This window comes from Nyctibius grandis, chromosome 6, assembly GCF_013368605.1.
Source record: "Nyctibius grandis isolate bNycGra1 chromosome 6, bNycGra1.pri, whole genome shotgun sequence".
Classification (NCBI taxonomy): domain Eukaryota; kingdom Metazoa; phylum Chordata; class Aves; order Nyctibiiformes; family Nyctibiidae; genus Nyctibius; species Nyctibius grandis.
In genome coordinates, this window is record NC_090663.1 from 9,409,185 (window position 1) to 9,655,644 (window position 246,460).

The following is a 246,460-nucleotide window of genomic DNA, read 5'->3' on the forward strand; positions in this document are numbered from 1 at the left end:
TCCCTTCACCCAGAGAGAGCAGTGATTATTTCCTTCTCAGAAGTTACACCATGTTTCTGGCACTGCCTGGCATGTCACTAGGAGAGGGTGCCAACCCTCGTGGTTTCCAGTGCGTCTCTTGGCTGCTGGACTCCTGAGCACTGGCCCCAGTCCTTGTGGGTCTGGTCATTGGTATATTGCAGGGTAAGCAGCAACCATCAGTCAACTGCAGAGAGTTTCGCTGTGTCCCCTCCATCTCTCCCAACTAACTTCTCCCTGTTGTTCATTTCCTCTGATCCTTTTTTTTGCTGCACTCTTTTTCCATCCCAAAAATGTTACAAAACACTTTTCCCTTCCCAGCACTTGTTTTTGCTGCTTCTGTACTTCCTATAGCTTCCCTCTATTTATTAGCTCTCACTAGATCATGTCTTGGGGTATAACAAGGTAAGGGGTTAACAAAATCTTTGAGGTGGCCTCCTCCAAGTTGTCCTGTCAAGCCTGCAGCCACCATGCACAGGTCCCCATCCCCATTCCCACTCCAACCCCTCTCCCCTGCAATAGGTTTCCCTTTATTCCTCCATCTCCCTCCTGCCTTGGATCAGAGTATCCAGCACCCAGGGTGGAGAAGTGCAGACCGGCCACCAGCTCAGAAGACACTATCTCTCTGCTTCTCTTCTCCTTCCACAGCACTAGGGACAGTCTGTGTGGCTGGTGACTAGGCTGGGGAGGAGAAGCCTGCATGCAGCCTGGGAAGACAGGGCAGTACAGTTGGAGGGCAACCCACCAAGGTACGGGAGGCTCAGGAAGCAGCCCGAGGAGGTTTATGGGCTGGAGGGCAGATGTTGCCATCTCACCCGATTCCTGCTCAGGCCCTAAAGCAAGGACCAGGGCAAGGTGGGCTCTTTCCCTTTCATCCTCATGATGGCCCCAAATGCATTACTGGACTTTGGTCAGTGGTGACTGGCTCAGAGCCTCTTAAATTATTTCTTTCATCATCACTCTGTAAATGGTGTATTAGAGACAGTTTGAATCAAGAAGGAAAGTCAGGATCACTCTGACTTACCTTTGACACAGGGTATATCCATGGTTGTCATCTGGCCGGGTTGTTTCTCTCTGAAGGTGCTTTGTAGTTTCCCTCTGTTACTGCAAAATGCTTGTGCTGGGCAGCATTTCAGCATCACAGTTTATACCTTGTGTAGGGCCCATGGTTTGTTTGCAAGCCGAGAGGCTTTTCACCACCTGCAGTGGGTGCCCCAGGCACCTCCCTCCCACTCCAAACCACCCCATTGGGGGCTGCCTGGGGAGGCCAGACCACTTTGCAGTGCTACAGATGTCTACAATGCAACAGGGGACGATATAAGGCCAGGGACTGTCACCTCCTACCACCCATGGGTCTGAGGTGCCTTTACTCATATTATGGCTGCATGTAGAGCCCTCCAGTGCATGCGGAACCAGAGTGGCAGCCGCAGGGTCTGCCCCGCGGGCAGTCAGACAGAGCAGCAGGTCAGCGTGCTGGCACACCGCCACGTTTCAGAGAGGCACAGTCATCCCATGTGTGCAAGTGAAAGTCAACACAGGAAGGCAGGCCTATGGGAAAAACAACCTTCCTCTCACTGCTCACCTTTGTCACCTCTTCTGTGAGTGATCAAACTCCCAGCTTTGCTCTGGAAACCTTCCAGAGCTCTACTAATCTCTGCAAGTTTTCTGTCTCCCTTTTCCTATCTTTGTGGTGCTTGGCAATTTTCTCTTCTCATCCAGTTATTCAAAAATGATCCTAATATGCAAGGGGCACTTACAAAAACAACCAAAAAAAAGATGTTCTGGCCAAGAAAGAAAAGAGTACCATCATCTGGCTGGTGGAAAACTGCAAAATTTTAATTAGTATGTGAGTGGCACACCCAGGAGGACATGATTTCAACATGTGTTCAAGGAATCAGCACATTTCTGATGTAATTACTGCGCAGCTGACAGCATTAGGCATAAACAGGAGCAGTAAGCAGTGTCAGGAGGTTTAGAAAAAGGAAATGTGACGTCTAGAAGACTAAGGTTCAGAATAATGCACCCAGACAACAGATTATTTTTAAAAAAATAAGCATATGTACCAAAAAAGGAATAGAGAAAGGAGTAGAGAAAACCACAAAATTGTCAGAAATGGAACCACATAGAAAAACCAATGGAGCGAAATCACTCTGAAAAAGCTTTTGTTTTGGTGCACACAATTTACCTACTGGGAGGACGGGATTCGTGCAGCAGCCACTGCCCAGGCTGGTGCGGGATGCCCAGGAGCCTCTCTAAACACCTAAAACATGGCAGAGCACAAGGCCTCGTCCCTACGGCACAGGTACAGTGCGAGTTTGGGTGCAAGCCGGGGGCTGGTCTGCAGTTTCTGCATCAGCGATGTGGGCAGTGCCTCTTGTTCTGCTTACACCATGGACTGCTGTAATTCCTTCCATCAGTTGTCAGCCCTTGGTATCTCTCATTTTGGGTTTGGGTTTGTTTTTTTTTTTTGTAGCTGGAAAACTGGAAGGAAATTGTATTTTGTGTTTGCTCTGAAAGCTCTGCAAATGTTCGTGCAAATGAAAAATCTTTGTCCTCTACACTCCTTTTGTAACAAACAAAATTTCTCATTTTTAAATCTATGATAGGACAGAGGAATAAAGCTACAGTGAATCTCGTTTCCAACAGTTTTGGTTAAAAAGAGATGCTGTGATGCCAATTGCATTGCTTGTGCCCTGCAAGGTCTGCTGGTTTGCACCAGTGTGAGTGGGGCTGAATGATGTGGAGAGCAGTGGATATAGATTGAATACCTGAGTTTCATTTACACCTCAGTTACAAGTCAGTTACTAGCCTGAGGGACTCTGCTGCTCTCCCGTACAAAGGTACTGACCTCTTTTCTAAATTGGTCGGGGAACAGCACATGAGAAGCTGGGTGGTGTCCAGCTCCAGGAGCTGCTTTTGGCTTGGCAAATGACAATTAATGCACACAGGGGCAGGGGCTGCTGCCGTGAGCCTCATACGTGGGATGCGAAGGAGAGCTGGTACAGACCTCGTCCTGCGGCAGGGTAGTTGAGTGGATGGTAATTAACAAGTTAGAGGCCCCCTTGTCTCTAATTAATCCTTTGCAATCCAAGGAAAGGCACTGTGCTTCCCGCTGACAGCAAAGGCTGTGATGTGGACGGCTCTTCCACCAGGCACAGTTCAGTTCCTGGAAACATTTGGTTCTGTTTTCCTGTGTTTCTACTGTGCCTTTAAGCCAAGAATCAGAGCAGTAAGTAGGACCTTTAACCACAGCTACCCTAACTTACTTGTTACTTGATCCTAGTGTCACCGAAATCGGGAATAAAACCTCTTAACACCAATGTAGCATTAAGAAGCAGGCACACCTTTATTGCAGCGCCGGGCAGCACGGGGGGTAATCCCTCCAAAATCATGCGCACCTTCCTCAGTAGTTCATCTTATATTTATGTAGCAAAATATTACATATTCATTATGATTCCAAGGATGCCTATACATATTCATAACTAGTCCCTAAAAAGGCGGTCTTTACTATAATGAGTTCCGAGAAATCATTTCCATAGTCTCCGCCTTTAACTCCTCCTCTTTGCACACGCGCAGTTTCTCCTGGTGGTCGTGGCCGGGGTCTCTGGGATGAAGGCCGTATGTCTTCCTCGCTGTACACTTTTCACCTTTCCTTCTTGTGCAGGCGTAGTAGTACCTTGGCTCTCAATCAAGCCTCAAGACCAGTTCTGGCTGGTCTTAAAGCAAGAAGTCCAGTAACTCTATTGTATTCAACTAGTGTCCATGACGGTCTCTAATAAGACAAGAAGCTCAGTAACTTACCTAGTGGGGTTTCTATGGCTACCTGTTAAAATTTAACAATCCTATAGCTAACTTCACAGACTCTAAGGCAGAACACAGCACCCCTTCCACCATTATACCTATTCTACTAAACTTGTCTCTTATAATTAAATTGAATTTCATTTCATTTCAAATATTTGTAACACCAGTGTAAAACATGCCCTGGGCTATTCTTACAAATGCCTACAGAACTAGCAAAAACCATCAAGCCCTGACCTAAGCTACACAAAGGGCAAAACCAAGGTCTGTTTTCAGTTTTGATCTTTCTTCCAACCTAAGCATGACTCAAAGGGAGATTTGGTAGTGGGCTCAGGCATTTCTGCTTGCTAGGAAAATGCTGCAGTGAATTTTGCCAGCAGTCAGTGGTGAGCAGTGTGATGCACCTTGATACATTAGAGTCCACGGTGTTCAAGCCTCTCTCTGTAGGATGGATGTCAGATCTGTAGATGAAAGACGAGAATATTAAAAATCACTTCCTTGCTGTTGACTCATTCTTCTGTCCTTTGAGAAACGCTTCACTTACCATGCTGCCTTCATTCATTTATGCAGATAGTATTAGCAGGAAATACTGACTTTTCAAACTCTGAGGGAAAGTGGACAAGAGAGAGACTTTGGGCTCAGAATTTGCAACAATTTGTTGCCTGTCTGCTCAAATACTGTAGGGACCCAGAAAAAGTCCTCATCATCTTGGCTGAGGGCAGGCTCCTTGGACCAGGCTTTGCTGAAATATCTCCCACAAGTAACCTCAGAGGGTGTCATTACGCACATGTATAGCAAAGGTGGTTTAAGTTCCCATCTCTGGATATGTGTTTCCTGCCTCAGGGGTGAAAATAGAATAAGCTCACATTAGTTTGTCTTCAGCAAACGTGAAAGCAGGCCCACAAATGCGGACTGCAAATATCCCTGTTTACATGCGTCCTGGTTTCATGGGGATAAAATTTATAGATCAATTTTCTGTTACATTTTGTTTCAGTTTGTGGCCAGCCATGGTATGGTGATCAAGGCCATCAGCAGTAAGAGCCAGGGCAGCTGACCCAGGCTGGCCCATAGGTGTATTCTGTAACATTAATGTCAGGTTCACTATAAATGGGAAAGCTGCTGGGGATGGAGGGCTCTTTGCTCTGCTCTTTTCTTTTCAGATGTGATCCTTGGGGAACTTGCCACCAATCTGTGGGCTAAGTATAACTTTGTGTCTTTTGTATTAGTATTGATATTGGCTTTCTTATTTTATTAAATCTGTTTAAATTTTAATCAATGAGTCTCCCTACTTTTCCCAATTCTGTTTCTCAGCTGGGGAGGGGTCTTGGGTGATAGAACAACTGGTTATTGTTTAGCCCTGGGTGTGGGCTAAATGGAGACAACATGACTCTTACTACTGGGAAAAAAAAAAAGCAGCACTCATGATGTCTTGTCAGGTTTCATAATATTGCTTGACCTTTCACTACAAGGACTTTTTCCAGGTTTTTAAGAGCATATGAGAAACCTTTTATTCATCAGGGTACTTGCAAATTGTTGAATTAAATCCTGAAATCACTGGAAGTCTTTTTGTTGACTTAAGAGGAATGCTGGCAGATCACCTGTGGCCTTGCATGTGGGAGAGCTCTCCTGTCAAGCATTGTAGGCTGAGCCCAGACCTGTTTAGCTGGTATCAAAAGGATTGTATGGCTTTCAGCAACAATCAGCAGGTGAACAAGCAGCAGCCCTTTCATTTTAATTTACAAACAGCTGGGTAGCTTTCCTCTCTGAGAAGCTTTGGCCAACAGCTTTGTTTCAGTTACATGGTGTGTACCAGACAGGAGGAGGCACAGGTGATGGATTTGGGCACCCTCTGATACAGTCCAGTCTGACAAATGGAGGAGTTCCTGCTTTCTAAAATGCGGGGCAGAAAATGAAGAGCACACAGAGCCTTGTCTGTAGCTCCAGCTTTCTCTGCCACATCTGAAAAGAGACCGAAAGGTGCTTTCTCTGGGATTTACTTCCAACGATCATTAATGGCATCTTGGATTCAGCCTTCCTTGGTTTGCTTTCCTCATACCTTTCCAATGTGCTGCCCAACACAGCTTGCATTTTCCATAGTTTTAGGCAGAGGCATGCCTTGGCGAAAGGTGTTTTAAGAACAGCTTCACTATTTTTTATACCCATTGTAATAAATCCTGTTTGCAGGATAATATGGGGCCCACTAAGTACAGCCCATTCTGGAACAGCAATTTGCTGCAGCCTATGAATAAGATGGATTACTTTAGTCATTTAAAGGTATTTCCAGTCGCAGTCACTCCAGGACAACAGGGATGGATATTTTTGCAAACTGGGCCACAGCTGGTTTATATTATAGCTGCACTCACTGCACCCGAGGAGTTGATGTGTACTCAGATGAGTCATCCCAAGAACCTTTCAGGTGTGGGATGGGAAATCTATTCATGTGTTATCAGGAGCTGATCCAATATCCAACGGTCTGTTACACAGAGCAGATAAGCAATGCATCTGATGTGGAAATTGCTGTCTCTGATACCCTTTCTCTCTCTTTCAGGAGCGAGAAAAAAAATAAAATAGAGCCAAGCTTGACTATTCACAGAGAAGTCCTTTGGTGTGTTTCAGGGAGGAACACGTGTCACTACAAAGTTAAATCAAACTCTCAGCAAAACCAACAAGAGGCTTTAAACTCAGGTTTGCAGGGGTCAGAGGGTTAGTGTGAGCACTGGCAGGGTGCTGTCAGGATGTCAGTGTTGCACCCTACTGAGACCCACCAAGCTGCCTGCACGGGGCTGGGCACCAGGAACCTGCTGGGCAAGAGGAGGTGTGAGGCCACTGGGACCAGCGCTGTTGTGGGACTCAGGCTCTAGGGAAGAGGGAGATGCCTTGGCCACAAATGAGTACTGGAGACCTGGCTGGTGACTTTGGCTCACAGTTGAAGGCTGTTGGGGAATGTCACTATCATGATAACTCCCGCACCAAGCCTGTAACTAAGAAATCCCCTGTGGCTGCCTTTATCCTTCAGCACTCAAACACAGGGAGGTGATTATTGCAGGCATGGACCTGTCACTGACTGTCTGTGAAACCCTGGGGAAAAACTGCTGAGAGCTTGTTAGTGGGCAGTGCCTCCTGCCGGAGCTGGAGGTTTAGAAAACACCTGTCTGGGTATTTGATCTTGCAATGCATAATTGCCCATAGCCCTGCTGCACCTTGTTTCTGCACACACAAAGAATGATGGAGCCCTTTGCCCCGCTGTCAAACTAAAGGTGTGTAATGGAGAAGAGAAGCAGGTTTAGGCACCTTCTGTGCAATGCTGTGACATAGGGAGCAAAAGGGAAGCAAAAGCTGTATTTGAAATAGATAACTTCAATAGCCGTCCACGTTTTGGCAGGCTTAGGCTCTGTGACGGTGCTCAAAAGCATTTTGTGAGAGGCTGAGTGGGATATACACTGTAAAGGCAGCCATGCAAATGAATGTCTCAGTGCTGCTTATGTCTTACAGCTGTTGTCCCCTGCCTGTATTGATGTGCTTGGTAGACAAAGGGCTTGGCAGACTAGCACATAAAATGCCATGCTGTAAAAACACAGTGAATCAAGACCTCAGTTTGTCTGTGTTCAAAGGAGAACAAGTCTCTCTTGTAAAGGATGTAAATGGCAAGCTCCCATCCCTCGGAGGGACCAAGCATGCCTCTCAGTGGGGAAATTTGTTGTTCTCTGTTAGCCCAGGTGAAAAAACAGCAGGAAGAGTTCAGCGGGCACCAAAGCAAAGGAAGCCTCCACGGTTCATGCGTGCAGCAGGGCCAGGGGAGGGAAAATCTCCGAAGCAGGGTTGCAGCATGATGGGAGTGGAGGTAGTCTGGCATTTCCATAACTGTTTCACTGGCAGCAACACGGTTCCCTCTGGAAATCTGGCGTTTTATGAATTTGTACTCCCTACACCTTCCCTTTGAAGGCTGCAAGCAGTTCCTCCTGCCCCACGAGGTGTTTGGTTGGCTCTGCACACAGCGCCTGGTCCTGCTCCTTTCCTTCCAGCTCCCCATGAGGCTGTGGGGGAAGAGGGACTGGAGGAATCATCTTCCTGCCATTGTCTACTTCTGCATCATGGAATCTCTAGCCTCTGGTCCAGTAGGAGGTTTTTGTTCTTGACATATTTTTAAAAGTCCTTGTTTTCCCTGATATTTTTATCATACATTACCAATTTTCTACACTTCAGAACTTTGCATTTTTTATCAACTCTGATCTGCTTCTCCTCTCCCTCTTTGTCATATGGCGCCTTTTTATTTCTAATTGTAGCCTTCATTTTGCCACGGAGTCTGGAACAGGTTTTAGCCAATGTTATCTTCTTTATTCATTGTGCGACTGTGATTATTTTGGCTTGAAAAATCATTGATTTCCATTATCCTTCTGTCTTTGCCTTTCCTCCTGTTTGTTCATAATTTGCTTATCATTTTCTTAGTCTGGAGGAATCAGCCCTTCTGAATCACCATACTTGTGTGCATGCATATGTGTGTCATTTATTAAGTGGGATTGTCCTCTGTTTCCCCTATTAAGCAGAAAGACTGTCACTCAGTGCCTGAGCATTGGTAGGGTGAGATGTACTCAAAAAAAACCAGAACATAAATCCCTCCCCAAATGCCAGCAGCACCTTGCTGTTCCCCTCTTAATTGTAATCAGACCTACCTGTAACTCAAGTCCTATGGTTTTCATGTCTAAGGATATGTCTATGCTAAGGTGAAGGTCTGCACTCTTGCACAAACACTTCTTAGCTTGAAACTACCTAAGAAGGGTCATGACCATGGGGGAAAAGTAGATTTACTAATTTCAGCGCTAAGGAACAGTTCAGCCCATGGTGCCAGCTCACACGTGAGCACGGTCGCCAGATGCTGCTGCTTCTGGGGGTGAGGAAGATGATGCCCTTTGGGCTCTGTGCTAGTGCTGTGTAAGCAGAGGTTGCCTGATCCCCCATTTCACAAGCACTGTGAAAACACAAGTGCTTCAAACCTCCTGTATCCCCAGGGGCAGAGTTCCTTAGCATTCAAAGTCTGTAATATGGTCTGTGGGCAGAGCAATTGGCCCAAGACAGAAATGGGTAGCTTGCCATTGACTGTGTTTATACAGCCTCATTTTTGAAGTAATTAGTTTTTGGATTAAACACAAATCAGCTGTGATCCCTCTCAACAGGAGAAGGAGATCTTTGCATTGGCCACAGAGAAAGCAGGTCTGAGAAGGAACACAGAAGACATGCTGTCAGCAGGACAGACCTGCTGGAAAAATTAATATTTCAGAGACGAGACTGAAATTTTGTATTTGTCTTCCGTTTGGGAAGATATGGAGCATACCAAACTTTGCAACAGCCTTGAACTATTTCTGTGGAAACTTCTATCAAAACAATTACTGCAAAGTCTGATTTACTAGATGCTTAACATGTTGATAGACAAATTTGTGGCTGAATAAACATATTTTTCTGCAAATCAAAAAAAAAATCTCAGTAACACTTCATTTGTGTTACAAATCTTTTCTTTCCCCAATAAAAATAATGAAATTCCCCGAATGCTGTCCAGTTCCACCTGGGCAGGACTCTGGGAGGCTGAGACTGGAAGCCGCAAAAATAAGTCACCTGCTAAATATCACTGCTAGACAGGCATCACTCCAAGGAGAGGGTGGGGGGGGGGGACATGAATAAATACCGTTATGTACTGAGTAGCAAAGCATTCAACAACAGACACTGGAAGGAGAATAGGAGACTGTTTCTTTTGGAAAGGATAAGAGCTTTCTGTAACGGGAGCAAAGGACCTAGAAAATGCAGTTAAATGCCTAATATCTGAATCACAGTCGCGTTTGTAAGTACTTTTGTTCATAGGCTCTGGAGTGGAGCGAAACTGAGCTAGATCCAAGGATGATAAAAAGAGTACGTGAGGTCCTGTGCCAGGAGCCAGCTCTCCATTTTCCACATCAACAGCTCTTTCATTAGCAAAAGGTATGCGCAGCAAGATAAGGAAGACACCTCCATTAAAATAACAAGGCTGATATCCCTGGATCTGTTCAGACTCCTGCAGTGATGTCGTGTTTCTGCCACCCATGTAGGAGAAGCAAAGGGACACTGGCATAGTTGTCCCCCTTCCCACTGAGCTGTGGTCCTTGGGAGCAAGCAGCAAACAGGTCCGTGGCAGCCAGCTGGCACCAGAGGACAGGATGGAGAGTGCATTACCCACAAGGGTTGCTGTCAGCTTGCCTTTGTCCCCAGCTGCCCTAAGGTCTCTCTTCAGTAGCATCACCTCCCTTCTCCTCTTCCCAGAAGACGACCTCTCTCTGGGATATCACTTGCTACTGAATGCAAAGTTGCATTTTCAGGGTGGGCTCCTTCCCAAGGGCCAAGAGCGCCCGGCCACAGCATTTTTAAGTGTTGACACTGTCAAATTGCTTTAGAAAAAAGGGCCTGATGGTGATTGTATCTCAGCTTCTCTCTGCTGGTGACTCTCTTATAGTCAATTTGCTATCCCTGCTGTAAAGCTACTTGCGTTCGTCAAGTGGAAGACACTGTTGTGTCCCCTCAGAACGATTAGCATCGTTGGGGAGTTTGGTAAGTAAAGAAAGAAATTATTTGTAAATGTTTATTTTGTGTTATTATTCTTCAACTCATTATCTGGGTAATGGAGGTTGAACCTTGTGTATCTTTGAAGGTCAGTTCTGAGGATAAAGCTGTTAATTATGTTAAAACACAACTTTACCATTATTGCAGCAACCAAAGGGACTGTACATGTTTACATTCAGTGGAGAGGGGCTTCAGCTTCATCTTTTCCTCCATGAAGCTACATTGCAGATGTAAAAGGTGATATTCCCAGCCTGGGAGTTGATTGGGGGTTAGGTGAGGGTGGCAGCTCTGTGGCTGAGATCTGGGTCTCCTTCCAAAATGTAATTAAATCAGGTTTTGTAAGGTCCACTGTGCTGCACAAAACCATGACAGGCAAAGGGAAAGTTTAATATACAGAGCAGCTAGAGAAATAATGAGATTTTAAAGCTCAATTTGAATAGAACAGTGAAGCAGAAAGATGCTCAAAATGTAAAGAATTAGTTAGCTTGTTTGGTTCTCTTAAAATAAAGTAAAAAATGTGTTTTCTTCCCCAGAAAGATTATTTAAATCCAGTATAATGCCAAATGGCATTAGCAACATGCTGTTTCATTTCATTTTGTTCTGATGCCATGAATTATATACAAGAAGGTGCTGTCATCACAGCATGTACCTCTGCAACACTCCAGTCTGATATGATGGGCTCAAAACCCATCTACACTGTGATTGGGGAGTGCTGGTGGGCCCAGATTATTTCCAAGGATGTTGTAAGGTACAAGGTGACAACAAACCTTACCTACTAGTCGTTACTTTTCTCATCATCTGAAACAAGATACCGAAATGAAAAGAATAATTTTGCCATAGTGCAGCCTTGCCTGGACGAGCCCAAGGAGCCTGACGGAAGATGTGGTTCAGCTGATTTTCTGATCTTCCAGGTTTTCTCACATGTCAATACAAGCTGGGGGGATGAGACCAGTAAAGGCATTTAAGACACATGAAGAGAAAACCTGGAAAAACAGAAAATCAGCTGAACCCCATTTTCAGTCAATCACATTTTGGGACAGGATATAAGCCAGGAAAATGATTAGAAGAGCATGACCAGGGAAGGACTATGGCGTGTACTAAGGATTTAGATGTCATCCCTCAAATAGTCAGGGAAGCTTACAGTCTGCACTGTCTACAAATGACAAGACCTAGTATGGGATCAATACGAGGCTGACATGCTAAATCAATGTAAAAGATTGTATCCAAACCACGTGTCACAAATCACATCTAACTACAGGTACTGAAAAAGAGGCAAGTCATAGTGGTTGAACAATTACATTTCATCTGATCTGTGTTTGCTTATAAAAACATTTGCGCACTTTCCTACCTGCTATCTCCAGTGACAAGTGTGAAGACGAGGGATTTGAAGGCACAGAAAATGAAGTGGAGAAATATAAGCCTGACACGGGGCTGACCCGGTAGGTCTGTCCTCTTCGCGACCAGCATGGCAATCGCAGCCATCTCACATCCCCCGGCTCCTGGAGATTGGATGGGGGCAGAAAGTGACTGAAAAGAGTAAGCCAAGAGCAGTTTTTTCCTGAGAAAAATCCAGCGGCTATGGAGAAATGCACAGCCCTGGGCGCTAAGGGCTGGGCTGTGGGATCTCAGTACTGTAGATAACTAGACTGTGGAAATAACTTTGGTCAGAAAAGGCCAGGATCTGCCAATTTACCTCCCTGAGGAGGGTTTTTGAAGCAAGGATATGGCAACCACTGCCTTGGTATTGGGGCAGCCGAATGCCTGAGCCAACGCTGAGCCAGTGTCCATCAGCCAGCACAGATAGTGTGTGAACATAAACAACTTTTGATGTCAGCCTGAAGTTACTGTCACCTGTGATGTGTTCCTGCCCCGTCCGAGCAAGGATGTGGCTCTTCATCAGCAATTCCTGTCCAGTGGTTAACAACATCCTGATGGAAGGGTTAAGCTTAATGACATGTTGGTCCAACAATTCAAACACAAATAATTTTAATAATTAGGAAAGGAAAGCTGGGTCAGGACAATACCTTTGAGCTGGACTGCACCCAGGGACATTTTCTGCACATCTCTTATGGTCTTCTGTTTCCAGCTCTGTGCAATTTTGGCCTTGTAAATAGTATCATTAAATGTTATCTAATTGAGTGCATGGTTCATGGGTCTGAGCTGCTTCTGAAGTTGTGATAGCTCAGGGAGAGCCACACCATAGAGAGCTGCTCTGAAGACATTCACAGGGCGGATAAATTCCTATCTGATACACAGACCAAGAAGCATAAGACACCTGTTGTCTCACCGACCAGGTGAGGCCAGGCCAGCTGCTCTGCATGACACCTTCAGCATCCTAGGGGGATAAACACTGGCTCTTCTGAACAAACACCCACACTTTGCATCCTCTCCATTTTGCTTAACATCTGCTGAAATCAGTGTTCGCTGGTTCAGGCAGGGAAATGTGCACCCATAAAGAAGGGGGTTGGAACAGACATTATTTGCAAACTGGCAAGGAGGGTTTGTATCCACTTTCATTTAGCAAAGTAAATACCTTGAGCTCCTTTTTTGTTCTGGAGAAATAACAGGTTGTAGGGGCTCCAGCTGTCCTCTAGAGCTTAGCCATACCATCAAGTTTACTCAGTCCGGTGGTGCTCTGTTTTCTTTGGGTGTGTTTCGCTGTCAGCTGTAACTGATATGAGCCTGAGGAAGAATGCATCGATTATTTCGAGATCAGTTCTGAAAGGAATTGTTGGCTCAGTGTTATTGGCTCCAAGGAAATATCTTCTCCAGAGAACGTACTTCCTCAAACCGCGCATCTTGGCAAGTGACCGTCGAGAGACTGACGTTTCGTTTTGTGGTAACTAAACACTCAAAAGAAGCCGTGACTAGGGATCTGAATTATTTCTTTATTTGTTTTAGAGCAGAACCTGGCCATGTCCAGGCTTTTAAGGAGTCACCGTTTTGCATGCGCACTGTGCATTTTAGGAGTATCTATTTCAGCCACACGCTGTGAACGAGGAGAGCAGTGTGCCTCAATGTCAAAGGTCAGAAAATGGAAATGTAGTCCTATAGGGGCTACAGGGACATGTATACAAAGGCACGTACAACGTGGAATGGTGCTTTCAGAGGAGCAGATAGCCAACGATGTCGAGCTTCACCACATCAAAAACAGGAAGCCTCCAAGAGACTCCCTAGAGCGCCAAGGTGACAACAAAGTATTAGGAGCATAAAGAGCTTTACAGAGGAGCTAAAGGATTTATTAATATCAGTCTGCACCACAAAGAATGCTGGGAAATATTGGCCCCAGATGTATTTTTTCAGGCTCAAATCATAGACAGTGAGATGTTAAAACATGAGGTGTTGAACAAGCTAAAGAGCCGCAAGCTGCTAGGAATGAAAGGTATCTAACCCAAGAGAACTGGAGGAATTTAAGAAAAGGGAGCTGAGTTGCTAACAAAAATATGCTGCCTCTCATTATGTCATATCTGTCTGTTAGAAAGAGCTGATCGTAGGATGGGAGACCAGCGAGCCCTTCTCCAGTGCCAGCTGCAGCGGTTGAAACTAATCAAAACCAGAAGTTCAGTTGGACGAACATGACAGAATGGGGACGACTCGGTCTGGATTCACTGAAGGGAAATTGTCTCTAATCTACTAGAGTTTTTGAAATACATTGCCAGAAGAGTGGATGTGACTTTCTTGGACTTTCAAGAGGCATAGGACAAAGTCCTTCACAGGAGGCAATCTGGGAAACAAATGCCCTAATGTATGAGACCGAATATTGTCACGGACTAGAAATTGGCTAAGAGAACACAAAATAAAGGATCAGTTGCAACAGGGCAAAGAATAAACATGAATCTTCCCCTACCACATCCTGAAGAATAAAATTTTCTTACCAGGACTGATGCTTAATATTTTTAATACAGAATTAAAGAATTGACAGAACTGTGAGATGTTTTGGAAGAGCTGAAGGCTGTGAGGAAGCTCCAACAGCTGGAGTGTGCTCTGCCTCCTGCTTAGTGGAGTTTTGAAATGCTCCACACAGAATAGTGCTGCTAAGCAGTTACTTGCAGGTTTATGTCACCCATGTGTTGCAGAGACAAGATGCCAGCACAGCAGTTTTTGAATCATTGTTTTTACTTGCTTTGCAACCGAAGCTGGTTTAAATCAGTTTTGTCACTTTTCTAGGAATAAATACATCTTGCAGCCCTTTCTCAGAACCACTGCCCTGTTAAAATCTCCGTGCCGAATTCACCTTTCTTGCAATCCCATTGGCATATGTGCAATTACTCCATAAAGGACTGCAGCCCAGGGGGATGGATGACAGGATCAAGCTGTGATTCAGCTCTGACCTCTTCTGAGCTACTACGCAGCACAGCTAGCATTACATTTTCTCGAGCTTGCTGTATCCTGCTAGACATTGCATGATTCCCCATCAGCAGCTCAGCACAGTGGTCCTTCATCTAAAGGTTTTTGTACTTCTTCCATCTGAAAGTTCTTGAGAACCAAGTATAAATGGAGCTGCTGTTTAGGAAAAGGAGTCACAAGTTTAAAGGACTGGAAAATCTCCAGGATGTGTATCTTCTTATTCAAGATTTCTTGTTTTCCCATCAGTCATCTTGAGTTGTGTATCAGGTTCAAATTTTTTATAAGGATTTTGCAGACTTCTCACTTCCTGTTTCCAGAGACTTTCCTCTACACGGCATTATGTGTTTAAAGGCCTTTTTCCAGAAAGTATCTCACTTATAGTACAGAAACAGCCACAGTGAATGGTTTTCAGGTACTGCTTCTGTTATCAGCTAAGTTTGCCAGTACTTACAGTCTCCTACTATTCAGACATACTTTATTATTCCCTCTGTGTTATTTGCTCCTGATCCAGAGATATGGGCAAATTCAAAAATGACAGAGAAGTGCCAGTAGTGAAACAGATGACTACTTTTACTATGGTTATAGATGCATTATTTTAGCAGCTAAACTGCTCTGGAAACTTTTCCTGAGAAAGCAATCTCAGCTTCCTGGTCCATTAAGCAACCATAAGAGAGGATTATGTCTTTGTGAAAAAGTAGTCAGCTTCCAAGAAGTTCTTTATTTGTGAGCTTTGACAGGTCAATTTGTATTCTCACTAAAAAAAAAAAGAAAAGCTGGAATCATCCAAGTTCTTTAGGCCAAAAGACCAGTTTCATGTCTAAAATGCAACTTTACTGATGAAAAGTATAGAGAGATCACAGAATCATAGAATGGTATGGGTTGGAAGAGACCTCCAATGATCATCTAGTCCAACCCCTCCTGCAATGAGCAGGGACATCTTCAACTAGATCAGGTTGCCCAGAGCCCTGCCCAGGGCAGGGATGGGGCATCTACCACCTCTCTGGGCAACCTGTTCCAGTGTTTCACCACCCTCATTGTAAAAAATTCCTTCCTTATATCTAGTCTAAATCTACCCTCTTTTAGTTTAAAACCATTATGCCTTGTCCTATTGCAACAGGCCCTGCTAAAAAGTCTGTCCCCATAGAATCACAGAGAATCACAGAATCGTTGGGGTTGGAAGGGACCTCTGGAAATCATCTAGTCCAACCCCCTGCCAGAGCAGGTTCCCCTAGACCACGTTGCACAGGGTGGCATCCAGGCGGGTTTTGAATATCTCCAGAGAAGAAGACTCCCCACCCTTCCTGGGCAGCCTGTTCCAGTGCTCTGTCACTCTCAAAGGAAAGAAGTTTTTCCTCATATTCAGATAGAACTTCCCATGTTTCAGTTTGTGCCCATTGCCCCTTGTCCTGTCACTGGGCACCACTGAGAAGAGTCTGGCCCCATCCTCTTGACACCCACCCCTAAGGTATTTGTAAGTATTGATAAGATCCCCCCTCAGTCTTCTCTTCTCCAGGCTAAACAGACCCAGGTCCCTCAGCCTCTCCTCGTAAGAGGGATGCTCCGGTCCATCCTTCTTTTAAGCGCCCTTTAAGTGTTAGAAGGCTGCTAGAAGGTCTCCCTGGAGCTTTCTCTTCTCCAGGCTGAACAGCCCCAACTCTCTCAGCCTGTCTTCATAGGAGAGCTGCTCCAGCCCTCTGATCATCTTCATGGCCCTCCTCTGGACTCATTCCAACAGCTCCATGTCCTTCTTATGCTGGAGCCCCCAGAGCTGGACGCAGGACTCCAGGTGGTGTCTCACAAGAGCAGAGCAGAGGGGCAGAATCACCTCCCTCGACCTTCTCGCCACGCTGCTTTTGATGCAGCCCAGGATACGGTTGGCCTTCTGGGCTGTGAGCACACATTGCTGGCTCATGTCCAGCTTTTCATCAGCCATCACCCCCGAGTCCTTCTCCTCAGGGCTGCTCTCAATCCCTTCATCCCCCAGCCTGTACTGATACTGGGTTTTGCCCCAACCCGGGTGCAGGACCTTGCACTTGGCCTTGTTGAACCTCATGAGGTTCACGCAGGCCCACTTCTCGAGCTTGTCCAGGTCCCCCTGGATGGCATCTTGTCCCTCAGGCATGTCAGCAACTCTCTTTAATAGCAGCACTGGAACTAAAATAACCTTTGGTAAAGACATAGCAGTGATCACTAGAATTACTAAATTATTTGTAGAGCAGTAACAGCACTTCAAATGTTCAAACAGTTTTTCGGTCAATGGGTGGTCTTGTGCTGGGAACCCATTTTAGCTCGATAGGTTGATACAATATGAGAAGAGTGGAAGAACGAAGATGACGCAAAGAGAGGACTGTTTGTGATAAAATGCTTCTGATTGATTGATAAGTGTTTTTAAATTGACCTGCGGGGAGCGTTCGCAGCACCTCATCAGCACCAGCACTGAGACTAGCCAGAAAAGAACCTTAATATTTGTGAGATACTTTTATTTTCCCTGAAAATCTTCAGCGACCTCTGCTAACCACCACTCACCAGCTGACTTCTTACAAATGTGTAAATTAAGTAGGTTCAAGAAGAGATTTGATTTTATTTTGCCTAGTGCGCAAACACACACAGTAGCATATCTACAAGTTTTACGCATATACAGGTTTAAATTGAGTAAAGCCACATCAGTTCCTGTTGTAGTCCTTCCCCATTCATTCCCCACTCTTTGTCTACAATTTACAAGGTACCTTTCTTCTTCTTTTTTAAGACTGAGTCATTGGCAAAGTCCTAAACTTACTGAAGTCAAGAGAAGTATTGTTATCAGCATCCATAGGCTTAGGGTGTCACTTCTATTTTTCTAAGCCTTCTGCAAAAAGTTAGACGGTTTTGGGCAATGGAAATAATACTAAGCACAGAGGATTAGAAGAGAGCATCTCCTTTAATCTGACTTTGACAAAATTTAACGTGACAGAACCCTACACAATTTGCATTTTAGTCCTCTTTTGCAATAGCAATATTGTACAAGAATGTTGTGCTCTGTTCCTGTAACAGGGGTGGAGCTGAATGGTAGGACTATAATTGTTATATGCGTTTATCTCATTACAACGGGTCACATACAGTGCAGAAGTGCAAAAGTTTGCACATCAAAGATCACTCCTGAGTTAAACGAAAGCTCATGTTCTTGCTTATACTGTCAAACACAAATCATCATGAGGGGGCACTAAAGAGCTGTCAATAGCAAAGTTATTTTTAGGCAAGGTTTGTGGGAAGAGGTAATTATCTTTTTTTAGATCACCAAATATTTTGACTGAGATCTGAGATAGTCTGATTTCAAAATGTCTTCAAACTATGAGGAAGCTGAAGTTTTCCATGAGTCTTTCAAGACCCTCTTCTGAAAGCTGGGCTTGTAATATACTTGGTTTGTAAAGCCGAGAAGGGGTTTGTGAGAGATGGATGACTCCTTTTAATGATGAATTTCAAATACTTGCTGTTTTAAAGAAATATTCTGTGTGGGAGACTAGAGATATCACCAGGCATTACAACACCTGGCAGCACAAATGGAAAAGGAATGAATGAAATGCAAATTGGACATCTTGACTAGTAAAGATGGACTATTTCCTTCTAAAGACTGGGTTATGGATGGAGTGCCAAAGCTGGTGCAGTTGGATTCAGCAGAGTCAACCCTGACAAATCATAAAGAAAATTCCCTCTCTCATAGACAAAGCAGAGGATTTTCAAAATTAAAATGGGCTGGTTCACAAGCGACTTGTGAGCGTTCCTGTGGGACTACGTTACTAACAGATGTCCTCAAAGTTGTTCTCGCAGGCCCCCTTGAAATGGAATGCACATATGGCACAAACTGCAACCAGACACTCTCAGTGCAGCGCAGGCTGATCACTAATTTTGCACTCCCAGTTTACATCTGAGCAACTGACTCAGTGGAACAAGGTCACTTGCCGTATCTCGAACTCCAGGGAAGTCAGTGAGAATGGGACTGGGATTCAGATTAATCACAACGAAAATAATAAATATCTGCTTACTTGCAATTAATTTTCCTTCTTAGACATTTCTTTACATAGAACATTTGAGGGAATAATAGCAAGGTGTTTCCAACCCAGAGGCATACAAAGATGTGTTAGATTACCATCCAGACTCCAAATTTGTAGCTGATCTGGCCAGAACTTTATAATCCTAGTCTTCTAATCCAAAGCCTTCCCAAAGGTGGGATGTGAGCCTTCCCAGAGTCCTTTTCCAACAAGACTGTCTTCTTGAAAAAAATAAAGCATTTGTATTCAGTCATGATAAAAGGTATCTTGTCCATTCAGGGTCATTTAACAATACAATCATGTTCGCACAATATCAGCCCTCTGTCTTCCTTCTGCTAACCTGCCCTTCAGTCTTTGTATCATGTAACTTTGTGAGGACTTGGTTTGTTTTTTTCCATTGACAGAATCATAGAATCGGAATGATTTGGGTTGGAAGGGACCTTTAAAGGTCATCTAGTTCCAATCCCACTGCCATGGGCATGGACATCTTTCAATAGATCAGGTTGGTCAAAGACCCATCCAACCTAACCTTGAACACTTCCACGGAGGGGGCATCCACAGCTTCTCTGGGCAGCCTCTTCCAGTATCTCACCACCCAAAGCATAATACAAATGCATAATAACATGGGAACAATTCCTGTGCAGCCTTGGTAGAAGTTTACTTCATTAATTATGATTCTTGTAATTCTCAGATAGGCTAGTTTAGCCAGTTTTCCTCCCTGTTAGTGTATGCTGAGTTGATATTTTTATCTTTTCCTTAAAACTTCTGAAGTGATCTTTCATTTCTATTGTCAATACAAACTGTGTGTATATTCGAACACAAATGGATTATTTGGTTTTCGTGCTAAGCATGATTTTCAGAAGTTTTTACTCTTCCTTGACTTCAGGATTATGGATTTTTTTGTCTATTTGAAGACAAATCTTTAAAAAATCTAAGCTAACAATCACATTTTCACATGCTTCTTTCAGGTTATCTGGATCATAGTTGTTTCCATTTGTAAAACACCTTTCTAAGAGACTGAGTATATGTATCAGTTCATTATAATAATCATCTGGACTTCATTTTGCCTATACACAAGAAATTCAATTAAGTAGGATCATTTGTTTCAAAGCCATCACTAAAATTAATTCTGTGGTCAATTCTTCTTTGACTTTCAAGATGAGGGTTAATACTAAATTTCCTGTATTAAATGGAACATTTTTGAGTAAGGAAATTAACTTCTATAATTTTTAGAAATTCTAAGGCCATTTAGTTTGGCAGTGTAATGCCTCCAGCATATATTAGAATGAGGATACCCTCTCCCTTCTGTCCACCTACTTTTTTTTTCTTGTTAATTCTGTGTATCTACAAACACATAACCGTAGTTCAAATGGGAAGTGTGTAGAAGATACCAACTGGTATCTTCTTTATTGGTTAGGACACTAACCACTGACTGTCAAAGGACTTGTTTCTGAGCTGTCAAACAGATCCCAGCAGTTCTGATTGTGTGATTGCCTCTCCTTCTTTTGGTCACTTGATACTTTTTCAGTGTAATTCTTCCCTTTGTGTCTTTGATAATTTGATCAATTCCAATCTCCATATTTTGATTTTGTACTAAATGACTGCTGACTGTTTCCTTCCTTCACCCTCTGCTTTTGGATATGAGTTTAACAGTTGGTGTAGTCAGATCAGTTCTTGGAAAATAGCTTGTCTTCTTTCTCCTGTTGGGCCCAGTCTGCTCCTTGGTTGAGGGACTCACTGCTATGGCCGTGGCCCTTGGCTTTGTACCATTGACCTGGTCACTGATCACTGTCAATTCTTTTCCATCTTGCATTGTTTGCAGGAGAGGGATGTTTTGTGAGATCTTCAGATGCTCTTCTCTGTTAAGACTCTTTCAAGTTCCATAAAATCTTGGGAAAATTTTGAGGATCTGGGAATTTGGGGGAGTTTTCAAATACTACTGCTGCCACCTTTCTGCAGTTCTCTTTGACAGGCTGCTCTCTGGCTCTTGTTGTGTAGCATATCTTCTGATCCTTTTGCTCATGCTTACTGGAAACTGCTACATTGCCTTTTGCTCTGATCCCTGCATTGCTCGATCCATTCTTTGTGGAGTCTAAGGCAGTGATGCTTCTCCAATGGGGTTATCCAGGAGCTCCAACCTAGGACGTTCCCAGCCCTGTCCCTCCTGCCCCAGAGCTGTTTCTTCTGTGTGCATCGTGTATACTGGATGCCCTTTTCCTGGAGTCCATCAGAGCAGAAACCGCAACCTGTTTCTTGCAGGTCACAGTGCTTGTCGTTTGTAGAGCTGAGACTAAAACTGTACTTATGAACCACGTACCTACAATTCTTCAACCAGCCCCTGTGTCCTGGTTTTTCAGGGAGAAAATTTATAGAATCAATTTTCTGTTACATTTTGTTTCAGTTTGTGGCCAGCCATGGTGATCAAAGCCATTGTTAAATCCAGGGCAGCTGACCCAGGCTATCCCACAGGTGTATTCTATAACACTAATGTCAGGTTCACTATAAATGGGAAAGCTTGCTGGGGATCTGAGGCTCTTTGCTCTGCTCTCTTCTCCTTCTTCTTTCTCCTTCTTCTTTCTCCTTCTTCTTTCTCCTTCTTCTTTCTCCTTCTTCTTTCTCCTTCTTCTTTCTCCTTCTTCTTTCTCCTTCTTCTTTCTCCTTCTTCTTTCTCCTTCTTCTTTCTCCTTCTTCTTTCTCCTTCTTCTTTCTCCTTCTTCTTTCTCCTTCTTCTTTCTCCTTCTTCTTTCTCCTTCTTCTTTCTCCTTCTTCTTTCTCCTTAATGGTTGTGATCCCTGGAGGAACTTGCCACCACTCTATGGACTAAGTATAACTTTGTGTCTTTTTATTAGTATTGATATTGGTTTTCTTATTTTATTAAATCTGTTTAAATTTCAACCCATGAGTCTCCCTCCTTTTCCAAATTCCCTTCCTCAGCTGGGGAGGGGTCTTGGGTGATAGAACAACTGGTTATTGTTTAGCCCTGAGTGAGGATTAAACGAAGACACCATGAAACTCCACAAATACTGGTTCTGTTTGCCCATTGTGTAAATGAAAATGTAGCTAAATCTGTTTTCTTCAAACTGTCTATAAATAGCCTCCATTGTCCTAAGAGCCCAAACCTACAGACAATGTGAAATTAAAACTTTAAAATACAAGCTAGTTGCAACTGCAGCTATGCAGTAGTTGTTGTCCTCATTTCCACGTTATTGAACTTTCACTTTCTGGTGGGGTGAAGAGCTGAAGGTCTACAGAGGGTGGCAATGGTAGAACCACCATGCTGGTTTCCCCCTGGCTCATCATCCAGTGCCCCAGGGCTTCCTGGAGGGATTCCAAAACACAAGTGGGAAATGAGTGATCTACCACAAGGTTAGAGGCCTGTGTCTATGAACACAGCATGGAGAAACAAAGTTCAGCTTGTCTTTTTCTTGGATTACCATGTGAGGCACCTACATTTTTCTGTCATCAGGTGTGCCCTCATTCAACATTCATGGACATTTCCTCAGAGAATGCACATCCCTTGCTGTTAGCTGAGCACCATACTAACAAGGGCTTTGTTCTTTGGCTTTTTAGTCTTCTCATTCACAGAGTTTAAATTACAGTTTTACTACTATGGAAAAGTTCCAAGAGGCAGATTTCTCATGATTTATGGATATCAAATGAGTGAGTTCAAATGCCTTCACCAAAGTAGCCAAACCAGGTGTAGCTCTGAAGGTACAATTCTGATTTCTCCGAATTGTCTAGCTTGCTTCTACACAGCCATGGTCCATACTTACTTCACCCATCTAAGATTTGTCTGCTGCCGTGTGCTACCTTAATAACTATCATGACCTCACTTTTCCTTATTCAGTCTTCCTATTGTTTCATAGGGACATAACTTACAGCAGTCGCTCCCAAGGACATTCTGATTTTTCTCTAACTCAGTAGAAAATTATATTTGTCCTATTTTTTCTTCTTCTTCATACTTAATATAGAAACTAGCAGAAGAACCTTACAATTAGCAAGGTGAGATGGCTTGGTTGGTTAAGGCTACAATAACCTATTATTTTGTTGATGGTTGAGTGAAGCATTATTGTAGGTGAGAGAGATAATATTTGTTCAAGACAGGTGGAAGAAGTGGTTAAGCTTTTTTTGTAATGAGCAGAGAAATGCAGCCTTTGGGAAGTCACCCCCCAAAACTAAAGTAATCTGTCTTTGAATTATGTTGAGTTATATGATCACAGGACTTTGACTCCAGACTGAAGGTAAATGCAGAGAGTTTGGCATTGTTTTGGTATGTGAGTGAATGAGGAAGAGAACTAGATGTATATGCCACTTTTTTCAAAACAAAAAAAGAACAGTCAGAGAGCCTTTAGGAGGAAATCTAAGAGATGCTAATTGCAGACTCAAAATCACAGCTTGGGATATTGGCAGCTGGTACCCCACATCCAGGGCATTTTGTGTGTTCATGTGCATTAGCAAGATTATGTCAAAGAAGGTCTAGGTTACCCCATAGAAAACAGCACTTAGGAACCCAGTTATAAGGTAACTGCTCACATCAATGGTATCATACTAAAGCAAGAACATACTTTAAAATATTCCCTGTAATTTCATCTGGATAACTATTCTTTCCCTCTTGTCCTACATTGTTCCAGTTGTTGTTGTTAGACAGTTGCCGTGTTTCAACCCAAATTACTCTAGTGTCATGGTGAATAATTCCCATGAGTAATACATAAAGTCTGTTGGAAGCTTTCCAGACAATGCTGCCCAACTCTTCCCAGGCATACACGGCTCCCAGGTTTCAGAGTAAGGTGCAGAAATGACTGAATGCATGCATACTGCTCTCATGGAGAAGTAACCCATATACAAAGTGTGCATTCATCTGGATGTTTATGTGATTCACATTTCAGCTTCTGTTTTCAGTACACACTTCAAACTGCTTCGTGAACCCTGTGTAGGTCATGGACCCTGGGTGGTTCTCACCTGCTCTAGATTAAAAAAAAAACCACTATAAACCAGAAGATTACTATTATTAGCAACAAGACTAATTAGTAACATATGCCACTTCCGTAGTGAGCCTTTCCAAGCAGGTTATAAATGTCCGTAGAAGATGGCATATTATCAACCTACATGGTTTCACATATTTTGTCTATACATATATGATTATCACCATGACTTCAACATGATGATGGTTCTAAAAATATCCAGGCATTAAGGGGTAAAAGGCATGCTAAGATGCAATCAGCGAGAACAGAGCAGGGGTAGTGGGAGAAGAGGCAGGCAAGAAGAGCAAAGAGCATATTTCACATATCAGCATTTGCTTGATCCAATTTAGGAACGAGCATCACCCTGCCGTGGTCATGGTCATGCAATATTTATAGAATGCCATCTCCTGTCTCACAGACGTCTAATGGCAACTAAGCATTTACTCCAAGAGTAAATTGGGACCAGCTGGCCTTTGGGACCAATGCAATATTTTACAGAAAATTAAAATAATTTGTTTACTTACGTGATTCCCCCCCAAAACCAAGTGTTTAATCTTTCAGTGTAATTAATGGAAAACTCATCAAAATCAATACTGTTCCCTGGCCCAGGTCCAAAAAGGTACTTAAAAAAATGCCAAACTTCATGCATGGAAATAATCCCACTCATTAGTGTTCCTGATGAATTGGGACTTTCATTTTAAAATACCACTTTTTCACTCTACGGTGCTTGTCATAGCGTTATTTAAGTCTCAATTTAAACTAGTGTATACATTAAAAATATTACGCTCTCTATTGCATCTCCTCTGTATGATCTCTACTAAAAAGGAAATTGTGATTGCACACATGTATTGCTGGAAAAGGACCTGTTGTGCACGTTAAAAATGAATCTTCATCAGCATTTGGAAACATAAGCCTGTCAGATCTGCTAGGCAGCCTCAGGGTCCAAGGAGTACATTTTATTTTCAAGCATCACATCACATTGTTTCTGAAGTGCCATTTTCTTAGAATTTTCATTTTGTGAGAATCTTCAGACACTTATGGGTTCGGTACACTTCAAACCACAATCAAATTTCAAAGAAGAACAGCAAGGACATTTCCCATATGCCAGAAATTCTGCTTTCTCATCTGGTCTATTATTCCAGGAGCAGCTCAAGGTCTCTGTTAGGGTCAGAGACACCCAACATGGGACTAGGCATTTTTTGCACCTTCAGCTAAGTTCAGTTTTGGGGATCATATTCAGGGGACACCTTAGATGGAATTAACTGGGCAGTCTCCACCAGCATGTCTCTGCTTTGTTAGGAGCTGAATACCCAGCCCTGTGCTGTTCGATGGGGCGACCCAAGGCACCTTGGCAGGACAGGCACTCACTTCTGCGCTCTTTGGAGGAGGACTGAACACCACCCTATGAAGATGCTGAGGATGCAACTCTCGTATTTTTGTATTTCTGCTTTACAGGTACATATCTTGTCTAACCCATCCATTACCCTCCTGTCTTTCACCTCCTTCACTGCTGAGCTGCTGCTGGTCTCCATTCCCGTCCTGTGAGGCATGAAGGCTGGCTGAAACAGTACCCCCAGTCTGGCTCTCCCTTGCGCTGGAGCTTCATCTGGCCCTGAGCACACCTTGGGAGCCACTGTATGAATCAACACCATCATAGATCTGAAAAATGGCTTCGTTCTGCCAAAGCCTTGCATTTTCCAGCACTGGCACTTCACTGGGAAAGCTTTAGGACTTGCAGTGTAGCTTCACACAGGCAACAAAAAGAGCACATTTACACAAATGTCTTTGGAGAGACTGTGGTTTTGGTCTGCAAAGGAAAACAGGAACAGAAGTCTTATGGTCCATGCACTTCACAGAAGTTATCTCTGTCTTCTATTAATATCTGTTCTGTAGTTGTTGGTTAAAAATATATTGCACTGTAAATATGGTGTGATACCTTCCACCAAAGCCACAAATTTACAGAAGAGTCATGATGGCTACAGATATGATAATGGATTTGGACTCCGCAGAGAGAAAACCAACAAAGCTACAAAACATAAAATACTAGAAATGTCTGTGAACTACTGCAGGACACCCAGAGCAAATCAAGATATACCGTAATGCGTTTGAGCGAAAAAAGGGAATCAATATGATGTTTTTTTTAAATCTGGTGGAATTACATTGTCCGGGCAATATCCATGTGTAATATTTAGGAAGCTGGCTGGGAGGAGCATGAAGATAAACGCAGACTAAAGATTTCATATTGTCACATAAAATGTACAATATCTGAATAGGGAGACCCAGGCACTGAAATGTTCATGGTTACAGAATTCAAGATACAGCAATGCCAACTTCAAATATTCAGAAATCATAAATCAGACTCCTCTAAAGCTTGTCTCAGTGTGACACTGAACAATTTCTATGGAGGAAATCACCCACAATTGCCATTTTACAAGATTTACAAGAGTCTACCATTTTAAGAGTGACTTGAATATAATGAGATACAGAAAGAAACACTCTTTCAATTTATCTTCTGTTTTGCAAGCCACTAGGATATTTCGGATCTGTCTTTTAAATTTGCTTTGTAACCCGGAGGACTAGAAACTTACTCTTTTAAGTAAAATGTGACATTCTTATGTAACCGGTTGCCCTGAGAGCAAGATCTTTAAGATAAGTGTCAAATTCTATGAAACTTCTGATAAGCTTCTGAGAATTGGAATCACTAAATCAAAGAACAAAAATGTAATGAGAGGGTCATACTATAGGGCCTGTGAGAAAGAACTGAATGGTGTTAGGAAATCAAAGAAGCAACTTCATCTTGTAAAATTACAATTATCGGTGCTTTCATCCCTATAAATTGTTCAAATGTCATGTTGAGACAAGATTTGCAGAGATCGAATGAGTACCTTGAAATGTCTTTCTCTAAAAATATTCTAGAGGAGCAACTCCCCCTGAGAAAGAGTAGGTCCAAGTGACTAGCTACAGAAAGTCACAGACTTTCCAAGCCATTTGGGTCATTAAATTATGGATAATCATCATCCATACATTCATACTGAGGCTGTCCTTCAGTATATGCATAGGAGTCCTTCTGCTGTGCCATGGTCTACACCTTTATTGAGCATTGCACCAGTATTTGTCAGGAGTCTGGTGACTGTGTCATTCTCTGTTATTCTGCCCAAGAATGAGAAATCGAGATGGCGCAATAATTGGAGAGGTTTTCAGAAACCATTTCTGAAGTCTGAGGGACTGGTGGCATGAACAACGACTGGGTGAGCTACTATGTGTTTCGGTGCCCCTCACAAAGGAGTGTTGACTATTTCAGTTTGCACCGGACAGACTTATTCTTCCTCCTAATGCATTTTCCAGGCTTCTTGAGGTTTGGCATGACTGGAGGGGCTAAATTCAGACAGGCATTATTGAGCGGAAAATATATTCTGGTCAGGTACCACTTTCTTTCCCAGTTAGTTCCGTACATACTTAGCTGGTTTCATCATTGTAGTGTGCTGACAGCTCCTCACAGGAGCAGAATCATTTGTCTGATCTGGTGCCTGGGCTGATTAATTGGTTCACTATGCAAAATGGCCCTACCGAGATCTAACTTTATTGTGTTGATTGAGAAAGAATAGCAGGCTCATTTCATCCCCGTTTCTGCAGCAACAGATTTCTGTAAAGGCTATTTGGTAGAGAGATTCAGAATGGTTTTTGCATTATTCTTGTTGGAACTATTCCCCTGGATGTTTCATGCACCAAAGTGAATCTGTGCAGCATACTGCTAGGGTCATCAACTCTGTACTTGTCTACTTCACTGTCTCTCACATTGTCCTCTCCCCTAGAATGGCAATAATTGATCACTGCCTAATGTAGGCACTGCCTCAATGAGATTTTAGATACTTGGCCTGGGAGGGCAAATCCAATCCATCTAATACTGAATTTCTCTTTGCAATCAGTTCAGTTTGGCATTTTAGAAGACCTTTGAGGGGAGGCCAGTTCTCCCTAAAATAGCCTTTTCCCTTTTTATATTTATTCAATAGGAAATATGGCACCTCCAGAACATAATCCAGTCCATATATATTAGACATACACATCTTTTTAGAGCAGCAGTATCATGCAGATCAGTAGCTCTGAGAGTGCTCTCCCATGGATGTACCAAGGTGGATTGGAGCTGCAGATTCCCAGTAATGTGCTGACGAGACTTTTGGTGCTGGGGCCAGGGTCTTCTGGCTATCATTTGCCTAGGAGGTCCTGGAGAGTTTGAAGAAGGCCAAAGCCCTGCTGGTCTCCACAGGGTGAGCCATCACACAGAGCTGGTGGAGGAGGGATTGTCTCTGTGAGATGAGTTGCACGCACTCAGGATCGAGGATAAATCGGGCTGAAAGGGTCCTTAGGAGGTCTCTAGTACAACCTCCTGCTCAAAGCAGGGCCAGCTTTGAGGTCAACCTGTTCCTGTGCTGTCCTCATGATGAAAAATTTTTCCCTTTTATCTGGTCGGAATCTCTCTTATTTCAACTTGTACCTGCTGCCTCTCATCCTCCTCACATGCATGGCAAAAAACATGGTTGTAGTTGTTGTTTAGCTGAAAGTTGGCTTTGAAATGTGTGTAGAGCATAAGGAGAACAAGTAAATGTAATGCTTAAAGAAGATACTCAGATAGTCAGTATTTCTACCACTGTTTGCACGTTACTAGTAGTTGTTTTGTTGGCGAAGAATTGATAAGGTGCTCTCTGCCAGAGACTCTTGCTAGGCTGAGGTGCAAACACCGAGCAAAAGAGCCATTTTCAATAGTTTTATTTTCTGAAACTATTTGCCAAATACAGATATGTGCAAAAGTCAAAACTAACATTTTAGAAACCATTATGAGTACTGTTTGGAAGCAAAATGTGACTTTTAGAATTGTAAATAAGTAAGCGTTTTTCCTAAGCATATAATTTTTTTCCTAATTGAAAGAAGCGTAATAACTATAACAATAATTATTCCTGGAAGGACCTCAGGCCTAGCTCATTACCTTGCCAAGTCCAATGGTCACTGAGCTGCCAATGGGACCTCTCTCTCTTGCCAGTCTTGTCCTGATGAGTGATGTCCCAGCCTGGGTTGTGGTTATTCTCTGCCTCTCATGTGGCAGCCCTGCTCTTGCTGCCCCCTAAAAGGATCTGAAATGGCAAAGTCTGATTTTTCCATACAAACATTATGTTTTGTAAAAAAATCACATATTTGCATCTAGTGAACTCAACTGGGCTGGTCGCATGCTGAGCAAATGACATGGCAAGCTTGGACAGAGTTCAGGCAGGTAGCCCTGCCACAGGCTGGAGTAGAAGGACCCTGTGTTTGGCAGCATTTCCAGGGATGCTCATGCTGTGCCGCTTCAGCCACTGTGCCACTTCAGACACTGATCAGACCCCACCATCACCACTGGCACCCAGCTCTAAGTGATTCCACATCACATGGAGATCTCCCAGAGTCCTCGCACAGCCCACAGCAAGTAAGCGCTGTTAATCCTTGGGGCAGCCAAAGTTGTTGCCTTCTTCAACGGCCTGCTCTGGCCCAAGCACCAGCCGGAGCAGGGTGCCCTGTCCACAGCTACACGGAAGGTCAGGTAAATCATGCCAGCCCAGGCACTGCAGTCATGGAGGCACGCACCCTCCACAGACCTGGAGTGCTTGTTTTGGGGAGAGGCAGAAGGGAGAGAGCAAGTGCTCCAACAAGATGCAAATGTGCTTACCTACCGTGGCTCTGAAAGCCTGAGCGCATGGTGGTAGCATTGAGTGCGTGGTGATACCACAGACACTGCTTCAGCAGTTCTTTTTGGCTTGAAGAATCTGTCCCCTAACTGGAAGGGACCTTAAAGATCATCTGGTTCCAACCTCCCTGCCACGGGCAGGGACACCTTTCCACTAGACCAGGTTGTTCAAAACCTACCACTTGAATTATTTCTGATAAGAATGAGACAGCTGGTGCCTGGTGATGCCCATTCGTATTCAGCTCATGTTTGAACTTTTCCAGGTGCACCTTTGGATGATCCAGTTCACCAGCCTGTTTTATGCATGTTGATCCTGCTCATCAGGATGCCCACGTGGACCCCAGGCTGTAATTATTCGGCTCTATTATATGAGTATGTTGGAGAGTGGGTGAAGGCGGGGGAGGAAGAGGACATGATCAGCAGCCTTAGTTCTGGCTTAACTTCATTCTCCTTTAATTCAATAGTTTTCCAATTGACATCGGAGAGAGCAGAGAGAGACAGTGTTAAAGAAAAACTTCTCTTGCTGATATTGATGATAAAGTGGAACCTCTGGTTGTTAGTTGTACCCAACCTACATAATTCATCTCTCCACTTCAGGGTAAGTCTCAGCCATTTGCAGAGGACATTTTCACCATTCCCTTGTGATACAGGAATGACAGGAAGGTTCCTGATGTATGTATCAGAAAGCAAGCCCAGCTCCACTGACAATACCTGATTAATCTTCAGAACACCATATTGATGCTACATGAATAAATATCATTGCTATTTATCAAATTTCTGCAGCTTGCATAATACAAAGTGCTGGAAGATTTTAATACACAAGGAAATCCAACCAATTTGTCGGAGATTTCTTACAACAGGGAAGCTCTCAATTTTTGCCTCTTTGCATTCACCTAATTACCTGACTTTGTGCACCTAATTAACTTGCAATGCTGTCATCAAGGGAATCCATGATCTTTCCAAACAATTTTGTAGCAGCCGGAGATGAGCCCTCTGTAGGAAAGACACAATCTGTTTTTTGATTGCTGTGTCCATTTTGCTCTATTCCCTTTCTGCATACCCTTTCAAAAGAATCACAAGTGAGGAGAAACATAACTGAAGGAAGGGCAGAAGAAATACCATGTACTCCTGAGACAGCATTGTGTAACAGTGAATCCTAAAGAGAACATATGTAGATGAAATGTAGGTTGAAATTCCCTTCACCTTTCATTGCAACAAACAACTCCTGACTATTTTAAAATAAATGTGATGGATATAACCAGGGCATGTTCATTTCCACATCCTTTTTCCATCGTACCAAGGGTCATTCTATACTTGAGATAATGTTTTCTTACCTGGCCAAGATATTTCAAGAATTTGTCCAAAGAACAAGCTCCACTTGGCATCTTCAAGGACACTTATGGACTCTTGTACTTGAATATAACAGTGGTAGTCAGGAGTTTTGGGGACTATTTCTGTCTCTGGCACTAATCACTAGAGAGGGGACACAATAAAAAGGCTCTGACCTTTTAAAAGATAAAGTTAGACTCAAGTATTCACCAATACCTCCTCTAATGAGAGATGGGAGAGAGAGACACTTGTGGATGTGTCATCCCACACCAAATAAAGATGTTTAAGTAAGTAAAGTAACCCACCTCCAAGGTTAATACTGACTGGAATAATGCCTCTGTACCACAGTGATGCTTCATGTGAAAGAGACAATAAGGTTTATTACGTGTGATATCAGGGCAGCCATGAAATTTTAGCTGCTAATATATGTCAAGTGTCCTTAAATCCCTGTGTAGGAAGTAAAATTGAATTTGTTATCATTTATATCCAACATCAGAATAAGTAATGGTCTCTATAAAACTTTTCTCCAGTGAGAGGGATTTCCAGAAGAAAACTCTAACTGCATTAGTACCTCTTCTGGATGTGGACAGTGATTATTGTTGTAGCAGGGAACAGGAGGATGGAGAGCTCTTGTAACTTATGTACAACTGTGTAGGCTGTTCGTATTGACTTAAAGGTCTCAGTCTTGCCTCGCTCCTATCCATTGATGTGCATCAGGTTACGTGGGTGGTGGTGTAGTTAATCAAAGTGCAGTGCCATGTGGTGCCCTCAGGACTTTCCTTTTCCTGTTTTCACTTTTTTAGCTTTTTAATTCTGTTGCAGTAATTATGCTGCCCATGACAATAAGCTAATCAGTGTTTGTTCTGTCTTCTCAGCATTAGCCTGTATTTGCCTGCCTCTGTCAAGTCTTTGCCTCTGATGCCAATTTACCTTTTTACTCTCTTCATGCCTCTTAGGACATGCTGAGTGATACTAATTCCTGTCAGAACTGGACTCTTAAATTAGGTTTTCCTTGGGTTTGTATTAAACCTCCCTAGTCTTGGCTATCCTGAACATTTTGAGCTAACAAAGCATTTTACCTCCTGGCTGGCCAGTGGTAAGTAAACACAACACCAGTCTGCAATCCTGTCCTTGCAGCTACCCACAATTAATCTCTTTCCATGCTAAGAATTGGCCATTTGTTCCTACTCTTTGCTCCTTATCTCTTCTCCAGTTTTTAATCCGTGACAGGACTTTACCTTTCACCCCTGGATTGCCAAGTTTCTCAGTAGCCTCTTGTGCAGAACTTTATCAAAAGCCTTTTGAGAGCCGCTGGAGTCCTCCATGCTCTGTGGTTTCATTAACCCTTTCAAGAGATTCAAGCTGAAAAGCAAGAGCCTAAGAGAAGGAGGAAGATTATAGCTCACGGGAAGTATGCTTGTTGGCACATCTGTCATCATTTTTGTGTTTTCTTGGCCAAATGGCTTCCAGTTGCAGGAGTGATGTGTGGTTTATATTAACCTGCTTTTCTTGGGGGTGGTCTGGCTGTTTGTTGCTTCACCGCAGTTTGGGAGGGAGCAGGGGAATGCCACTCAGGTCTGTATTTAAAAGCACGGACTTATTTTAGCCTCTAGGTCTTTATGTCAAACTCCCAAGTGACTGCTCCAGATCCCCAACCTTGGAGCCAGACTTACATGTATCCCATGATGCCAATTATGCATCCCACCTGACAAGCACAATTCTGTTGTTTGAATGTGAGCCTGGTGCCATTTGAGATGGCCACAGGTATGTGGTTATGTGTGTTGTGGTACGGCTATGTAGCTAAGCACCACACAGGCGTTACGGGAGATCTGGACCATGCTGGATAGACAGCTGGAGTTGGGCATGCGGGTTGTCTCCAACATCTAGAGTTGGCAGTAGACAGCTTCCACATGAGATTGGGCAAGAGGCCTTCAGAAGTCCCTTCCAACTCCCATTTCCTTGCATATGCTCTGATATAGTCTTAGCAGCACTTGGCACTTGCTGGCATTGTGCCTTCCCTCCAAATCCCATCACAAAGAGTTAGAGCACCGAGCTCCCAGGCGCTGCAGGGCACTTCTCATTGTGCAGCCTCAGTGGGTGACTGAACAGGGCTGGCAAAAAACAGGCCCTTCCCTCTGATCAGAAACTTCTGTTTGCAGTGACTAGGCTTTGCAATTTTGCATAATCATACCAAGCCCCCTCCTGAGCCCTATTCCACCACTTTAGCGTGTCTCCTTTGTTGTCACCATGTCAATTCTCCACTGAGAATGTGCCATTTACTGTTGTTATAATTTCTTTGCTTCCACAGAAGCAGGTCCCTGATGAAATGTCCCAAACTTCACATGAGCAAAACCTGATCAAGTTAGTGCCCTGTCCTCAGCAAGCCCTGAACAGGCTTCTCTTCCTACATGTTTCTCCTGCCAACAGTGTCCAAGCCTGTGGAAACTTCACCTTGCAAGTTGCCTCTTAAAAAGTGCTGAAGACCCTCAAATCTACAATGCCTTCACTTCAAAGTAAGCTGGATGAATTCAGTATCTCTCAGGGCATGCTTGACTGGTGTCTCTGGCTTTTGCTCTCCTTTTTACCTGCTATTTTGCCCATGTTAACATCATCATGGCTGGACTTCTGTTTTCACTTGATTTTATTATCGCCATAGAACTGGCAGAGGAGAGTACCGGCAGTAAGTGAATCCTGGTACACCTCCCTTTGCTTGTAAGAACCATGACCATGTCCCTTTTCCCCCACAGCCATGACTCTGCTGCACTTGCACCCTGCATCCATGCTCCTGGGGGCTCAGTCATACATGCTCCAGCACTATTTATTATGTAAAGAAAATACAGCAATTGTAAGTGCATCTGGACAGGAGCTCTCTGGGTCCTTGGGGCAGGCAATGGGTATTTCACCATTGGCTTTTTTATTTTTGTATTTATCTACCCCTGGATTAAATATATACATATATTAATTATATACAAAGTACTTTGGGCATAAATAAATATAGAGTTTTGTTTTATGTAGCGCAGTCACGGTACAATAAAAAGAGCAGGAGTTGCAGAGCGTGGACTGAACTCTCTGGCTCTCACAGGGAATCCCAGAATTCCCAGAAGTAGTGAAAAATGTAAGGAGAAAGATAATAGCATATTTCAGTCACTACATGTAATCCTTAGGGGCATCAAAAGACTCTGGAGATATCTGTTATACATAGCAAAGAGTCTGAAGAAATACCACTGCCAAGAAATCAATTCCCAGCTCCTAAACAAGCAGTCAGCAGTTTACAGAGAAACACCTTCAACCAGGATATATGACAGTCGTACAAATACAGCTACCTCTCCCGAGGCAGCTGCATTATGAAAGCTTTAACCCTTCAGGCACTGATCAGAAAACCAGCCAGTTCTTGGAAATGTCTTGTTTAACCATTCTGCCTCCTGTGGAAGCAATCACCACAAACATGTTTCCTGGACGAGAGCCAAGGGCTCGCTGAGGACGATGGTTTTATCCCAAAGCTCTTGTTCAGGAGTCAAAGCAACAGTGATGTTGTGTAAATACCATTAAAAGTTGCCAAAACAACAAACCTGACAACAAGAGGTCATTTGGGTGCGAATTAAGGGGCAGGCTGGCAGGGGTGATACTGTTGTGGGTGTCTATTACAGGCCACCGGATCAGGATGAGGAGGGTGATGAGGCCTTCTACAGGCAGCTGAGAGCAGTCTCGCAATTACAGGGCCTGGTTGTGGTGGGGGATTTCAACTACCCTGATATTTGCTGGGAGGCCTACTCAGCCAGCCAGCCTCAGTCCAGGAGGTTCCTCCAGTGCGTTGATGATAACTTTCTGATGCAAATGGTGGATGAGCCAACTAGGAGAGGAGCGCTGCTGGATCTTATCCTCACTAACAAGGAGGGTCTGGTTGAAGAGGTGAAGGTTGAGGGCAGCCTTGGTTGTAGTGACCATGAGATGGTAGAGTTCAGGATCTCATGGGGCAGGAACAGAATAGCTAGCAGAATCGCAACCCTGAACTTCAGAAGGGCCAACTTTGGCCTTTTCAAGCAATTGCTAGGGGAAATCCCATGGAACAGGGTACTAGAAGGTAAGGGGGCCCAAGATAGTTGGTTAGCATTCAAGGACTGCTTCTTCCGAGCTCAAGATCAGAGCATCCCAACAGGTAGGAAGTCAAGGAAGGGTACCAGGAGACCTGCATGGTTGAACAGGGAACTGCTGGGCAAACTCAAGTGGAAAAAGAGGGTGTACAGATCGTGGAAGGAGGGGCTGGCCACTTGGGAGGAATAGAAGTCTGTTGTCAGAGGATGTAGGGAGGCAACTAGGAAAACTAAGGCCTCCTTGGAATTAAACCTTGCAAGAGAAGTCAAGGACAACAGAAAGGGCTTCTTCAAATACATTGCAGGTAAAGCCAACACTAGAGGCAATGTAGGCCCACTGATGAATGAGGTGGGGGTCCTGGAGACAGAGGATAAAAAGAAGGCGGAGTTACTGAATGCCTTCTTTGCCTCTGTCTATACTGTTGGAGGCTGTCCTGAGGAGCCCCGGACCCCTGAGGCCCCAGAAGAAGTCAGGATAGAGGAGGAATCTGTCTTGGTAGATGAGGGCTGGGTCAGGGACCAATTAAGCAATCTGGACGTCCATAAATCCATGGGCCCTGATGGGATGCACCCGCGGGTGCTGAGGGAGCTGGCGGAAGTCATTGCTAGGCCACTCTCCATCATCTTTGCTAAGTCGTGGGCAACAGGAGAGGTGCCTGAGGACTGGAGGAAAGCAAATGTCACTCCAGTCTTCAAAAAGGGCAAGAAGGAGGACCCGGGTAACTATAGACCGGTCAGCCTCACCTCCATCCCCGGAAAGGTGATGGAACAACTTGTTCTTGGTGCTGTCTCTAGGCACATCAAGGACAGGGGGATCATTAGGGGCACTCAGCATGGCTTCACCAAGGGGAAGTCATGCTCAACCAACTTGATAGCCTTTTATGAGGACGTAACCAGGTGGATAGATGATGGTAAAGCTGTGGATGTGGTCTATCTCGATTTCAGTAAAGCGTTTGACACGGTCTCCCACAGCATCCTCGCAGCTAAACTGGGGAAGTGTGGTCTGGATGATCGGGTAGTGAGGTGGATTGTGAACTGGCTGAAGGAAAGAAGCCAGAGAGTGGTGGTCAATGGGACAGAGTCCAGTCGGAGGTCTGTGTCTAGCGGAGTCCCGCAAGGGTCGGTACTGGGACCAGTTCTATTCAATATATTCATTAATGACTTGGATGAGGGATTAGAGTGCGCTGTCAGCAAGTTCGCTGATGACACAAAACTGGGAGGAGTGGCTGACACACCGGAAGGCTGCGCAGCCATTCAGAGGGACCTGGACAGGCTGGAGAGTTGGGCGGGGAGAAATTTAATGAAATATAACAAGGGCAAGTGTAGAGTCCTGCATCTGGACAAGAACAACCCCATGTATGAGTACAAGTTGGGGGTAGACCTGTTGGAGACCAGCGTAGGGGAAAGGGACCTGGGGGTCCTAGTGGACAACAGGATGACCATGAGCCAGCAGTGTGCCCTTGTGGCCAAGAAGGCCAATGGCATCCTGGGGTGTATTAGAAGGGGTGTGGTTAGCAGGTCGAGAGAGGTTCTCCTCCCCCTCTACTCTGCCCTGGTGAGGCTGCATCTGGAGTATTGTGTCCAGTTCTGGGCCCCTCAGTTCAAGAACGACAGGGAACTGCTAGAGAGAGTCCAGCGCAGAGCCACGAAGATGATTAAGGGGGTGGAACATCTCCCTTATGAGGAGAGGCTGAGGGAGCTGGGTCTCTTTAGCTTGGAGAAGAGGAGACTGAGGGGTGACCTCATTAATGTTTATAAATATGTAAAGGGCAAGTGTCAAGAGGATGGAGCCAGGCTCTTCTCAGTGACATCCCTTGACAGGACAAGGGGCAATGGGTGCAAGCTGGAACACAGGAGGTTCCACTTAAATATGAGGAAAAACTTCTTTACAGTGAGGGTGACCGAACACTGGAACAGGCTGCCCAGAGAGGTTGTGGAGTCTCCTTCTCTGGAGACATTCAAAACCCGCCTGGACGCGTTCCTTTGTGATATGGTCTAGGCAATCCTGCCCCGGCAGGGGGATTGGACTAGATGATCTTTCGAGGTCCCTTCCAATCCCTAACATTCTGTGATTCTGTGATTCTGTGATATAATATAACAGTTTTGAAAAAGAGGAGAGACGTTCAAATCAATGACGTCACTGTGCATGACGGGTAGAGACCCTGGAGAAGAGTGAATTGTTGTCTCCAGAGTGCAGGGTAGAGACCCTGGAGAAGAGTGAATTGTTGTCTCCAGAGTGCAGGGAAGTGCCCTCTGCAGCGTGACCTCCTCCTTTCTTCACCTTTTGCCGAGGTTTGCCAGCTTTTCATTAAATTCTGGTATTTTGTTACATTAGTGTTCCAGCTGCCTCGCTTTTCTGAAATACTGCTGCTGACCCGGGGATACCTTCAATTTACTGATTTTGCAAAATATGTGCATTTTTGGTAGGACTTTTTCCAGGAAGTTTTCTGGTGGTCATAAAAACAAATTGTTCTGCTTATGTTCAGTTTGAACTTTTACAACAGGATCAAAAGTGTTAATCTGAAGGAGAAAATTGCAAAGACCAGAAATTCAATTGCATTCCCCACCTTCTTGCAACCAAAAAGTACTGACCAACAGGGTATGAAACCTGGTGTAATGCAGTACTACCCTGGCCGGTGGAGGATTAGGAAAAAAGTAGGTAACATTTGCTGGAAAGGGAAAGGTTTTATACACAATGGGGAAACTAAACATCATTTCCTTTAATGTCAGCGGAGTGAATAATCACTTAAAATAAAATTTAAAAAATTCTTTTCTGCACCTGAAAAAATAGAATACTGCTGTGGGATTCCTGCAGGAAGTGTATGACTTAGACTTAAATCTGAGTAATCAGATTTTGCTCAGCTCAGCTTGAGAGCAACCATAGAAAAAAAGAGCTGCTCTTCTGTTCCGTAAAAACACAGCTTTTCCTCTATTTAATTTTGGGACTAACAAAAGGGGAAGGTTGTTATGAGTCAGAAGTAAATTGCTTTAGTATGAAACAATTTTTATTAAACTCACTGACCTCGACTGTTTTAATTTAGCTTTCTTAAGTACATTACAGAGAAACTTTATCCAACCTTGATGCTCTGATGTCTCAGGGATTATATATCAAGCTCATTTTAAATCACAGATTTAACACATCATGTGTTAGCTTTCAGCACCTGATAAATGTTATGGGTTTCCTAATGCTCTTGCAGAATTGGAACCACCAGTCATTAGGCTCTCCAACTGTTGTTTGACTATGTGGCATTACAGGCTGAATATTTTATTAACAAAAGGAAAACAACCCGTAAATTAAAATAAAATACTCCTCCCAATAGCATAATGCTCACCCTCAGATCCAATTTGTGCTCTTAGCTGTCTCCAGAATACACAAATTGGATAGTTTTGAGAATAAAAATGTTTTCTAGTAACTTGTTAAAGGTGGGTGAGATGCATTAACCTGCCAGAAGTCCCACTTGCTACAATCTAAGGTTATCTTTTTAAAAGGAAAATAATCAAAACAAAAGAGTTTCGCGAGCTGAAATACTAAAATGCTACAGTTCGCTAAGAGCAAGCAGCATCATTTTGGGCACTTTGCACAGCAAGACTGAACCAGACAAACTTTCAGACATAAATACTGAAATTGAGGGGAAATAGCCCCAGAGTCCTAGACACGGTGATTGGAAGGGGCATCTGGAGGCCTCTTGCCCAACCTCCTGCTCAAAGCCACACTACTGCCAACTCTAGATTAGGTCAGATGGGCTTTGCTAGCCCAAACCTCCAGAAGACAAAGACAGTTTGAAAACCTCCAAAGACTGAGCAGCCTCTGTACAAGCTGTTCCAGTGCCGCACTATGTTCCTTGTGAAATTATGTTTTCCCTGCTGTCCCTCCCAAGATGCAGATGGTGGCCATTGCCCTCTCTTACACTGCCCTGTGCTCCTGAGAAGAGTTTGGCTCCATCATTTTTATCATTGTCCGTCAAGGAGTTGTAGGCAACTGCTCGATTTCTCCTTTAACTCCCTTTTGCCAGACTAAAAAAGCCCAGCTTCCCTTTCTAGAAATGCAGGAGGTCCCTGACCATGTAAGTAGAAACGTATTATGAAGCTGGGGGTCCAAAGAAGCCCAGGCATGATGTTCCCATACTGAATGCAGCAGGCAAATGTTGTTTTTAATGCATGGTCAGAAGTACGTCCCACAGTCTGTTGGAGACCTGCCCAGGAATAGAAACCTCTCAGTGGCTGAAATAAAGAGCACAGCCTTTTCGGCAGAGCACGGATGAGGTTGGTTCATGGAGAAGGGGAAGGGGAGAGTTTGACATGGCCGTCATCTCTGGAGAAATCGCCTCCTGCAGAAACTTTCATTCCTCTGAAAGCATCTCAACCCAATTAGCTTGTAATTTAATCTCCTGTGTTTCTTCTCAGGGTGATTCAGTTTGCTGTGGATTTTATTTGCACATACGTGGTTTGTAGTTAGCGGGCTGCTGGCTCTGTCTATGAGGACTAAGGGAACCGGCTGAACGTTAGACTGGTGTGGGCAAGCACCTGCTGCACAATAAATGCAACTCCTGTTTTTCCAAATCTCCCTCTTTCATTCGCTGCTCTTTCCTCTTCCCTCATTAATTTTTCTCCATTTCTTAATTTTCTTTTTCTGGCTTTCTACTCCTCTTTTAAAAACAAACACCTCTTTTTCCCCATTCTTGGTTTCTTTCCCCATCTTCTCTGCCCCCTGCCCTTCCCAGACGTGTATAAGCCTTGATGCCAATGTTTGAGCCAAACTTGTGAACCCATGCAGCTCACATCCCAACTGCATTTATAAACTAAAGGGAAAACTCCCACTTTCTGCAGTGGGTGTGTTAAACTGAGGTGGATTTGTAAGGGAGATAGATCAGAGCCAATGGCAGAAAGTGCTTGCTACATGTTCACAAAACGTCACCAACAAGGAAGGGCAGCCAGCTCTCCGGGTTTCTGGGGACATGCTCTGTCTCCACCTTGGTGGTATTTGTAGATTGTAGCATATTTGTCCGTAATTTACGGACGTCAGGCAGCCCAACTGGGGCAGCCCTTCTTACTGGGTGAGCAGATGTCCAGAAATCCTGACATATCCTCTGCGCACGGGAACATCTGTGCTGTAGCATCGGTGCAGCCGGATGGAGGCTCCCGGGAAGCCACGGGGGATCCTCGGTTGTGGCAGTAACATCAGCTGCTGCTTGACCCCGGCACGAAGGGTCTGGAGGGCACGTCCCTGCGCTTCTGCGGGCTTTTGCAGCCATAACGAGCAGACAGGGTCAGGGCAAAATAGGGGACTGAAGAGATTTTTATCCATGCCAGAAGCTTGCTGTTTTGCTGTGCATGTCACTGTATTTTTGGTGCCTGGATTTGCTAGCTTCAGCACAGAGATTGTGTTCCCTTTCTGGTTTTCCACTCAGATCATCAGCAGTGATGTTGAGGATTTCTTGGTGTCCCTTAAGCCCAGCGGAGACCCAATCTTCAATTGCACATCCCCTGAGCCATGAGGAAAACCTGCTGCACAGTCTGGAAGTATGTGGCATTCCTCATTTTGGGGCATGAAAATGAGCAGGTTTATTCATATAGATCTGAAGCCTTTTTAACCACTGTGGAGGAAGAGAGGTGCCCCAAGCCCAGACTTTACAAAGTCTGAAGTAGGTGACACTGGAACAGGGAGGACATGATGCCAAACCCTCGGGGTTGCTGTCAGAGCCCGTGTCACTCACTCCTCCTTCACAGCTGTCCTGACAGAGGCAGCCCCTGTGTGTCAGGATCCTCACTGCCCTCTCAGTCCCTGCATGAAGCACTCTTCATCTCTGAAGCCAACAGGGCTAGGTCTGGAGAGGCTTTGGTCAGCCAGGAGTCCTCGTTCTCATCCTGTAGGGCTGTTCTGCATTTTATCTGGAAAGACGGTGCTTTCAGACAAGGGGGGATTAGGGTGCTAAAATCCCAGAGGCGATGCCATTTGCAGGATCTACATCAGGGCCAGTCTCTAAAGCGTGGTGACACATTTACCTAACAGGGAGAGAAAAAGCAGGGGAATGAAGGCATCTCCCCATAACTTCCCCAGAAGAGGCATGGCATTGACGGTGATACCTCACCACCAGATATCGCTTTCCCCGGGGAACAAGGCAGCCAGGAATAACACTTCACTGTACAGCTGGCGATGGAGAGGGAGCCATCACCGCCCCAAGCTTCCTAAATAGCACTCAGCAGCATTGATCATCGCAATGACCGTCACTGGAGAAGGTGGGTGATAGACCATGGCAAGGGCTAGAGGACACTGTTTCAGCCTTGCCAAGGGTTGTCACCAGGCCACATATATCTTGTCTTGTCAACAGGGTGCAGACCCTGTGTGTTACAAGGTACAGGCTCTGGGTTAGACACACGTCCAGGACAGAGGGACTGTCATCTGGTCATCTGATGCCGCTCCTTCTTCCATGATCTCATTGCTGCATCTGTCAGCACCATCCTCCAGGGAAACCCCTCACTGATAATAGGTCTCCACTCCCATCAGGGATAAAGTGCTGCTCTCACCACCCTGGCCAGACATGGGGAAATCCAGCCTCCTTGGTTAGGTGGGTTTCCATGTTTGGTCTTCTACAGCAGTAGAAGAGATGATGTCTCCATAGGCGAGCACTGAAGTGGGCCTGGGTGGCTCTCCTCATGTTGAGAAGCTCCCCAGCAGCTCCTGGATCGGGGAGCACTAAGCCAGATGACATCTCCATTTGGAGATAAGCACACTCCTGTTTCGTTATCTGGGCCTCACAGCCTGGCAGGATGCTCTGCTCGAGACACGTTGGGTCCAAAGTCCAACCCAGCTAAAACTCCCTTTTAACTAGCTTAAAGAAAAGGTTGTATCTATTATAGATATAGATACAGATATTTTTATTGTAGATAAAAGTTATATCCAACTTTGCCAATGTGGAGATATCTTTTGTCCTGCTTAGTGCATGGAAAGTAAGCATGACTTTGCCCAAGATTTTCTCTCTTATTTTAATATTCTGCATTTTTTATACTCTCAAACTCCTGGAAAGGGAGCAGTCATCTTGCATTGTGTCCCCTGGGTTTTGCAGCAGCATCCTCTGCAGCACCGTCCAGGCTCCTTATAGGAAAAGTGTCATATGAGGGAAATCACCTCATCCGGGGCTTTCAGAAAGATAGATGTGCTGTAATTAATGGCTGCTCTTGATGATGTTATATTAATAAACAGTCACTTCCCTTGCTAGTCCCAGGGAAGAGCTCTCTTCTATATGGGAATGCAGCTCTCCATGTCACAAGCAGAACATCCGAAATTAGCCGAGGGGTTTGAAGTCTTTGCCAGCAGTGCTCAACAGCTTACCTCCTGGCAAGGTGCCCGGTCCGCTCTGTCCCTGCTCGGGAGCCACAGCTGGCAGTGGCTGTTAACCCTTGAGGCCATCACCCAATCCCCCGGCCAGCATGGAAAATGATGGGGAGCTTTGCAAACATCCTCAGTTAAAGCTGCCACTGCCCGCCAAGCTTCAGGGAGAAGCACACACAACTGGAGGCCATGCAGAAATGCCGACAGCTGCTGATGTGTTGGAGAAGTCTCCACAGAAATGCCGGGTCCCACAAGGCCGTGCCACAGCTACATGTTCCTGCTGCCGTTGGAGAAACCCCAGAGGAGAAGCAGGCCTCTGCTGTGGTACGCGTTTTACAGATGAAGCATGTGCAAATAGTCCAGGGAATTTGTCATCCCCCAAAGAGTTTAGCATCCAGGAGGAACTTAAAAGTATTGCTGGGATCCCAGCTCCCCTTGGCTTTTTTCTTGCTCCCCACAAGCAACATAACTTGAGCCACTGAATATGCCCCCAATGGTGACTAGAGGCTGAAGGAGCAGCTGGAATACCTTTGTTTCTCCCCTTGCAGGGATCTGGTTGGGATGGCTGCTCTCCGGCTGCCTCAGCTCTATCGCCATGCCTGTCCACCCCAAGGGACTCCCCATCTGGGACTCTCTCCGTGACTCAGGGGCTCAGAAGGATGCAAAGCCTGACTGCCACCTGCAGCCTCCCTCCCTCCTTCTTCCCCTGTTCCCTGTTCGATAATGCTAAAGATTATCTTGTCCCAGGAACTGATTTCATCTCATGCTTGACTTCACATCTTGGGCCCAGGAGAAGCTCTACATGTCTCAGAGCTCATCAGAAACCCATGATCCTTTTGGATGCCTGATAACAAAACGAGCGCTTTCATCTTATTCCCTGACCAGATATGTCCTCATGCACGGAGATGAAATTCTCCGTCCAAATATATTTTTCAGCAATAAACTTGCAAGTGCCACTAGCTCCCAACACCTCTGTGCCACCGCTTCCCCCAGCCTCGGTGTCCTCCTCTGATTTCACAGAAGAATCACAGAATCACAGAATCACAGAATCAACTAGGTTGGAAGAGACCTCTGGGATCATCGAGTCCAACCCTTGACCCAACACCACTGTGTCAACTAGACCATGGCACTCACTGCCACATCCAGTCTTTTCTTAAACACCTCCAAGGATGGTGATTCCACTACCTCCCTGGGTAGCCCATTCCAATGCCTAATAACCCTTTCTGTGAAGAAATTTTTCCTAATATCTAACCTGAACCTCCCCTGGCACAGCTTGAGGCTATGTCCTCTAGTCCTGTTGCTAGTTGCCTGGGAGAAGAGACCGACCCCCACCTCTCTACAACCTCCTTTCAGGTAGTTGTAGAGAGCGATAAGGTCTCTCCTCTGCCTCCTTTTCTCCAGGCTAAACAATCCCAATTCCCCCAGCCGCTCCTCATAGGACATATCCTCCAGACCTTTACCGCCTTTGTTGCCCTCCTCTGGACTCGCTCCAGCACCTCAAAATCTTTCTTGTAGTGAGGGGCCCAGAACTGGACACAGTACTCGAGGTGTGGCCTCACCAGTGCAGAGTACAGGGGGGCAATTACTTCTCTAGTCCTGCTGGCCACACTATTTCTGATACAAGCCAGGATGCTGTTGGCCTTCTTGGCCACCTGGGCACACTGCTGGCTCATAGTCAGATGGCTGTCCACCAATACCCCCAGGTCCTTTTCCACCACACCGCTTTCCAACCACTCTTCCCCCAGCCTGTAGCACTGTATGGGGTTGTTATGGCCAAAGTGTAGGACCTGGCACTTGGCCTTGTTGAGCTTCATGCCGTTGGTCTCGGCCCATCTATTTAACCTGTCCAGATCCCTCTGCAGAGCCATCCTACCCTCAGGCAGATCAACACTCCCACCCAACTTAGTGTCGTCCATGAATTTACTGAGGGTGCACTCGATACCCTCATCCAGATCATCAATAAAGATATTATATTTCTCCTCCTTCTGCTGCCGTAGTCAAAGCAGGTTGGTGAGGGTGTTGGCCCAACACTGCTGGGCAGCCAGGTGGGCTGACATAGACACTTCTTAGCTCCTGGCTCTCCCATTTTCCACACTCATGGCAGTGACAGGTTGATACTCCATGGGTGGGCTGAGAGACAGCAGCAGAGATGGGAGAGCCAGAGAGCCCATTCGGGAGCACAGCAGTAGGGCGAGAAGCAAGGAGATTCCTGGAGAGCATTGGAGCTGCAGGGGATCTGCAACCACAACTGGGAAACACAAGTGAACTTGCATAAATCACTCCCCACATGCCACATTTATCCCTCCAGTGCTCACAGAAATGGCAGAGCCAAGCTACAGCTTGGAGTTTATTGGATTGCTGCTGGGCTAACGAGATTCATGGGAAAATTAAAAATTGATCAGATGAGCTAAAAACAATGTGTTCTGCTGGAAAAAAGTTGGCTTCAAGTAATTTTGCAACTCGGAAAAGTATTTTTTTGAACCACACTTGACATCGCTGAACACATATTGTTTTGCAACAGGAGCAGGGTGACGGGCAATCGCGCCGTGTGCTTGAAATGGAAGTGAAACATTTCAGCTGCACTCACTGGAATCTTCCTTTCGGGTTTACAGCTTGAAAAACGCTTCTGTGATTGTGGCTTTTCATTGCAACTCCTGACAGATTTATTATTCTTTTCTTTGATACTCTTAACAAATTTCACAGGGAAAGAAAACCGCTCTCTGTCCAGCTCTGGCTGCATGCACTTTGGGGCCAGGCATTGTTTTGCAGGGAAGGCTGTAGTGTGTACACTTAAAACAAGGGCTACCCCAAGCCCAGTTGTGCAATCGGCTGTTTAACCCACACATTATTATTAACAGTCAACAAGTCAAAGCAACCGTAGCTGCTCGAGTCCCCAGCAATGACATCTTGCAGGCAGGATGCAGGCGTCCCCACCGATCATTGCCTACCTGCACTGGGGTCTGGGTCTGCTTCTGGGTTTGCAAACCAGAGCCAGGGCGGGCCCCGTTCAGCTGCCCATGAAGAGGCATGTAGCACCATTTGGGGTCCTCTGTGGGCACTGAACCATTCATACAGGGCTAGAGGCTGTGACAGAGGGCCTGGGGTAGATTCCTGCCCGTGCAGAGCAGCTGGATGCCAGGCAGGCTGTGAAATGGCATCACCCGCCTCTGTTTAGGTAACAACACTACTCTGTCCTCATCTGCTTAAAGAGAAGACTCTTCTCTACCTGAATATTACTGGGGGAGTGAGATTATGGCTGTGTTCTTACCCGTTCCTACAAAGCTTCTCCTTACTGCTGATGCAGTTGGGTCTGGTGGGTGGATCTCATCATTCTCCTGACCTTAAGCACCACAATTAAACCAGACACTTAATGTAAGACCTCTAAATTCAGCCCAAAGTTCTTGCAGGGCCCCAGCACTTATCACCCCAGCCCTGAAGTTCTGGCAGGAGGTTTCAGTGGCTGATGGCTTGCTCTCTGCCACACAAGGAGCCAAGGCTGGCTCAGGAGGAGGGGCAGATGTTTGCAAAGTGCCTTGGAGTGAGAAGCACCAGCAGCCCCGGAGCATCCCCTGCAATGGCCATCCAGCCCCCAGGGTGAGGAGGCAGAGGTCCCTGCAGGAAGCTGTAGGACCTGTACCCAGCACGATTGTTACAAGGATTTACAGCCAGGATTTACAACAGGGATTGCCGCTGGTAGAAAAACTGAGCATTATGAGCAGTACAGTCAGAATTCCTGGGAGCTGCTGAGCATCAGGGCTGGGCACAAAAGAGCCAGGGTACTGGGTCCTTTGAACAGGTCCTTTCCTGTGTGGTCAGGTGTCTTTTTAAAATGAAGGCACAGGTTCTCATTTGCCTCTCACCTGGGTGACTTGCTTGGGGTCATTTTTGGTTTGATCTGCTGGAAGGAAGAGGCGAGTCAGGACTGCTCTGTTTGGTCTTACTCATCTGGCATCTCGCTATCGCACTTCTCTCCTGGCCAGATCAGCTGTTCCCCACAATCAGTCCCACTGAGATAGCAAAACCAGCTAAATGTGCTGTTCCCAGTGTGTCCCTCCAGCCTACAAACAACCTTACGCGTTCCACAAGTCACTGAGAGAGGCCCCTGTGCAGGACGTGGACCCCTCTTTGGGGCCTCTGAGGCGAGCAGGGGATTATAAAAAGCAGAGGAGAGGTTTGCAAAACTTGTCCTCAGCATTGGGGACCCAAGGGGATTTCAGTGCAGACCCAACCATAAGGAAACCAAACCTCACCACGGCATGGATGTGTTGTCTGGGTACTGTCTTGCCTCTCCTCCTTCTCTAGTGTTCCCTTGCCAAGAAGGTGCACATACCTAACTTTTTTCATGCAGGAGAAGGGTATCCAGGCAGAACTCTAACAGCCCACAGCATCTCTCAGCGACCTGCTGTAGCTCAGAGGGGTCCAGGTGAGGGTGCCCAAAGCATGGGCTGGGTGTCCCTGCAGCGAGACCGACAGCCAGCCCAGGCTGCCTTGCTCCAGCAGCATTGCATGGGCTTTTGCACCGAGCAAAGACAAAGCAAGAGCCTTGCAGGACAGATTCTGCTCCACTTCCTACTCTGTCCACAGCACCAGAAGCAGCCAAAAGCACAAGGAAGCTCAGAGCCAAAGGCACAGGTTGTGTCCCCCGACCTCGGGAAGCCTCCTGGAGAAGCTGGGCAGTGGCAATGTCACTGGGAACCGAGGCAGAAACACGCTGCAAATCACCGTGGTTGCAACAGAGACGAACCTCTGAGTTTCAGCTGACTTTCAGCTAGAAAACTCCTGCGGAAGGGCTGGCTGATCTTCCCTGTGGTGTTGCAACCACAAGCAGCATCAACAAAGGCCATATAATGTATGTAGCTGCATCTGCTTTGATGATTTTGCTGGCACAACTGAAGCGATGAGGAGAGGGAGGTTTTTTGCTCACAGTCTTAACCTAGGCATACCAGCCAAGCTTTATGCTCTAAATTAAGTCCAAATGGCAGGAAAAAAAAAGTTTGTGGCTCAAGTTGAAGGAATTACCCGTGTTTAGTCTACAAAAGGAGGCTAAAAAGCCATAAGATAATAGTCTTCCAACAAGTAAAAGCAGGAGGTGGTCGGCTGTTGTCCCTCAGCTCCTGGCAAGAGGACAAGAGGTAAATGGAGTAATATCCAGCAAAAGTGACTCGGGTTAGACATGAGAAGTAACTCAAAGCAGATTTAAACACTAGGCAATAAAATTGGAGATTAAGTTACTGAAGAAAGCTGCAGATTCCCCATCTCCAAAGGTTTTTAATGAGAGAAGAGACTAACTTTGACGGGGTATAGTTTGGGAATACCTGTTTCTTACTTGGTGAAGAAAATCTGTATAACTTCTGGCCCCATCTCAACCAGAGATTCTGTTTTAGCGGTTGAACATGGGTAAATAAATGGGCAAAACTAAAAGATAAAGCTACTTTGAGAAATCATTGCCCACAAGAACAAGCCACTGTACGAAATATGGCAACGCAACATTTTGCGTTCTGCTTACTTCCCATCTCCTGTCATGCAGTTACATGTATTGGTCAGTCCCTCACCGTGCCTGTCTGTCCTTTCCCCTTTCCCAAGACCTGGCCATGCTTTCCCCAAGAGCAGGGCTGCTACGTGATATTTAGTAGGTATTTTTAGCATGTGCATCACTATGGCATCTCCTCCTGCCTAGCAAAGCTGAAGTCAGGACCTGGTGCTGCTGTGATATGAACCTGTGGTTCCCAAGAGCCGGGGCACAAGCCACTGAGCTGCATTTTCCAGATTACACGGTCTACTGAAACTTCAGGGCCAGACTGATTTATTGACACTGCCTGAAGCCTACAGACACGGCAGTGACCTCGTGTTGGTGAGCAAGGGCCAGCTGATCTTCCAAGGTGCTTCTGCTTGAAACAGGTGGATGAAATCCCTCCTCACCCCAGCAAAATAGATGTAAGTGTTGAGCCTGTGTCAAAGTTGCATCCAATGACCTCCTGGCAGCCAAGTGCTGAACCAGCTGAACAGGTCAATAGCATATCAGCCAGAACAGCTGGATCTAATAGAAAATGAGTCAAGATGATACATAGTTGGCATTGCAGGAATAACAGATGTAGCCTGGGTTGGTTGTAGCAGTGTGTTGATGTAATGAAGCAACTGAAGAGAGACATACATGACCATAGCATATCACTGTCTTCCCATCCACTGAAACTGAGATGACCCACAGATGTTATACACAGATTTTCTGGTGACCAGGTTTCCGCACATGGCAGATACAAGGCAGATCGTGCAGAAAAAATGGGACCTTGGGAAGGGCCATTTGCAATGACATATGTGGAGATGGAGCAGATTGCGAGGTAATGGATATAACCCGTGGTTTTGATTTGCGTTAGGACTCTGCAGTGTTCAGTCCCAGGCCCAGCAACATCACTGCTGCCACCCTGGGCCAGGCACGCCAAAACCCCAGATTTGCTATTTCACTTTCTCTGCTGTTGTTGAAGAGATGGTGATGTTTGCAGGTGAAAAAAAAAAAAAAAGCAGCTGCTTAACTCAGAGCATCTTTTATTGTCCAAATTAAAGCAGGCACATGGGGGCAAGGTGAGGAAAGTGGTTTGCAGGGAGCAGGGCTGTGAAGCCAGTAATTCTTCCTGCGGGCGCTGCGATGCTGCAGCAGCAGCACCTCACTCCCAGAGCTGTAAAACGGATTAACTTAACAAATTTAAAAAGAAAAAGAAGGCTAAAATAGGAGTCTAAAATAAGAATCAGAATCCCTCTGGTAAATTGCTGAGTTCAGTCCCTGCTGTGGAGAGCCAGTCATGTCGGGGGGGGTGAGCTATTTTCTGGAGATGTGCTGGAAATAGCACGGGGTAGTCAGGGAGCAGCACTGGGTGAGCATCAGCAAGGGAGCCTGTGGTCCCCCAAAAGCTTTCCCACTAGGTTGGGCACCCCAGCATTTGCTTGGGGAATACGGCAGGAACTGGGCAGACATGGGATCACAGAATCACAGAATCACAGAATCACAGAATCAATCAGGTTGGAAGAGACCTCTGAGATCATCGAGTCCAACCATTGCCCTGACACCACCATGTCGACTAGACCATGGCACTAAGTGCCATGTCCAGTCTTTTCTTAAACACATCCAGATGGGATGGGATGGGATGGGATGGGATGGAACAGGACAGGATGGGATGGAATGGGATGGGATGCAGCAGCTCTCTGCTCTCAGCAAAACCTTCCTGGCTCTGCTCTCAGCAAAACCACCCTGTTTCTGGGCAAGGCGCTGAGCCGAGAGCCTCGATGTGCTGCTCAGGGAGGCAGAGCCGAGTGCAGGGGAGTGCTGGCCCAAAAGCGTGGGGCTTCTTGCAGCCCCGTGACTTACAGCACCATCCCAGCACCATGGACCAGCCGCTCCGGCCCCACAGTGCTCGGGCAGCAATGAGCAGCCGGACATCTGGCAAAGTAATTACTGCCGGGCCCAACATGCCGCTGCTAGTGCAGAAATTGAATTTTGAAGCAGGCGGCAGCAATTCCCCCGGGGAGCACTGGCAGGTGGATGGGGACAGCAGGAAGGAGGGTTTTCTTAACCAGGCTTCAATCCTCACTCAGACGTGTTGAAATTAGACGCTGAGCCTTGAACTCAAATCCTCTGATCTTCCCTTTTGCATTCAGCATGGCTCTTGATTTTTCCCTTATAAAACCTGTTCGTCAAAGCCACACAAGATACCTCTTTGGGAGGTGGGCTCTAAAACATTTTCTTGAGCTTTGAGCTGACTCTGTGTCTTCCAGAGGGCATGACGGGAAGGTGATGGTCACTGGGGCAGTCAGAAGAAGCCATGTAATGAAGGAGACTAGGGCTAAGAAACTATGCTAAGGAAAAACAGCTTTCCTGTGTGGTGGAAAGGGGTCACAAAAGAAAAAAACATCAAAACTAATTCCCTGGTCATTGATAAACTTGGGAAATCATCACGAAAACCCAGGGTTTTATTTTTCCACCTTTTTTCCCCCCAGGAGCAGCAGACTGGCACGTAGACCACTACCTTGTAAATGAGTAACCATCTCATATGGAGGTATTTACAATAGAGGTGTGTGAAGAAGTGCGGGTTGTTAGAAGGGTTTTGGTGAGACCATATGAGGCTGACGAGCTCAAGCCTTGTGCCTGTCTGGATGAGAACCCCAGGAGGGAGGATGGTGTAGGAAAGCCTCTGTGTGTCTCAAAGAGGGAGGGAGGGAGGGAGGGAGGGAGGGAGAGAAGGAGGGGGGTGCAGGGTTTCCTGCAGGCTGTAGGTTACGCGCGGTGTTTGTCCCAGTGATGCACTGTAATAGTCCTTAAGCCAGACCTTTTCTGGCCCTTCATTATGTTTGCCACTGAGCATTCCTGAGTGTTGGTCCCTCATAAGAAAGCATACGGTCAAGTTTCGGAAATGAAATCCCTGCATGTCTCACCTGCACTCCAGCTCTGTCTCTCAATGCCCAGCAGGGGCTGTAAGCAGCCAAGCTGAGCCCCTGCCAGGTCCTAGACCCACGTTAGGACCGTGCGGGTGTATCTGTATTTCCAAGGACCTGCAGCTACCAGCACCCTCCTACGCAAGCTGCAGGCTCTGGGCCCCAAAAGTCAGATGGAGCCCAGGAAAGGCAGCTCAGAGCTGCCATGGGGTGGCCTCGCTGTGCGGGCGATGTGCCCGCTGTCCTCCTCCCCGAGACCTGAAGCACAGCCTGCAGCCTCAGCCAACCTTACGCTTGAGGCACTGGCTGCTGAACCAGGGCAGAGAAGAGGATCTTTTCGATATCTCTTTGCTTTTCTGCGGGATCCCTCACTTCGTACATGAGCTCTTGTTCACCCATGTGCAGCAATGGGCAGAAGAGGAGCCCCAGGCGAGGTCTCCGTCCCTGGGGTGGCAGTGACAGTGCAGTGCAGTACTGGGGAGGGCCACTGGAGGTCTGTGTGCATTTGCTTTCTCCTGTCCACTGTACAGCACTGCACAGTGCAGGATAAACCCCGCTCGCCCTCCCTTAGCCCGGGCAGGACAGCACACCTGCCTCGCCGGGCCAGCCCCGGACCCCACAGTGCAGCTCCACTCCCATCTGAGCATCCTAGGGCAGAGCCCCGGGGCTTGGCCCACCTTTGGCTCCGTGGCAGGGCGAAAATCCAACTGCAAACCAGGAAAATCAGGATGGCTTGTCTGGCTCCTCTCCACCCAGGAGGCACCTCCTGCACCCAAAACCCCACCAGTGGGAGATCCCCACTCTCCATTTCCCAAGGAGCTGTCTGCACCTCTCCCAAGCTTGGAGTGAATTCATCCTCAGTCCAGACCAGCACAAAGCTGTCGACCTTCAGGACGTGCAAACCTCTTTCCTTCCCCTGGCTGGCTGGGCTCAGGGACAAGGCAATGCTGGGGGTTTTACCATAAGGCTCATTTTTCCAGGGTCACAGGTTCCTGCTTTCTAAAGACACTTGCTGTCCTCCAGCTTCTGCAGCTCCAGTCCTGCACCTCTTGCCTGTATCCCCATCGTTGCTTTCCTGGCCCCTGCAGCATCAGTTGCCCTGACTTTTTTTTTAATTGAGCTCAAACATGCTTGCAAGCCACAGGATAACGGCGTGAGTGTGTGTTTGCACAGCGGTTTTCATTCCGGGAGAGTGCTCACCCACTTCACCAGCTCGACAAACAGATGGGCACAACACAGCAGCTGGCTGACACGGAGGCGACGGTTCAGCGCCAGCACCGAGAATGTGGGATCACGGCAGTGGCTCAAGGGTGGCTTGCACCGGCTGTGTTTCAGCCCAATTTTATCCAGCTACAACTGCAGGGTGGCTTCTTCCCTGCCCTGGCCCCTGTAGGGTGCCAGGCTGTGCTCATTGCTCTGGGCTGGGATGCCATGGGATATCACTAGCATTTTGTGAATTTGACCAGTGCCATGAATATAGCAACTTCACCATCATGAAAGTGCCACTGCATCTTTTGAATTTCACAGGTTGTTAGGACTTCAATTTCAAAGGAGATATGGCACCCCAGGATCACAGCATCACCCACTACCATGTGGTGGCCCTGGTCAGAGAGGAAAGTCACACTTCTCCTTTCGGTTTCTAGTGCCTGCTCTCTGTAGATGGTAAATTTTCCTGGACCAGGACTTGTGTTGATGTGAAGCCTGCAGAGCTATCAGATCAACAGTAGGCACCAGGTAACTCTGTGAGCGTCGTCTTTCCAGTCACACACATTTTCTTGAAAACACTTCTTTAAAAATACAAGATGTGCTTGTGTCTCTCTCTCCACCCAGCACCTCTGTTGCCAGTTCACTGCTTTACAGCTTTCACGATATTTGGTGTTTTCCTTAAAGTTCCAGTTTCTGGAGCCAAGTGCCTCCCACAAAGTCCCACTTTAAAAAAAACAAGCAGAAAGCAAAAAAGGGGATTTTCCCCAGAATTCCATGTAGAAAAAAAAGCTTTAGAGAGTGAAATGGTTTCCTCAGCTTCAAACAGAAGGAAAACTAAACGGACCGATCGCCCATGATCTGCTGCCAGGGTTGTTGCTTCTGGGTGCTGCCACCACCTTTCCTACCTGACCCACACCCAGATCCCAAGCTTTTCCGCTTGGATGTTTTAGGGCTGAAAGTCTCACTTGGGACATACTCCTGTGGCTTTCCTTACCTTACCTATAACTGCATCGTCTACACCGCCCTGCCCTGTCCAGGAGCTCCAGATGATGGTGGTGGACCTCATCATGAAGGGAGAGCAGAAAGGAGAGCTGAAGTATGCAATGGCTGTCTGCTTTGCAAGGAGTCAAGCAAAACCTTAATATGGCTTTTTATTAACTGAGATTTGGAAACCTGCTGCCACATTATATATCCACAAAACATCCCCCAAATAGCTTTCGGTTCAGGTTGGGCAAAAGATAATTGAAATTCAGCTGGGCTGCGATGGGCCGTGTGCTCTGCAGGGAGGGGAAAGCAGCAGCAAAGGCAGCGCGGAAGCTGAGAGGGGCCGGAGGTTCGGGGTGATTACTTAGTGCATGAGGATGCAGGGCTGGGCTGGGGGAAGGAGGCACAAGGATGGCATGAGGAAAAGGATGGCCAGCTCCAGGAAAGGAGGAGCACTGCTGGTTTTCACAAGCATCACAACTTGGAAGAGCAAGGACATATTAAATGATGGGCTTTTTCAAGTGGCAGTGGTAGAAAATGCAGATGGCCTTCCTGAAAATGTGAACCCCACTGTTCTTGGCTTATGAAGAAGAAATGCCCTGTACTTGCCATGTTTCCAGCAGCATTGGAGCAGCACACACAGAGAAAACCAAAGCAGGCTTCAGAGCAGGCTCGGGGCTGAAGCTGCTCTAGCTTTGTCTACCCTAGGAAAATGGGGACTCCTCGTTCTCGGGGCAGGTCTTCATCTGACTCAGAAAAACAATGATGCATGATCCCACCGTGATTCCTGCCCCAGCTGTGAGTTTCAGGGGTGAAGCCTTCCATGAGCAGAAGTCCAGCACGCTCTTTGCAGGGAGCGCATCTGAGCGCTGCTGCCTGTGGCCAGCTCAGAGCCTGTCCCCGGCTCCCCAAAAGCCCCTTTGCAGACCCCAGCTGATGGTGCCCAACACCTCTCCCCATGCCCACGCTGGTCCCAAGGAGGATGCTGGGCTCAGTGGCATCTGAATCTCTGCAGAGAAGAAAAGTGAGTGTCAGACAGCTGCGGGAAGTGGGATTTTAAGAGCTTGGGGCCCCCTAAATGGCAAAGGGGTGCTGATGCTTCTCTCTGCCATCAGTTTTGCTTCTCCGGGAGGAACCCAGGTCTCTGCAACACCCAGAGTGAGCATCCCCTCACCTCTGTGCAGAGGGAAGGGGACCCAGGACCCACACCCTGCAGCATCGGGGCCTGGAGGCATCACTGAGCAGGAAAACTGGAAATACCTGAAAATTTGCCTCAGCTCCTTGGTGAAAGGCATTATGCAAGGAAAGGAATATCTCAGCCTGGATCAAGCGCTGGAAAAACCAGTGTAAAATCAGCTCTGACACGAGCCCAGCCCATATAGGGGATGACATATATTGCCTGCCCCGAGGCAAGATGCACATTGCTGCTGGAGGAGTTCGGGTCACTCGCTGGCCCTTGCAAGCAGTTACAGCACAGCCTTGCAGGCTAAGCTGAAAATGCCTTTTTCCCTTGGTCAGCAGCAGAACTAACTCCCAAATGCAGCCAAAAAAAACCCCAAATAACCTTTACACATCTTTTCCTGCCTTATCATCACAGAGCTCATCTTGGGCCAGAGCATTTGTTAGTTGTATTTTGAGGTTTTTCCACCTGTGGTTTGTTTGACATCTAATTTCCCTTTCCTTGCTACAGAATATCCTCATTTCTTCTCCACTGCGTTTTTCTGCCTGTTTTCCTTCTTTCATCTCCCCTGGGTCCTTTTCAAACTCCTTCCCCCTCTGGCCTGCTGTCAGGCTGCAGCACCTGCCGTGTAGAGGGGTAAATAAGATGTTACTCATCCGAGACCCATCAGCCTCCTTAGAAGATCATAAGGCTACAGCCGTACTTTGGTGACCGTTAGTTAAAATAATTGCCATCAAAAATGCCAGCAGAATAGTTGTTGGTTGAAAGTACAGTCATTAACCTTCTGTTCTTCTCTCCTTCCTTAGCAAAGATGGATACACATTGACAGAGTTGTTCATGACACAGCAAATTTTGCAGTAGCGTTACCCTGCTGACCCGAGCAGGTAGCCAAAATTTGGGTGGCTGGAGGTTATTTACAGCAAGAGAAGGACCTGGCTGTGGAGGCAGGTATTTTTCCAAAGTGGTGTTGCTAATTTACAAAGAAGGTGCAAAGTCCTGCACTGAAAACCCCAAGAAATGAGCCTTTCCTGGCTCACACCGCCTGTGTTATTCCCACATGCATAAGAGCTCTCGTGCTCTGGGCTTTTCTCAAGCCACATGTAGTCCTGGTCCCTCCTTCATGGCACCCTGCTCCCAACACAACCCTGCGCAGCCTCTCCCATGCATCGCGCATGCACAGCTCTGTCTCCTATGGCTAATTAAAATGAAGGTTTCTGGTAAAAGCTGACAAAAAAATTCATTTTTTTTTAATTCAAGCTTGCAGCAATAATATTAACAGGAGGAAAAACATGTTGTCTCCCCAAGTCACCACACTTAGCGTCAGGAAATACTATTCCTTAACTGAAGATGTTGTAAATCTGAAGATGTTTTAAAACTGAAGGTGTTTAAATTTGGCCAGGAAGGCCAATGGTATCCTGGGGGGCATTAGGAAGAGTGTGGCCAGCAGGTCAAGAGAGGTTCTCCTCCTCCTCTACACTGGCCTGGTGAGGCCACACCTGGAGTAACTGTGTGCAGTTCTGGGCGCCCCAGTTCAAGAAAGACAAGGAACTACTGGAGAAAGTCCAGCGGAGGGCTACGAAAATGATCAGAGGACTGGAGCATCTCTTATGAGGAGAGGCTGAGGGAGCTGGGTCTGTTTAGCCTGGAGAAGAGAAGACTGAGGAGGGATCTTATCAATGCTTACAAATACCTTAGGGGCGGGTGTCAAGAGGATGGGGCCAGACTCTTCTCAGTGGTGCCCAGTGACAGGACAAAGGGCAACGGGCACAAACTGAAACACGGGAAGTTCCATCTGAATATGAGGAAAAACTTCTTTCCTTTGAGGGTGACAGAGCACTGGAACAGGCTGCCCAGGGAGGGTGGGGAGTCTCCTTCTCTAGAGATAATCAAAACCCGTTTGGATGTGACCCTGTGCAACGTGCTGTGGGTGACCCTGCTTTGGCAGGGGATTGGACTAGATGATCTCCAGAGGTCCCTTCCAACCCCAACCATTCTGTGATTCTGCGAAATCTCTACAGAACCTCTCCTTGTTTGAAAGTATTCCTTATGGTTGCACCAAGGTGCTCTAGATAAATCTCCAAATAATCATTGGATAAGCCTGAAACACAGCTCAGAGTTTAACGTTCTTGTCATTAGAGTGGAGTTCCTGATGTAACATCTGCCATAGATGTTACTGTACATTAAATGTACATGCAAGCTCCAAAATCCCCGTTTGGAAGACCATAAAGCCAGCTGTGCATATGTACACTGTTTGGGAAACATTTGGATTTTATTCACAACCCACAAAATTCTTTCACTCCAAAGAAGTTGTAGGAAGAGATTCATCTTCAGATATCCCCCAGGGACACTTCCACAGCCGAGCTGGTCAGCCTGCACTCCCTTCATAGACAAACCCAACCACTTTTAGCACATGATTCATCCGATCTATTTTAGAGGTCCACATTGGGACGGGAGGCTCCGTGCCTCCAAAGAGGATGGTTTTCCCCCTTCGCAGCGCCTGGAGCAGAGGGCAGCCAGCTCCAATGCCCAGGTCCACCTGGCAGAGGTCTATGTCTGTTGGCGGATGCCACCTCTGGCCCCTGGTTACCAATGCATCAAGTTTTACAAGTTGGAAATAATTTGGCACGTTGGGTTTTATAGTGACTTATTATTCCTGGCACCCAGACAGCTGCGGGAGGAGGGAGCCCATGTCACCGCTGCGATGGGTCCCGGCATATGGCAGCACTGGGGAAACTGGGATGTGTGCGTGGTTACTGCCACCCGCACACGGCGCGGGTGCTGCTGCCGGTGACAGCTCCTGAGCAAAATATTTGTGAATCCTTGGCCTCGGGGGTCTGTGTGTCGGGAAAGGGGCCAGCAACGTGCTCGCAGCGGGACATAAGTGCCCCGAAGAGAAGCTGCTGCAGAGCTGCTGCAGAGGGAGTGCAGTGAGAGCAAATCTTGGGATGCTAATTAATCCCCCTTTAGGAAGATATTTATTAGGCAAATGCCTCACATTCATATGCACATCTGCACCCAACAGAGAGGCTTTCACTTTTTTTCCAGCCCAGCAAAGCGGGAGGGTGGGAGGCTGCTGCGGCAGAACAGCCGGCGGTGCTGGGGGGCTCAGGGTCAAGCGTGGAAAAACCAGTTGAAATGACCAGGGTCCAGGTTGGAGGAGAACCTGGAGGTAGTTGAGAAGAAGATCTTTAAACCTGGATACCTTCCTTCCTCGCCCGCTGATGGAGACGTTGCAAAGGACAGGGTGGGAGCCATCCCTGCCAGACAGCCTCATCCTGCTGGGAAGAGCCGTTCCGGAGCCGCTGCATTAATATAACCTGGGGCAGTTTTTGCTGTCAACCAGTTAATTGCTGAGGTTGATTGATACAGCCCCCGACGAGCAAAGGATTGCGGCTGCTTGTAGCTTTTGCAGAAGAAAGATAGAACCAATAATGTGATGCTCCAGTGCAGGGCCAGTGTGAGCAGCACCTCGCTCCTCCCCAGCAGATACTGAGCAGTGGGTCAAGGGGGTTTGCAGGGGACCTGCCTTGGTGTTCCCTGCTCCTTAAGTATAGATGCTCTGCAAGAGTAACTGCTCGTCCCAGATTGTTTACTCCATTTGCAATCACACAGATCTCATTGCTTCAAGGGTTACAGCAAAACCTAGTTGGAAGAAGATGTTTCAAGTCATTCAAAGCCCAGAGTTAGACTGAAAACCGAAAATTTCAGACTGAGAGCAGGGTGTGAGCTTCCCAGCTGGGGAAGTGATAATTCTGTTGTACGTCTGCTGGGAGCTTCCTACAACCCATAAAGGGGAGTGACTCCCCCGGATCTAAGATGAGAGCTGCAGTTGTGGGAAGGATGAATAACGACATTTCCAAGGCTTACTGGTTTGATGTGCTAATCCAAAGCAAAGTCAGCCTAAAGCAGACCTGCTGAAGGCAAAACCTGTTTTTTACTGAAATACTCAAACGTCCTCAGCCCCCCAGAGCCGCACAATCTGCCGTGGTTATCCCAGTTTTTTTTCCCAGCCATACGAATGCATCAGACTATACAAGCTCCTTCTTTACACTGAGCAGTGAGAGCTGCTGAGAGCACTGGCACGAAATTCAAACTTTAAACTGTCCATCCTAATTAAATTAGTTCTATCCGTGAGGTTCAGCCGTCGGTCATGGCATGTGGGAGATTTACCCTCAGGTGCTGGAGGCGCGGGAGTAAAACCCAAGAGCAAAATCCTCAGTGACTTGGGATGACAACTGCGTTCTTAAAGACTGAAAGCTCCTGGCAGAGCAGTTGCCGTGCCAGCAAGCTGCTGTTAACAATATCCTTTTTATTCCAGGGGCCCAAATCTGCTGCCTGCAAACCTGACTGGCTTTTGCAATTGATTTCAGCGAGGCCCTTGATTTTCACTGACATTTGCTTCAGTCAGTCACGGCTGCCTGCTCCTTCACCATCCCTCCTCCCCACTGTGCAGCAGCATCCCCAGAACATCCCTTTCCAACCCCCATTTACAGAGAAAGCTGAAATCTCGGCTTTGCGATAAGAAAGGCAAAGTTTGGCATTCAGACAGCGAGGAAGGACTCAGGAAATCTGGTCCGGTGCCTGGGTCTTCTTCGAGTTACTGCATGATGGTGCATAAATCACTGCGTGCCTCTGTGCCTCACTTCCCTCGCTGTGGCCGAGGATGACGGTACCCCCTCACCTCAGGGGAACAGGGGATGTTAATTGCTGTTCATAAGATTCTCAAATGTAGCATCATAAATAGTAAACAAGTATTTAGTGCCTTTCTAAAGATAACGCATCTGCAAACACTCAGGTCCCATGCCCGGGACTGGAACTGGGAACTCCCCTGGCTGTTATAGAACTGCAGTGGTTTTTAAGGAATGGATTGTTTTTATTACTGTAGTTATTTCATAAATAAGCAACGCATCTGACTAGAAAGGATCAAACAAAAATAAATGCCTGCTTAACTCAGGCATATGGAAACGAAGCATTATTTTAATTATATTTTTGAAACAGCAGCCTCCTATCTTTGCCCCAAAGCTTTCAGAATTCAAAGGCAAACACTGCCCTGATTTTTTTATTGGCTTTTTTTTTCCCCATCCACAGCCTCTTTGCCTTTTCGTTGGTGAATTTGGGGCTGCCAGGTACCTCCCGAGTGCAGGAGCCCAACTGATCCTTGCCGAGGCGAGACGTGACGGGGCAGGGGAACGCAATGATGCCGTCTGCCTCACCTCCCCCCATCAGGCAGAGCTCCTTCCCACGGGAGGCTGCACTCTCGAGACAGAGATGTTGCCCTTTTGGCCGACCCATACACCGAGCAGCAAGGCCACCGTCGTACCTGCGCCGCGCCGTCTTTTATAAACGTACATTTTGATCTCCGGTTCAGACAGTCGCAGGCTGTGGGAGCTGGGGGTTGCTCTGGCTGCCGTTGCAGAAGATGCTCGTTAGAAACGGGAGCTCTGCGGGCGCTTGAGCCTGCTGCTAGCGAGGCCATGCCATGCCCGCCCCTCCGAGCAGGGCTGCGGTGTCTGACCACGGGGAGGTCCCACAGCCACCCCACAAGCAGCTTCTCACCAGGGACACCCAATGCAGCGCGAGGCTGTGGGGTGCTGGCACCACTCCCCTGGGTGGGCAGATTTCCAAGCCCTTACCTAATCCTTCCCCCTCTCTCATCTCTTTTACTCCTGAACAATTTTTAATAGAAAAGTGAAGCAATGAAACCACAAAGAAATCATCACAGTGAAATCAAGCTTTAGTTTGAAGCAAAGATCCAGTCACTGTGCACCTTCCCGCGGATCAAAACGTACGCCGGGGCAGCAGAGCCTGCGGGGTGCCAGTGGCACAGCTGCCCTCACTGACGGGTGGGTGCACCTCCCGGGGGGACGCAGGGATGAAGCTTGTAGGGGGGTGCATGGGTGCACCTCGCAGGGGGAATGCAGGGATGTAACTCACAAGGGGGTGGATGCAAGGGTGCCTCCTGGCAGGGGGGTGAGTGGGGGCACCTTGCAGGAGGAGGCACAGCTGAAGCTTACAGGGGGGTGCACGTCCCCGGGGGATGCCCAGGTGAAGCTGGCAGGGGAGGCACAGCCGCACCCCGCAGGGGTGGCCGCACGGGTGTCACCTGGCAGGATGAGGCACAGATGAAGCTCTCGGGGGATGCACCTCGCAGGAGGAGGGGCCGGCAGCGGGAAGGGGGCGTCCGGGGCACGCCGGCTCCCCGCCCGGCATCCCCCCGCCTCCGCCCCGTCCCTGCACCGGCCGCGCACGGCGCATGCCTCGGGCAGATGCCGGCCGGTTCCAACCGGGAGAGGCCGAAGCTTTTCGGGTCCTGAGAAGAGGAGGCACCCGTCCTCCTCCCTGCGCATCCCCCGCCTCCTCTCTCCGCCCCGCGGAAGGGCGCGGGGGCGACGCGGCCGCGCATCGTGTAGCGGCGTGGACGTGGGGAAGAAAAGTTACCGACTGGGGGTGGGGGGAGATGCGGAGGAGGGGAGAGATTTATTTGCGGCTCGGGAGGCGCTGGGGGCAGCGCGGATGCACCCTCCCCGCTGCAGCGCGTTCCCGCGCAGGGCGGCAGGGGGGATGGGGCCGCCCCTCCGCGCCCGCGGAGCTCCGCGCTGGGGCTGCGCAGGGACGCGCCGCCGCGGTGAATGACTCACCACGGCGCAGCCCACGCCGCAGCCCGCCGGGACGCGGGGCGGTGCGGTGCGAGCGACGCCGGGCCCCCCCCTCCCATCCGCGGCTCCGCTCCGCGCAGAGCCGCGCACCCGCAACGACTGTTCCAGAAAGCTGCCGGGCGTGCGATGCTTGCGCTGTAAATAATAAATACATATATATACACACCCCCCCCTCCCGCACCCGTGTATGCGGGTAGAGCCGTGCGAGCCCCCCGGAGGAAGCCGCGGCGCCGCCGCCCCCCGCGCAGGGACGCGCCGTAGTAATTTGCAAGGGGCGGTGCGGGGATTAGGGGTGCGGGGGGGGGCGTCCCGCCCCCCCGATCACATGGCGACCCCTCACAGCCAATGCGGCGGGCGCTAGGACCCCGGGGACCCGCGCCCCCCCCCTCCCACCCCCCGCCCGCCCTATAAATGCCTCTCCAAAATGCAGCGGAGCTCCTTTCTCCCGTCCCGCCCGGCCGCGCAGCTCCGCGCTCCGCGCAGCCGCCGCTGCCTGGCGGGTCTCCGTCCCTGCTCCGCGCCCCGCTCCTTCCCCCTCCCCTTTTCCTTTTTTTTTTTTTTTAATTTTATTTTTTTAGCTTTTTTTTTTTACCCTTCCCCCCCTCATTTTTCTCCTCCGCCCCCTCCCCGCGGCCGGTTTGCATGCATTGTCTGTCTCCCAAGATGGTTTGTGAGACCAAGATTGTGGCGGAAGATCATGAATCAATCCCGGGATCCAAAAAAGACACGATCATTGTTTCTTCCTCCCAGATGTGGCCCTCTTTGGCGGGCTCCCCTGCCTCCCCCCCCACACCCCTTAGCACCCCAAAAGACGACCCCCGCCGCGACAATGTCTATATCCGCGAATTCCACCCCTCCGAGCAGGAGGTGGTGCGCCGCATCTTTTACGAGGGTATCATGGAGCGGATCCCCAACACGGCGTTCAGGGGGCTGAAGCAGCAGCCCCTCACTCAGCTGCTCTACGGGATGCTGGCGGGTGAGTATCTGTTCCCTTTCGGGGAAGGGGGTGGTGGGGTTTGGTTCCCCCCTCCCCAACCACCACCACCTCCTGGGTCTTCACAAAATGGTCGGAGAGGCGGGAGGAGCCCGGGGACCCGCCGCAGCATGGTGCGGGGCGGTGCGGAGCGGAGCGGCCGCGGAGCCGCAGCGCTGCGGAGGGCGCAGGCGGGGAATGCGGGGTGTGCGGCGGCATGGGGGGGAGCCTTGGGCGGCTGGGGGATGCGCGACCCTGCGCGGGTTGTAAGGGATGGGGAGCGGTGGGGAGAGGGGGGCGGGTACCCGCGTGGGTTGCGCGGGGGTGAGGGTAGAGTTGTCCTTGTAGTTATTCCAGGCCTGGGGACGGGGGGGGGTGGTGCGTGGAGGGGGGGAGGGGGTGTGCGGTGAAGGGGAGCGGTGCGCGCCTTACACCGCGTATCGCACCGCCACCGCGCAGCCCAGCGCGGAGGGGGGGAGCGCTGCCGCGTGCCGGCGTTGCTCGGAGACGGCCGGGCCCGCCAGCGGAGCCGCCCCCCCTTTATCCCCCCCCCCACATCGTGTGTGTGTGGGGGGTAACCCCTGCAGCAGCGCCGGGGGGGGGGGGGCTTCACCTCCCAGGCTTACCCAAAATAGCACCTGCAAGGTGCCCTCCCCCCAGTGCAAATACTCGTGTGCCCCCCCCCCCCCCCCGCCATGTAAATAATTGCACAGAAGCGGAGGTCACATTATTAATAATGTGTGCCCCCCACCCTGAGCAAGCGTTGGGCTGGTTTCTCAGGCCCTTGGTGGGTGCAGGTGGGTTGCACCCCCATGCCCCCAGCCGAGGGGGGGGGGCAGGGCCCTGTGCTGGAGGGGGACCCCCCAGCAGGCAGTTGGGGCACAGGGGGGTCCCAGACGGCGGCTCTGGGAGGCTGGGGCCGTGCTGGGGGGAGCCGCCATCTTGGGGGTGTCCACAGAAGCCCCCCAGGCCTTCAGCAGCACCCCGGCATCCAGGCGGGCAGGGTGTCTGCCCCGGGAGTCGGTGCTTCCCGGGATGGAAATAGTAATGCCGCAGTGACAGGCACATGGCTGCGGAGCGGCGTGCCTGCAGCGTGGCTTTCCCAGCCTGGCTGGGGAAAGCAGAGCAGGGCCTGGGGTGTGCCTGGTCCCCGGCGTCCCCACCGCCTCTCTCCAGGCACCCCGTAAACTTCTCCAGGGTTATCTCAGTGTGATACACCGTGGTTTAACACAATAATTTCAAGAGTGTGAATTGTGTGTGTACTGCAAATGTATATTCTGTCTGTGCTTGTTTTTTTTTTATAATGAGTTTGCATTCCGAAATCAACACTAAATTCTCTTTTCTGACAGGTATCGTTTATTTCTCTTCCTTATCTCCATAGTAATATGCTTTGTTGTGACCAAGTCCTTCCTGCTGACCTGCTGTTTGCCCATCTTTCTGATGGGCATGAGGTACTACTTCAGTAGAAAAGTTATCCTGCACTATCTCGATTGTGCGCTGCATACGGACATGTCCGATATTGAGCAATATTACATGAAACCTCCAGGTGAGTATGAATTCCCCAGAGGGAGCCTTCCCGCAGCCCTGCTCGGGGAACATGGCTGCTCCCTGCTGCTGGCGCCTTTTCCTCCTGTCAGCAGCACTGAGCAAGCTCAAAACTCACCAGAATGCAGCTCTTTAGCCGTACCAGGCACAAAGCCATCACTGGTTTGGGTTGGGTTTTGGGGTTTTTTTTCTTTTTTTTTTTTCCCGCAAGGTGTCTAGTCATCCAAGGCAGCCTCCATCCATCCCCCAAGCACAGCAATCCTGGGTCCTGCAGCTGGGCTGGGGACCGGGGTGTGGGTGCTCGGGGACACTGAGGGTGGGTGATGCGGTTATTTATCTCTGGCCAGGTCCACCTCAGCGCTTATTGCTTGAGCTCGGTATTTCTTTGCTTCTTGCGCTTGGTATTAGCTCTGAGAGCGGGAGGAGGGGGAGATGAAATCTGTTTTAGCCCAAATGCATAGAGGAACCTGTTTTAGTTATTGCACCCGTTTTCCCATATTATTTAAGAAGAACCTTCCTTAATTCCAGTGTTTTGGAAGAGGCAGAGATCAGGTATGTAAAGGGATGCTGCCTGGGTTTGACTTAATATGCATTCATCCATTTGTTACATATATACATGTAATTAAAAGTATAGTATCTAGAGGTAATATTTGCTTGTTAAGCTATAAAAGACTCCTTAGGAGATTAGTTTAAAAAAAAAAAAAGTCCCTTCAGAACATGTCAGGCAGGGGAGGTGCTATTTCCGTTCTTGTAGGTGTGCATCCATGTTGAGGACCAGAGCAAGGGGACATCCCTTGGGGTTTGAGGTTTGCTTTTGGTGGTCACATAGTACTAGTGGTGAGCTGGGAGAGCAAAGGCGATGCCAGTAACCCACCTTAGCTATTTCCATCTTCTCGGGGTCCCTGCTCTGTTGTTTTTCCATGTGACCATGTTTTCGCTGTATCATTGCTGTTCCCCAGGTGTGACAAACCTCTTCATGGGCACTTTCACAGGACTCACAGGAAGTACCATAGCCACAAACTTCCCTTTCCTTCACGTCTTATGTGCAAATATTACATTTTTCTAAAAATGATGCTCCCCCTGTAATAAACATCCGCAAATACCTTAAATGTGCTTGCTTCAGATTTTGTTTCCCATCACAGTGTGTGTCTTGTACAGTTCTTGCCCCATCTTACACACAGGTTGTGTTTCATTTACAGTGCTTGTTTTTATAAAAATGAAGTGACGTGTGACTTGTATTTTAAAAGATCAATCTTCCTTAAAGGGGGTGTCACAAAAATAAAAGGGCTCATAGCAAAACATTTCCGAACCTCTGTAGTGAGGCTCAACAGCATGTTATGCTGGAGAAAGTAGCAGGGGACTCCAGTAGAGTAAGAACAGGTAATATGGAGTTAATAGGTGTTTGAGCTGCATCGCTCGTTAATGACTGGGACTTGTATGGTCACGTTTCAGGGCACGGATCAAAGTGCCTGTATTTATAACACTAGCATATAGAGAAAATAAAGGAAAGGGACTCAAAGGAAGAATAAGGAATGCACTTGATTTGTTTAGGGTCAGTAACGTGATCTGGTTCAGCTGTGTTGCCCACATGTCTCTGAAACATTAGGGTTGTTTTTGTTTGGTACCTACAAGGGCTGATTGCAATTTTAGAGCAAGTGCATGGGCTTTAATTTTTGACAGAATTTAGTCATGTATTTAGGCTTCTGCCATGCCATAAAAAGCAGATTTATGGGATTGTTGGTGCTTGTAAAGGTTCTTGATGATAGTGGTGTTAAGCAAGTTGGCTGGAGTCGTAATTAGGTGAAGACCAAAGAGGCTTTAGGGAATCAGGAGGAGAAGGATGTCCACGGGTCGGGACTGGCACCACCAGTAATGCCAGTCTGCCCAGTGCCTGTCCACATGCCACAAAGCCACATGTGTTATTTGGTGTAGCTGTGCATGAGGCACGAACCCAGTGTTTTGCTCCCATTTCCACCAAAAATACAGTTGCTGGATTTCTTCCCTATAGGATAGGAACGTAAATACAGTCATCTTGGAAAAGCCCAGAGATTTGTGCACTTGGGAGGCCGTCGGTCTGAACGTACAGAGAAAGGCAGTGATGTGTCACGTCAGCGCTGGCCATCCCACCCAAAATGACAGAAAAATGACAGTGAAATGACTTCCAGCCCCAAGTTTGTCTTCAGCTCGTTTACAAATTAGCACACAGGCAGCAATGACTGCAGTGGGAATGAGAAGGGCTCGTTCTCCTGCGTGTTGCTCCAGCTTAGATGTTAGGGACAGCTTTCTCAGATGTTAGGAAAGAAATGGTCACAGCGAGGGTAATCGGGGACAGGAGCAGGGGCCCAGAGAGGCTGGTGATGGTCAGGGCTCAACTAGACAAGTTAAAAAAACCCGACCTGATGTAAGTGCAGGTCAGCCTGGCTTTAGCTGGGAGTATGACCAGGCAATTTCTTGCTCCTTCTTTGCAGAATCCTTGTTTACCTGCTTGAATATTTTTTTTCCCAGCATGAAAAACAGGGAAAGGGAGGAGAATTTCTGTGGCGGGTTTATGAATTCTTGTCTCTTAGGGTGACGAACGCAAAGGTAGAACTGGGATGTGGTCTTAAGGTCTTGCGTCATGATGCGGGTTGTGGCTTTGCTGAGGTTTTGCTTTTGGCATCCGTGGTGCCCAGGCGTGAAAAGCTTCTGTTTGCCGTGGGCTCCTTGTGGTACCCGAGGCTGGCGTACTGTTGTACAGAGCATCTACAGCAAATAGCCCCTAGTAAGGCAGGTGTCTACAGTGAGGGGATAATTTGACTATTAAAACACGTCATTCTTGGTGGCTTTGCCATAGCATCCACAAAAACTGTGGGTCAGTTTTAAAACCGAACCAAAAGGAGCCGGTCTGCAATGGGAGGCTGTAAGCACCCAGCTTAATGACTGGCGTTGAACCATCCCATGAGTTACATCATATTATGGTTTTTCTTCTGCAGTTTTTCTGAACCGCTCGCCTCCAAGTTAGTTACTGTTTTAAACTTCCTCTGCTGGGTTTTGTATGAACTGAAAAGTACGTGCTAACAGTGATTTTGCAGAAGTACACTAGCCAAAATTTAGATCTTTGTTTTCTCTTGCCCTCCTACACTTACGCCAAGGACCTGGCAGGACATTTGGGCCAGCGCTTAACTTTGAGATCGTACGCAGCGATGTGGCTTGAAGGGAATTGTTTGTGTTGAGTCCTGTGCTGGGCTCTTAAAAACAGAAGGTTGAATGGTTCAAGCACCTTCCTTGAGCTCTTTGTAAACTTGCGTTTTTCATTTTAAACTAGCACTTAATGGGATTTTCCTTTTTTTCTTCTTAATAGGCTATGAAAAAAGGCACTGGGGTGGTGGAAAAGAAAGGAGTTGGATGGTGGGCTTAATTGTCAACAGGAGTAACTTAGGCTCTAGTAAAGGAAAAAAAAAAAGAAAAAGAAGGAAATAATTTTAAATAGAGCCCTGCGTCTTGCATTTCTCTAGGCAAAGAAGAGGAGCACAGCTGGAGCTTCTTTTATGGTCTGATGATTTTGACGACTAATCAATTTTACAGTGTCTCTTCAAGCTTCTGTCCCGGTTGGTTGCGTTGAGTATTTTTTGCGGTAGTTGATGTGTTAGAGAGGTTCTTGCAAGGTTGAGGTCTCTGCTGGAGAGCTGATGGAAACCAGGACTCCTTGCCTCTGACACAAAACCGCTGCTCTCCAAAAAGAATGAAGCCAGGGCTTTGGCTGATGAGCTAGCACGTTTTTCTGTGGTGGGCATTGTCTCCTGCAGCTGGCTGTCCTGGCAGGGTCTGCTGAGGGGCATGCCTAGGTGTTGTGGTGGTGCAAAGACCTGGTGGTGGTGGGAGCTGACCTTTGCCAGTGGTTTTGGGCGATGAGGTGGGTGGCTGCATTGCAGTGCCCAGTGCTGGAGGGCAGGACGAACAGACAGCACGGATGGGCAACCCGGAGAGCTGTGGCTGCAGGAGCTGGTGGAGTCTTGAGGGCATCTGCCCTGCATAATGCCGCAGACGAAGCCGAAGTGGTTGTTGCAGGAGGTGTCAGGTCACATTAAACACGCCATGCTGTGATTTTCAGCAGTGGCTGCACATCTGCAGCTCTTGCACTTTGGGTGGGTGAGTGCCTCTGGGTGCCTTGTGCTGGGAGGAGACGTGTGTCTCTGCTCTCCTGCCTCCGTTCAGGGGTGAGCAGAGCCTTCCTGTCCTGCTGCCCTTTGTCCCCTGGTACTTGAGGGTGCGGATGAAGAGCCGGCACTGATATCCCAGCCTCTCTGCGGGACAGGGACTGTGCCCTAAGGAAGAAGGTCTACAGGGAGATGGCTCATGAGGGTTCAGTTCCTGCTGCTCTTGGGTGGCACACTCCTCAGCTGAGCCCAAAGGAGGGATGTCCTGCCCTTCTTGGAAGAGGTTTTGGGTTCGCATCCTTCTGCCAGAAAGACAGCAGTTGAGGTGGGGCTGGAGTTGGGTTGTGAGGTGAGATCCTGTTTGCTGCTCCTTCCTTTTGAGGTGTTCCTCACCTTTGGTGGCATGTTTGTCTGGGTAACAAGCAAGTATTTCAGTTGTGCTCTTGGATCAGGCCCATTCGCAGTGGGTTTGATGCCAGGGGGACATTGCTGATGCCAGAGGAGTTGAACCCAGGTGTCTGCAACAAGGTGAGCAGCTGGATGTGGCTCCTGCTAACCCTGCCCAGCTGGTGCCGAGCCCTGGGGGAGCTGTGGGGTGAGCAGCAGTGAGGTTTGGGGTGCAGGGAAAATACAGTGGCCACCTTGGGAGGAGATCCTCAGTCTGGGAGCTGCGGTTGCTCTGCCATGCCCAGACCCTTTGCAAGCTGGGGGGTGGGTTTCCCCACCACAGAGCCCCTGGGCGGAGGGGCTGCCTTGAGCCCAGTTCTTCCACATTCTGGGTAATGCTCAAACTGTCAGATAAGCAGGAGCTCTGATAACATTGTTTGGAAAGAATAGAGCAGCTCTTGCTTTGCAAAGAAAGGGCTTAGTTACCTGATGCGGGAAGAGGGCTCAGGGCTGCTTCCCAGTGGAGGAATGTGTTTTGGGAGAGCCCTGCCTGCTCGCTGTACCCAGAGGCAGCTGGAATCTGAAGCATCCCTATCTTCAGCATTTCTTGCTGCCTGTGCAGTGCCCTGACCTCACGTATCTGCCAAAGCCCTGAGCTGGCTGTTATGTATCGGGATTTTCACACGTGCCTCTCCTCACGTACCCCACAGGGCCTTGAGGAGTCCGGTGTGGGGCTCGGAACTGGAAAACCCGGGGCAGAGGCTGTGTCCTTATCTCTGCCTTGGGGTTTCCCAGCTCTGCTCCCCACCGCTGCTGGGAACTGAGGTCAGGCCTCGTCTTGGACGGCACAGGGTCTGTCCTGTGAGCACCTCACAGGCTGGCATCTCTCTGTGATTTAATGAGGGTGCTTCAAGGGATGCGATGTGCACATCAAAGAGATCGTACAAGATTAGGATTAGAGACCTTTAATATATTTTATAGTGGGAAGTGTTATGTCTGAAAGTATTTAGGGGACTGGCCTCCTGCAAGGGGGACGGTCAGGGATGCTGCTGCAGCTTAGCAGTTCCTGTTGTTGCCTTTGGGTTTCTGCAACTTAGTGGCACTGGAACTGGCTAGTTTGGTGTTTCTCATCTCCAGTGCAGAGTTTGTTGGGAAGCAATAAGAAAAACAACTCGTTTTTCCAAGTGTTAGGGATATGCTTTGTCCAGCATTAGTAATGGACTTGGAATATTTTTTTTATTTATTATTTGAATCGTGGAAAACATCTTTAAAGTTAGCTTGCCTCTCCCAAAACCCACCTCTTCTGACACTCCATCACATGTGGCTGCGTTTTTTTTGCTGTGGAGGAGCCTTGGCTTTTGCACCTGGGGGCAGCCCCATCCTGCAGGCGCTTAGCGTGGGCACAGGGACCGAGGCACTGCACTGCTGGGGCCAGCACCAGCCCCGCACCGGAGCTCCTACCCCCCAGCCCATGTTCCCAGAGCTGACCGCCTTGAGGGCTCTCCCTGGTCCCAGCGGCAGGGGCAAGCTGAAGGCAGCTCTGTGGGGCCCTGGCCCAGCCCTGCACCCCTGCCCATAAACACTGGGTGGGTCTGGAGTGGAGGTAGCACCGCACCAGACCCACGCTGCAGCGAGCCGTGCGGGTCAGCTCTGCTCAACCCGCTCGAGCGCCTGCAAGGTCTTTGTGCCCCACAAAAATCTGTATTATTTAGAGGGGTTTTTTTCAACTTTTGGGGAGTTTGGGTAGTGCAGAGTGGAAGAGTGGTGCTGTCAGCTAAGGGCTGGCATGTGGGAAAACTGGAATTGTCTGGTGAGCAGAGCAGCCTGCGCATCCAGGGCTGTGCCGTGCACGCAAATGGGATAAACATGTTGGTGGGCAAGCCACTGCAGCCTTCCACCCCTCCTATTTATTTATTCCTGGAGCAGGAACATATGCACAAACCCATTCCTCAGCGTGCGTATCCATAAGACAAAAATAGCTCTCACTTCAGATCCGTGAGCTTTGGCACGGTCCCATGTCAAAATTAGATGAAAATAAATTTTATAGTAAATTTTGCAGGGCAATGTAACCTATTTATTTTCCTCCATGTGTTCAGAAATTCTCTGTAAAGGTAGTGCCTAATTGCCATGACTGTCTGTTAATGCAGCAGTATTTAAGTTGTAGCCGTGACTGGGTGGATATGATGCTTCTGACCATAAGCTCTGCCTGCAGATATTTAAAAACCCCAGTACATGCCAAGTGCTGTTCATTAATCTTCCATACAAGAAGTAATAAGTTGTGTAAATTGAAGATTAGTAGTTTTTTTAGGCACAGTTAACTTCTCAAGACTGTCAAACACAAGCCATGCTGGGGCTTATGAACACGAAGAAGGCAGGAACAGCAGGCGTTCTGTTTTTTTTTTCTGGCTTTGAGTAATTTTTTTAATGTTTTCTCTGGTGTTGGATGTTTTCTGGCATGGTTGTGTACAATTTCTCATGACTCTTGGTGAATAAACCTAAAAAGGACTGCAGATTTTCCTCCGCAAGTTTAAATGCAAATTAATTACTCTTGTAAAGGATTTTCAGTGGCTCTTCTTCCTTCTCCCATTTTCTTAGCAAGGGCCAAGATTTAAAACAATTACCCAAAAGTCTGTTTCAGGTTAAGATTTTCAAAATAGCCTAAACTTAGGCTCTGTGTCAGGTATCTAACTAGTGGCAAAGATTTTAAAAGTACAAAGCTTTGAGCCCTTCCTGACACTGAATTTTAGATGTAGGAACATGAACTGAAATGATCTTCTTCCCAAGCACATTATTACATTATATTTAGTATTATATTTAGCCTCTTAAGATTATTCAGGAGTGTCTGCGGTCAGGTTGGTTCCTCCCAGTGTGCATGACCAGGAGCCCCAATGCTTCAGAAGTTATTGGTCGGTATTGCTCTCTATCTTAAGTCCTCTAAATATATTGAAAAAGCATTTTTTAACGTAAAAGCCTAAATGCATGGCCTGATTTTCAAGGAGATCGTCCATTCAAAACGTCCTCAAATTTCAGAGTGGATTTCTGAGAATCGCATATTCCTTCTGCAGGCTTACATCTTTATTCGGGCAGGTTGTATTTAATTACCCGGGATGGGGATGGCTGGTGGGGCTCAGGGCGGCCGCGAGCCCCTCACGGGCTCCGGGAGCTCACGGTGCTGTTTACCGGCGTATTGCAGAGCACACACGTTTATTTTGGCAATGCAGTGCAGGGGATCTGTTACAAGTAATCGCATGTTTGATGCTATGCCCTTCCGGACTAAAGCAAAAAGAGATTTTGCAGAGTGTTTTGCCGATACCTGGTTCTGCGAGGAGCCGAGGGATGTATGGGCCTGCCTTGTTGCTTTCTGCATCAGCGAAACAGGGAGCTACAAAGTGTATTTTCAGATTTTTATTTTCCTTTTATTTTTTTTTTCCACCTATAGGAAGCTGAGGAATCAGGGTTTTTTTCCTGACAGGTGGCTGATGAAAGCAATCTTAAAGGGAATCCAGAAACAGCAGCATCTCTTACCTAGTTTCTATTCACAAATCTATTATTCGTAACCAAATCATAACTGTGTTTTTTTTTGTTTGGTGGGGTTTGTTTTTTGTTTTTTGTTTTTTGTTTTTTTTTTTTGCTAAGGGCCAAGTGGAATCACCAAGAAGCCTCATGCCTTTTATTAAGTGTGCATGAGAAATTAGTCCATAGTGGTCTGGTTAGAGCCAGGTACCAGTCGTGGTATCTGTTACAGATGGCTTCGAGCCGTTCTTTTAAGTCATCTATTGACCTGTTGGACCCCAGCAATCAATTAACTATTTATGAAAGCATATACAGTATCATCTATTGTCTTCTATAATTGTTTGACAAATGTTTCTTTCAGGAATTGAAAATTTTATTTCTTGTAGGATAATTCTAAAATTTAGAACCAGGACTCCCACGGTTTAGCGCTAAGCTGGGTTTCTGCTTTAAAACGGGATTCTGTGAGTGAAAGGAGACTTTTCAAAATAGGCAATGGGAAACGTGTATTACAGGTGTATTTTTAAGTGGCTAGATGAGATACCGCTGTTTAAAATTGGATTTGCAATGGTGTAAATGCTAATAGAAAAATACAACGCATTAGTGACATGCTGACGTGTACTGCTTAAAATGATAACTTGCAAGTAATATTTGTCACTTAAAATTCATGTGCTGCTTCTAGGATTTATCCAAGTGGCAAAACTGAAAACCAGAGGTTTTATGAGAAAATGATTTTTCAGTTCAGGAACAGGAAAATAAAAGGGAGGGTAGTTTTGATCCAAATTAAGCTGATTTCCTACTCCCCCTCTGTTTTTTTGCTATGAAGGAGCAAAAAATCTGTGTTTAGTGGTGAGTGTAATACTTTTTTCAGCCTGAAACAAAATTGTTGGTTGTGTTACAGGCTTTCTTAAGAAGCAAAGGTCAGACCCAAGTGTATATTTAAAAAATGCTGATTATTGTAGAGACATGATACACTTAACATTTGTTACCTCCCAGGCACATCCCTCTGCTCTTCTTTGCATGGCACTGTTAAATCTATACTGAGCCAGCACTGGGGTCGCCTGGATCCCAGGCCCTGTTTAAATTATTTATTTAGGCATTTTATACCAGTGCAGTCGTTGAAGAGGTGGTGTCAAGGGGGAACATCTCTGCAGTCCTGGCAGCCAGGACATCCCTTGCGCTGCTGGGGAGGACCGAGCTGTGTGCAGGTATCTTGGCCAGCGTCGATGGCCACGCTGGAGTGCCAGCCTGGCTTTCCTCTGCGTTTTCTTTTCCAGATGAAGATCAGAACAGGCTGCCCAGGGAAGTGGTGGACTCACCATCCCTGGAGGTATTTAAAAGACGTGTAGATGTGGTGCTTAGGGACATGGTTTAGTGGTGGACTTGGCAGTGCTGGGTTAACGGTTGGACTCAGTGATCTTAAAGGTCCTGTCCAACCACAAGGATTCTATGATTCTAGTGTCAATTGTTTTGAACTGACAAAAACTGCATTTTTAAGTAAGCTACTTGCCTAGATTTATACTTGATCACCAGTAATTGTTATACAAGCTGCTCCCACTCTCTCTTGCCAATGTACTTGAATCCTGACTTGGAAACCAGCATCAGAGAAGCAAGTTTATTTGTTTTGTACAGTTGCAGCTCTTGGTCTCTGTGCTAACACTGCTAATTGAAACGGGTGGTGATGGACCAGCTGTCCAGCCATGAATGGCTCCTCAGTGCACCTCACATACAACACTCATTTCAACAACTATCAGATAGTAACATCTACTATTGGGAACCAATAGTGGTTCCTTGAATTAATTTTTTTCCATTTTTTTTTTCCTCTTTTCCTTCCCCTTTCACAGCAGTTCTGTATCCCACTTTTCCAGTCCTGTGTCAAACTGCAATATTTGCATTTTTAATCCTTTGAATTCTGCTCAGCTCTCGTGTCCATCCCTGCGTTGAATTCTTCAGTGGGTTTATCTGGTCTGGTTCTTGCTTCATTCATCGCTTCTGGCATCTCCCAAGAGTGGTGGTCCCACACCCAGCATCCCTCTTTGTATCTGTCTGATCTTCCCTGTCGTCCCATTATGCTTTTAAATTTATGTCCCTTTGCTTAGTTTCATTCTGTAAGTGCTTCTCTTTCTTCATTTGTTGTTCAGATATTTTGCATGGGGAGCGCAAGTATTTATTTTTGTTGGTAGAATACTCAGAATAACGAAGATGAGAAAATAAATAGAAGTCAGCAGCACGAGGATATTGTGTCTGCTAAGCTGAAAACAGAGTGTGTCAGTGCACAAACCCACGTGTCGATGATGGTGGGGAGAGAACATTTTGCCTAAAGGCAAATGAGCTGCCAAGAACAGGATTTCTTACACCTTCTGTAGAGCATCTGACCCACATCGCTCCCAGATGTATCTGGACATGGCCTGTTGATCTTTTCCGCTATGATTTTTTCCTATAAAACCCATTCTTCTCATTTTAATAGAATATATAAAATCATTGTTGTGGTCAGAGTCCAGCAAAAAAGAAAAAAAAAAAACAAAAAACATTTCGTTTGCTGAGATCAAGGCTTTTTGTTCTTTTTTTTTGAGGTGTCAAATCTGTTCATCCTCCCTCGAACTAGATAACGGCATCAGAAACACTGTGTAACACTTCTCGTGGGAATCCAGGGAAGACCTAAATCTGTAGCCTTTCAATTTAAAATAATGTCATATAGTAGAACTGCAAAGAGAAGCTTTTGAAAATAGCCTGGTTTGGAGCACCTGCCATTTGCAAGTGCTAAGCAATTTTGGATGATGGTTGGTTAGAGACAGAGCAATAAAAGCCTGGCAGATACCTGGCTGCTGTCTGCTTAACAGCAGTGAGCATCTTGGTAAAGTCCTTGTTACTGGAATTACATGGTTAGTGGTGGGATTTCTTAAAAAAGAGAGAAAGCGAGGGGTGGGAAGTTACTGTACGAAAGGGGTGCTAATGAGAGATTTTTTTTAAAAAATCCAAACTGTTTAGAAGGGGTATTTGTAAAACACTTTTTCAAGCTTTTGCTGCCTGTAAAGTCAATTAGATTCACTTAATGGCTATGATAATATACGTCTGGTGTGATTTCAGAACCTGCAAATGTTCAGAGGATAACATCAAGCCATGTTTCTCTGGCAGTGATTTTCACAGAATCACAGAATCAATCAGGTTGGAAGAGAACTCTGGGATCATGAGTCCAACCTTTGACCTAACACCACTGTGTCAACTAGACCATGGCACTAAGTGCCACATCCAGTCTTTTCTTAAACACATCCAGAGATGGTGACTCCACCACCTCCCTGGGTAGCCTATTTCAATGCCTAATAACCCTTTCTGTGAAGAAATTTAGGAATAAGCCATTGTCAGGTTTTACAGGGGTTTTTTTGAGCCATGAGTAGTCTGAAAAGCATCAAAGCATCTGTGAGGATTCTTGAGAAGTTGATTTTTTTGTGGATAACTCAAACAGCTAAAGAGGATTTCAGTGAAATTCTCAAAAAAAAAAAAAAAAAACACCAACAAAAACCCACCCCACAAAACCCCCCCACGTTCACTGAGACTAAACTCTGGGACAGTTTAGTGTAAGATTCAGTGGAGCATTTGCTTTAACTTAATCATGGGCTTAAATCCCTTGTCTCTTGTCGGGAGTTTAGCATGTACTTAGGGGCATCCTTCAGTACGGGTCCATGTGCTCTTTTGATCTTTAGAGGAGACCTGTGGCATAAATGGGAAATGCAGTGATGGAGTAAACCTTGAGTTTGCTGTGTGTGTGCGAACAGCTGCTTGCAGGATGAGTTTATGATGTTTTAGGGAAAATGAGTGCATCAGAAGGAGGAGTTCTTGCAGCTGTGAACTTGCTCGTGGTTATGTTCGTTCTGCTGTGTCTTAGCATTGGGTGTGGGGGTTTGGTGTTATTTAGTGTTGCCTTGGTAGTTGGGAAAATCCACCCGATCCTCAAAATACTCCGTTTCCACCCAGGTTTGTGTGGATTTGCATCTCTCCTGTCTCTGGTTTCTGTAGGTGCTGTTCACATTTATAAGTCATTCCTTGTTCTACAGGTACCCTGTGAATGAGTGTGCCACTGGCTGATGATACACGGCACAAAAGTATCTGCTCTCACAAGCCCTTAGCAGACTGCCCTTCATTTCCCACGTGTCTCCCTGAGGGAGTGAGACGTGGCCCGTCACCTACTCACACCCAAACCATTCTATGATTTTGTAAATCTCTTTCAAATCCCTGTCTCTCATGACTGGTATCAAGGCTGGGGCTCAAAGGAACCCCAGTCACATGGATGTAGGATGCAAGATGTTGATAGATGGTCATCACAGGAGGTCTGGGAATAACTGGATTAGGCTTTTGTAGGGACTTTTTGGCTTGACTGGCCTGGCATGGTAGTCTGAACACATGGCAAAGGGGTTTTTTTCTTTTTTAATTTTAGAGACGTAGAGATTTGCACATGTAATTTTCACTTTCTGTTAATGTATCATCCACAACAGGTCCTTTGTCTGTACTCGACAGATGTTCATGTATTTATGGATGTAGAATTTTCTTTTGCTGCCATATTAAATGTGCTAGGTTCGGTCTGGAGTAGTGGAGTTCAGTAGAATTACACCCAAGGCACATTGACCTTGATGTACTGGAAGACAGACATAGAAACACATTGTTTTTAACAACAGTGAGGTGTGTTTCTGCACCATGGCACTGCTCTGGCTTTACAAGGGGCATTGCCACCGGTGTGCTGAGAGTTAAAAATGGAAGCGATGTGTGGTGATGGAGGCTCGCACTGCTTGAGAGGTCTCGGTGGGGTCTGCAGCATGGTGGGTGAAAGGAGACAATACGGAGGCTTCATAGAGGACTTTTGTTTTCATTGCTTACGTGACAGAAGGAAGTGAAGTCTTGCCCAAGTTGTTTCAGTGCTCACCCCCCTTGCTGTTTAGGCCTTCAGCAGAGTGGGTGGGGGGGAAGCCCTTTATGTTGGCAGCCACAGGTGGGACACACCAGAGCAACCTTACACCAGGGCTGAGTTTGGTTGAGTTAGTTATAAATATAACGACCCTCCAGTGTTTAAATATTCACAGTAAATCTAGAAAAGTAAGAGGACTGCAGGCAAGAAAGGTATTAATTTATAGTGGGAGCCTGCGGTGGGATGGCTGTGGTGGAATGGTACCTGAAGGGCAGTAGATTGCCTTCACAGGCTTCTCCTGCTGGAAAGAAGCCTCTGTTTATTTTCAAGGAGAGAGTGCCCATTGCAGTAGTGTCCCTAGGAGTCACAGAATCACAGAATCAATCAGGTTGGAAGAGACCTCTGGGATCATTGAGTCCAACCATTGCCCTGACACCACCATGTCGACTAGACCATGGCACTAAGTGCCATGTCGAGTCTTTCCTTAAACACATCCAGAGATATTTAATGACCCTTTCTGAGAAGAAATTCTTCCTAATGTCCAACCTGAACCTCCCCTGGCGAAGCTTGAGGCTATGTCCTCTTGTCCTATCACTAGTTGCCTGGGAGAAGAGGCCGACTCCCACTTCACTACAACCTCCCTTCAGGTAGTTGTAGACTGCCATAAGGTCACCTCTGAGCCTCCTCTTCTCCAGGCTAAACAAGCCCAGCTCCCTCAGCCGTTCCTCATAGGTCAGACCCTCCAGACCCTTCACCAGCTTGGTCGCCCTCCTCTGGACTCACTCCAACACCTCAACATCTTTCTTGAAGTGCGGGGCCCAGAAGTGGACACAGTATTCAAGGAGTCCTGGCTGTCACAACGGCCTGGTTGCCTCAGATATGCTGAGGACCCCCAGATGCCATCTCAGGAGGGGCTCAGCATCTCCTGCATCCAGGCTTTGCAGGCACAGTGGGATGGGAACACAGCAGTACTTCCCATCTCCTGTTTCTGCCTGACCACCGGAGTCACCACCCACCATGTTGGTTGGGTGAGGGTTGGGTTGGAGGTGTGGGAAGGTGCAAACACCAGGAGGTGCCTGCAGCTGTCAGTGGGTCACGTTCAGCCCCACAGCAGCACAGCAAAACACCTCAAGATCCAGTCCTGTGTGGTGGGCTGAGCACCTCTTTCCCTGCACTTCCAGAAGAGGATAGGCTGGTTGGTATTTTGTAGAGGAAGAATCATTGCTGGTGGAAGGCCTCTGGTGTTTGAAGTGTGGTGGTGTTAAAAGCACTTAGGGAACGCTTGGAAGGTTTGCTTCCAGAGAGGTTTGCTAGTTATTTATTAATTTATTTGTGTGGGTCAGGAGTTGCATTTGCTACAAACTGAAGCATCAGTCCTCTCGCTACCTCTAGCCTTGCATGTCAGGAGCGCATGGTAGACACCCCTTCCAAGGCAAAGGCCTTCTTTCTTGGTGTGCTGCAGGTGGAAATTGCTTTTTTATCCATCACCTTCCATGCCAGGGTGAGCATCTCCCCAGAGACACTGTGCCACCTTGATGGCAGCAGGGCAGAGAGGCTGTGGGTTTGGTTGGTTGACCAAAGCCTGTTTCTCCTTACCAGCTTTATTATTATTTCAGTTTCCCTGTTACTGAGTCATCTTCTCCTTACCCAGAGGTTAGGGAATAGGTTTGACCCATTGGTTGGGGAGCTCATACTAACAGGTCAGACAGGAGTGGTCCTGATGAGAAGCACCCAAAGAAGCGCTCTTGGTGAGCAGCTGGGGAGGACAGAGGTAGTGAGCTGTACTTCAGTGTCACCCTCACTCCTCGCCTCTCAAGCACTTCCCCGGTCCATTGCAGTGGATTTTGGGGGCTCATCTCGGTGTGGTGGATGGTGACTGTTCACGTGCTGTGTGATATGATGGGGTGAGTTGGTCCCAACTGATTATAACTGGTGTCCTTGTTGGATGCCTGAGCTCTGGGAAGGGTATGTGTGTGGCGCCATTTCAAGCAGCAGTGCTAGAAATAGAAGAAATATTTATTGTTTGTAGTAGGCTCAAGGAGATCAAGCTGTGTACCAGCTGACTTCAACCTGTATCAAATCTGTGCCCTGAACCTTTTGTTTCCCCCCCTCTGTCTTTCTCTACATGGAGTAATGAATCCTTCACTGTGGTTTCAGAGAAAATATAACTCTTTATGACTTGCTCTTTCACTCCTGTAGATTATAAATACAATGGAAAGTTAGAGGTTGAGGAGGTTTGATTCATTGTGTTAGCAACAAGGCAGGATTCTTGTGAAACTCAAGTCATGTGCAGAAAGAAAGGCTTTGAGTGGAACAGAGTTGTATTTATCATTAGTTTTAGGAGAGTATCGTGGTAGCTTCTCTTTGCCATGCAGCATTTGGTGAAGTGCAGTCCCTACATGTCAGTTCCTGGTATGCCCCAGGAAGGAAAGTGGAGGAGCTGCCCTGGGGTCTGAGACTTTTCTGGTCACTGTTTCTGAACCATAAATATTGCTAACTGCTACTCACCGTTGTTGCTCATCAGCTGCTGTGGTAGTGAAGTCCTCACTCAGGGGCTTTTGAGGGCAGTAGGAATGTGCTTAAAGTGGGGGGAACCCCTCCCCCCCATGTTCAGAACCACTGAAACATGCTGTACAGCATGTTTTGCCTGAATATATGCATCTTTGACATGACTTATAATTGGTTGTTGTGCCATTGCCCTTTTCTATCACTTCTCTGCCTTACAGATGTAGATTTGGGTGTGTCTGCAGAACCAGTCAGCATCTGCACCAGCACGTGGGGAGCCCCATCCCATGCGCTGGGATTATATGCTGCAAAATGCAGTCGGTTACCTGCTGGGGAGGACCTATTCCCAGCTCTGCCGTCCTTGATGCCCCTGAAAGCAATGTAAGCAATGTAGTCCTGTTTTGGGGTGTGTTTTGGGTTTTTTTTGGTCTGTCACTTTTTAAATTATGCAAATGTTTTTAGTCTCTTTCCTTTCCCTGTACACAGGTGTTGTGGCTGTAGGGTAGGGAAGGCACTTCTTAGCGTTGTTTTTGACTCTGATTTAAAGAGCTTGCACCCATAGATGGGTTATTCTGTCCTAACACATCACTATGCCATCCCTTAAGTTTGAGCCTACATCTTGGGTGCCATTCATCTTGCCTACCTTATTCCTGGCTAAAAATAGTTGTTTGCTGTGAGCTGTGGGGGCTTTTGCTGTGGTCACTTGCAGAAGAGGGACTCTCCTGAGGGTGACTCACCTTAAAGGCTGTTGACCTTGGTTAGAGCAGCATAAAATTCCTTGGAAGTCCTTGTAGAGCTCAGAATTGTATTTATTATTTAACCTTAAGTAAATGTAATGTTAGTTTCTCTCTTTGCTGTGAAGCATTTGGTGCAATACCCATGTAGATACAGTCACTTCTATTGAACTAAAGGGAGTCTTGGCTAAATTTAGACCAGAAGAGTAATGATGGATGGCAAAACCAAGATCGATTCTATCTATTTTCCCTGTATGATTTATGGCTAGGCCAACTGCTAAGCTAAAACGAAATCATTTGATGGTTACTGCTCAGTGCCTTTTTACAGTAATGCATATGAAGGAAAAGTCAGCCAGCAAATAATGAATCCTAGAACATCCAATAATTGTAGATTTTTCCAGTTTTTTTCCAGTATTTGGAAGTGGAAAGTGCTGTAACGTAAGTTTAGTACCCTGCTGAAAGCAATAAAACCATATAGTGAAAGATTGCTGTAGAAGATGGAGACCGAGCCTTAGCGATGTCCTTTTAAAGAGCTGGCTTAAAACACAGCCAGCAACACATTTTATCTTGTAAACTAATTTAACTAACAAGAAGCTAATTGTCATGTCAGTCTTCTGAGCATTTTATGTGAGGATGCTGGCTAGCAAAGCTGGCAGAAGGGTTTGATTTCTTCTTTCCTTTAAACTTCTAACTAAAAAACCAGTCTAAATTCTGAAGCGTTGATTTACTCAAGGTCTGACTCCGCAATTGATGGGCTTAGCGTGGATTTGGGATGCATAGGGAACATCTACTCTGAAAGTACTTTGAATACTTTTTTCTGGCTTTGTCTATTTGTGCAGACCGGTCCATTCTGCTGAGCCAGCTCCACTGAGCTGGGATTCACCATCCAGTTAGCCCTGAGGACAATGCTGGGCCAAAATTGCATATTCTAGTCTTTATCTGTTCCTTTAAGCTATTTAATTCTTTGCTTATCGATAACAATTGCTCACACACAAAACCCACAGACAATGCCTGGTTTCTCAAACTGTGCTTTCTCTTGATGACCCAGCAGGTAGACCCCAATCACTGCATCGGTGGCTTTGTCTCTCCTGTCTCTGTAGCCTGTCCTTCTTTTCAGTAGCGGAGAGCAGAGCGATGGACCAGGCTAAACATGCCCTGATAACCAGGGGCTTAATCCCCCGTAGCCGCTTCTGCAGCTTTTTCTTCAACAGTTGTTACATGTTGGCTTTATTACAGTCTTTGCTTTTCAAGGTGCATCACAGCCAGCAAAAAAGTGCCAGATACAAGATTTTAAAGTCCTGCTGGTGCACTTCTTAATATAGCACCCTCTGAAATGTGCTGGAAGGGCTGTCATTACTCCGTCTGTGGCATCGCCTGGATTTCTAGCTGTCTCATCAAAAGCCTGTTCCCGAGACGTACCCAGCACTTCCCGGGGCTTTGCTGAGTTCCCCCCGGTGCTATCATGCGTGATGCCACTCTGGGCCCTGCGGGACTGAAGCCTGTTTGAAAAAATCAACCGGTGCAGTGCTGACGTGGGGTATGGCCACGAGCAGCTTGCGTTGATCCGGACACGCACTCTGGGTCCTCCTGAAGCTTTAGAGGAGTGAGGAGCCTGGGTGAGGGGTGAGGAGCTGTCCCATAGGTGTTTTGGAGGAACAGGGTGAGGTTTAAAGCAAAGGTTTTAAGAAGATTAGAAATGCCTGCTGGGTTACATCCCCAGCAGTGGTGGCAGAAGATGCTGTTTAGGACCAAACCTGGCTGCTTTCTGAAGTCCATGTGCTGCAGAATGTGTTTTTTCTCTTCTCCAATCAAAATATGAGAGTGAAAGTTAAACTATAGCTAGCTGTCACCATCTTAGGGGTTTTCCAGGGGCTTTGACACTCTAAAACAGAATACCTATGGTAAAGCAGCTGGGTGCTCTTGAGGATGGACCAGCTCCATCAGGAAGTGTGGAGCAGAAACTGATGGCAGTCAGTTCTTGTGCTGTTCCTCTAAATTGTGACCCCACCACCCTTTGCATCCCCAGGTGAAGGTAAAGCTGGGCTGCAGCAAAACCTCCTGGTGGGACCAGCACCTGTGCAGCATGTGCTGCTGCTCCAGGTTTATCGGTGGTGGCACATTACAGCATATACCAGTACGAATCCAAATATGCTTTTGGGTTTGATCAGATTTTTAGGCCAGCTGTTGCCTGCAGTCCAAAACCCCATCACCCCCCATGTCTTGTTTTATGCTTGGGTTTATCAGCTGCAGAGGCCACCTCTGAATTCCTGTCTCCTGGGGTGGTTTGAGACCCATTGCTGTTGTGGGTCATGGTCACAGTGTTTCTGGTAGTGAACGTGCGTGGAACCATGCTGTGGCTGTGTTGCAGGTCAGATTCTGGATGTCACTGTCATCCCACCGATCTCCTGCTGATTGCAGCTCTAGAGGCTTTGCCTGAGCTTAGAGATAGTTGCAAGTAGCTTCAGCCCTCAGTAATAACAACAAAGGAGAAAGGTAGCAAGGATGGAAAAGAAGGTGGATGGAGAAGTAGCTGAGCTGGTTGCTCAGGACCAAATCATCCATCTCTTTTCATGCTGTGTAGGTGATCTCATTGCCTGCTGCTCAGGTGCCCCATGAATCAAAGGGTGTCACCCACCCTTGGCATATAGATGTGTTGCCCTATGCTCTTCCAGCGGGGAATTATTTATAACGGGGCAATGAATCCTGCGGTGGTAGGTTGTGTGGAGTTATTTATGGGAAGGAAGGGGTCCCACAGCATTTCTAATTTCATGCATGAGTACTTCTTGTGTGTCCCTGACATTTTTTGTTCCACCATGCCTGGGCATTGTCTGGTGTAGAGGGATGCTCATGGGTGTCAGGAGTGTTGGAGTCAGGGTCTCTCACATCTCACCCAGTTCCATGGCCATAAACTACTCTGAAATGCCATTATTTTGTAGGAGCCCTCCAGGAATACCTTTTAACTGAAGTCATGTGTAGAGCTATTAGGAAAAGCTGGAGCTGTTATGCAGCCCTGCTTGAAGCCCAGGGGAACTAGAAGGGTGAAAGGGAGAGAAACTCAAGACATGGGAAAGATGGAGGTAAGGAGAGAGAACATGCCTCATAAACACAAATAAATCCCTCCCCAACCCACCTAGCTGAGCAGTTGCAGTTTGTAGCAGGTTGCCTGTCCTTGGTTAGTCCCTTCACCCCAGCTGACTGCGTCTGTGGCCGGGCAGCAGCTGATGTGCCATGTCTGTGCCCCAAACTCCTCCTGCCAGCAGCGTTCACATCACAGCAGCTGTGCTCTCCCCAGAAGAGCCTTCTTTCTCCCTTGACACTGATGTGACTCGGCTGGTCTGCCTCGCGTTTCGCTGAGGATGGAGGGGAAGGAGGAGGGAGAGTTGCCTCAAGTGCAGTTCCTCTGCTCCCTCTTCAAAACCCAGACAGGATAAAAGGGCAGGGACTTAAACAGCATCAGCAGTACACGGCCGGGGCACAGCCAGCTTTGGGCTGGGGACTGTGTCCACTTGCTGCCGCACACGGCCTTAAAGCAATGTATATAAATAGTGCTGGCAGGAGGAGAGGCGAGACACTGAACTGCGGGGCTTTTTACTCTGTTGTCTATAAATAAGTAATAATTGCACAGCACTGTGTCCAGTGCAGGACACCCCCCGGTTCCCTCTGCACTGCCTTGCTCGGACCACCCCTGCATGGCAGAAAGGGCTGCTGCTCTGGCCAAAATCACACCGAAAGGTGGCACTGGATGCTGAACAAGTGACTCCAAGGGCAAATATTTAAAGCTTCATGATGCGCCAGCATGTTGCATTTCCTCTGTCCTGGTATTTCTGTGCAGTGGTGTTGCACGGGGCTGCGCCGCAGTATGTCAGTGGGTCACAGGGAGGAGTTTGGGGGCATTTGGATCTCTAGGATTAGGAAGCCTGTTGGTTTTGGCAAGCTTTTATGTGGGTACATGAAGAGCGAGGGACACACGCAATTGCAGGTCCTGTCCTATGGGAAGCACAGGACTAATTTTAGGGGTTTTTTGGTTTTGGGGTTTTTTTTCCTCCTTTTGCCCCTTCCTAGCAGCCTGGAGGAGAATCTAGGCTGGAGAGGGAGGTTTGCCTGGTGCAGGATGCTGCTCCTCCCAGCAAAGCCCTTGAAGACACACATCGAGCCTGTGGGCATCCTCCATCCCCTGCCAGAGCTCACATCTGGCCTGGCCAGAGCTTCTCTTGTTAGCAGCTTCCTTTTCTCACGGTGGCCAGTCTTTGGGTGCTTTCCTGCTGTAAGCACGCAGAGGAGCTGGCATTCGCCTGGCAGGTTCTCCCAGCAGTGGTGGTAGCTGCTGAGTGGCTCTGCTGGTCCCTTCATCTGGATGATGCTCTGAGGATGTCACCCAGGACAGCTTTGAGCTGGGAGGGGAGTTCATTAATTGTGTCACTGTGACATGCTAAAGCAGAACTGAAAATCACAGTCAGTGCTTGATGGGACATTGCCTTGAGAAGCTCCATGTCTGGAAATTATGTTCCACAAATAACCCTCAAACAGTTAATAAGAGCTCGGCTGTGGGAAACAGCAGTGCCACCTTTGAAGAAAGAGGGAAAAGACTGGCCTGCCTCTGGGCAAGGTTTCCATTCTTGCCCTGTGCTGAGCTTCCAAGGAAAACTCCTCCCAGCAGGGACACAACCCCCACCCGTGCAAAATCAGCACCAGCAGTCCGTGGTGGCCACAGGAGCTGCTCTGTCCTCTCTCCAGCCCTATGGAAAGCAGCGATGGGTTTTATCTGGCTCAGCCCTGAACCCCCTCACCACCCTGGTGTGTGGGTGCAGGCACAGAAGAGGAACAAAGTGTGAGTTCAGGACATTTTGGGGTGGCAGAGCTTTGCTTACTCCTGTGGAAATACTAGAAAACAGTGGATTTTAAAAGTACCTGGCAGATGGAGCTTTGCTTTGTCAGAGCAACACACTGCTGTTAAATTCTGTTTTTTGCAGTAGCGGTCCTCAAGCACTGAGGGGCTTCAGAAAGCTGTGGGAACCTGCTATAGTCAATCACACAGGACTCGTGCTGGTGGGGAAGGCTGATGTCTCATTTTCCCACTCTTCTAGCAGTACTCTCTGCTATTGCTTTTGGCTCCAATCTTTCCACCCATCCACCCACCAGCCTTTTATTCACCGCAGGGTGGAGAAGAGTTTGCAGCAAAAATAAATGAATTTATTTTCACCTACCATCCTCGTCGGCTGTGCGGGGGAGAGCTGTGCAGCTCGTGATGGTGGAGGAGAGTGGGAGAGGAGGCTTGCAAGCACAGCTGGGGGATGGCACAGCATGTCCTCCTTGGGCAGGAGTGATGGGTGCTTTGGGTGGAGGATGAGCAGCCAGCGCAGTGCCACCACTCCGGCCAGCAGCGGTGTGTGGAGCCTGAGGGCAGCCCGCGCTGCAGGAGAGGGGCAAGCGGATTAGAAGAACGCTCTCTTTTGGCCCTCAAAAGCTGGGAATCATCCTTAAATTTCGAGCAGAAAGACACCGCCATCGCGTGTGCTTTCAGGCCCTGGGTGCCATCAGCTGAGGAACCATGTCTGACACTGCTGTGTTTCTTTTCGTAATTTCACTATTACAGCAGCTCTTTCTGTGTTCAGTAAGCAAAATATATCTTAAATGATGGTCCTGGAGGAGCAGGAGGCTTTGCAGTGGTGAAGTGTGGGTTGGTAGACAGCTACGTGGTTTGAGTTACTTGCTGATAAGTTGGTCTAGTTTGTTGCCCAGAGTAGGCAAAGATATTGTCGATGAGAACAGAGAACACATGGACAAGGACAGAAAGATAAGATAGAACCACTTGCATCTTGCTGTGCCAAGTATTTAATTTCAAGGAGGCAAGAGGAATGAGAGCCCTGGCTCTACTTTGTCTTACAATGCATCTTGTAGGTCTTGTTTATCCCACCGTGATATCTCTCCTCAACACTCCTGCTTGCAAACAAAGCAACCTGCCTCATGTACAACTCACACCAGTGTGTGCACATCCTCTCGAGTTTTGTCCTGTGACTCATGGACTTAAGCACAGCAGAATCCTTGTGGCATGATAAGGCATGGAGATACCTTGGAGCTCAACTTCCTTGTCTTGAAACCCATCCACTGCTGACCTGGGCTCCCAGGCTGACTGCTGTCGATGTGCTGGAGGAACCAGAGTAACTTCACCAAATCTGTGAAGCATGAACAACCCAAAATCATCTTCCTTGTTACACACGTCACAACTGTTTTGTGCTTTTTTTTCCACAGATGTGTGTACCTCAAGGGTTTTGTTGTTTTTTGGGGGTTTGGTTTTTTTTTTTTTCATAGAATGGTTTTGGTTGGGAGGGACCTTTAAAGATTATCTAGTCCAACCCCCCTGCCATAGGCAGGGACATCTTTCAATAGATCAGGTTGCTCAAAGCCTCATCCAACCTGACCTTGACCACTTGCAATGATGGGGCACCCACAGCTCCTTTGGGCAACCTGTTTCAGTATCTCACCACCCTCATCATAAAAAATTTCTTTATTATGGCTTTTGCCTGTTCCTGAAGTCCAGACTCTGCATGGTGAGGCAGCAGGCTGGGGAGTGGAGGGAACTAAGCAGGGTGGTGATGGGCTTTCCATGGTTGCTTCTCCTCACCTTTGCCTGTTGGATGCCCAGAGGGGCAGGGGTGGATTGGGAGGCAAGGGGCAGTGCTGCAAAGAGGCTGGTGTTTAGCTGGAACCAGCTAATGCCTCCACTAGGCACCTCCAGTACTCCAGAGTGGTGGTTCCAGGGCAGCTGGAGTTAAATGCAAGATGTCCATGAAGAATAGACTTTGGAGCGACTTTTCTTGCAGGGTCAAGAACCAAGAGAGGAGCTTAGGGCAGGGCAAGCTGGAAGGGCTTTGGATGGCCATAGTGATGAGTGATGGAAGGAACCCCAGAAGGTGGAAGCAGATGAGAGTGAAGGCAGAGACGCTGACAGAGAGAAGTATCTGAAGGACAGGGGGAGTTGTAGCCTTCAGGGTTTGTGTTTATCTTTGCAGCAGTGATTATTTTCAGGTAGCGGCGTGAGAGAGTTAAAGGTCAGCTCCTACTGTTGATAGCACTGCGAGCAATAAGGCTGTTCATTACTGACAGGTGAGATGAAGTTAATTTTATTTCATCCTAGGTATGAAAAAGTGCAAAACCAAAACAGACTCTGAGTCAATCCGTTTGGCTCAGAAAAGATGGGAAAGAGATGCCCCCAGCCCTGGGGGATGGCAGTGTGGAGTGGTTTTCTCGGGGTGCTTCTATCCTGCTCCAGAGTAAGCGCTGCTGGAAGAGCAGATGCAGTGAGGAGGTGTGGATGGCTAGGATTGCCGAGAACACAGGGAGTTTGGGTAAAAACAAACCAAAGATCTTCAAGTTTCCTGCTCTGAAACTGGAGGATTTGTCCGGAGGAGAGAAGGTCTCACTTTGAGGTCAACAGCATGTGGTAGGACCCCAAAACAGCTTGTGGTAGCAAATCCCCACCTGAATGGGGCACAGCTCCCCAGAGGAGGGATTTCACAGCCCCACAGGTGGGCTACAACCCCTGGGCTTGTAGCCACCTTTGGAAACCTGAGGTGTCTTTAGCAGGCTGAAGGATCTGGCCACTGGTGATCCTCAGAGTGTGCGCAGACACGGGGTGGGTGGCAGGGTGAAAGTCTTGGGGACTGATGGCGCTGGTGTAAACGAGAGCCGAATACAACTCGCATTGTTTGAGCAGATGTGTCCTGTCTGCTGCTAATTATAAGCATTGCGTGCACAACACGCGCTGGGAGATGTGCCAGATACTATTTCTTTTCACGTTGAACTCAAAATCATTATAATTAAGCTTTAAAGTTGTAAGTAAAAACTAACAAGGAGTGTGGGTTTGCTGTCATGCTGCTTGCAACAGGGGCCAGTCCCTGCCGGGATGGATGGGTGTGAGGGTATGGCCTCTGTCCTGGAGGGTGGTGGGAGGGGGGCTGGGGGGTGTGAAGGGTCTTGTGGGCTCTGCCTTGCAGGCATGTCCAGATTTAGGATGAGAGGAAACGTCCTCCAGTTGTGCCAGGAGAGGTTTAGATTTGATATCGGGAAAAATTTCTTCAGAGAAAGGGTTATCAAACATTGGCACAGGCTGCCCAGGGAAGTGGTGGAGTCACCATCCCTGGAGGGATTTAAAAGACCTATAGATGTGGTGCTTAGGGACATGGTTTAGTGGTGGACTTGGCAGTGCTGGGTTGACAGTTGGACTCTATGATCTTAAAGGTCCTTTCCAACCAAAATGATTCTGTGATTCGGGTTTTAAATAGACAAAGGACGTAAAAATACTGGAAATGTGCTGTTTTACAAGGGTGGGAAGTGTTGCTGGTTGGCCTTTAGCAGCCTCTCTGGCTTGGTGGGCACAGGAGAGAGCTGCTTGCTAAGAAGGGAAAATCAGGAATAAAAGCGGGAAGCAATCACGTAACCTTGGGCGGAGAGAAGCCAGGATTGATGTGTCTGATTGATAGCTCTTGGAGGGGTGCTGTGCTTACGGCTGGGTGACAGGGACATGGTGGCTTGCCACCGGCCACTTTGTGGCTCTTTTTGGGGCTGCCTCAGGACAAGGTGGGTGCTGGGGACAACAGCGCATGTCCCTGGGGGAGCATCCCACCTCTGCTCCCCGAACATGGGGGGACTCGTCGACCCCCTCTTTGGGTTATACCACGGGAGCTGAAGTTGGTGGCTGTGCATGTCAGGGTGAGGGTCACCGTGGCCATGATTTCGTGGTGTACTTGCCATGCGGCCAGAGGTGTGATGGATGGGCTGGGGGGTGCCTTGGGCAGAGCCACCACGTGACAGGCAGTTTAAAGACAAGGCTGCGGAGCAGAGAGTGGTGAGCTCTCACAGCCCTGCGGTTTGGTGAGCTTAAAGGTCCTTTCCAACCAAAACGATTCTATGATTTTATGATTTGTATTCGGAGGGAAAGCGACTGATGGGTTTCAGTGCTTGCAGGTCTTCGTCAGGGGTCACGTCTGAATAAATCACGTTTTGAGATCCCGGCAAATGCAGAGGAACGAGCTGTGCTGTCGGCGTGGCAGCAGAGGAGAGGCATTGTAACTGCTTCTGATAAATGGGTCAGGATGGGTCCTGGTGTTTTAACAATTAGCTGTTGACCTAGATAGCGACAGTGTAATGACTTGCTCGCCGTGGGAACAGAAGTGAGCGTCACTGGAGCTGCGCATCACTCTGAAGGTGGGGACGAGCCCGGCATGCTGGGTTGAACCTGGGCTGGTTTCCCGCGCTTCGTTTGTACCCGGCTTTTCCTCAGCGGCTGGGCTGTGCTGCGGGGAGTCGTGGAGACCTCGGCCGTCTCTTTCCCATGGCTTCGCTGAGTTGCAAGGTGCGTTTGTCCCACAGGCAGCAGCCGAGGAGGCACCTCCTGCTGCCCTGTGTTTTGCTCTCCTCCAGTAATGGAGACGTACTGTGCATTTGGGTTGGGTTAGTTGGCAGGGTTGATGCTAACGATGGAGCTGCTGCCCAAGTCAGGTTTCCTTCTGCTTAGCACTGGGGAAGGAGAAGACCACCGCCTGCAGCAGGTCACAGTGTGCCAGGGGTTTCTCCCATGTTGGGATCCTCTCTCTCTCTGGGTGAAGCCATGTTCCTCCTGAGCACTGAAAGTCAGCACTTTCCTTCTTGGTGAGAGGCCTGTTGGTGCCCCTCGTTAGCTGCTGTAATTGAATAGTGGCTTTCTTGGGTGTTAATTAAGCAGTACCCAAGCTAAGGTTGCAGTTGCCCTGTGCTGACAGCGTTGGTCTTTTCAGTTCAGTTGAAGACACTTTTTCTTCACCAGGATTTTCTGTGACGATCTTTAGTTAAGATCTGAGTAGTTCGACACTTTAATTTTTTGTTTTTTTTCAAGTCCCCTTGCTGGTGGGGCCAAGTGATGCTGTAATACTCCAAAGTCACAGCAGTTTCTAATTGCATCGGCCTTAATGTTTGTTGGCCAGTATGAGCGGTGGGATGGGATGATATCAGTACCCCTCTCCAGTGAGGTCCAGTTTTATTTGAGCTTCATAACTGGGGCTGTGGTTGGAGCGCTTGAGACCCTGGGCTGCTCACCCCGAGACTGGCTGGGTGTCCTTCAGGCTGCTGGGCTTTGACTAGATGGGTTTTGCTTTGACCTCTTGAAGGCAGCATCTGCCCTACCAAGCCTTCAGCCCCCTTGCAGAGCAGCAGTGCTGACCCCCTGCACCCCCAAAAGCACAGCCTATTCATTAAGCCACATCCTCGTTCCTGGAGCAGCCCTGCCAGCTGATTAGTGCTGGGCTGTAATTAAGGAAGGGCTTGTTTTGCTTACTGAAACTCTACATGGTTTTGGCCTGAGTTGCTTGAGCACCATGGTTCCGGCTCATGAGATGCTCTCGCCTGGCACACACCAGCAGAGGAGGAGCAGCAGCTCCAAAGCAAGGGGGATCTGGCCATGAGAACCCCAAACTGTGGGGGAAAAGGTGTGGGTGAGCCTGATGTTGGCTGTGCACAGGAGATGCTCTTTCTGAGGGGTGCATATGGTATTTTCCCCTGTTCGTGCTTCGCTGGCTTTTGTGATCCTAGTTCCTCATCTTGCTGCCCAGTTTGGATTTTGCCAGATCTCAGGGTGGGATGCAGCAAGCAGGCAAAGATGGGTTGTACTGTGCTGGGAGGGATCCGAGACTCACTGCAGTGAAGTTAGTGGTAGGACAGGAGAACGTGACTGTGTGCAGGTCAGAAGGTGCCCGTCGTGTGCCACCATGAGCTGAGGATCGTTACCCATCTGTGATGGCTTCCCAATGCACTTTGTAACAGTCCGTAGGAATCTCACGTTTTGGTTTGTAGCGACTTCCCTGTGGATTTTCCTCTGGAAAACAACACTCCCTTCACAGTGTCAAGGGAAAAGAAAGTTTAGTCACAGAATCACAGAATGGTTTGGGTTGGAAGGGACCTTAAAGATCATCTAGTTCCAACCCCCCTGCCACGGGCAGGGACACCTTCCACTAGACCAGGTTGCTCAAAGCCCCATCCAACCTGGCCTTGAACACTGCCAGGGAGGGAGCACCCACAACTTAGTCCTTACTGAGGGAGGTCCTTAGTCCCCACCTGTGACAGAGAGGTGATTTCTGACCCCGAGCCCAGCTCCCATCAGCGTGTTCATGAGCGGGTGCCTTGCCTGCTTTGCCTGCCCGAGGCAGCCGGCAGCTACATGTGCTGCTTTATCTCCCGCAGGCTCCTGCTTCTGGGTCGCCGTCCTGGACGGCAACGTGGTGGGGATCGTGGCGGCGCGGGGCAACGAGGAGGACAACACGGTGGAGCTGCGCCGCATGTCCGTCGACTCCAACTACCGCGGCAAAGGCATCGCCAAGGCCCTGGGCCGCAAAGTGCTGGAGTTTGCCATGCTCAACAACTACTCCTCCGTCGTGCTGGGAACCACGGCCGTGAAGATGGCAGCCCACAAGCTCTACGAGTCCTTGGGGTTCAAGCACGTGGGTGTCGTCGAACATTACGCCCTGCCGGGGATGACGCGCTCCTTACTGGAGAGAATGTTTTTCCAGGTCCGCTACCACCGCTACCGCCTGCAGCTGCGGGAAGAATAAAAAAAAAAAAACCCCAAACAACCAAACGACAAAAAATATTTTTTTTCTTTTTTTCCTCCTCCTCCCCCTTCAAAATTGTACCCTCATTTCTCGTCACTGTTGATTTGCCAATTCTGGGTTGAGTTTTCGTGCCCTCACGTCATGTTTTGGTTTGCTCCGTGCAGCTCGATGGTCCGGCCGAGCGGCGCCCCGTCCTCGCACGCTGCAGGTGGTGGTGCTGGGAGTCCCGCGGAGCGGAGCGGACGGCGGCCTCTCCTTCCCAGGTACCTCCGGAAAGCACAGAAACTGCAAAACATACCCCTGCTCTGGTGTACATAGCCCTCTCCTTTCCCAAGTGTAAGATAACCTAGCGATGCATCATAATAGTGCGGAAATATTACTTGAATGCAGTTTTCAGTATTCCATGCACCGGTCAGTAGAATATGCATTCGTCTTGCCGTTATTTACTGGTTAAGTTTTCAAAGAAATGGTGGGGGGTGCAGACCCCCCCTCCCCAACCCGCTTGCTGCAATGCATGAAGAGGAAAGTGCGTGCACGCACCTGAACACATCGCGCTGCCGCCACCGCACTGGTGTTGCACTTTTTTTTGGGTTTTTTTTGGATGTGCCTCATTCTGCCAAACGTCTGAGAGACCCTGGGCGCATCCCGTAACCACGACTCCGCTCCGTCCCCACCCGCCTTCCTTAAGCCAGCACAGACTCGGACCGGCTGAACTCTGAGCCCCGTTGTACCATAGAGTGAAGTTAAAGATCAAACCTAAATATCTCCCTGCGCTGTTCCGTAGCCTCGCGTAACCCAGGCCAGACTTCGCATGTGCGTTGGACTTTCTCCTTGCTGCCTTTTGGGGTTGTTTTGTTTGTTTTTATTTTATTTCTTAAAGTTTTTTTGTTGTTGTTGTTGTTGTCGTTGTTATTTTTAGTTTTGGCTTTTGCTGAATGGTGTCATTGAGGCGTAATGGAGGCTGCAGTTCCTATGGCGACACATTTGCACATTAACGTGCGCACCAAACCTAACCACTCCAGAGAAGCAACGTGAGACAGATAATAGCGTTTTGGGGAGCGCCGGGGTGGGAGGGGCAAGCGTACTTATTATCTTAACCAGCTGCTTGTTTGATAAATGTAGATGGCCTCACTGCAGCCTTCCATCAAAGGTAATTAACTGCTTTAATGATGTCAGATTTGTGACTTGTACAATGCAAAAAGCAATGCAAAGCAGATTTGGCATGTGTCTGTACGCGGTATGTATGTACAGTGCCTGCCAACTAAAGAATAACCAAGACTACAGCTTCTTCTAGCCTGAGATATCAACTTTTGTAACTTATTTAAACAAATAGCAACTTTGCATGAATTATGTCTTGGGGAAAAAGAAGATCGGTAGGTTTTAATTGTTAAAACGTGGTATCAGAAGTATAAAGAAAACCATTTCTGGCTGCACTTAATTTGGGGTGGGTGGAGGGGTTCAGCTCTGTTAATACATTTAAAGAGAAAACCCCTTTAATTTAGTTCCTGGGGAAAAAAAAGTTACTGTTTTATGAAGTATTATGCGTGTGTGGGGGGTGGGGGGAAAAAAACACCACCGATCATGATGAACTCGATGGCAGGGTAGAGCGTGTGCTGACCACGCTCACGCTTGCAAACGCCATGGAAGCACCAGCGGGAGAGCCCCGGAGGGGAGCTGGCGTGGGGCGTGCGGAGAGGAGAGGAGCCGTGGGGTGGACAGGGGGCAGGCGGCACGGACCCCTGCTTGGGACGCTGCCTGCATCTCACTGGTACCCAGAGCTGCCCTTTCCTCTCCAGCCCAAAGCTTTCCCAGCACTGAGACTCGGCTGGGGGTGCTGAATGAGAGCAGCGGGGAGTGGGTTACCCCATCCCTGCCGGGGATGGAGGAGCCGTTTGGCACAACCCTGGTATCGCGCTCGGGCTGGGTCCGGCTTGTACGGAGCCGGAGGGGAAGGGTCCCAGCGTGTGTCCCAGCAATAAGGGGGGAAAATGAGGATGGTGAAGGGCACTGTAGCAAAGAGAACATGAATTTAATTAACAAAACTTCTGTATGGGGCACTATATTTTTAAAAGTCTTTCTATGCTGTACATTTCTCCTGAAGCTGAAATAATGTACTGTTGGTAGGGGTTTTTGTATAGTGTACAGAAATTGGCAGAATATTTTCTTGCTGCATTCAATGATTTATTAACCGAAGTAAAATAGACAAATATAAAGTGTTAGCAAAAGTTGAAAGAAAAAAAAAAAAACACAAAACAGTTTGTGCCTTTTTTAGTTTATTTTTCTGTTGCTATATGATCACTGCACTAAAACCTTTCCAGAGGGGAAAAAGAAAACAAAACTAGTCTATTACTAAGGGAGGAAGTACGTAAAGCCTAAATTGAGCATTAATTTTTTTATTGGGATATTTAATTAAAAGAATGTTGCTGGTTTTATTTGATACCTGTGCCTTTGTAATAAAACTCCACATCCTGTCAGAAAAGCCAAACCTGGAATAAATCTCACCAGATCCCACAGCCACAGAAGTACCATCAGGTTACCAGTATTTTCTTTAAAAACATGTAAACCTTAACTGATTATATTACAGTATCCGATCGTAATACCTGCTGAGTTGCCGGGGAAGGAGGTGCTTTGGGAAGGTGCAGCTCTCGGGGTGCTGTCTGCGTTCCTCCCTGGGCACGCCAGCTCATGGAGATGCACCGATAAGGATTGAGTTGTTGCCACTTGGCCAGTAGCTGCTGAGCAAATTTCTTCCCTGAACGCTTCTGCCGGTTGCTGTGTGATCAGGCTCTCTGGAAAAAATCCAGCTGGTTGCTCCCAGCTCTCCAGCCAGGACAGCTCATTTCTGAAGGAAAGGGCTGGCTGCCAAATAGGCTGGGTTTTGCTTTCCTCGGAAGACGGAGAGGGCTGGCGGGTGAAACACCATTGATCCTAGCCCTGGTTTTAATTGGCAAGCCCACGTGGCTGCCAGAGCTGTATCCTGGGTAGCAGCAGTGGGACGGGGATACAGGACCTCCGGCGTTGTTGCTGCTTTCCCACCCAGAGCTGCTCTGAATAGGATTAGACAAGGTTGGGTTTAAAAGCAGCAAGTGATACTGTTGTTTCATCTGCATTCGTGGGAAGTTTCCCTAAATGTGATGGCTCAGGCTCAGCTCTGGAGCCAGAAAGTGGCTGCTCTGCATGGCCCCTGGGCTCTGGACCATGCCAGGCTCACCCACTGCTCTTGCAGGGTCCACTCTGCTGGTAGACCACGATGCAGCTCACGGGATGACGTGTTGGGGCTGAACTGCCTTTGGTGGATCCAGCCATCCACTATGTCTCTTCCAGGGTGCACTGGTTTAAACAATGCTGCATAGAAAAGATCCCACAGCCTGTCGCTTGTGCCCCCCAGTACTGGTTTTGCAGCCCTCCTTGATGAGCTTCTTGCTTCTCCTGTACCAGGCCCTGCATTGGGACCGTCACTGTCCCCCTTTCTCTGGGCCTGAGCATCACCTCCTGACTGCTCCTGTCCCAGGTCAGCAGCTGTGTCGTGCAGAGCAGCACAAGATGGTCATGAGCTTGGTCCTGAGCAGAAGAACTTGTGATCTGGACCTACTGCCAGAAACCCCTTGGGAGCCCATTGCCAGTTGTCAAGAATAATTCCAATAGAGACTACCGTTGGTGTGAGATGGCAGGGGATGCTCCTAATTTACATTGGTGGTTTCTCCTCCCAAGGACACTTCTAGCCTGAGTGTGGGAAGGAGTGGAGTGTCTCTTGGGTTTTAGCCACAGTTGGTAAATGTGATGGCTAGGAAGAGTGCTTCAGATTTAGGTGGAAGATGTGTTGGAGATGTGAAGGAACTTTCCCCAGCTGTGCCAGGTGCCTGCCTTTACTTTGCTGTGCACGTGGGGTATCGCAGCCTGCTGCCCTTGCGCTGCGTGCTGTGCAGTGGCACTGAGGATGCAGTTCCCTCACCTGGCAGCTCGCTCCACAGCATCGTGGCTTTTTTTGCTAATCCCTGTGCAGTGGGCACTGCTTGAGTGCTCTCTGCTTGGAGGGGACTGGGGCAGAGCCTGTGCATACTGCAGACGGCCCCTTACAGGGTCAGGGTGTGATGTCCATGTGGAAGTCTCTCTTAAAAAAATTAAGAAAAAAATAAAAAAGGAAAATAAAAGGGAAAAAAAAAAAAAAGGAAAATTTGCATTGCTGTGGCTGAGGTCCACGGCATTGTGGCTGCCCCAGACCCCAGCACAGCCTGGGCAATTCCCTCTGGGGTAAGTGGAAACATCCTGAGCAAACTGGCATCTCAAGCACATAATGTTTGGCAATAAGGTCTGCGGGAAGCTTGGCCCCTGAACGGTCCAAGGGCAATAATGCTGAGCAATCAAAGCAACAAGGAAAGTGGTTTCTAGTCTTATTTGAAACCCTTGAACTTGTATTTGTCATAAAATCACGTCGTGTTTTCCCTCTGAAGCAGACAGCGCCGGCAAGATGCTTTGAAATAGCAGCCGTCATTCACCTCTGCTGGGAGATGCCCTTTGCAGCGCTTCTTGCCACAAAAAAGTTTGGGCATTGCCCTTCTTTTCCCTTCCCTTGCTGTTCCCATGCCGTATGTGGGATGGTATTTCTGAGCAAGCCTTTACCTCTCCCCGAGCGGGCTGTGGGAGTGTCGGGAGCTGGGCTCTCGCCTGCTCGTCGCTGCGACGCGTTGGGCTCGGGGAGCAGCCGCAGGGCCGGGGCTGCTGCGGGGCACTGCCCGTGCGGGGAGGAGAGAGGCACGGCTGCGGAGTACTGCGGCTGCGGGACTTTTAGACTGGCCGTAGTGGAAGGAGGTTGCTGGCAGCGTAGTCAGCCCCGTTGGGGAGAAGCAGGCTGCGGCTGGTGGTCTGCGCAGTTCCACGATGAAGCTTATTTTAACATGTTTGTTGGAAGCAAGATGAGTGTAACGGTACTGTAAGCGTAAGGCTGCCCTGTGCCCTTCGGGTCTGAGGTGCAGCAGCACCGCGGGGTTGAGCTGGTTGGTCGCTGCAGGCAATGTGCGATGGGGGTGTCGTGGGGCGCGGGAGCAGGACCGGCGTTTGCGACGCTGCAGAAGTGGCTGCATCCCCAAAGCCAGCATCACAGCTCACAGGGCTCGAGTCGTTGCACTTCCACTACTTGCAGGATGGATGCACCTAAATTCTTAAAATCCCAAGGGCCAGCTCTGCGTCTTGGCTCGTTTCAGCATCGCCTTTCAGTGAATACAGGGGGTAAACCAGATGTCCCCGGAATTTGGACCTGGGCAGTCGTTTCCCCCTGCATTTGTCCCCATGTGAAATGGGGGTGATTGATACTTTATGTCATGATATCTGAATTGAGTAGTCCCTGTGTAAGAGAAGCAGGATGGAGTGTCAGCAGGTGGCTGTTGGGGTCGGGATGTGCCCGTTGGGGTCCCAGTGGTGCAGACCTGCAGCAGGAGCAAAGTGCTCGGTGTCTGGGAGGGGATCAGGCCCCTTTCGTGCTGTGGCAGACTGCCGGGGAGAGCAGGGTAAGGCCCTGGAGGGTGAGAACAGAAAGTCCCGTGACCAGAATTCTCAAGGGAACTGTGGTTTTACAAAAGCCCCTCGTGATCCTTGCTGCTGCCCGTTGCCTGCTGAACTGTGTCCGTCCATGATGCCGGGCTGCTGCCTCTCCACTTGCCAGAGGTGCCAACGGAGAGAGCGTGACTGCAGGGATTTCCGAATTGCCGAATACATGAGGGCAGGAACCAGCTCCGGTTACCTCTGAATTAACGATCTCATTTTCAGTGTGCTGGGAGCCTGTGTTTCATTAGCACTAGCGTGATGCCGTTGGTATGCGCTCTCCTTAAAGCTTAACAAAGGCGTTTTAATTCCACGCTCACTGGAGTCTTGCGGTGGGATATACTGTACTATGTAAAGAAAACAAAGGGATGCAAACTGTTAAATAAGCTTTAACATGCAAAAGGATAATTTTCTATTTTTTTCTCCCTCAAAATATATCCACACAGAATCTTGAGCAAAAAAATGGTGTGCTCTTGCATCCCTCAGTAACAGAGACTATGTGCAGCGATTATGCTTATCTCCCACCAAAAAACTGCTGCCTGAGTGGTTGTTTGGAGTACCTGTCATGGAAAATAAAAAAAAGAGAATAATGTGAACAACAGAGAGCTGAGTTAAAGCACAGTATCATTTTAAACAACAAGCTCTAAGTCAGCATTTGGAGTTTGATCACTGTTTAAAATCGCTGTTCAGTGCTGTCTTTGTATTACACGAGGGTCAGCCGCGGGGGAGAATATGCTTTTAACATCTAAATAGCGGAAGATGGACTTACTGAGAGCAAGAGCCTAACAAATACATAACACAACTGTAAATTTACTTACGAATAACGCATTTGAATGCAGAAGCAGCTACTGCTATGTAAGCATAATGAACATACAGCTAATGTTGTTTTCAGTTTCTTTTCCTCCAAAGCTTAGTCATTTTGACTTGTAATATGTATATTTGCTTTTTTGAAAATACGATTAGGTTTAACAAAGCATCCGTTGCTTTGTGAGTTGTACTTACGATTGCGCTGGGCTGTTAGCTTTAAGCAGTTTGTGTGCTTGTGTTCTTTTATTAAAGCAAAAGTCTTCTTAAGAAAAATGCGGTAAAGGTAAAGAAAAAAATAATATTATTTTGGTAGCGTTAAGCAGACGTGTGGTATGCATTTGGAAACCGTCCCATGTCAGTTGTAAAAAAAAAAAAAAAAAAACCAAACCAAAAACTGGGGCTAAATTGCTTGCCAGTTCACGGGTTACAGGCTAAACTCATGCCTGAAGAGAAACTGGGATTCCCCCAAACAGCCTCTTACTCTGCATCTCTTCGCCGTTGTACAAGGCCGGTGTGAAGGGAGTCTCGTGTTTTCTATGTTCAGCACAGTCTGTACTGTACTCTGTGACGGGGAGCGGCTACAAGGCCTCGGAGAGAAACGAACATGTTTTAAAACAGCAATAATTACCAGTGTAAAGCAAATGAGCACGTGGGGGAGAGCGCGGGGAGATGGTAGATGAAGGTGGCACCGTTGGGAACGCACCGGCGTCAGCACTGCTGTTGCACCCGGGGAGGGGGATTAAGTACTGGGAAGGGGCATCGGTCTCTGGGGCTGGACTTCACCGTGGCAGAGAACTTGCCCGTGGAGGATCCCTCGGCTGGAACCGTTCTTTGTTGTAAGTCCTTACGCAGCACAGGTTTTTCACTGTAGTTTTAGGGGTGAGTTATTGCAAATACCGTTCCTGGTGGGAGGGGCAGACACAAGGAAGAGCTGTCAGAGTCACGCAGGGGAAGGTGAATGCTCATTGCCGCAGCCTCGTACCCCACCATACTCTGCTGCTGCGCTGCCGGGGCTCGACAATAGCAGAAAAGAGAATAAACTGACACAATTTTCCGATGGAGGGAAGCAGCAGTCAGCTCTGTTGGAGAGCTGTTTGTGTACCGATACAAACCAGTTCCTCTAGCGTGGCAGGACGTGGTAAGACGTGTGCGAGTCAGCCCATGGTGTGCTTTAGGCATCTGAGCTCCAGCCTACAGAGTGTTATCCTGATGCGCCGTGGTCTCTCCATCTTCCCTCATGAGAGCCGGCCAGCTCTCGAGGGACAGCGGGGCGTCCTCGGGCAGGGTTGGGCGAGGTGCTCCGGACAAATGACTTGTAGGTACTTAAGTTCTGTTCCTGATGGCCGCTGTAACTGTGAAAATTAACCAGACCTGCTGTGATAAATTTGGTTATATAAGGTTTATTTGGTTAATTTTTTATAAGTGAAAACTGAAAAGATGAAAGAGAATTGTAATATGAAAGCAACTGCTGTAAATAATGTACGAATGAATAAAATCTAAAACTTATGTCAGTTTTTTTCCTAAACTGTCTTGCTGTCGAGTTACTGACACCGCAGTGCAGCCGGTGCCTCCATCTTTTCCAGCTCCCAGTCCAGCACGGACAAACACCCCGTGGTTCCTGTTTTCATGGATAAATAGGACTATCTATCTGTGTGTGTCATGCATGTTCTTGGATTGTATTCCCAGCTCACTGATGATGCTGACACGCTCGGCAGTGTCGATGTTCTTGGAGCTGCATATAGTGAATGTGGAGCCACCCCTGGTTGTTGCATCGCTGGTGCTGCCCCACAATGGGACCCTGCCCAGCCCTGGCCACCAGGCACAGGTCTGCCTGAGGCCACGTGTCTCCATTTGCCAGTTGAGCCCTTGAACCCAAAATCCCACCTGAGATCAGAGATAGCCCTGAGAAATGTCCTGTTGGAGCAGAGGACCAAACATAACTATGTGATGCCTTTTTTCTACCATCCAGGACATGGAGCGATAGAGTGAGTGGTATCAGTGAGGACAATTTTGTGGTGGAGATACATCTGGAGGGGTTCCCCAAGCCACACAAGCCCCTTTTTCTTCCCTACGCCTCTGCATTTCCTTAGGTAAAAACCAACACAAATGGGCCGTTCCCCGCTGTTTGTGTGTTAGACCTGCACGAGGCTGTTTCTGGCCACCTCTGGAGCATCTCTGTGAGGCAGGGAAGCACTGACCTCCAACGTGGGGAGGGGAGATGGGGCTCCAGCCTGCAGTCCAATTAGGTACAGTTGGAATAAACTGATTGCTGCTGAAATGGCTTCTGGGGCTGTTTATTCCTGAAAAGCATTTTTTTTTGTGGGAGTTATAAATGCTGCCAGGAGAGCCCTGTCAGCCAGCAGCTTGGGACAAGACCCCCGTGGCAAACTGGCTCTGGCGATGACCCAGGCAGGCCCCCCAGCAAGGGCACTGGATACTGTCACCTTCCTGGTGGTACAGGGGGAGGCTTTGGGATGTGCAGGGTTATCTGGCTGAGCAGCCGGGCAGCGACGTGGAGCATAGGGTTAATGCCTTTGCGGTGTGGATCCAGCCCCTGTCACTTATCTGCTCTATCCAGATGTGCAGACACCGGATAGCAGTATCTCACCCAGAGGAGGAGTATGTAATACACCTCTGGGACTGATAGCCATCAGTCACGTGCAGAAGCTTTGTTTTATACTAAAGAAGCTACCAGAAAAAAACACCCCAAAACTGCTTTAGTGAAGTAACAGGAAAGTGGCAACAAAAGCTGTGTTAGTTTTAGAAGCTGTGTTGTGGGTGTGCTGTGCATCTCAATGACCTGGTAATTGGGCTCTGACTCTCCACTTACAGGCCACACATTCCTGTCCTGGTCTCCTTTCCTTCCCCTTCATGATGGCTTGATTTGGATAGAAAATTAAAATTCATGGGGACAAGGACTTTGCCTCCATGCCCTGTGTCCCCAGGTATGTGCCTCGTGCTCTGGATGAGACAGGACCTCATGGTCCCTTCCCCCATCACAGGCTCCCCAGCACACCCACTAACTATGTATACCTTAGTGCCTCCTAAAAAGCCAAAGCACATCTACTGCAAGCTGTCGTAACCATGGCTTGGTGCTCTCACAAGAAAAGTAGGGAGGCTGAGGCTGGAGATGGGCAGGGAGGCCCCTGGGTCTAACACAGGTGAGCACATAAAGCCCACAAAACTTTTTAACTTGGCCAAACAGCCACCAAAATGTTCCATCTACCTACCTATCCACCTTCCCTCCCTCCCTCCCTCCCTCCCTCCCTCCCTCCCTCCCTCCAGGCCCACTTTTTGCCAAGAGACAGAGCTGTTACATCCCCACCCATATGTTCCCAATCACCACAAGCCCACTGCCCACCCAGGCAGTTCCTTACTGCTGGCTATGTGTTGTCTATCAGGTAGGCTGAGCAAATGGTGCTATGGCAAGCTCTGGGGTTCCTCCCATCCTCCCCACGTCCCCACAGCTGCAGGGGTTGAGGTCATTTCATATCTAGGCTTCACCAGGAGTCATAGGCTGGACCTCCTTGTGCTTATCATCTCAGCAGCAAGGGCTGACTGGCAGCAAGGAGGATTGTGTGACCCTATGCCTTGCGGCTGTGTTTTAGCACAGGCTGAGGTGTATTCTGCATACATCAAGTAGGGTGTATTTGGGATATGATGCACTTGTAGTGGTGAATGTGGTAAGTGCTCACCACGGTGGGATGCATGGTCTGGCCACATGGCAGGACATCCAGCCTCGCTGCTCCAGGCTGCGTTTCTCCTCCAAGTCAGCAGCTCCCCTTTACGAGCCATCCCGTCACCACCTGCCAACCTCACAGAAAGCCCTCACGTGTCTATTTGGCTTCAGCCAAAGGAGCCACTGCTAAATCTAGCAAGAGCCAGCGTCTGCTTGGAGTGCCCCTGAGGGTGTCCAGGATTTAACCATTTCCTTCACCTGGTTGGAGTCTTTCACTGAGTTTCCTGCTACATTTCTGTCTACTCCCTTAAGCATCACCCTGGTTCTCTCTCTCTCGCTCTCTCGCTCTCTCTCCCTCCCTCCACCCCCCCCCAACCCCTGCCCCCCACCTCTTACACAGATGTAAGTACCACAATTACCAGCTCTTCCATTTTAGTAAATAGGAAGAACTCATGTATTCCAGCGAGGGTGAATGTGTCCCGTCCCAAAGATTATTTTTTATTGCAGTTATTTACAACGCTACTGGCCAAAGAAGTAAAGCAAACCAGCTGCTTTTTTACTGTCCCATCATCTCAATATACGGCCACACTACTCTGGGAAGTAGACCTTGGAGAAAGCTTCCATTTGAAATGGGCTCCTCATCAAGCAGGCTAAGGCACTGCAGGATGTTTGCTTGGCTCCCTGAAGTCCCCACAGCCCACAGTTTGGCATAGCACTTATGTGTTATTGCCAGGATACATTCAGGCCCTGGCAGTTCTTGCCACCAGTTTTCCAGGTTGATCTTCCTACGAGGTGAAATCTGTAGAGCTATCATCATCAGCTCTGTCACTTGACAGCAATGATGTCGAAAATGCTGGAATGGCAACTATTGGTATGGGAGGAAGAGGGAGCTTGAAGGTTTCATGTTTATGGTCATGTGTGCTGATACCATTTCTTATAAAATTTGTCAAATTTGTCAAGCAATTAACCTATTAATTTCTTTGAGGTATGTTTTTATTCTTTTCTGTGCTTGACTGCATTTGCAAAGTCAATAAAGGAAAGTCAGCCCATGAGGTCAGTTATTACAGAAGAGGAATAAGTGTGTAGAGAGATTAATATTCTCATGTGGATGTCAAAGGCAGGGTCAGATGAATCATGCTCTAGAAGTGCTCATTTCTCTACATTAATGACCAGTGCAAGGTGAGTCTAGACCAGCCCAGCAGTAGATGTCTATCCTATAAACACCTAAGGTGAGATAACTCCTAACATGATGTCTCTGCAGAAAAGCTTAATTGTACCTGAGAACTCTGGGAAGCTGAAGGACAAACATCATTTTTTTTTGGCAAATATTCATTGGGGCTTTAAAGGTAACTGATTGTGTTCAGTCACTGAAACTTAAAACCTTAATGGTGAACTATGCTCCTAGAAATAATCTGAAATGGGTATTAAAGAATCAAAGATTTGGTGCTGTAGTAAAGACAAATTACTTGCAAAAACTCAGTTGGTCTATAGTCTGGTCCTACTCCTACTGTGTTGGTTACTTGCATTGTAGTTTCACCTCCTGGAGAGAAGTGTGAAAACCAGTTGCTCACTAGTAATATTTATATTACTATCTAATTACTTAGAATTTTTTTTCCTAAACAGGAAAGAACTGATAGAGTAGGAAAAGAAGAATAAACAGCTGCTTTGTGTTTCTCTGCAGAGAGGTAGGTGGGATGGAAGAAAGGAAGACTATAGCAAACTGAATTATCTTTGACTCTCCTTTATTTGTTATATGTTATCACTCATATTTTATCTTGCAGCAACCATGAATAATAGCCATTAAAAAATCAGGATCATTCTTTCAACTCAGTTATTTAGTGACAACTTTGGTTTACATCTGGTGGGCTTATTTGTATGAACAGAAGTTCCTACAGCCTTCTAAGCTGAAGAGACCTTGTTTCTCAAGTACAGGAGAGAATGGTCTGTATGATGAGATGGGATTCCAAGATTAATCTTTTGTGTTGTCTTCTTTGCAGAAAGCTAAAGAAAAACTAAGAAAAAACCAGATACTTAGTTTTACTGCTTGTGACTTCTTTAGGAACATTTAAAGGAACAGAAGAAAAAGCTAGAAGCCAGTGGACCATTAAAAACCTTTAAGTAATTGTGCACTAGGAAGACATCAAGGGGAAGAGGAAGAAGGTTCAGTACTGAACCAGGACCCACCAAGTGGGTCCCAAGGAGGGCTGTTCTCACTAGTAGCATCAAAGAGCGTTTGGGGGTGGGATGAGCAGATGGTTACAAATGCTTGTTCTTGGCCTTTGGCTAGTGTGTAAGGTGGAGAACCATCCATTCTGCTGTCCCATCAGTGATGAGATCCTCCTCCTGCTCTTAAAGGTTGGGAGGTCTCAGGGCTACTGCAGTCATTAGAAGGGGAAGGTCAAGCCTTCAAACACAAGAGGATCACATCAGAAAAAAAACTCCTGAGATACGGATTTTCTTTTTTTTTTTTTTCCCTGTGGATATAGAGGAGCTGAGCAATCCAAGAGGTGCTTGCAGGGTAGTTAGTCCTGTTTGGACTGCTTTGGTCTGACAAAAGCCCCCTGCCTTGAAAAATGACCTCATGCTGCATGTAAAAACTGCACAAACAGCTAAATTTTTGCTCCAGCTCAGAAGGTGGGTGAGAGGAACCAAAACCAGGAGTTTTTGTGCCAAGCCTCTTAAAGCTGAACACAGGCATATGCTGGGGAGCAGGGTTATGTCTGCCATTGTGGATGCCTTAATTCAAATGTTCTCCAGCTAACACTGTAGGTAAATCCCATCGCAAATATACACGGAGACAAATGCAGGACGGAGAAGCAGTTCTTCCTTTCGTTTTAGTGCATTATATCCAGCAAAACATCACCTAAAATAACTCTGAGGTTAACAACAGAGTAAAAAACAACCCACATTTTATGTGAATCTGCTTCACATTGCAAAGATTAGCTTTCTGTACAAAACATTCTCTAATGGAAGAATGAGGCCTAAAACAGGCTTTTCATTATTATTAGCCTGGGTATGTATGTCAATTCATCTAACAACTCATGAAAATATATGTATTTCTATAACAAAGCTACCATATGTTCCTCTTATGAATGTATAGATGTATACTGCTTAGGGACATGGTTTAGTGGTGGACTTGGCAGTGTTAGGTTAATGGTTGGACTTGATGAGCTTAAAGGTCCTTTCCAACCGAAATGATTCTATGATTCTCTATTATACATCCACCACGCCCACTGAGTCCACGGTAAGAAAGAACCCAACTGGAGTAATTGCCTTCCAAAGTATGGTGCATGGGGTTCAAACAACAGGGAAAATTATACTGACCTACCACTACCTCCATTCCTGTTAAGTTTTGTAGGTTTTATACATAAAAGAAAGAAATTAACTCTATTCATCACAATCACATCACAATGTCCTGGGAAGGGTGGGGCACTGAAAAAAGGGTGAGCAAATGAAAAAATGAAAAGCCTTGCAAAAAAAAATTAAAAAACAAAAAACCAAAACACACTGAAATCTAATTTCTACCAATACAATAGAGTGAAAACTTTCCAGTCGGTGTTGTGCTACCCAGGCAGCTGGCACACTGAACTGCAGCAAAGATGTCCTTGCTGTGCTATTGAATTTTCACAAGGCTGAGGTGTTTCTCACTGATGCTAGATCTGAGCTTTTTATCATTGCAATATTAGTCTCCTAAATATCAGGTCATAACTATGATTATCGCACACAAACCCCTTCAGGCTGGCTCTTGGGAGGAGGACTGCAATTCCCCTTTGCGCTTCAGGTCTATGCCGTGTTCAAGACCAGTGTTTGAGGTTTTGGGCGTCCTGGCAAGATTCCCTCACTGTGACTTGCAGAAATACTGCATTCAGGGAAGGCAGATGCTGGTTTTTCACCCTCATTCTAACACAAACATAACAGATTTTGATATGAGTAGTAATGCTTTCTAGAAATACAAAGGACATGATTGAGCTGGGTAAACATAAGGATCTAGTATCATTTGAGACACTCTGTGTTTAGATGACTTGAAGTGAGCCCAACCAGACTGCGTGCATGGCTTTGGGAGAGCTAATAAGCTGGAGAGGCAAACAATATTGTCGTCTCCCTTACTCTCACGCTGACTCATTTAGGTTTATTATATGTTATGTTTGCATAGCAAATGTGAACAAGTCACACAGCTAGCGTGAGCACTTCCAAGTTATGTAGGCTAAAAAATAAATATCCTTTCCCCCTAAGGGATTGTTTGTCTTTCTAGACTCTGAGAAGCACAATTCAATCGCATGATTATCTACTATTTCTACAGTAGCCTTTTAATTAATATAAGTGTCATGACACCTCTGGTACTAAGAATGTGCTGTGCCTATGCATAATTAAAGATAGATTTTTTGATAGGACAAATAATAGTGAAATGAGCAGGGTACATGATAAAACAGTTCCTTTGTCATGCACTTAAGCAAAATTAATCAAAACACTTCAATATGCTAATAAACTGCAAAATTATTCATTGAGATGGTTTGTTCCTTCATCATGTCATAGTGTCAAAGGATTTGTCACCAGTGCTTCCGCACAGATTTTCAGTAATTTTTGCATATGTAAAGAAGTCTTAAGGGAAAACAGCACAGAAGCTCAGGCCCCACAAGAGGCCGTGTCAGATGTGTAAGAGCTGTGAATTTGACATACTTCAAGCATGCTAATACAGAATAATATATCTAAGTCTGTCTTATTTTCCTTCCTGCACTCTGAAACTCATTCTTAGAAAAGTATTTTTGAAAGTTGTATGATTAAACTGAAGAAAAATTTTTTCATTGATGTGCAATAGCCTAATACTCCTTGTATGTAAACAACTACATGTTTAATTGCAGCCTATAAAGCTCATTCCGTAAGCATTTGGGTGACTGGCCAGAGGCCACAGAGCTATTGCTTGCAGTGTTGTATATTATTGTATAAAATCTGTGTTAGGTGAAGAATGAGGTCAAGGTAAGCGACAACATTCGAGATTGTTTCTTTGTTCCTTTTCCACTAAATTAGAGAATGTTACACACATCTGTTGGCATTCACTTTACTGCTAATGAGTTTAATAAAGGTTGCATGATTCACAAGTTGTAGAGCTGAAGAAGACAAGTTCAAGCCACTTTCACCCTAGTGCATCTAGCTCTGAACAAGGTGCTCTAAACCAGAGTGGTGGTAGCTGTGATGCAGTCTTCAGAGTACGGTTCCCCAACACATGGTGAGGTTGTCTCTGCCAGCTGCATGCATTTTAAGAGATAGGCCAGAGTATCTTTGCCCCTCTTCCCTCCTTTCCTTCAGGAACACCCATGGAATGAGGCTTTAAAGGGATTCCTCTGGGTCTGTGAATCCAATGGAGGTGTTATGGCCGGGAAGCGATATGGCGCAGAGCTTCCTACAGGACCTTCACTGGCGTACTTACCTTCACGGCTGGCTTTTGCAGCCCATGCTGTGCTCTCTGCTATTGCAACACCACAGAGCTACCAAAACTGTACTAAGAATGAATTCTTGTTATGAGCATGGAGGCACTTGCTGAAATACAGTATAGTAACTTTTTGGTTAGTTTTACAGGGACATTAAGTTCTTGGAAGCGAGATACCTATCTTAGTGTTATTTTTCTGGTAAGATGTTTTAATTAAAGAAAGGCATTTAGTTCCTACTTAATTATTATTTCTGGGAGTGCTACCAGGGTTAGACATTTAATTTGTAAATGCCAAGCATTTTGTCAATCCTGCTCAGTCTAATAAAACCTATTTTTGACTACCTACAAACCATCCCAATTATTACAAGTCCAAAGCTTCAAATGGGTTGGTTCAATTTCCAGCCCTCACTTAGTTTACAAACAGATGGCTCTGGCACTGGAGTCCTTTGGGGTGGACCATCAAAGGTCATATACAGTGCAGGTAACTCCAAAACAGTTTCCAGAAACGAGGCATGTCAGAGTCTAAGGGAAACAAGAAATGCAAGACCATTTCCCATAAAATCTATTTGATACGGCCTGCCTTGGTAATAGCTTCATGCCTGTGTCCTGACTACCAGCATTGCCAGAGGCTGCACTTTCACAGTCATACCCTGATGGATCAAGAGGACCACTTGATCGTCCACAGGGAATTGATCTGAAAACTTCAGTTCTCCATAAGCAAAAAATCAAGAGCTATTCCAACATACGCTGTGAGGAGGAATGCCTTGGCCTTTAAGCAATAAGGTGTCTGGAAGAGTAGTGGTATACAGACCTGATGGCTCAGAAGAAATTTCAAACAACCTCAGGGAAGAAATTGTGATGCAGTCTGAGATACGTGCTGGAAGGGCTGCTGTAAATTGTATGTTGTTGGTCTCTAAACCTCTTGCTGATGCTAAAGCTACAAGGGAGGTTTGCGACTTTGGATCCCTGCACTGCTGTCCAAGTTCGAAATTACCAGTACCAAAGGGTTCAAAACCTTCCTGTTGCTTAATTGTGGGAAGCAGAAAGACATAGGCTTCTTTGTAGCATCTTCATGCTGAGTTGAGTATTTTCCATGCAGGTTTCCTTCAGCCTCTGTTTTACCTGCCGGATTCTCTCATACCACTAGTTTTTGGGGAAGGGAACACACATTTTTCAATTGCATATCAAGAAGCATTTTCAAAACTGACTTTTAGTCAAATAGCTTTATGAATCAGGCAACAGGATGGTTTTGCTTCCCCATTTCTTCAAGGCAGGGAAAGGAAATATCTGGAGATTAAATGCAGTCTACAATGTGAGGTTCATGTAGGCAGTAAAAGGATTTCAATTCCACAGTTTCCCCACTATTACTGATGTGTTTAGCTGCATCACAAACAGGACAATACTTTAAGAAGCTGGCAGATTTGGAAATAAAAACAAGTATAAAAAGAGACTTTGCTGTTGCTGGGGAAAGAATGTCCCTTGGGTTAAGAAATAAAAACTTGTCATCGGCAACTGTTAGGTACAGAAGTATCAATGAACAAAAAAGAGCAGGGCAGGTAGTGAGTAACACCTACTGCCAACATAATTTATTGAAAGTACTAAAATATAAGGAAACTAGAAATTAAATTTAAGGCCAAGAGATCACACAAAAATAGCCAAAGTGCTCACTTTTGAGTCAAAGGGCGATGGAGGGGAAGCAGAGACAAGAAAGTGCACCCCTGTCTCTGTACGATTAGTGTGGAGCATGAAGAAGGACCTGGAGGATGTGTAATGCAGGAGTGATGTTAAAGGGAAAAAGTCTTCCAGCTCAAGGGCAGAAGATGTTCTTTTCTTTTTTATTTCTTCTTTTCTTTTTTTTTAAGCTCTCTGGCAGAGTGAATATAGAGTAGTTCATATACAGGGGCCAGCCCCAAGAGGGAGCACAGAAAGCTCCGCGGCAGAACATCCTGTAATCTGGTGGCTCATGCATCCCCGTGGATGAGGGATGTTGAAAGCTTTTCAGGGAGAAAGATTTCCTACGCTTTGCAAATAAAAGGACAGGAGCAGCAGCAGCATCCATTGCTCTGGCTGCCTTTTGAAGGAAGGAACTGCCTCCTCAGTGTTAGAACGAAAAGCCATGAACATCAGTTGTAAGGAGGTGAATCCCAGATGGTGGCACTTAAATCCCAGAGGGGCAGAAACAATCACGCTGACCTGTGCAGTTCTTCTTTGTGCAGGCTACGTAGGTATTGCGAGGCCTGGCAAACATGGGAGAGGTCTTAAGCATTTTATGGAGTTAAGTTTGTATCTGATCCTAAAAATGCTACGTGACACTAATGGTCTGCCAGCTCCTGCTACTCCTGCCAGGCTGAGTAACGCTGAGTAATCCTGATATTAACAGCTGATGAAAAGAGAGGTCAGCAGTTCATTTGACCCAAGCTGGACTTGTAGATAAGCAAAGATAAATTGCCCAGCTCAGCAGGTCATTTACAAACTGGAATAGCTCCCTGTGTGGCAAGGATGGACAGACCAAATGCAGGAGCAGGAAATGCAGTGCTGGGGCTGGGTCTGGCATGGGGGGGGATACACAAATGCAGTTTATGGCCAACTAGAAGTGTGAGGTGCACTGCGTTGCACGCAGAGGAAGCAAAAGCTAATATGTTTCAGGTTGTGTGTGTCAGGTCCTGATGGCTTTCAAAGGATCCATTCTCCTGCTTACCTTTGAATAAGTCCTAGGTGTGTAGTCTTGCTATTTCCATGCTTCCAAATGAAGTGACAGCCATAGTTCTGAATATTCAGACAGAAAAAGTTTAGTGTTTCTGGCTGAAAAGAGAAAAAAATCAACATGTAGATGCCTCACACTGATGTTACGAGTTTTACTAGATGCACCACGGGTAGTATTTGGTACTGTGAGCCTTTATGCCTGTTTTGTGATTGGAGCTTATAGGTTGCAGAGGCATGTTTTTCTCAAAATTGAAGCGGGGGGGGTGGAAATCTCTAAAGTTATAATTGCGTACCTTAAACATATTAGGATACATGGAAATAATATTTTAAGAAATTTAGGTGTTGCCCAACATTGAAAGAAACCCAGCAATTTCTAATGGAAGACTGATGGTCACAAACTTTACTCCCTGCCCAGCCTTAAGAAGCTGTTTGCAAATCAATAGTGTTTTATGTCTTTATGACTTATTGACTGTGTAACTTCTTTCTAGGGAAAAGGCCCTAATTTGTAAATCGCTGTGTTTAAACAATCATATAGTTTATATTGTTACATATAAAAGGAGTGACACTGGGTAAGGGACCATGGCAAAACCTCAACCAGCTGAACAGAGTCACACACAAAGACACAGACAGAAGTTACCAGTGCAGGTGTCTGTGGGAGTTTCACCTTACCCAGCTGAAGATGCCTCCTCAAGACTTGTGGCCTCCCATCACCAGCCCTGAGACAGTGACCACCCATCCTGTCCAAGAGCTTTTTGATGAAGACGTGCCCTAATTCCAAGGTCCCAATAAAACTTGCTTAGCAACACACTGCTGCAGTCATTCCTGTACCACATTATCCGTAAGGAATTGGCAGTGAAGAGTCAGTGGCAAGTAGGGAGACATGCAGGGAGAGGGGGAAGCAGCAAAGAGAGGCCTGAAGAGCCTGAACACTACTATTTTTTGCTTGATCAAAAGAACAAGATCGTTTAAAGATCAATGATGAGTCAGAAGAAAACCCTTAACCATTTTTTTTTCAATATGAAGAAAAATCCATCTGCACTAGTTGAGACAGACTCCTTCAGAAAGCTCCAGTTTCTCCATCCCAGTAAAACTCCAGTGATTAAAAAATATCACTATTGACTCTTTTCCCTGATGCAAACTAGAACCTGACACTGTCATCCAGGCAGGTGGCAGAGCTGAATGGGGTGGGTTTCTAGCTGGGAATAACCCAGCATGAAAGCAGGGAGCTTCAGGTCTGCTACTGGTGGCTACGTAGACTCACTGAGTAATGGAGGTTGGTAAGGATCTGTGATGGTCATCTGCTCCAATCCCCAGCTCAAAGCAACACCAACTTCAAAGATGGGCATGGCAGGGAGCTTTATTTCTTTTTACTTAGTGCAAAGCCTGTCCAGATCTAGTAACATATGTTGTGCTGGAAGCACCATCATTTTGCATTAGAGATGTAAACTGAAGGTCTGATTTGCTGGTGTCATTGAAGAGCCAATGGCACTTTTTCTGATGCTATGCATACTCTTCTCAAGGCCTTGACCTCAGAAGCCAGAACTAAAGTTGGAAAGGATCCCAATGGGCTACTCAATCATCATCCCTGTCCCAAAGCAGGATCAACTAAGCATAAGTATATTCTTACAGATATCTGTCTATCCTGGGCTAGAAATGTATAGTAATGAAGATTCCAAAAGCTCTATTCAAGTCCATTCAAGTGCTTAATTATCACTAGCATTCTTTAGAAAGGCTGGCTTACATCTTCCCTACTTATACCTTGCTGAAATTTAAGCCCCTGACTTCTCATTCTATCTCCAGGGGACTTATAGAGCAGTTTATTACTATCTTTATGACAGCACATTTCATACTGGATAACTGCTTTCAGATCTCTCCTTAGTCTTCTCAAGGTTAAATGACTTAAGTTCTTTCAGTCAATCCTCACAGGTGATACTGTCTATAGCTCTGATCATTCTTGTTGCTCTCCTGTGGATTCCTGTTGCTCCACATCTTTTCTGAAACGGAGTTCTGAAAATGGGGCAGAGCATTCAATTGAGCCCTTGTTGGGGCTGAAGCGAGTGCAGGGATTGATTATACCATTCTTGATCACTATGCAAACACCTATAAATTCCCAGGTCTTTTCCCGAAATTGATACCTAACTAGCTGTGCCCTACATTTTGGGCAAAATGTTGCCTGCATTTGGGTAGCTAACCGGTTTTGCTGATGTGCAAAGCTTTGCACTCATCCTCACTGAATTGCTTCTTTTATTCACTTTATACTATTATTCCACTGTGTTAAAACCCTTTTGAATTATAAATCTATTGGCCATAAGGATTTAAAGCAAGATTTAAATTCTACAAACACAATATAAACAAGACTCAGAAGCTTCTCAGAAAAGAAAGAGATGACTCATTATCAGAAAATATTTGTTTTGTTGTGCAATTATAAATGTCTGAACAATGAATGGCCCAAACTGGAGGGGTAAGATGAGCTAAAGCTCAGGGAATGGAATGTGTTAAGGGATACAGAGAATGCCAGGAAAACGTTAAGGTTTAGGTCATGTATGAGAAGTGAAGGAACTAAAAAAAACACAGCTCCAAAAGAAAAAATCAAATGTATCACAAGCTATAGTATCAGAAGCAGCACAACACGGCCAGAGAATTTACACACAACATGTACAACACTTTTTTAACCTCATCTGTGACCCACAGAGGCCCCAAGTGAAGATGTTGACTTCTCCCAGCTCAAGTGTTACAAAAGATCTTTATATTTAAAGGAAAACCTCCCTGGGAAGCTTATTTGATTTAACATCATAGTTCAAGCGAATGGACAGGAAGGTAAACAGAGATGGGGATTGCTGGCAGGCGAGTAGGGTGGCCCGGCTTTCAAAGTGCTGCAGAGTTTATTCATTGTAAAGAAATTAAGTTCTTAGAGGTGTCCTTCACATGCCATTTGGAGTCAATCATCAGTCTGAGCTGGCTTTGGGGCACAGCTTAGAGTTAAAAAGAGAAGGAAAAAAGATTTCTGGCAGAAGTCCTGAGGAGACTCGTCTTCTTCACCTAACCAGATACCAACAAGACATTTAGGATAAATCAGCAATGAACTAATTTCTGGACTCAGCTGCATGTGGACTAATGGATCAGTGCAAAGAGGCCAAGGTAATCCAGGGAGATATTTAATTTTGCCTCAGCCAATTCTGTACAGCAACGCAGTGTAGCAGGCAGCAGCAACTGGGAGGATGGAGGTTGATTCTCAGGAGCCTGTAAGTATAGTTTTCTGCTTAACACACAAATTGGAAAATGAGACTGTAATCTGATGCATGACACTTGAATAATTAGAAGTGAGAAATTCATGTGCACAGCAGATGAATCTGCCAAAAAATGAAGGTGGGGGGGCAGAGAGAATTTCTACAGTCAATTTTTGAAACCATGGAAAAGTGGATCATGAAATGAACAACTACAGTAAAAATATAGTTAGCCAGAATATAGTCTCCAAAATGCTATAAATGCATAAATGCCCTGCCAAATGGTAGAGGGAAGCAAGCTAAGGGCACAAAGGTTAGAGGTAGAAAGATAAGCAACTTTTTTTTTTAACTTGTGGACAATAGTAACAGCTTTACTACCAATAATAACAGTCTCTATGAAGTGCAGGGGAAAGGTTGGCAACAGATTAAATTATGAGTGTAGACAGCAAAAGCTGAGGAAGGAAGAATCTACAAATTGTCCAACTAATTAGCCTTCAATGAAGAAGGTGACATGGAGAAATGCACCAAAAATGTGTAAGTGTTGGCTGGAAGTTGGACCTCCAGAATTCAAAACACAAGTAGAGAGGATAAGAAACTGCCTAGATTTACAGTGGATAATAAAGACACACTTGGTAACATGAGAGGGTCTTACAAAAATGGGTGGTAGAAGTGCACTTCAAAGATGTCTCAAGAGAACCAGCTGATTGTAGACTGCTGTTTTCTGTAGAGATGAGCCGATCGGGCTGGGGAAGTTTCCCAGGAAGGCAAAGACAGGACATGATTGAAACTTATTTTAAATCCCAGAGACACCCTGCCTACTAAAACCATTGCAGAACAGCAGAAATAAGAACTGATTCCTTCCCACTCCCTGAATGTTTCTGACAACCTGCTAATACCAAAAGGAAGTATGCCAGCCAAAAGTGAGCCCGTGAGCCAGGGAATATAGTAAATGCTGGCACAGAATGAGGCAACACAGGTGGGAAGGAGGAATGAAATCCCAAAACATTTCTGGGGCTTCTTCTGGTATGGCACTGTATACTTTAATGTGGTATAGCAGAATATTTGAAGGGGATTTCTGGTTTGTCTTTCAACCAAATGATTATTGTTGCCCAGCGGAAGAATGACATAAGATCATAGGAAAATTCAGGTTGGATGAGACCTCAGGAGGTCTCTAGTCCAGCCTCCTGTTCAAAGTAGGGTGAGCTATGAGGTCAAGGCCAGGTTACTCAGGGATTTATCTGGTCTTCTAATGGTGAAGCAAGAAGAGAAGTTTCAGTCCATTGAGGAAATATATCAGGAAGACATAATACAACCTTCAACCCATTCTTTGGCCTCCATTTCAAACCAGATTAAACAAGAAAATGAGAATCAAGTTCTGTGGACTCCCAAAAATGAAATGAGTTTACTTTTAAGGGCTTTCTCGTAATCACTACCAAGAACAAATGATGTCCTGGATGCTCTAGCAGATTCATTCTCTTCATCTCAGGTTTTTCCCCTGCCTCACATTTAAAATGTCTTGCTCACATAAAATCTGAGACCAGTGTTTGAACTATGGTTATTATGAAGTTGGACCAACAGCCAAGATCAGAGTCCTGCTGTTCCAGAGTGGTATGGGGACATTAAAGGATTCAAGTCCTGAGCAGGTATGTATTGGTCATGCCATGTCCATGCAAATACCAGCAAATGGCTGTGCTGTTCCATTTCTCACAGACACTGAGTTAAAGTGTCTGTGAGAAGTTAAAGAGATTATCTACTGTGAGAAGTTAAAGAGATTATCTACCATCAGTCCTGGTTAACTGGAGAAGTTCCAGCTGACTGGAAATTAGCAAATGTAACACCCATCTACAAGAAGGGTCGGAAGGATGATCCAGGGAACTATAGGCCTGTCAGCCTGACCTCGGTGCCAGGCAAGGTGATGGAACAGATTATCCTGAGTGCCATTACACGGCACATGCAGGACAATCGGGGCATCGGGGCCAGCCAACAGGGATTCATGAAAGGCAGGTCCTGCTTGACCAACTTGGTCTCCTTCTATGACCAAGTGACCCGCTTAGTAGACGAGGGCAGGGCTGTGGATGTAGTCTATCTAGACTTTAGTAAGGCATTCGACACTGTCTCCCACTGCATCCTCCTGGACAAACTGGCTGCCTGGGGCTTGGATGGGTGGACTCTTAAATGGGTTAAAAACTGGCTGGATGGCCGAGCCCAGAGAGTGGTGGTGAACGGGGCAAAGTCCAACTGGCGGCTGGTCACTAGCGGTGTTCCCCAGGGCTCTGTTCTGGGGCTGGTGCTGTTCAATATCTTTATAGATGATCTGGACGTAGGGATTGAGTGCACCCTCAGCAAATTTGCAGATGACACCAAGCTGGGTGGGAGTGTCGATCTGCTGGAGGGTAGGAAGGCCCTACAGAGGGATCTGGACAGGTTAGATAGATGGGCCGAGACCAACGGCATGAGGTTCAACAAGAACAAGTGCCGGGTGTTACACTTCAGCCACAACAACCCCATGCAGCGCTACAGGCTGGGAGAAGAGTGGTTAGAGAGTGGCCCAGCAGAAAAAGACAGAATCACAGAATCACAGAATCAACCAGGTTGGAAGAGACCTCTGGGATCATCGAGTCCAACCGTTGCCCTGACACCACCCTGTCACAGAATCACAGAATCACAGAATCACAGAATGTTAGGGATTGGAAGGGACCTCGAAAGATCATCTAGTCCAATCTCCCTGCTGGAGCAGGATTACCTAGACCATATCACACAGGAACGCGTCCAGGCGGGTTTTGAATGTCTCCAGAGAAGGAGACTCCACAACCTCTCTGGGCAGCCTGCTGTCAACTAGACCATGGCACTAAGTGCCATGTCCAGTCTTTTCTTAAACACATCCAGAGATGGTGACTCCACCACCTCCCTGGGCAGCCCATTCCAATGTCTAATAACCCTTTCTGAAAAGAGATTCTTCCTAATGTCCAACCTGAACCTCCCTGGCGAAGCTTGAGGCTGTGTCCTCTTGTCAGACCTGGAGGTGCTGATCGACAGCCGGCTAAACATGAGCCAGCAGTGTGCCCAGGTGGCCAAGAAGGCCAATGGCATCCTGGCCTCCATTGGGAATAGTGTAGCCAGCTGGTCTAGGGAAGTGATCGTCCCTCTGTACTCGGCACTGGTGAGGCCGCACCTTGAATACTGTGTCCAGTTCTGGGCCCCGCACTTCAAGAAAGATGTTGAGGTGCTGGAGCGAGTCCAGAGGAGGGCGACCAAGCTGGTGAAGGGTCTGGAGGGTCTGACCTATGAGGAACAGCTGAGGGAGCTGGGGTTGTTTAGCCTGGAGAAGAGGAGACTCAGAGGTGACCTTATTGCAGTCTACAACTACCTGAAGGGAGGTTGTAGTGAAGCGGGAGTCGGCCTCTTCTCCCAGGCAACTAGTGATAGGACAAGAGGACACAGCCTCAAGCTTCACCAGGGGAGGTTCAGGTTGCACATTAGGAAGCATTTCTTCTCAGAAGGGGTCATTAGACATTGGAATGGGCTGCCCAGGGAGGTGGTGGAGTCACCATCTCTGGATGTGTTTAAGAAAAGACTGGACATGGCACTTAGTGCCACGGTCTAGTTGATATGGTGGTGTCAGGGCAATGGTTGGACTTGATGATCCCAGAGGTCTCTTCCAACCTGATTGATTCTGTGATTCTGTAAAGTGTTTTCAAATAGTGTTCCTTCCGCACTACTCCACATGGCAAATAGAAAGATTTGCAGATGATCTGAGCAAAGATTCAGGACACCAAAGACACAACTGAAATTAAACCCAAAGACACAAATCAGTTCAAAGGGGGTTATTACCGTGCTCAGAGAATCAATTAATGAAATTTCTGCCCACAAAAGATAACTGAAGCTAAGCAGAGCCAGCTATTCCTCTCTCCCCATCTATTCTGTGATCTCCCACACTCACTGATCAGTACTTTTGTAGGGTTCTGCACCTCAAATAGAAGTTTTGTTTCTTGCTCTCCCAGTAACTCCTCATAGGTTATGAGAAAAAGTGAATCAAATTTAGAGATCAAATTGATAGTTTTAAGAATTGAAAAGAACTCTTATGATTGCTCCTGCTCCAGCCTACCCATTCTTTACAGTCCCTTTCACGCAGAACCAAAATAACCTGAAAAGGTGGTCATTTATTATAAAATAAGGGTCTTGAGTTCTCTGGTGTGAAATTATTGTGCCACCCAAAAGGAATTCCTGGCAGTCATCAAATGCAGAATATTTTCACCTGTATTCATTTGGGAGGAAATCTGTGGTCAGCACTGGCCTTGCTTCCCTATAATGGCTCTTTAGATTCAGTCATGCTGCAGGGTAGCTTGCCTAGCGCTTGGAAAAACTGCACAGCCCTGCTTTTATAGTTATACATAGATCAGCACACAAGTGTGGTAAAACTGATGCCTTGTCCAGATAACCTGTTGGGAAATGAATTGCAAACACTACCGTATCTCAGGCAGCTTGTTCAAGGAAATGACTACCGTGCTGAAGAGATATATACTTCTGCAATTCCACAATTTGAAAAAAACAACTGTCTCCAAAACCTATATTGCCATACCGGATGGAAGGCGGTGCGAATGGATCACAAAGTAAAAGAAATTGTCCCAAAGACTCAGCACTTTTCTCAGTATCTGGGATTTTATGAGTTAAAAACTGAGGAACTTTGAAGCCAAAGCACTTCAGTGAGGTCTGAGAAATCTAATAATCCACCAAATCTATACCTTAACACAGAGCACAGGTCAGATGATAGTGAGGACTAGATACTCACCTGGCTATCCAAGTAGAAAAGAACTAAAAGATCAGAGAACACGTCCCAGTGTTTGTAATTCATAGTACAGCAGACACCGGCTGAATGTACATCAAAGAGCTCTGGTATCCACCTAGCTATGCCATAAATCTATATATGCTAATTCACTGACAAGCTGCAATTAGAAGAAAACACAGTTTCTTTACTGAAGAATCTGGAGCACTGGAAAGGTAATGTTCACGGTATACATCCTGCAAGTTGTGGGGACACAAACTGCACCAAGTCTTGAGATCTTGGTCATCAACAATCCTCCAAAATTACGCCAGTTTGTCTTTTGCCCTCACACCAGTGTATGCAGAATGAGCCCTTGGATACGTGTGATAACGCAGTGCCCTTATTGCTTGGTTCTCTTCCTTTTGTTAGCTTACTATTTTGAAATATAAAACCAAGAAGAAAAGCTGCAAAAGCAGAAGGGGCAAACCTGGTGCCCAGAGGAGCTCACAATCCCTCTCTGGGACAGGAGAAGAACAAAATATTAACTTTGTTTACTATATGACAACCTATACAAAGTGCGTAAGTCTGGGGAACTGTGACTGACAGTTTTGTGAAGGGCTGTTTGAAAATTTGTTCTGTACGGTGGCCTCTGCATTTCTGTAGCTTCATATTTGAACAGATGTCAATTCACAGGACAGGATCAAGGTTCTTCAAGTTCTTAAGTGTGTATTTGGTTTTTGTTAGGCTGAAGGGTATGCCTAGTATTGTGCAGGACTTGAAAAAATACACTGTCTCTCTAGTTTGAAAGTATGCATCCTAAGAAACATACACAAGGTGGAAATCAGTTGGGAAAGGTACAAAAAATGTTAACTTCTTTCATATAATAGTAAGGATAGAAATGTAGCCTTAGAGAAGCAAGGCTTCATTAGTACAGGCCTCCTGAAAACAGCAGGTCTTCAAGAGGAGTGAAACAGATGAGCACAGAACATTTCACACTTATTCAATGCCTTTGCAAACACAGAAAGCTTGAAAATGGCAAAAAACAGAAGAAAATTCGTGCACTCTCTTCTCTGTTGGAAAGGCGGAATTAGACCCTCTGCTTGCACGACTCTCTGCAGTGTCACAGCCACACAGGCTGGACTCTCCCCCAGCCAAAGAGCTGACCCCCAGTCAATATGTAGAAGGTTCTGAGTTTGCTTACCTGACCACTGCTAATTTTATAACTCTAATAATCAATTTTTAGAAATGACTGACTCACTTCAGCTGACAGGTTACATATGATTAATATGCAACATAATAAAACAATGATAAATAGTTTGATGCCTTCAAGCGCAATGCAAAATTGTTTAATGATACAAATTAAAACTGCTGCAAAATCTCTGTAACTATACACTTTTAAAATTTAAATTATATTACTTTGATCATTTGAGGTCTAATGCTGAAAGATACAGAACACCTCTTAGAAGTTTTGTGCTTGACTTCAACTTCTAAATAATTAGTAGACTTTGAGTATAGTTTCATATTCCACAACCACAGAGGCAGTTTGGCAACCAGTAATGTTATGAAACAAACTCATTTAAAGAATAAACTCTGCAGAAAACCAAAATATCAATAACTAATCCAAACATTAAAGTAGAGGCTTGAATCCTAAAAAGTATAAGGCTGAATCCTAAAATTTATCTAAACAATATTTAGCATTACATCAATAATAAAAATAATAGATTAGGCAAAACTATAATTCTTCCTCTAAAGTATGCAGAGGCTACACTGTACAAACTGACTTTGAAATTAATTGAAATGACAACAATCTCGTTATTTTTAATGCATTTAGGCATCCACTTTTGTTTACCTGTTTTGCTCCAAAATTCTAAATATAAATTAAAGTGGAGACTCTTCATTTCCAAAGAACTTTTTTTCTAAGTCTGTGGAATATGACATTAAATATGAGATGCAAACCAAGCAGCTGCCTTCTGCTCACAAATTATAAAATAAGCTGAACACAACAGTTAAACACTTGCTGATACAGTTCAAATAGTGTCTTTCTAATGCCAGAAGTATTTTTACACAAGCACTTCATAAAATATTTAACATTAAAGTCTAAACATCCATCTAACTCCAATATATTTTTCATGTTCCCAAAGGGTTAATATTGTCTTGCTTCATTTCTTACATGTAGTAATTTAGCTCCGAACAAAAGCAGCTCCCTGCTGGTTACCTTGGCTAAAGGAAACACAATGAACTGGTAAAAACCAGTTTTATCTCACTGCTGTTGCCTAGGGCTACAGACAAAATGAAGTAAAAAAATTCACATGCAGAGTATTAGGTGCTTATGAAAGATCCAGCAGCGCTGTTGCCTAGTGATTCAGCGAAGAATCAGCACAGGCCAATGAGGTGTACGGGTACTGAATAACATCCCCGATGACTGCTTTACATCTCCTGCAATTCTGTCATACACCCCCATGATTTCCCAGTGGTAAGAATCACTTTCAAGGGAACCTGTCAGGAAAAAAAAAAAAAAAAGAAAATTTAAACAAACAAACACATCACATATAGCAAGATTACTATTTTTGCTTTTCCCTTTGGATGTTGACACTGCTCTAGATTACATGCCTATCCAATATGAAATGTTATTCATAACTATCAATACTTAATTATCACTATAATTTTGATTAAAATACCTTAACAATTAAGACTAACCTTCAGTTTTGAAATTGCAAATACACGTTACTGAATTGCAAGGAAGATGCTAAAACAAAATTAATCACAGAATCACAGAATGTCAGGGATTGGAAGGGACCTCGAAAGATCATCTAGTCCAATCCCCCTGCCGGGGCAGGATTGCCTAGACCATATCACACAGGAACGCGTCCAGGCGGGTTTTGAATGTCTCCAGAGAAGGAGACTCCACAACCTCTCTGGGCAGCCTGTTCCAGTGTTCGGTCACCCTCACCGTAAAGAAGTTTTTCCTCATATTTATGTGGAACCTCCTGTGTTCCAGCTTGCACCCATTGCCCCTTGTCCTGTCAAGGGATGTCACTGAGAAGAGCCTGGCTCCATCCTCATGACACTTGCCCTTTACATATTTATAAACATTAATGAGGTCACCCCTCAGTCTCCTCTAAGCTAAAGAGACCCAGCTCCCTCAGCCTCTCCTCATAAAGGAGATGTTCCACCCCCGTAATCATCTTCGTGGCTCTGCGCTGGACTCTCTCTAGCAGTTCCCTGTCCTTCTTGAACTGAGGGGCCCAGAACTGGACACAATATTCCAGATGCGGCCTCACCAGGGCAGAGTAGAGGGGGAGGAGAAGCTCTCTTGACCTACTAACCACACCCCTTCTAATACAGCCCAGGATGCCATTGGCCTTCTTGGCCACAAGGGCACACTGCTGGCTCATGGTCATCCTGCTGTCCACTAGGACCCCCAGGTCCCTTTCCCCTACGCTGGTCTCCAACAGGTCTGTCCCCAACTTGTACTCATACATGGGGTTGTTCTTGCCCACATGCAGGACTCTACACTTGCCCTTGTTATATTTCATTAAATTTCTCCCCGCCCAACTCTCCAGCCTGTCCAGGTCTCTCTGAATGGCTGCGCAGCCTTCCGGCGTGTCAGCCACTCCTCCCAGTTTTGTGTCATCAGTAAGCTTGCTGACAGTGCACTCTATTCCCTCATCCAAGTCATTAATGAATATATTGAATAGAACTGGTCCCAGTACTGACCCTTGAGGGACTCCACTAGACACAGGCCTCCAACTGGACTCTGTCCCATTGACCACCACTCTCTGGCTTCTTTCCTTCAGCCAGTTCACAATCCACCTCACTACCCGATCATCCAGACCACACTTCCTCAGTTTAGCTGCGAGGATGCTGTGGGAGACCGTGTCAAACGCTTTACTGAAATCAAGATAGACCATAAGTCTATCTTGACCATAAGTGTAATCTTATTACACTTTTCAAAAGAGCTACAAAATCAGAGTGTTTACAATCAGCAACTCTGGCAGTACTGCATAAAGATACTAGGGTTTTTTTTACCATCCACTTTTCCAGTTCTGAGGTATTTTTGTTGTTGCTTTGGTTTTATTTCAGTTTGTTTTGCAGTTATTGGTGCTGTTACACAGTAGATTTTCTGACATGAAAGCTGCCTCATTAGCAAGGGCTGTATTTTGGAAAAAAGCTACTTCAAAGATAAAGCATCCTTTTCCTCAAAGAAAAAGACATCTCTCCCCATTAAGACTATATGTGTGCTCTACTTTAGTGACATTTTTCCTCCATATTAAATAATAATATTCATATTAACAGAGCACATAATACATATTTAGTTGAAGCAAGCGTGCTGAAGGCAAGCAGGAACATTTCACAAAAATCTTTTCATCTTCAACATCTCTAATCCTAAAAGACATATTCTGACTGTATGGAAGGGTAAACAACATGAACAAAAATACAGATCTTTTTTTAAAAGATCACTCTGAATTTCTTCTCTCAGCTCAAGCTGTTGGTCCTTTTTTTCTATTTGGCCTCTGCCATCAATCCATTCGTGATGCTTCAGAGGAAAATAAAGTATCTTCATGATGCATGTAGTCCAATGTGCAGTAGGAGTAAAAGTATGTCATGACTCCTACAGTAATTTACTCAGGAAAAGGAGACCAAAACAAGGGCAATAAAACATACATCTCCAAATACTTTTACTGCCTATTAAAAGTTCTAATCTTTGAAAACCCCAGACAACTACCTATTGTCCAAGAACGTGTTTCTTTTCACCTATTAAATTGTAGTTGTCGTTTAACAGAGAATTGCTATTCTCATAGGAACAACATTGAATCTATTTACTAATGCGTCAAGATGAATTTGTCAGTGTGTGATAGTAGACACCCTTAGACAGAGGTGAAAGAAAGTGTGTTCTAACATAGTGTGTCCCATTTTGTCCATAGGACATTAAAACCTTCTGCCAGTTACTGTTTAGTCTGAAATATGTAACACTAAAATGATATTCTGCCCATGTAACTATGAGCACTCTCATTAACCATGTAAACATTTGTCTGTCTTAGAAACCTATTAAATTGTTCATATTTTATTTCACGGCAATGACTTCCTCAGGTAAAGTATGAACGATGTTGTCTCTGACAAAGTCACCAAAAAGAGTCTCCTAAAACTATCAAGGAAGGACTACAGTGTTGCTAATCACTTTATATACCATCAATAAAACCATATTTGATTATTTCAATGAACCTTACGAGTGCCAGGTGTCTAATACTGTCATTAAAAATATTTAGAGGTAGTACACCTTGAAAAACAGTCTTGCTTCTTTTTTCCAGGAATTTGTAACAAAAGAAGCTAAGCAAGCACAGGTGTACAATGTAAGCAACCTATAGAAATGCAGTTTATAAAGCTTCGGAGTGTCAGTGCAAGAAATGTATAATCTCAGTATGGCCAAAAGATCTCACTTGACCGAAGCTCGTAAACAGGATTGCAAGTTCTTACAGGGGTTAAGTGAACAGCAAGGGGGGGTTCCAGTGTGGGAAGGAGAATGAGCAATTTAGATCTCGGCTATCCCTCATTCTCTCCTCTCAGCTTTTGTGGGAAAGATGGGCTCCATAAGGACCCGGAAACAAGGAACCACAACACCTCCAGAGAAAGCCTCACAAAGTGGCTGAGATGCTGAACCTGGAGGAAGAAATACAAGCTAGAACTGATCTAGTAGTTTTTGTTTTTCAATTGTTTCCATTAGTGCAAGTCTGTATGTTGTACCCATTTCTGAAATAAGCAGAATAAACTTTTTTCTGTCCCCAAATCTTATTCAGTAATACTGCTGAATGAGTGATCCAAGTATTCCATTTCTCAGGAAACCAGAAACCCTTGGACTGTTGCTCACTTAATCAGTGTAGGGATTCCCAGGAACTATAGTCCTTTATTAAGCAACAAAAGCTAGCAGTAGGCTAGGGTGAAGGGTACCAGTCTCGTGGAGAGAAAAATATAATTATTTTATAAAATAATTACAATTAGGTCCAATACATAGACAGATACAATAGCTGTGTAGCTATCTCTCTACTCAGTTTTCACAGGTGGTTGTTCTGGTAGATGATGTCCTGTACTTTAAACAATGACCAATGATTTTGTCTGCTTTATTTGTTAGGCATCCACTTGGAAATGTTAAAAAGACCAATTTTCTAAGTGAAAATTACTGAAGAAAGATCTTTTGCAATAATTTTTCAGCAGCAAGGAATGCCTGGCACATTTAGAAATCCTATTAAAGGCACATATTTCTCACTCTACCACACCCAACAGAAATTTCATGGCAATGAACAAAATAGATTTTGAAATTACCATACTGCATTGCTAAGACAAACAGTAGACGACAATCACACTTTCCAAAGTGGAAGTTGGGTTTCTTTCGGTTGTTTTCCTTTAGAATGTTTATAGTAATTTTAAAAAGCAATTATCTGCAAATATGAAAATGAAACTATTGAAGTGAAAGGCAAAATAGTTGTCTCTAGATTCTTAATATGATGATGATAATGTACAAAGCTAAGTGTGCCTGAGACAGTGATAGAAATTCAGAATTGTGCCTACCTTTAGTGGCACTTCCAAGGCTGAGGTTTGCTGCAGGGACTCCATTGTTCTTTTTACCAGTGCTGTAAGGTAAATTTGAAAACCTACAGCTTTATTTTCCATGTTAGAATTGTTATATACAAAAAAAACCCCAAAACATGCCTTATATTCTGTTATATAATACCTGCATTTCTACATACAAAAAAATTTAACAATTTACAATTTTTTCAGATTTTTTTTGAAGTAAAATTTTATCTCCCGTGGAAGGTTCAATTCCTTATTTTAAATTGAATTTTAGGGTGAAATTTGGAGAATTATTTAACTTATATATCCCATAAACACAGAAGTACAGCACTAATATATTTTATATAGATGTACAGCATGTCTGAGTGCTGTATTTCTCAGCTTTCAAGTTCGGTACTCTATATGTTTTGTGACATTTTATATATTTTAATTTTCTTGTGCAGCTATAAAACTCAATCTGAAAAAAAAAGCTAGGAAAAAAATACTAGAAGTGTGAACTGACTAAAATATCTTATTCTTCAAAGTAAAAAGAGCAGGGCCAAATAAAAAAAAAAATCCTGTGGGATAGTGGAGCTATCAAGAATCTGAACAATTAAACTTCACTCTGATTTATGTAACGTAACAACTCATCATGTCATAACACTATGCTCACTATTACTGTGAAAATGACCAAAGATTTGTCATCCTTGGTCATGCTAATTAGTGTTTTGCTTGACAAAGATTGCTGCTGCAACACAATATGGTTCTAATAACAATCAAAGAGAGATTAAATGGAGAAACGGCTTCTAAAAAAGAAGTAACTTTTGGCTAGTAAAAGTGAAATAGGAACACCAGGCAGCCCCAGAACAAAAGTTATTGATTGAGCAACCTCCATTGCTCTGATAGGATGGCTGACAACATAACATATGTCGTCATGTGCGTTACAGAATTGAGAAATATCAGGGTATGCAATACGTGGTGATAACTGCTAGACCCAAAACCACATGGTTACTTAGAAGCTTTCTTTGAAGTTATCCCTTGATGCACATCATGGTTCTTTCACAGCTGAGATTAGACGTAAAAGAGCGACAAGAACTCTAAGAAACTGTGTATGGTTGTTGCTCTGGCTGCTGCCAAAACTTTTTCTAATGATGCCAGCAATGAAGAGTAGTATGTAATGTTTTGTGTCACATCTGTGACACTAAGGCTGGCTTGATAATAATGATGAGGATAACTAACTTCTGCCTGAGCACAAGTGGAGTAATAAACAATTATCCATTTAAAATCTAGTCCAAGTCAACATGACTGTTAGTAGAGAAGTGTCAGACTGCCTCCGTCTTGAGAAGCCCACTCTGAATTTGAACAAGCTGCCAGCTCTGGGAGGTCAGCAACGCAGCAGAGGTCGGGGCTCTCCGACCAGGCGGCATGCCTTCAGAAGGCTGAGTGGATCGCCAGTCAGGCCCTGGGTAAACATCTTTTCCATCGGTAAGCTCCCTACCAGGCTACGACTGCACACAGCTTTTGTGAGAGCATAGCATCTGGATTCTGCACTTCTCATCAAGAATCACTCAGCTCTGTATGTTCTACCAAAGCACTTATGAACAATCTAAGGGCACACTCAGCTCTGTGCACCTTAACATTTTTTGAGCTGTTAGACAAATAAACAGCAATAGAGCATCAGGGCAATGGGAGGAATAGGTCTTTTTGACAAGAAGAGCTCCAATGGATAATGAAAGAGGGAGAATTAGTCAGCAGCATCGATTAATGGGTTGAAAGATGTGAGCAGTACGATAAAGTGCTGTCTGCATATGCACTGAATTTGACCAGTTTTCCCCCTGGTTCTCTAGACCTCCAAATTTGACTAGTTCTCTCCCATATAACTGCTGTGCCCTAAAGGGGATTCATGATGGCAGCAGTGATTGCAACACCTTCCTCTGTTGGTTCACACGGTTTTTGCTTTACAGCATCTGGCATGATCAGAATTCTGTTGCACCCATAACTGCTCTTAATTTTAAAAAGCACAAAATAAAGTGGCCACATCAGTGAACAAACCTAATGGTTCCTCATTCACTTTGACAACCCATTAAAAACCTCTCTATGGGTTTGCTCCATTTTCTTCATTGTGTTTTTCCGTGTCAGTTCGTCTCCCTGTTCTCTTTCTCATGTCACACTGACTTCCATCTCTTCCCAGGGTTTAGTGGGTGGCACAGTAAAACCATTCACTTCAAGCAATCTGAAGATGATTTGCCTGCATTTCAGCCTTTTGAAATCATATTTTTGAAAGTATCCAAAAGATTTGCCTACATCTACTTTACAACAGATTTTGAATGAAATAATAAACATGCAATGATAACAGAAATACAAGAAGCAGCTGTGGGATTACCGTTCCTGTTCAGTAGTCTGCTAAGACAGTACACAGTGAAGAAGGAAGCATTTAAACTAAATTACAATCTTTTCAGAAAAATAAATAGGTAAACTGGCTGAATACGTTTAGGCTGGAAATTTAAAGTTCTAGATTTTTGAGAGATTAAATTCTGGAACAGTCTCCCAGTGGGAGTAATTTTTTATATGGAGATGATAATTTATAAGAGAGACCATATGGCATGGTGGTATGTAATCGCAGGAGAGGTCCCCTTTAGTCCTATGTATATAATATCTGATTCTCCTGCTACTCTCTCAAATCTCCTTGAAAACTCTCCTCTTTCTCAAGGCTCAAAATAAACAATCCAGGCACACACAACTGTATCTTCTTCATCTCATACATTATAGAGTGTGGTCACTAACAAAAGTGACCACAATGTTTAAACAGATCTGTCTCTACCACTCTTAATTTTTTGTTTCTTCTCTAAGATTTAGATCAGAGGCTTTTGAGGTAATCATTATTTCTGTTCAGTCAAGAATCTAGTATATCTAGGGCACATAAATTATTAATTTTAAAATGATCCTTTGCAGCCAGCCATATACTGCAACAGCATCTGTAAAATGCTGTTCTCCCAACCTTTGCAACTTATCTCTCAAATCCCACAGTCAGCAATTATGGGATTTGTTGATTATGCTCATCCTGGAATCTTCTGTAAGTGCTAAGTATGTCATGTTAAAATAGTACACATAAAAAAAAAATGGTGACAGCAAAGTCAATAGATCATAGAGGAACTGAAATTTTAACATATATTTTAACATATATTAGATTTTCTTGATACTGACCACAATAAATACGCTTATTGAAAGTGTTTGTGAATAGGAGCAAAGAGAAGACACACATGCCTGCTGTGGAACAAAAGCTTATTTGTCCCTATCAAACTGAAGACATTTTTCAAGCTCATTCACCTATGAAATTATGACTCCAGAAACACATCAAAGCTGGCCAGACATATGATCTATGGAATAGGGATTTTTGCAAATTGAAAGGTATCTGGAGGCATCTTTAGTTTATGCATCAGTGTTTTTCAAGTTAGGAAAAGGCAGCTCAGAGGACAGAAAATGTCACCACCTTGTGACGACCAGTTCACTCTTTTGTTCTTCTGTTACTTGAGTCCCCTTTTGAACATGTGCACTTTTTTATGCAGCTGCCTCAGTACCCATTAAGTGGAAAACTGTAGCAGAATAAAATGAAATCTCACGTAATTTGTACATGAGTCAAAAATCTGTATTGGCAGATTTTAAAAAGATCTAAGATATTGTTCTTTAGGTAGTAATAATCATAATTGATCTTAATATCAAAATAAATAGGATTAGTTTATTCTGATTTTTTTTCTTAGACTGGTCCTTTTGGTGTTCTTACATTTAAAGTAAGTGTTTCAGCTGAAATATTTTATACCTGGTAAAATATTGAAAAATTGTTTAAAACTGCATGTTTTACAAGTACCAAATATAGGAATGGATGCAGATATTAACTTCATTAATTCTATCAATAATGTGTGATTATAAATGAGTTCTAAAAAAACTGCCTTTAAAAATTGCCCTAATGCACTGTGATATTGAACGGTCCAACATGAAGTACTGAAATACACATATTTCTACAAAAATATGTTATTTCAAGTAGCAAGTGTCTTTCATTTAATTATGTTTCTCACGAATGGATGCAATTAAGCAAGCATACTGACAAGGAACAACCCACAGTAATCACCAGTGGCAAAGTTCACCTTTCCAATCCACCAGGTATATATGGAATATACATCAGAAGTCAGATCTTACAGTTGTAACTATGGGTACCTGTACTGTAAAAAAGAAATTATTCTGCATTTCTTCACCCCAAAATGTACTCCCCCTTTTAGCAGTAACGTATTCAGAATAATCCCAGGGCAAAGAGGCATTTCAAACAGAGCATGGAGAGGTAGTCTCAGAAACAGTCTCCACAAAAGGAAAAACTGGGTTCTGCAATTCCTGAATACTCTTCCAGAGTCCCTAGACAGACTCACAGTTTGATTTGGGGGCAGTCTGTCTACCTGATTACACAGACTTCAGAACTCAGAGATGCTGAGCCTTCTCAGATGCAAGAGCCCAGTTTTTGGTATTCCCAAAATATCATCTGCCTTTCTGCTTCCTGGGTTGCTGGAGAGCTCAGGACGCGAGCAAGTCAGACAGGCAAGCTGGCTAGAAACCAGGCACATTATTGATGGTAAAACTGACAGTCTTCTGCCAAAATCAAACCAATTTCTGCCAAATGTTTTGATTTGATCTTTCCAGATACCCTCTAATACAAAATGAGGATTTTTAAAAAGCTCTTTTGCTGTCTTGTTCTTGCCCTAAACAGAGAATTGAGGCAAATAATGTGCCATATCTTTGTTGAAAATTTCACAATTCAGAATAGTATGTGCTTTATTGTATTTCAAAGTATAACAGAGCCTGGACACTCAAAGCCTTGTTATAAATAAATGATGTTTTGCCTTGTCCATTCAGAGAGGGCAGTACGCATACTATAAAACTGTAGGTGATGAATTCCTTTTGAAGAAGGTATTCTTCCAAAATACAGGTAACACCTAAGTTAAGTTACATGCGGTATTTTGTGCAAAAGTAGATATTAGGAAAAAAGAACACCTTATTGCTTGCCCCTCATTTATCAAATTCGAAAGATTAAAAATATCTGTTTGGTATAGATTATTATAGATATAAATTGGATTTCTGCATACTGAAAAGTACTGAAAATTCTTATTGTGGCCTATGAAATCCTAAGCAGGAGTAGAGAAAGCACCAGCATTATAATTGCCTTGTGGCAATTCTCAGCCTCCATTCAGGAGAGTCTTAGAAGCAAATAGACATTTTAATGCTGTAAAACAATACAAAAGAGACACTTCCATAAGGGAAATGCTGCTGGGAAGGCTTATGTTCTGTGCTAAAATCTAACTGAAATAATACTATTTACCTTTATGTTCTTCTTTTATAAATCTTAAAAGTATTTTAAGATTTCATATCCATTCTGCAAAAAACAAAACTGAGACACATATATTTGCTGTTGCTTTCCTGAAAAAGTAGATCAGAAGCATGACTGGAATCAGAATGCAAACACGCTGAATAGTAGGCCAGTGCTTCTTGGATCACACTAAATGTAGGAGACTAACACAGCACTGAACTGTGGTCTATTAAAGCCATTAAACACTACTCTTTAGCTTGAAGTCCACGTCCTTCCCTTTACTGAGCTTTGTGTCTGTACAACTGAGATTTCTCTCCGGATCATTAAGCTGCAGGCTAGAATCTGCAAGTCAGCAGATTCTGTAATTTAAAGTTTCTGAATGGACAAAAGCTCATTAGATATGTAAAGACAAAGCTGACAGCTAAAGAATATTGGCAAATAAAAGTAAGAAGAGTAAGGACTTAAAAAAAAAGGGAGAAAGAACTTTGGGTAAAGGGATGAAAACCATATTTGGACTTTCAAAGCACTAAAGTGAACTGGGAGCACACATCCTACTGACATTCCTTCATTGGTTTAAACCTCACATACCTAATTTGTTACCTCAGTTAGCACCTCCTGAAATAACTGGAAAAGATTAAGAGAAAAGAGTCTTCCTATTTAGTTTCATCTGAAAGGAATCTAGGTCAACCGCCCTCAGACTGCTCCGTGATGTGAACCAAAACTTCACACCACGGACCGGGGACAATAGGAAGATCTGCTTCATCATCGTACTCCTGACTGGAAGTTACATGCTGATGCTGACACACCCTTTCTCTGTCTATTCAGTTCAAGCAAAATCCTCATTAATGACATTGAAGGAAGAGCCAGCTTCAGTCACTTTTAAGACAACTTGGATTACTTCTTTTACCAGTAGCAGAACTATTCGCAAAACACAGAATCACAGAATGGTTGAGGTTGGAAGGGGCCTCTGGAAGCCATCTGGTCCAACCCCCCTGCTCAAACAGGGCCATCTAGAACCAGTTGCCCAGGACCGTGTTAGACGGGTTTTGAATATCTCCAAGGATGGAGGCTCCACAAGCTCTCTGGGCAACCCGTGCCAGCGCTCAGTCACCCTCACAGTAAAAAAGTATCCTGATGTTCAGAGGGAACCTCTTGTTTCAGTGTGTGCCCATTGCCTCTTGTCCTGTCACTGGGCACCACTGGAAAGAGCCTGGCTCCATCCTCTATGTCCCCTCCCTTCAGGTATGTAGATACATTAATAAGATCCCCCTGAGCCTTCTCTTCTCCAGGCTGAACAGTCCCAGCTCTCTCAGCCTTTCCTCACAGGAGAAATGCTCCAGCCCCTTCATCATCTTTGTGACCCCTTGTTGGACTCTATCCAGTATGTCCACGTCTCTCTTGTACTGGGAAGCCCAGAACTGGATGCAATACTCCAAGTGTGGCCTCACCAGTGATGAATAAAGGGGAAGAAAATAAATGAATGAAGAAATGAAGAAGGAAATTAATGTCTTAGGTTGGTCTTCAGTGTTAAGTAAAAGACACTTTATCACTCTTCTGTTCTGAGGTAAGTGAGTATACCTGAAAGTTACCATAATGCAGAATTTTCTTTTTTTCTTTGCCTCTTAGGGTAAAGTAGAGACACACCTAAAAATCAATCTTCAATCAGTAGAATGAAACAAACTTCCATCTTGAACACACCAGCTTGGCGGCCTATGTTAAGTGCAATGACAATTTCCAAGGTATCTCACACCTCTAAGACTGCCCACGTCCATTTCCTAAATGTCATCTTAGCAACTTCAGTTACATGGTGAGAGCTTCGAAGCAGAACAAGGAATTTACAGGTATATTTGTTCTGCGCATTGCACCTAGATGAGGAGAAATGTGAACTAGTTACACTGTGGGGTGTAGAGCAGAAACATCTTGAGTATTTGAACTGGACTCTTGTGTTTTCAGAAAAAAAGCCTCTAGTCATCATGTTTACATAGTGGGATAATTTATTACTATTATTCATATGATGGCTAGGGTTTTTTTCCATTATACTGGAAAAGTATTTACTACAAATTCATATCAGTAATAGAGATCAGAATTTGACCCAATGAGGGCAGGATCTGTGATTTTATATATATATATAAGCAACCATGAATAATTTTTATCTTTTGGGTATAATATTAGCTTTATACTTAATGCAAATTGATGTAAAATAAGACAATAAAAATCCTTCTATGCTGTCTTACAGATCTCATTTAATATACTATACTTTCTAACTCTGAAACTATGGCACTTTTAGACATCGGCCTTTTTTGAGTAAATACTGCAATCTCTGATAAATTGTATGGTATTTTTTAAATTTAAACCAGATTTGAACTCCTGTATTTAAAGGTCAAATGTTAATATATTAACCTAACTCATTACAATGCCCCTAATATACTGAACTTAAATATTTCTCAGGTTCTTTGTTTTGATTAGATGGAGGTTTAATGTTCTCATTATGAACTAATACTCTCAAGAGGGATCAGTGGTGAAATGAGACTAATACGGCAAATTGTACTGTTTAAATGAACGCAACACAGGAAGGTGAAATTAATTTTTTCTTAGATGCTTAGGTTATAATGGAAGATATTTCTTGTATTGGTTCATTTAAAATATTTGTGATATTATGCTAATTGTTTCAGCCAAAGGTATTATTGAGCTTCAAACTAGACCAAAGCTTGTGAATAAGCATTTGGTGCCTACAGGAATAAATCCACTACTTACTGGAGACCCAACAGCCTCCTGTGTGACTCCGATAGCTAGCTAAATTTGTACCAGATGCCGAGACAAACTCTGGCTTAAGAAATAATGTCTGGAAGTATGCCAGATGAGAGGATAAAAACGTAGGCAGGAATGTTTACTCACCCTTAACCTCGAAAGTTCCATCATAAAGTTTTCTTAATATAAAAAAAGCAGTAAAATAACTTAGAAATTACAGTACATTATATTCTTACATTAAGAATTTCATACTTCTTTATGTAACAGGCTCGAATCATAAGTATTTAGGAAGTGACTTTCCAAGCCATTCTTTTTAAGTAGGTTAATTTTCTTCTAAACCTCTCTGAAACCTTGGAGAAAGTATTATTATTTAGCTTTACAGGATTCACACATTGGATGAGGGAATCTTGATAAGAAAATTAAATACAAATAAGCACGTTGATGAACTCCAGATGAAGAGTGTATCACATTTTATCTACATAAGAGCCAGTAGTGGAAAACATTCAGGAAAATCTGCTTAGTATACATTTTCTTAATCATAAGAATCGATGTGCTTCTTTTTGTTACATTAATTCTTTATCCTCTGAGAAATCACAGGTTATAGGAATAAAAAGGGGGTGGGAAAGAAAGAGAGATTGTATTTACCTGAAAATTCGTGGATTTGAGAATCTTCTACTTCAAACAACAACTCGTCATGAATCTGGGCAATTAACCTGAAAAGTTTCAGAGACTTTAGATAACATATGCAAGGAATTTCTAACAGTGCTTTCCATTCATATCATCAACTAATTGTCATGTGCACAATGGATATGCTAAAGTGAAAATAAGCATCCTAAGAAAATGAAAAATTCATTAATGGAGTTAAAAGGATTGCCACTCCACATATTCTGAAAACATAAAGGCCATGGTCATAAACCCAAACTGTGCTTGCTAGCTTATCAATGTCATTCAGGGATTTGATGATGTGACAAGGTATTACTTAAACCCAATGTAATTTGCAGAAAATTGCAAGAAATTATAGAGACACACTATGTTTTGTTAACATAGCTTGTTTTTCTCAAGTTGAGCTGGAATAAATGTAGTTGCAAATGGGTGGTTTTACTAATGCAAGCTAGGTCAATAGTAAGAGTGCTTGGCTTACTGGTATACCAATATTAACTCCTGGTATAGGGCTGGCCAGTGACTTGAGTCTTTTCCAGGAAATAATCTTTTCACTTAAGTGCAAAGTAGGTGTCCTCATGCAGACAAACAAGTGGGTTGAAGAATGAAAATGTAGGCACAGATACACAAGCTGATCTGTTGCCTCTGCTATCAGGACAGTTGCCTTCATAGGAACAGTGTACAGCCGAAAGCAGTAACATCTTGAAACCCATGCAACTATATGTACCTGAGCTCTTCAGTTAGAGCTGGTTTGCAATGAATTTATACTGCTGATTTGTTTTTATCTTTGTCTCTATTAGTTCTATATCAATAAGTCTTTTGCATATGGACTGTGACTTAATTGTTCAGTGCTTACAGGAAGAGTACCCTAAACTGTTGGTTTGGGTGCAAAAGTACTTTCACCATCGAAATAATAAATCTATTTGATTGAATCAAGTCCACGGCAAAATAGATATAATCTAGCACATATAATCTTTGAGTGTAGTTCTCAGAAAGGGAAAATACTGTATATTTGATTAGACTGTATTCCTACTAGGTTTATTTTATTACTTCTGTAATTATTGTAGCTGGGAGTCTAAGTCATGAAACTGTACCACCTATTTCCAAATTGCTTTGCAATTTGTATATAACATTTAAATTAATGCCCATTGTAGACTTCTAACCTAGCAGTTATTCAAGTAAATAATTCTTTACAAATGGCTGAAACATCAACATGGTTACTACTTATACCTTTTCACAGCTTTCAGGAAAATATCCTAAGATAGTTTCACACTGCCTTAAATTACAATGTGACATTGACTAACAGTGTGGTGAGCTCTAATAATAGATCTTAAATTATTAGTCACTTACAACACAGTCAGAAGCAGAGTGAAACAGATTAACATATTTCTAATAGGAAATTGGGACACAAGATACAAAAAGAAATAGATGAAAAGACCAGGATCATCTGTAGCAAGAGAATACAGTTACATGAAAAGTTATCATTTCCAATGCAAGTAAATTAATTTAAAAAAAATATTCCTCATAATCATTGAAATGACATGTAAAAAGATAAAAATTAAAAAGAACTGTGAACATTAAAACCTCTGAATATACTGTGAATCAGTGGAATAAGTGAAAATAACTGCATTGATCAAACCAGTGCAATAAAAATGTGATAGACTGGTGGTTATTTGTACCAGAGGAGTGTCTCATGCCTTCAGTCAGGATTAGAGCATCATATATTCTGAATATTTGGTAAGGAAAAGTACTTTCTTAGAAGAACTTACAATATAAATTAGAAATTTTATCATAAATTTATCAGGATTTAAGAATGAAGGAAAAAGAACTGGATTTTCAAAACCACTCAGCATTGGATCAACTGTTCACCTCCTCTTCACTCTAAAGGTAAAAATGAGTTCAGGAGGAGCAGGGTTGAACCAGAGATCAGTGCAACCTTACATGAGTCAGAAAACCTGTGGAAGCAATGTGAACTGAATTCAAAATTTCTGTCTGGACAGTACAATAGACTTGACACAACTCTGCATGCTCCAGTTCATTTGGCATAAGGTTCAACAAGAACAAGTACCGGGTTTTACACTTCGGCCACAACAACCCCATGCAGCGCTACAGGCTGGGGGAAGAGTGGTTAGAAAGTGGCCCGGCAGAAAGAGACCTGGGGGTGCTGATCGACAGCCCGCTAAACATGAGCCAGCAGTGTGCCCAGGTGGCCAAGAAGGCCAATGGCATCCTGGCCTCCATTGGGAATAGTGTAGCCAGCTGGTCTAAGGAAGTGATCGTCCCTCTGTACTCGGCACTGGTGAGGCCGCACCTTGAATACTGTGTCCAGTTCTGGGCCCCGCACTTCAAGAAAGATGTTGAGGTGTTGGAGCGAGTCCAGAGGAGGGCGACCAAGCTGGTGAAGGGTCTGGAGGGTCTGACCTATGAGGAACAGCTGAGGGAGCTGGGGTTGTTTAGCCTGGAGAAGAGGAGGCTCAGAGGTGACCTTATTGCAGTCTACAACTACCTGAAGGGAGGTTGTAGTGAAGTGGGAGTCGGCCTCTTCTCCCAGGCAACTAGTGATAGGACAAGAGGACACAGCCTCAAGCTTCGCCAGGGGAGGTTCAGGTTAGACATTAGGAAGCATTTCTTCTCAGAAAGGGTCATTAGACATTGGAATGGGCTGCCCAGGGAGGTGGTGGAGTCACCATCTCTGGATGTGTTTAAGAAAAGCCTGGACATGGCACTTAGTGCCATGGTCTAGTTGACAGGGTGGTGTCAGGGCAATGGTTGGACTCGATGATCCCAGAGGTCTCTTCCAACCTGATTGATTGCTTGATTTACTGAAAGCAGTACAGCTGTTACAGCTTGGTTCTCCATCCGAGCTAAAGGACTCTTGTTTCTCAACGCTTATCATCCCAAATAGCACACCTTATCAGCTCAGTTATACTGCCAGTTAACTGAGTAACTGCACAGAATTGCACAATTGCATCTACCCCATCTTAAACACCTAGTGATTCATTTGAAGTTCAGGACAATACTCTGTCTGCTAAAATACAGAACTAGAAGTTAGCATTGCTTGTTCTCTTTCTAGCTCTGTTACTCTCCTGCTAAGCAATGCACTTTCAGTTAGAAAATGGGGATAATATTTATCTCAGAAACCTGAGATCTAAGAAATACGTATTTCTAATACACCTCTGTTTTCAAATGAAAGATATTTAATAAGTTTTAATTAATGCTAAACATTATTCCTAGCTTGATGCTGAGAAGTGGAATAGTATACACTATTTCCTTCTTAATTTTCATCAAAAAAGTCAGATTTTTTTAATGATTTCTTATGTTTCTTTCTTATCCATCTCACATCTGCTTCATAGGTTCTACTCTTGCAGGTTTATAGTACCAGGCCACCTGTGTTTTTTCAGGGTTGTTAGGGTAATAACATCCACATGCAATATGCTGTTCCACAGAAGGAAGCACTCAATTTGACATCAATACAGATGAAAGAAAAAGCAAAGCAATTTATACATTCAAAATTCATAGCTTTCACCATTCCAGTGCATGCACACACCTACCCGTGGCACATCTTGAGTGAAAGAAGTTTGGGAAAAACTCTATACTTTTGCTTAATAGCTTAATTGAATCATCTTCACTTTGAAGGAATATTGAAATAGCAAGCTCCTCTCATTATCTCTTGATAAATTAGAGACTGCCAACCAGGCAGAGACTAGTATTTCTGTTGTTCTACAGATTATAAGAATGCCTTTAATTTACAGGCTAATATTTTATTAACTGTTTTCTTGATTGCCTGCAGATTAGGCATCATTTTTGATGAGTACACACATGATTTCTTTTATTGAGAAACATGACCTGTGTCCGCATATGACTGTGGTGTGGAATGGAGATACTGCTACAGCCTGCACCTTCAAATGCAGGAGTATTGCTGTGATTGCCAATCTGAACATGGCTTTTGACATCAGTGTAGTGTGCCCAGCACACAATATCCTTCTTAAACTATTATGCTGCACTATAGAATTTTAAAAGGAAAATCTTTTTTATTCTCTTCAACACTACATTCATCATTCTTCCCGTTTCGTATGAAACAAAACAGAGACTAAACTTCTCAGGCCTTCAATGGATCCACCCAGTTCTCATTACTATATCATAATCATATTATTGACTTTATATATGCCAAACCACATTAAACTATCAACCATCAAGAGATTTTTTTCATAATGTTCTATTTATAAGGCCATATAGTATATGCCTCCTTAGAGTATATTTTTTTCCTAGTACCAGGCTAATTTGTCTAATTTAAGACCAAATGAGGATTTTGTTTGTTACTGTAAAGCAATATATTTCAGGTCTGGACCTCTCTGTTCTAAAGTACAGAACTGCAAGTTTTTCCATGACAACTTCAAATGCATTGCCTAGAGATAAGTACACTATTGATTTGACTTCAACAAAACAGGTATTACCTTATTGGCGAGCAATTATATTTCTTTACCATTAAAGGAAACAACATTTTGTCTAAACTGCAAACAAGAGTGCTGTGCCATGACATGCTGCAGACTCTACTGCAGGAATATCCCGTAGAAGAGGCCAGTGTAGGACAGGGAAATAAAAGACAAGATCATCATAGTAGTCTTTCTCAGAAGCTGTTTTTTAACAGCACTGTATAGTGCTTCAGGCCATTACAATGGGCCAAAAGATGCTCAAACTAATCAAATTCATGCTCCTTCTATAGTCATGGGCCAAGGTAGGCTCTGACTTAGAGGTTCTGAACTGACATCTGGAAAACCCCATCTCTATGCACTGAATTTGTGGGGGTACCACCTCCTAATACAGCTACCTAGATTGCATACCTAAAGGTAGACAGAGAGAACAGCACTCTGTACATTTTTGTCACACGTTTTTATATCACCAGAGAAATTTTTACTGCTGTTAACAACACATCCAAAGCATAATATGGTCTAGTTTTCCAAACTGGTCTACACGAAGATAATACAAAATATAAACCACTGATGAAGTTAATTTACTCCATTGTTTGGTACCAGGCAATCTAGACTGCCCACATGCCAGCTCCAGACCACTCAAAACTCACCTCAACCTCACCTGCTGTCTCTATTCACTTCCCTCACCACAGCCCCTGACACTCCCATGGGAGGTCTAACTAAGCACAGGCAGCAGGAAGGAAGGGAATGAGACGGCTAAGCCATACGTGTAAGGTGCTAAGTATATTGCTTAAAGCCTATCTGAGAGGAGATCACGTGTTACATCCAGCTGGCTGGTTTAACAACTTGAATGGAAAATAAATTAAAATAAGGTTTAAAATTGGGTAAGTGGGAAATCCTTAAATAAGATGGTCCAAGATTCTATGATTCTATAATAAGGAATTAAGGGCATCTTATTCTGATGAAGAACCAGGCTGAGGAGCCCAGACTAAAATGGTTTAAAATGCTTCCCGTTGGTTAGCTCTACATGTTCAGGAAAAAAATGGTGTGGCACCATCAGGTTGTCTGATTCTGAGCTAGAGTACTCAAGTGTAAAATTTCCATGAAAAATGACACATTTTATTTCTAATTTGAAGACATGCTGAGAATTAAATCATAACTGAACAATAGATTTCCTAAAGCCAAAGGATTCTCTTTGGAAAAGGAGCAAAAAAGAGGAGTTATTTGAAATCCATCATAGCTTATTTGTTTGAGTAAAAATTCTAGTTAAACTTTAAAAAAAGCCCATAATACATTACTTAAGAGCATAAGACAATGTTAACAGTTAAGTTTTTATATAGGTACAATAAAAATGTACAAACACAAAAAGTTACTAAAAGCACACTACTTTAAAAAGGGTATTAATGATCACTTGGTAGCACAACAGACATTTAGAAATACTTTAAAAATCAGTCATTTTCTAATGATCACTTGGTAGCACAACAGACATTTAGAAATACTTTAAAAATCAGTCATTTTCTATTCACACATGGTTTTCTTCTATCTAAAAAATCACTATGTCCCTGATCATTGAAATTAATACCATTTTCTGATACAACAGTCTCACGGTTTAAAGCTGGGCCAGCTATTAACCAGGTGGCAGATGCTCTCTGTTAACCCTCTCCCCGCCCCCCCCCAAGGGAAAGGGAAAGGGAAAAGGGAGAGAGACTTATGGGTTGGAAAGTTAAAACAGTTTTAATAAACTATAATAATGAAAAAGAATATAATAACAATAATAATAGAAATAACCAAATATATACAAATATGTACAAAACCAAGATCAAGAGCTTGGAAATCCTCCTCAGGCAGAGTTGCTCCCCCCAGTACAGGCAGAGGGGAAAAGGCAGTACCTCCCCCCAGCACAGACAGAGGGGAAAATGCAGTAGCTCCACCCAGCACGGGCAGAGGGCAAAATGCAATAGCTCCCCTGCCATCACACCTGCAGGCTTTTAACTGGAAAATTGGCAAAGCTGGTACCAATCAGTGTGAGACAGGAGGGCCCCTCCCTCCTGGGCCCCACCTCCAGGAGGCAGTGGGTTAGTGATAAATAGGAAAGTGAGAATGACGTGTGTGGGATGGAATACCTCGTTGGTCAATCTTGGGTCACCTGCCCTGTCTGCTCCCCCCTGCAGCTGCGACCCCCCTTTGGCTCTTCACTCGTAAGCAGTGAGGAATTTAGCAGTGACCTTGGTTTCTCTAAGACTAATTGGCCTGGTTTGGGCCAAACCAGGACAAACAGTATCAGATTTTATATCCCAAATATAATATCCTTGTCTGTCATCCTATGTTATCTCCTTTTCTGATGAATAAAATAATCATCTAACTAGTAACACCACATCTTTTCATTTTGAATTTGAAACCTCTAAATGCATAATGGGAGACTTCAAAATTGCAGATAGGAGAGTGCATGGTTAAAAGCTTTGTATATAATGATAAGTTTAAAAAAATTCCCAAAAGAGCATAAAAGCTGTTAAGTGGTTAGAAAAAAAATGATAAAAAGAGTAAGCTGTTTTGAAATCAGATAAATGGGGGAATATGAAAAAAAGTATGTATAATAACAAATGGAAAGATGTTTTATGTTCTGTAACTGAAAAACAAGAACTTAGTGACTTTAAAATTTGACAAATTCACACTTAATAAATTCATATTTAATAAAACAAAATATTGGTTTACGAGGCATGTAATGAAACACATTGCCAGAAAAAGCCAGAATGGTTGCTTATCTAACAGTCACTTGTATGGATTTCAAGAACATTTAGAAATTATGACATACATTATTTTGGGGGAAGACTTTTAAATCTTTTGTTTCAGAACTTAAGACTCGTCCCCACAATCAGAGCAAGATGAAATTCTGCAGACAGGCTATCCTACTATAAATCTTACACCTTCCTCCTGAAGCATCTGCTACTGGCCACATTCAGTGATAATGGACCAGATGAATGTCAGATCCAGATCTTCTTAGACATCTCTATGTTCCCTACATTAAAACTGTATTTTTTTTTCCGATACTACTAATAATACCTTCTGATGTAATTGCATCACAGTTTCCTCAGGAAAGTACCCAGATTCCAGCAGAAAGAATGCCAGTGAAGTTGTCATGTAACTAAGGAACAAAGTTAAGATAATTTTATAACATTTTGTAGATTTTTCAATTTTCTGCATTTATAAGGATTTCTAATGTGGTTGTATGAAAGCTATAGCTTAAGATATATTACGCCTGCATAGATGTGACCTGCGTTAAATTTAAATTTAATTTACATTTAATTTAAATTAAATTTAACAAGGTCAACAACTCTTTCAGTGTTTCCATAACAAAGAGCAACAAGATATTTTGACATTTTAACATTTTAAATACAAAAATTCAGCTAACTTGTGAAAATTGTTTTCTCAGCAGCTACATCATGAAGAGCAGGAAGCTGAACAGATGGTTAATTAAAGAGAATAGAATTTACACATGTACCCAAAGTGTTTTAAAACATACCAATCTAAAAGATGACCTACAAAAGGTTTTTAGAAACTAAAATTATTTATTTGTGTTGAACGACCCACATAAATGAACACTGAAAAAACTGCTACATACAAATGTCCTTTTTGGCTGTGATATTTAAGCATATTAAATATATGTAGCTATATTATTCTCTATAAAGAATAAATCATTCTGACTTGTTCTGGCTCACTATGCCTGAAGTGTTCAGGTAACAGTTCACCATCTTGTGGATACATGCAAAATACTGCTTTGAATGTTTGAGGAAAGTAATGATTTTGCTAAGGCCCAGCACGCCTAGAAATGCAATGCTTTTTGGCCATTTCAGGAAGCAAAGAGCTATGTACTGGACTGGGACAGCAGCTATGGAGAGCACACAGCAATTTCTGACACAGCAATATGATCTAGGATGTTTCCTTCTGCTACTGAAACAAGAGCATATGTCTGTGAAACAAAAATCTTCTCCGCTCAAGCAGAATCAAAACCTTTTATCTTTTCCTTGTGATTCTATTTATCCAGTATTAGGCTAGGGATAAAAGTTGACAATCTTGCTAGAGGTAATCCTTTAGAGTAGATCTGCAACCATATACTGGGAATTGTGGGCAGAGCACCAGAACAATAAGCATTTACTTGAGAATCCTAGATAACTGCTACAGAAGAAACATGAGTAAAAACAGTTCTTTAATTCCTGAAGAAACAGATAAAGGGACATAACATTTATGCCCAGAATTATGAAAACCATCACACATAGCAGCAGCACTAAGCAGTTTACTGAATGTATTTGGTTGAAGGTATGATGCAATCAAGAAGTTGGTTTTATTAGTATGTCCTTTTGTATGAATCTGAGAAACGATAAGCCGTCAATAAAGTACTAAGGCTTGAATCCCTACACACCTTATAAAAATGCCTCTAGGTTCTTGTGTCTAACTAAAACTGAAGCCACTTCCAAGAAATTAATCATTTGTGAATTATCACATGATTTGTATCTGAAAAAAAATCCAGGTCAGATCGCACAATGCTTGTTCCTGGGATGATTAGGGCTGTTTCTTACTAATTTAGCTACCTATGTAGATGCAAGATGCGTCTCAAAAAATCATTAGGTTGATTAAAGTGTTTGTTCCTTGAGGAAGACATACAAAACCTCCAACATCCACTGCTATTGAAAAGCAGCTGGGACCAAGAAAATAAGATCGTGCCTCTTCCTCTTATTTGCTGGTGGCTCCTCCTTTTCAGATCATTCATTTATATCTGGCCTGTTGCTGAACCTGTCTCTTTAACTAGGCTCCGGACATGCTGAGAAGTAAAGCTGTGTGTTTGTGGCACAGGTCCAGTGCTAAAGGAACAATAAATTGGTGAGAAAGCAGAATTGCTGGATTCACACCAAATTACTCAATAGTTCTGTAGACTTGTTAAATCTAATTTCCATGTTGTTGGGATATTATCATCGTTAATGACTTTCTGAGAAGTCCATGTAGACTTTGGGTAACGAGCATATCTTCAGCTTACAAAGTGACAATTTTTACAAGAATTGCTATAGGCAACAATTCTTCCACAATTTGCCAGCATCCTTCTTTCTTACCAAGTTTCCATGCATCTGCCACTGCAATGATGTTTTAAATGCTGAAAATAACTACAGCTGTCCATCTGAGTTCACCAAGTACCCTTCCACTCTCATCAATTCCATAAATCTTTCTTTCAGCTGCTACTGTATGCCTTGATCTCACTTTCGAAGTTTATTTGCTATCATCTGCCTGCAGGAAACACTGTGTGGTGTGGAGGTTCTGTGAATTGTATCAGACAGGTAAAAGCTGCCACTTGAATAATTTATGTTAGCAGCACATTTTCAGTAAGCAACTCGGCTATCAGTGGCAGAACAGTGTCTTAACAAAGATCTAGGTAATATGGAAGAAGTCTGAACAAATCATTTTGATTACTCATCAGTGCCACACAAAATGCAGAGATGTCAACACTGATGCCAGTAGCTAACCCATACTAATATCAGTTCCTTAGCATATGCATTGCATTTAATGCTACTTTTCCTCATTTCTGTAAAATGATTTCCAAGTAACTGACTGACTTTTTATTGTCAACAGTGTAAGTCACTAGGCTGGCATTTGAATTAAAAGATAAAGAAACACAAAGAAAAAAATGAGACTTAGTTAACAGAACAGCCACATCAGTCACAGTGGAATATACTGTTTCATCAAGAGGGCCTCTCTGATGAAGCATCATGAAGATGTAACTTGATTAACTTTTCCCTGACTTCCAAATGCAATATCATATGTGCGAACAATAACTGAAAATCTACTGACTACTAGTCCTACAAAAATTAGAGCTTGCTCACTGTTGAACAGCTTACAGTGTATGAAAAATGAAAGCAGTACTGTCAGTGGAGAAGACCTTATCTAGAATTTACTTTATTTTTATTTTTATTTCCAAGGTAGGGAAGACAAAATGTTGAGTGTTAGCCACTACTTGGCTATGCCTTATAGGAGATACTGTCACCCAGTGTAAATGAGGAGTTCATAATCACTTCTAAAGCATGTATAAAAGACGATATTTCTCTTTGATATGCTCTTCAAAGTGAAAACCCTGTTTCCAAAATTAGAAGTTCTAATAGGGAAAAAAAAATACTTACAAGGAGGTGAAGATAGAATAAAAGATTGTAGAGTGCTATCTTTAGAATGAATATGATCTGATGTGATGATAATAGGAGACTGATTGTATTTCTCATTTTGTAAGAGCTACTGTGCATTCCTACTGTTACAATAACAGCACCAATTATGCATACACTTCCTTTTAGTAATATTTTTCAAAGCACTTTACAAAGGATGTTAGGATCATTATCCTGACTTGACTGATAAGAAACAGACCACTGAAAAAATAACTAACTGAATGTCACCTGGCAGACAAGTGGAAACACAAATTTTCAAGTTTCAGTCCCGTACTCTTTTGGCAAGACCACAGTGATGATTTCAAATGTCTGAGCCACCTTCCAACCAGGTGAGTGTTCACAGAATTTATAAAGGCATTGATTGTGCTTTTCTGACGAGCCTGGTTTGTAAGTACCTACTAAATATTACAGCAAGGAGCCATTAGTAACCATTAAAAGGCTCTACTTTAGCAAAGCCATCCAGTTGTTAATGGCTGGCAGGAGTTCAAAATTGCAGTTTAAAGCAGTCTGTGTCTTTTAGTTGCCCTTGCAGTCTTGGTCTTTCCCTGCTGTGATACTTGTGATAGAAATAAGAAGGATAGGCAGTGATACTTTACTGATGGCTCGTGTAGCAATTCCCCAATGCTTTCACAACACAAGGAAATTAAATCTGTAGAACTTCAATACTTCCCCATGTCTGTTACCACCTCAGCCTTTTGATGACACTACTTCTTTAAAAGAAATAGTTTTGAGAAAGGACAACCCAAGTAAAATTTTCTGTTGAGAGAAGAAAACATTTGCAAGCATTATCAGGCATGGCATTAATCACAAGAGACTTTGGCTTTCTCAGACTTACAACAAACAGCTAGTTATTGAACCTAAAGATCTGTGTGCTAGGTAGGAACTGCAGAAGGGAGTATGTTCTTTGTCCTCTCACCACCACCACTTGCGTCCTCTAGTAAAGACTTGTTAGCTGCTTGTCCCAGAAGGCAGCTGCTTTATCACTAATCTAAGTCAAAGTTACGCCTGCTAAAGAAATTCTCAACCAGGCCACAGCTGCCGGATTCTGGCCTCTTCATATAATTCAGGCACCAGAAAGAATTATAATCAGCGCAGAGAATCTGCCCCAAAATATACAATGCAATATGTTACAGTACATCATCCAACATTTATTCCATAAATGTATCGTTGTCTGGCTGCATGCAGTATCGCTGCCAAAGAACGATTTCTCATTTCAGATTTAAAGTAAAGGGACACTTATTTAAATTTTTTTTGTAATAGCTCAATAGTATTTTGCTCAAAAAGTTGCAAGAATACTTAAGAGTGTCACTCAGAACAAGTTTTATTTTTGGTATAGGAGTGACTCTATCTTTGAATTCAACACATACAATTTATATTTGTAATTACATTTTGAAATATTATTCATCAAACAAAACACCACCGCTGTGTGTAAATGATACATACACATAGAAACGCATACAGAGTATTTATAGTGTTAGATACTAAATGTAATTGCAAAGTATGTTTGGAAGGCAAATCCCTGTTACTTTGTACTGAGCTAAACTCCCACTGAAGTCCTTAATACAAGATTCCTACAGCTAAGTTTTTATGATTTTTCCCTTTCTGGATAACAACAGAAACACTCATGTTCTGCACCACCTACTAGCTCTGCTTTTATCTGAACTTCTACTGCAAAAAATCATGTTCTACTTGATTGTTTACTACAGCATTACAAAAGATGATAATCCATTTGTTTGGGTTTTTTTCTGCATGTTTGCCTTCAAAGTATCTTTCTATTGCAGCAAATAATAATGCTCACTGACCCTCTGCACCATCCCCTCCATGCTAGTGGCATAAAAATCTCGAGGAAATTCTATGATCTCCTACCCAACTATGAGCAGTCACAACAGAAGAGAATCATGATGACCTAACTTTTCTTTAGCAAAGGAAAGCCATCTATACAAGAATAAAAAATGCTCATTTATTTTGCTTGAGCACTGGTTTCCTGATTCCTGTTTTTTTTTTCCCAGCCCATTGAATGTTCAATTCCCATTGTACAGTACACTCAAAATACAGGAAGGATATGATCAGTGGGCTTGATTTCAAAGATGCAGAACTACCACTGAACTAGATCTGACTGTGTTTAAATGGCCCCAGGGCACTTCATCGCCTTGGGATGGATTTACAGATCCAGCCGTTTAAGCACAAAGATATAACTTTGAATGTATAAAACCATCCCACAAGTCCTTGCTTGTTAAAAGATTCAGAGGCATACACAATATTTCTACAGCTGCTTAAAATGCCAGAAACATATCCATTTCAACTAATTTTGTTTTAAAATCAAACAGTTTTGCAATCAGTCATTACTAACCTGGCTGTTAAAGTCGGAGAAATGACAACAGAGGTAAAAATCTCCACCATAGCCATTTTACAAAGGTCAGCTGCAGATCCTAAGAAAGAAAGTGATCTGCATTCAATTTAAAGCATGCAAAAGGAAAATGTTCTTCTTGGAGCTACGGCATAGGAATGAAAAACATCCAAAGATACTGAATTATAAGAATTCAAAAACCTAGCAGATTCGAGTCATGTAATATGTGAAACAGATCATAAGATTAATAAATAACAAACTAAATAATTACATGTTCATTAAAACCAGAAAATATTAATATTAAATTACGTGTTAATAAAAGGCAAATCTGTCAGTTGGACACGAGTTGAAAAGTTCCTTTTTAGAAAAAGTATCTGAAATGATCTAACTCTAAGTTGGAATTAAAATTTAGCTATAAATCAATTAAAATTTAATGTCACAAAAGATTAGAACATTGTTTCAGAGCTACATTTACATTTGGAAACTTAATTTTATGCTTTTTCATATCTCCATGTGTATGTAATGTATATTCATTACATTACAGTGTTAAGAGCAGTGGTGCATAAAACAGTGTCATGTTATATAATACATTATGCATTTCTGGCGATCAAGAAGCAGAATGATTGTCCAGGCCTGCAGTTTGGTAAAGGGCTCTGTTCTGAACCATGCAACAGGGTTTTAATACATTTTACATAAAGATTTATCAGAGAAAATATAGGAACAATCCTTTAAGCAAGGATTGGAAGCCATAATTCTCCTTGTCCCATCAGATATCCTAAACATACTAGACTGTAGACATCTTCCTTTTCACACCTCCTAAGTCAATGAATTTTGAATTCTTTCTTCCAAATGGTTCAACTTCCAGAGCAAGGATAAAGAGCAGCCAGGTAGGCAAATGGTAAGGGTGCTCTCCTGGGAGATAAGAGAGAATACCTAAGAGATGGAGGAGATAGACTTACCACCTCTTCTTTCTTCATGGTTTTCTGTGACAAACTGCCTCCTCTGAATCCCATACTGAGACTTCATTTTACTCATTGACTACATCAAGTGCAGAACCACAGCTGATTATTGAGATGTCTATGTCTAATTGCGAATTTCGACCCAAATACCTATCATCTTGTTTTCCTGTTCAAATGATGTGTCAACTAATTAAATACACCACAAAAAGGGACACATTTATATAGAAGGTAAGAAAGTATGTTTCAGCAAAGGTCAGGTAGATATCTTCTTAGTGACTGGGAGAACAAAATTATATAACTGAGCATTCCATCTGTTACAATACATATGTTCTATATGTATTCTTCATGAAACAAGGTAAAGTAATAACATACAAAAGAACTCTCAAAATTATTAAAAAAATTTTTTTCTGATATGTTGTTTTTAGATATGCCATTTTAAATATTTTAAAAGAAAATAATTATATCCTTGACCTTGCCACAATTTTGTACAAATTTAACTGATATAGCATACTTTAGAAAAAGTATTTTGATTATATTTTTCTGACTAGTTCTGCAGTCGTTGTTTAAAACATTCCTTAATGTTAACGTGATCAAATAACATAATAGAGCAGTTATGGGTGGATAGCGCTCCATCGTTTTCCCAGTGCATTTGGAACGTACAAAGCAGTAAACTCCCAGAGTAGAGTTTTTCCAACTCGATGTAACAGTTTTCATGATTAATAATACCCTAATAAAATACGTGGTTTGCTCTATACAGTTACCTAGAGATGAATTATAACTGAAGAACGTTATGCTGTACATTGGTAAAGACTATTGAACTGGGAAATATTAAAAAAGAGAAAAAAGCTATGAAAGAACTGTGGCAAATCCGGTTGTAGTAAGTCAGAGCGGGAACTCTACGTTTCTCTCAATATTGTCATTCATCAGAAGAAGTCTTCTGTTACCAGTTACTGCTACCATAACCAAAATGCAAACTGCTTAAATTAATTAGACTATTATATATAAGTATAAACCACATATATCACGTGCAGTTTAGTACACTAACTGTGATAAATTTTTTTAGCATAATTAGAATGTTTTTACAGTCTTTAAATATTATTTCATAGACGAAATCCTGAAATTAAAAAATCCTTGTAGTCTAGAAGGAAACTTTTAAAAAAAATTGGGAATAATGAATACTTTGAAGTTTTTAATCCTTGCTTCACCACACCTTCTAATATTGCACGTTTTGAATCACAGTTAACACTATTTTTCATCACATTTGTCCTTTAGTATTATTTGAACCAACAATGAAATATGATAATCTTATTATTGTAGGTTATGATACCCCTATGTGAGGATTTTGTAGACCGTCCTGTGATAGCGTTGCCTCAGCTCCAAGCTCTTTGAACAGATGGACATGAGCAAGTGCTGCTCAGAAGGCCGTGTGGCTTTATTAACGCTACACTGTACACTCGGCAGGACTCGCTGCATTAGCTCAAGCATTGTGCCTTCAACTGGAGAGGGCTGCTGGCCAGCTGGATGGAAACCCAGGTAATCTGAACACGAGTCTCTGGAGAAGGTTGTACAGGCATGCCCAGTGTTACAAACGTGCAAGCTTTGCTGCAGATTTTATAAGGATATTTTAAAATTCTACATTTGGAAGCTTAATACAGCAAGGCAGCCACCACTTGAGCACATCTATTATTCAAGCAACAGGGTATATATTAGAATTCTAGATCTGTACATATCCTTGCAGAGATAGCACTTAAATTCAGTTACTAGTTATAAGAAGTGTTAAACATGACATAAATACTGAAGTCCTTTTTAAAATGAAACCTTAAAATTAATATTTAGAGAGGAAAAAAAACCCCAAATGATCCTTTCAAAAGGAAAATTAAAGTCACTTAAAAAGCACACCATCACCAAGTCTAGAAAGCACTTTTTACTTGCCTGTAAATTGTACGCTTCCAATAGAACCTAATGAAAACCTTATCAGCATCATCCAATTGAAAAAATAATTCTTCCAAGGGGTAGCTTGGTAGGAGGGATCTCAGTCTTGGACTGCCAGCTCAGTTTTTATTTGTTTCTTTAGGTGGCTAAATTCTGTGCAAGACTGAGCCACAAGCGATTTAAACAGAGTATGTTAATGCGTCAGATTAACCAACATTTGAGCGCTTTATGCCGATTTTAAAATCTCCAACCTATATGTCAAATTTGCAATGTTTTTCTGTGAAAAAAAACCACCTTTTTTTTTTTTTTGCCCTTCACGGAATTAAGTTTGAATGAGTTGGGTTTCAAAACAAATAACAATGTACAGTTCTTGTAATATCCTATATATCTTAAACTAAAGCTATCTGACAAAATAAAAGCTAGAATCTGTAAGCAGCATAATCACAGAAACCCTTTTGGAGTAACAAACTATCAAAACCAGAAAGGAAAATCTTTTAAGACAACAATACGTCTGAAGCACTAAATTCTAGATATTCTCTCTATACATAGCTTGTATCTACACCTATATTTAACTACCACAGAACACTATTGTGTATTAGAACATTGTGTTTTATGATACTGTTTACTGGCAATTTTCAAAGCAGATAGAATACATCATTTAAACTTCTCTTTTATAGTAAAGCTCATGCCTCAGTAGTCCACTCTAGTAGACTACTAGAATATTCATGCTTTTGAGATTATCAGAGTTGCTAAAGCCAAGCACAGATAGAGAGATAGGTAGGTAAACAGGAAGGTAGGCAGGCGGTTTTTTACCTTGAACAACAAAATTGACAGCCTGCCTCTCTGCTTGAGTGCGTAGTTTGTAATCCTGTGCATTGATATTAGCCAGTGGTCTTTTACGTCCCATCATGGAAACCACATAACCTTGTAGGATTTAAATAGAAATTAGTATTCTTAGAGGGATTAAAATTAAATTTCAAAAATTCTTTTTGAAGATAATACGTATTTTTCTAATTATGTGCTGCCTGAGTCAATTTAATACTTTGCCCTCTGACAAGAGTCAGAGCTTCTCTTATTTAAACCTTAAATGCTTATTGTATTTTTGGTCTAAGAATTATTTCATTCAGAGAATTGGTACATGTTATACAAGGAAAACTTCTGTCCATTAAAGCTGTATTTTCATTAGTAATGTCTACTAATACACCAGCAAACTCTCTCTGTGGGAAATGAAACTATAAATACCTAGGAGAATTAGCTATCTACCAGCAGCCATAATTACAGCTTTCCATGTAATGAATAGTTTACTTGGTAATAGCAAAGAAAAAATCAATTTGTAATTAAATCATTAATTAATATCTCCCAAAATTATCAAATAGTCTTGGGGAAAACTCCCAAATTTATAACTTTTTTTTCTATTTTGTTTATGTGGTATTTTCATGTCCCTTTCACAGCCAAACTGGAATTTTTAGTTTCAAAGAAACACATGAAAACAGAGTTAAAGCTTTATGTTATGCCTAATGATGTATTTTGCCAAAAGAACTATTTTGGAGGGCAAGTGAGAGGAGCTGAGAAAGGAAAAGAGATGTGAGGATCCTCTAGTCAAAATCACACACACAAAACCTTACCTCAGCTTATCTTCAAAACTAAACTTCTTTTCTTATTTTAAGAAAAATGAAAATCATCCATGTTAAAAATATATCTTTACAAAAACTTTCATTATACTTCTGATCACCCTGACCATCCATGAATTGTCATTAGATACCATGGAAGTTCAGACTGCCACAGAGTTCCATCTCCTCTTTGGCAACGAAGATATGCAAGCACATGTGGTAAGGAGACCTCTTCAAACACAAAGTTATGACCTTACAATGGACAACACATACCCAGACTTATGTGGAGAGGATGAAGGTAGTTCTGCTGAATTAATAGAGCTTTCTGCAAATTAGTATATTTCCAGAAGCACAGATACCAAAAGTACCAGTTATGGAATAAGGAGCTGAATTATCTGGAGGTTAGGATATTCTTTCTCAAATCAGTCTTCCCAATTTAACTAAGATTTTCCATGAAGAACAGTATCTAAAGGTGGAACTCTTGAAACATTGGCTTTTCAGGGAAAAATAGATTCAATGTAATATCGTTATTTCTGTGCGGTGTGTCTCCACAACAGAATCACCCTTGCAATACTCATAGCTGATTAGCATCCCCAAACAAATACCACCTTTCATATAATAGTGGCAGAGTATGCTTCTGTGGTCAAAGCTTAATTTGCAAATACATATTTGAATGAGGTCTTAATGTAGTCTTTTTAATATGTTGATAATTTCATCAAAAAACAACAACAATATAGTAACATATATACTAATACAGTAACAAAAATATATTAATCACAAATTAATATTATTTATTTGCTTATCATGTCTACATGGAATATCAGACATTCATAACACCTAAATAATATTAGTCAGGTGTGTGCTGTTCACCTTTGAACTGCAGATAAGTAAAGAAAAGTTATCTTATAATGAGCTCACTAGGTTGGAATGTTTTTGTTGGAAAGTTGGAATCTGAGGTGGATTAAGAAGAAAAACATTAAATAATGTTGAGCTGCTACAGATTTTTTTGAGCTTGTACAACCAAAAGAGATTGTTCTTCTACCATTAATGGTTAAAACAATGGTTGATAGATGGGAGTGAGAGCAGGAGTAAGTACTAATTAGACAAGTGTGTTTTGATTACAATCAAGGACATTAGTTATGACACTCTTGTCTACTAAATCACAAACCTGATTCTTTATCATAGAAGTCTGGTTATTGAAAGTCATTAACCTTTAAGAAAAGAATGCTATGTCATTTGAAATAGGTCAAAGAAATATATAGTAAATGTCTAATATTTTGCTAGCTATGTTATGTTGGGCTTAATTATAGATAAAAATAGATTTTCAGTAACTTCACTTTTCTTTAGTAATATTAATGAATGAAGGAATGCAATTGTGTAACACAATGACAGTTCATGTTTCCAGTAGATTTTTAAGCCCTACAAAGAAGGAATACTATAATTTTCATGACTAGAAGTCAGTTATATGTTTCTATCATGACACTCACCCATACAGTGATGAGTAATATTATATTGCAAATTTACTATTTATTGCTACAAAATGTCTTGATACAGTATACTGTACTAAGAAACAAAAGAAATCCATTTTGACAGTTCTACTAATAAGCTTTTAAAAGAAAATATTTCAAGCAGCTACGTTTTCTCTCCTCAAATTACTGCACTCCTAGGATTCAGTAAATATAAATGAATATGTAGACTAACAACAAATTTGATGCAAGAAGAGTTTGCAGCTGCTGTCTCTAAAAAGCACACTGCACACATCTGTCATCACAGATAGCACCTGAGCTTCTAGAACACAAATTTTGAGTCATGCAAAGAAAAAATACGTTAAAAAAAACAGCTCTCTAAATTGGCTCTGACTAAATGGCTGAACTTCCACAGTCCAGCAGCCATGTAGCATATTTATTAAGTAAAAGATTCCTTGGGCTTTTTTGTGTTGGAGTACATTATATGTCAAAATGATGCAGTGTAACTTGACATTAAGTAGGGTTCACTCTCAGAACAGATGTCTTACTCTGTTAGCGTCTTTCTGAGAAAAGGCAGACAGGTTTAACTAGCTCCTCTTGGAGTTAAAAGAGAAAAAAAGCTGATTCACCAAGAAATGATACTCCATCTTTTTTCTTGTCCTATAAACATCTGAATTTTGGTCAAGTTGAATCTTCAACTTCACCACTGTCACACAGCGCTGATCAGTAAACAAAAATATGCTTAAGACACTTCACATTACCTTTGTTTCGGCATTGTTCAATCGTTTTCTTCGTAAATTCATGTAGTTTCTTGTATTTTTGCATAAAACTCTCTATAAATTGACCGGCTTGAAGAGGAGTAATTCCCAGGCAGTCAGCAAGACGTTCTTTACCTGGTGGTAAAGAAATTATCTTCATTATGCAGTAAAGCAAAACAGAAAACCACTACGTACAACAGCACTGTTATATTTACTATTCGTGGAATTAGTTAAACTTTACTTATCTCTATGAAAGAAGATGGATCTGATATACTACAGTCATATTTCAACAAAGCAAATGTTTACCTTTGAGCTTGAATGTTTTACTGAAGTTACTGGATAAAGAATGTACTTAAGAAGTATATAAGAAGTATGCAATTAAGAAATTCTTAGTTATAATTTATACCTATAATGTGGCTGAAATCTCTTTTGTTCACAGAATAACTGTTGCTTGAAGTATAATTTTACTAGATCGGTGTTGAAATCTGCAAACTTTGAGGAGCAGATAAAGAACTTGAAATAAAATTTATATAAACACAAATGTGAATGAAGATCTAAAAAAGGATGGAGATATGGATGGCTGAGTTTAGCTAGAAGTTTTAGATTTGGTGTAGAAGTCACAGAAAAAATTAACCGCTGAAACAATCGGACCAAGTAGCCTGATTTTAAAAAGGCAGTTAGGAGTCTGAGTTCCACAGATTTCAGTCTTAGGTTCCTCAATGTCTGTAAAAATCTGTGTCCAAGTTGTGAGATAAAAGGGTTGGAAAAAGAAAAAACAGAAGTTAAAAGTGTTTCAACGAAGAGAGAAAGGAATAATAGCTTTTGGATAGGTTATAGATGCACTATATATATAATGTTGAATCTAAAAGCATTTATAAGACAAGGTGGAAAAAAGATGAAGACAGTTTTCCAGAGTGTGAAAATAGAAACTAAGAGCTACAGTTTAAACACATTTATAAACCAAACTGTTCCAGTAAAAATAAAACATACATCAACAGTAGTCATATGAGGTTTGAAAGACAGATATATTTATGTCAGCTGCACAGCAACACAAAACCAGCACTGTTGTCTGCAAATAACATAAGCTGAGAGCTGATGTCTCAAGACACCAAAGGGATAGAACAGTTATTGTCACAGTAATACTGTCAAGAAAAATTATCTGGCATTTTTGAAAGAGAGAAGATTTCAGCCACCTAAATGCCATCACTGTCAGTCTGATGTGCATTTTAGAACAATTCTGTAGCATTTTATTCTCAGTCATGCCAGGATCTGCACTGAGCTGCAGGAACACCAGTCTGGACAAGATGCTAGAAGAAGAAATTCACAAGACATCCAGGATGACTCTTGCTGAGCTATTATAGGTCTGTACTTTTATTTGACATCTAATTAATTTGTGTTTCCTGCCTGGGACAGCAAATGACAAATCTATCTGCTAAAGCACATAGTTAACAGCTAGGATACTGCTGTGGCTTCCTCAGAGAACTGTAACATCTAAGTTTGTCCATGTTATCCGTCTAAAGAACTTTTGATATATAGAACAACGTATTTCATAAAATAGAAGGAAAATTAAGCCACAATATCAGTAAGACACAGAATCACAGAATCACAGAATCAACCAGGTTGGAAAGGTGATGGAACAACTGTACCAGTACAAGTTGGGGGCAGACCTGTTGGAGACCAGCGTAGGGGAAAGGGACCTGGGGGTCCTAGTGGACAGCAGGATGACCATGAGCCAGCAGTGTGCCCTTGTGGCCAAGAAGGCCAATGGCATCCTGGGCTGTATTAGAAGGGGTGTGGTCAGCAGGTCGAGAGAGGTTCTCCTCCCCCTCTACTCTGCCCTGGTGAGGCCGCATCTGGAATATTGTGTCCAGTTCTGGGCCCCTCAGTTCAAGAAGGACAGGGAACTGCTAGAGAGAGTCCAGCGCAGAGCCACGAAGATGATTAAGGGAGTGGAACATCTCCCTTATGAGGAGAGGCTGAGGGAGCTGGGTCTCTTTAGCTTAGAGGAGACTGAGGGGTGACCTCATTAATGTTTATAAATATGTAAAGGGCAAGTGTCATGAGGATGGAGCCAGGCTCTTCTCAGTGACATCCCTTGACAGGACAAGGGGCAATGGGTGCAAGCTGGAGCACAGGAGGTTCCACATAAATATGAGGAAAAACTTCTTTACGGTGAGGGTGACTGAACACTGGAACAGGCTGCCCAGAGAGGTTGTGGAGTCTCCTTCTCTGGAGACATTCAAAACCCGCCTGGACGCGTTCCTGTGTGATATGGTCTAGGTAATCCTGGTCCGGCAGGGGGATTGGACTAGATGATCTTTCGAGGTCCCTTCCAATCCCTAACATTATGTGATTCTGTGATTCTGTAACTTGTCCTTGGTGCTGTCTCTAGGCACATCAAGGATAGGGGGATCATTAGGGGCACTCAGCATGGCTTCACCAAGGGGAAGTCATGCTCAACCAACTTGATAGCCTTTTATGAGGACGTAACCAGGTGGATAGATGATGGTAAAGCTGTGGATGTGGTCTATCTCGATTTCAGTAAAGCGTTTGACACTGTCTCCCACAGCATCCTCGCAGCTAAACTGAGGAAGTGTGGTCTGGATGATTGGGTAGTGAGGTGGATTGTGAACTGGCTGAAGGAAAGAAGCCAGAGTGGTGGTCAATGGGACTGAGTCCAGTTGGAGGCCTGTGTCTAGCGGAGTCCCTCAAGGGTCGGTACTGGGACCAGTTCTATTCAATATATTCATTAATGACTTGGATGAGGGAATAGAGTGCACTGTCAGCAAGTTCGCTGATGACACAAAACTGGAAGGAGTGGCTGACACACCGGAAGGCTGCACAGCCATTCAGAGAGACCTAGACAGGCTGGAGAGTTGGGCAGGGAGAAATTTAATGAAATATAACAAGGGCAAGTGTAGAGTCCTGCATCTGGGCAAGAACAACCCCATGTACCAGTACAAGTTGGGGGCAGACCTGTTGGAGACCAGCGTAGGGGAAAGGGACCTGGGGGTCCTAGTGGACAGCAGGGTGACCATGAGCCAGCAGTGTGCCCTTGTGGCCAAGAAGGCCAATGGCATCCTGGGCTGTATTAGAAGGGGTGTGGTCAGCAGGTCAAGAGAGGTTCTCCTCCCCCTCTACTCTGCCCTGGTGAGGCCGCATCTGGAATATTGTGTCCAGTTCTGGGCCCCTCAGTTCAAGAAGGACAGGGAACTGCTAGAGAGAGTCCAGCGCAGAGCCACGAAGATGATTAAGGGAGTGGAACATCTCCCTTATGAGGAGAGGCTGAGGGAGCTGGGCCTCTTTAGCTTAGAGAAGAGGAGACTGAGGGGTGACCTCATTAATGTTTATAAATATGTAAAGGGCAAGTGTCATGAGGATGGAGCCAGGCTCTTCTCAGTGACATCCCTTGACAGGACAAGGGGCAATGGGTGCAAGCTGGAACACAGGAGGTTCCACATAAATATGAGGAAAAACTTCTTTACGGTGAGGGTGACTGAACACTGGAACAGGCTGCCCAGAGAGGTTGTGGAGTCTCTTTCTCTTGAGACATTCAAAACCCGCCTGGACGCGTTCCTGTGTGATATGGTCTAGGCAATCCTGCCCCGGCAGGGGGATTAGACTAGATGATCTTTCGAGGTCCCTTCCAATCTCTAACATTCTGTGATTCTGTGATTCTGTGGAAGAGACCTCTGGGATCATCGAGTCCAACCATTGCCCTGACACCATCCTGTCAACTAGACCATGGCACTAAGTGCCATGTCCAGGCTTTTCTTAAACACATCCAGAGATGGTGACTCCACCACCTCCCTGGGCAGCCCATTCCAATGTCTAATAACCCTTTCTGAAAAGAAATTCTTCCTGATGTCCAACCTGAACCTCCCCTGGCGAAGCTTGAGGCTGTGCCCTCTTGTCCTATCGCTAGTTGCCCGGGAGAAGAGGCCAACTCCCACTTCACTACAACCTCCCTTCCGGTAGGTGTAGACTGCAATAAGGTCACCTCTGAGCCTCCTCTTCTCCAGGCTAAACAACCCCAGCTCCCTCAGCCATTCCTCGTAGGTCAGACCCTCCAGACCCTTCACCAGCTTGGTCGCCCTCCTCTGGACTCGCTCCAACACCTCAACATCTTTCTTGAAGTGCGGGGCCCAGAACTGGACACAGTATTCAAGGTGCGGCCTCACCAGTGCTGAGTACAGAGGGACGATCACTTCCCTAGACCGGCTGGCTACACTATTCCCAATGGAGGCCAGGATGCCATTGGCCTTCTTGGCCACCTGGGCACACTGCTGGCTCATGTTTAGCCGGCTGTCGATCAGCACCCCCAGGTCTCTTTCCACCAGGCCGCTTTCTAACCACTCTTCCCCCAGCCTGTAGCGCTGCATGGGGTTGTTGTGGCCAAAGTGTAAGACCCGGCACTTGTTCTTGTTGAACCTCATGCCGTTGGTCTCGGCCCATCTATCCAACCTGTCCAAATCCCTCTGTAGGGCCTTCCTACCCTCCAGCAGATCGACACTCCCACCCAGCTTGGTGTCATCTGCAAATTTGCTGAGGGTGCACTCAATCCCTACGTCTAGATCATCTATAAATATATTGAACAGCACCGGCCCCAGAACTGAGCCCTGGGGAACACCGCTAGTGACCGGCCGCCAGTTGGACTTTGCCCCATTCACCACCACTCTCTGGGCTCGGCCATCCAGCCAGTTTTTAACCCATTTAAGAGTCCACCCATCCAAGCCTCGGGCAGCCAGTTTGTCCAGGAGGATGCTGTGGAAGACAGTGTCGAATGCCTTACTGAAGTCTAGATAGACTACATCCACAGCCCTGCCCTCATCTACTAAGTGGGTCACTTTGTCATAGAAGGAGACCAGGTTGGTCGAGCAGGACCTGCCTTTCATGAATCCATGTTGGCTGGCCCCGATGCCCCGATTGTCCTGCATGTGCCGTGTAATGTCACTCAGGATGATCTGTTCCATCACCTTGCCTGGCACCGAGGTCAGGCTGACAGGCCTATAGTTCCCTGGATCGTCCTTCCGACCCTTCTTGTAGATGGGTGTTACGTTTGCTAATTTCCAGTCATCTGGAACTTCTCCAGTTAACCAGGACTGCCGGTAGATAATCGAGAGTGGTTTGGCAAGTTCATTTGCCAGTTCCTTCATTACTCTGGGGTGAATCCCATCCGGGCCCATAGCCTTGTGGGTGTCCAACTGGCACAGCAGGTCACTAACTGTCTCCTCCTGGATCCTGGGAGGTTCACACAGCCCCCCCCGTCCCTAACTTCAGGCTCTGGGGGCCAAGTCTCCTGAGGACAACCGGTCTTGACATTAAAGACCGAGGCAAAGAAGGCATTGAGCACCTCTGCCTTTTCCTCATCCCCTGACACTACACTACCCTCCTCATTCAGCAAGTGGTGGAGGCTCTCCTTGACCCTCCTTTTGCTGTTGATGTATTTGTAAAAGCTTTTTTTGTTGTCTTTGACTGTAGCAGCCAAATCGAGCTCTAATTGAGCTTTGGCCCTTCTAATCTTCTCCCTACACGACCTGGCCACGTCCCTATAGACCTCCCAAGTTACCCGACCCTTCTTCCAGAGCAAGTAGGCTCTCTTTTTTTCCTTAAGTTCTAGTCTAAGTTCCCTGTTTAACCAGGCCGGTCTTTTTCCCCTACGGCTTGCCTTCCTACAGACTGGGACAGCCTGCTCCTGAATATTTAACAATTCCCTTTTGAAGCATGTCCAGCCTTCCTGGACTCCTTTGCCCTTCAGGACCAACTCCCAAGGGACTCGGTCCACCAGCCTCTTAAACAGGCTAAAGTCAGCCCGCCGGAAATCTAAGGCAGAAGTTCTGCTCTTGCCCCTCCTTATTTCCCCCACTATCGAAAACTCTAACATTTCATGGTCGCTATTCCCAAGACGGCCACCAACCCTCACATCTCCCACTAGTCCTTCTCTGTTCACAAACAACAGGTCAAGCAGGGCCCCTCCTCTAGTCGGCTCATTTACCACTTGCATGAGGAAGTTGTCCTCCACACATTCTAGGAACCTCCTAGATTGCTTCCTCTCTGCCATGTTGTATTTCCAGCAGACATCCGGCAAGTTGAAGTTGCCCACGAATACAAGGGCCGGCGACCGGGCGGCTTCTGACAGCCGCTTGTAAAACACCTCATCCGCCTGCTCATCCCGGTTGGGTGGTCTATAACAGACTCCCACCGTAATGTCCGCCCTGCCGACCTTCCCCCTGATCTTCACCCATAAACATTCTGACAGTCTGAAAGGTTCTGGGTTCTGCAGTTCCTGGGAAGCAAAGAAGGGAATGTACAGCCCTGTAATTGTGTTAGATCATGTTCCACAATGCAGGAGCATAGGCCATGCGAAGCAACGCTCAGGAGTGGACTAAAGCTTCCCTGAGCACTCTCCCGGAGTTATCCGTGCCAGGGGAACTGTTAGCAGCAGCGTATGAGTTTTAGTGTTCTCTATTCTGTAATATCATCTTTCAGAAATGAAAATATCATTAGTTTCTCTGTTTTTCATTTAAACGCCTTGACATCCCTCTGTGTCAATTCAGGGCTTGTCACAAGAGCTTGCAGGCTGATGATATATATGCATCTGTCTTCCCAGAAAAGGTAATTCTAGGCATGTATGAAGCACAAGGACAGTTGGGCATCATTTAAGAAATGGTAGGCAGTTTTGAAAAGTATGCAGAATGTCTTGACTTATCTAGGACCTGGGCAGGACTTAGGCAGAATGGGTGGCAGTGTGGATTTTTGCACTTTTTCTGCAGTTGTGAAGAAATGGCAGCAAACATTAAGATCTAAAGTAAGGAAACACTTTTATGCTGTGAGTGTGACTGAGCACTGGCACAGGTTGCCCAGGGAGGTTGTGGAGTCTCCATCCTTAAAGACATTCAAAAGCCATCTGGACACGGTCCTGAACAACCTGCCCTGCTTGAGCAGAGGGGCTGGATCTGATGATCTCCAGAGGTCCTTTCCAACCTCAGCCATTCTGTGATTCTATAAATGTGTTTTGAGACAATATTGGAGTTCTTTTAATTTCATAGCAGTAATTCTCATCTCTGTCTATATACTGACAGAATGCAAAGTCCACTGAAAATTAAACTCATTTTAGATAAAGACAAATGCTTCAGTTACATCAGCAGCAAATTAATATAAAATCAGAGTAATCTTTGTATATGTGAATGTGGCTGTAGTAATTTGATAATTTTCATACTAGGTAGATCATTTAATAATCCTTGATTACAAAAAAAAGTAATACTCTGACAAACTTCTATTCAGCTTTAGAAATTCAGTCTACTTATATAAATTATCTATAAAGTATGTATCTAACGCTGCTATTTTTTTCTAAAAATGCCTACCTGCTCCATAAACCACTGAGTAAACTACACGCTTTGCTTGCTCTCTATCAGTGTGTTTCACTTGTTCACTTGGAATCCCCTTCCTAAACAAACAAACAAAAATCACACGTTTTCAGTTAAAACTAATTTAAGTTGTTATTCCCACAGAAAATGTATTTAAATTCAATAACCATTTAATAACTACACACTTGTAAGATATGAACAGAAGCACTTAAGGGCTTTTGTCTTCGGCCAGGAAAGCACAACTTCTTTACAACTTTTGGTGGTGATAGTCCATAGTAAATGAAACTCTCTATTTCAATCTTCATTTTCTTTTCTTTTTAATCAAATTCTTGACTAGGAAAAGTCCTACTACTATATTATTAGTCCTTTAGGTTGAAGAGGATTCAATATTGACCCATAAGAAAAATTAAATCTTTCCAGCAATAGCATTTCTTCAAGACATGATGTATATAGAGACTCAAAGCATAAGTCTGACCTAAAGCTTATTTAAACAAAGGTTATATCAGGGCTTCACTAATAGGAATATCCAACCTTTTATCAAGAATAATGACTGACAAAAGCATGCACTGAATCTCTCCATATGTCTTACAGATCTCCACACTAGAGATGCTTCATAAAACAGCAGCACTGGCTGTTTCTTAACTAGAGAGGGTAGCTAGTTTATTCCTAGCGAAGTATCATCCTTCCAGGTTCCCACTGACTCACCAATTGATGTAAACAGTCCTATGAAAGTCAAGTAGGTGCCACCTACACTTTTACTTATCCAAACGCAGTTTCAGAAAGAATGCTGACATTACTGACAATTGACAACACTGAAGAATATTGATCATTTGGTTTAAATGGAAGCACATTGGAGGAAATCTCGATCATCTGCTCACACGCTGAAAACAAATACCTACACAAATTGTATTTGGAACATAGAGATGAATTGCTATCAGACATACTTGATGACATATGCACAGTTTGTCAATAAATCTCCTCATGAGTCTGTTCATGAAGATTTAGCTGCATTTTTAAAAGCAAAGTTTGCTATGGTTTGTTATGAAAGTGTTTTGCCATGAAAATGCTTCATCATGAAAGTTTTGGCTGACGAGCTTTGAGAAAATGGCATATTTCTGTGTATCTTCTTGAAGAAGAGTCTTTCACTATTATCATGATATTCAAACACCTAGAAAATCAGCAGAGCCACAAATTTTTGCTTGCTTGGCACATACACTGATTTTAGCCAAGCCTATGCACAATGCTGGTACAATCAGGCTCTCTGAATGAGAGGTAGACCTTGAGTGCAATCAGATTTAAGCAAGTCAGATTTAAGCAGTACAGATTTTTTGAAGAGGAAAAATAAAATAATATTATTTCAAACCATCATTAGGCAAACAGTCTTTGGTTTTGCAGAAGCTCACATTGTTTCTTTGAATGCTACTAATTGCTCTAAGATAAAATGGACTTTTCACCACTTGTTTTAGGCTGAGAAATATGAAAACCTGGATAATCTAATACCAGTGTTTTCCATACATAATGAAGACTATTCCCACTTAAGTCAATCATTTTGGTAGTTGGAGACTCTTACAACTTGCCTTCTTAGTTATGCCAGGTCAGAAGTTCATGGCTCTTTTGAATAAAGTAGGTTGAGATTCCCAAATGTACCTGAATAAGCGGACAAAGTGGCAATTGGAGCTAATAAGTGCAGAATTAGGAAACTAGTTATCATTAAGGATTTCCTGAAGCAACCTCTGGCAAAAAGTCTGCAGGGTTTTCCTGAAGAACCTGGCAGAAAGCTATGTATACCCTTAAGAAAGCACCTATCCAGAACCAGGAGGGAAAATAGAATCTGATGAGAGAGTACATCTTATCTGAGGACCTTTCTGAGATGAATAACCAAGACTGAAGAACGCTGAAACTAGGGAAACAACACAAGATGTAATACTGCTTTCCTAATAATGCACAATTTGAACTAGAGGCCTGTAGAAGGCAAGAGACAGGAGTACAGCAACAGAGTTTACTAGCAGATTTACTTAAGTCTGAGACTAGAGACAACTGAGACCCAAAGGGTCAGCAGGAGGTGAGTATGTTAGACGCTCACTTCTCTGAAAAAGAAGGGCTATAACAGAAAGAACACAGTGGGTAAGAACTCATGGAGATCTGTAGAGGAACATACACACTAATCAGAACATGGTACAGCGGAAGGCACAAGACGAGAGTCTTGCTGGGAGGGACTGGTGGTTGTAGAGAAGCTTTAACAGTGAAAGAAGACATTAGAACTTGATTATGTACACAGCAAGACTCACCACTAGGATTTTTAAGGATGATTTTGCATTATCCAAGCTTCAACTTGAACAGGCTGACTGGGAAAAACAGAAAGAGACTTATTGCTGTACTCATGATAGGCAGTGTTAAGAGGAGGATCTGGTGTTTCCATTGTAAGCAATCACAATAAAACCTTGCCTAACACAATTATTGGTGCAGATGTACATGCATCATGCGATCGTGGCAATCACAACAGTCACTTAGCATTTCCTGATCTTTGGTTAGTCATGAAATACTTGAGAAGCAATTAAAATTTCAGAGCTTTATGCCAAATATTTCTTTTAATATAATGCTAAAGACAAAATGGTCAGTCAATACCTAGTGTGTCAGAGTGGGAAACGTGAGCACTTGACAGAGAGGCATTACATCTAGCACTCTGTGTATTTATAAATTTATGTACTGCATTCAAGAATCCGGAATAATGAAGTGTGAAATTGCCATATAACTCACAAGTGCTTGAGCAAACAGAAGTCATTAATCAAAACTATTCCTTTTTTTTTTTTTTCTAATAATGAAAATGTTTTTTTTCTGTTTGTATTGACAATTATTGTTTTCTACCTAGGATGCTTGATTCCTTCAGTAATACAGAGTGGCATTCCTGCAATTTGAGGTGAAAACTATTCCTTTGAACAACAAAATGGCAGGGGAGGAGGGAGGCAATTTCTCAGAAATGCCGCAGCCATGGTAGAAATCCCCAGGGGGCTTTCTTCTTCAGCCTGTTTCCTCTACAAACAAATTGATATTTGTGATAGTTTGTTTTAATGGGTACTGTGAGAAGTGATTTAAAGTTAAAACTTTTATTTTGGCTTTGGACCCATCATGGAATACCATGATATTGAAAAGGAGACATTGTTATCTTCTTACTTGTGTAAGAAATTTTTAATCTACAATCACTAGGCAAGCTACGTAATGCATTAAAATACTCAGTGCTGAATTGTGGTATGATGTAAAATAGATCTATAGTGGAGATGCATTGTTTTTGAATAAACTTGAATCTGAAAGAGGAAGCTGAACGGGCATAAAAAAGCCTCAGCTGCTTGGCGCAGACAGTGACATGGAGGCAGACTTCAGCTCACCCAGTACTGTATGTGAATCTGGAGGAACAGGAAGAACATTAATGCTATGTAATAGAAATTGATGCAGGAAAAAAAGCTCAAGAAAAGAAAGATTTTGCTGCAGGTTTTGTTGTGCAAATAGCACAATTTCTGAAGTCCTGCAGGAAATACATATGCAGTTATTCATTCTAGCACGAAACATATTTTTCCATTTTATGACATCCTTCTCATTACTCTCTCTCTCAAATACACTATTTGTTCAGGTTTGTAATCAATATTATAATCATCTTCAAATTCCTCCTGACTTGCCATCTCCAAATGTGCAATATTTCACCTCCTATATTCCTGTCCTTGCCTGCATACTTGTCTCAGTCTTCCACATCTCTGGTTTTTTTTGTCCTTTACTTTTCTTCATTTATTACTGCTTTGCAAGTACTTTGCTTTACAGTATCTTACTTGACACATATCTATTAGGTAGAATAAAGAATGGACTTCAGGGCTGGAAGACATGTTCAGGTAACAGATCTCGCTATTCTTGGAAGGAGTTAGCAGAGCTAAACAATCTGTAAAGGTCTGTGATGACAGCGAAACAACTCACAGCCGAAAACTGTAGAAAATCTGACAAACAGAGATATACAAACTCTTTAAAAAGGTGGTTCTACCAAGAACTGGGCTGTATGCCTGAAAGGGAACAGCTGCCTAATTCTTATAGGGGAAAAAAATGGAGAAAAATTTCCTAGCGAAACAGTGAAGAAGGATCACATCAAATTATTAGTAAGAAACATACAGTGCAGATATGAAACTTAAAAACAGGTGTATGTAATTTATTACTTTTTCAGAGATAATATCCTGAATATTTTCTATAATTCCTCCAAAACTCACTATATGTTTTCATATATTAATGGGGTCTAATGGACATCTCAAAGAGTCTCTGCTGAATTAAGTCTAAAGTCTTTAAAGGTATGCATACCAAGTTTCTTTATACCCAAGAAAAATATGGCAATCGTATCTATAATTCAAAAAAAAAGCTTAACTATAAACTAACACATTTAATACAGAGTAGAGATATGGATGGATTTATTTTTAACCTGTACAGAATATTAAAAAGAAAGAATTCAAATTTTAGCATACAGAAATGAGCACACACAGCATAGAGTAAATGAACACACAAAAAAAAAAAAATCAAAGAGGCCACAGGGCGTAAAGTTTGAGCAATGCCAAAATAAAACTGAGAACAGGTAGAAATGGAAGGAAATCAGTCTTAGAGTGCGATAAGACACTTCAGCATTTCTGGGAAATGTTGTATGGTGACGGAAGTCATCTGTTTATGTACCGGAAAAGGCAGAACAAACTTCTCAAACACAATATCTGGCAGACATGCGTTGCCTTGATCTGCATTACATTCCAGCCAAGCTAAGCTCAGTCATAATAGCCACAAAGCTCTTGGCTGCTCTCCTGCATCTGCCAATTAATCCAAGTCCTAGCTGTGAGTTGTTGATGTGGGAAATGAGATGGAGTGCCATTAAATTCATTTCTTGCATGGTCATTAATGTCCAATAAATGAGTGAATATAAGAGTGAATACACGTTCATTCATCTGACTGCTTTTACAGCTTTTTTTAATTTCATCAGTGAACTATAAAAATCTCTCATTTTTAATCACCTGTTGCTATTTAATAGCAGATGAGGGCTGCATAATTTGTAAATTTGTGCCTGGAACTTTGTGTTGCCATATGAAACTGGTACAGACAGTTGATGTAACTAGTGACAACTGCAAGCTTTAGAAAAGCTCAGTTTTACAGTGGTATTGCCACTGGGTAGGTCATGTAGGAGGTAAATTCTGGAAGCTTACTTTTTCAATTACATTGGCCTTATTAGATCTAAGGCAAGCAGAATATATACCACAATGTATGTGAGCATCCTAAACATATGGAAAAATTGGCTACACATAACCTAGTCCACTCACTGTTAATGCAATGTGCAAGAATAAGCAATTTTTTGGAAAGCTGTTATTCCATGACTAATGGAAAATGCTGACAAGGCTCAGGCATAAGTTGTTTCAGACATTTTTAAGGTAACATGTGGAAGTGATCTTGGAACAACTTTTGCCTGGCTAATCTCTGTTACAAAATACAGAAAAGGAGAGGGTGGGAAACAGTTTCTCTGAAGCCACTGTAATATCAAAATAGATCACCACTTTTGCCTCATGTGTCAGTCACGAGCCAGGCATAAGGTACATGCAATTAGCCCCTCTAGTTATTTTTATCATACACAGTTTTAATGTATGGTTTGATAAAGAACATCCAGTGAAAACAACATATATAACCACACCTATATGCCTTCTATAACTATAAGGCATTTACACAACAGAAAGCAGCTAGATTGTCTTCCTCATAAGAAGAGCATAGAGACATCAGAACGAAAAACGAAATTTGTCTAGACTGCCCAGAAGAGTGGAAATAAAGTTAATATACTTTTCTAAAAAAAGTAAAGAAGCATCTACGAAGACTGAAAAGCAGATTAACATCTTGTCAGAAGGGAAAGAGCAGGTGAAATATCTAACAGAAAGATAGACTGTTCTGATGTAACCTAAGTATATATTAAGTGTTTTTTTCTTTTATTTCTTTATCTATGTCACTTCTAAACACTTCTCATGCCTGAGTCAGGTGTTGTCAAATGCTTGTATTCACATTTTTATCGTAACGTGGTTTGCATTAAGTGAGATACAAGGTTACACAGTAAAACAAAGAAACTCCTCACCCAAAGATATGCACCAATAAATGAATCAACAAACTAGGGCACTGGGGTATCTTAAGTAGTACATCAGATTTCTCACATTTCCTCCTTATCTAAACGGTAATACACAGGGTCCTCATTTCACGTATATTTATTCCCACCCTGGCATCAGGCCACTGCACATGTTGGTGAATCTCTGGCATGGACATCCCATGTAAATACAGGGGTCATGTACTTAAACACAGAGGGAAGAGGGTCACAACCTCCCACTCAGGGAGTTTCAATTTGTCTTTTATTTAGTTTAGAGGTTTTTATAAAAACTTTTAGTTGCACTCAACTTCTTTGAATGAAAGACTACAGCACTGTCTGCTTGATGTCATCTTTCTTACACTACAGCCAGCTCTACAACATTTGTGTCATTGTGTCTTTTTTCCCCTCTTTGTATGCCACCCTACCAAACTACATTTTAATTTGTTTTATATCTATTTAGCACCAGGAAAAGCTTTATAACCCCTATAAAACTCTTTTGCAAGAGGATTTGCACTTTAGGATTTTAAAAGTCCTTCCAGTGGTTAATCATAAAATAATTTATTTCGTCTGAGTAGCCTCTATAGTCCATTGCATGAAGATTTATTTCATTAGTCCTCAACCTTCTTTTAAAGAGGATGATATCTAGCTTTCATGTATTTCACAGAAGATAAAGACATGTCTTTGCAGTTTGTTCTGTGGGCCAGAAGTCTTCTGCTGCTACATTTTAAAGTAGCAGGGATCCAGATAAAGAAATTAAAACAAGGTCATGTCATAAACTATAGCTATCATCACTAACAATTTGTTGAAAGATTCGTTTGGGAGGAAAGTGATCCATTATCTTTATTAAGATATTTACCTGCATGTTGATGTCCCAGATATTGGATATTGAAGAGATAAATTAGATAGCACTTATTTTCAGTGCTCTTGACAAAAAAAGGTCACTTAGAGATTTTTCTTTAAAAATGCACAATCCTGGACATCTGTCAGAACAGAAAGTCCCTGACATCGATAAAGGTGCTTGAAAGAGCACATGCTACCCTGCAACCTTCATCTTTTCTCTCCTTCACTCCTGCAGGAACAAAAAATAGGGCTTTCTTCTCACATTCATAGTCTCTCTTACATAGTGAATAACATGGACAAGTTATATTTATTTTGAGTCATGTGATTGCAGAAGGAATTAATTAACTAGAGGGCATTCTTATTTTAGGGTCTTCGAGTCTATGAGCACAGAGTAAAAGGAAGTCAGGGTAACTAATTTCCAGCCTCAGATGTCAGTGTGAACATCAACAGTGATGGGGACCATCACTGAAAGAACAAATAAAAGTAAACAGATTAAGGGGTCTATACAATTTGGGATGACATAAAATTTGTCAGAGGCCATTTGTATAAAACAATAATGTCAGGGATCAAATGCAAATTAATGCTCTTAGAGTTCTTTCTTCACTTATCACATCTACTTTTCAAGCTTTTCTGTAAGAGGCTTCAAATAGTTAAGAAGGAACAGAAGCCATTTGGGGAGATGACACAGGTCACTGCAGCAGAATATCAAATTACCCATCTTGGACCTCTTAGAAGACTCATAACTTTATGAAGAAATAGATGGGACCTTCACAGCAGCCTTTAGCCAAATACCAGAAAAATGAAACAGAATTCTTAATATACAATCAAAAGATGATGTAACTGCCATCTCAGATATTACATGGAACAAAACATGGAGCTATAATATTGTTACAACAATGTACAGTTTGCTCAGGAAAAACAAGCAGGGGAAGAAGGGAGGAGATGTCACACTACATCAAACTGCATCTACATAGTTGAGAAAAAAAACAAGCAGACTTTTAAATATCTCAGTAGGGCAATCAAAAGAGGAATAAATCAGCAATGCTATATATGAGGGTCTTGAACAAATGGGTTCTGCAGAGAGCGATGAGATACTTCATATCCCATCTCTTTCATTCCTCACTAAAAACACTTCTTGCAGCTTAAATCTCTATTATGCCTATGATCACACTCAATTAAAGACAAAAGTAAAAGTGAAGAATGAATTGCCTTTGCATTCTTGTTTTCATCAAGATTTAGCTTGACACTAAAGTTAAAGTTAATTGAGTTAAATGAAATAAATGGAAACATTTTATTAAGCTCTGGAGTGTGCTCATAAAATGTAGCATTTTATCAAAGTCACTCTAGAAGGAGACGACTACTTGGAGATAGCTCTTCATACACAAGAAAGCCTCTCCATGAAATAAGCAAAGCCAAATGTTATCAGACACCATGAAACAACTGAGGACTATCCAACCTCCTCAGAGCTTGCTTTTTCACTAGTTTTTGTGGTAGTTGTGGTGGTGAAAATTCTAAAACTTTACTTTTCATTTATTCTAGTATGTTAAGAAAGCATTAAATGTGCAATAATAATAAGGTTCCAATGTGACATAAAATTAAGCTGTCTGGTTAAACTTGCAGTTAACAACCCAGTTTATTTAAAGCTATTGTTTAGCTCTTCTCAAAACAAAAGCCATTATGCTTCCTGAAGACTTTATTCCCTCTGCCTTATTATCTGCTAGTCTAAACAAATGTCACAGCTGCACTTCTCCAAGGGACTGTAAACTACAAGGTGAAATTTCCATAAGCTGCCATACAGACAGTCTGTGAGAGTGCAAAGCAAGACAAGTGTTAAATTTCATTAAATTCAACTATTGCAAAGTGAGCTCTCAAAACAGATAGAAATTGCTTTGCTGCAAAAGTAAAACTGTTAAAATATTCCACACCAACACCCATGAGGCCTTGAACTAAGAGCTTAAAATGTTTTAAAACTCTGATTCTGAGAAGGCAAAGTGAACGTTCCCCCTTTTACTAAATTTTACAGCATTTACAGTAGTTATTTTTTTGGGGGGAGGGATGGGACAACGGAGTAGAAGGGAGTAGGTGGAGAAAGTGATAGCCAATTAAACCACTACATGAATGCTCTTTGAAAAAACATATTGCAATAATTAAACATCACAAGCCAGAACCTAGTTCTGGCTCCTATATCTCAACAGAAAAGTTCAAATATGTATACATATATACCTTTAAACTCTCATTTGTGGAGGCAGAGCTACCTAACAAAGGTATTCCAAAGGCAAAACAAAAATTATTACAGCTATCATGCATGTTATATTTGCAAATGCCACAATTTTCAAGTGTTTCCTCTCAGAATCTTTTGAGGAGTACCCTTTAGCAAAATTCTTTTATTATGCAAAACAGCTACTACAATCATTCATTAAAAACAAGACATATTTCACAACTCATGTTTATCGAGAGAGGGATAAAAATTTCAATCCAGAATTAGTCCTTTTTGCCCAATGCAAACAAGCCTGATGTAAATAATGATGCTTCTTCATAACAATGATTTTATCTGTTAACCGTACAGAAATTTAAGTAAAAGTAATGAACTTTACCATTAATGACATACCAGGCTAAATACTCCTAGGCCAAACTGGATACATAATCTGAGGACAATTAGTGCTGATTTCACAATGTTTTCAATCAGATATAACAGACTGCCTAATCCCAAAGAGAGTATAATCATAGCACCGAAAAGAGAAACAGAAATGTAATATACAGAGATCTTAGAGCTTGTCTTCCAAACTATTTCACAATAAACTCTTCTCCAACGCAGCAGAGAGGAACAAAATTAGATAGCATCCTGACACCATTTCCCCCCCTCCAGACTGTAGTAATTGTGAACCTATCCCTATGTGCTGCACAGCTTCAGAAATAAACCTTTTCACAGAGTCTAAAGAATAATAGAGACTATTGCTTTTCTGCAAGCTATTTTATTTGCAAATAAGAATTACTGAAGTTTAGAATTTTTGTATAAAGTAGGGGATGAGGAATTGGAAACAGAGAAAAGATGTAATAATTGATCATGGAACAACTCGGAAACAGTGTGGTTTGGCTGTGGAAAAACAAAGGCAATTTCAGGATGTCAAGTGAGCTATTTCCAATGACAGGACAATATTAGTACTGCTGTACAATATACTGGTGAGATTTTATTTGGGGCAGTTAACATAATTTGGTTACCATGTTCAAGAAATATGAATTTGGTGGTGGTAGGCTACCAGAATATTGAATAGAGAAAAAATCAACCATCTGAAAGGATACACTGACAATGTCAATATTAAGAAATTAGACCTGCCCATAAATGTTCTGCAGCACTGGGGCTAACTGGAAAACAACATCACATACCCATACTTTAAAACACTCTTACCATCCAAACACGGTGCTGCATCCAGCAGCCTGGTGGAAATAATCCCTGGCCCATGCTAATTCAGGAACTGTGCCCAGGAACTGTTTGCTACAGAGCCACGACCATGATAGGGACCAATTTATCAACCCAGATTTTGAGTGCCAGCAACCAGGAACATGCCTGGGACTAAATTGATTAGAATAAAGGTTGCCTCTCAAGTCATTATTTCTTTGTTTCATTCATCATTCTGCTAGTCCAGTTTCATGACTGTTCCAAAACTAAGTTATGTTTCTGGACCATGACACAAGTATTCCTGAAACTGTGCTCTGGTGCAGAGATTTCAGAACGAGTTAAAAAAGCTAGCTTTGGTAAAAAGCAGTTTAGTGAAACAGTCTGTGCCATAGAGGCTCATTTTCCTCGCCAAGAAGAAATACAAGTTAACATACTTGGAATTCCATGTAGTCATAACTAGCTGCTCCTAATAGTAGTTCATTAAGGTATTTTGATGACAAATACCCTAAGAAAGCTTGTCTTGTTTCCTTAAAGAACGAGGCTCGAGAACACAGTTGATCGCCTTCCTGAAGTATTTATACAAAGCAAATGCTGGGGGTGAGGAGAGCTAATGAAGCCAATGGGCAACATTGGCAAGAATAATTTGGGTATATAAACTGTAGGAATAAATATGAGGTAGAAACTAAAAGGAGTTTTCTAGCCAGAAAAGGAATGGAGAATTCAATTGCATTATGTAGGTTAAAATTAGTTCTAAGTTGAGAACTAATCTATGAAAGGGAGTTTATGACATCGTTACCTGCAATAATTTTATGACCAAAAAGGTCCTTCTAGTCATATACTCCTGTGTAAGGCCAGGCATACTCTTTCCAAGCATAAAGCATCAACCAGCAGTGTGAGAGCTTCTGCCTTCCTTTTTCTTAGAGCTTCTCTTCTGAATGCTTCTCTGTTTCTTAATAACTGCTGTCATCTTGTCAGCATCTTTTCCTACCACAAGAGATCACATTTATTCTCACAGAAATTCAAGCTTATGCTATAGTACCTCATAGCTTTAAAAAATTTCTCAAGAACAATCCTAAGAAATCTGCAGTGATACAGCTGCAGGAGCTGCAAGTGGTACAGACTTACTCACAACTATTTTACCAAATAAGTTATTATCAAAAACCAGATTCATAATGAGTAGCATCCCCACAAGTAGACCTTCTGCCACAGAATATCTGCCCCTGAACGTGACTTGATTTGGAAGAGCATGCCTTCCCATTCAAACTGAAATTGTGTCTCTCTCTGAACTGCATATATGAAACAAATTCTTGAATCCTCACTTTTTATCAGTAACGCTCTGAATAAGAAAAGGATACAAGATACAAAATGAGATATATTTTAGACATTGATCAGAATAGAAATGTTACATAAACAATGAGATGAGTACTAATAATTATTCAGTTAAAAATACTGCAAAACTTGTTTCTTCAGAATCTGTTTCACAAAAGAAAATAAGCAGAAGCCTTGAAACAAATTAAAAGTGGTAACAGTATTACAAAACCATGTAATCCAATGATAACAGAAGAAATGTTATGTTAACCCTTAGTAAGAGTCGTAGCAGGCTACACTGAGTTTAGGACCTCCAGATTTACAGCGAATCAATACTGGCTGAGTTACATAGCCAAAATTCAGAGCTGAAAGATCACAAAACAGTCATATATTTCTAAACGGAGACTCCAGCAGGGATGTTCAGTTACACTTACTTAAGGGGACTGCCATATAATACACATGAAAACTTTCATCCACTCTCTTCAAAGGCAGGATTCTAGAGGTAACCCCAAGTACTCCATGATGAAGAGCAGGTATGCTTGTAATTTGTCCTAATACTGCCAAATATAGCTTCACGATCCTATATGTGCTCAATGGCATGGAATGTCTTTTCTTTATTGCAACTCCAAAAAAGAAAGATTTCATTATTTTGCTATGTATGAAGTTAAATTAATTAACCCAAATTAATTTTAGACTTGACATTAAGCTCATAAAAAGTGGAGAAATTAATCCAAGAGACTACGTGTTCTAATATGTGATTAGAAGTATATGAAATAGACTAGACTACCTAAAAAATCTTTAGACAGAGTTCTAAGAGTCCTAAGCTGGTACATCTTGTTATCTAGACAATGAACAAAACTGAGATCTAACTGGGGGAAAGGGAGCTCTGTAACCCTGCGGCTGCATCTTGTAACCACATGTCTGCTAACGGGGATGGAAGGAGAGCTAAAGCTCTTCCTGTCTCCTTGGTAGAAGTCCACCTGGATAAGCACGATTATTTCATTATTCCTTAATCACCTAACAAACACCCAGGTGACATCTCTTGATTAATAATGATTCTTTCAAGAGTTGTTGATAATATTGTCATAAAATTAATATGGAAGCACAAATATTCATATCTGTTTAAAAAACATTTAACTACAGATGTGGTTTTCGCTTCTCAAAAATCTATTTACCTCATTCCTGATTTACTGGCCTTTGCTCTTGCTATTTAAGGGAGTAGGCAGCTTAACCGAATTCAATGTCTGCTATAACATACATTTATATGAAGTAACCTAAAAAAAGACAGTGTTTTGCTGAGGATGAATCTTTAATCTATTTTATATAAAGAATGTATTTGAAACAAGGTTGTATAAAACGGGTATGGGCAAGTGTATATATATTTAGTCAGCCCACCACCAAGCATCTGTGCATGCTTGACCTTATCTTTTTCAAACAGACCCAGTACACTATCTTTTTGTATAATTCAGACCATGAGGACTTATTTTGATTTATTTCAGGAATATCTAAAATACCTCTGCTTATTTTCTGTGTTCTTCAGAACTCAGCAGGATATCAACAGATAGAGTTATTGTCAGGAAGTATCCTGAATTGCCAAGTGGCTGGAAAAACAAGAGTCCCTATTTTGCCATAGTTCCTGCTGGATCAACTGCCAGTGTGCAACAGTTTGGCTCACCTTGCCATTATCAGATATAATCAGTTCCTTGAGCCTCCTGCTTGGCAGGTGGTAAAGAAAGAAAATTTCCCCACTTCCTGGAGGAAGACAGTTTGCAAAGAACAAAACAAACCTTTCTGCACTGTGGCCTTTTTATTCAAATCTGGTTGAACTTATTTAAAAAAAAAAAACAACAAAAAAAACAAAAAAACAAAGAAAAAACCAAACTTTTGTCCTTCCAATATGGTAATCCCAAGTAGTTCTGTGCTTTGTTTCTCTCTAGGCTTTTTCTCAAGTAATTTCCAAAATTAGCATGTCTGTCTCTTACCAAAACAGTTCACAACAGATATTACCATGATCCCACATATCCATCAGCTGAGAAAAGATACACTTTTATGTTCAGTACATTTTATAAACAGCCTGCAGTTCCCAAGGTTATTGGAAATCAAGTGTTCAAGTTCCTCTGATTCTGGCAAGGATAGAATAAGCTAAAGACTCTTCCCTGTCTTAAAGCGTCAGCCAACCAAGCCCACACTATAAAAATGGAAAGGAATGTTTTTCAGAATGATTAGTGGAAAAGAATCTATAAATCCCTTGGAATCCCATGATAGCTACACACTCCCTTATTTTAGATATTAACTGCCATTGCTACAAAGAAATAACGAGATATGTCCTCTTATTCTGCAGCCATTTTTTTAAACTGTCTGACAGCCACATAGACTCAGGTGAACAATTATTATGTCCAGAACTCACTAGAAAGTAAATTCAATACCTGGAAGAAGGACATGTATTCATGCTGTTCTCCATCATCACACAAAAGAAAGCACTAACAGCATGAATATGAGGAAGCAAGATGACAGATAAGAGAGAAGGGAATATTTTGTGGTTTGGATTTCACAAAACTCAGATCTCAAAGTGAAACAGGAGCGACTAGACCACTGTCAAATTCTCCAGCCTTCTTTCAAGCACAGCCTTGAGTGTGAGCATTGTACACAACTGTCACAAATCGTCCTTTCATTGGTATAATCAGAGTAAATAGCACCCTTAAAGAGTATCCACTAATTACCTTGTTACTTTAATTCATGATCAGCAGTTAACATGTACAGGTTAAATTATAGTTTAGAGGTAGAAATTAATAGTTTAAAGAGAATGACTGTTTTCATACAGGAATGGCAGCAGTTACCAGATTATTCAGGTAATTACCTTTTAATATACAATACATCTGCATATTGAACAGTATTAGAGATATTCCTCTACTATATAGTACTACCAGTATTAGAGATATTCCTCCACTTCATAGCACTACATAAGTATTTTTAACAGAGATTATTAAAATTTCTCTACTTTCTTATTCTTTAGCTGCAGAATATAAGGAAGACTGATTGCATATGGGGAAACTTTTTCTGTGTTTTCTGATTCATATACTGTGATTTCCAAACTGAAAAGAGTTACAGAGTACAAAACCTAAAATACTAAGTCACAACTGTCCAACAGTCTTGTCCATAAAGTGATTTTTCTGAGGCACAGACCAACATGGATTTCATTACACTGGATCTACACTGGCTCAACAGACAACCTACAACACAGAATATATGACAGAAAATGCCTAGGTAATTTACCACTGCATGGAAAAGTTGTGCATAGGGACAATTATCTTTCTGCTCTCACAGAAATGAAAATACACAGTTTATAGTAGTAACAGATTTATGCCTACAATTAGATCATACTGTAAACAATTTACTAAAGACCCTTCTGAATTTCTCCCCTTCTCAAATAGTAAATATTGCTACAGAAAAGGTATATTTACCTTGAAAATACAACATTTAATAATGTTTCTAGATTTGCATTGATTTAATCTCAGAGAGATAACGTGGTCAAGATAGTGTTCTTTGTTTAACATGTTAACATTGTTCCTAGAGACTATAAATCACCTGAGTATTCCCATACCTAAACTTCTGGATATAGAAGTACTGGACTTTCACTTCAATCCATTTGTAACTAACCTCCTTATAGGTTCTTTTCCTCTGAACCTCTTGGCTTATGAGGATACATAGTTTACTTATTTTAACATCCTAGTTCATGTTTATAATTTAGAATGGGCAAAATGTTTTTGTAAGTCTGCTACGACATTCATGACATAAACACATCAAAACAGAAACTAAGAAGATTAGAGGCTGCAAACATATCTGTAATACCTTGTTGGTGCTTGCCAATGTGTGCCTTAGGAATCACTCACTAGATAAAAGCATAACCCAGTAATAATTTTTTATAGACTAAAACATAAAGCAGACACGTGAAGCTCAATCTACCCACTTATTTTAAGTGATTTGGCCACTGGGAAGATGCTCACCTCAGAGCAGTAACCCTACATTTATTTTTTGGCCAGTTCTCTATTACACAGTCTCAGTGGAAGTCCATGTCTCACAAATCTATACTGGCAATTCTATAAGGAACTGAGAGACCCAGACAAAATTCAAGAAATGAATGTGGATGCCTATATCCAAAACTGTAAGCTTTCACTCCACTAAATGGCCCCTTAATCCTAGATGTCCTTGAATTCTCTGGGTACCTCAGGGAACTCTTCCCTCCTAGCAGTTCAATAGGCTCCCAAAATTCTACATTCTACATGTGCTCATCATAGACCCACTCTGAGCTCACCTGACCTCCTCTGTGACTCCTGTAGGACCCAATCTAGGAAATGTAATCTGATTACCTTATTATTCACACTGATAGCTCCTGGCTATCAGGTTTAGATTTGTTGGCTTTTTCTTAGTATAAGGTGGAGGTGGTACCACCCTGGAAGAGCTGCCTGGCTAATGAGGGACAACAACTCAGCTGTCTCTTCACCTGATGGGAATCACATCCACAACTCTGCCTCCCAGTGATACGCAATTAAAGCAGGCTCTAATTGCAAGGCCACAAGCTAGGTTTGGCATCCTCCAAGATCACACAGAAATGATGTGCAAAAAAAAAAACCCCAAAAACCAACAACCCCAAGCCACTGCAAAACAACAACAAAAAAAAAGCATAATTCATGAGTTCAGAAGGAAAGCAAACATGAAAGTACTCACTATTCTATTTAGAGTACTCAGGTGAGAGCCATAAATCTTTGACTTTTGTCGCTGTAGTTACTACTAACAAACAGAATTAAACAATCACTAAGCAAAAAACAAATAATCACCCAAATGGGACTGAAATAAAGAAATCCCTTTTCCAACTGAATGCTTTAAGCAATCTGCAATAAAACCATAGTGTCATAAAAATACAGTTGTGAGAGAGACTGAGAAGTCACCTCAGCTGTCCTTGGAAATGTGTGTCTAATTGTCTCCTTCCTTCCAGTGATGGAAATTCCACAGCCTTCATAGGTAACCCATCTCCGTCTTTATCTACCTTTATTATTAGACAGATTTCAACTGAAACATCTCTTACAACAGTGTAAGCCCATTCATTATATTTAGTTCACTCTCTACCCAACCCTCTACAATAACCTTTTATATATTTGAAGACTTTTATCGTGTTTTTCCTAAATCATATCTTCTCTCAACTAAACAAATACAATTATTTCAAATTTACAATATTTGCTGAACAGAATCTCAGCTGCAACATACAAAGTCTAACCTTGCTTTGTATTTACCTGGGAGGAGAGAGATGGAGAGTTGAATACTCTAAGGTTTAAAAAGTTGAACTGAAGTCTCCAAGCACCTAGCTCTTACATAAAAGCTGGGTACCACAGCCACTTGAAAGAGTGAATCCTGCTCACTTTTTTCAAAGAACACTACCTATCTAGAAGGTATCTTCAGGTATGGACTTTGGACCACTGGCCGTCCATGTCATTCTGTTCCAGCTTTCTAAGAGGAGTTCAAATGCAAACTTCTGTGATTAGAATTTCTCATTAACTTCTCTTAGATGGCTCTGTGGTCAGCATATAGCCTTTGTCACCCTTTGAGATGCATACTTTGGCACTGTACACAGAGCTTGGCAACTCAACGTTGGGTTTTGTATTCTATTTCAGGTTCAGGAACGTAAAATATAGGAAGCAAATATAATTTGCAGATATCAGAGATGTCTGTATTAAACATTGGAACACACTGACAACATCTTCAAGATTAAAATGACTAAGCTAGTTCCAGAGTCATAAATAATATAGTTGCACTTGTATGGCTAGGCTGCCCTCAGGACCCTTGATGGAGGATACCACTGTGCTCTGCTGGATGCAGCTGAACTCATCACTACTGGGGATCTCCAGTTCTCTAAGGCAGATTCTAAAGCAGCAGAGGAAAGGACTTATCCAAATATTTTTAGTATAGCTTAATGTCTGAGTCATAGGAACTCTGAAGCAGTACTATCCCAGTTCAAAAAAGCACTCAGGCAGGAAAGCAGACATCAGTCAGTTAAGATGAAATCACATATTTATGGTGTGTTTAAGTGCTTAGCTGAATCAAGATACTTTTCCTGGATTTTGGCTCAATATGGTCAATAAAAGTATATACTATGACAGAGGAACAACAGCCTACTGAGAAGGGTGACAAATGAACAGTAAGAGATTGGTAGTCACTGCACCTCTAACTAAGAAAGAAATTGCACACTACCTAAAAGACTGTAAACTTATTTTCCAGCCTCAGCATTAAAAAAATAAATAATTAAAAAATACAATTATTTATTTTTCATTTATTGTGTAAAAGCTAGATTAAAGAAGTGAGAGCAACTTCATTCTGAGATTTGTTGTCATTTGGATGTCTTATGGCAGTTAGGTCTCTTGGCTGGTCAGACAGCTGCCAAGACAGCTCTCATCCTCTTCAGTACTGGGATGATGATTTGGCTTTCAAAGGACTATAACTGTCATAGGACATCAAGACAACATAACACAAAGTGATCTTGCAGGTAGCTGGAATCCATTATAGCATGAATTTTCAGAAGTTTAGGCAAGCCTTGAAACTTTACTGTGTGTTCAGTAGCAAGCAGGTCATTAATGTAATGCACTCTTTGTTTTCTTGTAATAGCAGGTGTTGACCTGTCATTTAAGGCTTACTCTTCATCGGCCACAACACAGTATTCGCTATAATGTTGGTAATAGCATATGATCATCGTTACAGACAGGATAGGATAAGAGTAGGAATAGTACTAAGCATATACAAGTGAACATTAAAATCTATTTCTATCCTCATAATTTCAGTAGGGGTAACTATGTTAGATGACCAGAAAAATATATTGAATGTACAAGGCAGAGATGAGCTTGGACTTTTCACTGACAAAAACAGCCAACAGAGGTAAATCTATTGCAAAGTGGCCAACAGACCATTTTTATTTTATTCCGTGAATTCCATGGAATAAAATAAATTCCACGGAACTTTATTCCCATGTGAAAAAAACACTTTAAAGATAAAACACGTGACCAGGCACATTACCCAGAAACTCGCATTAAGTGACTAGTGAACACCAGCTTCTGAGAGTTTTAGCTGAATAGCAATTTCAAGACAGTTCTGTCAAACAGAACACACAATACTAAAAAAACAAGCAAGCAGTACCTACAGTATCTACAGCAAACAGTTAAGCATAATGCAGGGAAGCCCAGACTGGTGGAGGCTGTGTTACTTCTGAAATGAGCTATCTCTGTAAGCTAGCCATAGGAGCACAAGATTACAGCCTAGTCCTGCAGAAAGGATTGTCTCTCAGCTACATTTATTGGGTTGGGTATGGTGTTGCACATGACACTGAATTTTAGCATGGAAGTTAGTACCTCCATCCAGCCTTTTGCTGTGATGTATAGACATAGTTTGGGTTGACACATACTTATGCATGTCTACACTGCACTGTTGACCAGTGTAAAGATTCCGTATGAACGATGTTTAATAGAAACATGCATCCAACAGGTTTCCAAGAGAGACTCATCTCTAAGGTCCCAGAGATAGACTGAGTCATGGTAGAGCATGTCTAACCAAATTATGAAAGGAAAGCTTTTATACATAAGAGATCTTAATTCAATCAGAAACTCATATAGGTAACCTCTTTGCAGAAACTGTCCACCATGGGTATTTGTTGCCAAATGCTGTAAAAAGCCTGTAAAGGTTTTTCAAAAGGTTGGATTTCAGATAGAAGGCTTTAGCCTGAAGGACAGCTAAGGAACAGAGGTACATTTCAGTGGAGAAGCCATGACGCTTAGTAAAAAAGAAGTGAATAAACTGGTATAAAACTTGGCTGGACTCTGGAGTGTGGCTCAGATTTTTGTCCAATAATATATTCTTTACTATTTATGATTTAATATTGATTAGTCTAAGGATTTTTAGATGCAGAAAACCTGCTAAAAGATACCAACTGACATGCATTCAGAAGCTGGAATGCTATCAGACACTGACATTAACTTAATTTTTTTTCTTTATAGATCTCTTAGAGGAAAAACCTTCTTTGTCAAGGTTTTCCAATTGTCCCAAACATGTTAGAAAATATTTACAAATAGCAACAATGTGCAATTCCTTCGAACAGAGTAAAACATTTGGTATGCCACTTGGTATATCACTTGCACAGATTTTAAAGGATTAAGACCCATAGAAAATCAGGAGATCCCATACATGTCATTCTCAGTTTAAAGCTGAGGGATCATGAGGGTCACCCCCTCTTCTCTCTCCATTTTTCTCCTGCCTTTGATCCCAATCTGTGCATTCCTGAATTCAGTTCCTGGTCTGCTGCTGAATCCAGTCCGGGATTTCCCGGAGCCTGCCCTGCAGTGCCAGTGGAGACATGATTGTCATAAGGGAAGCTCAATCTTGGTTTTGTATATATTTAATTATTTCTATTACTATTATTAAACAATAACAATGAAAAAGAGTATATTAAAACTGTTTTAACTTTCCAACGTGTAAGTCTCTCTCCCTTTTCTCTTTTCCTTTCCCCTTCTGGGAGGAGGAAAGGGTTAATAGAGAGCATCTGCCATCCATTTAATAGCCAGCCCGGCTTTAAACCTAGACATTGCCCTACAGATTTTCATTTATAAATAGTGGACTATAAGAGATGAACAAGTATCTGGAAAGGGAAAGTATCTGTGAAGCTTGTGATTTTATGTCTTCTCTTTGGTGCTAAATAAATTAAGAACAAAATTCCAAATCCCAAGATGAGTTCACTAGGAACTGATCCAATAGGAGGAGATGAATTTGTCAGAACAGACAGAGATGTCTACACTTGAGCTGGCCACCCCAGACCTACTTTCTTCTCAAAGGTGAGAAGTCAACACTTCTAATGTGTCATTGATCTTATTCCACAGGGGACATCAACAATAGGTCAAATGAATCTTTCCAGGTATATAACAGATATCCAAGGTTAGATAAGATTAAACACACCTTTCGTGTTTCTGTAATTAATAAGTCATATAATAGATTCAATAGAAAGTTACTTCCAAGCATTAGCTTTCCTGAAGCTTAAAAGAAGAGTCAGCAGAATCATTATGTAATGATTTTGCAGACATACCATGACACTTCTGTCTGATAAAAATATTTGCCTGTAATATTTCATTAAATTTAAACTTACTGTGTAGTAACTATAAGAGGTTGACGGCTGCCAAGAGCTGTGAGGCTGCTGAATAGAATGGTATTTCTGGAGCCTTGCCTGGAGTTGAGACAAAATTTGACTCATCTTCATGCATACATTTGCAATATACCTCCAAACTAAAATAAGGATTTAACTCCATCACGAGGTTCCAGTGATATCATGTTAGAGCTAAGAATTTTTTATAATATCAATAGAAGCTTCTAAGCAACTCTAAAGAGAAAGGTGATCTTTCCATAGCTATGTTCATTGGGATGTTTGTGACCTTGAGTTGTGTTCTCCCAGAATGCACATGCCTCAAGCACTGATTCAGTTGTTGGTAGCAGGATAATTATAATTTGAGCTCCACTTTGTTTCTTTGTACTACTTCAGAGTGTATTAGCAAACATTGCAGTGAGTAGGAAATACTGTGGTTGGGAAGGCTATGCCTGCAAAAAATTTAGAAACTGTAGGATAGGAATTGAGCTAGATCAGGACTGATGAATTCATCGTATCTATTTTTGCTTTCATTTTCACCTAACAATCTTCTAACAAAAGTGGAGATAAAAGATTAAAAGAGAGAGAGGAACAAAGAGAAAATATGAAAATTGCATGACATTTACATGGCATCATTCTGTTCAATCTGCTTATATGTTACAGCATTTTATTCAATCTTTTTCTGACCTACCTGTTCAAACTAAGCTTCTTGACATTTATCCTGTCACTTATTGAATGCTCATGCACTTTTGAGGACAAGGGGAGTCCCCGTCTCAAGCAAGATTTTTAGGCATCACCATGATACAAACAGTAATAACAAATACCTTCAAACAGCTAAGTAACTAATATTCCATCTTTTCTGATAGCTAACCTTTTGATCTGCATGCTGAAGAGATCAGTAAATAATAATCTGGGAATGGCAATAAGAAATATTTTTAATTAATGAAGTACCATTTTTTCCAAGTATCACATCATCCATCAGAAGATGGAAGTACTAAACCCTACGATATCAAAGGAATCCCATGAGCTCTAGTCTCTGTTTCTTGTAGATATGTAATTTGATTCCAATACTTCTACTGGATAACCAAGCAGGTTTCAAAAATGCTTATACTTTTACCAAGAAAAGTTGTTCTGCAATTTTTCAGATGGATAACCTATTTAACTGCTGCTCTGGATTTTTAAAAAGAATTGGTGAACAATAATAGAGTGAAAAAGTTATCAGCATGCACGGTTCACAATATATTATTGCACCAGCTTTAGTCACAAGGCTCATACTGGTCAGTTGGATTGCAACATTTTGACATATGGTAATTACCACAGTGGAGAAGAAAAGGCTCAGAAAGACAAACAGCAATTACAATTCACGGTGTTAAAACAGTATTAACAATAGATACTATAGCAAAATACTGTCTTTTGTTATCACTATGCAGCAATACAATAGTTCCAGTTATTCTTACTATTTTGTCTAAATACTATCAAAAAAATGCAACATTTACCACTGAGAAGCCAGTGTGGAAAAGATATCGGTGGTTTCAGGTTCTTGGAACAGTTTCAAAAGTTCTGGTTCAGATGATAAGTCAGCAAGGATCCTTAACTCAATATGGGAAAAATCTACAAAACAGAGTGTTAAAATAAATCTATTGCTCTAAAAAAAATATATACCTGCATTTTAACCAAACTATCACAAATTAAAAACGCAAGCTTGGACTGCTCAGTCGTTTCCTCACGCTCAAAAAAACTAGATGCCTGTAAGAGGCTCATCCTGAAGAAGTTACGTTCCAGCTACAGATCACAAGGTGTCTGATTCCTTCATTATCTCAGGTGTCAATTAATCTTATTAGCTCTTTCTTTCTACTGACAGGGCTTACATATCATCCACTTCCAAAGCACACTAAGGAGTATACATCATATAACAATATTAGTTGATACTAAGGGATGTGACAGCCTTGTAAAACTTGTCATGCAAAGGAGAGGGGAAAAAGAGATGACAGAACTGCGAACATTAATATGTATGAGAATAATATACATACTATCTTACCTGCAGCTAAAAATGTATGTCCTGTTTTTGAAACAAACAATGTTCTTGGGGAAATGGTTACTATTTCCTCTTCTTTTCCTAGAGAGGAGACAGACATTTAAGTCCCAAACCCCAATCGAAAAATATTGCGTTGCATTATAGGAGGTCGTAAACAACTAAACCCACACAAATGGCAATGTAAGCAACCTAGCAGAGCACCATCTGCCAGCATCACAATTATTTCACTCTATCAGTCATGTACAACATCTTTATCCCTGCCATCCTTGCAGTACCACTTCTCTTCCTTTTTCATAACCAAACCCTTCCCAAAGCATTAGCTAACAAATATCTACAATAACTAACATTATTCACAGATCACTTAATAAAGGAGGCATTCAGATAAGGAAGGGTCTATAGAGATGAACTAAAAAATATATTTTCTTATCTTTGAACATGCTGCAGTAATGTGTTAATAACCAAATTCTGAGTTACAGGTGGTAGGGGAATACAATATTGAGAACATACAGCTGATATAGGCATCCAAATTCTAATGACAGAAATGCCCTATAATATCACAAAACAGTAATGTAGATTGACAAGGCATCAGAAACTCAGTGTATCCTGGAAATATCACTTGTCTGGTGTAGAAAGGGATGGTGGTTTGAAATAGAACAGAATTAATCTGGTCAGCATAAAAGTGGAAAAAATAAGTATATCTTGACAAAGGGATGATAAACTTAGAAATACCTTTTTGAGAAGCATATATTATAAAATCATTAACAAAATTGATTGGACTGTTTCCAGAAAGGCCCATGTGCCACACTTATGCACAGCAGCTCAGGTTTACACATCCACTGCTCACATATTTTTTTTATAACTTTTAAAAAATACTTACAGAAATGAAACAGGTAAATAAAATAAATCTGCTGTCAAAGTTTTACGTTGTCTTCAACAGACTCCTGTTTTATGATCTGTATTATTTCAAACTCAGGGAGGGAATAGCTGTGAAAAAACAAGCCTACCCTTACCTGAGAACCAAGTGCAACAAATGAGCAGCACTTCCCAGCTATGGCTATAGGCGTTCAAGGAGAGTTTATGTTGGCAAATCTCTCTCTCATATTCGAGTCTGCTATTGTGGATTTCTCTCTTTATCACTTGGGTCATGCTTTTCTAGACTTGACTTTAATTCTCTCTGAATCACCTGCCTTAAATTTGCTTCTGTTATCAAAAACAACACATCTGACTAACTATTGGTGTTTAGTTGTGAGTTTGATTAAAGTGACCCAGCTTTAACGTCTCCTCAGGAAAAGCCTTATGAGCTGAATGCATACAAAATCATCCCTAGGATATTTAATGAGTTAAGATGCATAATTTCATCTGGAAAAAGGAACAGTGAGATAGTAGAGGGAAACAAAAAAATCTAAAAGTTTGTGACTATTCAGATCAGTAAGGAAACAGCAAATTTTTTGCAGGAACAATCAGCAAAAATTAGTTTAAATGATAATGTATAACTAAGCATCAATAATCTATTCTATTCTTTAATGCTGGAGCTATTGGTCTGCTTTAAAATATAATATAACTCAGTAAAATAATTAGATAAAATTTCTTTTTCATGTAAATAAAAACATAGTTTACCTTTTATGTACTGTTTCTTTGTAATTCTAACTGGATGTTTAGAGATACCTTGAATGTTCTACAAATAATAAAAATGCTTAGTAAGTTAAAGTTTATGAAAACATGTTTATGAACAGTTTATAAGCAGCATAAGAACATTAGTGATACTAATGCCAACAAGTTATTCCCATATAAGAAGATGATTAACCACTTTGCCTTTCAAAGGAACCTTCACACTTCTGTAACTACAGATACTTTTGAATATTTGCTCTTCCTTGAAAACTGGAAGCTTGTAAGAACGACTTCTCACTGGCAACCTTTCCAAATCCTAATCTCTGGGTGCACCATAGAACATAATTCATAACCCTAGAAAAATAATTTTCTTCTTATTTTAATCTGTATTTTTTTAGATATGGTGTGTTACTTTCAAGAAAAGAATGCATGTGAACCCTGCCTTAAGCGAAGGGAACAGATTCTTCCTCAGCCTCTAGAAATTTTTCTAATATCTATTCCCACTTTTTTTAAATGCTTGATAAAATAAAGAGTGAGCTCTTTATTAACTACAGCACATCAGTCAAGGTTGAAAGTGAGAACTAAGTTTATCAACAAACATGCAGGACCAGGAATATCAGAAGATTTTTCTTTAAAGACCTGTGCTCATACACCTCCAGTAAAGCATGAAATATGACAGACAATAGTTTCCTTCTGTTATTTTATGTTATTATGTCTCTTCATCTAGAAAGCTAACACATGACAAGACATAATGTGTATCAAGCTCAATTTTCATCATTCCACGCAACCAATTTGCAAGTGGTTCAGGAATTAGATGAACATACTAATATTATGTAAAGCCCTGAATTCAGGAGATGGGAATAGTGCTATATAATTTCTAAATCAGAATGATCATTTTCTATGCAATTTTGAACTAAAAATTGTTATTTTAAACTTAAGACGGATGTAATCAGACTGCAAAAGCTATTTAAATATAAAGCAGAATCAAAAGAACAAAATCCCCAAAACAGAACAGTATCATTTCTAGTCTTAGTATCACCCTTAAAGATCTACAATTAAAGTTATTAAAGTTGAACACTCACCAGAGCACCATACACGGAGAGAAAGATAGGAAACTACTACATAATATAGATAATATTTTCACAGCATGGGTAAACTAGGAACACTGCTCTCAATACATCAATATGAAGTTTGACCCAGAAGAAACACTTGACATCTTTAATATCTTGCTCTTCAGTTTCTAGAAACATTTAAAAATTCAGGTGTGGCAATGCTTATTGTAAGGCTATTAACCATACTTTGAAATAAGTGGTTATTTAATCTGTGCACAAAACTAACATTTCTATTGATAACTATCAATTTCTATCGATACCAAGTTGAGGAGGATCAGTGCTTGTTCGTATGAATAACAGGCAGTTTAAGTGGCCATGGAAGATCCTCAGAAGTTTACAAAATTAAGTCCTTTATTATGTACCTGGATGTGAATGTGGGAGCCTGATTTTACACATTTAAAAAACAAAATCACAACATTATAATTCTGACTTGAATCATTTTCATGGTAGAGATCACTGTATGGACTTTTCATTGGGCTCTGTACTGGTATTGACATGTACTTAATAAGATAACCTCCAGCACAGGTTAAAGAGTTGTTTGTTTATAGTTACTCTCACTATTTATTGTTCCTTAACTCTTTAGCTTCAAAATCCTGAACAAAGTGAAATAAGTAAAAATTTGTTTCAAAATCTATCAACAACAGTAAAAATAAATCACTGTATTGCCATCTTGTTTTCACTGACAGCATATGCAGAAAGTCTGCTTTTAACGCAATTTTAGAAGTGTTACTAATAATTCTGAAAAACACTAGCAAGTAATTGCAAGTTGCAAATGTACTTTCACTTATAAATTAGTTAACAACTCGTAATTTGAATAAATCTTCAGAAAAGAAGTAACTCAAGAAACATGAAAGTGGCAATGCTCATCTTTAAACTATTGGAATAGCTTAATAGAGTCTTCTCGTCTAATTTTAGATGTCTTTAGGCTAGTCATTGGTCTAAACTAGCTGTCTAGAATTCCTCTATAGTCAGTAGATGAAGATAGGAATCTCCAGTGGGTAGTTCAATCTATCTATATATGACACATACTTACAACAAGTTGACCTAAGATTCCCCTGGAGATGATGTTTTCTGAGATTTAGATTATCAAACTTGATGAGATAGATTTACCATAGATATTTAAAAGGATGGAGAAATAAGGACACAATCTCAGAAGAGTCTTACAAATGGAAAGCTTTCCTTTGAGTTGAAAATTAGGTGACAGTTTTATTGTATCAAATGTGGAAGATTGATGTGGCTTTGGTAAATGACTATTACCACCTTGGACTACATAATACAGCTTGTATTTTTACTTTTATGTATTTATTTCAAGTATATTTCTGCAAAACCTTCACTGTTCAATCTGAATTTTACCCTTATTGTTAGAAAAGGGCATCCACATCTTGTTAGAAGTTCTAGAGAAAAAAAATTGCTCTCTCTGAACAATTACGGTCCAACAGACAAGAAGGAATATACTTGAAGCAGTGTGATAGAAAAGCCGGTTGTGAAAATTAACTATTAATACTTATCTTCGTTGTTTCGGGGTGGGGGAGGAGGGAATCAAGCTATTCTAGGGCATGATTAACAAGAAAATCCTAGCATTGATTAAAAAAACATTTAAAGATCCATATAAAAAAACAACACAATCCAAAATTCATGTCCAGAGGTTCCAATGGATACAAGGATAGATGAAACCAAGGTCCCAGTTTCAATTATGTTTGAAAGGCTGTGATGATCAGGGGAGGCTCCTGAGTGCTAGAAGAAAGCAAGTGTCGCTCCTTTCTTCCAGGAGGGCAAGAAGAAGGATGCAGAAAACTACAGCCCAATCAGCCTCTCCTCTATTTCTGGGAAGGTGATGGAGCAACAATCCTGGAAAACATTCGCAAATATATTAAAGTCAAGAAGATGATCTGGGGTAGTCAGCATAGATTTACAAAGGGGAAATCATGCTCAACCAACGATAGCCACCTGCGATGTAGTGACTAGCTCGGTGGATGAAAGGAGAGCAGATGTTGTTTACCTTGACTTTAGCAAGGCTGTCAAAACATTCTCTCATAAAAGCCTCATAGACAAGCTGATGAAGTACAAGCTAGATAACTGGACAGTGAGGTGGACTGAAAACTGGCTGAACTGCCAGATTCAAAGTGAGCGATGTGGCACAAAGACCAGCTGGAGACCAGGCGCTAGTGGAGTATCCCAGTGGCCAATACTGCTCAACACCTCCATTAACGACCTGGATAACAGGACTGAGTACAACCTCAGCAAGATAGCAGACAACCCAAAACTGGGAGGAGTGGTTGATACATCAGATGTCTGCTCTGTGATCCAGAGGGACCTCAAGAGCCTGGAGAAATGGGCTATCAGGATCTCAGAGTTTACAGTCTGGAAAGCAGCTTTGCAGAAAAGGATCTGTGGATCCTGGTGAAAAACAAGTTGAACATGAACCAGCAAAAAGCCTTTGCACCTAGGAAGGCCAACAGCATCCTCGGCTGCATCAGGATGAGTGTCACAAGCAGGTCAAAACAGGTGATCCCTCCCCTCTGCTCAGAATGCCACCTACACATCTTTTAAATACCTCCAGGGATGGTGACTGCACCACTTCCTTGGGCAGCCTGTTCCAATGCTTGACAACCCTTTCCGTGAAGAAATTTTTCCTGATCTCCAATCTAAACCTCCCCTGGTGCAACCTGAGGCCGTTGAAGAGACTGACAGCCACCTCGCTACAACTTCCTTTCAGGTACTTGTATACAGCAATAAGGTCTCCCCTCAGCCTCCTTTTCTCCAGGCTAAACAGCCCCAGTTCTCTCAGCCGCTCCTCATAACACTTGTTCTCCAGACCCTTCACCAGCTTCATTGCCCTTCTTTGGACTCTCTCCAGCACCTTAATGCCTTTCCTGTAGTGAGGGGCCCAAAACTGAACACAATACTTGAGGTGCGGCCTCACCAGTGCTGAGTACAGGGGGACTATCCCTGCCCTAGTCCTGCTGGCCACACTATTTCTGATACAAGCCAGGATGCTGTTGGCCTTCTTGGCCACCTGGGCACACTGCTGGCTCATATTCAGCCAGCTGTTGACCAACACAGCCTGGTCCTTTTCCTCCAGGCATCTTTCCAGCCACTCCTCCCCAAGCCTGTAGCATTGCATGGGGTTGTGGCCCAAGTGCAGGACCTAGCAGTTAGTCTTGCTGAATTAAAGATTGTAAATCCAAAAGTTTCTGGAGTTTCTCTTAGGATCTTCTTCTCCAGAAAGTTTAAAAAAATAATTAGGCCACAACTGTTCTCTTTGAACAAGAACTCAGGTCTACACAACGAAACACAAAGTAAGCTTTTACATTCATGGCATCTGTTTGACGACTAGCATTGTATTACTTCTGGAGCAGAAGTAATACTTTGTTCTGTAAGATCAGACTTCATTACAATGATACTAGATAGGTAGATGACAACTGCTTTGAGCTTTATATTCTATATGTCTAATTACTTTTTTTCTTTTTATTCTTGCAGTGAATTTTTCCCCCCTGTTTATTTGCTTCTTCAAAATTTTCTCACTCCTTTTCCTTCTTTTTCAGTTGCCTTTTCTTGCTCTATTGATAAATTGTGCTCTCATAGCTCAGTTAATCAATTTAAGAAGAAATGTAAGCACAGGTTCAGTGAGCTACTTCCCTAACCGTCAGCACTCTGCTTGCTCCTTTGTTAAAGGCCAAAGCTGCTGGAGAAATAGTGAGGAAAATCTGTGCCAAAGTAGTGCCAAACCTGCCCAAAGTAGTATTCTTGCAATGCAGAATAACAAAACTTTGAGTCCTGAGGGCACTCACAACATTAAATTCAATGAATTTGTCTGTCACCTCCAAAGTTGGTGGCAACTCACTCATGAGAAAATACACAGCAGAAAAAAACCCTCAACCTTCATGATTTGTCTTTTGGAAAATTGTCATATTTAATTATTGTCCATAGCAGCATTTATTAATTATTGTAAAGGAATAAATAGTTATTTGCTGTGACTTCTATATGATACACAATTTCAAGACAGTCCAAAGACCTAATTTTTAAAATACAGCATGTAGCTCAATAAATAGAGAAAATATGAAAATGAACAAGGTCACCACAGCAATACCAGCCTGGTATGTATGTGTACAAGCATTCCTAAGCAAATTTTGACTTGTCTGCAATTGCCACCTAGTGGCCAGTTAAAAGTTTAAGGCATCTATTTTACTTGTCAAAAAGCACAGAATCATACAGACTTCTGGTAAAGGATTTCTTAATTTTTGTACTAGTTACTGTTTTTCAGCAGTGAACTACCATCCAAAGGTAATGCACTCTCCTCTTGCCTTACCCAGCAGCACAGAATTATCAAGGTTTTAGATATCAGTCAAGTGGCAGAAGTAATTGTTCACCTTCCCACAAGCTTAATCACAGAATCACAGAATGTTAGGGATTGGAAGGGACCTCGAAAGATCATCTAGTCCAATCCCCCTGCCGGAGCAGGATTGCCTAGACCATATCACACAGGAATGCGTCCGGGCGGGTTTTGAATGTCTCCAGAGAAGGAGACTCCACAACCTCTCTGGGCAGCCTGTTCCAGTGTTCGGTCACCCTCACCGTAAAGAAGTTTTTCCTCATATTTATGTGGAACCTCCTGTGTTCCAGCTTGCACCCATTGCCCCTTGTCCTGTCAAGGGATGTCACTGAGAAGAGCCTGGCTCCATCCTCATGACACTTGCCCTTTACATATTTATAAACATTAATGAGGTCACCCCTCAGTCTCCTCTTCTCTAAGCTAAAGAGACCCAGCTCCCTCAGCCGCTCCTCATAAGGGAGATGTTCCACCCCCGTAATCATCTTCGTGGCTCTGCGCTGGACTCTCTCTAGCAGTTCCCTGTCCTTCTTGCACTGAGGGGCCCAGAACTGGACACAATATTCCAGATGCGGCCTCACCAGGGCAGAGTAGAGGGGGAGGAGAAGCTCTCTTGACCTGCTAACTACACCCCTTCTAATACACCCCAGGATGCCATTGGCCTTCTTGGCCACAAGGGCACACTGCTGGCTCATGGTCATCCTGCTGTCCACTAGGACCCCCAGGTCCCTTTCCCCTACGCTGGTCTCCAACAGGTCTGTCCCCAACTTGTACTGGTACATGGGGTTGTTCTTGCCCACATGCAGGACTCTACACTTGCCCTTGTTATATTTCATTAAATTTCTCCCTGCCCAACTCTCCAGCCTGTCCAGGTCTCTCTGAATGGCTGCGCAGCCTTCCGGCGCATCAGCCACTCCTCCCAGTTTTGTGTCATCAGCGAACTTGCTGACAGTGCACTCTAATCCCTCATCCAAGTCATTAATGAATATATTGCATAGAACTGGTCCCAGTACCGACCCGACCCTTGAGGGACTCCGCTAGACACAGGCCTCCAACTGGACTCTGTCCCATTGACCACCACTCTCTGGCTTCTTTCCTTCAGCCAGTTCACAATCCACTTCACTACCCGATCATCCAGACCACACTTCCTCAGTTTAGCTGCGAGGATGCTGTGGGAGACAGTGTCAAACGCTTTACTGAAATCAAGATAGACCACATCCACAGCTTTACCATCATCTATCCACCGGGTTATGTCCTCATAAAAGGCTATCAAGTTGGTTAAGCATGGCTTCCCCTTGGTGAAGCCATGCTTAAGCAGCTTTCAAAGTGAATACAAGGGAAGAAGAAAAGGGCAACCAAAGATATTGACTTCGTAATTTAGAGAATTGGCCATAAGAATAGTGTATTTGATTTTCTATGACTGATCCTATTTTTGCCATATTCTTTGAAATTTAGACCTGGCAGTGACCTCAGGTAATAATGTAGCAGCACATGAAAAAGGACTCAATGAGTGATTTCTAAAATAACAAAAAATATTTAATTTTGCTAACATTGATTTGACATGTTCTGTGACAAATTATTTTGTCAAATCATGGGCTCAGCCCAGACGCTTCACTATGTACTGACAGATTACTAACCTTTTACACAGCAGGCAAGGGATTTTGTATATATGCAGCTCTACGCACCTTTCAAAAAGACTAAGACTGCTTTTGTTTCCCATATATAAACTGATTAAATTTAATTACTTATCTAATTTCATTTTCCTGAAAGAAAGTTATACACAGAAGAGAAGCTCTGTTAAACTAACGTTCATTAATATGGGAGGCTATTAAACTCTGGGATGAACTCCAAGACAACATGATTTGGTTTTGGTGAAAAAACAGTGCTAAGGCATAGAGATAACAACCCTTTGAGTGGCAGTTGTAGCTAGTAAATATTGTACTAGTCGTATATTAGCTGTACATTATAGCTTTAAAGTAAACAGTGTCAAGGGAATACTGCCCAAAGGTACAAACACTAGACCTTCAAACACATGAAAAATGACAAGATCTCCAGATTGGAGGAATTTACTTTCCAAAAAAAAAAGATGTTTTCTTACAAAAGGGTAACATTTAGCATCTCAAACAAGATTCTTCCACATACCGAGGAATCTACTGAGCATATGTTAGAGAATTCCTCTTACAAGGCTACGAAAGACTGTGAACAGGAGACTGATTGAAGGAGTTAAAGAAAACCTAAATAACCAATGTCTCTTCCTTCGTTCCCAGTGAGGAAAGGACAATTCTTGATTTGATAGAAGTGGTCCTTAACCATAAGTTCCTAAGAGCCACAGCCAACAAATGATCATGTTAGTACAGGAGAACTAAGGACAACAAGGCCATGTGGGAGTCAGCAAGATGACCTCTGTGTTATTCTGCCTATCTTCAGTGACCCTATATAAACCAAAATTTTTTTTTGTTGTTACTGTTCCAAACCTGAGAAAGTGCATCCATCTTCAAAACTCTAGGTGAAATTTCCAGAGGTTTTATGAAAGGATGCTGAGGAAATAAAAAATTGGGAAATTTTCCACTCATTGACACAGAAAAAAAGAACTGTCACAGCAGAGGAAGCTGAATGTAATAGGGATGTAGAGCTACAGAGATAATTTTCCTGAAGTTCTTTGAGATTACAACGACAAAGCTTTTGAAAATCAGTACTGTCTGAAAACTGGACCATTCAAGACAAGATGACTCTTTTGCTGTACCTAACTTTTGATCTTCCCCTATAATCCATTCTCTTTTTATCATTTTTCATTTCTGTCTCCTCCATTTTTTGTCTTGTCAGAACTCTTATACTTTTTGAAGTAATTTTTTGCTGACTGAGATACAGAATGGGAGAAGAACAACGTACAGTAGAAGAACACTGTATAGCAAAATAAACTATTTAAATACTTTCGTTACGTTAAAACATAATGAAACCTATGCTGAGATCAGAATGAGACTGTATTTTGTCCTTGCAAAAAGGAATTCAGCCATTAGAGGGATACGCTAACACCTCTCACTTTTGAGAGCTTATAAGACTAGACATAATTAGTGTGCCTGAAATTTACTTTTTTTTAAAATTGTTCTCTTGGAACATACGTCTCCAGGCTTTGAGTATTTCCTAAAAGCGTATATCTAAAAATCCCACTAATGGAATACTTCATATGAAGAATAAAAAAATCTTCAAGCAGAATTCCTAAAATCTTAATGAACTCACAAGAAGTACCAACAGTCAACTTCGTAATAAATAGGCACACAAATATTTAAACTAATATAAAGATCACACATGTGTTTCTGCACATTGCTGAAGATTCAATCTGAGCAACTGTCTTACGGATAAGGACAGTGAGAATGAACTCAGTAGGACATGGGCTCTATTAGACTCCTCAGTACAGAGGTACAATGACTGTGACCACGTTGAGACTTCAGGGGATGCCAACGTATGCCAGTCTCGGGCATAAGAGAAGTGCTCAGCCAGGACTTGAAATTTGTGTGGATAAACAGAGGAAGAACAAAGATTGTGACAGACAAGTGAATAGCACTACTTGTTTCTTGTAACCAAAATACCATGCTAACATTGCTCTTAAACTATTTTACAATTACATGGAACCAGACTTCATAAAATTCCAAGAGACACAACACAGTGTACAGATTAACTCCTGTACCAGAATACTCTAAGTAATAGATATTACTATAATTACTTCATTTTAAAACACCTTTAAATTTGTAAGGTAGTGAAAGCTACATAGCTAAAAAACCCACTTGTTTTGATCAATGATGACACTAATTTTGTTCTTGTTAGCTATGTCCTCCAGTCACATTCATATTAGAGAAAAATAACCTGGCAGTAGCACTAGCTATATTCCAGTATGGAGTTCTAAAACATGATCAGTGCATAGCTTTGGCTTCTGCCTCCAGCTTCTACCAAAACATCACTGGCAAAGGCCATTCAAAGGATAAAATAAATCAGCATATAACCACCTACCTTAACAAAGCCCACTCAACAGCAGTAAGCACTCAAGTGCTGAGAATTTAATTTATACATAGTGTATTGAGATGTAGTTATTTTTGAATTTTAGTGAAACAAATGGAAATATGCAGTGCCATCATCTCTCTAGCACAGGAAAGTTTTACAGGAACTTTTTTTCCTCCCATTTCTACAAGTCTAAGATTCTCTGAGGAGCTTTTTGACAGAAACTAAAGGAGAGTGAAGGAGGAATTCAGCCTCCACAGTCAGTATTTCATAATCTGCTAAAAATACTTCAGCTGATATTTTTCTGAGTTGTAGAGAATCTTTCATTTTTGAGCTGTTAACTTTAATTGCTCTATATATTTCTGTGCTTATGTTTAGTTTCCAGAAGAAATAATGACAGACTCCCTATCTTATCCTGCATAAATAAAATGCAAGCATTTTGTATGTTGATTACTGCACAGAAGCAGATTCATACTGGCTACACATTATCTTTCTTTAAATAACACAGAGAAAAACTATACATACCAAGATAATCCCAAATAGAAGCAGCATTATGTACATGATTGAACTGCTCTTGTTACTACAGAATTACAGCCCAGATGATGCTCCAAGCTTTACTGAGCCAATTGGAAAACATTATGCTATAAAAGGTAGTCTGTGTACTGGATACGCCACACTCACCATGAGAATAATGAATTTATACAAATCAGAGGCACTACTACAGAGAATGTCAAAGACTTGCGTGTATCATAGAAAAGGATACTATGTGCACTTTTGAGATGCTAAAAGAACAAAGGCCTATGATGCAGAAACCTGATTCCTGCATTTGGATATCAAATCAATATGATGATGTTCTGGAGCATCAGACATGAGTGTTATGATACGACCAACAGTAACTTTTCATACTGTAGTTGTCACACCAACAACTAAGAACATCCTATTGTAATGTTAATGTAGTGTAAATTTTCATCATGGATGCAATTGAACTAAAGTCTTGTCAACACGCTCATTCACTCATTTTTAAGTAAAATTTCCCTATCATAAAACAAAAACTGTGATGAGTAAGGAAGAGAGGAAATAGCAAACTTCTGTCTCCAACATTGTAAATAGTTTCTTTAAATGCGAAAGCCTTCACGAAAATATACTTCTAAAAAAATAAAGCAACAACAAAAGAGATCGCAAAAACACCAAAACTCTAAATACTCATAAAATGAGATACTATTTTAGTGCTATTAGTGCAGTCACAATCAGCATATGACTCAAGAGTATTGGAACAAATATACTGAAAGGAAACATGGCACAGAAATAGGTTCTGAACGCAAGAGATACTCAGAGAACACAGACCAACCATAACAAATGGCATGCACGCTCTGACTTTTTCTAATAGCATATCAGCTCCTCTGAGTGATAGTTGTTTGTACTGACTAGAAAATATGACACTACATTGCTTTGACAGAAAGGTCCAAGAAAATGCATAGACATTCTCATCTCTGTTAAGACAGCCTACCATTATTTTAGTGAAGTCCACATCAGAGCATACTTACCTAAATATGATTTTGTTAGCCTAGATGACATTATAAAAGACTTTTGACAAGACGTTTTATGTGAACCTGTAATATGTCTGACTTGTTTCTATCCCCAGTGCTTTCCAATAAACATTCTTTTAAAAATAGAAAAAACACTCAATTAAGATCAATGTAAATGTAAGACCCATACTGTCTGTCCATTTTAAGTCAATATTCATTTCAGTAGGACAGTGTATGAAAACAAGTTTACAAAAATTATATTCCTAATAGTGCAGTTTCAAAAGCAGCCAAGGCATTGGTTCATTTTTTTTAAAAAAAGGAAGATGTGATCACATTCCTGCTCTCAGACTTGGGTGTCTGGCTCCTTACATTGCATCAGCTCTGCCAAAGCCTTCTAAAAGCTGTGAAGCAAAAGGACAGGGGAAAAACAGGACACTTAAATTTGTACAGCAGCTCACCACTATTGAAATACCTTGTAGAACATCCTGTTTGTGCTGGAATCCAATTGTGACTATAGACTATAAGCCTTCAGAAAAAGTATTGGCAGTATCACAGATCTGCCTGTAGCCTTAATGAGGCCTGGGACAAAACGTCTGAAATTTGAGAGCTGACACAATAGTTTTTATAGCACGATTCTGACAGTTTGCCTTGTTTGGTGTGCGTGTGTGAGTATGCTAAGGATTTAAAACCTGCCGGGATAGTGTTATGAAAGGGAGACAAATAGGCAGCCTCTTGTCCCCACTGTCCATAAATGATCCCCAAACTATTCCAAAACTACATTTGAGTTTTATCTCAGAGAGAATTAGTCCGTTCACTCCAGAAAGCCCAGAAGGGAAGTAAAGCAGATACAGTGTGGATAATCAGAAAAACTGGTATGCTAAGTTAATTGACAGAACAGACTCGTTTTTGATGGCAATTGCTCAGAGGGGTCTCTACTTCAAGAGATTGTCTCTCCCATTAGAATGAAAACCACATGGGTAATTTATTATTCATATTCCAAACACTATTAGTAACACACATTTTCTAATAAACACGCATGCAATTCTCTATCATGCATTCACTATCAGAAAATATTACTTACATCTGTTGGAGAGACTGAAGTAAATTCAGTATTTCAGGTTTTTTATAGTCCTTCTTTGAGCACATTAACATTCAACATACCCTAATTAGTTTCTCTTTCAAATTACACTCCTGCTTTCCAAATTAAAGCCTAACATGCTTCTTTGATTGACAGGTTAAATTATTTTATTTCTTTGCCTTTTTAGACAAGCTGGTAAAAGCATTTTTCCTGGGGAGAAATAGGAATGCTTTTATTTTTTTTTCACTTGGTCTGAGAAGGAAAAAAAATTTATTTATCTTCAGCATAACTTTTTGTTATTAGAAGGAAGGAAATCCCCCCTGAAGCTCACCACTTTATGCTTTTTAGTTTAATGATACAAACATCTTCTGAAGTACAGAAGTGTAAACTCAGTAGCATTTCAGTTCTCTCTGCTGCAGAAGCCTGGAGGAAAGAAACCTTAATACAGAATATCTGATTCTAGCACTGGAGTTTACATCCTAAACCAAATTATAACATCCAATTATATGCAATCTTTATATCTCGAGTTAAGATTTCTCTCCATTCATTCTGAAAGAGGCTTGATCTTAATTGGCTTTATGCCTTTCCACCTCTGTCACGACTTATTTTTACTTTAAAAGGTAAGAGGCTGGAAAGTGGTACTTCAAGGTAGGTTTGGAGAACATAAACAAGTCTTTACGAATGTAATAAATATATTTAATAGGAAAGTTATCTATAATAAGGGAGCATCCTAATGTAGACAAGACTAATATATTTACACAAAAATTAATTAGAAATAACATATTCAAATAATAAATCTAATTCACTTCCCCTAAGTCATAAGTAATCCATTATAGAGTGGAAAAAATAACTAGCCTATGGATATAGTACAAAACAATTTGACTGAAGAATTTTAGGGTTTATATTTACTTTTAGGTTTCAGATGCACAGGTCCTCATGGAGTAGCAAATAGACAGTCACAATGCTATAGCAGGAGACTACAATATCAAACGTGTCCCTGTTTAACGATGTACTATATTATTATAGAACACTTCGGTTTTTGTGGAAAATGCATTAATAATGCAGCACACATATTGTAGAAGAAACCATATGAGAAGAAATGGAGTGCACAGTTAAATTAAAATAGATGTATACATGGAGAGCCACTGAAGTAAAGTTCTACCAAGAAATCCCCCCCAAAACTTCTGTGCAATGCAGAAGTTAAAAATTCATGTGAATAAGCTTATCTATTGAGAGAAACCCACATAAAGCCAAAAATGGTTTTGTCTGAAAGAGGATCACAGAAGAGTTTATCTGAAAAAGAAATCCTGCTCTGTACCTAATGTCTGGTCATTTCCCCTTACACCTATAAGTAAATCTCTCCTGGATTCCATTCAATGCCTTAAAGGAAAGAGGACAGATAGATCCATTACCTTTACAAAACAAATGAAAGATAAAGAAACCTTTGTTTGGAACCCCATCTCCCACAACTGCTGCAGCAAATGGGATGTTTTTTCTGTTTGAATTCTCACTTTATCTGATTTACACTTATCTTTTGCTTTAATTACCCCTTAAAGCATTTTAAAACACAGCTAAAAATAAACTACCTCAGAAAATATTCAGCTAAAATTTGACATAACATCATAGTAACTGCAAAAATATCTACAATATTTATGATTTATGATTTCTGGCAAGAATCTTCCCAATCCTTTAACACTTAGTAAAGTGACTGGGCACTGCAGTATATCTTCTATATCAATAAATGATTCAGAAACAGATGGTATAAGTTCCATAAACATTTCACATAAAAAAAGCCATGCCAATGTTTTCCCTTATAAGGAAAAGCCAGCCTCAGGCAACCCTGGATGCTAATAATGCAACATTATTTTGGAGAAAAACAACCTTTAAGAAAAGTAGATTTTATGTCATTTTTAGCATGATGGGCCAAAGATCACCTTGTGTTGTATGCGGTTGTTAAGACAGCTGTCTGTTCAGCTCTGACTTGTAAATGCCTGTGCATCACATCAGAATATTTAGCAGACTCTGACCTCCATGATCTTCTTTTCCATTCTGTCCTGTCACTTTCCCCCTTCCGGGTGCATGAGAAGCGGGAGAAGCAGTAACACTCCTCCATTCCGTTGTTAGTTCCGAATCCTACACACTGTTTTTTACTCATCAAAAAGCACAAGCACTTCCTATAAATTGTCTGATGACAAATTGTATGGAAATATGTACCATGAGGGTAGAAAGATACAAATGAAACCTGAACTGTGAAGGAGGTAAAAGAAGAGCTAAGGAAGTCACCAGTACTGTGAGGATGAGAACCTCCCAGGACAGGTTTCTGCCAGAACTCCAAAAGTCATCATACCAGTCAAGACTTGCAAGGAGCCACATGAGCCCACCCATGCAAAGTGGTCACAACATAACCGTTATGTCTAACATCTCTACTCCTAGACAGAGCTGTGGAAGACCATGGCCTTTCTCCCACGACTGCAGAAAGCTTCTAATGCCATTTGTACCCATGAAGCTTAAGGCTAGTACCTGCACAGACAGATAACCAGTACCCAAACCTGCATGGATAAGAAATGATAATACACAAGTTAAAAGGACAACGGCTTCACAGATTCTCTCTAGCCTTCATGAGCCAAATCCCACTTCTGCATCTCCCTCAGGGCCAGGTCTTTGCTAAGAAAGGCCATGATTAAACCAAACAGAACATTTCCACAGGTAGGCAGCCACTACTTTTCTACTGCTGTTCCCTCATCTATGCCTTGACTTGAGGCCCTGAAGCAGTCTTCAACCCTGCCTCCTCCGAGACCAGGTCCTGCACACTCATCCACACAGCTATGGGCTGTGACAGAAGTGGAGCACAAAAGGCCTTGCCAGTCCCTACAGTCAAAGGGCACTACGCTTCCTAAATTCCAAGTAAAATGTTACAATAAAATATATTCAAATATGCCCTTAAAAAGGCCACTTTGGCAAAAAAAAAAAAAACAAACAACAAAAAACAAATACTCTAGCAGTCCAGAAAGTCAAATAAAAGACATTCCAGCCACAAGTACATACATAGAGATCACTACAGCCAGAGACAAGAGAGGAAGTACAAAGAGCCCAAATGTCACAGCCATATAAGCATCTGGCAAGACTTCCAGGGCAACAGGATAGCCAGCTTAGCCCTTCTCTGCTATGAGGCCTGAAGCCAAATTCTGGTCTTGCTCCAGTTCTTCCTTTCTTTCCATAATCCCAAGGGTACCTTCCAGGGCTCACCGATCCTTTACAAGGAGTGGTTCATGAACACCAGAAATTCATTACACAGAAGTATTCAGTAGAAGCCTAGAGGGTGCGTGCATGGCTCACAATTCTACCTCTCTACTTCAGGTAAACTTCAGGTGATAATATCAAATTCTGATCTACAGATAACAGAAGATATTCATGAAAATAAATGTTCTAGAGTAAAACGCCCATTTAATAAGCTTTTTCTGTCCACCATTTACATACAATATGGCAACTGCTAGACTTACATGAAAACAAACATGTCATATGTTAAGAGTATGTAATATTTTATATAAATAATATTATTACATTCTAATTAAAATGTATATCTTCTTATAGGCCCACTTACTGGATGTTTGGCTGAAAGTCTGCCAGTCACAGTTCCTGTCTGATTCCATGTAGAGGAAATAAATCCCTGTAGTCAAGTAAAGTAAAAATCCCCCAAAAAGAAAAGGATGAATACATACATCTAAATTTTATTTAATGGAATTATTAGTAATAAAAGCACTCTGCAATCAGGACTACAAAATCAAACAGAAATACTTTATAATTTTCCATATAGAAGAGTTCTTAAGCTGTAAATACTGCAGTCATTTCACACTTTTATTATTTATTTGAAATACCATATTTTACATGCTACTTTTTATATTTCTACCTTTCTCATGCACGTTCGTAGTCCATCCACATAAGTTGATTTCATCTTATGAACCTAAATTACATAAAAGTTTAGATAAATGCTTATTTATAAAATCAAGAGATTTTTCAAATTAAGATCTTAATCTCCAAATGCATATTAACTTGTTTTGTAGACTTTTTAAAAACACAGTTTTATCTTAATAATGGATGTATACTCCCTAATAGCTTGACCTATTCACATAAGTTAGGTAAGTGCTGGGTTATACCCTAAAGCCAGGTCTTTGCAGATACTAGTAAATGAACTATTGGAATTTATTCTTTTACATCTTATACCCTCAGATCAATAAACTACAGAAAAAAGCCACACACAAGAAACCTCACTTTTTTTTTTTTAAATCTTGGAAACTCATCCACTGAAAATCCAAACATTAAGTGTGAGGGCAGACTAACTAGGTCAGTTGGATTTTCAGGAGGCTCATCATCTAGAAAAAACCCAGGACTAGTTATCTCCTTCCTTTCTTCAGAACTCAAAAAATAAACATTTTGCCCTAACAATGTGCTTTATAGCAGTAGACAAATTTAACAGTGAAGTTTTCCAATTGTTTTTGCAACATAGTTATTTGCTAGCTATAATCTAACATAGTGCAAAACACAAGTATAAACATTAAATTTAAAAACTCTTAAGAACACCTATAACTTCAAAATTTAAATAAATATTTGAATGAACTTACATTAGAGCCAACTTTTTAAAATTTATTTTGCTGTGAGTATGCTATATTTCTTGCTAATTTTGCTGCAGTACAACTACTTTATGTGAAAAATATCAGCTCACCTGTCGGTATTCTAAAATTATCTTAGGCAAAGGATGAAGATCTTGCAATTTATTTAGCTGCAAAATGAAGCATATGAATTATTGGTATGCTTTTCTGTTAAGTTGTACTATTTAACAATCTTAATGGAATAAGTTTTGGAGAAAGAAATTCTATCGCCAAGCTGAATGGACAAAATACTGGCTAAAGAATAAAGTCCTTCAAGCAATCTCACACTAGGCCCAAGGAAGCCTTCATTCTTTCCTGCCTTCAACAGGAGGGCTGGAGATTATCCCTTCCCACTTCATTTCCTTTCCTGTCCCGGACAGGGACAAACAGACATGCAGACATAAAACCTTTTCCACAACAACTTTGAAAACACTGGGGCATGATGGAGGTTACTTATGGTCCTTTGTTTATTTTTTGTGCTAGACAGCATCAATGCAAGAGAGACCATGACAAAAGTATACAAAATAATACATATATACACACATACATATTTATAAACACACACGCACACGCAAAATCCAGCAGGAGAATTTCTCCTGTTCACAGAATCACAGAATGTTAGGGATTGGAAGGGACCTCGAAAGATCATCTAGTCCAATCCCCCTGCCGGAGCAGGACTGCCTAGATCATATCACACAGATATGGTCTGTATTATGGTTCATCCCATAATACAAGTTCCAGGAGACTTTCAAGCAAAACTGAAATTGTCAAATCCAAGAGCAATAAAATAAGGCATATTTCTGATTACTTTGATTGTAAATTTCCATAAAATTTTAAGAAAAGGAATGAAGTTATTCAAATAGAGATTCGATATTGATAAGTACGGCAAAAATATCTGGAACTACAACAGTTCAAGGGGAAAAATAGACGCAAATGTACCAGAATGGAGATTTTAAAGCATAAGGCTTTTTTCTTACGACCAGGGAGAGACAACATATTAAGATTAATTGTCTAGTATTTATCTACTGGAAGAATTCAGCGTACCTCTCTCTAAATAACCAAGTCCAGCAATTGCTGGAAAGGGTGTACTGGACTAGATAAAAGCATTGCTTTGATTACTGCAACAAATCATATGTTCCCACAAGAAGATGACAGGCATTCTATTTCACTGATCCCTCCCATCTCCCAAGGCTCTCTGTCACTCTCCAAGATTACACATTTGATCTATTAAACCTCCTTCTCCTTGAGTAGTGTGTGGTTTTTATCGTTATACTGTTGACATTACCTCAGAGATTGTATCTGGTAGTTCAGACACTTTGCCCAAAAGTTGAATTTCCTCTTTCACACATGCGAAACAAATACTGCCTTCCTACCTTCCCCAGAGGTGTTCATTCTCAGCAATGAGTTGTGTACTTTGATTTGACTCCCATGTAAATCAGAGCAATACAATCATGGCACCAAATCAGGAAAAAAGTGCAGCTACACAGAGGCTTCTTCTCTTGTAAGAAGGAATTCCATTGCTATTATTATGTTAACAAAAGGAAGGGGCATCCACATTTGCCTCGAGTTACCAAGAAGTCTGCAGTTTGGTCTTGACTTCACCATTTTTAGACAAATGTTTTTGTCAGGCTTCTGCACTTGTGTGGGATCACACATGAACATCTGCACTGCTGAAAATTATCTGCTAACAGAAGAACAAACTGGAGAGGCTTCATATTATTATATGAATATAATACTTATTGCACTGAATACTTAATACTTATTGCACTGAATCTGATCATTTGATCTCCTGTACAGGTGTATCAAAGTATCTAAACTGTTTGGTCATTATTGCTCTAAGGGAACGAGATTCTATCATGATCCTGCAGATCTGACTCCAAATACAACCACTCTTACTGAAGACAAGCATTTCCACAGAGGAAAAAAAAAAAGCCCAAGGAAAATTCATGCACACAAGTAAAACACTAGACCATACAAAGAAAGTGACAACTCCCAATTCAAACCACAGGTATCAAAATTTCCTACATACCTCCTTACCTAGCATGAATGAGTGAGTTAAGGGTCCATAAAAAGATGACAACATGGCTTTAGCCCAAATCTCCTGACACCAACAGAAAGTCTGGGTTGCTATTTCCTTCACCAGCAGATTTTACATTAATGTTCTTTTCTTTCACCAGTGGTCTCTTTTACCCATCAGTGAGTCATACTGAGCTGCCAAAATCTGACCAGTAAGAAAGTCTCCCTCCTTTGAGGAAGATGGTCATACATGCATGCTGGTACTAAAGATTTTAACCCTGGTTTATCGCTAAAGTTTAGCTTCAATAGCTAGTTTGTTTTTCCCCAACATGGAGTGCAACTTTCATTTCTTGCATAAGAAATTGAAGTGTGATTAGTACAACACAAAAGTAAATCAAGATTGTTAGGAAAACTGTAGACAAATGTCAATTTCACTGGAATATAAGTTAGAAGTTTTGCTAAATCATGCAGATGGTTTTAAAACCCCTCCCCATCTCACCACAACTTCTGAGGTGGACACAAGTTGCTGTATTTCAGTTCTGTGAAGTTTCTCACACAGTGCATGCAGTTTTAACTTTTCAAATAGTACCTAAAGAAAAACACGTAAGAGAAATGTTTCAGTGTTTCAAGTGTGGAAATAGAAAGGAAAATTATTTGGTACCTGAACTTAAGTCTAGAAAACAGGTTTCAAGGAAAATAGAGCATACTGTAGCAAAGAGAACGAACACAGAATTGAAAATATCAAATCTTTATTTTTGAGCTACTGACAAAGTAGTATATATTTACTAAAATCAAATGCATAATTTTTGTAAATATATTCAAATACAGATTATCCAGCTTTGCCAGATTTATGAAAAACTGGTGTCCTCCACAAAAATCAGAAAATAAGATATTTATTATTGAAGAGAAAGAATTCTGAAGTTGTAAGGACAACTTTACATGCTTTATAATTCTTCTGTATCATTGACAATTTACAGAACTGTCAACTTAGATAATAATAGTACTATAAATATTACCTCTCTGAGTTGACTACTGCTGGTCAAAAGGAATCGTTCTCCAGCAACTTGATGAGCTTCCTGTTCAAGCTCTTTGAGTCGCAACTATAAATTAGTACATCAGAATTACTCTGTTTACACTATTTTCTTCAATATTCTGCTACTTCCTAGGTTAATGAGTATATGGGACTTCTATTTAAAAATAGGGTACTTGATATTGTGTAATCATTGCTGGCTATCAACATTTGGTTTAGTACATTGCTTACATACTCTTTAATCTATATTTCTTCATGATCTGGGAAGAGGATTTACTGTAATAAAAAGTACCAAAATTTGGGGGAAAATCATTTAGGTTACTGAAGATTATAGAGGTCGGTAAGAAACAAAGCTATGCAAATTATTCTGGTAAATTAATAATCTGTCAGACCACTATGATTATCTAGTCAGATTTTATGCTATAAAATAAGATTCTCTTGTAACTATTTTTATCAGTGGGGAAATGGCAAACTTAGAACACTCAGAACATGTAAGTTGTAAAGTGTTTTATCAGTGATAGAAATACCTATCACTTCTCAGGAAGATGGTTACTGGTAACTGCAGGTTCAGAGTCATTACAATTTTTACTCTACAACACACAACCCAAAAGGACCTATGCATTTTGCAAAGTAATCTCAGTTCTGGGCTAATGAAGCAAATGTCTATTTTTTGCTTGCCTAAATAAACATGGAAGTATCCTAAAATGTAAATATCATTATTTATATTTATAATAATAAAAATACTAGAAACCCCAAACTGTCATGTAAAATGTGACAAAAAAAAAAGATTCCTCCTGTTTTTTAATCAGTTAACCTCAGTAAAAGCAGAAAGATGATGCCATACAATTTCCAAAAGAAAAAATAAAGACAAAATTTACCCCCAGAATCTCTGATGTTTTTTTCAGTTCTTGTTTGTTCACATGTATTTTGTGTGTTTCCATCACTGTAAATACAATTATATACTAAGAACACTTACAATTAACAATTTCAATCTTACATGCTTCTTAGACCGTAAAATGGAAACTCGAACACACACACAGCTGTTATGAGGCTAAGATAACATTTAGTATTCTCAGGTATAGCATTCTACTTGAGCATAGCCAGCAACTGTGTGAAAATGGTGAAGATTCATATTTTCAACTGAACTTTCATACCTGCCAGAATTTTGATAAGTGGAAGCTCTAATGTGCAAAATAGTTTCCACAAACCTTGAACCTGTAAAGCAAGATACAAATAAATTCTTCAGTATCAGCCAATTTTAATCTTAAAACATAGAGTAGTGTCATTATGTGGCTCTGTTTTCCAGTAAGCAGTATTTCACTTTCTCTAGAATCCCTTTTTAAATGACAACGCTGTTTGTGGAATGAAATACTACTTAGTGTGAATTATAGTATCTAAATCCTGTAGTCCATTATCACTTCATTTTGTGGGCAATAGTAATACATTTTGTAATAGTAATCATTTTGTACAGGAATAGTAATAAAGAAATACACATACCTCATTTTTATAAATGGTTTAATATTATTGCAAGCTCCATTATAATAGGACATAGTTATCCCTTTTTCTTTATTCACTTGAATAATTAAGCAACCATTCAGAATTAATAACTTTGTTTTCATTAGGAAGAAAATAAAAAATGATGGGGTTAGGTACCCCATTTAGTTATAAAGAACAGGAAGTCTGTTTTTTCTCTAACCACTGAAGCAATCAGACAGCAACACTTGTCTAAAAATTTCTGTAGACTGGCTCTCAGTGTTTCTGTGCCTTTGGTGTTTCCCCGTTGCCTTCCTTCACAGGTTGTTTCATCATACTGCTGGGCCACTTAGATATCCAGATTAATATGGCTCCATCAACTAATGGTCTAAGCCCTACAGTCTTTACCATCAGTTTCAAGGAAAACCCCTCGGATTCTATGATGTACCTTCCACCAGAACCTGAGCATGTCCCTCAATTCTGACACTTTTCCAGGTATATGATTACAGGGAAAAAACAAACACATAAAAAAAACACTAAAAGACTAAAAGACTTCTTGAGATGCATCCTGAACTGCAGTAAGGGCTAAAATAGAATAAAATAGTTCACTTGGAAGGGACCTACAACAATCATCCAGTCCAACTGCCTGACCAATTCAGGGCTGATAAAAAGTTAAAGCCTGTTGTTAAGGGCATTGTCCAAATGCCTCTTAAACACTGACAGCCTTGGGGCATCGACCACCTCTCGGGGAAGCCTGTTCCAGTGTTTGACCAGTGTTTGGCTAATACAACCTAAAGCAACAGATATGCTGAGAGTTTTTGTACTCAAGGAGTACGTTGAAAAAACCCAGCTACACTCTGTTTTAACTCTGTTAACACTTTTTAGACTGTTTCATATAGCTTTAAAATAGCAAAAGAGAAGTCACAATATTCTGAACATTTCCCATTCTTAGAATCTTCATTTAAATATTTAGTTAACTGTTGCCAAGGAAAAGTTTCTTCTGAAGATTAACCTTGAGACTAACCATTTCTTCCTCCTTGAAAAAATTGCACATTTGATGAGCAACTTTATTTTAAATGTTGACCAGCACTGTAAACCAGTAAGGATTGAAGCCTTCTATTTAACTCGACTAAAGAGTCTGATTTGAATGAGAAGCACATCACTAACTCTCTTTAATTCATGATAACACCTCAGAAGTTATATCTGAGTAACTACTTTTTATATCTTACCTGTAAGTCATGAGCAAGGTCCATCATTACATTATAAAGATTCTCCAAGTTCACACCTAAGTTTTGATACTGATACAAATAAATTTAAAAAAAAGTTATAATGCTAGCACAAATATTTAGAATACTATCTACTTTAAAAGGGATTACACTACGTATATTTTTCTATATGTCTCCTGTTACATTTAACATTTTAGTAATGTTCTTAGACCTCTGACAAACACAATTCATCAACAGAGCAGTACAGATCATGAATATTCAAGATTTTACCTGTTCCTTTATTTACATTTTGCACAGACTGAGTATGGAGAAATAGTATCACTACACAACCTTTGACATTGAGGTCAGAATTCTATTCCTACTTATAAAATGCGAAAAAATTCCTTGCAATTTTCTTTCTCTATCAGTATTGCCGCACTTCCGTGCCCAAACTATTCACTTCCTTCCCTTCTGTTCCAGAGGGGTTCTGCACAGAGCCATGTCACCTCACTCAGCTGGCTAGAAGACCATTTGGAAATGCATACAGACACTGAGAATACGATCGTTAGCTCCAAGAACATGATCACTAAAAATAAGCTTTATATCAACCTATTAAATTTGTTTATCAGGCTAATACACAAAATGTAAGCAATAAAGTGCTACTTTTCATTACTAAATTCCTGTGAGGAAAGATGGGAATGTGAAAAATGCTGCAGACGTAGATTTTCTTTCCTGCAGCCTGTATCTTCAATGACGGCTGAACAATCAAAATTATGGAATAAATTTACATCCAAGCCATTAAGCGCAAAAATGTTAGCACTGTCCCATAAAATTCCTGGGCCACAAACCATAGAAGCTAGGACAGCATTCCAGAGGACTAAAGTTATGCACTTGCTTGTCTCTATACTCTTCCCCAAGAATCACATACTGGACTGTGTTGGAGGCAGGAAAATATCTTACATGGAATTAAGTATGACAAGTTATGATAGTTCTTAGATTTTTATGTAAAACTCTGAAATTAAACTAACGTTTTTTTGTATAAAAAGAGGCATTTACTCTGTGTTGATAAATACTTCTGAGGATACAGCTGAAGTATTGCGGCAACTTGGCCACAATACTTTCAGACAGACGTTAAGACAGAAGTGCTCACCAAGCCACTTTCTATCATTTATCAGCAGTCCTGGCTAACTGGGGAGATCCCATGGGACTGGAAATTAGTGAATGTGACGCCCATCTACATGAAGGGCCAGAAGGAGGATCTGGGGAACTATAGGCCTGTCTGTCTGACGTCGGTGCCAGAGAAGATTATGGAGCAGATCATCCTGAGTGCTACCATGGGGCATGTATAGGACAACCAGGCGATCAGGCTCAGTCAGCATGGGTTTATGAAAGGCAGGTCCTGCTTGACTAACTTGATCTCCTTCTATGACAAGATGACACGCTTACTGGATGAGGGAAAGGCTGTGGATGTTGTCTACCTGGACTTTAGTAAAGTCTTTGACATGGTCTCCCACAGTATCCTCCTAGAGAAACTGGCTGCTCATGGCTTGGATGGGCACACACTTCAGTGGGTAAAAAATTGGCTGGATGGCCGGGCCCAAAGAGTTGTGGTGAACGGAGTTAAATCCAGTTGGCGGCTGGTCACAAGTGGTGTTCCCCAGGGATCAGTGTTTGGGCCAGTTCTCTTTAATATCTTTATCAATGATCTGGACGAGGGGATCGAGTGCACCCTAAGTAAGTTCACAGACGACACCAAGTTGGGCGGGAACGTTGAGCTCCTGGAGGGTGGGAAGACTCTGCAGAGGGATCTCGACAGGTTGGATAGATAGGCTGAGGCCAACTGCATGAGGTTCAAACAAAGCCAAGCGTTGGGTCCTGCACTTGGGGCACAACAACCCCATGCACTGCTACAGGCTTGGGGAAGTGTGGCTGCTCCAGAAGTAATACAATGCTAGTCATCAAACAGATGCCATGAATGTAAAAGCTTACTTTGTGTTTTGTTGTGTAGACCTGAGTCCTTGTTCAAAGAGAACAGTTGTGGCCTAATTATTTTTTTAAACTTTCTGGAGAAGAAGATCCTAAGAGAAACTCCAGAAACTTTTGGACTTACAATCTTTAATTCAGCAAGACTAACTGCTAGGTCCTGCACTTGGGTCACAACCCCATGCAATGCTACAGGCTTGGGGAGGAGTGGCTGGAAAGATGCCTGGAGGAAAAGGACCAGGCTGTGTTGGTCAACAGCTGGCTGAATATGAGCTAGCAGTGTGCCCAGGTGGCCAAGAAGGCCAACAGCATCCTGGCTTGTATCAGAAATAGTGTGGCCAGCAGGACTAGGGCAGGGATCGTCCCTCTGTACTCAGCACTGGTGAGGCCGCACCTCAAGTATTGTGTTCAGTTTTGGGCCCCTCACTACAAAAAAGACATTGAGGTGCTGGAGCGAGTCCAAAGAAGGGCAGTGAAGCTGGTGAAGGGTCTGGAGAACAAGTGTTATGAGGAGCGGCTGAGGGACCTGGGGTTGTTTAGTCTGGAGAAAAGGAGGCTCAGCGGAGACCTTATTGCTGTATACAAGTACCTGAAAAGAGGCTGTAGCAAGGAGGGTGTTAGTCTCTTCTTCCAGGTAACAAGCGATAGAACGAGAGGAAACGGCCTCAAGTTGTGCCAGGGGAGGTTTAGATTGGATATCAGTAAAAATTTCTTCACAGGAAAGGTTATCAAGCATTGGAACAGGCTGCCCAAGGAAGTGGTGGAGTCACCATTCCTGGAGGTATTTAAAATACGAGTAAATGTGGTGCTTAGGGATATTGTTTAGTGGTTGACAAGGTAGTGTTAGGTTAATGGTTGGACTCCATGATCTTAAAGGTCCTTTCCAACCAAGACAATTCTGTGATTCTGTGATTAAGAAACGTCAGATAGGCTAAAGAAGAGAACCAAAATTAATAGTAAGTTTAGAAAACACGACCTCCAGAAAAGAGATTAATCAGGTTTATTTAGTTTAGAAGAATAAGTTGAAGGAGAACATTAGAGTTTTTATGAAGAGACTCATATTCAATTATTTTCATGTACACTAGGTGTAGAACAATTGGCTTAATGGAACCTGCTTAATCTGCAGACTACAATGGTTTTTCATGAAGTTACAGACTAGCATCTCTAAGGGACAGTCCAGGTTTTGATTGCTTCAAAACTGGGTTTAACATTTGGCTGTTTATCTCTAGATTGCAGACTTCATTGATAACCGCATTAAAAAAATACATTTATCAGTTTTTAACCCCATCTCCTCCTAGTTTCATCAAATGACTCACATTATAGTACTGCAGGATTTGCTGAATAGTACCACTGCATTCACTTTATCCACTGCCTTCATAATAGTTTAGAAAACTGCTAGTATAGTGCCCTTCAGTCTTTCCATCTCCACCTTAAATAACCACAGATTTTTCCACATCCTCCCTATAAAGTAGCTGTTCCATCCTGTGACCTTTTAGAAGCCCACTGTGCCTCTCTCTTGAAGACTGTGCAGTTTTGGTCTCTGTGTTTCAAGACGTGGGTGCACCAAGGTTTTCTATGGCAAAGAAAATCATGTCCCTTTTCTTTTTTTCAATACCTTTCCATATGGTGTCTATATTTTGTTGGCTTTTTGGCTGCTGCTACACATTGAACAAGCAATGATTTGAAGATCTCTCTGCAAATTGAAACTACTCTGCATGCATTACTCTCAATTTAATGAGATCCTCTAGAGTTCCATACCCTAAGCTCAGCATCTAACTATCCAAAAAGGTAGATATGAGATTTATTTGACATAAGGCATTATTTTAATAAGGGTAATTAAGACTTCTAAGAAAGGTTCTAGTATAGTTCTAGTTTTATATAATAAATGAGAAGGAAAAAAGAAAAAAATCCCTGAAAGGAAAGACTGATGAGAGAAGTCTGACAGGGAAAACCTGCACTAAACCCTGCAAGACCGTAGAATTTTCAGCATGAACAGAAAGCCAGAATGCAAGATAATTATCCCAGACACACTGTGGTACTGATTGCAGATTCCTGTCCATGACAGTTTGGTCGGGGGGTGGGCAGCGAAATCAATAGCAAGTAGAACTGCAGGATGCCTAAGCTTACTATTTTATGTTTGACAATAGGAGCGTAATGTACATCACATGGAGGCCTCATCAGAGCACAAAGCAATTTTGAGGCCAATAGAATCTTAATCACTTTAGAAGATAATCTGGTAATGCTCACTGTTTCTTCCTCAATAGCCACATTGCTGGAGACTGACCTACATTTGGCTATATTCTTGGTGAACAGGGTATTCCAAGATCATTTCTGCTAAATTAATACACATAGGCAGGAAAATAAATTTAAAATCTGCTTCCCAATTGAATTACACCTTTCTGTCAAGAATAGTAAAGTTTTAAAGAAATAATATATTGACAGGAAACCAAATGGCCATCAAATCACATGAAAAGTTTCTCAATTGAAAAAGCACTGAGAGGGTTCCTTGTGCATCTTGTAAGCAATCTATCTTCAGGTTCATCATTCACCCTATGTGTATTTTAAAAGAATCCTAATTATTCTATGCTCACTTTATTATTTGCATCCTATGTTGGAGCTGATGGAACACTAAGAGGGGTTCTCACACTATGAGCTGCAGAAGTATCTCTTTCCTCTACAGACCTGCAGCTTTCTACAGGTTTCTTACCTTACTGCTCTCATGAAATACCTACAGTTGGGAGAAAAAAATCTGTTCCAAAAGAAATATATTCTTCTTTCTCCACTCAAACTGAGCTAGAAAGCATTTTCCTTAACAGATTAAGCTCTCACAATTTATGCTACCAAATCTGACTTTGCTGCCCATTTCACAGTTTTATGGTTTTTCTTTGATATATTCAGAATCTTTCCTTTGGTCCCTCTGTGATGAGAAGGAAAGAAAAGGACATTTCTACTTGTTATCAGATTTACACTCTCCTCTAAGACTGCATAGAAAATGAAGACAATGCTTCCATTTGAATGAAACATCCAACATTTTGTGAATAGCAAAGCCAAGATTCCATCATCTGGAAGAGTATATGCAATGTAACTAGATATGATATCACTCTACTAAACTGGATGTCATTAAGCTATGAATTATGGGCTAAAACAGTAATATTGCAACTAAAATTGTTTCCAATAATATTTTCTTAAGAACGCGCCTGATGTCAAAATACTATGGTCCTCCAGGGCTTTTAATCTGTCCAGCCAGAATAGTAGTTCTTTTGAAGCAAAAGCAGGTAAGAATAATCAAAGTGGCTGGAAAGTCTTCAAAATCCTTCCTAAAGGAGGGTCTATATAGTCTAAACAGATCTCCAAATTAAGGGTTTTTCTAAAATAAAAAAAATTAAATTCATTATAAAAATTAATGGATGGAGGACTATCTTCCTCTCTCTTTAGGGAGGTAAGGACCCTTCTGAGTTGTGAGAAGGTATCTCTGGACACCTTTTGCCAGCTGAACAGGGTATTTTGCAGGAATTGCTCCCTGAGCTAGATGTTATTATGCCCACCTTGTCTTCAGGATGACTCTCAGAACCTCCTGGTTGTGTTTCTAGGGAGTGAGGGTAGGCACAGACTGAGACACCAGCACATCTAAACACTTGATCCTGTGCCCTCACAGTGCAAGAGTCAGCTGTAAATCAACAGGTAAACATAATCCATCCTCCAAACAGTGTATAAAAATCTGTCTTGTACACAAAACTCATAATTTTGGCCTACTGTTTGCAAAACAGCCCCATTATTTGAAGAAAAACAGAAGTCTGGAACCAGAGCATTACAGCAGATGCAGACTGACAAGAGCAATGCTTCATCCATTATTTGATTCAAACAGAACGCAGAAGGAATCCAAATTACTTGTTGCCGCACAAACACAATAGAAAGAAAACTGTCTGAAAATTAGTCTATATTAGGACAAATTACAACACATTATTGCTACAGGGGCATGCATTCTGTTACACAGCTGGGGAAGAACCATCACGGGAACTTTACCATATTGGTCCAACTAATTTTTAAGAGAAGAGTAGTGCCGAGCATAACAGAAGTGTGGGAGTAGTCACCTATTAGTCACAAGAAGTTATGTTTCATGCTAAAAACAGAATTACCTGAGTTTTGGGGTAATCTTTGCTGCAGACACATTTTCCTACCACATACCATAAAACAAAGGGGCACTAGTGTTGCAGTCATTCAGAACACGCTCAAGCCTGGACCATAGTTGTTTTTATCTTGAAATGCCCATATGACTCAAGATAACAGCAGATAAAACTAAACAGATTCTACATAAGCTGATGTCTGTTAGTGGGAAGCATGTCCCAGCAAAGCCCCAGCAGCAGAAAAGAATTAAAATGGGGTAAAGAATTCCACTGACAGCCTATGCAGGTTCCCCATCTGCTCAAGGGTTATTAGTCTATATAACTTCAACATTGCTTGTGTTGGTCATTTGCGAGTAGACAATATGGACACCTACTGTGCAGGCTTCTCCTCTACCTACAGCAGACTTGAACACTGAGAAGACTGAGAATCAGTAGGCCCTTGAAGGTAGGATGCAGAGGGCTCTCTTCAAAGCTGAAATATCTCAATCCACTGGTGGTCATCCTTGTTTTATAACAGTCTAGTCGTATCAGTAAGGACTTGTCTCTACCCTAGACAGATTAATTTAAGCAGGCTCATACTCCAGTGAAAAGCCACCAACCTGTCTTCAAAAAACCTTGTTCGTATCCACTGGTTCTGGCACAAACGAGCTGTGAAATACTATGCTTTCAGCAACAGACAGCTTACTTGATCCCATTCTGGAGGTGGAAGTAAACCCAATGACAGGCTTCAGCTGACACCAAGATTCTTCATCAGCAAATGCAGCAATGACAAAAGCAGCATGATGTTCAGTACCTGCTTCAGCAAAGGTTTCAAGGCATATGGAGTATGACCCCTTTTACTGAGCCTTTTGGCACAGCACCAAATGTACAGACAAGGAGCAAGTAGCACATATGCTGTGCTAGAGAGGTGTGTGGGTAAGTAGCAAGCTACAGCACAAAATAGCAGTCATTCCAGGTACTATGCTGGGTGGACAAGACAGGCACAATACAGCGGGAGCATAACTGAAGTAGTAGGGCACAAGACATGATATATCACCTGGCCTGGGTCCCTCTGGGAGTACAAACAACTGTTAGGAACCTACCAGCAAAGTCAGCAAGAAGGCTGAAGAGAGAAATCTTGCAAAGAGCTAGGATTCACAGGAAGAACTGGGACTCACTGAGCAAACAGAGAAGCCAAAAAGAAAGTGCTGGGGTTCAGGGAACAAATTAATTTGATAAAGAATGGCAAGGGGCAGGGGTGGGGTGGTGGGAAATAATCACAGGATGTTAGAGGGAGGCATAAACTGAGACTTGGGTGAACAAGTCAGCATAAAGGCACTGGAGATAGTTGGGGCAAGGAAACAAACTAGACCTGAAGCAGGGCAGGAAGGAAATAAGACTTCAATATTTAACTCAGAGCTCAGAATCAGGATGACAATTTTGAGAAATGAAAACTAAGAATAGATGTGATATATATGAAGAACAAAAGACAGAGTCAAGCTAAGGAAAGAGACAAGATTAAGGATGCTGACTCACAGGAAGGGACATCACATATAGAAATAACCGACAAGTTTATAGCTTCTGCCTGTTTGCCTGTCCATTCCCTACACTGATAGCTTAATTCATGAAGTAGCTTCTGAACAACTGCAGTTTACAGTTAGTGTTTTAAAGTAAACTGGCTCTGGTTTTCTCAGAAATGTCTATACTGATGGGTATGTGCTCCTACAACTGACTTCTGTCCATGCTCTAAGCCCACTTGACATCTGTGGATTTGTATCCTAGAAGCCTTGTAATCATGTTACAATACTTGTGTCCGACAAAGCAAGGCCTCTGAAAAGTGAAAGGTTTCAAAATAAAAACATCATTTATGTTGCTGCACATCTATTTTTATCATTCAAACAACCTCTGAAGGCTCACGTGTCCAGAGTGGATCACCATGGCCCAAAATACAAATACCAAAATTTTATAACATTCAGTAAATAAGTTTCAACACACAGTAAGACATTTCTATAGTGCTTGGAATAACTTCTCAAAAAGTTCATCACGCATTCTCTCTTACTGAGAATAAAAATTCACATATTTTTCATACACATGCTTAAAGGTTCACATTTCACTCTCTACTGTTCCTCAGTCTATCATGTGGTGTCTTTACCAGCTGTGAAATTCAGCAACATTTTTAATAACAATTAATTAAATACAGGCAACAAGTTCACAGAAGATGGAGAACAAGGCATTAGACATTTTAGAAAGGAAAGCTGGAAATGAGTTTGCAGAGAGGTAGAAAGAAAAAAGATCAGATTATATATTAATTTTGTTACTGAACTTTATGGTTTTGAAGCAGAATTTTATAGCTGTTCCTATGATCCCATCTTGGTAGAAGGCAGCCACCCCTTCCCTTCTCCCCTTTCCTAAAAGTTAGATTTCCAGTAAGCAGTATTAATATAATAATTTTCTTCCATCAGAAAAGCATTATCTGCCTTTTTTTTTCAGTATTTTGTAAGCAAAAGCAATTCTTTCATCATTTCCTTCCCCTTTTAACCCAACCACAAACAATTTAAAACAAACTACTTACTGATGCATTTTTCAAAGTGCCTGTATCTGTTCCCATAGAAAAAGGCTTTTCAAAATACTTCTGTATTAAACATTCAAAAGAGGGAACTGTGTCACTGGGGTTTATCAGCCATGCTGCGATCCTTGGATCTAACACGATGCTATCAGCAACTACAAAAATAAGTTATTTCTGACAATCAAAATATTTAAATTACCTCCCATACTGAGAAATACCTCTAAAGTTTTGCCCATCTTTCCCGTAGACACACATCATAAATAGACAAGCATTTACACTACAAAAATATTAAACGTTGAATTCACACTTGTAACAAACGGTCAATATCATGACGACATAGCAGTAAGTTCAATATTGAATATTTTTGAAGAAGGTAGAAGGTTTTTTGTGGGTTTGTTTTTTGTTGTGAGGTTGGTTTTTTTTCCAAGTTTTAAAATGTAAGTAAAACTTTGATTCTTAAGACTGACTGTAAAAGCCTCTCTTTCTTATCACTGAGAAATTTCAAATTGAAGTTTTTCTTGTGAGTGTCTCCCTCTGGTACAGTTTTGTTGTTGCTGTTAACTTGATTGATATCCAGAAAATTGCTATTGGGGGTCAGGGGAGAGAAGAGTTACTTCCTAGCAATCAGACTTCTGAGACCTTTAATGTATATACGAATTCACATATGGGTGCACAATGCCTTGTTCTCAAAAATCAGAACCTTTTGTCCTAGAGGATCATATGTGCTTGCACTGCATTTTCTCTCGTGTTCAACGTAGGTACATAGGATAGAGCAAGCCTAGTGCTGTTTCATTTCCCTTTTAACCACAATCTCAACATACGTACCATAGTACTACAAAGAAGAGAGAGAAACTAGTAACTAGAATGCTTTGTGATATATTCAAAGATAGACCTGAGTATCTTCTTCAGTAACCCCTAAGTAAGTTCAAATTACAATCCCCAGGTACATACATAGAGAACTCCATGCTACACATCCTTACAGACTCAGTTACCTGGAAGTAAACTTCAATGTCCATAATAACAGTTACAGCTGCAGAACTATTCTAAAGAGAACCAGGCTTGTTTACCTCCACTGATATAATTGTTGCTGAAAAGAACTTCATGTGGCTGCTCAGCAGATGTTAGAGAAGGAGACATCTTGTTCCTGAATCAGCTTGAGCTCTGCTGGAGCAACCAGATAACTGAAGGACACTTCATCTGCATGGTCTGATACCAGGATTTTATGTAGCTCACTATCCTTTTATCTGAATGCAAACAGCTATTCACCTCAGAAGATAACAGATGGGAAGGAATAGCCTCAAAAATTGGCTCAAGGACACTCTTCTGATAGTAGTATTAAGAGAGTCTTTCTGTGATTGGAAGGACAGTTTTAGCCTTGGAATTGTACAGCTTAAGAAAGTATGTCAAACTCTGCATCCACTCCAAAACCAAAATTTGGATGTGTCCTCTTTCAGCAGGAAGTAATCCCTACAGGAATTAAATGAAACTTTGACAATCGTAACAGACAGATTTGCTATGAACTCAAATGATGCATCATGAAGAGGCAGACTAAGCAACTCAGTCTCACCAGTGGGCAGTAACACTCGGCAGCTATTGGCTGTTGGAAAATGCCCCGGTGCTGCACAGTCACAAGTTCATGTGAAGACTGCATGAAACAAGCACTGATTTTTCTCGTAACAACTACATCTTACCAAGGACACATGGAAGAAGAGAATCCTGTTACCAAATAGTCTCTGAGATACCTCAAAGATCCTTTTCTCATACCTCTATTTACAATAAGCACGAGACAGTCTCTAGCTGAAAAAGGAGAAAGAATCAAATTCCCCAACCGTCCATCCATCCCTTCCTTCCCAAATAAAATTTTCAAAGGTGAGAGTAGCAGTAATGACTTATAGCCACCAATTCAGCCCTGGGAAGAGGATGGCACCTTCAAGGTGAGGAGGAGACACATACTGAACTGAGACAGAACAAAGCTGAAAGGAGTGAAGCAAAACCAGGGTCAAGCTGGGATGAAGAGAAGAGTCTGTGCTGATAAAAGCATACTTTCCTCAAGATCATGAAGTGTTACTCAAATCCTGTCCTCCTTCTACTTTGAAACATCAGTGAATCCCAATGACAAAGCAGGCCATATTTTACTAGTCAGGCTAATGAATCTGTGTGTATCCCACTGGTTAGTACACTAGTTTGAGAAGGAGTGCAATGATTCAAGCAATTGCAGTCAATATGACATACACAGAAATTTCAGTGTTTTCTTGATTTCACAGAATCACAGAATGTCAGGGATTGGAAGGGACCTCGAAAGATCATCTAGTCCAATCCCCCTGCCGGAGCAGGATTGCCTAGACCATATCACACAGGAACGCGTCCAGGCGGGTTTTGAATGTCTCCAGAGAAGGAGACTCCACAACCTCTCTGGGCAGCCTGTTCCAGTGTTCGGTCACCCTCACCATAAAGAAGTTTTTCCTCATATTTATGTGGAACCTCCTGTGTTCCAGCTTGCACCCATTGCCCCTTGTCCTGTCAAGGGATGTCACTGAGAAGAGCCTGGCTCCATCCTCTTGACACTTGCCCTTTACATATTTATAAACATTAATGAGGTCACCCCTCAGTCTCCTCTTCTCTAAGCTAAAGAGACCCAGCTCCCTCAGCCTCTCCTCATAAGGGAGACGTTCCACTCCCTTAATCATCTCTGTGGCTCTGCGCTGGACTCTCTCTAGCAGTTCCCTGTCCTTCTTGAACTGAGGGGCCCAGAACTGGACACAATATTCCAGATGTGGCCTCACCAGGGCAGAGTAGAGGGGGAGGAGAACCTCTCTTGACCTGCTAACCACACCCCTTCTAATACACCCCAGGATGCCATTGGCCTTCTTGGCCACAAGGGCACACTGCTGGCTCATGGTCATCCTGTTGTCCACTAGGACCCCCAGGTCCCTTTCCCCTACGCTGCTCTCCACAGGTCTGTCCCCAACTTGTACTGGTACATGGAGTTGTTCTTGCCCAGATGCAGGACTCTACACTTGCCCTTGTTATATTTCATTAAATTTCTCCCTGCCCAACTCTCCAGCCTGTCCAGGTCTCTCTGAATGGCTGCGCAGCCTTCCCGTGTGTCAGCCACTCCTCCCAGTTTTGTGTCATCAGCGAACTTGCTGACAGTGCACTCTATTCCCTTATCCAAGTCATTGATGAATATATTGAATAGAACTGGTCCCAGTACCGACCCTTGAGGGACTCCGCTAGACACAGGCCTCCAACTGGACTCTGTCCCATTGACCACCACTCTCTGGCTTCTTTCCTTCAGCCTGTTCACAATCCACCTCACTAACCGATCATCCAGACCACACTTCCCCAGTTTAGCTGCGAGGATGCTGTGGGAGACCGTGTCAAACGCTTTACTGAAATCGAGATAGACCACATCCACAGCTTTACCATCATCTATCCACCGGGTTATGTCCTCATAAAAGGCTATCAAGTTGGTTAAGCATGACTTCCCCTTGGTGAAGCCATGCTGAGTGCCCCTAATGATCCCCCTATCCTTGATTTACAATGATGGGATTTTTTACCTTAAAAAAAGCAGGGATTTTGTGTTGTTGTGGGTTTGGTTTTGGTTTTTTTTACCATAGCAGAAATAAAGGGTGAGGAAGCATCAACTTCCAAAGTTTAAAAAAACCTAGATAAGAATTCTTTTGGATACTAGAAACTTCAGATTCAAATCCCATGCATCAGACAGGATCTAACCTAGATTTACTACTTCCTGTGTGTACAGGTTATAAAACTGTCACTAGTGCCAGTACCATCATGACATTTCTTCCCCTGCTTCCCATTCCCAGGGCTAAGTGTCTTTTGTGTAGATCTTCACATCAGATTCTAAAACATCATCAGTTTACTGAGATGTACTGATGAAACTTTTCAGATGCCGAACACAAGCTGAAGACTCTCCATAGAGGGAGTCCTTCCTGAAAGGTCACGCTTATTTTTGTAATTCACTCAGCAGTAATCTGACACATAGAACCAAGAAAAAAAAAACATTATATTTACATCTTATATCTTCTGTTTGTAGTTACTTTTAAACCCATACAAAAAAAGTCTTATTTGTTCCTATCAAAACCACAAGGACTCATTCAAGTGATTCCTAATTCTGACAACTATGAGCACCTCTGGAATTTATTTTAGCCTTTCCTCTTGAGTAGGGCAAAGGTTTTCTAGGGAACATAAAAGATGAAGCAGTTTGGCCTTTTCAGCTATAGTCAGGACTGTGTTGAGAGCTATCCTTAATTTATTCAATGACTTTATTCCTACTCTGAGAATAAATACATCATTGGACCTTGACAGGCTTGAAGAGCTGGGCCTGTGCGAACCGCATGAAGTTCAATAAGGCCAAGTGCAAGGTTCTGCATGTGGGTCGGGGCAATCCCAAGCACAAATACAGGCTGGGTGGAGAATGGATTGAGAGCAGCCCTGAGGAGAAGGACTTGGGGGTGATGGCTAATGAGAAGCTCAACATGAGCCAGCAATGTGCGCTTGCAGCCCAGAAGGCCAACTGCATCCTGGGCTGCATCAAAAGCAGCGTGGCCAGCAGGTCGAGGGAGGTGATTCTGCCCCTCTACTCCACTCTCCTGAGACCCCATGTGGAGTATTGTGTCCAGCTCTGGGGGCCTCAACATAAGGACATGGAGATGTTGGAGCGAGTCCAGAGGAGGGCTACGAAGATGATCAGAGGGCTGGAGCACCTCTCCTATGAAGACAGGCTGAGAGAGTTGGGGCTGTTCAGCCTGGAGAAGAGAAGGCTCCGGGGAGACCTTACAGCAGCCTTCCAGTACCTGAAGGGGACCTACAGGAAAGAGGGAGAGGGGCTTTTTACAAGATCAAGCAGTGACAGGACGAGGGGGAATGGGTTTAAACTGAAAGAGGGGAGATTTAGATTAGATCTTAGGAAGAAATTCTTTACTGTGAGGGTGGTGAAACACTGGCACAGATTGCCCAGAGAAGCTGTGGATGCCCCCTCCCTGGCAGTGTTTAAGGACAGATTGGATGGGGCTTTGAGCAACCTGGTCTAGTGGAAGGTGTCCCTGCCTGTGGCAACGGGGTTGGAACTAGATGATCTTTAAGGTCCCTTCCAACCCAAACCATTCTATGATTCTATGATTGACATGGTAAGCCTCTGGTTACGTCCTCCCCCAAGAAGGGTGTTCTTTCCCGTGGTACTAAAACTCTGTTTTCCAATATATTACTTAACCACCAATCCAATTACTTCTACACATAGTGATTTTAACAGAAACATCAAAAGCACAGAGATTATAGGATTAGATCATAGATTAGATTAGATAGTTACCTTGTTTCCAGCTAATTTCATTACCATAAACTTGAAGTAGAGTCCTCAGGAAATCTTTTGCTTTGAAGCAAATAATCGGAACTTTGCAATGTAGCATTTGAAACAACACTTGCCTGCAGAGAAGTAGTTCATTAACACATACTATACTGCTACTAGATTTAGAGAATCAATTTACTTTATACATTTAATTAGCACCTAATAATAAACAGTTAACACAAGACATTTCTTTATTCCTGTAAGAACAGAATACTGTATTTTAATATTAAATTCTCAATTCAATGATCCTGAAGCTTCATTCTATAATACATTAAACACCCTAGCACACATGCTTTATCATGCGTTCATAAAGAAAACAAACCCTTATTTGACACTCAAAATTAAATGTAATCTCAATCCGAAACAGCAACTGGCATCCCTGTAATACTTTAGTATACCCAAATAAGATCACAGAGGCTTCCGAGTTAATGCAGTATTGTAAAATAGCAATCTAAAAGTTACTAGACAATCTAAATTGCCATAATTGCCGAGTGCTAATATGCTATTTAAATTTAGCATGCTTCAACTTTGTCACATTTTTACATTACTTTTGAAAATGTCTATACTTCCCACATCCATGCTATTTTAAGTGGATTTTACCAATTATACACATTAGTATATAGATTTTATTCATTATTTGTGTCTTTTTTAATAAGCTCTATTTTGGGCAATATAGAAAAATAACTTTTTTTATAGAGTTTTCAAGTTCATTTCTCTTTGATGGTATGAAAACACGTACCAAGTTTTTGGACATATTAGAAGTTGTGTAGATCATAAGGTATTATTGTATGCAGCACAGATCCACTATTAAACAACTGCACCATTCTTACAACAAATAATTACCTATAGGTTTCATCTAAATGCCAATACATTTATTCAACTTGTTCATTATTGAATTTTTACTGTTCATATGTACATGCTTTATAGGTGTGTTATTCTCAATTCAGAACAACCTATATTCAAACTAACAAGTTATTAAATTAGTTATCATAGAACTCCAATATTACAGCTGGAGAAGTACAGGTAAGTGAAGTGATTTGTCTTAAGTCACGTGGAGCAGTGGCAGAGATGCAACCAACAACCAAGTCTGACATCTTGAAAATGAATGCTTTGTAATTTAATAACCCAAATTCAGCAGTTTACAATAAAGCAGTTATCACTGAAAGTCATGAAATATTCTAATGAAGTTTTAACATGCGACTGTTATATCTAAGAATCAGATTCAGTACTCAGTTCTCCCTTTATGGGATACTATTTTGAAGTTAATAGTAAGGAATAAAAATGGATTTTGGTTATACTAACTGGAAGTTTAGAACACAACCCAACTTTTTAAAAATTTAGTCCAACTATTAAACAGATACATAAACCATTTACTTTAAAAAAAACCACGTCATTTTGATGTAACATTATTAGTGAATATTAGGAAAACTTCATTCGGGATCTCAAAAGCCATTAAAAAAGCCTATTGTGCTCAAAAACTTAAAAGTATTAGCAAAGCTCAAAAAGGATGTTTACCAGAATAACATTCATCAAAAATGTACTAGATAAGAAATGCAGTTCAGGAAATGGAAGGTAAGATACAAGAAAGATAAACCTGGATTAATCATATTTTTTGGTGCCATATAGCCGTAAGCTGTTATAAATTATTTCTAGGTGAATGTAAACAGTTCCTACCAGAATCCCAACCTAGTCTGCAGGGCTGCAGTTAGTGATACGCTGAGTCCAAAGGAATAGTCTATTGCTATTTGGTTTATATTAACCCAGGCCTGACACAGAACTAATACAGCTAATAAGAAATTCAATCAGCTTGACGTGTAAAGAGATTAAGCCTGTGCTGTGTAACCAACATCACTGTTGCTAAAAGCACATGTAAAGCAAACCAGTATTTTTTCCTACATACTCTCACCGAGCAAATTTCTTGTGAGCCTGTTGTTCTTGTTCCCAAAGAGATGACCATTCAGTTTTTAAATAAATTAGTTTATCATTTTCATTAGCAGCATTCCAAGTATAGTCAGTTGAAGAGTAACTGGGAGGGCAACGGTGATCAGTCTGATTCTTCACTAACACAACAACTCCTTTTACTGATGAGGTTAAGACCTGTTAAGTACAATTACAACAGTGTTTCCTCTGACAGATTTTATGGAATCCTAGAAAGAAAATTTCCCAAATATTTTACAATATGAAACCTATTATGTACACTAGACTTATTGCATACACCATTGACACAGTAGAGAAGAATGCAAGTGTTTCAGCCTTGAAACAAAAAAACAGCGACAGGACATAGTAAAAAGCAGGAAAAAATATTCTAATTCAAACAGTCTCACTTCAAGTATACAAACACCTGTTTAGCCCAAGCTGCTTCATTTTTTTTTAAGTTTTACTTGGTAACTAAAAACAAAATGTAGTCAGAAGTATTAAGGTTTACCTCATTTTGCATTTATATTTTGGTAAGCAATAATACACAAAACCGGTCCAGAGTCCAGGCTCCCAACTAACGTGGTTTTGTGTTTATCAGAGTCACATGCACAGTTCAACAAAACTGACTCTAAACAAAACACATCATTCACTAACCTGCTCCGAGTTGAGCTGTGAAGAACCATCTCGAAATATCATAGTAGTTACAAAAGCCACAGCCTTTTCTATAGTTGTAAGCAATTCTCTTTTTTCTTCACATCCCAAACTCCTGATATCACAAGGACAATTTTCAGAAGAGTTTGTTTGTCCAGAAGTACAGCTGTATCTTCTTTCATGTGAAGAAGTGTAGGTCTTTACAGGTAATCTTCTTCTTTTCTCTGAACAACATGTAGCCACTTTTTGCTTTCTTTTAAGGGGAGTAGCTATATTCTTTTCACCATCCCTCATTTTTTTTGCTTCTACTGAATGATTTCTTTCTCTATATCCCCATGTTGGCAAATGTAAATCCTGGTAATAGCTCGCTATTTTGGTATCTTGAGAGCAAAGCACTTCATCGGTACGTACTGTCCTGACTACCTGACCAGCAGTACTTTTTTCAGGGCTGGAAGATCTTTTTAATAAGGCAATTGTGGAATCACGAATCTCCTGGAAAAATTGGAAATTTTTTAGTGAACCAATTATTCAACTTATAAGGAGAAATAAAAATAAACGTAGATGAGTTAATTTAGATAAAATTTGAAGGAAGTTATATACTATGAAAAAAATGTTGATACTAACAAAACAGAGTCACTTTAGGGGAACTACATTACATAAAACAAAATTCAAGTATTTATCAGTAAAGATTATTTTGTCGATTTATATTGCTTACATCCAAAACCACCACTGTTTTTTAACCTTAGTCCAACACTAAAAATGGCAAATTAACAACTGTAAGATGCATTTAGTCCAGTAGCCTATCTTCCATAATGACTAGGTTATTAGTGACCTTTGTCTGAAGAGAGAAGAGACTGTTCATTTCTATCTTTAGCTTCAACATTCAGAGCTTTTTTCATGACAGCTTAGTTTATTAAAGAACTTCTGGCAAGGGACCATAATGACTGCTTTGGAAATTCAAGTACACTGAGTCAACTGGATCTCCACCAATTTCTTCAAACAACTTACAAGATTGTAAGACATAACAAAAATATATATATGAAAGTCGCACTGAAGGAGTATTATTAGATATATGAATTAGTATTATATTCTATTCTGTTCAATTCACTATGCCCAGAACAGCTTTCCTACTCCAGACAGTCCCTGGATCCCTTTACAGCAGCACGCTATTAAATAGCATTAAGCAAGACGTTGCATGGTAATGTTATGATTCTACTCCTTCATCCTTGATTTCCTTCAGAAATTTCCTTGGTATGCTACTAGCCCTAGTATTTTCTTACTGTTTATTTTGATAATTTCTTCTACAACCTCTTCAGCTGAGACAGATCCTCTGTTTTGATTTCACAAACAAGGACTCTGGAATGGCAACCAACAACCTTTCCAAGATTCACCAAGGTAAATGTGTGTTTAACTATTTACAGATATACAGAGTTGTATCTTCCCTCAATACTCCTCTTATGCCTTGATCATCAACAGGTCTTACAGGAGCTGGCAAGCTTTCCACTCCTGAGGCATTGGAAAAAATGATGTATTATCAGTGATGCATTTGCAAGCTGTTTCTCAAAGTTTATTTGGACTATACCACTGTATATTGACATTTAACTTACTCAAATGAGGCAACTATAAAAGAATGCAAATTTTGGTAAGTTCAGCTTTTTGTATCATGACATTTTTTAGTAGTCTTCATACTATTGCTTAGCCATACTTCTGTTTCCTGGACAGATTTTAGTATTCATTTTAAGTCTCCAATATTCTGTTTTCAATAAATCCCTATACTACCTACAAATGTTTTGGTTTTGGAGGGGAATTTCCATATATTTTCTTTTAAAAGCTCCTTCATTTTTATGTAATTTCATTTTTTGCAATGAAGCATTGCTGTAGTGACTTATCTTTTAACACCTCAGAAAGATTATAGGCCCTGTCACAGCATCTTTCATCAAAAAGATTTTGAACCTGATCTCACACAGAATCAAATAAAAATTTCTCTTGTGAGTTCTCTAACCGTTCCACAAAGCAGCTGTCTTCTAATTTTTAGTCTCAGCATCATGCACAAGTGTAATATTCACCCACTCCATTGAAAAGTAACTGAAGCCTCTCATAATTACTGTATTTTCTGCTCTTGTAGCACAGGCGGTCTCCTTCAGTACCTCTGCTGTCATTACCATTCCAAAAACTAAGGCCTTCTCGCTTCAAAAGAACCACAAGTTAGTGCTGCGCAGGGCTCCCATCCATTCCCCAAGACGACAATTTTCACTGATCAAAGGATATTGTCCATCTCTATTCAATCTATATTGATTGAGCAAGCCAGAACGACAAAGCCAATAATTTTTTTCTGGTTTTGCAATATTCCTCAACTCAGTTCCCAAACCCCCAAACTATGCAGTCAAAAGATGAAAAAGAGTTAGACTGCTTGGGATCATACTTCACAGGATCAAGTCTACAGCAGAAGTACAATTAACAGGAATAGAAAAAGGGAGCTAATTAAGCTTTTGCAACTACCAAAATGAATAGTGGTTGTTCTGAACAAAGACAAGTTAATTGGACTTAGGCAATGCTAATCAAAAAGCGGACACTATAAAAAGTTACCGTAAGTGGAAAAGTAATATCACAGAAGGACCAAACGTTTAAGAGCCGTAGAAAGACAACTAATTTACTCAAGTGTATTCTCCAGTCAAACTGAAAATAATTTTATTGTTTAACACAGTAGAATTTGAATTAGGATACTCAAGTAATTATAGCATCAGGAATAAGCAACACTCTTTTAAAGTTTCAAAAATAAGAACAAAGCAATTTAATTATCAAGTCAGAATAATACATCTGGAACTACAATTAACCACAGAGAAAAGCAGCAGCTTCCAGGAAGAACTGATCTTCTACTAGAAATAATGATGTGGCTGGAAGTAGAGAAAACAACTCCCAGGATGTAGTTTCATAATTTATGTGTATGTAGGAAAACTTCACTAGATGCAGTGAGTCAAAATTAGCACCTCATCATCACAAAAAGGGGTTCCACTACTACCATGTGCATGCACAGCTGCATGTCTATCTATGAGCCAAATTAATTTGTAGGAAACTATCCCACCCCACAAAAGAAACCAGTCTTCTGCATCTTGAGCAACCTGAATGGACTTGAAGTGTGCAACATGCACCAGAGTCAGAGTAAGGAAGACTGAAATCTGCAGCTGGGACAGGAGTGCACTTGCAGTATCTGCAACTCATCGATCAACTCAATGGATCTTACAATCACAGTCTGAGTTGGGGCTGCCCCACATATCCTTTCCCACTCTTGTACTGGCAGTCACTCACATGCTCATTAAACCAAATTCAGAGACATGATTAAACCAAAAATTAAACTCCCAATACAAAGCAATTTTTCTTATGAATCAGCTCACTTCATGATTATGTGCTAGTGATTGTTCAGTGACAGAGGTTTGAGAACATTTTTAAACTCTGGTAACTATCTAAATGTGGCAACCTCATTTATTTCTGATCAACCTGTCACAAAAGACTAACTTCCTATAAAAAGGATAACAAAAGTGGGGTCAAGACTCTCATAGGTAAATAGATGCCAAGTACAAAATAAGACAGAGGAAAGTTATCCAAACTGAGTGTATGCAATATATTGTGATAGTTTGTTATGAAAGAGCCAGTCTATAACAACTTCAAACCTGCTATAAAAAGACTGCTTTTAGTGATCTTCAATCTTACAATATGCTTGCCTTTTCATTTTTCAGATGTGCATCCTTATCACCTAGTTCATTTTCCTTTGTCTTCTCTATACCTTTTAAAAAAAGAATGGGAAACATTTTACAATTCAAATAAATCTGAGAGCAGTGCATACAACTTAAGTTACATACAGTGTTACACTACTGACACTTTTACCAAACCTAAAATAATTGCAATAAAATTTTCCATGACAATCATTTTCATCAAATTAATATCATTCATGCTTAAAAGGGCCCTGCAGGTTCCTAAATACACATATGCAAAAGCATGCTCTGTCCCCATTCAGAAAACATTAATTCAAATTTGCTACAAAGCAGACAAACATTTTCCATGGCATTCAGAAGAGGCATTACCATAATACCATAAATACACGTATTTCCTTCGTTCAAGAAAAAACATCCCATCCTGGTCAAAGTAAAGCTGGAGGCATGGGCAAGAAGAAAAAAAAAAAAAAACCAAACCAAACTCTACACACTTCACACAGTTTAACTGTTTTCTTGGAATTAGGCAGTATTACTCTACAGTAATTTTCTTCAGTAAAACACTATTTGCATACACATCTTTAGCATATCATGCCCTACAGAGAACTGACCATGCTTCATCTGCAGAGGATAATTTTTTCACGTTGTTCATCCTCACAATAGAACGGGTATTGTAAGACCAGGTAAGTACAGAGAGCAAGGAGAATTTGACCTATCCATTTGACAGAAAGGTGAGGTAATGGCTAGCACCACAAGAAGCAGGATGGCTATGAGTGCTGGGTCTGAGACAGAGCCCTGTGTCACAGCACAGCTGTCAGCCTGGGCCCACCACTGAACTACCAGTGATATTTAGCCTACAGCTCTGAAAGCAGACAGATGCTGTAGTTTAAGGAAGGCTTTGTGAATGCACCTCAAGACTCTGCACCATGCTAAACAGTTAGGACAGACTTTCTTTTCTCTGCCCTCCACACTGCCCAGTAGCCCCAAGAAGAGGAGAAGCAAGGGGAAGACTGGAATAAAAGAACAAGGCGCAACAGAAGAGCAGTAATTACAAACTCAGTAGGCACAGGAAGAGGAACAGAGAAAAAGAGAACTCCACCAAAGTACAGGTCTCTCCAGAGTTCGAATTAGGGTTCCTTTATTTCTAGATTCTTTTACTGCCCAGACAAAAGACACCTCATGGGCAAAATATGTATTTTGTCCCCTTCTAACTCCTGGTCCACTTCGAGTACAACATCCCACTGCTGTTTTCAGCTATGAAATATGTATTACCAGCAGCAAGACACTTTCTGAATCTAATGCACTGATGATCAATGTCAAACAAAGCATAAGAGGATCTATTTCTATTTAATGAAACTGTTTTAAAAAAAAAATGTCTAGTCAAGCCCAGCCCCTGTACTTAAAATACCAAAAAAAAAGTATTTTCAAGACTAACTAGCTTAGTATAAAGTAGTAAGCTTAGTGTCTTCTGGAGACTATTACATGCAGGTTCATGTTGGTATATATGTATAATCAGTTATTTATCTCCAGCTCAGACTTCTAACCTGAGCTGTTAGAACAGCAAATATAGCATAGCTGTATTTGTAGCTTCAAACATTTAAGGTTTGGTTTTCTTGACACTTCTCACAACAATAAAATTCTAATTTAAGAATGTTAGTAACTGAGTCTACATTCAGTGCTTTTAATTGTTTCACAGCTAGATACTTTTTCTTGACAAATTCACCCTCCAGAGAAGATGATGAGGATTACATTTCTCTCCTTCAGCACACAGTATTCAGTATGACAGGTATCTAAAGAGCTATGCAACCTCAAATTTCTCTTTATGAAAAAGTATCACCAGATGGCAGCAGAAATCTATCCTTGCCTTCAAACTCCTTAAGGCTAGATGGAACCATTACAAGCTGTACTGCCAACATAACCACAGAATTTCACCTAGTTCAATATTGCAGATATTTGTCCCATTTGAACCCAATATTTACCTTCTAAAGACAAACAGTTTTTCCAGTAAGTAGAATTTAATCTTTAAAGATCAATAAAATACAGTTCAATAAAATACAGTTTGAAACAGATCGACTAACGTGACAGGTTTTGGTTTGTTTAAGGGAGGCAAACTTTTTCTTCTCTCCAGATCCACACTGATCAGCTAAAGCTCTATATACAGGCAATTTCCTAAACGCAATTCAAATAAATTTGCTCTTAAGACTGTATGCTAGAAACAATTGTTGAGTAATTACCACATGGAAAACAAGAGCAAGAAAAGCTAGTCATGTGACCTGCGGCCACTAAATGCTTATACTGTTCTTTCACTCCCCAGTGAATAAGGATTTAGCAGCACTACAAAGAAGACAGCAAGCTCATTTGGCTAAAGATACCAGACACCTTCATGGTGTTTTTTTAAAAAAAAAAAACAAAAGAGAATCTTTAATTTTACAACTTGACAAGAGTGAATGGATCAAGAGCGAACAACATGATATAGGTATCGCACAGTACAGAGAGTTCCCCAGTCTAAGACAAAAAACACTGCACAGAAAAATTAAGGAAGGGAAAATGACAAAGTAGCAAGAAAAGCAGAATGGCAATTAAACTGAGGCAGAAAAGAGATTTTATTTTCTTTAAAATAATCTGAGGTTTGGTCCAAATGTACCATTTTAAAATGCACCCATCCCATATTTCTTCAAATGTGTATCACTGATCTACACAGCAATGAACTACTACCCTTTTCACTGCTACACCATCAGGCTCCACTGATCCAATACTTCACTACTGAAAGAAGAGCCTGAACTCTTATTTACATAAAACTGAGGCTGCAACGAACACCATGTACACACAAACACATGCTACATTTAAATCCCATTGACCAGATAATGTTCCAGGACCTAGTTCTCAGGAGAAAACACGACAACTGAAACTGAGCAAAACCCTAACTTTCTATCTACTTCTTTCCAGAGCTATAAGAGTGGCAGACTATGAAATGCACAGAATTGAGAATAAAAATTCCATCTTGCAAAACCTCCCTAGTATCCACAACATTCTGAGTAAGATTTGCTCAACAGTCAAATATCTGCTGAGGCACTTTTAACATAACCTAATTTGCTCTACCACTGGGACTTTTGTTCACTCTTCCCCCCAGAATTTCACAAGGAGCGAGTTGCTAACGAACACGTGTTTAAAGGACAGACATGGGTCTGGATTGTTCACAGGCCTTCTGTCAAGTTCCCAGTACCTCTAGTGATCTTTAAAGATCTAGTCCATAGTCAAGTTAATGTATACATTTAATTCACAGTATTAGTTACTTAACAGTTTGAAATTCTCATCTACTTCTATACCACAGAGCAGGAACAGGAAGAAAAAAAATAATGAAACTGAGGGTACTGGTAATACTCTAGTCCCTTGCACTCACATAGTATTACTTAATCAGAAAAGTCCCAGCAAATGTCAGTTACAGCTTAATTCCTTTTTTAAAACCTGGAAACCTAAACTCTCACCTTTTTTTCTTTTTAAATAGGGACTAGAGGTTTGATATTGTTTTGTTTGTTTGGGTTTCAGTTTTTCAACTGAAAACAGAAACACTTAAATAGTCAAAGGTTTACTCACTCTGGTTATTCTTTCTGCTAGTCTGAACTTCTACAGGAACAGACTGCAAAGCTGCCATAATCTTCTGAGCAATATCAGATAAAGGCACTTTAGAAGTCTCACATCCTATGTATGACATGTACCGTTCCATTTTTAAGATTAAACCTAAACACAGAACACACACAAATTATGAATATCAGGGCCACAGAACAGTCTGCACTTACATTCTGTTGAAATTAAAGGCAAAATACAGTGAACATGTTCAGCCATTCTCCTCAATATAAAATGACATTTCCTGACATGCCTCTGTTTCTAAGTATCGTAAATAAAAATTAGCAAATTGTATTAATTTACAAAAACCACTAAGTGAAAATTCTTTGAAATAGTGTTCTAATACACCGATAAAAAATAAGCAGTCCTATTAAGTAAAGCTAACTTCTAACTAAAAAAATCTGACAAATAAAAAGAGAATTATGTCTGAAATACTTCCCCCCTCCTCAACATCTTTAGTCTGTATCTAGTGTATGCACACATTCATTGTCATTAGTGCTCAGATTTTATCAAGAAAAAAACCTTTCAAGTAACTGCCAAAAATAGAGCCAACACAAGATGAAAGAACCAAGTATTACTATCATGATATACAAACATTAGTGATGTATTGTTTCAGAACACATCATAAAAGACCTCTATTCCTTAAACTTTCTATAATTGATGTACTCAAGTACTATTAAACACTAATAACATTAAAATAGTTACTGTAGTTTATTTGTCAATTTAAGAAACAGGTCAGCAACATCTAAAGTCTCTACAAGCTTTGACTACAGCTACTGCTGTTCTAAATTTTATCCTTTTTTGAAAAGCAGTTGCTTTTCCAGTTGACTTGTAGCCATATTCTATAATACATACGAAATACTAGGAGAGCCCCTAGATACAACACATATGGGAGAATCAGAAACAACGGTGTCCATACTGATGACTTTGTTGACTTTATACAGTTAGACCACAACAATGCATGAAACCTGCCACAAACACAAGATAAATATCCAACATTTTCAAAATACTTAAAAGGATTCAAGCCATATAAGTCAATTGCTCTACCAAAACCTGCTGTCAAGTAAATTATCCATATACAAGTTAATAACTGGAGTTCTGTTACTCTGGTCTTCTCCCACTAAATCCAGTGCACGAGTAGACTTTCAAGTCAAGTTTAACCATCAAATAAACAGTATTTCCTATGCTTACATGGAAATTTTTTTTCTTAGCTCAAGACCATAGGCAGATTTGAATACTTACAAGTACAAACATTTGTATCCAGATTCAAAGAGGAACATCCATCAGGCTGCATTAGTACTGGCTATACCTATCTACCTCACATTTTATAGTAAGCATGCGAAAGGGAGAGAAAGGCAGAATGGCTTTCTTTTCCCTGACATTCCAGGAGTCAGGAGTATAACCCTTCCCCACACACAACTCCTTCTAACTTTTATAATTAAGAGCAACACTTCTTTCCTACACAGGGTAAAAACACTCCCTCACTCCTCAGGGTGGGAAGCAGCAGTCTTAAAGCCTCAGGGGCATATCAAAATGAGAACCTAGCAGACTAAATATAAACAAGACACTATGCATAAGAATACGCCTAAAATCAACAAACAGAATCACCATAAATATTGACAACACTAAATTGAATTTATAGTGTTTGGCTTTTAATAATAAACACAATGTATAGAGTTAAGCAGCACGAAATTCAGATATAAAGACATCCAACCAGTAAGTTAAAAAAAAATTTAAACATTTAAAAATAAGTTATACTCACATAGAAGTTGAAAGTCTGCCATCAAAATAGTTTTAACACTACTGTTACTGAAGTTAAAGCTGATTTACTAACCTTCATCGATATGTACAATGCTTGAAAGCAAGCACAGCTGATCGCATCAAAATATAAAGGACTGGAAGTTATCATACTATAAAAGCCTGTTTAGTTCCATTGGTACATTAGGAGGCTATACAAAAAAACTGATAAACAGTCTAACGACGCACATGAAAGCAGAAATATGAAAGCACCAGGACTCTGAATTGACTCTGCCTATCAATATAAATTATAGAGCAAACTCAGAAGTCCAAAAGGCAAATTTAAAATTCCTTTTCGCTGAAGAGCCCAGTATGAGTACGGACTGGTCTCAACGGAGAAGATAGGCCACAAGTTAAATTAAGAGATATCGGGATGGTCTTAAAACAGGTGGTCTTGGTACTTGAAACAGATTCTGATACATATTCCAAAACACTTGTAACAAAACTGAATCTTAGGAGAACTGTAAGGGAATGGAATCATGGAATATCTTCCTTGGAGAACTCTCCTCTTCAGAAGGAGCACATTACATTCATGTTCCAAAATCTGGAATGCCTTGTCTGCATTTGTTTTTCAGTTCATATAACTAAGGTTCTTAGCATGCAAGAAAACTTATCAAGGGTACGAAATGTTCCTTTTTGTGCTATGCTGTGTGCAGTGGAAATCAACATATAGGCTAGCAGAAGAGCAGCCTGAATGTAATTCATTCAAATAACCAATGTGTTGCTTCATAACAAAGAACTTTGACAAAACTGAGATTTGAACTCAGTGGGCAGATGCAACAGCCGTAAAGCAGCATACAATCCAAACTCAGTAACTGTTGCAGTTAAACATACATTGCAATGACATTTATTAGCTTGATAAGCTAATACTTATCATTCCATAAACTTGTAGGCAATTTACATTAACATGCTTTACTTTCTTAAGAGTACACTGAAGTTTAAACATTAAGAACTCCACTGGTGGTAAAATTCTAATCTTCCAGACCACTGGCTTTAGCCTCAGACTGCTGCTCAAGCTTCTCCACCATCTCTTTCAAGTGGTCTTCGTCTTTGAAAAAATACACATACAAGTTTCGTTCCATCTGAAGCAGCTTATTGGACTCTAAAAAGTTTCTCTTTGACTTCACATCAGCAATCAGATCCATAAGGAGTTGATTTAGTTTATTTAAATCAACTTCCAGTTGATGAAACTGCTCAGTAAGTTCCTAACAAAAAATACAAGACAAAAAATTATTACTTTTATATTGTTGATACAGTAGCTAAACTAGAAATAGGTAAGTTTTTTGTTTTTGGAAGCCACTTTCATTTGTAAGTGAAAAGTCATCATAAAAAATACAAACATAGGTGATAAGGGATTCCATTCAATTTATGTAACTTTCAAGCTCCCTGTAACAGTACTCACATCAGGTTATGAAAAAGTAATTTCATTTACTTGTTTATTAAACCAGATGAGTTAAGACCGTAAGAATCTGGCCCTCAACTAGACAGACGATTAAATGACATATTCAATCAATTACAAGTCTTCATAGCTAGCCAAATCTTAAAAGGGAACAAAAAAACCTTACAACAAAAAAGCCAGTTTAATTTTAAAATTAAATCATTACCAGCTACAATTTTCCCAACTGTCACTCTTATGATAGTTCAGTGTAAGCGGGCTAGTCATCTACTTGCACATTATCTCCTTATAAAAGGAATTACTTCTCTTGATAAAAAGTAGCAATAGAAAGAGGTGTCACTATGTTTTAAGAGGTAACTTGAATCAATAAAAAGGTATTTGATTGATTTAATAATGTGTAATCCCTAAATACATACTGTTCCAACTACAAAGTTTCATTTTTTAGTAAAAACTGTTCTATATGTTGCAAATTCACTTGACAGATGGAAATGTTAAATATATTTTCATGTATTTAACCAAGGAAGTATTATGTAACAGAAGACTTCCCTCAATCCACTTTTGAGATATCTACAATTATTTAAAAACCATAACATGCTGCATTTAACCACCCCTATTCCCATTTAAAAGAGGCTCTAAACCCAACACCTGGGAGCTCTGTAGCAGGATCATCCTACTACAACTGCCCTTCAAAATTCTGATATTCTTATTTCGTCCAAATGAGCCACCCACGGTCAGGCTTTTTAAGGGGCCAAACCACACTATTCAAGTGTCACAAGTAACAGAGGGAAAAAAGCCTGTCTGAAATAAAGAGAAATTTAAATGAATTTTCCAGCGACACCATATCCAGATGACATGTTTCCCGCACCATAAACTTCCTAGTAATGCAGGACTGTATGCGCCTTTGAAAGAAATTAAGTTAGACACAACGATTTGCTCAGAAAGAAGAAATTATTACCTGTCAACATTTACAAAATCCAACATTTGCTAAGGACAATGTAAATACTGAGCCCATCATCATTACGCTAATAAATTTGTTGCTGATGTCTGGGAGACAGTTTGTGTGTCTATAGCCTTCATACTACATTTTTCTACGTAAAGGAACATGATGCACATGAATGTAATAATTTTAATACCTAGATAAGAGCTTACCGGACTACTGAGTTGTATCTGATTTCCTCCACGATACAGAGCATCATGAAGGGTATCTACATCACTTTCTAGCTTGGACAAAAGGATAGACTGTTCTTGAGAAGACGCTGTTAGCTGATCTTGTGCTGTAGCACAATCCTGCTTTAACTTCTGAGCCATCTGCTCCAGGCTTTTGTATGTTTTAAACAATTGTTGTTTTTCATTTTCTCCTTCCAGAAGCTGATATAGCCTGCAACAAATGAAGTTAGACACACAAGCATTTTTAAGTTTCCTAAGCACTCCTGTCATTATCAGTCAAGTGAAGATTTTTATATTGAGAAGTCAGACAGAGGACTAGTAAAGGACAGTACTCAGGGTACTCTTACTACACTGCTGTATCTCCCACTGATTTCATTATTCCATCTATATATAGCTAGTACATGATTAATAGGACTCCAAAATATTTCAATACTAAATTAACAGCAATGAAATACCAAAGTAACAGTTAATAAGTACACAATGAATGCAAATAGACAATTTGCTTTTGCCAACTATTTCTCGACACTTGAAGGACAGCAAAGTAAGATCCAATTTTTTTTAAATGCTAAAAAACATCAGACTTCAATGGCCAATGAGAAATAAGAGAAATCTTTATAACATTTTCAAGCTTACTGGAGTATTTCCCATTTTCTATCTGTGAAAAGACTGCCAAGAAATTCTCCAATTAGTTACAAGTCATGCATAAGACAGCAATACTTGCTGTACCAACCTATACGCTTACGCTGCATCAGGAAGAGTCTAATACGATTACAGATAACTTTGCTCAGTTGCTACTACACCTCTGCATACTAAAATCTTCAGGATTTGAACCCCAATATAGAATCAGATTTGCCTTAATAACAGCAGGAGCTATATTTCAAAAGTAACTGAATTTCTTTCAATTATCTTCTGCTTATAAACCCTTTAAAAGGGTTTATAACTCTTTCAACTTCCCTTCGCAATCAGGAATACTAAGGCACAACTTTAAAAAAAAAAAAAAAGAAGTGAAAAAGTAGCCAGACAGTGTTCTGATTCAGTGATTTGAAGACTTACTTAATAATAAACCTGAACAAAAACTTTACAAGTTGCCAACGCAAACACAAAACAGAAGCAAAATTTATGCTGCCTAATTCTTGCAGTTATTCACTGTGCAAGACCATACTCAACTATTACTTAATTATTAAAAAACACTTAAAGCACCATTTCAAAGAAGAAGGAAAAGTGACATTAACACACCTATAATTACACAATAAACCTCATCAAAATGTTTAGTCTTGAAGTGACAGCAACACAGCACGCATTCCTATGGTATCACCTGAGTTACAAGGAGGCTTAATTACTTAAATGATGAAAAACCAGACTCCTACACGGGTGACAGGCCACAGAAGCCAGATGGCAAATCAAGCAGTAAAAATGAGTTAAACACATTTCATATACTCAAGGGGTCATTCCTCTCCTCTACCATATGGGGGTTTTTGCAGGCTAAGCTGATGAGGCCACGCATATGATCTGAGAAATCATTGTTATTAACAGCTCTCTACACCTACACTTCTAGAACAACTTTCAAGAGGTCCTAGATCAGGGCACCATGTAAGACAGGTCTGGCTTTAAACACTCTTTGTATTCTGGATATTGCTTGGGAATGCTTCAGTAATATTAACAAGCCTGATAATTGAAGAGTTTTTCCTCAGGCTAACCTGAAAAGAATTTTAAAGGATAAGCAAGAGGCAAATCTCATATCTTAAAGGTTTCAGTTCTGGAGAATTCAAAATACTACTAGCTATAGCAAGGAACTAAGAACTTAGCAACAGAAAAAGCTTAGCTTGCCTAAGCCTTTATCTCCCCAGTATAATTTCAAATAAGTCGAAGTTCAATAGTGACTGTAATGCTCACCTGCAAGAGAAACCATCCTTTGAACTAATAGTGTTTCTCGGCTTTGCACATTGAGTTTGCTCAGTTATCACCTGTAGTCTCTGTTCCAACTCATTACTGCTCTGTTTCAGGCATTCTACCAAATTCTCAAGTTGACAGCAGATCTCCTTATGTTTCTTCAACTCCAGCTCATAGGCTAGCTCAATAAGTTCAAATGATGTCTTCTGTCTTATCAAATGCCTGCATATTTCATCTTGTTTTGAAATGTAATAGTCCTGCTGAGCAATCTGATGATCCAAGTACGCTTTCACCACTGGCGCGCTCAAAAGTCGTGCACTGTCTTTCAGAAGGGGAAGCAGCTCTTCATCATTTAACCTAGTTATATCTTGTCTAATCTTTGAAATTTCATCATTTAAACTAGATATTTTGGCATCGAGGTTTTCTTGTTTTCCAATATCCTGCATAAAGCAAAATATCTGTCAATTTTTTCATGGTTCCCTCCAAGTCACTTCCCTAACACATTTCTTCAGTTCCCACAAGATTCATGCATTTATGTTACATTAAAATCACTGCCTCTTTTGTATCTATGAAATTAAATAAAAACTCCACAAGCAGTTTTACAGAACTCTGTAACATAAGGCAAATACAGATTTTAAAGTAGATATCAAATAAACCTATTTCAATAAATAGTAATTTCATTCCATTGCAGGGCCAGGAAACAGTTTATTGTGAAAAAAACAAAAGAGCTGCAATTTTACTTAGCACCAAATTTCAAGCATGTCTAACTGAAATCTCACATGCAAATATATTTTTTTCTATTCAGCTGGATGACTATCAATACTTCTATCAGAATCAATCTTTTTCAAATTACTCTAATCAACCAAGCCCTATATGCTAGTCATCCATAAATGCAAATATACAACCTGGCATGATGCCTCAAGTTAGTCCATGACTGGCATAAGCTAATATTTTTCCTTCTGTTACAATTTCTTCACATTCTTAAATTCCAGTAGTCATATCTGCCCGTCACTCACTTGTTGAGAGATTTCTGGGGCTTCAACTATCCAATCCATTTATTTGGTATTTAAAATACATCACCATAATGTCACCGTATTACAAATACTTGAGTTTCAAAAGTCACTGAACTAAAACTTTTCAAGTTTATGCTATGGAATATAAACAGGAGTACATTTGACTTATTAGCTCCTCAATACCACAAAATTTCAACTGAAGTTAAGCTTGTGTTTGTTGTACAAACAACCGAGAGACAGTTATAATTTGAAATTTCAAAGTTAAACTAAACTGGAAAGGTACTACTAAATTCTAGTTTTTTTAAGGTAGTAATTCTGGAAAGTAGCATTAAAGGTACTTTGTCATACCAAAGAATTTATAACTACAGAAACTGAAGATATTTCACAAGAGGAGTTCTGTGAGCAAGACTAAAATTTCATAAAAGTGCAATTTTACTACGTAAAAAGAGTTGAAATAGCAATAACTCAGCAATTCCTTTTACTAGACCCAGTTGAACACACCTGCCCGTTTAAAACTCCACTACCTTCTATCACCTTTTGCGACTTACCTTGTCGTTTAAGGACTGCAGCATGGCCTCTGCACATTTTATAGCTGAATTCAAACCCTCCTCTTTAGCTTGCATCTGAATTAGCTGATGTTGAGCACAAATATACGCTGTCTGGAGCCTGGCTAACTCTTTACTCTCTTCACAAACTTCATTAGTCTCATCACCAGTGACTTGTTTGCTTATATCTGCAAGGGGAAAGCTGTCTTCATGTGAATTTTCAACCCATTCAGACACACCTTGATAAAAATGGCTTTTTATGTATGAGGTAAGTGCTGCAGTGCTTTGTTCTTCCTGAGACAAATACTTGTCCAAAGAAAGCTGGGAAAAAAACACTGGATGTGGACCTGACCCTTGTTCCGAATCTGAAGCAGTGAAGAAAGAGGCCAGTTTCTTAGCTGCATCCACGAGGGACAGCAGTTCATTATTAAGCTTATTATTTGCTGCAGTAAACACTTCCAGTCCTTCTTTCAAATCTTTACGTGCTTCTTCCTCTTTGCTTTTTAACGTTTGTAGCATATGGCTGTTCGCAGAAATCATCATTTGAAGCTTATTATGCCTATGAATTTGAAGGGTTTTTAACTTCTGAAGTGCTTGAAGCTCATCCTCTAATTTCTTCAGTTCCTCCTCTTCTTCTTCCTTCTCTTGGCTACTGTTCTTTGAATCCATGGGTTTCAAGGTTTTAAGGACTTCATCCAGTGCGTTTCCTTCCAAAATGGGCTTACCAGACTCAAGAAGACTATCAAAATCTTGCAGTTCTTTTTCAGATACCACATGCTGCTCATTTACATTTCCACAAAACCACTCCAGAAACGATCTGTCTTCCGAAGCCTCAAACAGCCAGTCAAAATCACTTCCATTAAGCTCATCGGCTTTTGGATATCCAATTTTCTTAAGAGTTTCCACAAAATCATTTCCACAGCTCATGATTAGAATATTTTTTGTAAGCAGAAAAGATCCAAATACATGAAAATATCTGGTGTATTATTCCAGTTGTAATTTTTTTGTCATTTTAAATGAATATTCAGTATTTTAATAAAAAGAGTCTGCACAGGAAAAAGGAAATGTCAGATCACACCTGTAAACTGCATGCTATTCTGGATTAGAGTGGCTGTTCAAAGACTAGAAACATTTCAGGGATGTCTTAATGTATTTTGTTCATCAAATCAGTACATTTTTACATCAATTAAATCCCTGATATTTGCAAACACTTATGTTTTTCCTTACTGCATATAAATTTACTATTAAAATAGAATACTACCATTAATTTAAAAGCAACTGGTGTAAATATTAATTCATTGGCGTGCAAAAATGATTTACTTATATAGTTTTTCTCACATTAAATAAAAAAAAACACCCACCCACCATCATTTTAACTCTTCCAAAATAAGAGCTTTCAGCTTGTTCTGAAAAAAAACCTACAGTTCAAAATCTTGCTTATAAATTTTTTTTTACTTCAGCAAGAAATCCTTTACCATAAAAATATCTCAACATAATAATGCAGTTTTTTGATCAATTATAAAAAATTGTTAAGATCAGTGTAAATACTCTCGTGAAAACAGTCACAACTTAAACATTACAAGAAAAAGGTGTTTGCTGTTTTGCTGTTTCCCAGCAAACAAATAATCAGCTTTGGGATCCTAAAGTGAGCACAACAGACAGCAAAGAATAAGATAAATTGTCAGGAAAGTCAGCAGGCCTTGTCTGCAACACTCTGGTAATATCCAGGGTTTTTTTTTTTTTGTTTGGCATTACTTAATACTTTGTTTCTAGAACATATATTCCACCAGAAAACTCCACTTGGCCAGCCGGTTCAGTGCTGAACAAGTAAATGCATCCTTCTGAAATTCTGTGTCTATCTAATTTACCTTAGAGTTATAGACTACATAAGAAATAGAATTTGTTATGCAGTTTTCATGTCCCAGGGCAGCCTTCCAACTGCCCTCTGCTTTCCATGCTAAAAAAGGGCTGTCGACAAAATAAATAAATACAAAGGAGCGCACATAGCTTTATGTATGTTTATGCAGATCATTAAGGGACGCTGACACTGCCGCTTAAGCCGCCATCAAACACCAAAAATAACGTCTTCTGACCCCTGAGGTAGCTACCCACGACCCCCGTCCCCAGCACGGGGATGCGCGATCGCCACAGCCAGCTCAGCCCGCACGAGTGGGCTCTCAGGGGCTTTCTCCCAGCGCCCGTGAGCCCAAGGCCCGCCGGCTAGGTGCCAAACTCTGCGGCAGCTGCTGCCTGCAGCCCCAAGGGGATCTGGGCTAAGAGCCGATCCCGAGCGGGACGGGGCAGGCCGAGGAGACGGCGGGGAGAGGGGACGCTGCGGCGGCTGTCCCCCTCCCGCCGCGAAGGAGCCCGAGCCCCACGCCCACCCCGCTCCATACTCACCACAGCGCTCTGCCTCAGGAGGGGGGGGGGGACACGCTGAAAATGGCGGGAAGGCTGAGGAAGCGCGTGGGCGGGCGGGGCCGCCGGCAGCGCCAGCGGCTCGAAACGCCCGCCACGCGCTGCTCTCGCGCGGCCCCTGCGGCGCGCGGGGTAGCGCACCCACCGCTCGGGGCGGACTGCGCCTGCGCGGCCACGCCCCTCCCCTCCCCGCTCCCCGCCGTCCGGCCGCAGAGGAGCCCGCGCACGCGCACCTCGCGCCAATGGGGGGGGCGAGAGGCCTGCGCGGGGGTTGGCCGGCGCCGGGCCGCTGACAGGTGACGTCACGTGGGCGGGACGGGGCGCGGCGGGGCGGGGCCTGCACAGGCAGCGGAGGCGGGGCGTGCGCGCGGGGCGTCCCTCGCCTCAGGGGGGTCGCAGGGCCCCGCCGCCCCGGGCCCTGCCGATCTCTATCATCGTTCTGAGGCCCGTTGCGGCCAGCATGTGGGAGGGAGAGGACGGGGGAGACCTGACTGCAGTTAGACGGTGCTCAGCTTTGACCAAAATCGGGCCTCTGACCCGTGTGACCACCGGCCTCCCGGAAGCGGAGAGACATGGCTAATGGTGGCCACCAGCCCTCTGTCCACAGTTGCTGTATTAGTGATTCATCCCTGCCTAGTCCTTTCAGTATTTTTTCATGGACTTTATGGCCATGAATTTGTCTAATCCCCTTTTGAACCTGCTGACACCCCCCAAATCTTCACAAGGCAAGAAATTCCAGAATGTCACTGCCTGCTGCTTAAAAAAAAGAACTTTCTTAGTGATCTTTAACCCTCTCCTAATTCCATGAAATGATTCTTGGCTCTAGCATTGCAGGATTTGGTGAATACCACCTCTGCATTTACCTTATCTGTGGCCTTCACAGTAACTCAGAAACCACAAATAAATTTCCCTTCAGCTGTGTCCTCTCCAATTGGGAGAGCTCCAAGATGTGGCCTCTGGAAAGCAAGTGCTCCACTGAGGCTTTGGGCAACCTGGTCTAGTGGAATGTGTCCCTTCCCATGGCAGGGGGGTTGGAACTAGATGATCTTTAAGGTCCCTTCCAACCCAAACCATTCTATGATTCCCTGATGATTTCAGTTCTCCTCTGTATCATTTATAACATTGCCGTGCCTCGCTTGAGGTGCAAGGATGAGCCCGCACACAGGTCTCAAAGTGGGGTTGCACCAAGGTTTTCTACAAAATCCTCGTTTCCAACGCCCTTCCTGACGATGCTGCCTGTTTTCTTGGCCCTTTGGCGGCTGCTGCTCACAGAGCCGCCAGAAAGCTCTCTGTGATGATTGCAGGACCTCTTCTGCATTGCGAGGGCTGGTTCTGAGCCAAGCATCATGTAAGCTTGTCACTAACAGTTTGAGCATCCCTTATCAGCCGCTCCTTGAGTTTAGCCATCTTCGTTTCCTGTTTACATTTCGCATGCCACGTTTTTCTGGGCTTTCCTACTTGCCTCGCAATCGCCTCCTTAACTTTCTCATTGAGTCATGCAGGGGGTTGGTTTGGGCCATGGTTTTCTATTTGTGTCAGACATTTTACCTGGGCTTCTAGTACTGTGGTTTTTAAGCCTTCTGGGTGTTTGTAGACTTCTTTTGAAGTGCTCATTTAGGGTTTTCTGGCATTTTTGCCCATTTTTGCATAGGTCGTTTTCTTAAAATTGAGTATCACTTTGCTTTATTTGTCTTGCTCTCTTTCCTGACAGTGTTAAGCTTAATTATACTGTGGTTGCTACTATGGAGCAGCTCACCCACTAATAGCTCTCGAATTAGATCCTCTGCACTGCTGAAGACTAAATTCAGAATGGCGTGGGGTTTTTTTCCTTGTGGTTTCTAAGGCCAGTTATTCTAAAAAGAAATCATTTATTACATCCAGAAATGTTATCTCCACATTTCACCCTGATGAGACATTGGCCCAGTCTGTATGTGGGTGGCTGAGCCCTCCCACTACATGTCCTAAATGTGCAGCTTCTCTAATCTCACTTAATGCAATTGTTGAAACGAATCAACCAGGGAAATGAGCAATCTCGCAGCTCAGCACAGCTAAGACTAACTTGCATGAGGTTTTCTAGATCAAAATCAGCACCTGTATTGCCTGCAAAGTGCAGTATGTTGATTTCTGGTATAATGTGGTCTGTGCAAGGCACTTTTAAATTAAACCCTGACCTGGCGGTGAGTTCTCATGGGTAAAAAGAGCTGTAGCGTTGAATTCCGCCCCATCAGATTACAGCCTGATATGCAGCTGCAGTTGAGGCTAGCTGAAGTTTTCAAATTGTCTTGCAGATAAAATGCATTGCATCTTCCCGAAGGGGAAGGAACAAAAGCATTCACTAGCTTATTTCATAAGACGATGCCATTTCAGTTCAGTCAGTTACTTGCACTAAAATCAACTTGTCCTACAGTAGTAGTTTGGAGGCTTGTGTTTCACCGTATTGTTTTTTTAAAATTTCATAAATACTGATGTTACTTATGAAAAAAATGCCCAAGTAAAAGCAAATTTTAAACACTTAGAAAACTTTCTAAGTTTTTTACTCTGCTGTTCTGTGAGCAATTCAGCTCTGCGACTGAAGTCTATCTTTTGTCTATCAAATTGCCTATCATCACCTGCATTGCTACAACTAATGCCTTCAGTTCTCTCTGTGGCTGGTTCCTCTCTCTTTTTTCCAGCCTCACACGCATACGATGTCCCACCTCCCTCGTGGCCTTTCGCAAAAACTGCGTCCCCATCTGTTCAGCTGGGCAAGCAGGACTATATGCTCGTTCTGTAGCTGGTTTGGAGCTATGTATGTGCTGGCAAGTAGCCACCTCTCAAAGCAGTGCAGAGCTCAATTGGGCCAGCCTTCGGGCACAGTCAGTGCAGGAAATAATTTAGTTCTCTTTCTACCCAGACATGGAATTTTCCTGGAAGTTTTCACCACGGGTTATCATTGCAGCCTCCATCCTATCTCCGCTTTGTCAAATTTGGTGAAAATTAGCCTGAAGGTTCAAAAGTTATCAAGGAAAGGAGGAGGGGAACAGATGGACGAAAGAGGAGTTGACAGACAGCATGATCTCACAATCCCCACTGGCATAGGAATTCAGGCTAGAATTGAAATATTTTAAGTCAGAACATTGTGCACTTAAACTTCTCATTCTGAAAGAACAAGCCTCTAATGTGAAACAAATTTTCATGTTAGACCATCAATCAGCTTTTAGGGCAGAGATTAAACAACAGCCTTCCCCTACAAACATGTTACAAACCTATCTTCGGAGTTTCTTACAGCCCCTTTCCCCACCCAGCCACAGCCCCAGGTGTTTGCTTTTGCAGCTCCTTCTGGGTCAAGATTTTTTTTCTCTGATTCATTTTTTTCTTGATTGTGCTCAGTCAAAACATAATTAAAGGCTTAACTTACCCTTTTTTTCCATTCTAGGAGAAGTTGTTCTGCATCTGTGTCCGAGAACCGGAGAGGTTGCTTAGATAGGATATTGCCTTTACAAGCCATTTTATGGTGGATTCCAGCAAATTAAGACATAGACATTTCTGGAAGGATGTCTGAAAGCTTTGCACTATTCCATCAATGCCATGTTGCGTTTGTGCCTGATACCTCGGAGAGAAGCTATCGGTTACCCATTGGGCGAGGCTATAAAAAACAGGCGAGGGATGCGGTTGCCATCATATAGGCATTGCAGCTGGCTGGTGTAAACCCTCCCACTGGGATACATCTGTCACATGAAAAACTCTTATAAGATTTGCTTATTACTGCTTTAGGTTTTTGTTTTGGTTTGTGAAAAAAAAACCAACAAAAAAACAAGAGAGAAGACATGGAAATAAGTGTTTAGCTGGTGAACTGTAAGAGTGTAGAACTTTTTCATTTTGCATCATACTGCACATCTGCTCAGAGCAGCAGCAGAATGTTAGAGGTCCCTGCTGCAGATTGCTGCATTACCAACCCCTCTTTGGAAATACCCTGTCCTAAAAGGTAATTAATTGCTTTAAGCAAATTTATATTCTGAATTAAGGGCAGCTTTTGAAGTGCCATGTGAACTTTTATTATAACAGAGTCAGAAGACAGGAATTTGGCACCAGCTTGCTTTCTCGCCCAAGCATATGTATCTCCTCTCCAGAGGAACGGTAGATTTCATTCTGAGACCTTGTATTCCCAGAAAAGCAGGTCAAAGTGATTAGTTTTCTTCAACTTTGTTGGATTCAATGCCATAAAGAAAAAAGAAGCGCCTACATGTTTGGACTAACACTACTAATGTATTTAGACATAGGATGCACAACGGCATTTTTTTTCTGTAAAACCATTTATTTACTCTTCTGACCCTATTTTGGATTAAAACCCCAAGTGGGGCTGATCAGCTGGGCTGTCTGCAGACAGATTTTGTTCATAAGAAACCAAACCTTTGTGTGGGAACGTACACCAGGACTCAGCAGGGGCCTCGGCAGGGACCGTGGAGTACCAGCCCCATCCCTCCTGCTTCCTTGCTCTGCTCCCTTTCTCCCATCAAACTCCAGCCAGCTCCTCCCCAGTGGTTCTTTTGCACAGCAGTGAGACAGGAGAGCAAGCGTTCGGGGGGGTTGTACAGAGCTGCCTCCTCAGCCTGGGGAGTGTAAAATCATAGTGGGCAAAAGGGAATCAGCCTCCTACCAGCAGCAATCACTGCTCTTCCAAACCCAGCTCCTCGGGCAGCAGTAATGCCAGCCCTCCACTCCTCCTCTGTCTGCCACACCATAATCATACCTTTCTTGCAGTGCCACAGTCCTGAAAAACCCTGAGTAATTCAGAGTTTCTAAAATAATAATAACTGAGAACTTTGCCATTGAAACCCCTTTAAACTACCTCTTTTAGAGGTAGCTGATGGTTATATCATCATGAATTTAATTATAATTTAAGGCTCTTTTCCATTTAAATAGGCTTTGACAAAACATTTTCATCTTGATAGGCAAGGCAAGCTTCTGGGCTTTTCGGATTAAATTTGAAACATCCATCATTAGCAAAATGAGGAAACTTACTTTTCTTATAAACAAATCATAAGACATTACAAATGTCAGGAAAGAAACTGTACAGGCCATAAACTGTACAGGGTTTACAAAAATAGTGCCATAACATTTGTCATAATTCTGTTAACCCATGCAATTCTTTCTTGTGCTAAGAAAGTTGTTGCTGTCCCAAAATATAGCACTGCTAAATGTTTATTATAGCTTTTTTTCCTGTTGGAGGTAAATTCACAATAAGCTAGTGATGTGTTGGGTTGTATTTTATGCTTATTCTGTGATAGTGGTAATTTCAAAGAAAACTTTGATAAAAAATAGTTTACTATGCTTTTCGCATTAATATTTTTACTGATTCAGCGGCTCAGCTTACTTGAATCAAACATAAACATATCGACAAGCTACTTGCCATGATTTCAGCTTAAAACTACTATTTCTATATTTTTAAGACATCGCTGTAGTGAAGTGCAACACGCTTGACAAACTGAAACAAAAACCAGTGGCTCTCACACACTACAGCTGAGAGTATAATGATGCAGTTTGCAAAAGCTTTTCAGCTCTGTCCCTCCTCTCATCTCTCCTAGTAGCAAACTAAAAGGCTCATTTTTGTCTGGCTGTACATTACAGGTGATATGACTTTCATATTCGGCAAAATACGTGTGCAGAACTTGTAAGCTGCCTTTTAACACCTTTTTTTTTTCCTACCCTGTACAGAGCTGGAATGATTTCAAGTATAATTAGGACAGACACTAATGCATTTGAATTTGCACTTTGTTTTACAGGTTGGTTTGTCTTCAGAAATGTAATAGTGGAAATTTATACAGCACCCACAGTTAGAGACAAATAACATTAATGACTATTGGGGCTGCACTGGGCCAACATATGTAAAAGAACTTTAGTTTAATAGCACTCCAACCTTTGTACCATGCTATTAATTTGAATTGCTAAAACTCAGTGAGCTCCTTATGAAATAGTCATTAAGCCTATATGAAAAGATTTGCAAAGAGAAGAAACTGTATACACAAAAAAAAAA

The 246,460-nt window shown here is 42.3% G+C and overlaps 3 protein-coding genes across 3 annotated transcripts; 1 reads left to right on the plus strand and 2 right to left on the minus strand.

The window, feature by feature from the left end:
• The first annotated feature begins 61,283 nt into the window (after positions 1-61,283).
• Positions 61,284-90,907, plus strand: NAT8L (N-acetyltransferase 8 like). The gene is made up of 3 exons (XM_068403995.1): positions 61,284-61,617; positions 62,996-63,160; positions 90,540-90,907. Exons 1-3 carry the CDS (start codon positions 61,284-61,286, stop codon positions 90,905-90,907), a joined length of 867 nt encoding a protein of 288 aa, XP_068260096.1.
• A 28,565-nt stretch (positions 90,908-119,472) lies between these two features.
• Positions 119,473-230,455, minus strand: POLN (DNA polymerase nu). Its single transcript, XM_068403540.1, has 24 exons — positions 230,192-230,455; positions 226,610-226,671; positions 222,894-223,382; positions 222,229-222,419; positions 220,287-220,399; positions 214,964-215,112; positions 206,330-206,398; positions 204,782-204,842; positions 204,506-204,570; positions 203,614-203,697; positions 203,097-203,186; positions 200,656-200,712; positions 199,843-199,896; positions 199,537-199,602; positions 183,906-183,963; positions 182,292-182,369; positions 181,750-181,864; positions 159,413-159,495; positions 152,052-152,183; positions 149,028-149,138; positions 145,327-145,405; positions 132,335-132,402; positions 123,610-123,671; positions 119,473-119,541 (listed from the first exon to the last, which is right to left on the minus strand). Exons 1-24 carry the CDS (start codon positions 230,319-230,321, stop codon positions 119,473-119,475), a joined length of 2,535 nt encoding a protein of 844 aa, XP_068259641.1. The 5' UTR covers positions 230,322-230,455.
• Positions 230,456-231,882: 1,427 nt separating this feature from the next.
• HAUS3 (HAUS augmin like complex subunit 3) lies at positions 231,883-240,579 on the minus strand. The gene is made up of 5 exons (XM_068403653.1): positions 240,430-240,579; positions 238,033-239,075; positions 236,475-236,911; positions 234,564-234,792; positions 231,883-233,223 (listed from the first exon to the last, which is right to left on the minus strand). The coding sequence occupies exons 2-5, from the start codon at positions 238,954-238,956 to the stop codon at positions 232,990-232,992; spliced, it is 1,824 nt and encodes a 607-aa protein (XP_068259754.1). The 5' UTR covers positions 238,957-239,075; positions 240,430-240,579; the 3' UTR covers positions 231,883-232,989.
• Positions 240,580-246,460: the final 5,881 nt, after the last annotated feature.

Bases quoted from the DNA above. Each gene is read 5' to 3' on its own strand.
- NAT8L (XM_068403995.1), top strand. From the start codon at position 61,284: ATGCATTGTCTGTCTCCCAAGATGGTTTGTGAGACCAAGATTGTGGCG. The intron at 61,618-62,995 runs GTGAGTATCTGT...TTATCTCCATAG, and splicing joins GCTCTACGGGATGCTGGCGG to TAATATGCTTTGTTGTGACC. The intron at 63,161-90,539 runs GTGAGTATGAAT...TATCTCCCGCAG, and splicing joins ATATTACATGAAACCTCCAG to GCTCCTGCTTCTGGGTCGCC.
- POLN (XM_068403540.1), bottom strand. From the start codon at position 230,321: ATGGAACGGTACATGTCATACATAGGATGTGAGACTTCTAAAGTGCCT. The intron at 149,139-152,051 runs GTAATGTGAAGT...AAATCCTACAAG, and splicing joins TGAACAATGCCGAAACAAAG to GTTATGTGGTTTCCATGATG. The intron at 123,672-132,334 runs GTAAATACAATC...TTTACCTTACAG, and splicing joins TCAAATCCACGAATTTTCAG to CACTGGTAAAAAGAACAATG.
- HAUS3 (XM_068403653.1), bottom strand. From the start codon at position 238,956: ATGAGCTGTGGAAATGATTTTGTGGAAACTCTTAAGAAAATTGGATAT. The intron at 236,912-238,032 runs GTAAGTCGCAAA...TGCTTTATGCAG, and splicing joins TGCAGTCCTTAAACGACAAG to GATATTGGAAAACAAGAAAA. The intron at 234,793-236,474 runs GTGAGCATTACA...CATTTGTTGCAG, and splicing joins AAGGATGGTTTCTCTTGCAG to GCTATATCAGCTTCTGGAAG.